We start from the raw sequence: 265,664 nt of genomic DNA, 5'->3' as shown, positions 1-265,664 counted from the left end.
GCGTTCAATTGTCCTTTCATTTGTCTAGAATGATAACTTCGAATATGCGATTACTTCGACAGCAGCACAAGTGAAATGAAAAACGCTTTTCTACCGCTCGAGATGGTAGTGGTTGCAAACGGTCAATCAAGCACCAACTAAAATAAGAAACCGATCGTGTCTCCGTCTGGTCCGGTCCCGGGACTTGCTGTTGCGATAAGACAGTAAAAGTGGTCTTATCACAGAACAAAAACAGCCCGTAATAGCTCGCGCTCTACTCGATACGTAGGGAGTGAACTGTGATGTCATAAAAACCAGCGGCCATTCCAATGCTCGAAGCAGTTCCACATTCCTAACCCGGATGGGAATATACAGGTGGTAGTATCTCTAATATGTGTTTGCTTTTATTATTATCAGGTTACTTCCTTAGATAAAACAAACGGTGGTCTCACGGTACAATCGATAAAGGCAGTAAGGAAATTGAATTCTTGATATCAACCCCAAACGGATCTTGCGTAATATCACCACGATTTTTTTTGTACAGATTAAAATACTCAATCACACGCTTGAATCAAACCTATCTTGAAATATAAAAACAACAAAAATACTCACGGTCCAATTCAATGCTAGTAACCCCATTTTCAGTATCAGTTTTGAACGTGCTCTAAATTTAGCAACTCCCTTACAGAATAAAATCTTTTATATCGCCTTATAATGATCACTTATTCGGAAACAAAGCTAACAACCAAAACAAAGCACGCTCATCGGTTGACCACAAAAACACACTGACTATGATTGGCGGCACTGAGCTGCTGATTGAGCCAGCCGCCATGTGAATCACAACGTAGCACAAGAATATACTGATAACACTACCGCGACACACAAGCTTCGGATGTTCGGAAGCCTTTGATTAGCTTTGTAAACCTGCCGGAACCTCCGTACTACGCTACACGGTCGCGTTGTTTGGGTCTTCGTGTACAGATTGACGGCGCAACTGAACAAAAGTACCCATCCTGTGGGTTTAGCTGTTTCACACAAACAAAGTACACTAGCGGCACACTTGAAGACGCTGGCTCCACTTCATATCCCATGCGATTTGTATCCCATATATAATTCCCTTCAAGTGGACTGCACTATGATAAAGATCCGCCAATGTCTCACAAAAATCCCATCAATCGTCAGTTCAAACGTGGTTAGTTTACGGAGCACACAATCTTGAGAAGACACCACGCAATGGATCGATCCAAAACGTGTCGACTTCTGTTCACAATCGTGCTGGTGGCGTTGATCTGCCCAATTTCATCGCAACTAGTTCCCAACTGTGCCAGTGCCTTTGGCTGTCTGTCATTTCCAACAGACACTTCCTGTCCCAATCCGGACGAGTTTTGGTCTCCAACGGCTGTCCTTGGTGGGTGTTGTCCTGGATGCGTCCGTGGTCTTCCCTTGGGGTCACCGTGTGGTGAAGCAATCGTCACCGAAAGTCCGACTGATCCGGCCACACCCGATTGTGCTCCTGGACTGGTGTGTGGCTTGGGAAACGTTTGCCGTTTGAATACGAGTGAGTACCGACAGGGTTTTCGATGACAGCCAGCCCCGTAAGGAGGTTCAAACTTTCACCGACACGCTTCCACTTTGACTAGGCGACTGTTTATCGACGTACCACGTGTTGGCCGATACTATCGGTTGGGTTCCGCAGTGCGATAGCCGTGGCCAGTTTGCGTCTAAACAATGCCGCGGGGATCGTATCAATGGACGTTGCTTCTGCTATTCGACCGTCGGGAAACGCATTTTCGGCTGGAGCTGGCTTAACCAAGCCCAAAACATGACGTGCGGTTGGTAATCGGAGGCAAACGATGGAGAACTGCTTGTGCCATTCGCCAGAGCGACAAAAGCGGTTCTAGGTTCACGCTTATCACACTTACGTGATGATAATAGGATGGAGATAAAAAAATTCGTTCTGATAACCAAATCCACGCACTGTTTTGTCTTCCAGCTTGCAGCCGACGACGTGCCGAGCTGGAAGCGGAAGGACGATTCGATGTTTCGTTGCATTGCTCGCAAAACGGAAACTACGAGGAGCTGCAGTGCGACCAGAACGTCTGCTGGTGTGCAGATCCGCGAACCGGTGTGCAACTGCCTGGTACAAGAGCCGTACCGGAGGATCTGTGGGCTTTGCTGCCGTGCTGTTAGTTTGAGGGAAATTTCAAACATGTGTCCCATCAATATGCTTTTGCTTTATGATGAATGATCGATGGTATTGATACCGTATGAATGCCCTTTTTTTTAGATAACGCGACGCTCTACGGTGTGCAGTATCTGCGACGTTGCGAAAGTGTCGCTTTTTCGCAGAAACTTCAACGCAAGCAATTTATTATCCGTGGCCACACGGACGTAGCGTTCACTAATACCGTGTGTGATTACGATGGCAGCCAGGGCATGTACACTATCGAAGGGCAAGAGTACGTCACATGGTACAAGCTTGGTTAGAGTTTAGATTATAACGATTTTTTTTCTTTTGCATTAGAGCCGCCTGCACGTGGCACGATGGGACGAAAATTGATCCCTATAAAACATCCCTCCGTTCGTTGGGTGCTATGAATTGCAGTAAGTATCATCATAGTCGTCTCTTATTCTGTATAATATTCAATGCGGTTCTACGATGGCATAAACATCGAAAATTGTTAAACGCCTGGTGGTATGCAATCAGCCAGTCACATACAATTTCCCAAATATAGGCAATTCGCTTAGCACAGCATAAAACATAGTTGCGAGCACTCCCAGCTCTCTCTGTCTCTCTCGCTTTCAAATTTTCCGCTAGTCGACGGGGAAATATTCGCACCGACAAGCGTTTGTACTTACTTTCATCATCCGGCGGAACAAATTGGCCATAGAGTAGTTACTTAACGAAAATAAGCACCCTTCCGCACGCAATCCATGCAATCACGGTTCCGGGGCGAGAGACCGACACCTCGGCAAATGGCAACACATTGTCTCAACCGCACACAATTTACGCCTTTTGTCTGGCACGCCGTCTTTCGGCACAACCTTCCACAGATTGCGCACGCGACGAGCGGCTTTACGCGCTGACCGGACGGAAAATGGAGCTTGCCTGCGAGGCGAACGGAAACTATGTGCCACTTCAATCGCGCAATGGCGATCTGTTCTGCGTCGATCCGCACGGGTTCATCGTTGCGGAGACGGTGCCATCTGAGCAGACGAACTGTGACCAGTTCATATTTGGTGCCAGCTTGTAACACACGATTTTTGGGGAATAAAGTCAACGAATTAATAGCCTAACATACACCTATTATATAATGACTTTTCGAAAAAAAAACTCCGAACCATCGGTAGCGAATTCTCACACTGCACTTTCTCGGTAAAGAGTTCACGCTAGCTTCATGGTGCGATGCTTCTCCGATTTATCAAATTTCTTGATCTTATCATTTGACATCGAAAAGCAATTTCTCGAAATCAACACCTCACTGATAACAAACCGGTCGAACTAGCACGACAAATTTTGGGTACGCTGGTAGTCTAACATACCGAACAGTTCCAGTGTTGTACAAACGATGAAGTGTCTAATATACCGCTGCGGAGTTTCAACTCTTCTGCTCGTTTTGTGCAGTTTTTCAGGTACTCACGGTGCAGTGGATCCTCCCACGTGCGCTTCGTCGTACGGATGCATTTCTTCCATCCGTCAGGAGGATTGTGGCAAGGGTGAAATTCTAATCTCAGGAGGTTCACTTAACGGTTGCTGTCCCGGATGCCGTGGAGGTCGAACGTATCTGGCCGTGTGCAATATGAACATTCCCGATCGCCACTGCGCACCCGGATTGAAATGTGTCACTCGCAAGTGCATCTACGATCGCTGTGAGTATGGATCACAACCGGATGCAATGGACCAACAAAATCCTCTCCAAACATTGCCATTCAAATTCTCTGATCTATCTCCTCAGCTACCTGTCTTCACACGATGCACTTGGACACGGACCTAGTCGGTTGGATCCCTAAATGCAACCTCGACGGGACGTACGCCGCCAAACAGTGTCGAGGTGATCGACTCTCTGGCCGGTGCTTTTGCTACAGCGAAGATGGCAAGCGGATTTTCGGTTGGGATTGGTACCGGAACACCGAGCGAATGACTTGCGGTAAGCCACTGCCACTAGCCCTCCATGACTCGGAAGATCTCAAAGTCCAATCAATACTCACATCTTACTCGAAGATTGCAGCAGACGCCGGGCGAAATTGGAACGGGAAGGTCGTTACGATGTGACCCTACACTGCACCCAGAACGGTAATTACGAGGAATTGCAGTGTGATTCGGGACTGTGCTGGTGCGCAGACGAACTCACCGGTAACGTCCAGCTGGGGACAACCGTAGTCCACGATAGCCTCTGGGAGTTGTTACCCTGCTGTGAGTATGCGAGACTTTGTGGAAACCCCAAAACGTGACTCCTAGAAGACCCACAAACCGTGACCTTCTCCGTGGCGTAGATAACAGTACCCTGCACGGTGAGACGTACTTGCGGCAGTGCGAGAGTGCCGCTCAGGCGCAGAAAATGATCCTCAAGAAGTTCAACACGCGCGGGACCGTTGGCGTCACCTTCAGCGAGATCCCGTGCGACTACGACGGTGCTTATGGGCTGTACAAGGTTGAGAATGGAGTGTAAGTGTCTACGAGAGACGTGCTGTCTGGGGAAAGACGCCTAAAGTGTCATTCCTGACGTTGGGCTGGGGAGGAACTTTTCGCTTTCACCAGGTTCCATTCAGCGGTCTAGTGATACACTTTTTTCTCTTTTTTAAATGGTTCACGGTCGTGGTTTCACCCTGATTTTAGTGTCTACTGCACTTGGCGTGACGGAAAGAAGATCGGCTCATTTCAGATACGCTCCAGTATGCTCTCTTCGGTGAACTGCTGTAAGAAGCAAGTAGATCGCATCAAGGGTGGTTGATCAACCTTCTTCCTTTTTCTTTGCATGCATTCGGCTGGACCTCTGCAGATTGTGCCCGCGATACGATCATCTACCGGGAGGCAGGAATGCCGTTCACCCTAGCCTGCGGTGGAAACGGGAACTACGAGTACTCCCAGGATCAGAACGGGCAGCTGTTCTGTGTTGACGGCGATGGGTTTGTGGTGACGACTGAGGTCGCGCCAAATGAGTCATGCGACAAGTTTATCTACAACTCAGCCTTCTACAACGAGGACTGACGGCGATGACGATCGTTTGATGTTTTGTTGAATAAAGGAACGAATTGAAGTGTGACATCTGACGCTGGACAAAAACAAATGCTTGTCTTCAAAAGGGAGTACGTTTTACCATTAGCATGGAGATAAAGCGTGGACAAGCGTGGAGAGAATTCAACCCAGTGACACCGGAGACACATAGAAAGGAAACCGCAGGTCATTTATCTAGCGTGCTGGACGAGTTCTCCTTTTACTGACCATCACAAACCACCTTCTCGGTGAACGAAGCCGATATATAATAATAATTTTGGTAACCTAATACTCCACATCTTCAGAGGGTGTATGTGTGTGGGGGTTCTTATTTTCCCCCAACAACATTCCAAACTGTAGCAACTCTGACCATGACTCTCACGGCGCACTATTGCCGATAGAATAGCTTCTCGTGCTTGTTTCCCAACAACGAAAGAAGGCCCCTTCTTAAGAAGGGATAGTGATGTTTTGAGGCAACCTTTTCGCGGAACCCGTCCAGTGCGACAGGCTAGTTGTGCAATCAAAGCAACCAGCGCGGTGGGGGAGTAGTGTTAAAGCACTACTTTACATTTCGCCGTTAAAAGGGCTACGATTACTATCACCGTCTGTTGTAAATTCGCTTAGCAAATGAATTTAACATTTTTTTAGAAGCGATATGTGTGCAAGGTTCTGAGGAAGCAGCATATCAAGCATAATATAAGCTTCGATCGTACCTATGTAAGCGAGACTCTAGTAAAGTATTTGTTTGCTATATCCATGCAGGTTAATGCCAACGAAAAACCTTTCATTGTTCTGTAACTACAAGAAGCTACCGCCATACAGACATGAAGAGTTTTCTCACTCTCATCACACCCTAGCATGCGACGCGTTTAATTTTAATCACTTACTCGCAGCCAAGCCGACAAGCGGTGACATAATTACATTGTATTACAAGCCCTTGTCATCCCGTCCGACAGCCCAACCGATTGGCCAGCTTTATGGCAAGCGCTGGAGAGCCCAGAACCACGCTTGCGGCCAGTAACACAATCCCCAATAAAACTCTTCTTACTGCTACGACGACAACACTTACCTCAGGGAAATAAATCACCGGACCACCCCCTTAGTGCGCTTTCTCTGTCTCGCTCACTCTCTGTGGCCGTCTACAGGAGATGTTCCTTCGGATGTTCGGTTGGTGAACAACGAGTTCTGTCTCTTTGACACACTTCACACACTTCACACACCTCACCGCTTACTCTTCAGCGCACATATTCCACCAGTCAATCTCGGCACTATCTTACGATGATAATGTACCACCGATGGAGGTTGACGTTTGTAAGCGAGTTTTATCAGAGAGTCACTTCTTGCTTGCACCGATGATGCTAAATATACGATCCATTGCCGCCAGGACCAATCGCCGGTAAATGGCTTCGCAACGGAGTTGTGTAGGAATAGCAGTGTTTTCGCTGTATCGTACGTTGACGTTAGATGCTCCACTATTGTCTACATCCTTTAGCCTGACGTTGCCTGACAGCCGCCTATGTAGGTCACTGTCACACAGATACAGCCAACTGTGATGTCTTGGCGTAGGGAATGTGGATCCTGGCCTGTTATTCTTCCCTCTCTAGTGCTCCATCAGCGTATGCACTGGGAAATCTAGAACAAAACAGAGAGCAAAACATTAGAGTGAGTTACATGGCAAAGAATCAGGGGGCCTCAAACACACATGACACACTTGTATATAAATCAAAATAGAAACCATATGCCATAAAGCAAATCGATCGACACCTTGTAACAGACGAGCGTATCGAATGGCGGCAAGAAACTAATCGAAAGGCGGCGAATCATCATCCTGCCCGCTTATTCATGGCAATTTTCACGGATCACGAAATCCGCTGGTGCCAAGCTGATGCACGGTGAAGACACACACACAGAAAAAAAACAAAGCAAAACAATTCTCCACTTCTTCCACCATCCCCACCACACGCATTAGGAGCTCGTTTCGGTTTTCCGCGTGAAAAGGTTTTTTTTTGGAGAGCGCTCTAGGCACAACCGACGAGTCGGAATTCGATTATATTTCATCTTAAGTATCTCTATTGGATGCTTTTACCGATTCGATCATGCAAAGCTTCATTCGCGCACACTCAAAGACGCACGTTTCGCTAGTTTTCTCTGTCATCGATACAAGTTTTTCACCTCTATACGACTGCCTCAATCAGGCGGTCATTTTGTAGCGTTCGCTAATATGTGTTGTTTATTGCGATAATGGCTATTATTACTATTCACTTTTTCTTGCTTCTTTTGCCGTTCGTTTATTGCTTGTTTCCGCAAAAAAAAGTGAACCACTGTTTTGCCCCCAAAGCTCGCACTACTTATTGACGGGGGCTCATTTCGAGCTGCCGATCAGTGGCCATCGTTTTTTTTTTCGTAAATATTGCGAGGTTTATGTTGCGCCTACGGGCTGGAATGTGTTTTGTTCCATGGGTGGTGAAGCGTGAAACGCAATTCCTTCCCGCTTTCCGCCGTTTGTAGGGCTATGTTTTTTCGTTCGCAATTTTCAAATACTCACTGAAGCATACTAACGCGTGCCTTTCAAGGTGTGTAGGGGGCGCTAGTTTGTTTATTTTTGACGTGGACATAACAAAACCCCCCGGGTTGCTTACTCGCACCAAAACGTGCACAAGGGCTCAGAAAAAGTTACTCGTACGCAGGTACGATGTTTCTCTCGCTATTTCATGATCGATAAAATATGTACACTTAAGAAGTCGTGTTTTTATGAAAAACGAAATAAAATCCCGTTCCGGTGCACGGTTAAACTTGACATTCAGCGCACCAAAAATACTTCTCGCATACAATTCACCGGAACAGCACGAGGAAAAGCCCACCCTCACGGAACGGGGCTCACCCTACGAAAGCGAAATGATGTGCATATTTAATTTTGCCTCTAAAATTTTCCCCTCATCATCTCCATCGGGCTTTCTCTTCACATTTCAGTTCCCGTCCCGAAACCAGTGACCATGACATGCAGCATAGCTTTTCTTCATTCACCTCACCCTCCGACACACACATACATAATGCCGTGCAATGAATCTGTACAATGCCACTAGCACCCGGCACGGAGAAGGCCAAATGGATCGGTTTGAAAGAAAGCAAAAAGCAAAACATAAGAAATGCGATGACCCCCAAATGGTGGAAAAAAAATGGCTACCAACGGGCGCCACATACGAATGGGGCGAGGTCGTCGCACAAAATCAAACTCCTCCATCCTTCATCGTCCGGTTTGATCTTTCTTTTGTTTCGAAATTGGTGAAAATTCTTCTACACCGTGACCTCCCACTCACACACACACGAGGCGCTTACGAAGCCACCCGGAACGAGAACAAAGCGAAAAAGCACACCCCGAGAAAACCGCACACGGTGGTGTAGGTTGGGATACGAAAAAAAAAGAAATTTTCTTCATCCTTGAAATGAATTGCCGAACACGGGGGATTGTTTTTCCCTCGCCCTCGTTTGTTCACGCTCATGCTTCAGTCTGCAATATTTTCTTTAGTACCTATTTTTGTAATTGGTTTCATCCCTCCATCCGGCGTGTGTTTAATATTAGCCAATTCTATGGATTGTAGCCAATTTATGATTTAATTGTAAGGCATGTGAAGTGTGTTGAGTGCATTAAGTCACTTATTAACATCTTTTGATTCGCCATTCGTACATTTTCGCTGGTTATCTTTCCGCTTGCCAGTAACATTTATCGCTCGGTCTTCGTGGCACGTTTTTTGATTGATTGATTATTGAATAAGATCTCATGTCATCATTCTGAAATAGAAAACATCTGATACTATGGTTTAATTCTCAATTTCCACCACAGTTCCCGACACACCGCAACCCGCTTCACGTCAGCTTATCGCTGAATAATGCAAAACGGTTCGAGCGGATTTTATTAGCCCCCCTTAACAAACGAATCATTTCTCTTCATTGGAGAGGCTGCAGAGATGGAGACGTTGCTGGTATGGAAAAAAAACCCACACGCCTCGCTGCATCATCGCGACAAAACGATTGCATATTTATGACAACTCTTTTTTGCTCGCACGATTTTCCTTTGTGGAAGCGTTTCGAAGAGGATTAGAAGCTGCAAAAAATATTACACCAACGGCAGACCTAACGAAAAGCTCCATTTCGGGAGCGGGCTCATTTCAAGTTCGATTTCGAGAAGATAATTGCTGTCGTGGGCCAAAAAAAAAGCTGCAAACCAATTTGTTCTTTGATTTCCGGCCAATCTACATCGGTCGCAGCCGAGCGGAAATCACATTCTATGTTAAATCGCAGGCATGATAGAACGAAATGAATTATTAAAATTGTCTCCAAAATGAACCGGTCAAAGAACAGTCTTGATTTATTCCGTTCGTGTTAAGCCTTCCTTTAATGTTCATATAATTATTCACGATCGAAAAAAGGTAACAGGTGTAGTTGTGTCATACCAAACTAGGACGGGCGTGAAATTCGAAGAAAAGGAATGAAAAAATCTAAAGCGTTAATCATCATTTTCGATACAAAGGGTTTACACTTTGCTGGAGAGCTGTTGTAAAGAATGACATCATCAAACAATTACTCATTACTGTTAAATAAGATATACTCAAACTAAAACTCTATAGCCATTCGTTTCGGTACAACTAATTGTTTACTCGTGTAAGAGAAATTGTTACTTCTAATGACCCTCCATATCCCCAACGCTTCATTATCGCATTAGCATTAAAAAGAGTCCATATCACGCTTTCTGAACGCAAACGATCCTTGAGTAGATCAATACCAACCGGAGGCGTTTACGGACACGACTTGCTGTCGACGAGTCTGCGAAGGAACTCATCCACAGAACATTGCCCAAGAGACGCGTAGGACGATGATTATCGTAATTAAAATGGATTGCATCCTCTTGCCTATCAGCAGTATATCTTCTTGATCACCTTCGGAACGTGACCCAGCGATCGATCGATATAAAATTAAACAGCATCCATGTTACGGAAACTGGCAATTTTCTTTCTATCACAAGCAAACCACAGTTGGTTGCATTGGAAAAAAAAATAAAACAATAGTGGCCGTGTGAGTATTGGGGCATTGTTTGAATCACACTTGGCAATCGCTAAGCCATATGGGAACGTGGAAAATAACAACCCCAACAAAATACAACTTCCTACTGTCGATCTCCAGCACCACGTGACGTGACAATGACGTTCCAATGTCATTGCTGTCACAGCGTAGGATAGTTATTACCCTTAAACTAATGGGAAGCCAAGCAAATCGTGTCCCAAATACCCACCATTCATGGCAAACAGTTCTTGCTCTGATGTCAGGTGCCTTTTCTCAAGCTCCAAAAGCTTATCCGCAATGCCAGTTGCCAGCGATGCTAACATCCGCTTAGAGCAGAGCCCACACGAGCGGATTCGCTGGATTCCTCCGGATAGAAACCGTCACCGAAACGAGCTCCTCCATTTTATTTCGCCCGTGCTTGGACGTTTGCCATCGACCGTTCGGGTACATGAACGGGGAGCGAAAAACGAAAGGCACGTGCTACGGTGTCGTCCTAGTTGTCAGATTAGAAATAGCAGCAATTTTCTATCGACCTTCACTAATCCTCGGGCGCCAAGAAATGAGGCGAAATGCGAGTGACCGGAAAATCCACTTATCGCACATCTTTACATTACCTACTTATTATTTTCTCTCTCTCTCTCTCTCTCTCTCTCTCTCATTCTCTCACTCGTCATAGCTTTTGCACAGTTCTTGTCCCCACAACAAAGCCAATAGCCCCTCGAGGGGGATGCAGTGCATTTCTAACGGTACCCAAGGCCAAACACGTGACCAACTCTTCGGACGTTGAACGGAAAAAATTAGCAGTACGCGAAAGCTGTCAGTATCTCCTTCCCCGGGCGCTTAAAGTTCACCAGACCCATTTCACATTTGCATAGAAATCGAAAGCAATTACCATCGTGCAAACGTCTTCTAACGCTCAATAGGTACGGTAAAATTGATAAACGATTGCACACATTAGCATACAGAATTATTTAATAAACATTAAATTAATACGATGACGGGGTTGTGCGCTTGAGAAGACGCATTTTCCAGTACCAGTCTCCGTCCAGTGGTCCGCATTTCTCGTGGCCTAAAAATGTCAAATCTGCAACGGGAAGAAACCGAGTGCTTTCCGCTAATAAACGGCATCATCTCCTTTACCAACGGGGTGGACCGAAAATGGGTCGATTGGATGGATCCGAGAAGCAGAGCAAACCTAAACCCGGAGGGGTTCACGCTTCGCTGTAGGAAAATATGAAACCATTTTTGCACCGCGCAATCAGTTCGCTCTTTATCCCTTTCGCCGTGTATCCGTTTCAACGGTTCATTATGGATGTGTTTGAAAATACACAAACATACCCATTCACCAGCTCGGAGATACGTCGAAAAAGAAACCCGAAAACTCGCGGCATCATAAATCAAAACTCTGGCAGCAATGGGAAGTTGTGGCTTGCTTTTTTTTCTTTAATTTTCGCAACCATTTCCCAAACCTCCCAGCTCAGTACAGAGCGATGGCATGGGGTGATAAGCAACCTAAATGCCGCTATTTAAAACCTGTTGACTCGTGCTATCTGTTGCAGCGTCGTAAGGGTTGAATTTTCCCATAGCCATCCCGACATGCGCCATCAATATTTCATACCATTCTCGAATGCGGAATTTCGATACTCGAGAGTATCCAGCAGATCCGTATGCTAGGCTTTGTATATCGATATCATCTGGCACGTACCCGCTGTTGGTTGGTCGTGGTTGTGATACCCCGAGTAGATTTCCGAGTGGCGCTGAGTTTGCGGGGCACATCATCAATATGCATTTCAATTTCGACTTATCAGCCACCGACCCAGCCCTCCGTATGCATGAGAGCGCGTACAATATTGACCTGTTTCTTTGCACACGAGAAGGACGTCGCCCATGTGCTCCCAGGAGTTGGCAGGATTATGCCTCACAACCAAACCACCTAACCAATGCATGCGACCACCTCTCGCGGGATACACACGTTGTTTGAGCTCCAAATATGCTACCGGTTGCCGTATGCCAGAGGACCGGTTTTCTGCTTCTGCATGGACACTTTTTCCCTATTTACCCAGATCCGCCACATGGGACCCACCTTCGCCGAGACATTACACGAGCGCGTGTGCTGGAATGTTGCGGCAGCATCTCGCAAAAAAAACTCCAACCGGTTAAGCTAACCCACTCCGGGCAAGGCCATCGGGGCGGTGAACGACTCCTGTGTGAAACGGCTTCTGATTGCAATTTCCACGCCGGCACGGACAGGCTGGCTTCGATTTCGAACGGCCTACCCCAGCCGTTATTGCAATTACACCCGAGGTTCACGTTCAAGTACCATCCGGACGTCCGGTTGGCAGCCGGTTTCGCATCTAAAAATAATGCCGCCCCTATTAGACGGGGGTCCAACATGGCGCCCATCGAACGTGGAAGAGCCACCGCCAAGCACAGCAGCAAAGCAAACATAACCTCTTCACTGAGCAACTCTGAGCACAATGGACAACGTAGTGGGGAAAAGGAGGAGATACAAGGGCGGACAGAAGAGAAAAAAAAACAAACACACCAAAGAGACATTGAATTTTTCATGAACACATATACACCGTCCACAAAAGGGCTCGCGTGCCACCTGCCCTCGAGGCGGAGGGATTCTTGCTGAGCGAGCATGAACCGCCCTCACAACTGACAGGTAGATAGGGTCTCCCCGTGTACGTTCCATTCATCTCGACATTGAATTGGTCGCGACGCCATTGAAAGCATAAATTCTGCACCAGATGGCTATTGTGCTCTCGGTCGACGGGAGTCACCAGAGTTCCCTATCAAAACCCTGAACGACGCCACTGATGACACTCCTAGATTCGCAACATCGACCGACCGAAGCGTGCTAGTGACCGGCCTCAAATCTGCAACACACGGACCCAGACCGGCTAATGAAGCATCTCTACCTCGAGCAGTAGTAGCAAACAAATGGAGTTTCGCTTGGAGTTGGCTGAATTATCGATTACTTGCGCACTGGTGTTTCGAGAGAACGTCAGGCGTACCGAAGGCACCAGAGTGGAGTAGTGGAACATGCAGCGACGCGCGGATCTCGTTAGGCAATCGAACAAGAGAAGAGGAATCTGTGGATTGAAAAAAAATACACACAAGCAGATTCATCACCATTATCCCTCCTCCTGCATCCATCCCAGGGCCCGTCAGGAGGGATCCTTCATCATTACTTCAACATCATCTGGGCATTCACCGCCGGCAGAATGATGGTTCCTCTTCTGTGCCACTTTGCATCGGAATTGGGACGCTTGGGATAAAGTATCACATCTCGTCGCGAATGCCCGGCCAGCTCGGGAAGCGAAAAGTTCATACTGCACAGTATCCGTCGTAGACGTCGCTCTAAAGAAGTGGAACGTGCCGTCCACCTCACCCACACAGGCCCAGGACTGTCCCGTAATGATGATTCGCAGACTCAACGGAAAAGGCCGCTGGCAAAACGTCTGAGTTCTCGCATCCGCTACCGAGCCCGCGTGGAAAGGCAAAATTAAAGCCACATAAACAAAAGGCAAGCCAAAGCAACCGCAAAGCCAACCCTGGAGAGTTCTTCCTCGGGACGTAGGTGGGTGGGCGTAGGTCAACATAAGCGAGAAGTGCTCCGGGTTCGGTTCGGCCCCCGTGCATATATTTAACTTTCCACCCAACTTATGCAGATGCAGGACGCTGCGGCCTAACCCTTTGCTAGAATGAGTGGATCTGAGCTTCGAGAAGGTAGCACACGTGAGGCATAAAAGCGGTTGGCTTCCAGCACTTTGAACTCCTACCTCGTTCCAATCTGACCCCGTGGATGAATCAGCTCATTGCGAACCTCAAGAATTGGAGCACCACGTACTGTTTTGTCGTCTCCACCGGAAGGAAGCAAGTTAGTTCATATTCAAATCTCGGTCCCTCTCCCCCAAAAGCCCGGGAGCGCGCTGGGAAAGTCAACAAAATCCCCAACCCAACTGCCCTAAAAGACACCATTCAACCCCGCCAAGCAGGTACGTCAGCCGCCATCGTTGCCACAAAAAGAAACACCCGCGCAACGAAGCTGCCGTGAACTGCCTGTTTTATTGGATTTTTATCGCTTTGCAGTTCTGGTTTCCGGTCTGAAGCATCGCATCAACGTTCTTGCTCTCCCTGGATGGGTTGAAGCGAGCCGCCACCGCTCATAGCGAGATACTAAACACGAAGAGATATTGTCGAGTGATAGAGAGAACAACAGGTTCCGCTGTCAAGCGGAATGAGGGAGGGAATAATGGAGGAAGACTGCAGGCAGCATAAGTAGAAGCCGGAAGCTACGGTATAGCATATGCTGAGGCACACGCGACAGAACCCCGTAACAGAAGATCTTACCGATTACGAAACGTGAGAATATTCCCGTGCCCATGTCTAAGTCCGTGCACTCGGTTCCGACGGTTCTGGCGGAGATACGCTCAGTCGTTGCCTAATCCGGATCCAGCACACCCCTCGAGAACTTGAAAGTATCACTGGGTCTTCCTCTTGCCACTTGTCTAATTTGCTTGTCACGAGTTCTTCCATGCTGCATTACACACCAAGCGGTTGCTATCGACTGAGGACGGCTTCATGTGTGCTCCAAGATACGAAGGAGAAGCTCTACTCTTCCAGCCGTGGAAATATTGGCACGCTTTACAGACGTTGTCTATCTGGACCTGGTCGACTTGTTTCGCGAGAAGATGCACTGAGCCGTAGATATACGATCTTTGAGGCGGAAATAAACTGATAATTGTTGGGAATCGTGCACCTAATGCATCATCGAGCTATCAGCGCGCTCGAGCGTCAAATAATGCGCCAGGGCGCGAGCAAATTAATGACTCCATCACGTAACGACAACGAAGATGGATTACGCTACATTTAGTACCAGCGAGCTAAAGGGCCAGATGAAAGCAGGAGCAGTAGATAATTAGAGTGCATTACCCATTATCAAATCATATTAGGCTCAGAATTTACCCGGGTGCGTTTTATTTACTTTACACTTCCTATTCCATCACTCAAAACATACCAGCCATCTTTGATGGGGAAACGCGAGCGTGAGATTAACTCCGTTGTCCCAGACCGAAGTTAATTCGCTTTTCGCGTGGTACTAGCATCACCAAGTAACCTCAAAATTTGTGGAACCCCTTGCAAGCACCCACGAAAGAAGAAGCAAGAGGAAAAGCTCTTCATCAACACATTTAATTTCCATGCCCACATGGCAGAGCTCGCCAGACACCCCCGGGTTAGGTCGCGATTCGATTTAGTTTCAACGGCGCGCGATTCGTTCCGCACCCTCAGGCCATCGGGTGGAGACATAGAAGGCAACACCACTGGTTCAGCTCGCACGATCCAAGAACCTACAAATTACCGTGCTTAATTGACCAAGACGCACTCTAATTCGACGTGTTCCCGCCAAGTCGAGCGTTTCGCATTCTAGACGCTCGCTTTGGAACCGCGGCGCGAATGTCGCTGCAGCCCAGGTTCAACCAACCTAGAGCTTGGGGACGACGGCGTTCTTTCGCGAATGGACGATAAATAGAGCGATTAGGCTTTGGTCGCGGGTGTCGAGCGGGTGCGTGAACTGCCAAAGCCACACACATGTGTCATTCGATCGTGTGGTAAGTGTCGGCGAATTAATACGATTTCGAGGGAGGTATTTACGATTTATGGTGACGATTGCAACCACCCGGAGGCGATGTACAACGCCACAGAGGTCGGACCTGCCTGTTGGTGTGTCGCACAAATGTCAGTCAACTGCCAGAATATAAATCTTATACACCTAACACACGAGGCGATAGAAATACCCCGAAACAACCGATGCGAGGTGGCGCATGAAATCGGTCGATCGGTGTCGATTTTGCGATATGGCACAACGTTCTCGAGAGGTGTGATGTTATCTCAAAAACACCTCATTAAGGCGATCGAACGAATTTCATCCCCTACAGTTAAAAACTAATTAGCTGAAAAAAATCAGCTACATGAAAGTAAAAAAAAAATACTCTGCGATCGATAGCTTCAGGCAGGCCTATTAATAGGCCGCCTTTTGGAAACAGTCGATTAAAAACAGCGCGCGAAGGGTGCTCACTTTGGGTGGGAAAAATCGATTTAACGACGAACACACAACAATCTGCTGGACCTCTGGCACGCCAGACGCAACATATCACGCAACGGAAAAGCTGCGGGAAAAGAAACAAAAGGGTGCCATCAATCCGGTAACGAATAAACCCGATTCAACCGAATCAAGAGCGTAGGTATTACGGTAGAAAAAAGGGCCAACCTTTTTCCGACGAAACTCAGTTCGTGACGTAACGCGCTTGTTTTCCACAGCCCGAAAAATTAATTCCAGCGAAAGCTCAAACCCCCGGGGGCAAACCTTCACCCAAAACGATCTGAGAAAAATCAACCCTGTCGTAAGCCCCCGAGTTGCGTTCAGCTCCCAAGCCGAGTTGCTCAAATGCAATGCGAGTGCATTACCAACACCCAAATGCACGCCGGCGTTGTGCACACCCAGGAAAAAAGCTCACGTGCCTTTGCTGCAACAGCCTGCGGTTTTGGTGGCTTGCATCGGTATGCAACCACAAAGGCACGGGTTGTCTTGCAAGGGCAAACCCCGCGACTCACTGATGGGCTTCCTTCCATTCGTGGCCCCTGTGCAGGGCAAGCTGTGATTAACGACACCGAAACACCCTTAAGGGGGATCTCGTCCCACAAGAGAGACGGTGCGGCTTATGCACCGGAGCAAATCTTATCGTGGCATCGCGCGGTTACTGGCGAATCGTGACCTGGCCCCGACGGTGTGCCATATAAAGCCGGTGCGACGTGCCGATTTGGTTCGGTTTCGTCAAGTTTGGCGGTGGAGATGCTGTTTTTTTATTCACCCTCTCAAAGAACGCAAGCAAGCAACTAACGGCAAATCGATTTCTACTGCAATATGCGGAGGAGAATGCCGTTGCCCTTTTCGTGTCAATGTTGAACGTTTGAAAAACTGGACATACTTTTAGGTATTTATTGGACTTAAATGTCCTAAAGTGAAATCTAAGCAATATTAGCCACAAACACCTCTCAATCTTCACCATGTGTCCTTAGTTTCATAAAAGAAATAATTTATTGTTGTTAGTGTTATTTATTTAAAAACTGCCTGGCCCTAATTCGATTTGGATAGTTTTTTGTAAGCTGAAAGGCATTTCCTCCCAACAGCCGTAGATAACCTTATCCCGGGCTGACTCGGTTAAGAAATAATTTATTATAGGGGTTACTATTCAAATTTAATGCATTTGACTATAGTTCTGGTACTGGTGACCCCTTTAAATGATGCTCCTTTATTGCTTATTTTTCTATGATAGCTTTCACAAAGACACCACCTCTAATCTGTTGGCAATTCATAAAAATAACAGCTTTGCAAAAAAACATCCACAAAATTCATCCTGTTGAAGTTCATCATTACCATCTTTCTACAAACGTTTGCGCCATTGTGGTCATATGCATTGTTACCTCTTATCAGCGGCACCCTTATCTTGAACGGATGCTCACGTGCAATCATATTTGCATATGATGAGGCAGCCTTTCTACCATATGATAAGCCACGCTGATGCAGAATACAGAAAGCGACTGCAATCCGGAAGTAGAAAAAAATCTAAGGAATTTAATAAAATCATCCAGAAAACCCCCCAATATATGGCCATCGATCCCTTCAAAAATTTTCCAGACCAAACGGTGCTTTTCGCGAGTGCGTACCTCCCGGCCAGTAGTGTTTATTTTAGACGACTCATTTAATTCCAGCCATATGCAAATTTCGTGTCACGATGGCGAATCTCACCGGCTGAAAGTGCCAGTGATGCGATCATTTTACGCAAAACACGGTTGCGGTTTACCACCCTTCTATATGGTTTCGTCACGCGCATTTTCGCATTCAAACGACCGTACCCCGGACCGACTGGAGGTCCGACGAAAACCGTCGTGAAAAGCGCCTTTTTTGCACTTTTGAAAAACCGCCATGAGTAATCAAATCAGTTACGACATTTTAACAAATTTACATCGACCTGCCCTGGGGGGGGCAGAGATGTAAAAGAAGGGTGGAAAATATCGCGACAATTTACCCCAAAAAAAAGCGACAATGCTCGAACGGTGTGCATAAATTTACCTTCACCTCCGAAACAGCACCCGCGAGCTGACAAGGGTACCATAAATCATGAAAAATGATCCCCTTCTTTCTGGCTCATCTAAGCTCGATCGTTGCCAGATGCCGACCGTCTCGCGGGTCCGGTAATTGATGCACGGAGATGAGCAAATTGCCGCCTAACGGGGGTATGGCGTAAAATTATACCGTTGACGTATGAAACACCGGCGGGATGCTGTCTAGCGGCGGTGTGATAAGATTCGGATTGAAGCCAGAGCCCAACAAGATGACGAGATGGAAATGGGATAGGGAAAGCTGCTCAAGCTTCAGCTTCATCCATTAAAGCTGATAACGCACGATCAAAATCGGGATACCTCATTCAGTGTAGCATGTTCGTTTGGATGCGTTTGTCGAGCTCGTTTATGCCTGTTATAAAGCCAGCCAGTTAGACCATAAAAGCACGAAACGCCAACACTTTGCGCACAACACGATGACCGCCCGGCTAAGGGGTGTAAAGTTATATTACCCTTTCTTAAAACTAAAGGCATTTTCTGCCTCCAAAGGTGAGATGAAAGCTTTTACTCTGCCTTCACCCCAACGCGATAAAATAATGATAGCCTTATTGCTGAGAAATAATGCACCTAATGTTATCGCATTTGGTTGATGTAGTGCATTTATTGTGTGCATTTTTCTTCAACAACAACGAAATCACCAATAGGCGAAACATCGCCCTACCCTGAGACGCTACTGGCACCTATTAATAAACTCCCTCTTGGGCACTTTGCTAAAAATATCGTGTCTCGAAACGACGGCATCGCGCATATTTATTCGCTTTCGAGCAACGAGCAGGCGCATCTCCAAAAAGGGCACCCCATCTGGATTCGAAACCGGATCGTAACTAAAGCCAGTCGGTGCCCCTCTGACCGGTTGTTTGTTTGGTGTTGGAATAAAATCCCTGACCAAACTCCACACACGCCCATAGCCGTTAAACCGTGTCGAATATTCAGCCCCAAAGTGTGCTTTTCAAACACACCCCCCTGGCAAAGGGCGCTAGATCCTGTGATATATGAGCTAACGTTTACGATGCGAAGGTGGAGATGTCTTTGCCGGCTGGAATCCACTCGATGGAGATTAAAATTTACGCGACAACGACCCGACGAAAGCGTTTAAAGGTGATTCGATGGTCGAGGTTGGTGAGAAAATCGAAACCCATCCTTACCGACCAGAGCTAAAGCTAGACGTGCACGAATGGAAAACTAACCCCGCTGGCAAGCGAATTTCCGATCCGATTCCCGCCAGCATATTCGGAGTGAACTTCCGCAACCTTTTTCCAGATCGCAGCAAAACGGATGGCGCTGGCTTAAAAAGCTCGATTCAACTCGCAAAGAACGAACGGAAGCTACGTCTGCAAGGGCAGGAAATTTACGTTTCCATCCACACCAACAGGCCGGAGTTCTGACGCCACAAAGTCCCCAACCGGTGCCATTTTCACCACCAGCCGGTGGCAAATATTTGATCAAAAATCAATATAAAACCTTCATCAGTCGCAGACGCTACTCCCGGCAGCCACAACTCGACTGCTCTCTGTTGACTGGAAATACACCTTCATTTCATTTCTTAGCTGTACAATCCGATAATCCAACGTTTTCATCCCCCGCGTCAGTTGGGTCGAAAAGGTAGGAAATTATATTTCAAACGCGTCTTTTGCATGGCTAATCTCTTACCAGTAGCGCTCGTCAGGTGGAACTCGATAAATTATTCAATCAACGCCTGGTACCGTCGATTCAACTGGAGAGTATTTCGTATTTTTTAAACCTCTACTTGTCATCAGGAAGTGCTCCAAAAGCGCTACGGTGGGTAGACGGGTTTCTTTAACTCCTCAACACAGGCACAGAAACAACGAAGACACCGACGAGAGTAGTTGCGCGACCAAATTAATCCGCCAATCATTATTCTAACCATGTTGCCCTCCGTGAGAGCAACGTAAAGTCATGTAATAGGAATGAAAACATTTTAAACATTTCAAGATGAGAGACGAAAACCGGCTTGGGGGACTGGCATTTTCTCACGACGGCCGTCCGACAGTTGCCACTCGAAAATATGCGACAACAGGATACGAATTTCAAACGTCTTCGTCTTCCGCTTGGTTAAGACGTTTCATTTTCTTTTTGCTCTCTCTCACTCTCTTACGGCTTCCACGAAAACGCCACCAGTGTGCATGTTAAAATGTCGTTTGAACATAATGAGCTCTTCTTGCTCGTGCGTCCAGATGAGGATTTGGCCGTTTTCTGCGTCATACATCGGTTACTTCAAATGGGCGGATTCAAAATACCTACCTCGAGCATTGGTACACAACAACTCGAGGAGGGAAAAACTTCCGCATAATGCACCGTTCGCTGCAGCTCTCCGATATGCGCTGGTATGCAATTTTCTTATGCAACCTCCATTGCATTGCGAGCGAGTTTTCCCACCCACGGGGCGCTTTCCACAATGGAAAGCCCGTGCGGTTGCCCTTCTCGGTCTTTTTTTGTGTGTCCATTCACAAAAGGGAAGTGTTACCGATGTCGTAAAAATAAGATTAAGATCCAAAACCACGTGCCTACGGCCCAGTGCATCCGCCCAACCAGAAGGGCGATGAAATTGCCTTAGCTGCACATTTTTCCACCGGTATTTTCCATCAGCATGCGCTATTGTCACACGGGGCCTTTTGTGGTGCTGCCTTAAAGTACACCCTCGCGACTAACAGCGCGACATAACCGCTGTGAGGTGTTTTTCCCCCGGAAGGGAACCATGTTGACAGCAGTAAATCTTGCTCCATCCTCTGGCCATCCTGGGCAAAGATAGGCGATTTTCCAACGCTCACTATAGCGCGGAACCGCTTGCTAAGCTCTCTAAAATTAGACAATGGTACTACGAGGGCATCCGCGGTGTGACTGTTCGATGACATATTTTTCCTTCCGCGTGGAAAATTTGGAAAATCGTCCGCTTTAAAGAGTGGTCGTGTTTTATTGCACCCAACCGGCGCACGTGTGCGCCGCCGCACGTGATACGGAGAAGAAAAAAAACGCGGAAAATACGTTGTGTAAACATGTGATGTAATACACCATCGAAACGGGCGTGTCCGAGAGATCCGATGATGCGGCTTCGGTGCATCTTTTGGGAAAGTTTTTTTTGCCGAATGTGTGGGGACATATTTTAGTAGAAGCTACGACTGCGTCATGGTGGAAAACCACCGTTTACGAAGGCATGGAACTTTGACACCAGTTTATATCTATGAGAACAACTTGAAAACATACAAACTGACCCAAAACTTATCTGTTCCCATAGAAAATTGTCTAAACTCCACCAGCATGCATGATACAAAAACAAACCATACAAAAACAAACCATGCTTTTCTGTAAGCGACTCCCTTTTCAGAAGTACCGAAATAAACTGCAAAAGCAACCAAAAGCTCACACAGTTCGTTGAACTTCTCATGGGTACACGTGTCCATACAATCTTTGCGACAACTAAATTTCACTTTCTACCGTCCGACTTTCCCGCTTACGGGACAGTTTTGGGTGGTCATCACTTCATCCGTGTGTCACCACGTTACCTTCGTAAGTAGACCTTTCCCGTCACGAACAACCACCACAAGGCGAACGTGACGTGAGATTGGTCAAGTGCCCTCACTCACGTGGCAGGCTGGCGTCTTCTGGTACGTGGACAGAGGGAAGAAGAGGAGAAAAGTAGGACATATAACTAATTACCCTGACCCTATCCCATCGGACCTTATCCAGCTAGTGGCGTGCTTGGGATCCAAATTTGGGCACTATTTGTTTCTTCTTTGCTTTAGCATGCCCGTCAGACGCCCGCAGTTACTAATTTTACTCCTAACCCGACGCGATAAATGCACGTCGCATCGCGGTGGGTGGTGGGTTTCCATCTAAAAATGGAAACGATTTCCGGCCACCCAACCGGACATAGTAAAACGAGACCCGCTTCCGCTTGGGCGCCTCTCTCTCGCTCTCTGTCTTTGCCTGGAAATAGCAAATTTGATCCAATTTGATTGATTTCACTCTGTGTGCCTCCTTCTCAGCGCCGAAAAACTAAACCATCGAAACGTTCGATCGGCTAACTAGCGGACGATAAATATCCCATTTCCCACCGTCGAGGTACTCAATCAACGGATAGACGAATGGAGACGAAAAAAAGAGATTCATTATTTCCCTTCTTTTTTTCTCTCGTAACCAGACCACCTGCCACACGGTCGTTTCTCAGCCCGACGGGACCTTACCGGGAAAGACTATGAGTGAAAAACCACGGCAAGGCGAACTAGCGGTGGCAGGAAAATGGGCAATTTTATCGAGCAGCTGTTTACGGCGGCCAAACAACTGCGACTCGGGCTGCCAATAAAACGCAACCCCCGGTTTGGCACACGACGCGGCAAAATTTAGCAATCCTGGGCGGAGAGCAGCACGCTTAGGTTTGCATTTATCGAGGGGGTTGGGACAGGAACCAGACAGAAGTCCGCAAATAAAAAAAACACGCTTGCGAAATGGTTGTAAACGTAATTGGGTCCACAACTGCAGCATGATACGCGGGGTTCGTTTTCACAGTGGGGTGAAAACAAATGAAATCACATGCAAATGAAACAGTTCGATCAAGAGTGTTATGAAATCGGAAGCTTAAACGGACACCTTCAGATGACGAATGACAAATGGTCGCATGGGCATATGTCAAACGTATTGGTATCGCGATCGACAACCGATCTGCGATTTGACATTTGCATCGTGTCAATGAAACGATCGGCTTTTAAGACGATCATCTACTAAACGTCATCGAAGCCACCGCAGATGCATACGATTGTTTCTTTTTTCCTGATGCAGAAAAACACAACAAAGCAAACCGTCGAACACAAATTGGAGGCTAAATGGTGGGCGGTTTGTGAGTGGTGCAAAAAATGAGCCAAAATGTCGCACCAATTTATGCCCCAGGCAGCCATAAATCAACGTCAATTCGCACAACAAAATCACCTTGCACTCGCGAAGGTGGGCCGCCGAACGGACGGAGGTACATATTTGGACGCAATTTATTTATCCTTCCGAGCCCGGGCACAGGGAACACGGGTGGACGGCAAGCCGAAGGTCGCCGTGGCGTTTGCGGGCTGACCCAGTCCGGTGAAAGGTCGGAGGATTCAGCCCAACCAATTCCGACGATTTTCATGCGAACGCAGGCGCGCGCCGAGCTAATTATGATTTATTTTTATTGGATAATTTATTTATTCACTTTCTTTTTTTTTTTGCTTTGTTTCGAGTGGCTACACGTGGGCATAGGAGAACCGACCGTGGGGTGGGAGGGAAACCGTTTCACACATCGCACAACAAATGGCTGTTTCCCTTCGCACTCCGGTAAACAAAATTCGGCCTGAATTTTGCGCCACGAAAAACACAATAAACTCGGCGTAATCTGTATTCAATTAAACTTTCACTGCGGTTGCAATGCGAACGGAGGGGATGTAAAAGAAAGGAAAAGGAGCCACACATTTCAATCTCGGCCTCGCCTCTCTCTCTCTCTCTCTCTCGTTCAAGTCCAATTGACTGCATTTCGATAGTGCGTTATGTGATTGGTTCGGTTTGGAGGGATGATGATGTTTTCTTGCACTCAAGAAAAAGAAACAAATGACTGCACATGCAGTGTTTGTGTGCGCGTGAGTGCGTCTCACCACTCGCACCCCAACATCGCGAGGCCGCAGTGACTAATGATCCGGCGAATTAAAACAACCAATAGATGATAATTATGCTACCCGCTCGAGAGTGGAATGGTTTCGCCAAGCGAGTTGAATTTCCAATTCCTCGTAACCGAACGGAACACCTCTCACCCGGATGTTTATGCTAGCGAGAAGAACATACACTATTAGGCAGGCAAAACCGCATCAACCACCGGCGGGGCACATGCAACCATGCAGCCGTTGCACCGGTGGTTTGCTTTGAATTTTCAACTGGTTCAAGGAGGCAAAGGGAACAATAAAATGTTTTATGAATTGCTACACGCACACACCATCTTCGGTGTCACTAAACTTAACGGGCCAGCGCAAATATTGCGCACAATTATTATAATGTTTAAAAAAAGGTTTCATTCTCACCGCAGCAGCGATTTTATATTTTATTCATTTACCAGGCGCTGCATTCACTGGCATAAAATGGAAAGGAAAGTGCATGCTGCTGGATTGAAGGATAAAAAAAAACACCTCTATAAACCCTCTTGCACACCGGGAAGCGGTGCACCTTGAGGTTGGAAATTTATTCTCGAAGGCTCACCAAGGCTTCTTACAAACCAGGGGTGCCTAGAGACGTGCCCGCACAGGTGTAAATCATGTCTCCCGCTGCAACGGCAACACACAACAACAAAGGTGCATAAACGTCAACCATCGGTACCATCGGTGGGCAGAAAGTGTGCTAAACTGACCGGTGATGCACCTTGGCGAGATGGTTCGTTGGTTTATTTATTCTTTTGCGCACAATTTCGCTATAAAAGATCGCATAAATTATCGCACCACTTTGTTCGCGTGTGCGTGTGTGTGCGCGCGTGCATGTAAAATCATCGTTATACGGGTTGCTTGGATTACAAAGTATGTGCCTGTTCGAGCTTCAAACTGAAGCGACTAGACATTGGAAGTAAAAGCAAGTATCTTTGCCCTAGAACGAAGCAGAAACGCCACCAACATGAGTAGGCTTTGTTTTTGTTGACACATTTTCCAATCTGACGTTTCGGAGAGAGGCAAGCAAAAATCAAAGCTCAAATTAACTGAGAGGCGAACAAACATAACCTCTAGAAAACCGGTTCGCATTTCACTTGAGGGTGCCGCCCGCTGACGCACTTTCTTCCACGTGGTATCAAATTTCCAGGCTCATCTTGCCCCGCCTAATCGCCACGTGCACGTGTTTCCCCCCCCCCCTCCTCCCCCTGGGGTCAAATGTAGGTCAAAGGGTCTAACAAAAGCGAGCCCAGCGAACCCACACTTTTTGCTTTCGTTGCCGGAATCGTCGCGGAACAGATTCCGGAAAGTCATCACCACTAATAAGGAGGAATGGTGGTGAATGGAGCCGCCAAGTGTCAATGTGCCCGGGTCGAGTCGGGACAACGGGTCGCGTGGACTTTGCGCCGACATCCAGCTGATGATCGCTGCTGTTAATCGATCAAAGGCGCACCCACCCTGTGTAAGGGAAAGGTCTTCGACCACGGGCTCTGGGAATGGGCACACGCGCTTTAGATTGCATCGTTCCGGCGAAGGGAAAACGTCCACGCACCGCGCGAGGTCGTTGTCTAGAAGTGGCCCGACACAACACATAGATAAGTGAAGCCACCAGTCGTCCCTGTTGTAACGGGTCTTGGGCCCCAACCGATGCAGCTGCACACGAGAATGCAAATAAGCTGATAAAGAATTTGTCTCCCTTTCGGAGGCGTCTCGATCAGGGACAAAGCGAACCGACAGAAGAAAACTCTCTCTCTCTCTCTCTCGCTCTCTCCGGTTCCTAGACGCTCCATTAGCCTACGCTCGTTCGGGAACCGGCGGCGGCGTCCAAGCGAATAGCGATGAATATAAATTATGTCCCCTTCAACCAGACTCTCTCTCTCTCGTTTCTTGCACTTGACAGGACTACAGGCCAGCGTGCAAGTGTTGCACGTGGCACGCGTCAATGACTTTCGACGAATTGCATCCACTCTCTCTTCATCGCTAGAACACACAACTCACTCTGGTGTGTACGGACGTCGACTAGAAATATGGGGTCTCGCTTGGACGACCATTTTCCGAGAGCAAATGCGTTAAAGCAGGAAAAATGCCAATAACCACCCGATATATCTGCATACGCAAACAAAGGCAACCATATCGAGTAACGAACGACAAGAGCCGGTACTGTCGGTAGAAGTTCTTCACACAAACAAAAGCTCTCAAAAGGCAAGACGGATATAGGAGCATGCTTCAAGTCTGAACTGGACGATCTACATGCGTTGGGTAAGCGTAATGGGGAACGTAATCATAAGAACCCGAGATTGATTGCCGAGCATGATCATGTTGCTTTTTAGAACAAAAAAAACCCAAAGTTGCACGTGGAACGAACAACGGCCCTCGGCGGCGTACGTCAAGCTGAACAACACACTTTTTGGATCGCGCGCTCAACCGAACGGTTACGCGTGGAAGAGCTTTACAACTGGCGCCACTAAGTCCAGCACCGTTAGTGGCTATTTGGACACCTTCAAGGAATGGAAACGGTTTCAGTTAAGTTTAACTGCTAACGCTAACAAAGCCTACACAGGGAGATGGGTGAGTGTTTTTTTTTTAATTCTATTTCGCGAAACTATGTTCAGCGTTCGAATAGGCGAACATGGTTAGAGAACGAAACGCCACGGAAATAAACATGGGATAGAATTATATTCATCCAACATCGTGAAGTTGGCGGCTAGAGTTTCGGAGGGTTGACCACAAAACAAAACAAAAACATAAATTCAACACAGAAACCCCCCAAAAAGGGATGGCGAAGACTGAGCCGCAAAAAAAGGAGTCGTAAGATAAGATAAAACACTCCAGTCGTTCCTCCCTCTGTTTAACACTTGTAGTTCTTGGTGAAGATCCAAACGAAGGCTTCTCCTTGTAACATACCTGGTCTTGTTCCAAAAAGCGATCCACCAGAAAAAAGCACAAACAAAATTTTGGTCCACAAGCCACATGGTTGAACATGATTTTCCCCGTAACGGTAAACACGGATATCGCGCCCGTTCCGTTTGACCCATTCGCGGCCACTTTGGTTTGCTTTGGCGACGAAGAAGACGTTGCTATGGCGATGAGGACGATGACCAGTCGATTGGCCTGAGGTCAGTCAACGAAAAGGGGGCGCGAAAATGGACACAGAAAGGCTGAAGATTGGGCTCCGTTTTGGTGGCGGCGCACCACCGGGTGCCGGTTGGTAAAACCTGTTTTCTTAGATAATGATCGTACATTTCGGCGAATGAGGCTGGATGTGTACGGAATATCAACCATTTAGCCACGATAAGATGCTTGAACCATGTCGGGGTGAGCATCCAAGCAGCTTCAAGCAGTTTTCACGAGATGCATGAGTGTTTTTTTTTTGGTTCTTCAATGTTATTCTTCTTTCACTTTAAAGCAACTAGAGACTGTCATTTAATTTTAGTAGCATAAATGATAACTTTTCATCCTACTTCCCACAGAGGTCCAGTTTAGAGGAGAAGAATTTCCACAATACATTTAACTAGAGCTTTAAACATCATCTCGCTGATTAAGCTGACCTGGGATGATGCTGTGAGCTATCGATCTCTCTGCAGGATTAAACCCACCACTAATGGCATGCCAATTAAGCAGTGACGCTGTTCAGACAGTCGGCGGACAATCGAAGCACCAATTCTTCCACCCCGTCATAAACGAAAAGAATATCCCACGTGCGTCTTGGAAATAGCCATAAATCGGTCCACAATCTGTTAAGCTTCGAACAAGGGAATATGTACGCACACAGGACTGCCATCTACAGCCTAGGGGAAAAAACCGCTCAAAGAACTTGAATGCCAGCCAATCAAACATCGGTGGAGCATCTTCCAAAAAACGTCTTCGCCTCCATAGTCCACGCTGCTGGCTTCTATACCCCCACGTGGCCCAATATGGCAACGTCGGCATAACTTTACGTTGGCAGCTCATCATACTAATTCGCCAATAAGCCGCTTTCGTTGATTGACTGCACGCACACACACGCCGGGGCGTCATCTGGATGATGGAACCGTTTTTGTTTTTTGATTGAAATAAAAATCGAAAATCCTCATTTACTCGCAAGCGAACGAAGTCACATCATTTATGGGACCAATTTACATTAAATCTCTTGATAGTCTCTGCCAAACTTTTTGCCATCGCCTCGCATAACACAGCTAGAAATCTACTGAGTGACCAAAGTACGCCGCCAGCGATCAATCGAAATGAAATAAAATACGCCTTTGATCAGCAATAAAAAAGCGACATAAATTGAACCACCATTAATCACATTTTTCAGGCCATCCTTAGGTGGACCATTTGTTCGGGAGATGTGAAAAAATGGAACCAAATCGATAAAGATCCTGCCCCTCAAAATGTAATAAACCTCTACGCGTTGCAGATGCGTGCAATGACAAATTGGTAATTTAAAACCATCGGTGCGCTTACGGTGGTTTTCTCCATGGCGGATATTAATATGTTTCCATTGCGGGAGGAGCAGCATTACTCATTTTTCGCGGGGCCCAAATTTAACTCACGCTGGTGCACCAATTAAAATGGCACGAGCGCAAAAAATCACGAAAACGATAACGACTATGACTCAAGCCGGAGGAATCAATTCATCAAAAGCGAATGAAGTCAACCGAAAATCCCGACATTTTGTCACAATACTTTGATGCGATAAGATTGGATAAGCTCGTTCGCGATAAAATATTGTTCGGCGAATCGTTATCTTTTTAAAAAAGGGTCAACCTTACCCCTAGTAATGCTGTAGGATCTACCGCCTGCCAGAAAATATGAATACTCTGAAATACCCCGTGGTAAGCGAAATTCCTGCGATACCGAATACGACTTCACGCTTTCCATAAACGAAAGATAAATCACGCCAATTTGGCCGAATAATATGGTCAATCCTCTTGATGTAACGCCTTAGGTCTATCCGCGAAGGGCAAACGCGTGGGTTTGGATCCCGGGAATCCGTATTTGGTACCGCGTGTGGTACTTCCAAAAATTGTCCCCGGTTTTTTTTCCTTGATTGATCTCTATTTTGGATCAATTAAAAAACACAGCCAAACACATCCTCCAGCAACGCAAACAGCTCAAAACGAGGCACTTCGAACCAGGCACTCTCGAACCCAAACAACCTGCAAACCCCCACGAGGACGTGCTTCTCTCGAGGACCTGCGCAGACACCCAAGGTGACGATGGATGGTTTGGGTACGGAACGACTACTTCTGCGTTGTCGGAGCTTTCGAGCAAGCTTCACGTCAACTTCGCAGACACCAAAGAGAAACCAAACGACGTACTTCTCGTCGTAAAAGTGCAGCTTTCTTCCTGCCAAAGTTTGATAGATTCCAGCCAAAATGCAGCCACATCAAGTGACGCTCAAAACCGGCCCAACTGGTTTCGGCATTATGTTCGATGCAATGGAGAAGGGCAGCCTCCAAATCATCCCCTGCGGGAGTCTCTTGTTCCGGCTCAGTTTCTTGAAGGGAAATTCGGCGGGTTTTTTTTATCTTTTTATATCGTTTCCTATCAAATCCGTGCCGATATGCTTGTCCCACCCGGTTTGACGGTGATAATGAAAGTTTGAGCTTTCGATTTCAACCAATCCAACCGCCTAGTCCACTTGACTCTCGTTTGCCCGGTGGCGTAGTCAAATTAAATGGAAATTTTACCCCCACGACACGCACAGCGAAGTGAAGTGTTAAATAAAGCTATCGGCTAAATTCCGACCACCCCGCAGCGGGAACAGGAAAAACAGAAAGAAAATTCAACCAACCAAACTATCCAAACCAACCGAAACGCCGCGGTCAGCCAAAAACACTTTCTCTTGCCACCAGCGAAAGCACAACAAAGGGGGAGAGAAAATGACAACGGCATTTGTTTTGCTTTTATTTTCGACCCTCGACCGTCACCGGTGACAGCATCTCCCTTGGAGCTTCCTGTCAGTGCAGGAAAGGCGACTGACAACCGTCCGATAGCGTCCGTTTCGCGGTTTTACGCAAATTCAAACCGATTAGCGGGCTAAAAAGAGAAGAGTGCCCATACCGACCTCCTCGAAGCTGCTTGCCTTTCGGCGTTCGAAGATCGGCAACATCGGCGGATCATAAAACCCTTTTTTAACACATTTTATTGCCGGATGGTGGATGGAGTGGTTTTTCTTCGTGCTACCACCAGTGTGTGTTTATTGGCCCGTTTCTTCCTGCTATTTCACTCCATTTATTCCTCTCTCTCTCTCTCTCTCTCTTTCTTTTTTCTCGCCCTCGCCAGGAGTGTCTTATTCAACGTTCAACAGCGGAAAGTGTTACGGCTCGGTGGTCACTTACAAAGCTGAGTGATTGATTTAACGCCGCTTGGGCAGGATTTATGCACAACCATCCGCGATGATCAGCTCACGGTAAGGGGGTGGCAATGCTAGGAAAACTCCTTTTCACCGACGTCTCGGTCATCAAACAAAGTCTCCCCTGTCTGATCCACCCCACACAACAGAATGACACTCAGCGAGTCCGTTTTGTTTATTTCTGAGCTCTGGCATCGCGTTACGTCCTTCCAGGTGGTCTGACATTTTTCTGCAACCTAGCGATCGTGTGGGCTTGACCTGATGGAGTAGCAGAGTGCCTTTACCCGCCCGAGAAAGCCAAGATCAAGTTCAGCAGGAAAAAAGCATCAGCAGCTGCGAAAGCACAAGTGGCACACATTTTGTGTCAAGTGATTTCCGTTTCTAGTTGATTTTTCCCAAATCAGCCGCTTACTGGCCTTTAGTACACTTTGGGTTCTGAATATATAATTTGTCTCAGAATACCTGTCTCTTGGAAGCTCTGCGCTGCAGAAGACGTTAATACGCTTATGATAATGTGACATTTAAATGTATGGTACGCACAGGGAGACGTGACGCTTGAGGCAGCTAAGATCCAGAAATGGGCAGACTAAAGGCACCCCAAAACTAGATGATTCGTTCGCAACTACCCATAAACGGTAAAGTCACCTCCTTTTTTGAGCAAGAGCAAGAACGCACTCCGATATGGCGTTAGTGTATCGTCGTTGACGTCTCTAACGGTGGTTAAACACCCCCAAAGTGCCCTTACACATGCGCCACCGAACGCAGCATTGCATGTTGCAAACTGTGGCTTCATTTAATCCGGCCAAACCGCGGCGTTCAGCAACATGTGGAAAGGCTCAAAAGGTCAGCAGCTCGTCGATCCGATTCGGACGTTTTGTGCCCTTCCATTCCCTCGAGCACACTCGCTGCAAATGTAATCCGGCTTACGGTGGAAGCATGCCGTGCGATTTGCAAAACCGGTTACGAACGGATCTGGGCTCGCGGAAGGAAGTGAACCCGCGCGCGGATTCCATTTCCCGGGCCATTCGAGGGGCGCTTGTGCCATAAAATGCTCGGTCAATATTGACATGGTCGTTTTTTGATTTATCGTAACGATATGGCGCTGTAAAAGGTGCACAGGAGAGTGGCTTGGGGAGCTTCTTGGGGCACCGGAAGTCCAGCTAATCAATGAAAGCCGTTAGCGTTTAATCCACAAACCTAGTGCAAAAAAAGGAAACGATTGCCTTCTTTTTGTAAGGGATTGAGATCGAACAGTGGTGAGAAAAAATGTGTAAAACTTGGCTCAAGGGCACAACCAGGCGGTTTATGGTGTTGAAATGGAAAGACGAACACCTTCTAGAGGAGCATCTTCTTGCGATCACAGCTGTTTCCAAACGGCAGCAAAATTAACAGCTACCAGCAAATTGGCACCCAGTTTCTTAAAGGATTGACAGCTTGACATCCAAAACCCATGAGCTAAGCTAAAACACACACGCTAAAGGGGGAGTTTATTAAGCTAAAACCCGGTGGATGGAGAACGGTGGCATACCCGGTTTGTTGATTAAAATTCATACCCCATAAGGTCCGGTCCGGCAGCAGCACACCAGAGCATAGTCTAATGGCACACACCTGCGCTGGAAAAGCGGAGAAAATCGAGGACAAACTCCTCGGATCGTACCTAACTGACGGACATGCTACTCCCAAGAGGGTGACGTCCGATGGCGCCTCTCTTGGGGAGGGGATGGAATATGCTAATGAGGCAACCAGTACTGAGAGAAGCCAGAATTTGAAGCCATCCTGGCCGGACTAGCGTAAAGACTGGAAATGGATTCCACAACACCAAAAAGCTGCTTTTGTGGAAATAATGAAAACCCAGCTCATAAAAACAGATGCGATAAAGAGCGAACTGTGGCCAGCTGAAGTTCAGGTTCAATTCGTCCTACAAAACAGCAAGCTTGCGTGTCACAAGGACATGCTCCCGGTGGCCCACCCCCGAGGGAGAAGGTATGTCGATGCAACCATTTCGCCTGCCAACGGTGATTACTACTCCGGGTTCGCTTCTGAACTATTTCGAAAGCCCGCCCTTCGCGGTGGTTTGGAATTATGCGCTAGTTTATAAATCCACCACGACGGGGCTCGCAAGGCCGGCTTTCGTAGGGCTTCGTGACCAGCGGTCGAGCATCCCAAAGCCCTTCCAATGCCGTCCTCGGATCGGGGAAGTTGTGGAGGCGGGGAGAAGAAAAAAAAACTCCCAAACGAAGGAAAAAAAGCGTCCCGTTAGCACAAAAGTCCGATGGGCAACGTGGGTTCTATAAAATTGGCATCGTTGGCTAAGGGTGTGGAGTGTTTCTTTTTCAATGTCAACGGTAAGGAACGGTGTGCCCTCAGGGGGGGGGGGGGGGGGGGTTGGACTGGCCATTAGACAAACATCATAAATTACCACTCGCGCTATGTGCCTCGATTTCTTCGACATACTCCTTTCCCATTGAGTGGTGGTATGGCTGCGCTTTATGGTCTTAGAAGGAACTAACTTGACTGAAAGAAACAAATAGCAATTCGACCGCAAGATCCGCTATGTGAGATTGAACGTTATTGTTTCTTTAACTCACAGCAGCCACCATTAGGAGCAGCCCGACGATGTGTCTCCTGCAAGGTAGGTAATCAAAAGACGTTGAAACAAGCACACCAAATTATCCCCATTTATCGGCAATGCGTTCAAATCATGCTCGCAGTTTGGAGAACACAATTTCCGGTGGCTAAATATGGTGCCGTTTCGAACGTGCGTGCTCTCTGCAACACTAACAGCAATAATAACCCTTTATGAAACCGATTTACAAACAGGCCACAGCTCCAACGGTTGGGTCGGCATTTGGCCCTTCACCATTGGGGGGAAAACAACTTTTTCACATTCGTCGCTCAATCCTTTTGAAGAAGGCGAAAAACTCGCACTCACACACAACCAAAGCGTCCCGTCTTGGGGCGGCTGAGATTTTCGCATGCGCCAAGACTGGAGACTTCCGGCACAAGATTCCGGTTCAAACTTTGCGCGTTGAAAAGAGTGGAGCCTGGGTTGAAGGGATGGATCTTTTCAGCACCTACACAAAACACAGCTCAGCCTACTCGAATGGAACAGAGCTCCTTTCGTTTGGGTGATGATAATGCACATCCCCTGGACGATCACAGCAACCATTGAAAGGATGCTGGGCTCGCCGACAAGGACTCCTCGGAAAACACTAACTCTGCTCAGCACACACCAAGTAGCACGCGAGAGTGTAGCGATTGCGTGCGCGCGTGCACTAATATTGGTGTTAGCGCGCGTAGTCCCTTCCAGGAGAGCAATCCCTGCTAAAGATTCCGAGACTGACAGTTCCGCCCTTTTGCTTCCATTTTTTTTTCTTCTCTCCACCAAATTCAAGCCCCCTATTAGAAGGATGTGTGTGAAAAGTTACTTTTTGCGAATAGATTTCATGTTTGCACATGATTTCATGTTTTATGTTTCATGTTTGCACATGATTTCATGTTTGCACTACCCCCCAAACGATTCATTTCACTTAACGAATTATAGAAATATGACATTTATTTACCGAATAATCGATCGATGTTTCACAGCTTCAATCTGGCGGCAGCGCTGTTGTTTCCGGCACTAGAACTGCTTGTTTTTCACAAATCACAGTCCACACCCCACCAAAACACCCGCGAACCGGTCTACGCGTTCGTTATCCTTGCGGCGACTGGAATGCAAACTTTCTCTCTCACACACGCACCCGATATTCACTGGCACACGAGCTCCCACGAGCCCGGAAAGGTGAACGGGATCCTTGCAAGCTGAGGAAGTTTTGGAGGGATATTTCTGACTTTTTCCAGAACTTTCAGCTTTCCGGGCTGCTTAGAGGCCTTTTGGCCACTTGACCGCAATACACAATATACACAACTTTTTTCTTTCTGCACCCACCCTCGACGCCTGGACGGGCAAGCGGGTGGCACACGAACGCAACACTGCACACACGCACTGTCACTGTCACGGGATCCGTGTGCGCATACGCTTCTCACGCTCACAGAATCCGATTACCGAGCACACCGCTTCTATCGCTTCGGCAGCATCTTATGCAAATTTCTATTAGATTTAATTAATCTGCACCGTATGTAAAATCTGTTCGGGAATGAATACGAACGGAATGATGAGAAGGACCTGCTGAAATATGTTGCAGTGAACGAAAAATAGAATTGATGAGCTACTAGTATGCACCATCCAGCGCAGAAGGAGCTCTGGAGAAAATGATTATTGTGCTTGAAGTGCAACCATGCGGTCCGTACACATTTTTATCTAATCGTTTCTGGTACTAAATATACAATCGCGAATCTAGGCACAGAAATCGTTTTGTTTCCACACCCGTCTCCGATCCGTTGTGAACTGCAGATCCAATTTTGACAAGAGCAACGACTCTCTACGCGTCCCTTGCGGCTACCTTTGGATTGAGAAGGGGAGCAAATGGTGCGCGAGCGAGAAGACAACATGGAGACGATCACTCGTTCTCGCTCACACTCACGCGTTGTTTTCACGGTTACGCAGAGGCTCGCCGTGTTCTTGGCACTCGCTCGCTCACACCCTCTGCGGTAGCCCTTGGACGCATTTATAGCGTATGTTTCAATGCTTCCACATGTCAGGACGTTCAACGGGAATTAAAGTGCGCGAAAAAGAGAGAGAGAACGAGACAGGAGAGCGAATTGCGCTCTCCTGGTCGCTGGTGTGCGTGTGCAGAAACTCCTTTCGAAAACGGACAAACCCTATCTCAATTCCAAGCCACCCCGGGATAATTTTCACTGAATGAAGGCACACTCTGGACACAAGCGCAGGGCGGAGGCTCTGGCAAACTTGTTTTGTGCCCTAGCTCGCGGAACGATGCTGAAAGTAGTGGCTACCGATCGAGAATACATCCGCCATGCAATTACTGACAACATGTAGCAGCCACTTTTAAATATTCTTGAGAGTTTCATTCAACTCTCGTCCTTATGCCCAGACTCCAGCACTTGCTATCGCACAGATAAACGCTACCAGCATAACTGTTTATCCTTCTTAGGTACAACATATTACACTATGAGTTTTTCATAAATATTTGTTAGCTATCCACTCATAAAACTTAAGTCGAAACAAAATAGAAATACAACGGACGTACGATAACTGCCCAGATAACTCAAACAACACTATATTATGTCTTTTTACACTGTTGGCCGTGTTAGCCATTGGGTGCTGATATTGAATGGATATGATCATATTCTTGAGCGCATTTTACTGTTTATATGCCAAGGATCACTCAAAGAAAACTGTAAGGAAAGTACCGTCACCGTGCAGAAGACCTGCGTCCGAACGCAGGTACACTTTTCACGCAATTGCCAGCGTCTTCTTCATGAGCATTGCCCAACAACCCAAAAGCTCGAAATTGACATCAGTTTGACAGTTTCAATAACTGTCTCTTTTCAAGCCAGTTTGACTCATGCGAGACAGGGGAGCAACCGTCAATTAAGAAAGATCTTTGAGTATAAACTCTTTTGGTGTAGCACAGCTGTGATGCTATAAAAAGCTCAGTCTGTCGCATTTAAATAATTTTTTAGCAATATTAGCGACGTTAGTTAAGTTTCTATGATGAAATAAATGAAGAAAATAGTTTAGTGCCAGTCTAACATCAATGGTAATTGAGTTAGACGGTGATATTTTCATGTTAGATCACGTGAATCTCTTAAAACTTTGCTTCATTTCGTTGCTACCACTTTCGATGCCGTTGCTTTTCCTAAATTATTAGTGTTATTTCAAAAAGGCATCTAAAATTGAAAACATGTTCTTATATCCAGTATAAGTGTTCATATTCTTATTACATGACATAGAATGACAATCAATTATCATTCATTCAACAGATATAGCACTCACTTCAAAATATGGTCTATTCGGATATTTTACAAAAATTTAAGGAGTATGAAAACTTTCATAGACTTACCTACAGACATGCAATTTGAATTCTTTCATCTTTTCATACTTCAAGTTACCATAAAGTAGTCACACGTGCGCGCGAATTACTACTTAAGGACAAACCAGCCTTTTATCGGACGATATAACCGCATAACGGGCTTTGTCAACTACAGAATAAAACTGAACTACTCGCAATCGAACGCCGTCGTAACCCATCCCTCAATCCCGGCTTTTTTGACAGACACCTAAATGCTATCATTCTATCAAATTTTAGACCACCCACGTGTTCTCTGCCCACGTGGTCGACCTATAAGGAGACAGTGGATTAGATCAGTTGCTGCCATTGTAAGGACATGATCGAGGTTCCTATTGAAAAAAGCTGGACAATTGTGAAATTTGTAAGATACAACTTGAACACATAATCATAGTAGGAAGTCTTGCATTCTCTTGTCACCATTCCAGGAACAGCAAACCCAAAGATCCGTCTGAGCTGTGAACAAAGTATACGTTTCAGACGCTTATATGAGTACTGTACCTAAAAATGTGTTTTAAAGTGCACTGTTAAAATAGGAAAGTTTCCTCAGGATGTATTGACCGGTTACCTCCCAGTAACAAAGGCGACGTCTGCCAATCGTGTAATACCTCCCTCTTCCATTCCATTTCTAAGGGATAGACCTAGACAAGGCTAATCCAAAGTAAGCGGAACTAAGATCGCTACACAATAGGTCGTAGGGCTCATAGTCGTACCGGTTAATTAGTTTATCTGACACATTATGGTTTATCTGAAGCATCCATTAAAATTGGAAAGGCGACGAAATCCATCATGTTGTTTGTATCTTTTAAATTATACATTTACCATTAAGAAAAAAATATTACTGCAGCTCGTAACAAAGCATTGTTATACAAAATGTGGATTTAAATGAGAGATTTTATAAATATATAAGAAAAGATAAATAGTCACTTAAAATCTCTTACAAAACTGAATTACACAAACCCCATCTTAAAACGATGACATAAACACAAAAACGGACATATAGAATTAAAAGTCAATCAAAATACTGACAAAATCACCATGTATGTATCTAATAAATATATGCATATATAACGTTATTCAGTAATAACATCATCATTGGTAGACATCATTCATCGGCAATTTGGGAAACCTTTGTCGTTTAGTCATAGTTTCACTCTTCATGTCGCTCTATAAAGAACACGCAAATCTGATTGCGGTATATTCGACTAAAGCAAATCCATAGGATGATCATAAATATAGTAACTGTTGTTCATAATTTTGACACGATCTTTAAGATGACGATTGAAAATAAGGAACTACGATGTCACTTTAAAACAACCCGTGACCCAACTATCATACCATACGAAGATTCTCGGGATCCTAGCTATCCAGGTTCGCCGGAAAAAATAATTTAAAAAAACTAACTTTACAGTGTTACACTCTAAAATATAGGCACATTCAAGCGGAATCACCGACAGAAGTAGAATCGCTTTTCAAACAAGAAATGCAAACATGTAACGGTGACGTATATCCCTACACATATACATTACTTCGTCTATGGGCGAGATCCTCATTTAAGTTTCGGATGATTTTTCGTTCTGATTTTGATTTCTTTTGTCTATCTAATCTTGGCCACCGGTGCTACCCAGTGATCACCCCTTAGCGTGGCTTCCGAGATAGGCGCAGTCCTTCGGTGGAATGTCCGCAAACCGGAAATCTTCCTCCTTGCGCTGCTGGATTATCGTCAGGATCACATGATGCGTCTGAGTAGACGCAAAGGTGACACAATTTTCCTGTTGAAATTTGGCAGGGGTTTTCCTTATTCCGTACTCCACGAGGATGGTGGGCCTGTGGCTATTTCCGCTCCGCTCCGTTGGTGGCTCCGTACGAGCGGAAGAAAATTGTCCGACGATGCAGCAGCCATTATTGTGGAAGCGGTTTCTCCTCACATAAGACGAGAAACTCGCTCTTTTTTTCGATTGGTTGACGGTGCAAACAATTGCACGATCTTGTCGATTCGCACTTTCACAGAAAGTGAACTTGTGGACATTAGTTAACTACAATCGCCGATCTATCCAAGAGATTCATAGAATCCAACCGGTCCAGTGCTTAGAAAATGATTTAGAATAATAAAATATAGTCTCTTAATTCTCTCTCTCTCTCTCTCTCTCTCTCTGTTTCTTTTCACTTTTCATTCGTGTTGCACATTCGTATTCTCGGTGAAAGGTGCATCCTCTGCCCTTTGATAAGGGCTAAAAATCCTCTTCAGATCAAAAAGGTACACTTTCTTCCAACAAAAAAAACCACACCAAGATCGATCGCGGAACTCGGCAGCAGGCAAAGAGCAATCGGTAGTCCTTAAAGGAAAGGGTCCTTTTTTTCTGAATGCCGTACACGTTCACGTGCCGTTCCGGATGATCTCGACACACCAGCCAGGTGCTCGCTTCACACGCTTCATTCCGTGCATACTCTGATGAGTCTGGTGGCGTCGTGGTGCATGTGGACGGAAAGTTCGTGTGTAAAAATAAGCTCGTCGTTTATTCGCACTATGCACCACGCACCAGAGCGCGGTCGGGGGCCGATGAACAAACTAAACAATGTTTGCCATATCAGAAACCCCGACCCCGTACGATGATCACACACAATTAATCACAACATGGGTGATGGTTTAGCTCCCGTTCGGTTCTCGCCTCTCCACACGCCATTTCTTTGGGTGTAAATGATTGCACTTTGAAATAATGGTTACACTGTTTTTGCTGGTACGCCAACAATCATCACTCGGTGACACACTTGTCGGATCATCGATACAAGCGCTAACTCCCTTCGAAAGAGCCGGGGTGTTGCTGTGCTTCTCTCTCTCCCTTTTGATGATCGATCTCATTTAGGGCGGGGGATAAATTTCCGTTGCCAGGGCAACCATCTACCATCGCTAGGCCGCCTACGATTCCGGCAAAAAAGGGGAAATGTGCCACAGCAGAAAGTTCTTTATTGATTTTTACCCCACACGCTCCCTATCATCATCCCATGGTTTTTTGGGGGATATGTGATAGGATTGGAATAGTGTCCACATTTTGTCGTGGTTCGCAACCAACCAACGCAACACACCAAAACCCACCTAAACGGCAAGCGCACACTGAGACGTTCCCACACAGCTTGTCACACACGCACACACGGTTCCATGCACCTCCTGTCGCCCGGAAGGACAACGGAAGGATATCGCTGCGATGTGTTTACTGCACTTTGCTATCGTTTCACTCTCACGTAACATCGCATGTACTGTCGGTGGCAGGGCCGGAAATCGGTGTTAAAGTTCCATTTTGGTTGGGTTTCGGTTACGTTAGATTTTTTTTTCTCAAACTTTATTGAATACATTTATACTGCGTGTATCGTAGTAGTTACTGTTGCTTTTGACTTAAAACAGGTTGTTGTTGCTGGTGGGTTTACTTTTAGCATAAAAGTTCATACTTCCTAGCCATAACCTTAGCGAGCGTTATGTAGAAGGAAGGTTGGAGGGGGAGGGGATTCATAGTCGTGGTGTGTTATATCGCCCTAACGAACGAATTCTTACATATCACTAAAATTCACAATTTCGCTCAACTTCTGCTGGGCGATAGTGGGCGCAGTTATGCCGAACAGCTGCAGAGATTTTTTTTATGCGTGTGGGTGGTGTGTGCCTACTGTGGATGCTTGAGTTTGCAGTAATGTAGTAACGCCTATGGTTAGTTATCTTCCTCCTGTAATAGTAGCAGTAGTAGCATAGCACATCTTCTCATAGCTACTTAATTGCATCAAAAATTGCACCACGTGTGTGTTTAATCTTTCAGTGCCTAACAAACTGCGTGTGGCGCATTCTCTCGCTCTCTTTCTCTTCGTCCTTTCTCTCTATCTCTTTAGCTTGATAATTTATTTTCCGCCAAGGACATTTATAAGAAAAGTTCTCTTTACACTTAGGAAACATACCACTCTCGAGCGGTCTGCTACTCGCTTTTATCGTCGATTTTTTTTTTCATTTTCGCGGCACGTTTTAAACAATTGTGATTTTCTTGTTGTCATATTTTATCGTACCGTCCAACTAATATACTACACACGCACACACTCACACTCATGATTTTTCCTATTTTCACATCGCAGAAACGAAGCGTCCTTTAGTAGCAGAGTAAAAAAACAATTCGTACTTTCCGCGGACGTTTGGATGTGCTCTTCCTGTCGTTTACATGCAGCGGTAGGTAATCGAGCGTACAAACTATGCTTATCGTATATAATTATGTCGAGTTGTAAGATGCTTCCGGTAAAAAAAAAAATAAACATGCTGTTGCTTATGGTTGCTTAGAATGCGTATCTAGTATCGGTTTGAACGTTTCCATGGTTTCCTCTCTTGCGCAGGAAAGAACAGTTCAGTGTTGTGTTTTCAATACTTTCATGTGTACACACACAAGGCTACGCAACGGAAAATTGTCTGCGATGGTGCAGGATAAAGGGTAAGTCCTTACTACCTTCAAGTATAGCTCTACTTGCGGATTGTGTTGGGCGATAAAGACATTGTCGTACAAGCCGGTAGCTCCAACCAAACGTTTAACTCAACCATTTCTAATTCGCATCACCGCATTTCGCTCAAATTATAGTGTGTTTGTTTACGCTTGTTGTATCTATTTTGTTTTCTCTTATTATTTTCAGTCCGCCCAAGAGACCACCGAATATTCGACCCTCAGTGTGCTTTTTTGTTAGCTCTTTCGTTTCGCAAAATGATCACTCTGCGCCAACAATCATTAAACCACCGTCGGACTGATCCGGCACCGGAAAATCCTTTCCCTTCGCAAATTTGCGGCGCCTTTATAAACTCTAGCGCCTCTACTCTTCTGACTCTGAGATCGAGCTAACAACAGCATCTTCCGACCGAGCGATGGAGAAGGGGATTATCACACTGAATCACTTTGGAACACCGAAACCAATCTCACTCACACACACACACACACGCGCGCGCGCACGATTCGATCATCTTCTTGGCGCGTGGGAGAGAATAACTTTAAGCGAAATAAACAAAACCAAAAATAAAACTAACTGCACTCGACCGCACTACATTTTTGTGTTTTGTTAGCATTTTCGCACTCGCGCACACTCGAAGACGACGGCCCCACACAAATGCACCACTCGCGTCGGAACTCGTTGCATCCGGCAAGGATCTGCCAGCACAGCTGATCCTCCCGACAATCCGGAGCAGATCTACACGTTGGTACTGCAGGTGTCGTAGCACCAGTACACCGGCATACACACATACACACACACATCGTCATGTTTCCGGCGTACTGGTGAACCTCGAAGACAGGAAAAATGTTGCGACCTGCGCGTACCATCGTGCAGCAGGATCAATCAAGCTGGGATGGTGACACGGTCGTGTTCAATCTACTCCTATATTGCACACGACGATCGGGGAAGGTGTTGATGAGGAAGCGCAACTCACGCGCCATGAGATTGAGGATAAATTCGTCCGACGTCCTTCCGCAAAAACGGCAGCAAACGGGAAGCGAAAGGCGCGGCTCGCTTTTCCATCCCTACTAGTAACGTCGCCGATCGGTTGCAGAATACTGGTGGTAGGCAGGAGCTATAGGAGCCCAATGCAACCGGTACACAGCGGCAAGTGCGTAAAATAGAGAGAAGAAAGAAACAAAACCGTCCATTAGTTGCGCTATAATCCTTCCTAATGGTTTGTCTAATAATGAGCGCTATGTTTTTGGTGCCTAAATTTTGAGCCCTGTTTCCCTTTCCCTAACCTCAATCAATCAAAAGGCTTCACTGCGCGAAGCGAACATCCTGTGGGCTTACCTTCGAATCATCGTCTATCGCGATTGTTATACCCACGACCGCCACCACCGCCACCTCCAACGCCACCACGATGCTGGTTGCGATCGCTACGATGATTCGAGCGATCCCGATCGCCACCACGCTGCTGGCCACGATCCGAAGAATTTCCACCATCACCACGATCGTTCTTCCGGTGCATGTGATGGTGATGCATGGGCGGAATCATTGGCGGTGGCACGTGGTAACCGTGGTTCGGCAATGCAGGTGGCGGTCCTTTAAGCGTTGGCAGTCCACCTCCAACCAGACCACCTACGGCGCTACCCAACCCACCACCCTGGCTTCCACCGGCACCACCGGCACCGCCAGCTCCACTGCCACTGCTACCACCACCACCACCCGCACTCATACTGTTGGCAGACTTCCACATAAACTCCTCCATCGACTGTTCGTACGCGCGTTTGTCGTACATGGCAGCCGCTGCCGCTGCTGCAGCTGCATGGCTGCGAGGTGGAGGCATCCCACCCGCCCCCGTTACACTACCCGGAATGGAACCGGGTGGCAACGGATACTCCGGTATCGGTAGGCCCTCGTAGTAGCGCGGTGGTGGCGGAAGATTATCGTACGGCATCGGCATGCCGGGGAAACCGGGTGGAGGCGCATACGGCATCGGTGGCAACTGGTTCTGCATATTCCGCATATAATCGGCCACATACGCTTCCGCGGCCGCCGTCGAACTGTATCCATCCGCCCACCGATGATGATGAGCCGGATGATGCAACGAACCGAGGACGGCGGCTCGCGAAAGACCACCACCACCACGGTCACCACCATCACCTCCGTTACCGCCAAGGCCTATTCCCATCCGCGGTCCACCCATGCTTCCACCGTGGCCACCGTGCCGACTACCACCGCCACCACCGCCCCCATGCCGATGATCCTTGCGATAGGGAGCAAACATGGAGCTTCCACCATGCGAGCGACTTCCGCTGCTGCTACCGTCACGTCCGCCACCGCCGCCGCCCCCTTTGCTTCCGGGATACATGCGCCTTCCGCCACGACGTATCGGTCCAATACCACCACCGGAACTACCGCCACTGCTGCGACTCCGCAGAGACGACGATGTGGGGCGCGCAAAGTTCGGTGGCCGACGGAACGACTTCGAGGCGACCTTTTCCTTCATCAGCTTCGAGGCTTCCTTGGATTTCTTCAATATCGGCGTCATGTCGATGCTGGTGTCCTCGGTGAACAAGCGGCATAGCTCCTCCGCCACCTTCGGCTCGATCTCCTGCCCGTCGCGACCGATCTTGACGGGTTTGTCATCGTTCCAAGCGTTGTACAGGTGCGTGGTGCTGGTGAACGGTAGCTCCTTCTTGCACACCCAATCGATTTTGATTACCCCGCCGAGTGCTTTCGCGGACATGCCCGGTGGTAGCACCCAATCGACGGCGGGCAAATCCCGCCTAGCTTCCGCACCCATGCGCGCGAAGCCAGCAAATTTACCGCTCTCCTTCACCGAGTACAACAGGATCACGTTACGGCTCTCGCGGAACGCCTGGTTTAGGTTCGCTTCGTTCGGTGGCAACGTTGACCACACGCCCTTCGACTTCGAGAGTGCCACGTTATCGTGGTTGTTCGATTTTATCAGAAAAAAGCGCGCCTCCCGGAACAGATAGTTGATCTTCGTCACGTAGTCGTACGATTTGACCGTGTTCTTCGTACCGGCTGATGCTTTCGTTCGGCTACGCTTCGCTTCCGGCGCACCGGTGGCCGGGCTTCGGCTGCGAGATTTCGGATCGTCCTTTTTGCTACCGGCGTCACTGCTGCTGCTACTGCTTCCGCTGCTACTGCTACTACTGCTAGTGCTTGTGTCGTTACTGTTATTATTATTGTTGTTGGCTGTGTTGCTCTCCGGTCCATTACTGGCAGCACCACCAGCCGTAGCGGAAGCTTTCTTAACTTCCTTCTTTTTTCCGACAACTTTCTTGCCCTCCACGCTTGCAGCCGGTGCTTTCTTTTTCTTCTTTTCAGCAACTGAGCCTTTTTCCGCATCGTCCTTGACAGCGGCAGCCGTCCCTTGTTTCTTCTTCTTGGCCTGCTGTTTGAGGGGAGCCTTTTTACTGTTTACTGTTGATGCTTTCTTGTTGCTCGCTTTCTCGGATGTGATTTTGGCTTTCTTGGCCCGTTTGCTGCGTCGTTCCCGCGTTCCCTCCTCATCATCGTCCTCGTCCTCTTCGTCGTCTTCTTCTTCCTCCTCCTCCTCTTCCGCATCATCATCGTCATCTTCGTTCATTTCATTATCATCGTCATCATCGTCATCGGCGTGATCCACATTTTCGTCTTCTTCGTTTTCCTCGTCGACGTCATTCTCTTTACTTGTGGCAGCGTCTGCTCCATCCGCGGGTGTTTTTTTCGCTTTTTTCTTCCCCAATTGTTTAGCTTTTCCGGTGCCAGCCTCCTGGGTGGCCCCTTCGGCCTTGGTATCGTTCGATTTTTTCCCGCCCTTGCCCTCATCGTCAATATCGCTGTCCGAGTCGGACTCGGCCGAGCTGACCGAACTGATGCTGGGATGGGACCCGTCCCCATCGTCCCCGTCTGCGTCACCATCGCCGTCCTCATCGGCGTCACCGTCACCGGACGCTTCCGATCGGGTGTCATATGAATTTTCCAGGGCCTCGGCTATATCCCGTTCCGTTTCGTCTAGCCCGAGATTCACTGCGTCCAGATCGGCCATCTTGACTCCGGTTTTGCCCGCTCGCTCGCTTGCTCGCTCTCTCTACCGTTCGCTGCCAAGCGCGACGGCACGCTCTTCTTTCGCTCACGCACCACGGTTCGCGGCGGATAGAGGGCGCGCGTTAGCCTGACTGCTTAAGCGGTTTGGTGCCGCGAGCGTTCCCTCTCGCTCGCGCTAACGGTGACACACGGGAACAAAGCCACACGCACACAACTCTGTCGGCTGCGGAGAAGAAGAAAATGTCGCGGGTTGTAAGGAAAGATGATGGATAGAAAGAAAAAAATAGGGCTGCTGGTCAATTTTCACACTCCATCTCCATGGCAGAAAAACTGGTCTCTGCTGTTTTTTTTTCAGTAATGACACCACCCAACATAACAAATAGCATCGGGCGAATGTGCAATTGTGCCAGAATGTTTTGCTGGGCTAACGGAACGGCAGCGGAGCTAGAGCGAAAGAGAGGGTGGAAGGCGACATTCACAATCCGCAGTAGCGCTAATGCTGCCGGTCCATATCAAAACACCCACCAACATTCCAGTTTCTGCATTCTACCCACGACTAGCACGACGAATTGAGGCCCTAATTCTTTGTCCGTTTATTTACCTGTGACAGCGTAATCAGCGAAAGCTGCTGCGGCATCTATTCTGCCCAGAAAAAAGGGCTAACCTACGAGGGTGGCGCTTCTGCTAACGGTGTCTTCTTCTTTTTCACTTCACGCAGTCATGCATGCACGCCTATGCTAGCATTTCTTGTAGATGGTGCTTTGAACATATTGATGAATTTTGGCGTGCGTTAGCTATGTCTCACTAATCACAAAGTGCAATGAGTGTGAAAATCACGTATAATGGTAAAAAAACAACGAAAAAACTACCCTCGCTCGCACCCAGGCGAACAATACCGTACAAACAGCCGCACACTGGCACACGCATCCACACAGCGTTTAGACTTGACATATGTGCTGTCAAAACAAACGTAGGCAGGCTGCAACATTCGTTCATCTTACATTCGTTAAGTTCAATATTTGGGTGCAAATATGAGATTTATACTTCTTGTATGAATTGATGTTTAATATTTTTGCAATCAATCAATTTCACTGACCTGCATTTTTAATTCCACGTCATAGCAGAAATTTTGTTTTTATTTTTACACTGGCAGTACTAGATCAAAGGTTTACTCTGGCAGCTGGCTATGTCACTATGGCTTTCGATTTGACATATTTTGAACAGGATGATTCCAGTTTAAGCGCAAATGTTGCATTTTGCACAAAACGGGTAGGGCGGTAAGACTTCGCGCAAAGTTTACCAAAATGAAACGTAAAGAATCAGAAACAGGATTTGAGTTATGGGTAATGGATTCACAACAGCAATCATGCCTTGTGCCTTTTGGAATAAACGACCTTTCCTCATTGCAGGGTGATTATATGAGTGCAAAAATCGCTAAGCTGGAGGACCAGTTTCAGCACACTGCAGCCAGTGCCGGTGAAAAGGTATCGAATTTATTCGCGGGCATTTCTATATTCGTTAACGGCTACACGAATCCATCGGCAGAAGAATTGAAGCGCATAATGATGCTGCACGGTGGCGTGTTTCATCACTATAAACGATCGCACACCACTTATACGATCGCGTCGATTCTACCCGACGTGAAGGTGCGCTCAATCACGTCCGAGATCATCATTAGTCCGCGATGGGTTGTGGATTGTTTGAAGCAGGGCAAACTGCTTGACTACTCCCGATACCTGCTTTACAGTCAGCAGAAACCCTCGCAGCCAAAGCTATGCTTTACGAAACTCCCTCCATTGGACGCTACTGGTACACTAAGCGAATCTCGCGCCATAAATATTGGTCAGTCACTGCCAAAGGAAAGCAAAAACCCCAACGACATCAGTCGCGCCGAATGTCTGAATGTGCTGGGCATGCTGAAGGATTTTTCTGAACTGCCCCAGAACGAACCTTTAAAGCTTCAATCAACGGCAGAGCGTGATGAGAAGAAGGAAAACGATATACCTAAAGCAGACAGCGAACAGGCTGAATTTATATTGAACGATATTCAACCCGCATCAAATGCAAATGGAAATGAAGAAATAACGTTGCATCTCTCACCGGATGTGTTTTCCGAGGATGATGCTCATGAACCTTCGGCAGCTTGCAAGCCAGCAGAGCATAACACAATAACAAGTCCCCCGAAACCATCCTCTTCAAAGCAGTCTCTTACTGCAACGGATCCAAACTTTCTGACGGAATTTTTCAACAACTCCCGATTGCACCACATCGCCACGCTTGGCGCTAGCTTTAAGCAACACGTGGCTGAGATGCGTGAGAAATCGACTGGTTCCTTTCCGGCACGGGAAGCCCTAGTACATCAGCTTTCCAACCGCGGTGAGGTCCGACGAGCGTCCGATAGTGAGTTCAGCAATGCCGCAAACGCACGCTACATCATGCACATTGATATGGACTGTTTTTTCGTGTCGGTTGGTTTGCGCAAATATCCCCACTTGCGAGGTCTTCCAGTAGCCGTTACGCATTCCCGTGGGTCCGAAGCTAGAGTACCGTCGCACCCGGGACAGAACCGGACACTCGAGATCGAATTGTACCACAAGCGACTGGAAGAACGCTATCAGGCGCCAGATATACCGATTGAATCGCGCCTCTCGGCGATTGATGAGCATAATTCACTCTCCGAGATTGCGTCGTGCAGCTACGAAGCGCGTCGGTGTGGTGTTAAGAACGGAATGTTTGTCGGTGCGGCCTTAAAGCTCTGCCCGGAACTGAAAACCATTCCGTACGACTTTGACGGATACCGGGAGGTAGCGCATCATTTGTACAACACGATCGCCCAGTACACTCTCGACATTGAGGCGGTAAGCTGTGACGAGATGTTCGTGGACCTGACCGAGCTAATACGTTCCACCGAGGTGGACGTGATGCACTTCGTCACGTTTGTGCGGGATAAAATATCGACCGCAACCGGATGCGCCTGCTCGGCAGGTGTCGGTGCGAATCGCTTGCAGGCGCGCATGGCAACGAAAAAGGCAAAACCAAACGGCCAGTTCCAGTTGAATCCCTGCAACGCGGAAGAGTACATGCGTGCGATTGCGATAGGTGATCTACCCGGGGTCGGACCGAGCACCTCGTATCGATTAAAAAAAATGACGTATGTTACATGCGCAGATTTGCAAACCATTCCCAAGAACGTGCTACAAACGGAGTTTGGCAAAAAGTTCGGCGAAACGCTTTACAACGCCTGCCGGGGCATTGACGAGCGACCGCTGGTGTACGATAAAGGCCGCAAGTCCGTGTCAGTCGATGTGAATTACGGCATCCGGTTTACCACCGAACAGGAAGTGGATCGTTTCATGCGTCAGCTGACGCAAGAAATTCACCGACGGTTGGTGGAATTACGCAAGCGTGGAAAGCTGGTCACGGTGAAGCTTCTCGTTCGCTCGCCGGAGGCACCGGTAGAAACGGCTAAATTTATGGGCCATGGATTGTGTGATATCGTGACGAAATCACTACCACTCCGGCAGCACACGGACGAACTGCCGGTGCTAGAGTGTGCCGTACTGGAGCTGATGCGCTTGATGGCGATCCAACCACGCGAGCTTCGAGGCATCGGAATTCAAATTTCCAAATTCGATGGAAGCAAGCGTGCCGCCGGTGATAGTGCTGCCGGTAATCGGTTGCGGAACATGTTTCAAAAGGCCCAGAATGAGAAAAAACACCCTTCTGAATCACCTGGTGGTCAATCTAGGACGGTGGAAAATGTCAGCGAGAAAACTCGATCCTCCTTTCAGCAACCCGATGACCAGCAACCCTGCACATCGCGTAGCTGTACCGTTCGACCGAACCACATACAAGTGACGTCGGATGCGGTGAAGAAACTCTTTGTCACTCCGACTAAAGCCGAGACGAATAGTACTACTATGGACAGTACTCATCTTACTCCTAAGCGACCCGATGCTCCAACCCGTTCGCCCAGCTCAAAACGTCCCGGAATGGCGATATCGAATACCCGAGGGAGACGAGGAAGACCACCAAATCGAACAGTACAGCCAGGGAGGAAAGAACAAACGTTAAAGCGTTTCCTAGCCACCACGGAGGTAAGATCCACGTCGTCTCACGATGTCCCAGCGGGGCTCGATCCGGACGTACTCGCCGCACTTCCCGAGGATATTCGGCAAGAGGTCATACGAGATTACCGCAGTCAGCAGTTTCTGCTGCAGTCAAGAAGTAGCGAACAAACACACCCACCAGTCGAAAGGACACCAGTGAAAAGCTCACCTCAAAGAAGCTACACTAAGCGTGATCGGAGATCTCCAGCCACACCGCAGGGAAAAAACTCCGTGGAAGATCAGAAGATCAAAATTGACTTCAAGTTTCTGCAAGTGCTACCTCCGCATATCCGCATCGAGGTGGAAAAACAGATCGAACTGAACAAAGACAATATGGTGGTGGTTTGCGACGAACCTGAGATCGATGAACCGCTGGTGGTTTCTCCAGAACCAGCGTCTGAACATTATCGAACGCCTGCAAAAATTTTAGCGAGTGATGTGGAAAAAACTCCTCGCAAAAATGACCCGCCGCAGGAAACCAACATTCTGCGCCGTAGTAACTGGAGGGAGCTGGTCGAAGAATGGGTGGACAGCACCGAGGAGCCGTACGAGTACGATGTCCAGCTGCTGGCGGCAAACGGACAGGAGCTATGCTGCAACGACACGCTTGAGCGATTGTATATATTTTTGCGCTGCTTCCAGCGACTAGTGGTAGATAAACGAAGCTGCGCCTGGCATCGAGCGTTCGTTGGTGTGGTTCACCCCATTCAGGAGCAGACGCAAATAATCTATGGCAGAAAGTTGGCGGTGCGGCCAATTGACTGTGAATTGTGCAATATTAAACAATACCAAAATGAAAATCCCTCTCCAAATCTGTTATAATTATGTTTAATAAAATAAATAAAAATTGTTTTAAATAAACCTGCTCTTCTGCTTTAGTGAGCTATCACGACCAACAAACAGATCTTTGGCCCCGTTTGTGTGAAATTTCAATGAAGATGCTCAGCCTCGTACTTTGAACATTACTCATTGACTGACCCTGTCAATAGAATGGCTCCAAAGGATAAACTAGAAGCTAGTTCTTAAAGTCCTTAGAGACCGCCCACGTGCTTAGAGAAAGCATGGTAGAACCAAATTGAGTGATGGAGATTGAGAAACGTCCACGAGACCTTTAATTATCTTCTGGAAAAGTTCAGCGGTTCTAGCATCTGATAACAAAGCAACAACATTACGATTAGCGAATATGATCGCTAATGTGCGATGAATGTTAACGATTATGTTTTAATTTTGAATTTCTACGACTATGTACAGCTCGTACGTCAGTGGGTTCGCGGACGTCAAAGCGATAACAAATTCGATATCGCATCACAACAAACAAATATTGTGCAGCTAAATAAAACACCCATTCTGTTAAAAGAAATCTTGTTATGGCTGCTTTGGCAGACCGAGTGTGTAATTTTTGTATGAGCAGTGACTCTCAAAATTTGATCGATTTAACCGACCAGGAATTGACGACAAAGATCGTGCGAGTATTTTACTTCGACGTATGTCACAGCCGTTTAGAGCCACACGCGTAAGGATGCTAAAGTCCCATTCCTTTTCCCATTCTGTAGGCACTTCCTTCAAAAGCATGCGGTCTCATTTGTGGGATGTGCAAAATGATCATCGAGGAGTTCTACTGGTTCGCGGAACAGGTAGCAAGGAATCAGGCACAATTAGGAGCAAAACCTGTAGCAATCGCTGAACCGAATCAATCCAACGATTCTCCCAAGAGGGTACCTCTGGATTCATCGGTAGACAGTCTGCACCCAAACGAAGCTCCCATAACAATCGAGCTAGTAAATGATGCAGACCAAATCTGGATGCTTGACGAACGAACGGAACACGAGAGCCACCATGACGAATCCGAACGCGAACAAACACCAGATCCTCCGGAGACACCAGCGCCAAAGCATGTCGAGGATGCAAATAATCGAAACAAATTATCCGACTGCGTTAGCGAAAGGGCATCAGTTTGTCACACGAGCGAGAGTAAAGGTCTTATAAAAATCGAAACTACTAGCAGTGAATCCAGCAAACCCACTGTCGATCAGCTGGTCTTGCAGCACTATGAACTTTCCTGCGATCTATGCTCGATGCCATTAGCCGATTTCAGCGACCTTCGGAAGCACTACAAGGTCGTGCACAACGTGCCCGGCTATCTGCGGTGCTGTAATAGGACAATCTACAAAAAGTGCTGGATGATTGAGCACCTGCAGCTGCACCTGAATCCGAATGCGTTCCGGTGCGACCAGTGTGGGAAAAGCTACTCCTCCAGCAAGGTACTGAAAGAGCACGCGAAGGAAGTGCACGCCCCAGAAGCAGACCGCCCATTTCACTGTGCCAACTGCCTCAAAGCATTCGTTTCTAAGGCGCATCTTAATGCTCACATTATGGTGGCACACGGTTCAGTATCTTGTCCGCAGTGCGATAAGGTGCTGGCCAGCCAGGGTTCGCTCCGGAAGCACCTGGTAGCGGTACACGGTGATGGAGAGAAGCACGTGTGTGAGGTATGCGCCCGAGTCTTCCGCTCGAAGCAGTGCTTCGAAACTCACCGGAAGGATCACCAGGGTCGGCGCATGGAAAGCAAAGTCCAGTGTGAGTTATGCGCGGTCTGGTTGATGGATAAATACTGCCTTAAGAAGCATATACGCCGCATGCATACGCAACCGGACGGTGTGCAAGTGACATGCGAAACATGTGGGAAGTTGGTCCGAAACCAGGATGCTCTCAGTTCCCATATGCGCCGTGCACACAGTGAAAGCCGCTTCGAGTGTGAGCGATGCCACAAGCGCTTCAAACGTCCTCATCACATGAGGGTAAGCTTATTGGAGGCTGATGATTCTCATTGGAAATTACATCCGGAAACTAGTTGGTTTTTCTAATTTTTTTTCAGGAACATATTGCTATTTATCATACCGGCGAGGAATTGTACAGCTGCCAATACTGCTCGGAACGGTTCGTTACCAAAAACAAACAATATTTCCATCGTAAAACAACACACCCACAGGAGTACCAACAAGAACTGAAAAAACGCATTCATAAAGAATAGAACCGAACTCGAGAAACGTGGTTTACTTATTTATCAGGCGCTACTACCGCTTAGTGACCTTGATTGATCGTGATTCCTGAAATTTCTATTCGTAGCAAAGGGCTTTGAGAGTTTTCATTCCACCATCAACTTGGCGGCTTGTGGCGTTGGTCCTGGTGCTTTTAACAAGCCTAGTAAGCTTGCCCGAGTATTGATTGGAGTTCATTCGCTTAGCACTTTCGTGATGATGAATGCAAAAGTGACGCCTGTAATGAATTGATCTGCAAAACGCATCAGTGCTATTAAAGCTATTTGAAACTGTTATTGGCTTTCTATTTTAATGTGTTTTCGACCGAGCCCATTCAAGCCCTTATTAGTGAAATTTAATATCCGTGAAAAATCTCCGAATCAAACCAAATTCAGTAAGCTACGTCGGATGGTTTGATGCGCAGGATCACTGGCACGCTTGTGCAGGGCAGAATCGCCACTTCGGTGACGACGGCGGTTACAAGCTCGGGCGGTGTAACGTCATAGTGAAGGTTAAGTATCGTTAGCGAAGTCATCGCTTCCCAGCCCGTCAGCATGGGTTTCACCTCGGTATATTCGCCAATGCGGGGCAGCTGGATAAGATCGTCCGGTTTTCCTGTTCAGCAAAGCAAAAGTCAGAGAAACAAAATTCACTAATTGTTACTGCACCAACGAAAGGGATGGAATCCTGCTTACCCAGCTCATTGTAGACAAAAGCGTCCGTTTGAACGCGCTCGGTAAATTTGTGCGTTTCGCAGCAGACCAGCACGGGTACGTTGTGGGATTTAGCCACGAGCGCGATCTGCGCCGTGCCCACGCGGCTCATGACGGAACCGTTCGCAAGAAGGGCGTGCGCGCTGAGAAGGACCTTTGTCACCTGCGGCATCACGTAGCTGACCGCATTGATCAGTACACACGTGGTCTTGACGCCCTGCTTCACGAGATACTCCAGCATGCCGTTCTCTTCCTGACGCGGTCGCGCATTTACGATGATTAGCCGAAATTTTTTCGATCGTCGATGCGCTTCCTGCAATATGCGTTTAATAAGTGAAGAGCTGAGTAGCAAAAACAGAAGAGAAAAGAAACGAAAATTAAAATTCACCATCCATGCATGCCTGTATCTTCGTTTTGCTTACCATCCGTACGTCAGTATGACATCGCCGTCGCAGATCTTTTGCTGAACAGACAAGCAAATGGCATCTTCCGCCTTTTCGATGTGGTCGCTGATATACGATTCGATCGATTCCAGCAAACTCTCCTTTTGCTCCGAATCGGAAACCTTTCCATCTAGCTGGCGCGCGTGCATCTTCACGTCCCGCATCGCGTTCGTCATGGAGACGGAAAACGGCCGGCAGCGATGCAGGTGATTCGCCACCATGGTTAACGTCTCCTCGAAGCTACGACCAAATTCCTTCCCCGGTGGTGTCTCGTAATCGTGGATCAGTTGGTTCAGCACCTTCAGCAGAGCGAGACAACGTGCCTTAGAGCCAACGACCGCACCTTCCGCGTACTGTATGCCTAGCTTCGTAACGGCCGGATGTAACGTTGGTGAGTTGACGATTTCCGACGCCGCATATTTCGGTTGATGCAAATGGTTGAACAAATTTACGATATGCTTACGGGGTGGCTTCACGCCTCCCTCGGCTGGTTCCGGTATGCCGCTTTCAAGGGTGGGCAGGTCATTAGCCGCTGGTGCCTTCGGTTCACCGGACGACTTTTTCGATGGTTCCTGTTTCGCTCCCGACGTACCACCAGCCGATTGCACGTCTCGCTTTTTAGCCTGTTGCACCTCGGCTTTAGCTGCCCGTTGCGCCTCTTGTATGGCTCGCCGTTCGGCCTTGCTTAACGCGGGCTTGGCAGGTTTAGTCCCGCCCGCGAGAGAGGGATTTTTCGCTTCAAACTGTGCCTTACGTTCCGCTTTTGACAACTCTTTGGGGGCGGGTTTTTCAACTGTCGTTGGTACGTCACTGATGTGCAAATCCTTCATCTTCTCGCAGATGCTTACATCAGAGCTGGACTTTTTCAACTCGCTCGGTGCATTCGGTTGCCCTAGACTCTCCGGCTTTGCCGGTGGCTGGATTTCATCACGTTGCTTTCCTTGGACAGGAGCGCTTGGTTTCCCTTTTGATTTCCCTTTGGCCGCTAACTTGGCGGCCTTTTTGGCTTCACGTTCGGCAAGAATTTCCTCGCGCGACTTTTCCATCTTTACATCGGCCTCGACAGGTGCACTCATGTTCGTGGCAGGCGCTAATGGACAGGGTTGAACCGCAGTTTGATTCGCTTTTAGTCCGATCGGGTCGTGCCCCACCGTTTTACTCTTGGGGAACAGCTCGTCAGCGCTGATAGCCACCAAGTCTTTGTACGCACCTGTATCACCCAATATTCTGGGGGACTCTGGCAGAACCAGTGCAACAGTGCACGGTTCAGTTAGAGTTAATTTTCCAACAGGGCTCCCGCCGGTGTCGAAACGAAACAAATTCGATCCGGGGAAAATTTGCTCGAGTTCTATATTCTTCAGTATTCCGTCTGCATTAGCGAGTAAAATTTCATTCTTTTGAAAAGAGTCGTTCTTAGATATGTCGCTTACGGGTTTCGTTGAAATCGATACAACATTTGCTCGTTCCACGGTCTGATTATCCGGTCGGGCAGGATCGTTTGGGATGCCTGGGCGTGCAGGTTTAAAGAGTATGTGACACGTCGCGGATGCTTGTTCAGCTGCAGTTTGTTGGATGGTTGAATTCTGCTGGTCCTCTTTGCCGTTCTTCGGCTTTCGTTTTCCACGGCGACTAGGTTTACGAGAGAGTTCTGCCTTTTTTGCTTGTTCCGTAGTCTGGTTCGTTTCGATCGCTGAGGAGATTTCACAAGAAGCCGCACTAACCGGAACAGCAGTGCGGACTGGAGGATTGTTTTCCTTCCCAACGATGCTTACTTGTTCAGCACTGGTATCTACCGGGGATGATCGCACCGTTTTCTCTGGCTTCGATTTCTTGTGAGAGCGATTCCGTTTCTAAAAACATGAGTATAGTTATCACGAATTGATTAGAATGTTTAGTTTACACAAATTAATATCAGTAATTCTATTTAGTGTCTACAATACATGCAAATTTTATGCAGTTGTGCTCACAATTTTAAATACGGCCAGCTCGGAATAATGAATCGTGCAAGAAGGTAATGTTATGGCAGGAAAACTGATCTAAACTAAGGCACACACCACACAACGTTTTTCTCACACGGTACCTTTTTCATCGTTCCTGGTTCCGATGAAGCAGCGGTCTCCATGGTGATGCGAAGGAGTTAGTAGAGTTATATCTACCGGTAGCTATCTTTATCTTTACGGGGTATCATTTGACAATTGAGAATGCACAGCAACGCAAATCGAAAATCGCACCGTCCCCACAACAAGGATATGCGCAGCGATTCGCAATTAAAATAAGGGAAGGAGAAAGTAAAAACAGCGATTACAGGATGCAAATAACCAGACATTGATTGGTCGATCAAATCGATCGATATGGTGTGGTTAAGTAGAATTTCTAATACTTATGCAAAGGAATTATTAGTAGGGTAATTGGCGGTATCCTCGCGCTATCTACAGAAACGATTTTGTATTACCTTGAAATGAGATAATGGTTTTTTGCAACGTTGCAGGATTCCCAGCTGGAGTATACGCCCAGGCAAAGTGGCCGGTTAAGGATCGTCACACAACGTTCGGCTATAACGATCGACTAATAACCGCACTGCCCCGGGTCAACGTATGCCGCTCGAACACTAAAAGATTGCGAAAAGGATAATGTTTTGTCGAAATTATCTGCGAAAATAGCTGCTCAGCTGTTAAGGTGTACTCACAGTCGACAAATCGTGGACGAATTGACAATGACATCCCATCGACGAGTAATGCAGCCCTTGCTACACGTACGACAAACATTAAGGCGCCGCTGTCAGTGTATAGAGCACTTGTGCGAATTGATTTATGCGAAATTAGATTTTCGCAGTCCAACTCACTTGTGGGGACTTCTTAGGCAATTTATTTGTTCTCATATAATTGTACTGTAACGTAAATACTCAGTAGCGTTTGTTTTGAAATGCATCTCAAGCCAACAAAGTGTCGCTTCCTAAGTTCGCTGTCGTGTATACCGCCCTGCAGCTGCACTCTTTAGAGCCCGCTTCTGTTTGTTGACTTTCGGTAAGCGAGGAAGAAAACAAGCCAGGGTGAACGGGAAAATCGAGTGATAAAGTGATGAAAATTTACGCGTTTCGTGCAAAGGGATCGTGCATGCGCTAAAGCATTCGCTAGAAATCAAAAGATTGCGAAAACTTCATCCCGACGGCTAGGTTTCGCCCTTAGCGTACGGTGTTGAACGCGAGCGCAGGATCGCGGGCTCGTTTTGTGCGTGACACAAGGTTTGCGCGGTGCTGCCCCTGTGTGGTAACGGTAGGAGCACTACATCGCCCCCGTTTCCGTCGGATCGTGGTGCTAAGGTAGGCTCTGCGGTGGTAAAGTTGGAATACTCTTTGCTGTACGGATTTGTTTGAGGCCTGCGAAAGCAACGGCAACGCGGCGGTTAAAAATAAACCACCGACTGGTGGGAGCACGCAAGGAACGCGCGAGCGAATTTAGAGCATTTTCCTCTCCCTTGGGGTGGCATCTTTAATGGTCGGCATCGGCAGCATCACGGAACGGTGCGTGCTTTTGTTTTGCTGATTGCTTTTCTTTACCCCTCCCCCCATCGGCTCCAGAGCAGCTGCAGGCCGTGTGCAGCAGTGTACCAAGGAAACCATGACAACCTACTCCACCGACAGTCAGGGTAAGTGTAGGAATGGACCAAACCAGCTTCGTCCGCATTTCCCAGCGTCATGTCTAAGTGCCGTGCTATTCTATCCGTCTAACAGGTAAATTCATACCTGCCACTCAGAGACCGGATGGTACGTGGCGCAAACCACGGCGTGTCCGCGATGGTTACGTACCCCAGGAGGAAGTTCCGCTGTATGAAAGCAAAGGCAAACAGTTTGCTCAGAAACCCGCCCTACCGCCCGGGCTCTCCCTAGAGGTGGTCCAAAAAGCGAAGGAAAAGCGCGAACGGGAGGCGCGATTGCGCCAGCAGCGCGAAGAACAGCAGAAAAAACAAGAGTCAAACAATAAAAAGGTGCAAAACAACACCCCGGCACCTGGTGTGATAGCGGCGGACGGAGGTGGTAATAATAGCGAGAAGCAAAAAACTTCCTCCTCCAAGACCGCAAACACTGGATCGCGTAGCAAAAAGACACCGGAACTGCCGGACATTTTGCTTGACCAGCGGCCAGCGAAATCGAAACCGCAGCAGCAACACTCTAAGTCATCGCACCCAAAAGCCGATCCTTCTTCCAGCACCGATACAGCGAACGCAGTGGACGAGTTGACGAATGCGTTGGCCTCGGGAGTACAGCTCAAGAGCCAACAGGCTGCGACGTCCCCGGAAGGAGCCGATGGGCAGCAACTGGAGTTGGCAAAAAAGTTACGCAAGCTGAGGAAAAAGATACGCGAAATCGAAGCGATCGAAGTAAAGCTTAGGTCAAGCGATGGAGTCAAGCTGGACAAGGACCAGCTCGAAAAGGTGAAGCGAAAACCGGACATTTTGCAGGAAATCGAGGAGCTTGAAGTGCAATATTCAGCCGGTGCCATGTGATGTTGATGGGAACGAGTGTGTACAGGGTTAATAGCGCTGAAACGTGCGGCATAGTGCGCTAGGGGAGAAGAGCAGCTGCTAATCAGGTTGCATTTATGCTGTAAAAGCTGAAAAACAAAATCTCCACATTTCGTGTATTCGAGTGAACCCTCGAAGGATAATGGCGAGTGAGCATTCACCCACAGACTAGCTGTTAGATAAGTAGGCGGTGTGTATTTTTTTTAAGAATTGTACAAACTTTCTCGTTTAGGAGAATTACGAGATAAACTAGTACGGTAGGAGTTAAGAAGAAAAAAGCATATGGCGCACGTATAATGGCCAGATTTTCGAAAAAAAAATCCTCTTTTACACAAGCTCTACCCTCGCTCTTGATTACTAGCGAGTGTACTTTCAATGCCGTTTAGTTACGTTTCCCAGACTATCCTCGTTTGGATTTCATCGTATGTATGGTTTTGTGACGATCGGTTTAACCTAACAAACGATCATAAACTGTGGCGTATAGAGGCATGGGAAGCATATGATCTATTCACGTTAGCGCGCACTCTGTCGAATTAGTACTGCCAGCAATCTTGCTTTTTTATCATGAAGTTTTATCTATGTAAGAAAGTGTAACACACGGCCTACCACTGAGATCAGTAAAGGTGAATGCACGTTTACTTTTACCATTCAACCCGGATCACCGTCCCGGCTAAGTTTCATTCAGAAATATCATTTTTTTTTCCTTTCGTCCCAGTCACGCCAATCGTGGACAGTTTAGCGAAAACAGAAGGTATGTGTAAGCAACTCTCGTGGATATGTAGGACGTGCGTAATTCTTAAGAATAAAATATGAAGTAGAACTAGCGATAAGTTTTAATGATTGTTACATGATATCAAATGAATCGAAAAAAGAAATGGTTTAGTTACGCATGACAAGTCAATAAACGTTTTACGGACCATCTGGAATGACCGGTTTCTTTTCCGTACGTGTTTTCTTCTAAGACACAAGAATGGTTGAACCCATCGACTGTGGGGACGAGTTTGGTCTGTTCCTGTATTTCTTATTACGATTTGCTTACAAGTTAGAACATCTACATTATTCCACACAGTGGCGAAGCCGTTTTAAGACTTCTTTGTTCGGGACTGTTGGCATGTTACGGATACGACGGTTAACCGTGTAACTAGACGTTCGGTTTCACACAAATGCCCGCTCCACCTTCAACGCGGGATAGATTCTGGAAAGTACAGTTGAGGAAATGCGTGCGTATTTGAACCGTAAATAGTGAAGTCCGCCCCCGTTACACGTATATCCCGACCGAGAGCAGCAAAAAAAGCACTCCGAAACCGAGGAACAATGACGCGAACAAACTGATGGCCAACTCCTTGAAGATGACGGTTTCTTTGGTCGGTTGCTTCGGGCGGGACACTTCAAACACGAAGAACCAAGCGGTGAAGAACGTGCCAAACAGCAACAGTACACCGGCCAGATGGGGAAACACGGCTGGATTGACCGGTGAGACGTATCGTACCATCGAATCCATGACGAGGCTAGGACGGAATAGTATTGTTGCAGCAAACGGTACTACTGCAAGTGTAATGTGCATATAAGATAGTGGAAAGCAAAGAAATGCTTACCAATGAAATGAACAACTATTCCGGATACGTACAATGCGAGTAAAATCACAGGAAATTTAACAAAACAAGGCTCTTGTTTCGTTACTGCACTGTTCGGCGTTTTCACACTACTCCAATGTTGTCAAAAACTGACGTGGCGTGTTGATGACGTTGGTGACAGCCGTAGTGTAACGAACGCTGTACCGGGTTGTTTTGATTGAAATATTGTCGGCAAGGCGTAATTTTAATCTTATTCCACCATTTATTGCAGGTGCACGTTGATCAGCGAAAAATTCATCCGGTTCTTCAGTTTACGTGTGTCAGCTTTATTTTATGCAATATAGAATCGTATAAATGAGAAGAGACTTTAATATCCCTACAGGCGATGAAATTAACAGGTCTGTAGCAACGATGCACAATCAAATAGGAAACAGGCACAAGAGATAACAGAAATTAAACAAGCCCATAGCATAGGACGTGTGAAGCGGAAGGTGTACTTTTAACACGTCGAGATGTTTGTCTCCGAGCCTGATTACGCAGCCAGTCCCGCCTTTTGCCGGCACTTCTGCATAAGGGCACGCAACATGAACTGCTTTCGCGACAACTGCCGGATCTGTTTCAAAAACACCTCCAAATCGATGACTCCACTCCGGAGAGCTTCACCCATAAAGTAGGTTGCGTCTTCAATGGCAGCTTCTTCAGCGTAGGCATTAAGCAGTCTAAGGAGAATGAAATCAGAAAAAAGACATAACCCGTCAACATAAGCACTTGACCATCCGGCATCGACTACTCTTATCATCGCGTACTGTTTGTATAGCGGGGCAGTGGTAGTAACCGCTTCGTCGACTTCAATCGAATCGATATTTTCGATCGCCTCCAGAGCACGTTCCACCTCTTTTTCCTTGTCCTTCAGCACGGCGATGCTCTTCGTTAGCTCCTTCTCGTCTCGTTCGAGCCGCCCTAAAATATCTTTGATCTTGGCCTGACCTTCATGCAGCTCTTGCTTGGTTCGATTGAGCGTTTGCAATTCTGCCTGGCATTGGTTAACCTTTTCCAGCACGCGACGTTTCAGTTTATCCTCTACGGCACTGATCAATGACACCCGGATGTGTTCCTCCGTGATTGTTCCCGTGCCCTGGTTCTAAAATAAACGAACCCATGTCCCCATGCCCAGTCAGCAGACGCTTCGTAACGCAAACATACTCAAATGATTTACCAGGGTCGGAGTGGGACCCGATATTGTTCCGGGGGCTGGAGGATATGAAGGCATTCCGTACGGCATCCCATAGCTAGTGCCGGCTGCACCTGGCTGAGCTTGACCATAGCTATTATATGCAGGTCCTGCAACCGGGTACGGCGTGAACTGATGCTGCGGATACGGAGGCATGTACGATGTGCTAGTTGCTGGGGTCGGAGGTACATATGCAGCTGGAAAACACAAAATAGATGAGGCTAATATGTATCAGAACCTTACCGTCTAAAGGTTCGCATGTCCCTTACGTTGCTGATAGGTTTCTGGTCCTTTAGAGTAAACGGGAGGCACCTCGCCAAACGTGACACTCATGATCTGAATCAAATCGAGTAGTTCCGCATTTTTCTAGAATGATAAGTATAAAACCTTACTAGTGCCTGAAGCTCTTTAAAGGGAAAACATAATCCAACCAACCGGATTCCAATCGTGCAAATATGGCAAATAGATCTTCCCATTGAAATCCACATACGCCGACACTTTGATGCGCATCTCCGAGGTGGGTTTTACGTAGCAAATCGGAGCATTCTTTGGATGCGTATCCATGAGCCAGATGCAGATGGGAATATTGTACGTGTTGCCCTTGTACTTCACCGGTATCGTCCCGTACAGGTTGAGCAGCATTTTGGTGCTCCCATCGTTGAACACTGGAAAATCGCAAATGACCCTGGTACTCTCGGTTCACCCGTTGCCAGCATTCGGATGACTCACCATACTCTTCCATTCGATGCTGTAGCCCATGGTAAATACGCAGCGCGCTCATTACGTCCTTCTTGGTAGCGGTAGGATCACGATACTAAAAAATACAATAAATAGGAAACCACATTAACAGTCGCACTGACCACAGTGCATCATCGCTACAAACCGAAGATAGCATCCGAAGCAGCGCATTTTCATCCACTTTGTGCATCTTGATGCAGTTGTTGTTCGCGATTCACTAGACACTGGAAGGGGGACGGCTTAATTCTCTCGAGTCGGGATTAATCCGTTCCTTCTCAGCACCCCGTTGAAGGGCACTTTGAGACGCCCTCCTTTGTGTAGGAGGAAAACTTCACAGGAAAATAATTTTTGATATGGCAAGTGGTGCTATTAACAAACAATTGAATACTGCTCCTTCTGCTGCTGTATTTGACAGCTCGGGCAGACGAATGCAGTTACACAGTCATACTCGAAAAAACCGCAAATGCATTATGGGATAACAAACAGCGCATGCAGTGGTTAGCAAAATTAGTCTATTTTACGTACTATACTGTACGGTGCTGGATGAAAAAATGCCGCCAAATGCTATTAGGCTGCAACAAGATACGATTGAAACATACTCTGATATTTCTCCATATTCATTTAAGCGGTTTTTTCTGTAACCACTGTATATGTTTCTGTCAAAACCGATGTTATTGAACAACTCAGATCTGATCCCTATTTCAGAGAGCATTTTGCAGCGAATTGGGTTAGTTGACATATAGCTAAGATAGGGATAAAGTGAAAGACAAATTGAGTGCAGTGCTAGGGATAGTAAATAGCACACTAGCAACTATAATTATCATAAGCGTACGGATTGCGCTAGCTGGTGCATGATGTCGTTAGCCGAATATATTCAGCAGTCGAGCAAGGACGAGGAGTCATTCATTATTTTGGGCACATCACCGACGCCATCGATGGCAGATTTTTCTATACCGCCGGCATCAGTAGTTGAACGAAACGTATCAAATGAGACCATTCCGCCAGTGGTGCAGATGCAAGCGTCCACCCAGCTGGATTCCATCGCATACAGCCTTCTCGCGAACGGCGTTGCTATGAATGCATCGATGGCGCAGCAAACGCTGGCAGCGGAACCCGATACCAATGAATCATCACCCTCGCTGATTGCGTCAACCAAATCGACAGCATCAATGAAGCAACCAGGATCGGAAAAAATGCTGGGAAGCTTTGTATCGATCGGGGAGAACGAAAATACACCAATCGTGCCAAATGGAGCCCATCCCACTGATAGCGTGCAGAAGCTGTCCGCTTCATTTATACTGGGCAACATGGAAGAATCGACGGAATCGTTCGATGGCGTTATGCTGCTGCAAAAGCTCTCCATGGAGCACAGCCAGATGAAGGAGAGCCTGCAGCAGGCTAACGTGGCTATGAGCAAGAATTTCGCGTCCATCCAACGGCTGCAGGACGAAACGAAGGCGCGCACCGCCGAGCTGGATGCCCTCATACAAGAGCAACGGCGTAAGCTCGATGAACAATCGGCGGAAAATGGAAAACTCGTCGAGGAAAACAGTAAGCTCTCGGCGGCACTGAGTGCGGTTGAAGCCGCTGCAGCGGAAAAAGAGAAACAAATGGAGAACGCCAACAAGGAGCTGCAGGCAGAGCTGGCCGAAATTGGTCAGGTGCGTGAACTTGAGCGAAAAGGGGCACAGAGCGAAATGGACGAGCTGCGGCAGTTGGCGTCGGAACGGCAAGCGGTCATACAGAATCTGGCAAAAAATATCGAACATTTGGAGCTACAAATCAAAGGTTTCGTGGTAGTTAACAGTAACAAACCGGACGGCCGCGATGGATCGGCAAACTTTGTTTCTGCCGAGGTTCATCGGCAGGAATTGAAGGCACTTGAGCGAAAAATGTCTGTTGAGGTAGCTAAAAACTTGGAGTTTGAGGACATGGTAAGGTGATAATGTTTTTGTACTCGAGACAATAATTTAATAAGCTTTTCTTTTTGATTTCTCATTATCCGTTCTAGCGTAAAATCTATGTCGATGAGATCAATTGTCTGAAAACAAACTTACAGGCTGCTGAAAATGTGTTTGCAACGTCTAGGGTGGAGACACAGAAGTTATTTGAGGATGTGAAGGGACGGGATGATACCATTCTGAAGCTCCGGGAAGAAATTGTTGCGCTACACGAACGTATACAGGTGCTGGCGGCACAGTCGGACATTTTCGAGACAGATTTTGAAGCAGAGCGTAAAGCTCGCCAGGAACTGGCAAGCGAGAAGAGCCGAATTCTAACAGAATTTGAAGTTCTGCAGCGCCGAAACACGGAGCTTTCTAGACAGGTTTCACAATCGTAAGTATTATAACATGCTACGTTAGGCTTGCATCATCGCTGTGCAGGAGTATAATGATTCCGGAGCATATTTGCAGTGAAACAGAACGTGAAGAAATTGCTAAAAGAGCCGCAAAGATGGTGCAGGAAGCAACATCCAGCGAAGAAACGCCAGAGGCTTCTGGTTCCAGCGTTCAATCTGAACCGAAGGAAACGTTAAGTTTACTCCGCTGTCCGCTTTGTCTGAAGGGATACAAGGACTTTGGGTCATTGCAGAGCCACGCAGCCGACTGTATGGGCGTTGAATAAGATGAATATATGTTTTTGAACTATTCAAATTCTAGTTGTATGTAAAGTGTAGTACCACTGTTTCAATCAATGCACGAAATATAAAGATATATATTGTATTGTTTTAATAAGTTTATCGTATTATCATTTCCGTATCGTTCCATATCGTTGAACGATTGTGGTTACTTCTATGAATCTATGATTTATTAACATATGAATAATCCCGTAGATAAGAACCTGATGAGTAATTACGGGGTTCTGTGATGAATGATTCATAGTACGCACCTTACTGCATAATAGATAAGGATGTTCGAAAAATATAGCAAATGTTTAGCGCCTGATAAGTTATTTGATCTCTAAATTCGTTGTCAGCGTTCGTTTGATTAAATTTGAACTGTTAAAGTGTTGAAACCTCTTCATTAAACAGCCAGATATAAGCAAACAATTACGATATATTTACAACCTGCCGCTAGGTAGGTGATTGTTGTCAAAAACAAACCGTAACAAAAACAAAACAAATACAAAAAGTCGCTCTTTTTTCGTCAGTCTGTGAGATTACCATTCGATACGAACAAATGAATATTAAGAAGCTGTGTGTGATTCCCGATGCCAGCATAAAGAGTTGAAGGTAGAGTTGAATGAGGTAATAAGATTGAATTTCTTTAAAAACATAGCCTAGAATGCATAATAGTGAACCGCGTGTTCTAACTTCGCAGGAGATCCCATATCCCGTTTGCTATCAAAAATCGAAGAACGCACCATCTTTCGGTAATGTCCAGCGTTGCTAGGAAGAAACTGCCATCTGTTCGGGATGGCAGAAAATGTTTCCTGTGCCATGATACGCGCCACCGGAATAAACACTGCCGGCTGTTTCGTTTCCCTGCTCGTGGCACCGTAATGTGGGACTGCTGGATGGAAGCGCTATCGCTCAACGAAAGTGATATTCGACCGAACGAGCAGCCTCGGTTGTGTCAACGACATTTCGAATCGAAAGATTTCCTCACTCGTCAATTGTCTGGAATGGCCGTGCCGGTACGTCTATTGGAAAACGCAACGAAAGAGCAGCTTATTCTTGGCAACAAGAGGTCATCAACAGAAACAAAGAAATCTTCAGGAAATCCACAGGTATTCGTTGACGGGGATAATACTATTCTCGAGATAGTTCCCCAAGGCTCCATGGCTGCTTGCGTAGGACAGCTTAAGGATACTTTGCAGTTGAGCGAAACGTTGCTCACTGAACGGATAGCACGTCCTTTGGTACTTGCTCATGAACAGATGGAGGAATCTCAATCTAGAGATTTAAATGTAAGAACATCATCCCAACCATCGTCTTTCTGCTACATTCCGCAACACAAGGATCTATTTGAATTGGTTGGGTTGCAAAAAGCCCGTATAGAACGTTTACTAAGAATTAACGTTCAACAACGTCAAATTATAGAGGAACAGCAGGACCTTTTACGACAGCTGGGTGTGCACGATATCGTCAGCGAAAGTGAGCTTTCTTCAGTGGCTGGATCCCCGTATGGTGCAGTCTGAGAAAACATTAGCCTGGCGTTTGGCGTTTTGCAGATATGTGGCGTTTATTGAGGCGTGAAAACGATGCTGCTGCCGTGAGGTAATTAAAAAGCACACATCCAAAGCTATGCTGTAATTTCCCAAAGAAGCATAAACACACAATCGGTCAGTTTAGTTTCCGTTTTCTAGATCCAGCTGCTCTCTCAAGGTTTGGAGCGCGCGTCGTCGCATGCGAGCACACTTGGCGCATTTCTGCTTCTTGCGTTGATGACACTGCCGATGGCTCACGGTGTTACAGAGCAAACAGCGAACGGCTGCTTCATCAAACGGGAACAAGATTTCATCGTTATTGCACAGCTCGCAGATATACGCCTTGCCGGAGCAAATCTGGCAAAAAGAGAAACAATCACTTAATGGCTGCTGTAAGGAGAAAAATAATTGAATAGGCGCAAAAATTTACCAAACAGCTGCGAATATGATGCTCGAAGGTAGCCCGCATCGTGCGTAGGTATCCGAGCAACGAACCGTCCTCAACGCCAACTAGATCCGCCACACTGTACAAGTCAACAGATTCTATCAGATGGCGCCCTTTGCCAGTTTGTTTCGCGATGAGTTTCGCGTCATTTGCCAATCGGCACGCAATGAGATATCGCTTCATCTCTCTCAGCTGCTCGCGAGTACGCTTCACTTCCGCCAGCCGAGGAATGAACGTGAAAAGGCGCGGATTTTTCTCCTCCAACCGGATGACCGGTTTTTGCAGCAAAAGTTCGATCTGCTGGCGTGACGCCCGGCAAACCTTTCGCGGCACAAAGTCCCAGTTGTTTGTGATTCGCGCAGGAATGATGCTGGTATCGTTCCAGTGGCAAGCTGGGCAGTAGTACAACCCGGTGTAGTCGCAAAGACGTGGCTCGATCGAGTTGAGTTTCTCTATCGAAAAAAAATATATCAAGGCACATAAAATCGACTACAATGCTGGTTCCGGAAAGCGTCAATCTTCACACATTGTCGATACTTACCGGCTTTGACTTCTAGCCCGAAGCAGTTGACCGCTGTTGAAACACCTGTAAATGAAATTAGAAAGACAATCCAAGGGACGGTTTAATGGGCGACATGCACCAAACATTTTCTACCGGCGACTTACTGTAACTTAACTGAGCCACACATTCTGCGCAGGTGTACTTTTGAAAGGCTAACCCAATCTCCGGACAGATGCATTCGATAGGCAGCTTGTGTTCGGTCGTGACTACATGTGCACAGATTCGCATTACGTTTCGCACGCACTTGTGATGCACCGCAAAGGAGCAATCTGCCAGGCAAGAGAATGAACAGATGCAGTGAGTATAATCCTTGTCTTCCTTTACCGCTTAACCTTCCAGGAAGCTGTTACACGGATAACATATTTTTTTCCTCTTTACCATAGCACACATATGAAGCCTGAGCAACGTTCCAAATGATTCCGGAACAGTGGTCACAATACAGATGGCGCTTCTGCTGAAGCTGCTGGAGCGGTAGCTGCTTCTGGCGGACGAAATGATGACCAAGGATAATTTCCGTATCCTCCAGCACCGCCTCGGGATCTCGGCTGTAATCGACCAACTCCCGGTATCGATACCGCAGCTCGATAAGGTGCCGTACCAACCATTTGCTTTGATCCGATTCGGGCTCATACGCGTTTGATTGCACCAACGTCCGGCAAACGTTGATCGCTTGTGCCAGCTCTGTTAACGTTGCGTTAGGGTCTAGCGGCACAAGCTGCCATTTTACACGAAGAATAGGATCCGGACTACGTGTAGAATGGTCGCGAAATTCCGATACTGAAGTTTCGGTAAGATTGTACCGGTCTTCAGATAATGCGCTCAAGGATCCCACCGAGCTGTTCATCGGTTCCACGCTGTAATCATCATCTCTTGGTTTCGGGGCCTCGTTCGGGTTGCTCGGAACGACTGCTTCCTGGTCGCTTTCTGCACCAGCTACCTCTTCATCACCGTCGTTGTTGTTGTCATCCCGTTCGGGGTGACGTTTTTGCTCTCGAATGAGTTCGTCCGAGGAATCTTTCCGTCCGATATCTGCCAGGGAGCTTAGCGAGGACGTCGCCCCCGCTAGAAGCAAGCTATTTACCGTGTTCGGTAGATTCCACAGGCCATCTCGGAGGTTTTGCACTGTGCTTTGCATTCCTAGCGAACACCGTTTATTTGCGACTGCCAACCAGCACACGTCCTGGCACTTCCTAACAAAGGTCTACGGCTCTACTAGTAGCGAGTAGTAATCTGCCATTCCGCACTGGACAGACATTTGAATTTCGTGCTTATCAGTGTTTTAGAATGCTTGCTTCTCGTCTGATTAATCGCTTCTCGACGCTACGCCCAGAACGGGTGAGATGAATCAAAAGTATTAATGTGTTCAATAACCAACGCACGGTCTGTGTGCGATCGTGTTGGTGAACCAGGAAAAAAAGGAACTTATGAGTCAATTCATCCGAGTTTGTTTTTGTTTGGAGAGAGTAACGCAAGGAAATGCATCAGAACAACAATGGTGCCCTTTTCACCCACGCGTGGAAAGGTCCTGCTATCCTTATCGACTAAGCAGCACACTTGCGCACAAGGACGCAGGCTCTCTTCTCTTCATGATCCTTACGTCGATTTCACGGACCATATCAAAGCGCGCCAAAAACCATCATATAAAAATGTGATGTACATGAATCCTGCTTGCTTCGGAGACCTGCTTTAGTTCTGTTTGCATTTTTGAATAAACATTAATTTAGTTTGAATCTCGATCTTTTTTTAAATCTCGATCACCCACGTGCTTATTCTAGGATTATGAGTAACCACGTGTTTCCTCGGTACCACGTGCTCACCATCTAGTACAATGACAAAGTTTGAACTATAGATGGGCTTTTCATCGCATCTGGTCAGTACACCGCACTACAGCTCTCTGCTACAGATAAGACATGTAACTCGGTTATTGATAAGCTTTCATGCCTTGTTTTATTAGCTTCAGTGATATAAATTGCGCCAAAGCAATTATTTTTTATTATTATTTTTATAAAACACCACATGCGCATCGATCATTGTAACCCAAACGAAACATGCTTCCAAGTGTTGTTTTGTTAAACAACCAAATAGATAACCGCCACAAATTCACGCTTTGAAGCCCGGAAATGCAAGAGCACCGGTCTGTACACGTTGAGATTTTGCTTCAGATTGTGAGGGTAATTTTTCCGTGAAGATGGACTGTTTCAGGTGGATGATAAACGTGTTAATTTAATCTACAGCCGATAGTCTCGATTGTACCACCTCAAGTGTGTGTTCTACGATCGGTTATCGCTGTCCCTATGCCATTGGTTCGAACGTTCGTAGTATTACAGTTTTGATTTAGTGGCGGGAGTTTACACGAACTATGGCATTTGCAATGGATGGGATTGACCGGGCGGAAAATATGGTTCTTCCTGAAACTATTGGCGATATTTACATCCGCACAGTCCCACCAGTGGAGGAGGCTCAAGGAGGCATAGATCTATTGGTGCTCGTATGTTTCATAGTGACCGTTGTGCTGATTGGATTCGTGTTGCGCTTGTTTCTTCAAATGTGGCGTTCGCGCATCGAGTGCAGGACAATGGAAGCGGACATGAACGAACGCCTTACGCCGGCCGGTTAGTGTAGCACAAAAGTGCAAATTATGATGGCACTGAGATCATGCGTCAAAGGAATCATGGGGAGAATCTGTGATATTTAGCGCACTTAACAATTACGTCACAACGCTAATAAACTGTCGACGAGGCTTGAAGCATTCGTTTATTGCCGTTTTATTTCACTGCAAAGACGTGCACATCAGAAAAAAAAACAATGTAGCACAAGACTAGGTACAGTTTAAGTAAAGAAATGATAAAAATTTATTGTAAAATTCTGCTGAACGTTGAATTTATATGACCGACATTTGGCAAAACTCCATAGGTTTTTTAATGATTTTATAGACAGTTGTTGAAAGAAATACAACTAATTAATACATATTTTCAGGTTTTTTAATCTTACTTCTACTTTGTCCATAATTTTATATTTTAGTTTGGAATACTGAATTTTTTAAATCTCAGTTATGACATAGTTAATTGATGCACTTCCTTGACATCTCTATTATCCAGTTGGATGCACAAGCGAGCGAAACCGAATAATCCGAATTGATCATGATTGCTGACCCTCGGGATTCCCTAGCAGTACACATTGCAATCAAGCAATGTTATTATAGGTTGCAAAATTTTTCATCACTATTTTCATAGTGGAAATTTCATTGAATAAACGATTCTTCATTACAAATTCCACGATCTGGTTTGGTATTTTGTCCACTATAGAACTGTACATAGTTCACTGTGCACTGTCCAACGAAGACAATGTGCATACAACACCGAGTTGAGCGCTTCATTCTAGTTTCGCTCGTTCGTCGCACAGCGAGATGGCTCTGTGAGTTCAAGCCGGCTTCGAAGTCGCCCAGCCTGTCTGTGGAATGGTACGGCCGAACGCATTTGCGTGTAAATTGTAGTGAAATTTCCGTGTAAATCAGTTGGTTTTCTCGCTACCGAAAGCTTAACTCGTCCTGCGTGTAGTGTATCGTGTGCGTTCGAGAATATAGATCAAACCCTGGACAGCATGTGGCCAAAATTTTCATGACTGTGAAGTGATGCAGCGTTCAGATGCTCAACCTGAGAAAGAAAGCCAAGGCTGAGTTTTTTCCCTGTACGTCAAAACGAAGTATTGCGCTCATTTGGTTTTTGCGGTCGCTCGCTCGTGTGCTCTCATTCGGGTTCGTGCGTACTTAAATAGAAAATTTTTCCTGCAACTTTTCATCATCGTCTCCACACTGGCGTCGAATTTATTGGTCGCTTCGTGCCGTGAAAACAAGTGGATTCAGTTTCAACCGCACCGTCCACCGACTGCATGCGGGGTTTTCCTACCGACTGTGTCCGACATGACGGAACACCACCACTCCGCTCCGCACAGATTCCTGCATCGAGTTTTACCGTAAATTGCATGGCCAGTGGATTCACCGTCCCTCAGCGATGGTTGCAATCGTTTTCCAGTCAGCTGTGCATTCCGGTGGCGAAGCGAATGGATACATTTTTAATTAACCAATACCCATCACGTTGGGATTGCACGGCAGCACCAGCACGTCGATTGTGTTCGTTCTCTTGTGCATTGGCATTTGTGTGGATGGTTGGTTGAACAACGGCGACGACTTGTGCGCGTCGTTGTACGGTTCTCCGGCTTGATATGGCCCGGTCCGGTGGCGTTTCACGCCAGTGAAAATTATTTTTATTCTACCGCAAGATTCGTGCGTATACTGACACGGCCGAACATGGTCACTGGGATTTATGTAACACTCGGATACTACATTAAGATAAAAAAGTGCACACACAAGAAGACTGGTTCGTCGATGGAAAATGTCATCGTGTTAACGTAAAGGGAATCCTCCTGGCGGCGGTCTTGCTAATCGACGTCAGAAAAATGATTAATGTCTGCATTGTGCACTCGTTCAAGGGCAGGTAATCGAATTCCCTGGGATGGTGCTGATCATTGTGCAATTCCGGTAGTAAACAATCCCAGCCCATTGCATGGTGGAATTACAAGCGTCCGTCACGGCGCTACACGCAATGACGTTTCCACTGTGAAGCTGTCAAATTGGCAAAGTTCATGAGAAACGGGGGGATGCATCCCGGATTGCTTGGATGCACAGCTAGCCAACATTGCCGTTTGATTCCGACGACATTCGCCCTAGCGGCTCTTACCACATTCTGCAACTTTTCAGTTTCGTTTCATTCCGCTCGCTTTCCATTTGCAGTGTTTCTTTAAATTTTAGCAAAAATCAATTGGCCGCCTGTTTGCGCTACGCCCAGGAGCATTGATGAGTGTATTCCAGTTACGTTTGCTAGTTAAAATAGCGTTCACATCTGCGAGAACAAACTAGGCATTGTGTAGTGGAGGCTACTGCAACCGGAAAAAGGGTGACACCATCCCGGCTAGTGTTCGAAGAATACAAAGGTGATGAGTGCGTTTATGATTTTGCATCCGTTGCCGTTTGCAGCAGCAACAGCAACCTCATCAGCAGCAGCCGCAGTTGTTGGCAACGGTTGCTACCTTCGGTAGTGCAGGTGGATCTCGGTGATACGGATCGTGTCTGTTTGCTTACGGGCTGGCGAGTGTGTGCTTGCAAAGAGGCACAAACTCAAACGAGTGTCTCGCGGGGACGGTATCCTTCTGCCGATGTGCAAATCCCTTAACCTACGTGATCATCGATCGCAATCAGTTTTCGCAAGTGGAAAGTGTGTTTCATTTTAGTACCACTGTTGTGTACCCGTGCATTTGCGTGTGTGTGTGTTTGTGTATGTGTGCGCCTATGAGAATTTAGTAAATAGTTGAAAAAGCAAGGCTTGCTGGGTTTGTTCGAATTTCAACGATCAAAGAGGCCGTTTGTTGGGTCAACGAGTTTGCCACTTTGGTTCCCCTGTGTGTCGGTTGATATCGAATACGAGGTGGGTGTATCCTTTGCAACTCGGCATAGCAAAGGAGTAGTGCCAACTTCACCGCAAAAGCGTGTCAAAAAGGCTCACGAAGAGGATATAGTGAGATTGTGCGAACACGGTACACAAAACACATCACAATGTCGCTGGACAACCGAAATACGTCGGCCCAGTTCAAGCGCGCCGAGCAGCTGAAGCGATGGGAAGAATCCGAAATGAACAAGAAGCTCAGCGGGTTGCTGAAGAGTCCGTCGTCGCGGCGCATCAAATTTTCGTCCGGATGCATTTTTCTGGCAGCGTGCAGTGCCAGCGACAAGGATGAGGTGGATTTGCTGCTAAAGAGCGGAGCCGACATCGACACGGCCAACGTGGATGGATTGACGGCGCTCCATCAAGTAGGTTGCGTAGAATAAGCTTATTTTTTCCTTCTCTCTTTTATCATTTTATTGCAACCAGATTCATGCCTAAAGATGCTAACTAGATTGTCAAACTAAAGCTTGATTTTTATTCTCTAATAATCGAAACTAATCTATGGGTATGGTCATTAAAAAGAAGTATGAATGGTATCGTATCTAATTGTTTTCAGTCGGAAACGAAAATTCCCGCGAGGGAGCTATGAGAGTTCAATAACCTAGGATGACCCCACGTGGGTCTCTCTTTTCATCTTTTTTTCTTCTAATAATTCCTCATACTTGTCCATTACTTGGATTGATCTCCCTTTTTTGGTTTTTATAAAATAACGTTAAACAGGTTATGCATCATTTCGAATTTCACCAAATTTTACGATATTTGCCGAATATTTCTCGCACGAAATGGTTCTTTGTTTACAAGATTAGCGCGCGAAGCGCACTCGTCGTAAACATAAGCACTCACCATGCCAAAGGCTTGCTCATGGGGTGTCGAGTATTTCTTCTTTTCTGGCGGGCTTTCAGCTAACACATCCACACTGAAAGTACCTTCAAATATTTGCGATTTCATTCACCGATTCGAGCACCTGTGTGTGGGGGGCCAGAATCGGTGAGGCTTCGCCCAAAGGACATGCTGCCAGGCACTCACCCACACAAATTTATGGTTCGTACTCCTGCCCTAATTTTTATCCCATACAATCGACCAACCGGCAGGCATGCGCATTTGCCGCTGCCGTATCCTGGAATAACGTCGGTTCCTTTGTTTACATTTTCATCATCGTTCATTTTACAATAAAAGGTTTCGAGGGGGGCGGCTGGTTCAAGGATACGAAAGGGTGTGTTGGAACGTCCTAGGAACGTCTGTTTTCTGAGTGCCATTGGTGGATTGGTTCGAAAATAATTCGACGTGTTTCTGCCCGGCCTCAACCGATCGTCAAGGATAAAAACGGTCGGATTTCGATGGCCGCATGCGAACGATGCGCGAGGACAAGCTTTGGCTCGTGGTGTTGCGATTTTCACGCTAAAATTAGCTCATCCAAACGAAACCTCGAGCGAAAAAAGCACGCATTTTCCGCGATAGACCAAACCATTAGATGGGTGCGTGCAACGTAGACCAAACCCCGGGCCGCCGGGTGTTCGTGTTCGGTTGGCCATGATCCTCGCACTCGCTGTCGGTAGGTGTGGTTTTTTTTGCCGTAATTTGTCTGCGTTGAAGCAACCCGCCTGCCATTCGCGAAAATGCTTCGGACGGCGTGTCGGAGGAGATGGAAGGATTTTCTCTCGCGAGCTACAAAGTAAATTGTTTATGGATTTTTGGCTTTTCCGTTTGGTGCCCTCGAAGGTGGACGGAAATATATTTGCATCAACGTACCGTTTGGGGAATGATGCTTTGAAATAATTACACTACAAACAAGCTCGCGAGAGATGTAAAGTAAGGCATCGATTTTATGTTTGAAGATCAATAGAAACATACGTTGAATTTTGCATCTGGTAAACGATGTTTGGTAGAGTTGTGTTGCAGATATTTTGTATTCGTTTCTGAAGCAAGTACTTCAAATCATTTAAAGCCATGTTTGAGAGTACAGTGGTCATCCCTTTCGGTCGAAAGGGACGAAATGAAAGCCTCATTGTGCAAATAACATAAACCTGCTAGAGGCCCGTACAGTATTCTGGTAGCATTAAATTAAGCGATTGATTCTTTACGAGCCTACAAGACCCATCAAACGGTTAACGGGCGGGCATCTAGCGGCGAATCAATAAAGCCGCGTGACGAATGGCAGAAACGAGGAAACGGGGGTGGGATGGAGTGTCGCGGATGCGCCCACATAACCATCCCACCAACGCGACACCGCGCTCTGAAGGGAAGGCAGCAAACGAACCTCTTCTCGCTGCAAGGGAAATTACGATGCAACTCCCCCTTCCTCGTGTCGCCACGCAATGTCGATGGAAGAAGACGCGAAACCGACTAGCCATCAGTTGGGTTGCAAAAGGTCACCGAATGCACCGAATGAATGAATTGAGCCATTGAATGGGGCATAAATTTCCTTAAAGACCAATCTGCGGGCGTGACAAGGGAAGAGCAAATGGAAAACCCCGCCTTGGGAGGGGAATATTTTTTCATACCCGCGTCCAGACAGCGACGCATTCGATACGATTGGGCTTTAAATTCGTGCACCCCACTCCCACCCCCCCCCCCCCCTCTCAAAGGATGTCTTCGCAAAAAGGCGAGAAAGTAAGGTGGAGATCGCGCACGGTGAATCCTGCCAGACGGTGCAAAAACTGGGCAAGTCGTTTTCGGTTCCGTCGCCCGGGTGCACCGTAAATTAACCGTAGCGCACATATCAAAAATCGCATTAAACTCCTCGGCTTGCGGTTTATTAAAGAAGGAAAATAAAAAGAGAAAGGCTTCGCGGTGTTGGGGGGAGAAATAAAAATAAAAATTAACCTCGAATTTCTTGCTCTTTCTCACTCTCCCGTTATTGCGAAACTTCTCAATACTCGTGGTTGAGTCTGCAAAAAAAAATGTTAGTGTGTGGTGGGAGGACCCATTTGTTGCATTCGATCGGTTTTGCAGTTATTTTTACGTGCCGCGCCGATAAGATAATTAGTTTCTAAAACGAAACACCCATTCCACGCGAGCGTGGTTTTGTTATCTGTGTAGGGAAAATCAATTTAAAAATGTATTTATATCCCAGCTCGGGTGTCGACTTCACTGCGGGCTCGTTATGGTTCGCAGAAGTTTATTATTTTCGATTTTGCTTTCGATTGGGCGCCAAAGAACTCCACCTGGCGAACGAAATGCTCGAACGGCGGAGAAAGTACTGGAACGGCTGAGCAGACAAGTGTTACGTCTGCATTGCCGTGTTCAATCAAGTGTGTGTGTGTTGCGCATAAAGACGGAACAAATTACACGGCTAACGAAGGATCGAACCGTAACTATACGTCACATAATCATGCCACATTCTAGCTCCCGTGGTGGCTATTTCTTCGATATGGAATGATTTTTTATAGCCCAACGGGGCTTTACAACGAGTCTGGGACGCAAACTAGTTGACGGAACTATTACCCAAATATAATTCCAAGCTATTATTAATGCCACCAATATGGGCTACTCGCAGGAATGCCGTCTACAAGAGCGATTCGCCACCGCGGACGAAAGATTGAAGAACAATGCAGCCGAGAAAATGCATCCTTGTAATGACAACATTGTAATGACATTTGGACCGTACCACTCATAGATGCACTTGGCAAGAGAGGGGCCATTTTCGATCAGAATCGGATGCACTTAATTTGCTGTAAATCCCTGGCCACTCGGATGGCCGAGGCCGGATCCGCATGTTTGCCGCGGTCTACTTCTCGTGGGGGACGATTCTATCTGATGTTACGCGAGTACTTTTGCTCTGGAACGTGTGGCCGGAGTTGGTGGTCAAGATCGATAAGAGAGAGAGAGGGAGAGAATGAACAAAAATGGATGCCATACACCGATGCCGGTGCATCGTATCGATTCTGGCAGATCGGCTGTTGGTTCTCGCGATCGACATCTGGTTCCGTTTATAACGTGCTCTCGTGTTCTCCTCGCTTTATTCCTGGAATTTATGGCACCCCCTTTTATATGTGTAACAGGCACTATATGAGCTGGTGTTTAAAAGAGTAGGAAGCTGAGTGTTTTCCGTCCAGCCATCTCCTTCTGGATTCCAATAATCCGATGAATAATCGAGTTCGTTTTGCAATTAAAGATCGTGCGTAGTGGTCGAAGAACTTCTGGTTTCGCTTTGATCTGCGTTGGTCTCTACTTCATGAAACCACTATTTAGCGAACAACTGCGGTAGAACTTGGGTCGACTTTAACAGCGTAATTATTGTTTTATAATGCTCTCGCATGTATCCATGTTATATGAAGGGAGAGGGTTGCATGTTGGGGTGCTTGCTACCGTTATAACTGGCGTGTTTGTTATTGCCCGGTTGGCTTGCGACCAGCCACCAGCAGTGGTTTATGAGGTTCATGTTTTTCCCCGATTTCCATGCTCTATGATTATGTTGCTGGCTTCCCTCTTGGCTTTCTTCGTGGCCACTGGCTCGCGTTCATTCAAACAATTGACTTATGCTTGGCCCCAAGAGGGAGTTTGGTGTGGCGTCATTCTTCAACCCTCAAACCCCACGTTGGTCCTCCCCATCTGGTGATGTTTGCGCAGACAATTGCATTTGAAGGGGTGAGTTTTGTTCCAGACTGTGGCGCTGCACGCTACACATCAGAAGCTGGCAGTCTAAAGAGGGAATTCTTGGAGTGAGGAGTTGTTGGAGCACTTCGCAGGCACGTGTACTTTCGAGCTCGCGGTTTGTTCAGATCAAAAGTGGTCCAACTGGGAGAGAATGTGTAATCCCCGAAGGGGGGGCTACCCGTTGCGCTCTAGTAAGCTTTTTTTCCGCCTTTCCAGCCGGATGAGTCTAGTGTAAATTATATATGCGCACTTTTTTCAACCCTGCCGTGGGGAAGCAGTGGTGTGTTTTGCACGTTCATTTTTGCGCTAGTAAGTGAACGGTATTGATTTCGTTCTCGGCGTTCTTGTCGGGGAATATTGGAACTTACTAAACATCTTCTGTCTTTCTGTGTATCGATGTTATAATAAATCGCTAGCAGCAGGTAATCCTGGAATGATGGGAATGAATAACTTTCAAACGATTTTTAGTGGGTGATTACCTTTAATTGCGTCTATTTCTGATCGCATCACGAGCGGAAATTACACCCAATGAACTTTGGCTTTCCTGTATCCTTTCTGGAAGTGTCTTAATGCCTTGTTGGAGTCCGTTTTTTTAGCTTCCTAATGATCATGAGCTTCACATCCCTCCACATATCGCCACCAGGGTGTAATGGATCGCTTTTCCATGTTAAAAACTTCCCTAAGCATGCAATATCTAGCATAATGACCTCAATTGCTTCCTGAAATGTCAAAACGCCTCGATCACGGCCCATTCGAGAGCTTCCTTCATCTTAACCATTTTGTACGTCATCGTGCCGTTAATTAGCTAATAAAACGCTCATTTCGCATCATTTCAACACCCACTCTTGCGTGCACACGTTGTCTACACGCAAACCGCAGCGTCTTAATGTGATGCGAGTATGTTCCAAAGGACGTCTCCCCAAAAAAAAGGATACACCATTCTGAAAGGCCAACCAGGGTCAACCTTTGGCTTCCGACCACCCAACACCACCGCGAGGGTTAGGGATCCAGGTTTTGCTGCATTGTTTCAAAACGATCAATCTCATCCTCTCTGCTCATGACGCGGTTTCATCTCCCTACAGCTTCCCGCGTGTCGTAGCGTCGGAAAATGGGTCAAAAGCACACGACGCGAGAAAGGATCCCAATGTGCGCACGGGCATCTCAGACCGGCCTTCCCTTTCCCGGTGGGTGCAACCCTGTGGCAATAAAGGCAAGCCCTTCTTGCCCGCTTTCCTCTACTACCTCCTCGTCCTTCTCTTCTTTTGCTCACCCCGCTCTTAAGGTGTCAGGGTTGCTCAGGGTTGTGCTCAGGGCGCGCGCGCGCACGCGTAGTTAGGAAGGTGATTTATTCGCCATTTTTACCAAGCTCTTGCTTTCCTCCTCTTCTGCGATCGAGTCCTCGCATGCATCGCCTTTTTTTTGCGTTCATTTTTATTCCCGCTCTTGTGACCAAACCCCTGCTCTCTCCATCCTGCCCGGGAGGCTGCGAATTTTCGCAATCGTGCACTGGGGCGACATTACTTCGTGCGTGCGACGTACGTGTCGGGTTGTAATCCTCGTACGCCTTGAGCTCTCCTAACCGCAGCTTCTCTTCCTCCTTCTCCTCCTCCTCCTCCTCCGGCCAAGGGCCCATCCCTTTCGGTCAGACTTCCCGTGAGAGAGGGCTCGCGAAAAAGCGAATCCCCTTTTGCGGGTATTATTCCGCTCGAAGCGAGTGTTTGCTTGCTTTCGCATATAAATCAGGTAGCGGCCCCTCTTTTCCCTCTTCCCTTCCTCCCCACCCAGCCTCAGAGTGCTGGAAGATGGTGGATGCACTCACCCACTGCAAGGCCCACCCTGTCAGTTATCCGAAGCGGGCGAGATCACCGCGCACACCTTTATCTAATTAAGTATGACAATTATTGTCAAAATAAAATGAAGTATTACTTCCCCTTCCTGAAGGTGGGTGGAGACGGGTGGGTCACAGTAAATCACAATCGCCACTCGAAAAGCCGAACGATCATTCCGCATAGAGAGAGAGAGAGACAGAGTCTCACTCCGTTGCTCGTTTCTTCGTGTGTTGGGAATTTTCCTACCCTCCAGGTCTAGTTCTGGTTCGTCGGGTTCCACCTGAAGAGAAGGGGTGGGTGGATGGTGACGATACCGCGGGTGGTGCATTTCGGTGAATGGCGCGGCTCACTTAATGCCGCTGCGTCGTGTAACCTTGCGCTGCTGCTCCGCGGTTCGCGGCTGCGGTTGCCTTTTCCTACTGTCTCGTCTCCTGGTCACCTCTCCGAGCCTCCACAGACCACATCCCCCAATCACTCTAGCCCGGGAGGGTGGCAGGAGGGTAAAAAGAAGAAGCGAAACGGAAAGATGGACAAGAGTATCATTTGCCGCGTGGAGCCGAACCGGCCACGTAACGACAGCATCCTTGCGCTTGTGGCAAAAAGGGCTGCTGGTGCTGCTTCCTCACTTCACTCACCCAGCCCTGTGTTTGTTGTTATGTGCTTTTTTTTTGCTTTTAGTTTTCACTCGCACAGACGTCATCGAGGCCCCGCGGGTGTGCACTTGAAGTGGCCCTTTTGGATTCCGAAGCGCTCGCGATTCGCGAAGCATCTACCGCGGTATCTTTCCGGGCCACCCCCTTCTAGTGCCCTTTTCGTTCGCTTCGTTGCTTTGCGTTCTCGAAGTCCCTTGTGTCATTTGATACACTTCGAACCGGTATATGCAAACGCAAAAAAAAACATGAGGAGAGGGTGCGAAAGGGCGGCAGGTAACCGTGCTGCCACCGTCACCGTGCGTTGCATCAGCGGTTGCCCTTTTTTAATGCGTTTTTTTTCGTACGAATTTCGATGCACTGATTTTTTTTTCTGCTGCTGTGCCTCCTCAGCGTTACACCGGGATCGCTCAATTTTGATCTTGATTCGATGCTTCTGTTTCGATCTTTTTTTTTTATTTGGTTGCCTTTCCAAGGAACCTCCCCAAGCTCGTGCTCTCCTCGTGGTTGGGTAAGGGACCTGTCGATTGGATTAAAGTTTGGTTGCAGTTTGGTCGAGTGTGCGATGAATTCGTGTTTTGGAGATAACGAAAAAAACCGTCCAGTCATGGAATCGAACAGCTCCCGATACCGCTACTGGTTCTCTTGTGGGCTGGTCGGAAGCCATATGACTTTGGATGGTTGATGTGAGCTGTCAACGTGACGTTTTTTTCAATTGTTGGATTGCTCGATAGCCGAAGCTTTAGCGTGCGGCACTAACTCACGATAGTATCGGGTTCGAATCTCGACTGAGCCTCACCGGTATGCAGGACTTGACATATCCAGCCGTGAAATTCCAAGTTGTAGAAAGCCTTAGCTTAGCAAGGTTAGGCCTTGACCGTACACCGGTTGTCGAGGCATTTAAAAAGAAGACAATTGTTAATTCAGGCATTCGTTGCGATCATTTTGTTGATCGCTTGGTGACTATGTTTTACGCGACCTCTGTCACACCTGCTGCTCAGGAATATTTCGAAGAAGCGATCTTATACGTTCCTCTTCTTTGATTGATCGCTGTGGGCTTTGTTTTCGTCTTCTTCTTGCATTCCCTCTGCCCGCTCGTTGATGTGATCGGTTTCCCCTTCATCTCTCGTGCAAGCGGCGAAGCTGCGTGCGACACACAATCCCAATAAGCTTTAATTAGCGTCAGCAATTATTAAACCCATTGGCTGACAACCGCTGGCATGACGAACGCGTGCACCAAACGGATGGTGAGCACGGAGATGTTGGTTGGCAAAGACACCCATAGGGGAAGAGGACGGTAGGATTAGTTGCCATTTTGTTCTAAATTATCGAACTTCTCGCCACCCCAACACGCGCACCATGACGCGCGCGCAGCTGAAGAAGCAACCGAAATCGTGATGGCGGTGTTCGAATTTCTCGACATCGGGTGCACGGAAAAATAGCGCCATAATTACGTTTCTCCACGCTCATTCAACACGCCACCGGGCGTGCGTCGTCTGCGGTTTACAATAAGCGGTTGAGTTGCGAGATCGATAGCGAAGATACCTCGACTGTATCTCCTACTCTTCTAGCCAACCGTACCCCAACTTTCTGTTGCGATCCATCCCTTTTCAGAACGCTGACACGATCGTGCAGGTTTAGGGGTGAAAAAGAATCGCGATCGTGGTACTACGAATACTGTTACTGGCATTTCGGTTACTACTTAGTACTACTACCAGCAGCCAGATGCTGCATTCGCTCGCTTAAATGTGCCTGCTGTCATCTCGCGGAGCCTGTGTGTATGTGTGCCTGCGTATTATTGCTCTCCCCGACCCCTGTCTCCTTTCGGTACGCCGGTGGGGTCTAGGCTGGGGTCGGTTAGTGAAGCGCTTCTAAAAATAACTCGAGCGGAAAGCAACGAGCCCGCGGAGATCGTTCGGCGGTTTTTCCCTCGTTTGTCGTCGGAACTGTGGCCGCCACTTTTTCCCACCCTCTCCGGTGACGTTGATGGGATGGGTAATTTGCACTTCATCCCTTTTGCCCTCGCTTCCCCTTTTTCTTGGAACGATTGAGAAGAAAATCTGGGGAAAAAACCGCACAGATGGCAGAATAAAAAGTGAAATTATTCGTTCTACTCGATGGAAATTGGGTAAGAGTTGAGTCGCATGGGGTTTCGCGTTGCAGCTGAGGAAGTGTTTGAGAATGTTTGGCAAATGATGTTGCTTCCAATCTCGCTTCTTCCACCCGCAGTTCGCTTTTTATGTGCCAGTAAGGGATCTATTACGAGCCTGTGGAGGAAATGGTCCACCTGCCGCTGCGAAACGATATGCTGATCGAAATTTTCACTCCGGTTTCGGGTGGAGCGAGAGTCGTCGCTGTTTTCACTTTGGCAACGCATTTTACGCAGTTTTCAAAATGGCTTCTTTGCCGAAATTATTTGTGGAAAGATTTTACAGAAAGCCTTTTATGAATCTCGTCATCTTACACGTTTGGAATGTGGTGGAGTCTGATACCATGAAGATGTTTTTTTTTCTCTTTTGGGGATTTTGCTTCCACCCTGCGAGGAGATTTCGAGGCCAGAGGAAGTGACTGGAAAACTCTCACACACACTCGGCCTCCCATTCAAGCGAAATTATGCCCGATCGTTGATTCTTTTCGCTCCAGATACACGCACGCGGTTGTGATGACGCACGCGGTAGGTCGGTTTCAACATCGGGCAAGAAAATTCGATTGAAATAGACTTGCCCGGCTCGCGAACAGGAATTTTGGGATTTTTCATGCGTTGCCTTGTCTGTCTTGATCTTGGCTGGTGGTTGGGTAAGCCGCGGAAAAGCGCGATACATCACCGATAGAATGCGAGTTTTAGTAATGGCGGAAAATGTACGTTTTTGTTCTTGACTACGTTTTCCAAGAAATACAAATTTCCACTCAACCGCTGATGGTACCGCTCTGTTTTAACGGACGTTCCGTCTGGTGGTGTGCATTTCGATGGTCCGAGAAAGATACTTGGCAGTTTGCAATCGATGGAGCAATTCTCTGAACGCGTATAATCCACCGGGATACGGTAAATATTTGCAACACATTCCTAGCATTTTTGACTGCCCCACGGCAAATCCTCGGATGGAAACGATGCTAATTTTGGGATTTTCAATCGCCGACCACGAGGTATCATGTATCGCTAGTTGTGATCTAATTTAAAAGGGTGACACATTGGACCCAATCGGTCGGTACTGTCAAATTTGGATTCAAAAATTGCGTGGTAAGCATTAACCGTGTGTTGGCCACCCGATTGCTGACGGGATACCGATCAACCCACGCCACAGCCCGGTTACAGAGAGGGAATTCTGAGTCGAATTCTTGGGGTTGTTGATCGGTACGTAAATTTACCAAACATTATCGTTCCTGCGCGTGCGCCTTGCGTGTAGGCGAGCGCTAGGGCCACGTGTGAGCTGCGCTAAGAATTTACCTTGCATCATTTATCATGATCAGGAATTTATGCGGAATATTGACGCGGTGTAGCGATTATGATCTACAACACCATTACGTGCTTAATTGTAATAATTATATTCAATCGGGGTTGTGCGTATAATAGGTGCTTTATTTCAAATATGTTTTAATGCAAACATCATGGTCCTATAACGATATAGCGTCTGAGAAGGTAAGCCTTTGTCAGCGATATATCTGTAGCTAATGGTTAATAAACTGCATTTCATCAGTGTATTAGTACGAAGCTTATATTGCACATTCATTTGCTTAGATTCCGGTAACATGCAAGTGCAAATGCTACAATGTTATCGCTGTAGGTTTGGTCAACTTTTTGTAGTTATATCGTGGTGTATCTGTAACAGGAACATCCGCTCTTCTTCATTGAATTTACCATAATTGCCTAATGTGTCTCGTTCAAGTGTGTCTATACTTTAAAACACTGTTCTATTTGATCCAGATAATTCCATAGGTTTATCCGCTTGTGTTCTATCACTCTACCATGCGTGTATGAGATTATAGCCTCTGGTTGCGAATATTTTGGTATAATAGGTTATTATTACCTGCACGTTTATCTGATTAAATTTGCAAGAGCAATAGTCAACTACAATTGCAACTTAGATCTGAAAATTGATACCTAACAAGTTACTTATAACATCAGTAAATAGGCACACGATATAAACTCACGATGATTAGAGGTTTTGGTGTCAAAGCGATTTTTTGTGGATCATACAATATTTGTTATCATTTTCCTTCGATATGCCCTTTTACTGAATTCATTTTTCGTAAATATTGCAAAAAATACGGGCGATTAAAACAGTTCCTTCATTACCATGAAATAAGTACAAGATGCTTTGACCAGCTGCAATATGAACGTTCCAAATGAACATATTGTGAGGTTATTAATATGTCAGATTGAGACTTACTTGTGTAAATGTTTCAATATTGACTACATTAAATTTTCCTATGGTTATTGCCGCATTCCGTTGCGACTGCTGGATGATTCGAAGGTAGTATCTCTGTATCGCAATTGGTTCGTCGTACCAGCGACATCCGAAAGCGGTTTCGCTGATGGCGGAATTCTGCAAGAGAAGTAGTAAATATCATTTTCATATAATAGTTCAAAGCTAAATGATCTAATTAAACCCTACCATTGCCTACCTTATCTGTCAGTTGACCCCCTAGATAGGAGTAGAACATTATTTCAGTAAAAACGGAGGTGAATAATACGCCCAAGTTGGCGATACTCATATCTTTATTGCGGGATATATAGAACATCATTAGACAGAACACAAGCAAACACCCGACGAATTGAATCAACAAAATTAAGCCTAGAATGACGTTCAGTAGTTTAGTGCACTTGATCGCAGAACAGTGCAGCTGAACAATATCCTGCAAACGTTGGTGTTTCTGCGAAAGTTGCATTCCAGCAGCTTCTTTGTCGTGCTGTTGCAGCTGCTGGATGACCAGCTGGTACAGCAATGTGTTGTAACGGATTAAGATGAATAAAGTACCCTTGAACCAAAGCATGGCGGTAACGACTAAAAACAGCGGTGTAAGCGTAATCCAGAAAATGGCATAATGTAAGATGTTGTGTTCGATATCCATGCCGTAGAAGTCGATTATCAATGGGATTACAAATGCGTTAGAAAGATTTTCTTTTGGTTTGGTAAAATATTTGAAAATGTTGTAGATCGTCGGTACAACATTGTATAGTATCGAATAATTGATATGGAGTATTGTATAAAGCATACTGAAACGGTGAATTTTAGTATTTATCTTGACTATCAACTTGCTGCTCTCGTTATGTTGATCCTTAACTGCAAAATACAATTAAAAATTAAACCCCGGCGCTACGAAATTCGTCTGATATATGATTCCCTTTGAATAGTTTTAATTCTAATACGCACACTGAGTCAGTTCCTTTTCAATCAAGAAAATTAGCTCTCGATAGGTTTCCGATTTACTGGCAACGATGATAGCCGTCAGAGAAAATAGTGCGGTAAAGATGATTTCAGATAAGCTACGTACGATCAACTCGAAAGAGTACCGTTCGGTGATTCGCAAAGGTTTTGGTATGAACAAAAATAATACTACCAGCACTAAAAATATTACCAATCGATACTGCTTACTTCGATTACCCTCGAGACCAAATATGGCCAAGATGCGTAGATTGTACGGCATAACACGAAAGTCGTCGCCAATAGTTCGGGTTAACATAGTCTGTTCACAATGCTCCAATCTACTAAGAAATGCCCACGCACAATGAATGACACTTCGTTCCTCGAGTTCAACTGACAATGATATGTGACAGGTCGTTTTGCTTTTATGTTTACTTAAATAAGCTTGCGTATGGCCTTGTATATACTGTAATTGACACGGACGAGAACTATACTTAACACCTGACATTCGTTATTCAGTAGTGTTCAATGATTAGTAGCTAACGGGTACAAAGAGATTTTTAAAGTTCCTTTCTTTTCTAGAACAACTCTTTCAGAATCAGAAAATACGAGTATATCATTTTTAGAAGCTGAAAAGTAGTAATTGGAATTTAAATCCCGTTTCTTTGCTTTGTTGCTATGGTTTGTGTATACGAACTTGCCCAAACGATGCCACATCGACGATGTAAAACTTTCCCACCGTAATGCCACGCGCTTTGTAGGCATGTCGTATCATCTGCTGGAGTTGCTTCTGCACAGTTGGTGGATGTTCGTACCAGGCGGTATTATATACCGAAACTGCGACTGCGAGGTTCTGCCGGGAAATAATCATCGTACTTAAATAATCATGGTGACATAATTTCTAGATTGATTCTTGATTACAAACCTCTGCGGTAAGCCTGGTACCAAAGTATGAAAAGCAAAAGTTTTCCATAGTAAGAGCTAAGAAAAGGATCAGTACGTTGATCGCACCAGAGTTGAAGTTCTGCAATTATATTAAAGTTGTTAGGATGCTTGAGCTAACGCCTCATACAAAAGCTGTTAGAATGGGAGATAAAAGTACCTTAGAAATGTAGAACAAAAACAGACAGCACATGAGGACGGTGTTCGTGAATTGCACCAACAATATCAGATTCAGCACGCTGTCTAGCAGTTTTGTACATTCTGTGGCTGCACCGTGTAGGTCTATGATTTCAGCCAAACGGCTTCTGAACTGCTTTGTGCCCTGTTTGAGCTTCATCAGCTCTGGGACTCCCCTCGATACAAGCTGATACTGCAGCGTATTGTACGTGATGATGCCGATAAAAACTAGCCCTTTCACAACGGTCAAATAAGCGGTAAAAAGAAACGCCGGGCAGGCTATGATAGAAAAGATCGTGTAGTCAACGATGCTGTGTCGGATATCCATGAAGAAGAAGCGCGATTCGACTGGTAGCAGAAAAGCGACCTCTTCACTTTCGTTCGTCGTCCCATTCGACGGTGCTCGATGTCCGAAATATGCAGTATACGTGACCACCAATGGCAAAAGGTTAAAGATCAAAAAGTACACGCCTTGAAGTGCGATGTACAGGCGACTGTAATGATCGATTTGCCTGTTTACGGTGACCAGATACTCACTGGCAGCCGTTTGGCTCTTACGTCGATCTAGGAATGCGGGAATGCAATGGTAAGATAGGACGAGATTTCCGATTCCCCACGAAACACTTACGCTCGTCGAACAACTGCTGCACGGCGACTATCAGTTTCTCGAAGGGTTCCCGCTGGACAGCGAAGATAGCCATCATCAGGTAGTTGTTGTAGCAGAAGATGAACTCGGCCGTACTGCGGGCGATCGAATCGAAGCTATCCTTACCGGTTCCGAGCACGATCTTAGGCACAATTAGCAACAGGATTGTGCCAATTAGCATCAACACAAAGGAGCGTTTTCGTCGCGGGTCTCCCCAAAGTCCGGAGTATTCTAGTAGCCTCAGTCCAAGCGGCATGACGGTAAAATCGTTCGAGTTATGCTGATGCTCCACGCTCACTACCGTCTGGAGCCGGGTGAGCGAGAATTTTTGAAACATGTTTGATTTTCGATGACACCAGTTTGAAACTGAAATCAGGATCGGTGACTTCCGTTAGACACCGGTATAGACAGACCTGTTTCGATTAAGCCATCGAATGTGTATGATACACGTTTGACACGCATTACGCCTTGAATGAGTGTCATTATGGTGGAGCTGATAACATAATCATACAAATTCTACGTATATTTGACACTACATTTGAAGATTATAGTGTTGCACCTAGCATGTTTTGTTTTTGGGTGACCTTCGATTGGTTTGTCTCGTTGAAAGTGTTTCCAAATTTGAAGCACTTCCCACATCTAGCACCGAATTCTGCTGTGTTCAGAACGGACTCGTGGGAATCGCCGTATGTTGTCGCCCCCAAAAAACGCCCCGACATTTTCTTTCCCAGCAACGCGTTAGCAACAGCTGTGTTTATCGCTCTGATGTAATCGATCCTTCCGCGTACACCGAGGCAAGGGTCGTCGCGGTCCTGAGCATGAGATAACATCGTCAGCCCTCAGTGCCGATTCCTTCGAGCCGCTTGGGCAATAATATGTTTGCGTAGTCGGCACCAGACCGGCGTTGCTTACGCGCGCGCTCTAGCTCTAATAATAGCTTAATTATTCATCTCCAACGTTCCGGCCGTTGCGAGAGGCATTGACTTTTGACGAAATTGCAGCAACGAACTGTGTTGTTGCCAATTTTCTGCTTCTGTTATTGCAACCCGTGGAATGATTCCATCGATTTTGGAGTTTTTAGCCTTTTCAACCCTTAAATGCCGCTCGCGTCTGGCAGACGACTGTCGGTGAGCACTCCCTTTTTTCGCGTTTGCCGCAGCTCTCGATGACTTTAGGTAGACAAACTTGCCTTTAGGGGATGCAGTACACACAATCGTGTTGCGAAGGCAGCAACTCAGAGTCATCGTCATCATCATCGTCGTCGATCTGGGTGAATCTCAACGATCTATTCAGAGCTACGCTGCGACGTTCGAGACGACGTCTCTTGCTCTACCCAGGTAGAACTAAACCACCCTTTGGCACGACGTAACGTTCGCACCCTCCAGGTGGGCGGGAATCGACGACAAGCTTCCGCGGGCGGTACAACGCGTTCGCATTGGCATGGGATCAGACAGGCGCACATGGGATCGGGAAGAAGCTCACCTCCTCCAACAACAGCAACCAGCTGGTTTAGCGGCGAAAACCGGAGATTGCCTGTGCGAAATGGGTACTCGCAAACGACGTCATTAGCTGGCATAAAAAAAGGCAACACAACCTGGGGAGAAGGCACAGAAAGCTGCTCCACCAAGGTGTGACTAAGCGGATTGATTTTTGTATTATTATTTTTGTATGTTTTGTTCTCTCACTGTGGCTTCCCGCCGCCATTTTCACCGTTATGGTGGGAGGTAGCTGTGCGGGGGTTTCCAGCTGGTTGGCGATCCCCGTCATCCCATGGGTGGGCAATCATCACCGCGAAATTCAACCACCACAACAGCGTTCTCCGGGGCTGTGTGTAAGCACCGGCGGATGATCGACAGTAGCGCCTCCGGGCAGGTTTATGATCCATGGTGCAGTGTTCCGTTGGGCATGTGGGGGCTACGAATTGGCTCGCGATGACAGGAGAAAACCCCTGGCGGGACCACACTGAGGGATGGTGGTTCGGTAACCGATTCAATGGTCCCTGGGGGTGGCCTGTGCGTAAGGATGTGTTTTTTTGGGTGGTGGTGGTTGTTGAAATTGAACCGACAAACCCTGGTGTAGCAGAAAAGACACGCGACAACCGGTGGTGGGCCGTAATGGCATAATAAATTGCTCGAGTGTTTAGAAATTAGTTAGCCCCCATTGTGTGGGGCCCTCTGTCTGCGTGTGGGGTGGATGGTGTGTGGATATTTTTTTCTGTGCTCTTTGCTGTTTTATTTTGTCCCATTTTGGCACCGGTTTCCACCGCGGGCGCGAGGTTCCTGTGCACCTGGCAGACGTTTCTGGACGTGGCGAATCTCTGCCCACACAACAGCCCCTCAGGTGGGATGATGCGGGAGGGCGTTAAAGGTGCTGGAATGCGCTTGGCTTGACCATTCGACGCGGTTTTGTGCTTGGATTATAATTAAATGGCCATATATAATGCATCGTTCTCCTACGGAAATGGGATTGAAATTTATGTGCAACGGGAGAACGGCTCGAAGCTGCTCAAATGCCTCAGGGTACCAGCTTACATTCAGCTCGTTCTTGGTTGGTTATTATTTCACTAAACAATCACTCGTTCGAGTGATCGTACGCGCACTCCCTGGGGTGCGTCTTTTAGCGAGTAAGTGCCGATAAAAAAACCCCTCAACCTTCGCCATCTCAGTAGCCATTGGGCTATCTTTATCCCGTGGTGTAAAATGTCCCATAAAATATATGTATATATGCCCACCGGGGGCTGGGCTGCACTACTCCGTCGTTGATCCACTCGGTTAGGGGTGTGATTTAAATAAAATAACTTTCGACACGCCACACACAACACCCCCTTAGGCGCGGGCTTTCAAGGCGAGAAGATCAAAGTGGTGCTTTGTATTCCGGGCTGATTTGTCGTGGCTGTCTACCCGAGAGGGTTTTTTGGTTGGCATTTGTCGTTGGCGGGCGTGACTTTTTTTTCCTCCCGTTGTTGGTTTGCTGGTTAAATCACCCATCCGCGATCGACGGAATTGTTATATGGTTGTCAATTTCTGTCGTGTGTTTTTTTTCTGAAGTTTCTTTCGGCAATCGAACGGTCCGCGAAATATGAACCTACCACAAACAACGGTTAGGCGTTATATGTGTTTTTTTACTAATATTTGAGATCGTAAAAGTTAGCTTTGTTTCACCTGCGCACCGGGAAGGAATCGTAAATTGGCGTTAACCTCTACCCTTTTATCCGAGCGTAATAATGAAACATCATTCATGTGGATGCCCGGCCCAGATTTGGAACCAACTCCGTTTCGTTTTCCACCGCAGGTTTCAATATCGGTGGCCATAAATTAATTGATGTCGTAAATATGCCGCCACTGCTCGTTTTCTTGCCGTTTTTTTGCACTCTCACGCTCTTCCGATCAATTTGTCAACATGTACAGCTAAAAACAGGACACGTCGCTTACACCCGAATCGGGTATTATAAACGAAAGTAGTCACAAAATCTATTACCATCACATTGGTCGTCCTTCTCTCGGTTTGGCGAATGTGTCGGAGTGAGATTAGCAAAACCCAACGACACACAGTTCTCCGGATGTGGTTCTGCTTGTCCGTTTCCCTAGCTAGAGAATGGAAATCGTGGGCGATAATAAAAATGAAATTTGACAAGCAGGAAGTAATCATAAGCGCGCTTGGGTATAAAACCTGCAGAATGAATAAGCGAGAGTTGGGTTGGGAGTTTTCAGAAGTACGCCAGTGTCCAGGGAAAGCGGGGGCAGTCATGAAGCGAATGCTGTGGCTTATCGAATCGTGACCAAACCTTGTTGCTTGGTTTGAGATGTCGAGCGAGACACATTTCGTTCCTCCAGCAGAGCCAGTCTGGTAATATTCCTTCTGAGTCTGGGTTGTCGCCATGCCTGGGTCCCGGAAGCGGGCGAAGAAAATGAATTAGTGCAAATTGTGGGGCACGAAATTAATTTGTCCTACCTCGTGTTTCCGTCCTCTCGGCCACGTTGGTGGCCTTTTTCGTGCAGGGGCGGCATGGTTCAAAACCGACCATCCACCAGCGATCGTTTGTTCTTTAAACGATGGTTTTTTCTTTCTTCTCCTTTGTAAGAAGGGTGCTGATTCTCGAAGTGGGATTCTCGGGGCCAATAAGTACAGAAGCTCTTACCGTAGTAGTCCACAACGGTAGAGATGGTCTCACAAACCTCGAGAATGTTCTCAGCTTCCGTTTACATTCGTATCGTTAATTTTGCTAGCACTCTCAGCTAGATGACTTCATTTCATGCTTAAAACCGTGCAATTTATGATGGCTTTATGTTTCGGGCTTGGTTCTAGCTCGTAATTATCTCGCCTGCGATCGCTTAGTGCTGGACAATAATGAAATTGAGCTGATCCTCTGCTCGTAGCCATCATATCATTCGCGATTGTGGCACTGGAACGGACACCCATGGACGTACCGAACAGCAGGAAGACGTCTGGAGGTTATGGGCAGCTTACCACCCAACGATGTAGTATATGAAGTGGACAAGATTCATGGAACAACGACGCACTCGTTCGCGTGAGCGAATTTGGAACATGCGTCATGCGAATGCGCGCGTGGTATTGTTTCGCGTTTCATACGGCTATTATTTCTTCTTTTCGATCATTGTCGTTCGTGGCTAGCAAAACAAACGGCACAAGCCGCCACAGAAATACTTTCACCACTCGCGATGAGGACGGCGATTAGCCGGTTGCACTAATTTTTGTTTTATGCCGTTTTTGTGTCCTTTTTGCTTGCCTTTGCTCAAAAAAAAAAAACACGACGTCCATTTTTTGGCGCCTATAACGATTTTCTTTTTCCAGCTCGCTGAGTACACTCGTGGTGATTGTTGTGCCGTGCCTCGGTGCTTTATGGGTGTTCCGGTTTTCCTGTATTTATCTTCACCTTCAAGTATATACCCAGGGTGATGCGTATCTGTCGCCCCGAATCGCCCAGTTTCTCCTGGGTTGGCTTAAATTTCGGCTCATTTTGCGCGCGCGCTAGGCAATGGACGTTGACCGGTTTTTTTCTCTTCATTTGTGCTGCGAATCATTATTTCGAATCATGGAACCGAAAAATTGGCAACCGTTACTCGTCTGCCAAAGATGGGAAGACTTAATGTCTAAAATGGATGAAGGTTTTTTCTTTCCACTCATACTTTCATGAGCACTTGAGTTGCTTTAGTGCAGTTCATGAGTCAACCTGATCGCTAGCCGCTGTTGCAATGAGTAACTACTGCGTTTTGTTGGAACCACCGCACTTGTGGCACAAAGTCCACTTTTCTTTCTTAAGTGCGCGTTTTATCAATTAATGTTTATTCGCGTCGAAACATCAATCGCCACATCGTAATGTTACACAAAGATCGGACGTCTGGGCTTTGAACGAAAAGATGTTAAATGTCACTGCCCACAACAACGGGTTTGTGGAATTGCGAAATAGCCCGCTCAAGCGAGACATTCCTAAAGATCTTTGTTCTCGTTTCGTCTCCCGATAAAGCGCTGTTTGCTGCCTAGCTTCGATTAATATAGCCGTCTAGCGCTGATTTGTTCGTGCTGGTGTACGCGACTTAGGTCAAGATAGGGGTTGTTATGCTTAATTTCTCGCATTATGATCGATTTCCCTTATCGAGCGCTTGAAGGAATGGCTCACCAATGGGGCAACGATCGACGGCAGGGTGGTATTGTTGGTGCGTTTTGTTGTTTTTGATTTTTTTATTGCTCGAACCAGGGAGCTTTATTGCTCCAATTGATTGGTTTTATAGAACCTCTAAGGGGCTTTTTATGGCTACATCAAACGATCAAACCCGACGGCCTCTCGTTTATTGACTGTGAATCTGATTTGTTGGACACATCGATAGCGAGGATGTCGGAAATGGCGGGCACTAATGTACTACACGGTTGTACACCTTCACGGGAAGTGGCTTTCTTTCGCATTCACGTCAAACGTTGTCCTCGCTCGGGTTGCTTTATTCCACGGGGTTTATCAAAGCATTTTAATATCTGCACAGGGAGGTTCTTATCAGCTAGGAATCATTGCTCCCAGCTGCCTGCCGGCGTGTGTATCGGTCGGCAAGGGTCGTTAGATCATTTTTGTTTGCCATTATTCTAACGAAAACGGGAAGAAGTCACACCATGAAATGCTCTTAATAAACTTCTAAGATGCTGGCGTCTGTCGGTGCTTCTGTTGCAGCTGTTGATAGATGAGAACTCCGAGATGGCGCCTTCGTTAGCGCACGCTTAGACCAATGATTGATGAAACTGTGCCTGCGTTTTCGGAGGAATACCAAATTAAAAATAAAGTCTATGTGGACGTGTTTTTATGGTGCCTTAAATAATGATTCGTAGAACATTTGGATGCACACCAAAAGAGAAAGAAGGGAAAGTCGTCTATATGTTGTGGGGCTTTTATTTAAGTACATTTTAAAGACGCTGAGTATAAATTTTGAGTGTTTTATTTTTTGAAATGATTTTTATGATATTACGCATTAAAATGTACCCCCTCGTAAGATCATTTCAGCAGCCACCTGCTAAATAAGCAAGAGGGTATATCTTTTCTCTTTTTTCCTTCACCCCTGCAAAAACCGCTATTTTTGTCGTCAAAAGATCGGATAAATCCCCACTAAAAGTAGGTTTGCGGTGTTTTCAACACAACTCTTCAGCCAGGACAAAAGCATCCGCATCCCGCGCGCTGACAGGGCAAGCCTCGCGAGATGTATCGAACCGCGCGTCAAATAAGGACGCATTCATTAATCATACAGTCGCCGGGGTGGGATAAAGTACGCCGGTTGACTCGCCTTTGATCGCCACGATAAAGACGGTGGTGGCGGCGATGGCATCACATTACACTCATCGAGTGTCGTCCTACACCCGGTGGAGAGACTCCTCAGTAGCCGGTAGTTCTCCCACGACGATAAATCGCCAGAGGGTCCCCCGTTGGGGTGCATTATCCTTCCCGACAAATTGCCGTCCGTTCGTCCGTCGTCGATGCGTCGATCCTGGAGAACCACAATGTAGCACCCAACAGGCAACGGATTCGGTACACGCCTTGATTAATGATTCCGTGTGCGCACAGCAATATGCCGATCCTCCCTCCCTGTCAACGATTCCGAGTTATCGAAGGAAAGCGCGCGAAATATCTCCACGTACGGTGTGCGTCGTGCGCGTTTATACGCAACCGGTCAGGACGCGCGTAGCAACACGCGGAAGCAAACCTGGTAGTCGCGCGCTTCAAGCCCATGTGTCAACTTTCCCCCTTTTTCGGTTCCAAACCCAAGCATCGTTTTGGTTTGTTGGGTGTTTTTTTTTTCGCTGCGACCCGTTTGACCGATAAAGCGAACCCACCGACGGGGCGTGTGTGATATATGCGCATTTGCGTTTACCACTGTTCGCGTTTCACTCAGACAGGCGAGCTGTCGGTAGATGGAAAATTGAATTGAAACTGAAAAATACGCCACCCCAGCTACGGGCCCGCCCTATCAATAATTCATCAAAACCCCGCCACAACAGTGAGGCCTGTTGTGTTCCGCGATCTGCTAAACGATCCTTTCCCATGATGTGTGTGTCTGCGTGTGTGTAAGGGGAGGGGTGAGGGCTTTAATTCATCCCAAAAAGTCATGCGTAATGTGTTAACACATCGCGATTGGCACGTTGGTGGTTCACATTTCACTTCGTTAAGATGCAATTTTCGACGCTTCGTGTGTGTGTGTGTCCGCTCGCTCGTTGGATGTGTTGCGCGAATGTAACGGGCCAGTTTGGGTTCGCTTTTTTCCCTTCCTCTTTTGCCACCCACCCTTCCCCGACCATGCCGTTTCTTCCGGTTTTTATGTTCGTCTCCTCCGTGCGTTGTGTCTCTCTTTTGCTCGCTAACCGCTCGGTGCAGCTTTCACTTGACTTAGTTTCATTAATAATGAATGAATGAAATAAATAAGTAATGAAGAAATTAGCTTCATCAACGGTCAGTAACCTCCCGGCGGGCACGTCGTTTTCAGCGCTTTAGCCGGTGACGTACGCGCGCGCGCATCGCCAACGAACGCGGGTTGCGTTCAAATTACGAATGCATTTATGCACACACGCAGACATGCGTTCGGGTGAGCGCACAAATAAATGACATCGAGAGATAGCGTTCGTTAATTCGTTCGTCCCACCCCCCATGAACCCCTTCGTAAAAAACGTAAGGGGTGTTAAGGGTGGAAGACAATATGGAGCGCAGGACGTAACGGGGTGCATTTCATTTCCTTTCGTGTGGCCACTGTCACATGCGTGGTGCTTTTCATCGCGATTATGCACCCGAATGGGGCGCGGAAAAGAGGTTTCGCAATTATTTTGAGGTTAATTTTCATGCTCTGATTTGCGAGCACCCTTCCTTTGCACCCCCTTTTTGGCATCATCTCCTCTCCATCACTTACACGACAGCGGCTCCATTTAAGTAGCCGTTGCACCCACGGTCACGGTGATTTCCTTCTCTTTCTCTCTTTCTACTCTCACCGATTGATATGGTTGACCATTTTGTCGATTTTTTTCCTCCCCTAATTAGATACCGTACCACATTCGGAGTAAAAGGTTTCAGTAAAGTGCTCATTTTTTGCACTTTTTGGGGGAAAATCTCGACTTCACCCGATTTGGGAAGGTGATAGGAGACTTTTGGTTGTTTGCAACAACAACAAAAAACTCAGCTCTTCAATTTGCGCTAATTGTCGAGCCAAAATGCCCACGAATCCCACAGACACACACACTGTTTTGATTGGCGGTGCTGATTTATTACAGCACGTGAAAAAGGTGTATTAGCGAAAACGGTTTGCGGCTTTCGTGACTGGCTGTTCTGTGTATGTGCTTTTTTGCCTTTTTTCGCTTTCCTTACGCTCATAATGGAGTTGTCTTATGATTTATGAACGATCCGCGATCATTTCGCGACCCAGTTGTGAGAGCTGAACAAAACAGTGTGAAGGAAAAATCAGACAAATAAAAAACAACCCCACGTACACACACACACTTAAACTCTCCCAACAACTTATCCGAGTGCGCGGGTTTAGCGATAGTTAATCTAATTATTGATACTGTCAAAGCTCCGTTGCTGTGCAGGCTCCTTGACAGCCGGGCCTGTCAAGTTTGCATTTTTTTTTTCTCCTCTCTCTCCTGAGCTCCCCATCCCCGGGACTCCATAGTTCATACGCGCCAGGGAACGCAAGCTGCAGTGCTAGAAGTAGATCCGCTAACTCGCACACGAGGTATCCTTGCTGGTCGTGGCCATGCAGGCACCTGGTGTGCATGGTCGGGTACGCTTCACAACCGGCACCGAGCTTAAATTGATACGCAAGAATTCCAAACAAATCCATCCATCATTAGGACCCCACTGCGGTGTGGAGAAGGGTCCCCCCCCCCTTTTCCTCGTGCGGCTCTAATCGTCAAAGGTCCGAGCCCTCGCACAACACCATCGTTTCACTTTGCCAAATGTGGACTCCGTAGCGAAGGGACCCAGCAAGCCACTACCACTGGTCTGTCAAAGCCGATGCTGCGGTGGGACAGTTGCATTCTGTTGTGAGGGGCAGGAGGGAGGAGGGAAGGGTGATGTGACCGCCACCCTCGCACCACCCACCCGCGGGGGCCGCCTGCCGCCTGAGGTCGATGTCAAACTGTCAAAAGTGTTTATCTTCTCGATAAAAGTCGCGACGGACCCCTCGCGGTTACCGCACACACACAGAACTCGATCTCGCCTGGTAGAGGGGTGCGCTAGGAGGGGTTGAACGGGCTGCACCACCCGTACCACCCCCGGGGGTGTAAGCGATACACATATTTTTGTTGGGTTTCCATCCGTGTGCGCGCGCATGCGAGATGCGAATCGAGCGGCAACGATCACACCACCCGGACGATCACGTCCGATAGCGCGCGGGGTTGGTTTTTGCAAAAAAGAAGGTTGCACAAATTTCCTCCCCCCCCCTCCTCCTCATCCTTGCTCTCTTCCTCTGCACCGCGGACAAACGACGAGAACGAGTGTCAAGTGTGTGCAGCGGTCGAACACAGGGGAGATGGTTTACTTTTTACTCCCGGTTGCACACGACTGACAGAACCAGCAGGAGGAGTTGAGAACAGCTGTATGCTGAACGCATAGAAGTAGAGCTCGTTAAGTTAGCTGGAAGGATGCGAGTGTCGTATGGAAATTGTATTCTGCCGCGATAACCTGCATAATACGATCAATCAAACGCTACTCCGCGATGACACTATGTAAACAAATAGCCGTCAATTATGTGTGCATGTCAAATGGGAATCAACTTTTGCATTCAACTCCTTCACTAGAAAACAGTATTTTGTAGCTCTAAGTTCGTACTGCTGCGTGGATTATGTCTCAATTCCATCGATACAATGTGAACCGCCATTTCGCGAACGAGGGCTTATCTGTTGACGGCTTGTTGCCGTTGCCGTGCGGCTTGTCACTTTCGAGCTGCTGCCGTATCTGTCAGCTGGCTGCTTAACGCAGGCGTGTGGAACTAACACGAAGCAAAGGGACAAGCTGCTACTGTGCGAAAAAATGCGTTGTGACAGAGCGGATCAAGTACGCGTTACCCGTGACTCTCCTTCGCCACTCGCCACTGTTTTTCTTCGTCCGAATCCATATCTGCGGCCGTTTGGTCATAAATCTTCTAATGTGTCCCCAGCAATTGAACTGGAGACTCTCTCTCACTCACTCACTCTCTCTGTATAGAGAAATATATCCGTTCCCTTTAGCGTTGCAACAAAACGGAATGTGTAACCAAGTTTGGGAGTTCTCGCTTTGGAAAAAGCAACAAACAAAAAACCAGACATTTCTCCGGGTGTTTCGCAGGACAAATGGATCTGTTAAGCATGTCTGGCACGTGTGTGTCTGGTTATGGTGCGGTTGCTTTAAGCCGACTGCCCGTCGATATAACCTCCAGGAACCGACAGTCGCTAGCACCGGTAGCTTAAATATAGCCACTTATTGGTCGACAATCGATTGGAACCGATATATGTAACCCCGCTGCCAAGGGAGCTAGCAGATAGGTGCTGCAGGTCAGGCGAAAGGTGCCTAGGGGATGTGAAACAAATTGCACAATTTGCATCCCAGGTGTCTGTCCGCTTCCCAGCAACGGGTGCAGCGCGTGGGTGTTTGCGCACACTGAATGTTAAGCTCCTTAGACCCGCTCAATTGGGTTTCGTTTATATTCGGCTGGTCGTTGCAGATTGGCATTGTGTTGCTGCACTTCTTTTTCTCTCGTATATTATTTCGCATACCTCAACTCGCGACATATTGGCGGTGGCGCTTTTATTTCTCCAAGCTGGAAAAGGATCCCCCTCCCCCTACAAGGACCGTGAGATGTGTGTGTGTGTGTACGTACAAGGACCAGGACGTGATTGAAATGCAGCGGTACGATAGAGAGCTGAAAGGGTGTTCGAATTCGTCGATAAATTTGGTCGCTTTATTGAGCCCGCATTCGAAACGCGGCTCCACACGGATCGATCGACGGGACATTCCAGCTTTCTCGCTTGATATTGTGGTGGCGTTTACGTTTGGCACATTGCACAGAGCGTATCCTTTCGCTGACATGAAGTGCGATTTTTTACGAGCCCGTCAGCGGGCAAAGATATCAATCGTCGATTAACGTGATTCTCGATTATTACTGCGCCGTTGGTGAAGCGTTTTGGATTTACATTTAAAGTGCGTTTACGGCAATTTATGTAGCGATTTCGTTGCTTGTTTTATTCAATCAGTGCCATGTAAATAAAATGTCACCAACGTGGGAGTGAGAGAGAGAGAGAGAGAGAAAGAGAGAGAAAGAAAGAAAGAGAGATGTAGGGTTGTAATGAAACAAAAAAATACGCATCATCGTTAGAGTGAAATGGAGAATATTTGCAGCACCAACTATAACTGCTGCACCCATCATTCTGACCCATATTGCCGGTGGGTGCATCTCTCTGGTGGTAGTGCCTACTGCAACCAACGGTCATTGACCCCGCGCATACCATCATTCTCCTCGTTCTGCCACACCTCCCCCCCTCCCCTCTCTCCCTCTCCTTCCTTCCTGCCACCGCTCAGCGCATCTGCGCTTGTACGTTTGTAAATGAATTCTATTTAGTACGCGCGCGGTACGAATGCAATTGGTGATGATCACATCACGAATCGTTCACTGTGCATAAGGCGGCTTCTAAGTCAACCCTCCCCGTCTTTAGCCACGGGTGGTAGCGTGTGCGAAGAATGAAAGCGCGAAAGAGAGAATGCATTCAAAAATAAAACGGCTAAATGCATCTGCTCGGGTGGGTCCCCGCGATCTCTACACCCAGGGGCGTAAAGCGAATGGCAGTAGTGTAGTATTGGTGCTTTTGCAGCCACTCGTGGGGCGTGCTGGGCTGGAAAAGCATCTGGATGTGGATTTTAATGGCAGAGTCTTGGGCGGTACTTTACCATACTTCCCTCGATTAGCTCGTGGGACATATTCCGCACAGTACGCATGAGGTTGGGTTAGAATGTATTTATTTTTTTTTGGGGGACGAAACAAATATTTCTTGGGCACTCGTGAGCTCCTTCTCTAGCCGAGTAAATCTCCGCCTTCGTGCCTAATCGCCTGCGATACTCAAAGGTTGCTTGTCCGGGTTGTGCATTTTGTGCATTGCGGCTTTCGCAGCAGTGATCGTAAAGAAAGGCCCCCACACCTACGCACACATCCCTTGCCGAGACAGAAACGTTCGCAATATTGGTTCGCGTAATGCTCCAAATTCCGCACAATATGTCCAGCGTTTTGCTGTCAGCCTGGTACCGAGGCCTGCAAGCGTTTCTATATATTTATAGCCCCACCGGTGGGTTGTGCGCGGTAATGGTTGGAGTTTATTTTTATTGTTATAGCCGTTTGATTGTTTGCCTTCTTTGACCATTTGGCTTCCGTGTGAGGTCGCACCCCCCCGACGGTCTAATGTGATGTGATTCAGCTCAGGAGCACTTTCCCGCGTCCCGTGGGCCAAGTTGGGAATCATGGCGGTGGGTTTTAACCACATCTTGGGTAATAATCATGATTCACTTACAGAAGCGGACAAAAAAGTAATTTAAATAACATTAAACGTCGTTGTGGAACGATTTATACGATCCGTTTGCATTATCAAATTACGTGAAGGGTTGACAAATCGCTCGATCACCGTCATTTGATCTTCATCTATTTAGCTGCTCGTTTCGGGCTGAGCTGTGAGTGTATGCAAAATAAAATTATCTCCCGTTGCACTTCATCACGAACATTCGATCAAATGTCCAAATGTTGGCCTGTTGCCAACGTCGAAAACCACCCCCTTAAAATGCATCCCTCTCGAAGGATGCTGCGCTGTGCTTCAACCCCAAATACGACCGGCCATAAATTGGCCACATATGGTTGTGAGCTGTTTAGGGGGTATGGTGAACTTCCGCAAGACAGGCTAATATGCAGCATTTGCATCGTAAATATAACTGCTGCGGGAAAGTTGGCCTACGATGGGGGCGCCCTATAAGCTGCTTCGGGTGGTAACGGGCTCTATTTGTGTCGATTATGACGATGAACGAGAGCGTGGTGGTTGTAAAATTTTTGGCAAACATCAGAACATTCGATCGGCCATGCCTCTGGGCCATGTGTTTCTTCCGAATCGGCTCATTCTGTTCTCCTCTACCAAGCACAATTGAAGATGCTTTAGGGGTTTCATTTTGCCATCCGGCAAGTTGAAGTTGAAGGCAAAACAACGACGACAAAAAGAAACCCGAACCAATAATTTGTCGATTAATCAATTGGCTACCGTTTAACTATTTATGGTTGCGCGCGTATCGGCTGGCATCCCCCGACGGTGGTTGCTGTTTGATTTTTCTTTTTTTTTGCGGCAACCCGTTGTTGCTGCTCTCCCAACCAAAAAAAAAACAAAACAAAAAAATACCCGGTCGGCACAATCCGTGTCGCATAAATCGTCTCTCTCCACCCGATCGAACGACTTCTCAAGAGACGAACAGAAGGCACCGGTGGCACCAATTCACATAGTGCCTACCATCACAGACACCCGGGGCCACTTGTAGGTGGAAATAAGACCCACCTTCGGCGAGAGAAACGACCATCGAACGAGATATTGGTCCTGCACTTCACCAGCCACTGACTGCTGCTGCAGTCGGGCGGCGCTGAAAAGAGCTTCTGGTACTTTGTGTCAGATTTAAGCCTACCAAACTGTCGCTAATCGATAATAAATCCCCTTTTTACCGCGGGACGAAACCGCGGGGCACGATGCTCGTCACGTGCAAGAGCAAGACAGCAAATGCCAACCAGAAGGAGCACGATGCGATCGGAAACGATCCGCGAAACGATCCGAGGGAGAGCTTTCGATTGCCGCCAATATAAACCCAGAAGCGTTGCTAATCTTTTTATGCCTGCCCAGTTTAGTGGCGTGTTTTTTGTTGTTGTTTCGTTGTTGTTGCTGTTGTTTGTACGTGTAGATCACTTCTCAGGCGCGTCTCGGTTTTGGGGTGGTGAAGGTGGTGCATTCTCTCGCTCTCTCTTTCTCTCTCTCGATCGTACTTCTGCAGACACGTATTACTTGTGTTGCTTTGAACCGCCCATTTGCTGTATGCGCAACTTGTGGCTGCAGGGCAGGTCCCTGTCGTTTGGTTGAAGAACCCAACCCCCACCCTGTTCTGTAAAAGCTTCCATCTGGTGTACGATCCAAGGGACAGGCAAAATAAAAAAAAAACAAACCCTCACGAGTCGTTGCCGTCACCGGGCTGGAATAAGGGTGCGCAACTTGAGAAGGTGCTTTTTCGAGTGAGCCTACCGCTCTGCAGACCTCTAAAGCCTACAATTTATGACAGGTCCCAGGCGCGTCGTGGTTTGAAGGCAAACCGATGATGGGCCAACGTCACCAGCAAGCGCGCCCAACGTCGTCCTGTTGTTCGCTCGTGTCCAGTCGCTGTTGGCACACAGAAAAAGCATAAAAAGGAGCTTGTAAACAAAAAGGAAAAATGGAAGATGTTATGTAGTGGTTGTGGGGCTTTTTTTTCTTGCCACATTTTATGACACACGCATGAAAGACGCGCATATTCGCGCCTCTTGTTATGATTGTAGGCGCGCGAAGTGCTTTTCTTTTCACGCGGTTGGTTTCCCCCTGTTGCGTTCGATCCGTGCGCAACCTGTCTGTCCTCTGGGGGCTTTTCTTTTCTTTTTCCACCATGCTTCTTTCCCTATCTTCCTGTTTTGTGTGGCTCTGTGCCAGGTTGTCTGCTTATCATCATGCCTAGCGGGGGCCGATAGTTTATTTGATTTAGATCCATGGCGGACAGCTTGCTGGAGGGAGGAGGGAAGATGTGGAGAAGGAGAGACGCTTTTTCACGTTTTGTCGTGTTTCGCTTTCGATTTTTACACTCCTCCTTTTCCCATCCCCTGACCCTCTGTCGCTACGATACGTTACGCACCGTTATGCAGCTTTACGCGAGAACGCGTTGGTTTCTTTTTCTTTTTTTCCCTTCAATTTTGCCCCATTCGGTGATGGGTTTTGATTCATTCTGTGCGTGCAGCTCGACGTTTCTCGCTTCACCATCCCCCTTTTCAGCCAGGTTTAGCGGTCTAATCCAGCGGCAGCATTCGTGGCGCTTGCGGAGAAGCAAAGTGTCAAGGGTGGGGATGATGCTGCGCGTAAAGGGGTGGCATTTAGAGCCGAGAAGGGCAGCAGAGATGCGAACGAGGGTGGTAGGGGTTCGGTAGGTTACAGTTTCGCGCCGTGTGCAGTCACCGAAGACGTGAGAAAATTTCGTACGCAACAAAAACAGCAACTGTATCATAAAACAGCGCAGTGGCTTCACGCTAACGAAGGTGCCCCACGAGAGCTGTACGGTGGGGTGGTTGGAGGTTGCAAGGGTTCCTGCCTGCAGCCCTAAGAACCAACAGCGTTATCGTTCGCGATTGGCTAACTCCGTGTGCACTTATTATTGCAGTAAATCGCCCCGGCCAACGGGTGGGCTCCCCTATCCGCAAAAGGGCCTGCCAGATTAATTGTATTCCCGTCATCGTCACTCGGTCGCACAAGATCGTTCTTGCCGTTTGGTTCGTGCGTTCAATTGCACCCTTTACGCCTAGACAAGACAGGGCCCTCAAGGGAGCATGAAACAAAATTGTTCATCGTTGCGTTCGGTTGCAGGAGCAGCCAGCCAAGCCTGGACGGGGAAAATTAAGTCTTTAAGCAACACCTGTGCTCGGCAGGGTGCCTTGGAGGGGCTTTTGAGAGACAACGAAGGGTCACGTATGTACCGCTAGAATCACATCATGATCGCGGAATGGAAGGAGGTTGCGACTAGGTGGTGAATGATTGCCCCTAGCTTGAGACCAACCCGAATTCCCACCTCAGGGACCAAACGTTGCTGGGTGAGAGAGAGAGAAGAGAAATAAAAGAAACGTAATCGGAATGGCAATTTCCCGCGGGAATCAGAATGGCGATGTCGGAATGCAACAAGTGTAGGAGTTTTTTGTGCACCCTTTTTCTATGGGTTTGTTGCATCTTGTGTTGCTGTATTTTTATGATTTCAACTACAAGAAACAACTTTTCCGTTCCGGCACATGGATCATTGCAGCCTAAGTGTTTTTAACCTCGTTTCAATCCGTCCAATTCGAATTTTATACACGGGAGAGGCCATGTCCTTGCAATACCTTAAAATATGATGAAAGAGGTGGTTTTTTTATTGCACGAGGTATGGTGTGTTTTTATAGAACGAACGTTTATTTTTTCTGTGTCGCCTTCCCTTTCAAAAGAACATGCGTACTTTTTGAAACATCGAATTTCCCTCCACTTAAATGGCGGCTATAAAAACGTTGTTTGTTCCTAATTCCTCATGTGGACCTTTTTTAGAAAGTCTGGACTACAGATCTTTTTTGCGGCTCTCCTGCCCGTACGTGCAAGTCGTCGAATTAATCGATCGTTCGTTCATAGCACGATCCTGCTTGGGCGCGCGGATCACAACCGTAAGCAAATCCCGGTGGCAGAAGAGCGTTACCGAGCACTAATAATATTGGACCCGTGCTGTGCCGGCTACCGCCGGCGACCACCGTGTTACGAAGGATTGACGTCAGAGGTTTTCCAAGGTTTTTCCCGCCTTCTCACAACCCAACGGCATCCTGCGTCCCACGAGCTCGCGCGTGCGTGTTCTTCTTTGCGGTTGGTCCTCTGGCTATTTTAGCATGCCTCGCGTGGTGTGGTTGAAGTCTGCTGGTTTCCCGTTTGGCCGCGTTGCCTGCTCTCGATATTGGATTTACGAGCCGGCCTTGGTTCGCGATTAGGACGCCTGCTCGCTTAAGATCATCCTGTGGAATCGGGTGGACCGTTTTGAGTAGCGGTTGGTGTTTTTGGGGTGGTTCATAAAAAGAGCTTACATGTGCTCATCCTCTTACCTCACGACATCCGGTTGCCAGAATAACCGTGGGCCGGGTGGATTCGGGTCGATGTGGAAATCCATAATTTTCCCCGCATGAAAATTACAATTAACCTTGACGAAATTCGCTTGGCACCCGTTTCGGGGGACGTCCGTCAGCGTGGCCAACTGAAAGGGAAGGCGCGTATGCAGGAAAACAACCGAAACGACCGCCAGCCGGTTGCCATATATTGCAGATAGCGATGTTGAATGCTCCTTATTTTTTCATATTCATTTTTAACTTTCACAGATCGTCCGGTATGGGGGAAATGCTTTCAAAGAAGAGTAGATGCTTTTTATGTATCCTAAAGGGAGGGTGAGAGAGTTTTTCGAAGGAAATTGTCTATCTCACAGACTGTAAAACCTTTGGTCGTTTTGCTGCGGTTTGGGTACCATTGGGGTGGAGAAAGAATATTTATAGAACACTACGTTCATAATTTTCCAATTTAGCTGGTCGCCTGCAATAATCTACATTCATGGCGGTACTCGGAAAAGGTCATGAGTTGTTTTTTTGTTGCATATCAAATGAAGACCGTGAAAATAATGATGATTTTCGCAAAATCTGTTCCATCTCTACAAGATGTCCATATACTAGGTGACTAATAAATGATCTTCGTTTTTCTATATTTTTTTCTAATTAGGCCTGCATAGATGATAATCTGGATATGGTGGAGTTTCTAGTACAGAAAGGCGCCGACGTCAACCGAAAGGACAACGAAGGATGGACACCACTCCACGCAACAGCCTCATGCGGGTTAGTAGCAAGGATCCCGTGCAGTCGCTAAGAAAACACTAACATGGCTCGTTTCTTCGTTTACAGATTTATAAGCATAGCACGCTACCTAATAGAGAACGGTGCAGATTTAGCGTCAATCAACAGCGATGGAGAGCTGGCGGTGGATCTGGCCAACTCAGACGCCATGGAGGACCTCATACAGCATCACCTCGATGAGCAGGAGATCGATTGCGAAGAGGCGCGTCAGGCGGAGGAGCGCATCATGCTTTGCGACGCGACCAAATGGCTCCGCACGGACAGTTCTGATTGTGATAAGCCGCACCCGAAGACAGGTGCCACTGCGATCCATGTTGCGGCCGGCAAGGGCTATATCGGCGTGCTGAAACTATTGCTTGAGGGCCGGGGTGATATCGACCGGCAGGATGTGGACGGTTGGACGCCACTGCATGCGGCCGCATACTGGGGCCAGAAGGAAGCCACACAGATGCTGCTGAACGCCAGTGCCGACATCGACATTCTGAACTACAGCGGTCAGCAGGCGATCGACATCGCCCAGGACGATATCGTATCGATGCTGAAAGACGCCCGGAAGAACGCGAAGCGCACGAAGCGCCGACCACCTAGTCACGGCCATAGGTATGTGCCGATTGCTCTGTGGCAATGGTTATATCGTTACAGTACGGTTTTGTAATTAAATCATTCTTATTTTCTGCTTTCCGGTACATTGACCTGACCACAACAGAATTACGGACAATTTTGAAAATAATACGGAAACTCCGACAAAGGTGATTCGGGTTGAGATGAAACCGATCGACAGCAACAAGGAGAAGGAAGGTAGGTTTATAAGTCGATCGGATCATGTCGTGCATAAATCTCACCATCTTCTGTTGCACGAAAATTCCACTCGCGCCCTGCCTCTGTCTCTATTTCTATCGCACCCTTTTACCTCGTTCGATTAAGTTCTCTGTTGTCTATCAATGGCGTTGATCACTTTCTATTTCCAATTGTTGGAATTTGAGCATTGCCACACCGTAAGATTCGTGGCGATATCGTCGCAAGCTTGCTTGGTGTTGCGATGAGAATGATCAATTGGAAGAAGCAAAAAAAGCTACCGAAGCGATTATCTGTCTCCATTCGAACACCAAAACACACTGCTGGCTTCTTACACTACTCTCACTATCCGTTCGCTGAGATTCGCTTGGTTTGGATAAACAAAAATCAATTTTAACACCGACACATGCGTTGTCCTGATCCTTTCCAATCTTGACATTTGATGGATTGAACGTCTTCTGTCTCATTCATCTTTTCGCTCTCGCTGGTATGCCCCTATTGAGTTCTACTGTGTAAAGTGTATCTTGTTAAGTCAATATGATTCCCTTAAAAACCCCCCTCAATCACGCGCCTGCTGGACCCCTGGATATGGATTCGCAACAGTTGGACTCGTCGCCGTCGGCCACGACGACGACGATGAAGAGCAACAAGAACCCGAAGTGCCAGAAGAACCAGAAGAACAAGAAGAATCAGATGAAAAAGATGAAGAGGAGAAGGAGGAGACGCCTGATGATACGGTAGACGAGGAGCCCATGGAGGAAGAAGTGGTGGTGGAAGAGGAGGAAGAGGAGGAGGAGGAGGAGCAGGAGGAGGAAGAAGAGGATGAGGATGCAGAAGAAGATGAAGAGCAGAAGGAGATCGTATCAAATGAGAAGAAACACCCGAGTCCTGCGCAGGATGTCACCGATTCGATGGATGCTTTATCGCACCGATCTCCGTATCAACGAGTATTATCACAAGCTGTGCGAGTGGGTGTAGATAAAGATAATGAAGAGAATGTCGAAACGGAAAACGAAGACGAAGGAGATGAAGAAGACAATGTCAGCGTGTCGTCGGAACCGTACTCTTCCTCGAATCCTTCCGCCGATAGTAGTCTGACCGAGTCCGAAACAGGTACAGATTGGCCTGCCAATCCCAAGATAGCCTCGGAACGATCTCTGTTCGTGTGGCCTGCTTGGACGTGGCCAAACCGAGGCTGGCATTAGTGTTGTTTCCCTTTCGTTTGTCGTTGCCTTAGAACTGCGCGCAAGTTCGTTCTGTTTTGATTTTCTTTGATTTGTTTTGATTTGTAATTAATTGACATCGTTGGTTTCGCCCAGTTGTGTTGAATTGGTCTTTAAATAGCGTTGGTTTTAAAACATAGTATTTCTTTCAAATTCTTCTGCAATCCTAACAATCACAGATTCGGAAAGGCGTAGCGATCGGGGAAGTCAATTGCTGGATAGGATAGGATATTTTTTTTCGATGATGCGATGTACATGACATTACCGTAGATTGTTGTAATATGATCGTCTCAGCTCAATCAAAACCCATATACACATCCACAAACGCGCACTGCTTCTTCGCTTATTAGTGCACCCCAAGAAATAGACTGCAACTTAAGGACGTGCGTGGTTGATCCGAACGCATACGCTTTTCTGGACTGTGATAAACTTTAGACTTGTAGTGCATTTAATTTTTATGGGCATGTTTGCATCATTATTGCAATATTTATGCTGGTGTTACGATATGAATTTGGTAATTTGAGCTTATTAAAAATACAGTCAGTTTTTGTTTAATTGATAATCTTGAAATGTTTCTTGAAATGTTGAGACATTTATTAAGTGCAAAATTAATAATTCTATTTGATAAAAACCGTAATAATTTTTATAAAAGAACTAAAAAAAGAAAGACAAGCAAATATGATGCAAAGATAGAGCTACTTAACGCTAGCCATGCCGTTGACATTTGGTTTGTGGTGTGTTAATATTAACCAATTAATTATTCAATCTTTAGTTTGGTTTAGTATGGTTGCTTACGTCTGCCTTCGCGCTATTCTGCTGCTATTACACTTGTTCTTAAATGAGTCGTATTCTTTCTTCTTCTTCTATTGTGATGTAAACCCCGTATCTAACGATATAATCATTGTGATCGTTGTGATGTTGGGGCTTCTCATGATGGTGGGGCTATCATCGTACACTTGCCGTAGATGAACTGAGACCACGGCCGGTGCCGATCATCTCGCGCCCAGAGCCCATTGCTCTAACTGGTCAGATTGTAGTGCCAAAACCTCGCGCCACCGATTCGGCACCTCCTGCTAGCGTGAGGACACAGGTGCCACCGCCGGCAACCCCGGCCAGCAATCCTCCTCCACCAACGGCCCCATGGCGTAGGCAGCGTGCCGTCCCGACACCCGTCCCACGCCAGTTCTACGAGCATGAAGAGCCTGCAGCTGCGCCTCCACGATCGACGGATGAAATCGACTACGCTAACCTCTATTTCGCATCCAAACGCAACCGTAATGTTCCGTTCTGTTCACTCCCGTTTCATACTTCGTTCATGTCGCTGCCATTTGTTTCTGCTGTCTTGTGTTTTTCGTTACATATTTCGGAATTCATTGCCCGTACGTTTCATCGTAGTACGATTCGTTCCTTTTTGGGCCTAGGAAGGAATTACGTGCGTTGGGCACACTGCTATTTACTGCTTCATCTTGCTGCCGTATAATTCATATCAAAATTTGTGTTACTCTTACTCTGTTTGTTTTGTCATTCGCATAATTGTTGGGTATATTTGCTGCCACATTCGCCTCACGCTTTGAACATGTTGCTGTGCCGTAATTTAACATGTTGCGCCATCAGTTATTGTTTTGCTCCAACAAATGCTCGTTCCAATTTTGCTTTTTTTTCAGCAGCATGCAGAGAATTGGCAAATTTGGTGCTCGTGGTGGATACCGTTGCCACTTTGTACTGCTGTCCATACTCATGCGTAATAATATTGCTATTTTATTTTTATTGAAGAAAAAAGCTCAAACATTCGCAATACATTTTCGCTGGTTTTGAGATCCCACAATTGTATATTCTAGACATCCGCTACGGGTTGACCATTTCGCGTAAAATACACTCATAAAAAAATCCATACCACATTTGATGATACGTAGCATCAAGTATCACAAATTTTGCTAATTGGTATTTTTTGTTTGGTTTTTTCTTCCTCCTAACGTACGTCAATTGGTGGCTAATTTCGGCTGTGTTTCTGGTATTCAGAAGTTTCGGAAAAAGAAAACCAACCAACCGAACCGGATGTGATACTGCGGAGGACCCAGAGTTTCGAGAACGATGAAAAGTGAGTATCGTAGAATTGTTGTTTTTTTCATGTGTGTGTATTTGTATTTTATGTGTGTTTTGGTTTTGCTATTTCGTTTCTATATTAATTTTGGTTGCCTATTTATGATTTTAAATGTTTAAATGTTCAAATTTATTCCAAGATAAACAATTAAGGATATTTATATCGAGTCAAAATCGAAGCTTTCGTCAAGCGAAAAGAGTAGCTATGCATGTTTGATTTCTACAGTTTATTTTATACTTGTGTAATAGCAACTATCAACATTCATGCTCTATTAAAAAAAAAATATGATATTGTGATTGTGCGTGATAACGTGTCAATCATTTTTCTATTAACTGATAAGTCTTAAACTCTTCTTCTGTTAAACTGTTTTATTCTTCTTATTAATGGCTTATGTTTTCTAATCGTTTAACACCTCGTGTTTCACACTACTTATCGGCACCTAATTGTGAATGTGACCTGTGAACAAACATTAAACAAAAATACTTCCAATGGCACCTCTGGTTGTTGCGTACTGACACAAAACTACCGAAAATGGCCGGTTGTATCCTGCGCATCATGCTACTCTGCACAACTACATTACTCACAACATTCACAATCGTAACCGAACTGAACGTGCTGCGGTTATATCGTCTTTCGGGAACATCATGAACTGGATTGGAACCTCATCCGAATGGTGTCACACCTATCACACTTAATGCAACAATGGCGTACGAATGATCGTATACAATACGTGCGCGCTATCACAGGTTCTACCAGAAGTACGCAGAGCTGCGAGCGCGGATACAGGCTAACTCATGTCCTCACACGATCCTACCATCGACGCCTAATAACACTAAAACTAGTACCACCGCGAACAACATTGGCAGCAACAATAACAACACTGCCACTACTACGACTACGACACCGGCAACTAACGTGTCGTCCTATTTGGTGCAGCGATCGGCTTCACTGAAGGATCATCGAACGTTAAGGTAACAGACAATGTTTATTTCTATACCTACTAAAGCTATGGTTTCTGTTTATTTTAAATCACACCGACTATTTATCTCATTTGCAAGCGCTTATCAATAATGTTTGCTTACAAACTTGTAAAACTACCCTACCGAATGTGCTTTGTTTCTTTGATTTGTGGAATGATATACTTTCGTAATGCGTATCCAGTAGATTGGAAGTAGAGTAGTTGGTTGGTTTAAGCTAATTTAGCTAACGTTTACGCTCGTTTTGCTCTGCTTCTTAGGAAAACAACCAGCAATTTGGTGCTGGGAAATACAACGACAACCCCGTCCGCAGCGGTTGGACCGCCGGTTGGGCTTACTTCCGGCACAACCAATCAATCAGCAACAGGCACGACGACCGCTGTGAATCAGTCAACAACCGGCAGTGCTACTGCTACATCCGCCACCGTCTCGCCACCGATCAGTCCTTCCGGAACACCAACAACTACACCCACTGCCGGACAGATCAGAAGGTAAGAAATTGGATCATGTGAAAGTAGGTACAAACGTTGATCTTCTCAATTGGCCACGTATGTTTCGGTAGAATGGCAGACTCATGGTAGAAGAGAGAGAAGTTTTGTTGTTTTTCCTGATATGAAACCCCAATTTTCACGCTTCACATGCCATTCATCGAACGTAATATTTTATTCCACGAATATTTTCATGGTACATCGCGCGTGAATTTCGATTTTGTGTATGAAATGAACCACCCTTCATGGGGGGGCCGGCTTGTATTGTCGCGAACATCTTCATCATCTTGCAGCTTCATACCCACCATCAACACCACCACGAACATCAACAAAAATACCATCGCGAACAGCAACACTGACAACAGTAGCACCAACATGTATGCTGATCGGTACTGGAAACGGTACGAGGATCAACCGGAAGTGGTGCGCAAATCGCCGCAAACGATCAGCGCCAATAATGTCACCGATCAGACGCCCGTAGGTGGCTCGAGTCGTGCCGATCTTACTGAGGTCACTCTCACGCTCAACAACAACGGCACCGGTGCTGATGCCAACAAAAATCACAGCCTGTTCGAACTCAATCGCAAATACATTGAGCAGGCCCAGAAGACGAAGATCAATAATGAGCGTAATAAATTTCTCTCCTCACTCAACGAGAAGAGACAGCAGCAGCTACAGGAGCAACCTCAGCCGCCGGAACAGCAGCAATCACACGAGCAAGGACGAGACGGTCGACCCGGAAACGGTCGTACCAGCGCGGAAGCGTCGAAAGAGACACCGCCGTTCGAGGAACCGGCACAAGTGAAGAATGTAATTCCATCGTCTGCTGTGCCAGCGGTGGCGGCAGGGGCACAGCCACCGTCACCGAATGTAACCAGCCCATCGTCGCACAAGCTGTCGCCGGGCAATATTTTCAAAAACTTTTTCAAGTAAATCCGCGACACCCGAGAGCCATATGTAAAATGAGCTCGGCTGCTTTTTTGTTGTTGTTGTTCTTATCAGTGTTGTGTGCATTGTGTGAAAACATAGCGAATGAGGAGAGAGGCGTAAATTGCATCGGTTTTTTCTATTTTAATCAGCTCGATTATCTGCATAACGTACCAATGTCCTTCCTCTTTTTCTCTCCCGTCGTTCAATCGGAAGGATGGTTTCTTCGTGTCGATAGTGTAAAATAAAGTTTACGAATGTCCTTAAGCGAGATCTGTACGGCCCATTGCACGTAGCATGCATGTACGGTGCAAACGTGCGATTAACACACAAAAATACTCTTAAAAAATGTTTGATTTGCGATTGTAGTAATCCGCGGTCCTTAATTAACACGAGATCTTACTTACAACAACAAATCAGCTCATCCTACACCAAGAAAAAACGTTGATTTGCCTGCTGATACGGCTTTGCCCGTTCATTCAACATTTGTTTTGTGTCCTTTCTTAACCCTCTGCGTACTTAACGGATGTAGTGTTATATCCTTTTTGCCAATTTGCCTGACCGCTGATGAGTTTGCGTTTTCCTCTGTTCTTTAAATCTCTCAGATCATTCGTACCACCGACGCGGGATGAAGAAAGCGAAACTCAACGGAAGGCCCATGCCAAGCGTGTACGAGAGACTCGTCGCTCGACCCAGGGCGTCACTCTTGACGAGATCAAGAGCGCCGAACAGTTGGTGAAGAAGAAGAACAACGCTACAGGAGCTGCCAACGAGGTAAAAAGAAGATGCTTTGGTCGGTATATAGTTCAAAGACGTCAGTAACAAAAATACTCGTATGTGTGGAAGGACAATAGTGCCTGATAAGAAGAAGAACATACAGAACATGAAATCTGATAGGATCTTTTAGTAGTAAAAGCAAACAGACTAGGATTAATCTAGGGTCTATTGATATGTAAAAATAGATTTATTTGCGTGTGTGTGGTTTGTTTCGAGCGTGTCGGTATGCGCGTGGTATTTGGAGAAACGTTTGTGTTGTTTCTTTTGTTAACTATGCTTTAAAGGGAATTTCATTTTTTCAATTAGCCTGTTTTGGTGGTAAGTATTCATTGACGCGGGGTACAAATTAGCTTTGTTATGTTTAGTTACGTTTTATTTAAGGGTGAATAATTTGTTACGTTTTTTTCGAATGCGAGATTTTTTATCCAAAAGCTTCTGCTTTGTTTTATTTCGTTTTATTTTGCCTTTGATCGGTTATGGTGATGGGATTAAATTGTGAAAGTTGCCAAGATGTGCTACTTTAAATTCTTTTTAGCATCGAAGTTTGGAAGATTGATACAGGAATCAAAAATTGTTGTAGCTAATCAGCGCACTCTAATTCTCAACACGCACTAGTTTGCTTTTAGCAGCCATGAGTAAATGGATCTAGTGAAGCACACGAAACAGAGAATAGGTTAAGAAGGAAGTTTATGCAATTGGTTGATGTAATCACAAATGTACATAAAACGATCCTATATTAACTCTGACATTAACAGAGCGACACAATGGCATCTGCGACCGCGACTGCAACCACGACACCATCATCCCCATTATCATCCTCTGCTTCTCTCTCATCCAACATCGACACATCGTCGTTTGGATCCGTATCCGTGAACGACCGCGTGCCGTCGGTTGGCGGAAGCACCGATCAGCAGCAAAGTAGCAGCCATCACGTTCCTTCCACGGCATCATCTGCCGCCAGTGACGCCAGTAGCGGTGCCGGAAAGGCACCCCGCAGTGAGCAGACCGCAGAAGAGGTGGCGGTTTCTGCCAGCTTCACGATAGCCGCTCCAGGAACAGGCATCGAGGACGGTGGTGATGCTGGCGGTGGAGGAAGTGAGGTTAGGAGACGGCGCCGGAGTGTTCCGGAACAGGACGAGGAAGAGGACGACAGTAAAGTGACGGTATCGTACACGATCAGTGCTCCGGTGCGGCAGATCTCACCTAGTAGCCCGAGGACGAACGTTACCAACTCCAAAGAAAGTGGCGAGCTGCTGAGTGGAGCCATTGCTGGTGATGTTCCTGCCGTTTCGGCAACGTTCCACGTGCCTACAGTTGCCGGAACAGATGGCTACAAAACGGCTCACAGAACCGTGGCTTTCTCCAACGATGAGGCTATGGCGATGATCTCTCCGGAACACCCTGCCGGAGGAGTTGCGACCTCAGCCACCATCCGAACATCGTCCGGAGCGGGTGGTGTCGTGAGTAATAGCGATAGTAGTACCGTCCCCACCACCACCACCACCTCCAACATCAACACCAGTGTATCCTCTAACAACAACCACAACACAGCCGCAACCTACACTAAACGTTCACTGTTCGATATCGATAACGCCAACTCACTAACATTGGCCGAAAAGCTGCGCCACGAGGCAAACAAGTACGCCATCGCGGCCGTAGCGGATGGCGATCTGGACAGCCATCTTACATCCCGGGTAACAAGTAGCGGTGGCGAAGGGAACGGCAGCAGCCCGAATGCACCTGCGGACAATAGTGCCACGAGTGCTGCTGCTGTTCCGCCGGCGTCACCGACGCTGCGGAAGGCCGATTCCGCTGCGATGGCGGCTGCAACTGCCGAACGGAGACCCTCGTGGCGGTTGAAGGTGGACGGTGGCAGCAAGGTAAGCGTGTATGTGCGTGTGTTTGTGTGCGCGTGTTTGTTGTGTGGCTTTAGGGCAAAGGACATCTGCTTTGTGTTGCTTTAATCTACACATACGCTTGGTTATAAGTTACAAGGATATAAAAAAGGAATAGTTTTACAGGGACCACTAGCTTCCGGAAGATCTTTATACGCATCATGTGACCTGGGATTTAAGTTTTTTTTGTTTAGTACAGAAAAAAAAGAAAATACAGTAGCCATTAAGATTTTTTTTTTCTTTTTCCTTAAATTTTATTCACATTTTAAACGTAAATTTGTGCTTTTGATATAACGTATGTGTCTGTGTTGCTTTGTGTATTGCAGCTGAAGAATGTTTAAATTATTATGGTTGTCTTCTTCGAGCATGTGTCTCAGAAATGGTGTCAAGTTAGAATTCATATTTCTTAGAATAATGATGATAATGTTTGTATTTGTATTGTATTTGTCGAACTGTAAAATTTACACCATTATCAAATCACCGTACCTCAAACACATCTTCTCCCGTATATTTCCTGTAACATCGATTACAAACTTGTGAGATAGGACGCAATTGACTACGCTCAGTGAACAAAGGGAAAAAATTGCATCTTTCCGTTTCATGTGTGTCTCTGGTTGCAGTTCAAACTGGAAGATGCGTCCACACCGAATGCCGCCACACAGTCGTCGTCGGCATCGTACGAATCAGCCGCCGGTAATCAAGCGGCAGAGCACGGTTTGGGCACTGCTAAGCTCACTTCCTCCTCCGCACTAGCCCAACGGAGGGCGCAACAGCAAAATGGCGATTCTACTACTACCACGGGATCGACGAGCAGCTCCAGCGTCACTGGTTCTCGTCCCCTGGCCGCCGGAGAACAGTACAACCGTGTGCCGGGTGGCGCTTCATCGACGGAACAACCTACGGCTGCTACTGCTGCTGGCGGTGATACTAGTTCACTGCTGCATCTGCGACGGCCACCGAAGTCGACTGGTTCTGCGGTAGGCGGCGAAGACAATAAGGAGAACGACAAGGAGAATGACAATCGTAGCACGGCACAGGCAACGCAGGCGGTTATCCAGCGACGTCGGCGACAGAAACGTCGTTCAACCGGCGTTGTTACCGTTGGAATGGAGGTAAGTATCGTGGCAATGGCGTACGCCATCCTCAAGCAATCGGATTGCAACTTTAAGCATGCGTTTTTTTACCTTACAGGATCTTGATCCCGATAGGCAAGATTCTCCCGTCGATGGAGAAGAAAAAGAGGTGCGTATCTGTTTACTTACTCATATTATGCACAGTAAACTCATTGGGAAAGATTCACGGAATTGTTTATGTACGTACGATCGAATATTAGTGTTCTATGTTATGTTCAATTCATATATGCGAGATATACTTAACCGTCTTCTGTAGTCTCTGTCCTCCAATGCGATAACCAAACGCAGACGGGCAGACGCCAATATTTGCAAAACACATGTATCGCGCTTGTCTGTCTGTCGTCTACCTGATTTATGCGCTGATTCCGCGTCCCCGCGCTCTCAACGACGTCAATCAATCGTTGGTTTTCCCAATTAAACCACCATGCGTCTCCATCGAGTGTGAATAGGGTTCATCCGTAGCCGAATCGTCTCAAATTGAGCAGGAGAGTTTTTTGCTTGTAAATGATCGCGCTTTTGCGGGACTGCTTCGCGGGACAGAGCTGCTGCGAATAATCCAAACCATGAAAAGCAAGGACACGAAGAGGGGGTCGCACTCTCCGAAGATGATGATAAATGTGTTTTATAAATAGAGTCAGACTAGATGTCGCCAGCCGGGTTGCGGAGCTGGCTAGCGTGCCTGTGCAAGGCGCTTTGTCCTTTCGAATGTGACGACGTTGATCTGATCGTGCGCACTGTACTCCTTGAACTGCAGTCGTCCATTAGGCTAAGGATGGATTTTTTAGGAATCACTGCAGGGGCACAGCTGAAACAGGTTTCGAGCGTTAATTACCCGTAAAACACGCAAAATTATGGAATGAAAATCCATAAGTTTTTTGGGTTGCATTGATGGAGAACGTTGTTTCTCACCTAAATACGATCTAGTTTGCTTGCAAGCGGATATAATACGCCGAAGGAACTCCATCCAGTCTAGCGTGTACGATCACGCACCAGGCGGGTGAGTTTCTTGACCTATGCGTGGACATATGACAAGACATTTGAAGAGAGTACATGTCGTAATTATACCACGCCCTGAGCGAAGGGATGGCCTGTTTGCCAGCAACGCTAGACCAGTGCAATGAACTACGGCTGCTCATTTTAGCAAGCGGTCGGCGAACACTTTCGCTTCTTACGGCTAACTTGGAGCTGCTGTTCTAAAATTGTCACCGCGTGTATTTAAGGAAAAGAAGAGCATGACCTACCCTTCTCTAGCTATCCCGTTCATCCGTTCATGCGTCCTGCAGTGTCGTAACTGAGGCATACTGTCGGTAGAAGGGAAAAGTCGACGTAGTTGTCACGACTAGTGACAAGCATGGTATTGCTTGTTAAAATGGGAGAAAAAAGGATTCAGCTACACTCCACTGGTGGGGCCACAAAAAAAACTCAACTCGACAAAAACGGGCAGCATTCTATTTTAGGAAGATTGATTCTTTTTTTAGTTCGATTGCCAATCGATTGTTTTTTAAGGGGAACCAATCGTCGTGGCATTGGAAGCGGCATTCTCGATGACTCATGCGGCGAGTAGTCGATGTGTCAAGGCACGTGAACCTGTTTCATCACCCAAACGGTGGCAACTAATCGTCGACGGAAGTGCCAGCAAGTTGACTTCATTACCGGCAGATTGACGTCATAACTTTGGGGTTTCGTTTCGTGTTTCAAGTGCCATATGTATGTCTCGCTTCTTTAGCTGACATTTATGTATTTGGACCTGCACCATTTAGCACTAAAAAAAATCTAAATTCGCAGCTTATTGAATGAGAACAATCACGAGAAACATTCAAGTTTCGTAGGTACGGCAGGGAGTTCAATGGCGTTCATGCAGCACGTGCGCTTATAAAATCGTTTATTGGTTTACCGTTGCAATTAATTACACCGGACGTGATGTTATGGGTCGTTAGTGCAAATTTATTTCCATTCGTGTTGTTCTATTACACATCGGAAAGGAAAACAACAATAACGTGCCGCTTTCACCGATCCGACCATGTACTGCCGTCCCGATCGGATATTTTTAGCTTGCAATGAGTTCTATTCTAGGATGTATTAAAATAATCGAAATAACGTATGGGCCCCGCTGGGGTCAGCTGACCTTACTGGATACGGATCGCAACGGTACTTCGACATGGAGGTGAGGTTAGGATCGAATTCTACCGTCATGCGATACAATTTACGACGTAATCGACCTTCCCCCACACTGATGGAGACGCCTGGTGCCCCGTACCATTTCCACGTGCCGGCCGTTTGCGTTGCATTTTGACGCTTCCCATCCAGCTAAATGGCTTACGAATGCTACAAGCCAGGCTAGCTTACGGTCCCCCCGACATGAACTAACGGTATTAATTTTCAGGCCAAAGTAGCAAATGTGTGGTCACTGTTATTTTATCTCCCCCATCTCCCGGTGCGTCCTTGTGGTTGGCTTCCATCGCCTCATCTGCAACCTGCTAAGTGTGGTGCATCGAATACCCCTCTTGGACTTGGGATGGATTTTCCGGTGAATTGAGCTCGTTGGAGGAAGGTTTAGGAAAATCATCCATGTCCAGCCGAATCTATTCGTAGGCTGGTGGGTGTGCGTTACATGAAATTAGACAGACCACTTGTTGTTCGCTCGCTTTCGCGTTGCGCTTCGCTTGAAAGTAATTGCTCGCGAAAGCACCGTGTTAAGCCGCGCCAAGTGTGTGTGTGTGTGATTTCCCAAGGAGCCGCGTTGCGGAACCGTCTGCGATGGTGAATCCTTACACGTACCGCACGACCTGGCACTTATCCACCAGTGTCTTGAAACTTGTGCACTAGCACTTAAAAATAGCGGATAAAGAAAGCAAAAACGAAATGCTGCTTGATGAAATAAACAACACACAATTAATATAGGCATTGGCATCATTTCCGCACGAGAGCACCTGACGTATTTGTAAATGCAACCTGATTTGCGTTGCTTAATATTGTTGAAAAAAGTAATTGAAATGGTGCAACACGAACCAGTATTAAAAGCCGTTTACTACACGGAAAACTCAAACATGCTGTCTTTAGGGCAAATATTTGCTTCTCAATGATGATTGATTGCGCCGGGTATTTCAATCAACGATGCGCCATTTGCTTAGGTTGCGTGTGTATTTTTTTTCGGTGCTTCGAATGCAGGAAGATTCGCCGAAAACCTAAGCCTGGGTGCAGATGCGTCGACAGCTCCCGGACGAACGAACCGACGCATAGCCATTCGTCGCCGGCAAACCATGCATCCGCGTCCCGAGTGCATCATTTCTAAATTTAATCCCGGCAGCGACGACACACACCTCGACACCAACCGGGGGCGGGATCCATCAGTAAGGGACAGGAAAGGTGCCGGTATGACTCGTCCGCCGAGGTGTGATGTAGAATGAAGCCAGATCTTCGCGATCGATGGAGGTTTGTTGGGGTTTAATCTTTTCGTCGGAATTTCCACCGTTCCGGGAAGCGTCGTACAATGTGTTTATTGGGGGTTTCCCATGGCCTGTAGGTGCTATCACCTGATCGAGGTGGAAACCGTTACTTCCAAAAAAATAAATACCGAGTAGTTGTCTGAACTCTGTCTTAACGGCCGCATAACACACCCTTCAGCGTGTGCTCGGGTTTTTAGGAGATGTTTTTCTTTTTTCCTATTTTTTCTTCAACGGTAGTGTCCTTGGGCGTTTGACGTAGAACCGTCGTAGGATCTGACTCAACTCACATCTGCTGTCAACTCAATGCCTGCCTAATGTCCATCATATATCTCTGCCCGTACATCGGTGGCCCATAATCGTTCGACGGACGTTCGACGGTTCTTCTCCGTCTCCTGCTCAGCCCCACAGCCGAAACTGTGCTGTCGATAATCCTGTCCGCTTGCTTTGCTTGTTGCTCAAACGACAGAAAGGCAGACGCTCGTTTTGACACGAAACCTTCTCCCAAGAATCTTCTTTTCTGACCATCTCGTGCGCAGGGCAGGGTCGTTGCAACACGTTAAAGACGCACCCAGCGGCTCTCTACGCTAACCTTGACTTCCTTTTCGTGCACGGGGCCCGTGTTTAATGTTTTGTGGACGAAATGTGACGAGGTACGGAAGGCTCAAGAGCCGGTCACACGACGGAAGCTGACCCCGGGTACGGTGTCACACGAGCCGGTTAGGTTGGGTGTACGAATTTAAAAGCAATTAATGGGCCTGCTGCGTGGGTAGCTGGAGACACCACCAGAAGGATCAGCTGTGTGGACACTGATGGTCCGGTGATGGCAAGGTTATATACGTCACCTAACTGCCACGACGACGCACGTCCGATGGATGGCCCTTTTTTGCGGTCGAGGACAGACGGCAGGTGTCGATGGGGGTGGCGAAAATGTTAAACCTGAACCCACCTTGAAACGAGCACGGGAAGGCCCGAAGGAAACGAGGGCAGGATGACGAGGTGGCAAGTGTGCAGGGATCCGATGCAATTATACTTCAAGTCCACTACCGGGATGAATACTACTTAATCGTCTCAAGGTCCTTCCAGACGCCGTTTCATAGGTCAGGTGCTTGAGTGTGTGCCCTTGGGAATCATGCTTTACTCTCCGTTGCTTGCTGTCGAGCTTGCAAGTGTCAAGATTAATAAGAGCCGATAATTAAATTCCCCCCGTTTTGGTTGAATTTTATCTCGATCTCAACGTTCCGCTACGAAAAGCGCGATCACTTGCAAGGGCGATAAATCCCGTCGCAGCAAAAACAAAATTGGGTGATCGTCTATCAACGTTCACTTATGCTACCGTAGTGGTGCACTCACACTCTCTGCCTGTCCGTACCGCCTCTCGAGAGTTGAGATTCACTCACGCTCTAGCACCCGGCGTAACTCACGCCGCGGTTGAGTTTCAGCGCTACCGAACCGATCTACTAGCAGCAGTAGTTTGTCGATCGTGTAGTAGTCGCCTTCGAAGTCGCTGCGCGTAAAGTTTGTGTTCGCGAGCGTGTGCGTGCACGCGAGAGTGACCAAACAGCGTTTCCCATGCTGTCGGTTATCGTATCCAGCACGGAGATTGATAATTACAACCGACGACCTCCAAGCACCATCTGCTTTCGGCTGTGTTTTGACAATCACGTTCGATTGGTGCACGCGTTTCTAAGCCGTTTCTGTGAGTGCGTTGTCTTGGATGAATCCGCAAAATGCAAATGGCTGCGCATCGGAGAAAAGAGGAAGAACAGGCCATCATTGTTTGAATGACACGTGAAATGCTTTCAAGTCGTTAAGCAACGCCCCCATAACGTGTGTCTGTCCCAACATTGCACCATCAGTAATGAGTTGCGTGTGCGTGCATGAGAATCCATGGAACAAGCCACACAGATCGCTTCGAAACACAACTCCTCCCATCGGGTGCAGGTGTTGCTGCACATCAGTGGTCGGAGTTGGGCGAGTTTTTTATTTGCGGCCTTATTTGGGCAATTGATACGAAACGATCGGGCGCGCGTTTCTGTCGATCGCCGCTTGTTGCTAGACTGGTGCCAAGATCACCACATGATCATGATTCCGACACCATCCATCTCCAACACCCTTCTCTTCTCTTTGCTCCCCTCCTCCTCCCCAAATCGCATATGAATTCCATATCCGTCGAAAAGGCAACACTCTCCTCTTATGGAGGTTTCCTCACCGGAGGGGAAAAGTGGGTGAGTTGCAGATTTCCACCCCTCCATGTGATTTTTTCTTTGTAAATAATTAGGCCCTCACTGTTAGATCCCGATCATGTGAGGGAAGCGTAAAATCGATCGGCAGGTATTTACCTTCTGCCGCCCTGGGTGCTTCAGGCGGAGTAGATCGAAGGCTACCAGATGTGTGTATTCGATCGGATAAATATTTATGCTTCACCGATCGTTGTTGTGTTTTGCGGGGAGGTGTGGTCGTAGGTGGATCAAGGCAGCATGGTCAGCACGGTACGATATAAAATGGGTGATGTGAATTTCGTATCGTTTACAAGGTTCAATCACCATTATTTCTCACCAAAAAAGGGAGCTATCGCGAATGGCGCGCAGTACGGCATTCCACTGCGAGAACGTCGGCTTTCAGATGCTCAAGAACGTTTCCATGATTTTGCTAATGTTTCACAACTTAACAAGACACCTGTGATGGATGGCCATAACGAAATGATACCGCTTGCCTCCCACCATTTGCTCTGTTACCCAAACTCATCACCGAACAGATTGTTCGCCAAAAATCGTTCACCACAGTGCGTTTGAATCGCGCAAATTATGGCAGTGGTTTGATTTATGAGCCGGCTTTTTTTTTTACACGCACTCAACCGTGCGGAGCATGTCTCCTGTTTACAAACATGTGGATCGGTTCAGCTTATTTCCATCCGGGGACGACCTGCTAGAGAGTAAAGGGGTTTTCCACGCACAAACGCACCAACACTTTATGCGACCGGAAAAGGCATCGTCGCGTGGGGTAAGCATTTTAATGGAGATTTTTTTTCTCCCTTCCTACGTCTATTTAAAATGAGTGTTTTGGCAACCCACGTAGGTAGTCAATTTGTCAACGGAAGCAATTTTTCTATGTGTCTTCTTTTCTGCATTTTGGTGCTGACGATGCGTGCGTTCTTTTGACCGACCGGGTTTTCCATCAATCTCGATCGGTTGACGGTTATTTATTTTCGCTCGGGATGAACCGGGTGAAAAATGGGACGTTCATTTTGTGCAGTGTTTTTTTTTAATTTGCCAGCTGTAGTTGTTGGCAACAAAGCTTCATTGATGGTTTTACACAGTACTGGCTTTCCAAACATATGTGTCTAGTAAAATAATTGTTCCCTTTAGTTTTCACACTTTGTAATTTAACTTTTTAATTTACATTCAATCAATTTTCTAGCTAGAGTTCTCTGCCAGAGGGCCGCAAATTTAACGATCAATATCTTTGTTGCCTAATATTTTTCTGGGGTAAAAATTTTACGCGATCACGCGCTATTTTGAACCTCAGCTGATCTCAGATCTTTCGCTCAAATCCCAACCGATTCTTGTGTGTGGGAAAGTGAAAAACTGATCTCAGCGCGTGTAGATGATGATGTCACTGAGATGATCGTTGTAAAACGGTTCGATCAGCTGCCGAGGGATCAGTGAAGAATCCGCTTCCTAGTAATACTCTACGATCGGAAATGCATTTTAATTATGCACCAGCGTCAATTGGAGGATCGTAATGGGGTTTAGCCCTTCTTGGGACTTCGATCGTTAAAGGATCATGAGAACAAAATACGTTGCATTTTACTACCAGAAGTAAAACAATAAATATACTCTCAAATAAGCTGCAGCAACGACGTAACATTTCCGCTTTTGTTGAGCGAAAAAAAAGTCAATAAAACGCTTCCTCCACTGCTTCAACGTTGAATTTATGATGCAACGGAAAACACCGGCCCACAGGAGTGTTTTACGATCGTTTTAAAAGCAACCGCAGATGGAAACGGGAAACCTCGATAGTGGTAGACGGGGAAGGTCTCTAGGAAAATGGAATTTCGCTGCACATGCGACAGACGAACGGTTCGTTGAGAAACGAACGTGTTTATTTATGTGTTTTGTTGCTTCCATAGACAAACTATACGAGTGCATTTCTGGTGCATTCCTCAGTTTTTCCGCTTCCGCGTGCACATCTACCGCACCGCAACCAAGAGGGGGGAGAAAACGAAATCCACTTCATTCGATGAAAACTTGCCCGTTCTCGGCGAATGTCGATTTCACTTTTACTCCGTCCGGCTTTTCACGCCATGGAAGAAAGCCATCGCCGTGGTGACGCGCGCTGATTCGAAGGAAGTCCGACAGCAACGTATGAGGATCGTTTGGGGTTTGGAAGTGGAGTCGGGCGTTGGGGGTGGTGGCCCTAAATATAGCTCCATGGTTGCTGGCGGAAGACACACGCCACTGGGAGGAAACGATCGCCGGAGAGGTGGGTTGAGCGTGAGCTCTGACCACGCGCTTCGGGGTGTGAAAGAGATAACATCCCTGCGATACCACCAAACCCCAACGCTTTCCTTGAAGAAAGATCCCCTTCCTCCTCCTCCTCCCCAGATCCCTTTGGCACATGACTTCCGCGACGTAAAAACGACGTCCTCGGGAAAAGGGAGAGCAAAAATCGGCCGCTAAATTTAAATCCTCTCCGTAGATTTCCGGACAGGGGCGGCGGCATGCGTTGTCCGGGAAAATGGCGTACGGGCGCAGGTTCGTTTTTGCGTCGTTCCATTTCCCCAGAGAGCGAGAGCGGCCAACATGTGTGTGTATGGGTGTGTGGGGGGGCTTTATTATTCCCTCCAACCCAACCTAGCGCGATGCTGGTGTCTGGCAAGGAAACGGGAACGATCATTAGGGGAACGCTTAAAGCAGTGCTCAAACAACAATAACTCACGCCCTCTTCTTCCTCTTTCTCTGGTGGCAAGTGACGTGGGTCGTGTTGGGTCGAATGATCACCTTGCCCTGTCGAGACGCCCTTGATTGATCGGTAGATTCGTTTCATCTTTTGGTTAATTTATTTTTTATACCTCCATAATGCCACCAGAACCGTTGTGTGTGTGAGAGAGAGCGAGAGCTAGAGCGATAGCGCTTTTGTGACAATGTCTTTCCGATCGCGGTCCCGTACGGTTCAACCGATCGTGACCCGTCGTGCGACGTCCCTAACGCGCTCGATCACCCCATCGTCCGTGAACGGTGGCGTAACGGCTGTAGGATCCGCGCTGGGTGCCAGCTATGCCGGTCGATCGTACACCGGAACGTCTGGGATCGGTGCAGGAAGCTCGTACGGCAGCAGCAATAGTCCGCTTGGCACCGGGACATATGGTACGACATCGTCCCCGTACGGTTCGTCCGTTTCGGCAAGCAGTCCTTCGAGCCGATCTCTCCTCACCGGCACCGGAACCACGAATGGGTCCGGATCACACTATTTCGATTACTCAAATCTCTCCCGGCGGGACTCGTACGGTGGTAGCAGCACCAGTCTGGCCTACAAATCACCCTACAAGGATAAGGATCGCTATGGGGGTGCGAGCAGCTACAGTACGGCCAGTACGGCGGGGTCCTCGTACAAGGATCGATACGTTAGCCCGTATACCAGCTACGATAATGGCATCACGACGGCGAGCCTGAGTTTATCTGGGCTGAAGCGACATCATCATCTATCCAATAATGGGCTTTCCGCGTCGAATACCAGCCTAAATAACACGTATACACCTTCGTCGTACGGGAGTAGTCTGCATGCGGGCTCGCATCATCACGGAACCGGCGTTGGAAGGAGTCAATCATTGCGTGATCATGAGCGGCGTAGCCGCAGCAGGACTCGAGCATCACAGGCGGCTAGCAGTGCTGTCACCATGTCCAACTATCCTTCAAACAGTTCGCTTTCGCGATCGTACAGTACCACGTCGGTACAGAGTGAAGGATACGAAGTAAGAACTAAATGAGGGGCCATCACGTTTGGCGAATCTTTCCCAAATGAGTTTTTTTTTATTAATTGTTAAGAACATTTTTCCTTATTTGTTGAAAGCTAGTACTGATCTAATTTATTTGATTTTTTCCCTCACGTTACCTTATACAGACTGGCTCGGAACGAGGTCGATCGCGTGTCGGTTCGACGGCTTCCGAGCTAGACACCGCCAACCAGCCGCAGGATTCATCGCGAGAAAATGGTGGCGATTTCATCGATTACAAAGCTCTCTATGAACAGGAAAAGTATGGCTCTCCGAATTCAAGTAAAGTAAACATACATCTTATGGGTCTTCTACTCTTTCGTTTTCTAGGGCCGATCATGATAAGCTTAAGATGGCTTTACGTAAGAAAGATGAAGAGGTGGTAACGCTTAAGGCAGCCCTCGATCGATTTACTACAGCGGTAAGATGTGCCAAACCCGTAGGCACCATTAGCCTTCTAATGTTTCGCTTTTCGATTTTTTAGACCACCAAAAACAACTCACTCTCTGAGCTGGAGAAGCGCGAACGGCGCGCCATGGAGCGAAAGATGTCGGAGATGGAAGAGGAGTTGAAGGTAAAGTCGAACGTTTGTCGTGTGTCGGTTTCTGATAATACCACCGCGTCTTCTTTGGCGATTTTGATGCCCTTTTTTAACCATGCAATCTGAAACCCTTTGATTGCCATCTTCTCGTTTGGCCCTTTTAACGAGAGCCGAGAGACCTTATTCGCTGACGGCGCACTTTCTTGTGTTGTGATGTTATTTTTTTGATTAGTATCCTTTGTTTTCTGCCACTTTTGCGTTGAATTCGTTTTCTCGTTTTATCGTATTCTTTTCGTTGTGAAAAGAACAATCTTTTCAGCGTTATCTTTCGTTTTATTTTCCATTTGATCACTAATGTTTCTTACGCCTTCCTCGAGTTGTTCTATTTTTTCCACTATTCTCTATTCTGCCCAATCAGTTTTTGATAACAAATGAGCTATCATTTCTTATCATTTCTTTTGCGCTTTTGCAAAACAAATCACTAACACTAAGGATACATAGAAACTGATCATCTTTAACACTGGCAAACGTGAGAAGCGTTTTGTATACGTTCATGTAACATAAATCTCACTTCAAACATCAACATACCAACCAATACCGCAACAACAGTGAAAACAACAACAAATACAGCTTTTTACTAGTTAACAGAAGAAACCCTTGCACCGCTAACACGTTCATTTCATCTCGTACCAATCCGTACAAGCGACAAGGCGTCGTTAATGCCAAGTGCCTCTAACATTGGACAAGATCTAATGATTTATTTTTATTTACGAGCCCTTTCCTCTTTCGTTTTTGTTTGCTAATCGAACGAACTTCATTCGCAACAATTAACACCTAACTGCTACCGCTGGAAAGATCACGATCAATGGATACCTTGTGTTTGTGAGTTCGATGTTCTGGTGTTGTCCTGTTCCGTACGAAATTGTTGTGGATGCGTGTTATTTCTGTCTAGCAACGAAATCCAAAATTCACCTAAATCATTCGTTTTATCTACACTGCAGCCACCCACGATGCTGCGATCCAATTTGCTTAGTTATCGACGATTGGCACACATTTTGTTCTTTCAATCAATACACAGGACAGAGAGCACACTTCCACTGGTTTGCTAACCACGGGCAGTGCATCGATTTCCAATTTCTATAAGGTTCCCTCGTTCCCGTAGTCCTCTGAGGATCGAGAAAACTGGGGAAAAATGCTTTGCCTTGCGCATTGGATAACTCCCGAAGACACCACCGAGCAGCGGGTTGTCACAGAGTAGGGCACTTTTGCAGCACCGACTCACAACACCTAACTCGCTCACGCTTCGTGAATACACACAGCTAGTTTATCTACACGCTTATCGAAACATACCCACCATACCCACCACACACGATTTCGTTTTCCGTTCTCTGTGGTGTATTGTTTTGTCGTGTTTCTTGTACCTTTTTCATCTTTCGATCTCCAGTGTGCTGCTGTCAGATGTATCGTTTTTTTTATATCTGTTTTGTGTTCAATTTTCCATCTCCTGTTTGGTTTTCCAATACATTGGGAATGGTTTTGGGGAGTGCGTTTCGCTCTTCGATGTACGTTAAATAATTCCCGCTGTTTCGAATTTCCCATCACACATACACACAGCAATAGCCACAATCCGTCCGCGCAATGTCAATTAACCATTGTCCGGTTGTTTCATTATCTCTTTTTCTCTATCTTTTTTCTCTTTCTCTCTTTCTCTCTCTCTCTCTGTTATTCAACAATATCAAATGATTTCATGTATGCAACATTTTGGGGGGACGTCCATGGTGTGGCGTTCGTTTCGTCCTTTCTTCCGTCGTAACCTGTTGTACCCGTGTTCACATGTGCGCGTAACCGAATTCACGTCCTTTTTTGGGGGCGCCAAAACCGTTCTCATTCCTGTTACTCTCGTTCCAAATTATTGGCCACGTGCATGTAGCTGTTGCAAAAGTATAAAACCGAAAACGAACGCCTACGGGCGGAAAATCGTGCCCTTACACGTGTCGTTTCGAAGCTAACGACATCAGCACAGAACCAACTACACGTCAGCAAACAGCAGTAGCGATAGGTTCCCGGTTAGCGGACTGAGCAAAATCCGTTTTCTGTCAACACCGTGCCAAAGGATCAAATCCCACATCAATGTCAATCGAAATTCTCGCACGGTGTCGCACGGGGGCAGAAGAGTGCGGGGAAGATAGTCATACCGAGCATCGATTCCTTTGCATCGAAACGTAACCAAAACCAAGCAGAGCAACCAAAAATCGTATAGAATTCGAATTCTTCCCACACTGCTGGGTTGGCCAGTGCGATAGATAGAAGGGACGGAATGGCGATAGAAATATGTAGGAAAAATTATGTTACGCTATATACTATACGAAATGTCGTACACTAACGAAAACTATACACACTTGTTTACTCTTGTGATGGCAAACTAGCAAATGAGCTAGCCATTTGTTACCATCTTGTATCGGCGAAAATCAGTACACAACTCATCAGCGCGCGTGTATTCAGATTATACTATCTATCGCGTCTATCTATTAGCAATGCATTCGAATTAGGCATATTATACCATGTTTATGTCACTGTTATCGGAAATGTAACATTTTCGAGTCATTTTTTTGTCATATTGTGAAGGGTAACAATAATAGAGATACTTGGAAACCAGAAACCGGAAGTGTTTTGTTCGATTCCCGTTTGGTAGTCGCGGGTCAGCCATGTTTTTGGGGGTGGGTGTTCTGAGCTCCTGACATCCGCAGAGTATCCTATCTCCCGCACGTATCGAACCCGATGGAACTGAACGTTTACACCGAGTTGAAACACGTCACCCTACCATCACCATCATGACCACCACCTTCACCAACAACCACTACTACCAGAACAACGCTATCCTCTTCATCAACAACCAACCAACCAACTGTTGAACCGCTCCTCTCCGACCGACCAAAACACCCCAGACTGTCCGTGATCGATCGTCGATCGAGGCCAACACGACTCACGGATTGGAGCAAATGCACGAGAGAAGTGGGATCGAATATCCTTTTCCAGCGCGCCACGCCACCACTGAACTGACCATTTCGGGTATGACGACCGCATCCGCAGGCGCCTCGTCCTTTTTTTTCTGCTCCTGTGCCGTGTGCGTGACCGCGTGAGAATAGTGTGCCGTTTCTGTGTAACTCGTTTTGTTAACGTTTTGTTTCTTTGCCACTCTACTACTCTACCTCTACCTCTACTTCTACCTCTGCACATTCTACTGCTCCTCTCCCGATAATTCTTAGTATTTCGTTGAAAGGCACTTACGCACTTTCTCACCTACACACTACACATACATGTGCGCACACATCCACTCAAACACACACACATTCATTCATGTAAGATTTGTTAGTCGTTTTTCCACTAGGATCTCACGTGCGTCGTGTGTGTATTGTGTTGGAGTTTTTGTTGTTTAGTGTTTTACTTTGCGTAACTTTTATCTCCACTGTTTTTTTTCCATTCACATGCTAACCGATCTTGGGGGTTGGGTGGTTTAGTGTGTTAATCGTTATGTGGTCAACTGTTGCGACTATGTTCTTGTGTTTTCACACTCTACTTTGTTTTCTGTTTCTAAACTAAACCGTGTGTTGAAAGCCATGCGTCAAGTTTTTTGTTTCTTATACCATTTTCATCTTTGTTCATCTACTACTTCCGCTCTCATCTCATCATTGAATGCTACTTTTTGGATGTTACGATTAATTTTTAGGTCACTTGATTGGTATTCTGTTGCACTATTTGCGCCATATGCACCGTATGCTTCAGTACGTTCTATTGGCATTTTATTATTACTCTTCATGTTCGAATTTTCGCGTTTTTCTACCGTTACATTGTTTCCTTTCAACTTCTTTTTCCTACCAATAAAGATCCTTATTCAGATTGCCTTGCTGCTCTCCTTTAAATAGCTGTTGTTGTTTTGGTTGGTAATTTGTTGCTGTTAAATTTATTGCTCAACATGTTTCAGTTCCTAATCGAACGATGTTTCTCGTAATTCCAATGCTCGATGAAGCAAAAAAACACACGCCGACAAAATATTCCTGTAAATTACACACGAACATGTGCTTGCTTTAGCTGCAACCGAACCAAGAGTTCAATCGTCCTGGATGCGGCTTGACGATATCCTTACAAGTACTTCCGCGTGGTTTGTCACGTGTTTTCTATGCCGTATTGCGTTATCTATCTATTGCAACCTTTTCCGCTTTGCATATAGGCCGTGTTCTGTTACTCTTTAGCTCTCTCTTTCTCTATCTCTCATGCTCTATCTGTCTCTCGCTACCTACTAACTGAAGTCACCTCGAAGACGTCTTTACCTTTCAGCTACTAAAATGTGTCCTCGCTTTCGATGTGTTGTGTAGCCGGTTGAAGAACACGCGCGAATTGTTACATTTCTCGAAGTTGAATGTCCGTAGCCATCGATATTTGTATTATGCCTTCTCTACCGCCCGTTCCTCGTCGGGTTTCGGTGCCATGCCAATATTAATACTCATTTTCCGTGCTTTCTTTTCATCTTCACCATTGTTCCCACCCGGTGCGGCAGCTCTTGGAAGCCCTCAAAACGGAAAACCAGCGCCTCAAGGACGAAAATGGTGCCCTCATCCGTGTGATCAGCAAACTGAGCAGATAATGCGCGTGTGCGTATGTCAGCAGAGAGCTCGAGTGATGACACAAAAGCGCGGAGACAAGATCTGTCACCCCAATGATCAAATCATCTTAAACAGCGATCCTCCAAGTAATAAAATCAACGAAGGGGGAACGGTTGGCCACAGTTGTGAACGTGTCGGTTTTGTGGACACTCGATAAACTTTAGCGGAAAACTGATCTCTTTTTCTCTTCTTCCCTGCAAAACGAAACAAACGGAGAGAGAGAGAGAGAGAGAGAGAGGAGTTATACTGTGTTTTTTTTTCGTCGGAATGCATTGCATGCAAGGCTGTTGACTAGTGCTTAGCAAAACCATATGAAACATCGTCCTTCGGTTGCAGTCTGACATAGGTAGGGCGATAGCAGGGACACAGAGTACGCGCTTCCTTGCTCCGGAATCACACCCAATTCATCGCCCATCATTCTGCCGTAGGTAATCATTAGATAGGATAAGCGAAAGTGACAGAGGTAGTAGTGGTCGGAAAGATTTCAAACGGTTCACTAGGCAGGCAGGCAGGCAAGCTAACAAGAAGCCACAGAGAGTCTGGCGGATGAGAGATATCGATATTCGTAGGCGCCTCCATCGTAGGGCGCGTCCTTTCAGCTTAGCGATAAAGCAGCAAGATCCCAGTAGTTGGGTAGCAGGTGGAGCATGTTCGTGGAGCGTGTGAGAGTGTTGTTGCATTGCCTTCATCCCGTCCCGTCCCGTCTCCTGCTCAGTTCGTCCGACACCGTGTGCGGGTGTTGTGTAAAAAGAAGAGCTTTCGCTAACATCAACTCTGGAGTGTAGATCCCCGTTTCAGCTTGCTAGACCGGTTGTGAAATGTTAGCTCCGTTTTTTTTAACTTTAAACGTATTTGTACGCATAAAGCTAGTTGCTAGCTTGGGCGTTCTCTTGATTATGGTATTGTCTCGTATATTTTTTTGAGCATTTTTTACCCATCAGATGTCAGAAGAATTGTGTAAAGTTAAAATGGAAAACCTAATGGGACGAATAGCAAGAGAGGCACGACGGTGGTGATGGCGCCCCAGAGAAGTGTAACACACCTCCGTAGGTTTATAGGTCGATTCAAAACTTCTACAGATTGTACTCTATTTCTTACCCACACTTTCTTTCCGTGCACGAGTTATACAAGGCAAGGTAGAAGCATCCCGCAAGGATAATACAGAACACTAAGCGGATGAGGAAGCAGAATTTAAATTTGCTAATGATTTAATGTCGTTTTGTGGCACGTTACTTGCGGTCCGTAGCAAACAGTTTCTAGTATTCTGGGCCGGTTTAACGCAGATTGTATTTTATCGTTCGCAAAGGATGCAAAGGAATGGGGAGTGCATGACAAAACATCAACACCGATTGAATTTGCATGCCGTGCGCGCGTCTGTTCACTATTCGTTCGTTGTTTTTAGTGAAATGATAAGTTGTAATCCTAGTGATGGAAACAAAGCAGGAAGATACACCTGGCAAAATTTCGAAGCAGAAACAAGCCGTAAGAACTAGATAGAGTTATTTTATTGTGAACAGGCAGCGGTTGAACGGAAGAGTAGGAGAACGAGTTTTTTAGGGCGTAGATTCATAGTTACGTAAGAAAACGAAGGAGAGACGGAGAGAGAGATGGAAGAGAGACGCGTTTAATTGCATCCTCCCGTTTGCTGCACCACATTTAGCACACACCGCAATGGAAAATGGTGTAAAAGTTCTCGCAACGTGTCGTTTTCGGATTACATTTTCACATCCGTTAGTATGCCGGTCTCGCGAGTACCGTCCTCGTTCGTTGCCCGTGTATGCCGAGATTTTGCTAGCAAATTTTTCGAATGCATCATTTTGTACTGTTTGTGAAATTTGATTTGATCTCGTTACTTTGTTTTTTTTTCTTGTTTTTGGTTTTACTTTCATTTCTTGTTTCCATGGCAAAGGCATGTCTCCTCATGTGACTAGCATGTCTCCTCCATCTGGCTCTGCAAGCAGCCATGCGTGTTACGATCGTGTTTAGGTAGAACTTTTACATTTCTCTTCCGCAGAGTGCATTTTTTGTCGTATGAAATTTATGTTGTGTACTGGTTTAGGACATCCGGCTGGAAGAACCGATGAGAAGCATGATCACGAATGCTTTGTATGCATTATCACACGTGCACAGCCACACGCACATGCACAGGCGTGCGTGCATGCACACAATATTCTGTAACTTATTACTTATCCGCATCATTGTCCATTAAATTTACAACTATCTTTACTGTTCACTTTTAAATTGTAATTATTAATAATATTATTATTATTATTATGTAGTTTTTATTTGGTAGGCGAACAATTGCGGAAAACTTTGACAAATAAAGATTGAAAAACGAATCGTGGGCGACTCCTGCAGGCCGAAAGAGGCTCCTCTATAACCGGTAAATTTATCCGAAAATATGCTCATACTGCCGAATGAAATAAAAATGCGCCCTTTTTCTTTTGCTTCCTTGAAATGCAATTGTTTATTGTCTGTCAAAATGAAACATAGATGAGGAGAAAATATATATATAAATGAAGTTGTGAAATAATCACCATTATCGTACACTAAAGCTAATCCCTTGCTCGCGGTTCCAAAAACGGCGGAACCACAGATTGTTAACGCAAAGCGAATGGGAAGTGAGATTTACTTAAGACAGAACTAAACATAAATGCCACACACCGGCACCCCGGTGCGGGTTGGAAGGACATTGGTTTTGATTTTCAGTACGGTGTGTGCCGCGGCTGACGGTCACCACCACCCCCACCAGCCCCACGCTGCTTAAATCCGCCGCCTCCGCCATTACCATTCTTATTACCTCCTCGCTGGCCACCCGAACGACCACCGTTCATGAAGCCACCGCCACCGTAGCCGCCTCCACCGAAACCAAAGCCACCGTTGAACCCTCCACCGCCGACGCCATCGTAGCTGTGGCCACCCCCGTACCCATAGGCATCATAGCCACCGTAACCGCCTCCACCCCAACCCTGTCCAAAGCCGCCCTTGTTTCCGCCACGACCACGCATGCCTCCACCACCCCGGACATGCATGCCGCCTCGCATGTAGCCTCCGCGACCCATCCCGCCGCCTGCACCGCCCATCTGACCGTCTGGTTTGGGAGTAGCCTTCTTCACGTCCACCTCCTTGCCGTTAATAGTTTGCTTGGGACTCTTCAGCAACTCGTTCACTACCTGTGCCGAGTCGTACGTAATGAAGCAGAAACCCTTGCGTTGGTTCTTCTGTTTGTCGAAAGGCAGTTCCACCTCCACGATTTTGCCGAACTTCCCGAAGAACGTCCGGATATCGTCATCGCTGATGTCGGTCGTCAACCCGCCGACGAAAATTTTGCCAGAACGCGCCTTCGCCCGCTTCGGGTCGATCTTTTTGTTGTTAAGTGTATGGGGGCCTGCTTCTATAACTTTGTCGATCGAATCCGCCACTTTGTACACGATGAAGGCGAAACCGCGGGACCATCCCGTCGCCGGGTCGGTTTTGACGTTGATGCTCTCGATATCGCCGTATTTGTTGAAGTACTCCCGCAGGTCTTTCTCGTTGGTTTCCCAGCTGAGTCCTCCAACGAACAGCTTCCGGTCGTCGTCCCGGCCGGCTTGGCCATCACCACTGCCGCTACCGCCACCTCCGCCTCCTTCGACGGCGCTTCCGCCGCCATCATCAGTGGCCTCTTCGATTGGCATATTGCTCTCACTTGGTTCATCGCTGTCCATCTGGGTCTCTTGGTTGTTGCCGTTTTCCTGCGTATCTTGGCTGGAACCGTTCATTTCGGAGTCCTGCATATCGGCCATGTTTGTTGCTGGTGTGCTGTGTGTTGCGCTTTCGAGATTAGTTTTGAGCACTTGATATTTGAGACGATTAACGACCTACCGCTAAATGGTTCACGGTGCGGTGCAGAAAACGCGCCAACGAAACCCGCTCGCAGTTTGGGTGCGCGGGAACCACGGAGTTTCGAATTGCTTTCACAACAAAGTACAAATTTCGTCTTTTCTTTTCGCGCACACACGGGTAGCGGCTTGGCGGCAAGTTTTCTTTTTCTTTCCCTTGAGCAGGAACTGCCGCACCGTTGACAATGGACTGCGGCAGGGTTTACGTGACCGCGTTCGATACTTCTCACTCGGAGGATGGTCTGTCTGCGCATCGAGCAAGCGTGGATGGATTTTTCCCTCACATTTTCGATATTTCGCTGGCGAATACTGGCATATTTCAGCTCGTTTTCTTTTCCACGTGTTTTTATGGTTCATAAGCCACAATTTAAATCATTTGTCGCACCTTCGTGAGCTAAAATTCGCGCGTATTATTACACTTTTGAGAGACCGGTACGAAACGCCAAACCGTCATGGCTACCCTGCATGTTCGAAAGCAGTTCGACTGCTGCCTGGGCACCGTTCGCGCTAGTACCGATTTCCACCACCGCGAGCAGCGCCGCAGCGTCATAGTTAGTTGACAGCTCGCACCAGAATGAAAAGGGAGGAATGTAACATTCGTGAGGTACGGTTTTCGCTGACGCGTTCAGCGCCGAGGATGGTTTTTTCTCAATTTCCACGCATGAGACCGAGTGTGCTGGTTCCGCGTAGTGGCAACGATCTGACCAGGTGCGGATGCGTTGTGAAAATGAAATTTTCCGCGTGAAACTGTGATCCCCGTCGGCCATCGCCCGACCGCGTGTGTATGTGCGTGCGTGCGTGCGGTGTGTGGAAGAGAGTGGTTCTTTGGTAGCCCGCGGCGGAGGTGACGGGGAAGGCGACGAAAAGCGCAGAGGGGTGTTCCGAAGAAGTGCTAGCCCAACAGGAATCGCGCAGTGGCCATTGGCCTTTTTTTTGCTGTGCTGTGGAAGTGCCCGCCCCGAGAAAGGGCCGAGCGTGGGGACCGCGATTCCAAGTAAAGAGAAAGAAGAAACCGTCCGGCCATCCGCTCGTGTCCGCCCGTCATCTACGCTCCTTTACCGTGGTTCTCACCAACAACACCGACGCCGCCGCCATCTTTTGTCAGCCCAGCGCGGTGTGTGCGAGGAGCGAGCGCGCTAACGTCAAAAGCAGCTTGCTGCGATTTCAGCGACTCCGAGTGGTTCGTGAATGTCCGTGGCTGCTGCTGGGAGCGTGGACCTGTGGGGTTCCTTGTAAGGGAAAGCAGCGACAAGCGGGAGATGAAGAGAAAAAAAAATGCAAATGCGTGAAAAGCAATCCATGAAGCGCAGGGGTGCAGAAGAAGAAGAAAAAAAAAATCGGGAGCCCCTTCTGTCAGCGACCGCGCTACACCCTTCGTCCGTGGCCCTTGGTCGCCTTCTTGGATCTCGCTAATTGAAGTGTTGCAATTGTTCGTTCATGCATTTGTGTGTGCGCGCCCTCATGTGCCCTCCAACCGGCCCCGCCGTGCGTAAATGGAGAGAGTGGTTAAACGTGCGATTTGTTATGTCCAAAATTAAACGCTACCGCCACCTAAGCACACCTTTCTGTGCGTGCGTGCGTGCGCGTGTCGAAGTGTGTGTGTATGTTCATTTACGAACATGATTGATTTATGAATGTTGTTCCGGTGTCCTCCCACCCCCACCGGAAGTGGTGGTAAATTGATGAATTTTCGAGGAAAAACTTATAGTTAAAACAATCACAACGGCCGTGTTCCTTTTGACTCAGTGGTCCTTTACTCGAGATGCCTCTCTAAAACGACTGCTAAATTACGACGTAAATGTGCGGTACATCAAACGGACTGCGTCGTGTGTGCGTGTGTGAATGCGGCGTTGTTTATGCGTGCACTCGGCCTCCTAAACATTTGTCCCCCCCCCCCCCCCACCCGCTCTTTCTCGTTCAGTGGGAAAACGATTACCGGAAGTAGTTCCGTACTGGATAAAAATGCTCGACCCATTGTCCGTGTGTGTGTGTGCATAGCGTGAATTGTTTCATTTTGTGAAGGAATATAATTTCCCATTCGTACACCGCCTGAAGCGCACCACGTTAATGCGATGCTTTTTCCCATTTCCATCACCTCAACCACCGCAAAAGGTGTGTAAAATGGTTGCGCTTTCGAGTAAATGGTTTGCCGCACGGCTAGATGCTCCTTTTTTTGTTGCTGTAACAATCGTGCTGCACGTGCATATTTGATGTGTGGTCGTCAGTGTGAACATGGTTGGGGCCACCGGACGTCCGTGTGTGTGTGTGGGGGTGTGTGTGCATCCTTTTGCGAAGCAGTGTCCTCCGCGCGCGCGTTCGCCGTTTTGTGTACGAGGTGCGCATTTTGTCTCACTTTCCGAGCGCCCATGCACGCAGTTCGTCCTTGCTCTCTTTCGCGATCGGATCGCATGGTTGTTGCGGAAAAGGCTTTTCGCCGACAAAGCACCGGAAAATTTCCTCACACAACCGCCACTGGCAGTTTGGTCCTGTGGCAGGCAAACGCATCCGTCGAACGCGCGCACCGTGGGCTTGTAAACGCACAGGGTTTTTTTTCGTTTGTGCGTGCGGTTTTGTCTCGATTGAGAAACGAGGAAGGTTCGAATGTTCATTCTTTTTTTACGGTGTTTAAACTTGTGTGAATCTAAGCTTCTCGCAACGAAAATAAGAAAAACTCTTCTCGCACTCTCTGTGCTTTGCCGTGTCCTCGGAACCGTTGCAGCTTGTGTGTATGTGCATGTGTGCCAGTGTTTGTGCGCTGTGCGAAACAACAAAGCGTTGCAGCGACGGCGGCAGCGATTAGATCAATGTGTGCTCCTTTCGTCTATTCATTCATGTCCCTCGCCTTCTTTTCCTCATCCCCCACCATCGTGTAACGTTGTTTCGGAGAAGGATCTCTTGGTCCTTGCAAACACGCAAACACAAACAGTTTTGTTCGTATAGCGATTGAAAAGCTCACGACCGCACACACGCGCCTAATTTAAAGCGGCGTGTATGCCTGCATCAACGCATGCACACACACACGCATACATAGTCGGCTTTTCCAACGCCTGCTCTGTGTCCTTTTCGTGTGCGAATACAACCGGGAGCGGAAGGATCCGACGTACCACTCACACACACGCGCGCGCACCGCACGGACTTGCGCCGATTGCAAGGATCGCTGGAGTATGCACACGCTCACACAGACATACGCGCTCCTCCTCCTCGTCACGCGCACTTTCCTTTCGACAGAGCGCGAAAGGATGGAAAAACCACACGCGCGAAACAAGAGAGAGAGAGCAACTGGAGCGAGAGAGAGAATGGAAAAAGATAGATCAATGTTCGAAAGTTTGTAACGCCCGTCGAGGAATGGAGAGGGAGGGGGGAAAAGGAGGCGCGAATGGGGAATGGGATCATTAAATTAGCATAAACAATCATGTTCGCAGTTTGTCTCGTAAATTAATTTCAATTGATTGCGCACACACTTCATTTTTCATAACTTCACTACACACACACACACACACTGGCAGGTCTCGCGCGTTTGAACTATGATGCTGCTGTGGGGTGTGGAGGAGACGAAGGGGACGACACCGCGTGAAGAGGGAAATGGGAGGCCACCCAGCACCAGCCAGTCGGATCAAACGCCCCACTGGATGTGTGCCCTCCGGAAGCTGTAGTTTATTGGAAATCGTTGGGAGGAAGCAATTTTTTTTGTTTTAAATAATGATACGAACCTTTCCACTCTGTGCCCCTTTTTTCGGTGTTTTCTTTTTCCCTTTTGGGGGTTTTTTTTTCGTTTTCACCATTTTGCTTTCCTCCCCGAGTAGCTTAAGTATCCGGTCATTTGGTGATTAATCGGATTCGTTTGGCATTCATTTCACGCCTTTTGTTCATTCTTGCTCTACCTCCCAGGAGCATTTTCTTGTTGGGGATTCGATTGCATGGATTTTCACCTAGCAGTCGATGCGTGAGTTTGTGGACACATTTCACCGTAATGCCGTTGGTAAAATGGCGCTTTTGATCGAAGGTTTTTGTGGCCCCATGCGGAGATGGGACTGATTCCGTGCGAGCATGATGTTTTCGCGTGGTTGTAAATCATCGTGTCCTTTTTGTTGCGAAAGGCTTTTATTACAGCAACCGACGCGTCCCCTCCCGACGACCACTAATTCACGATGGCGTCGGTGATGGCGACGGCGTCGGCGGATATGTTTTAATAACGTTTAGCCAGCCCATCACCGCGGCTCGACTTATGCTGCTGCTCAGGGAATCATAAAGGGAACGATGCAATAATGAGCCGAATTGAACAGCCAACCTGATGCCCCGGGAGACCGTTTGGGCCGCCGCCGCCGTTGCCGTTGGGGCAGGAGAAAAAGAAACTCACGAAAACATGGTTTGGACGTTCCCCCGGCAGTCGACGAAACGCCAAATGGAAACGGAATGGGGGAAATCAAAAGAAAAGAAGACAAAAACTGTCGGCTGGCTTAAACAGTTCGGTCTCAGACCCCGTGGGAGATTTACGATGGGTTTGGGTCTTGTATTTTCTCCCTTTTTTTCGTTGTTGTTGCTGTTGTTGGTGGGGCTCAGAACGGAAAAGGAAGAAGGAACGTTTTGCGAAAACGAACAAAAAAAAGATAAACCGAAACTGAACACGGCGGGAACACGGATAAATATAATTTGGTGGGAGTGTTGTTTGTGTTGCTGTTGCTGCTGTTGTTGCGGAATTGGTAGTGTGTCCTTGAGACAACCGGACAGGATTGAAATCGAGCTTTAGTGTTGCGCAGGGTTTATTGTTGATGAGAGTGAGGGGCGAAGTCGCCGCACAGTGCACAGTGGTTGTGGAAATTAACCACAGGCGCCTCCTCCGTGTGAAATTGTTCAATTAAATCACCATAGCAACCGCCTTCAGCAACGTAAAGAGACACAAGTGTCCTAGTAGGTCTTGGAGTGTGTCCTTGTGGTAGTTCCATACACGATCAATACCAGACCAGCCGCAACCAAGAAGCAGAAGGACGAAAACGAGTGACACGTGTGGATGTGCGACATATTACCGCGGATGAGAAGAACCAACACTACACCGCAACTCGGAAGGACAAGAGCGCAAAAAACATGCAAAAATGGCCTGCGCCTTAAATTGCATTACGAGCCGTCTTTCTCGGATCACATTGCACATTTCCGCTTGTTTCAGTGATCGTAAACCCATTCCCTCCGGTGCTTGCTTCCAAAAACCCTTCAATGTCGTCTTTTTTTTCACTCTCTTTTTCCTTTTTTTTTCTGCAGGGCCGCACGCTGTGATTGAGCGCGGATTTTCGTCCGCTTCTCGTACGTGTGAGTGTGTGCGCGTGTGTAGGTGCCGGCGCGAGTGTGTTTGTGTGCGCGCGTATGTGTTCCTTCCCGTGTGACACACAAAAGGAGGAAGAGAAGGAGGAAGGAGCACAGTGAAGAAACGAAGGTACGAAGAGGAAGAAGAAGAAGCAACAACCAAAAAACCACAACCACACGCGTGTGTGGAGGGGTAGTGTTACAGGTGGTGAGAGGGTGGTTGAGGAGGTGGTGTGTTTTCCGGGGCAGGAAGAGGGTGTCACGCGGGGTAACAGCAACAACTCCCGTTCTGGAAACAAGTGAAGTTTTTCGGAAGTTTGTTTCGATTGCGAGAAGAAGAAAAAGATCAAAAAAGAAAAACAAGTGGCAGAGCATAAGTGCAATTTCCCTTCAGCCCTCTTTCGCCCGCTGTCTTTTACACAGGGTAAGGGGTGCGGGCAGGCTAGCATCCCCCGGTGGGGGTGAAAGAGTGAAGGGCCAAAGTGTTGACAAAAAATATTAAAAAAAAATAGTGTCCTTTCAAACACACCAAGTGGTGGTGAGAAAAGATAACAGCCGAGGGGCGAGCAGGCGGGGGTGACAGTGATAATCCATCCCTTAATCTTCTTCCTTTACCGAGGTGCATGTATGTGTGTGTATGTTTGTGCGGGTGCTCGTGAATACCTCTCCCCCATCCCACCCACGTGTGTAACGTGTTAGGATGCGGGAGGTCGAGAGAGAGAGGGAGAGGCAGGATGGGGGTTATGATTTAATTACACCTTTCAACGAATAATCCACACCGTCATCATCATCATCATCACCATCAGCATCATCGTCATCCGTGGGCCAGCGGCGGCGGAAAAGCGCGCCCAATCGGATCAAGTGATTGAATATTATTCCTTCTCTCCAGGTGGTGGAGCTGGAAGATCGTCGCTCCCCCTCTCTTTCTCTCATCTTCCCCTCACCACATTTCCGTCTGGACGTGGGTTTCTTTTGTTATTCTTCTTATTACCCTCGCGGGGTTTCGTCGGCGCCAGTTTTGATTGATTTTCCATCCGGAAAACGGAAGGAGAAAATATACACACCAAAAAGAGCGTGTACGTGTGCATGTGTGTAGGCGCCGCGTGTATGTGTGAGCCACCTGTGTGTGCCGCTTCACGATCGCAATTTAAAGTGTTTCTTTTTACATGTTTTGTTTTAAAGCGCGGTTCAGATTTGTGTATATGTGTGTGTGTGTGTTTGTGTGAAAACGAAACCCTTGTAGTGGCGCGTTTTCTGGAAAATTAAGTGCAAAGAAGGTGAAAAGAAGCTGAAGAAGCAAAAGAAGGAAAAACCCATATGCACACGAGTGAACGCACAGAGAGAAGTGTTTAGTGAGTGAGAGTGTGTGTGTGTTTGTGTGGGCATATTTGTGTTGTGTTAGCAGTTGTCCGCTAAACGAGGCAAGACTTCGCAAGGAGAACAAAAAACCTCTAATTGGACACAAACACGCACTCAAATACGCATCCTCATTCGTGCTGCTGAGAAACGAGAGGTTCGAAAAAAAGGATTCCATCTCGAAACGACCCGCTACTGATCGGATTTGGATGAGCGAACATCTGCAGAAGGTAAGTAATCGATTTGGTGGTGAAGGGTTTTCCTTTCCCATATCCAGTTACAGTTTTTGAACTCCCCTCTTCGCTTAGCATATAATTGGGATTATGGTTTTGTTGGACACAAGTGTGGGAGGTCAGGAGGGGGGAAGAAGGTGCTCCTCAGATCGTTTGTTCAAATAATAGACGGCCACATATAAGAGTAGTAGCGCTTCTAGAGTGGGAGTTAGAGAGAGGCCTTTCCATCCATTCCATTGAGAAAGCGAGCGTGTCATTAGTATCAATCAATCAATTGATTGGCCTCCCCGAAATTCCAGCCCCCTTCCCTTTCCCCGCTCCCGGGCATGCTCACTAGGTCGATTGATTACAAATATTATGCTTTGTCGTATTTTGAAGGGACTCGCGGCGAGTTGGGAATGAGGAAATTACCGTTTGATTTTGAATGAAGAGAGCAAAAGCAAGAAACAAGAAATGAACCCGGGAAATTAGGTTCGATTCCGTTGCTAAGGGGATCAATTTTCTGAGGGGATCAATCCTTCTGTGAGCGTGTGTCGGTGTGGTTTTTTTTATTCTCTCAAATCCCCGTTCACCACGTAAGGGAACGATTTGATTTAAAATCACAGCATATCCCACAAGAGACCGTCAACGCGAGAGAGAGACAGAGTGAGAGAGTGAACGTGGGCTGGCAAGCGGCGCGGGTATTACTATGATTACTATGTTCGTTATGTTTCGTCTGGACTGGCACCAACATCGCCATGATGCCGGAGCGACCATGCGGTGCTTTTATGTTTGATAATAATGATTATTATTTCACAACGATCCGCTTCCCGCCCCCTTCTTCCTGCCTCGTCGCATGTCGGCCCATTGTAGCCCCTGCACGTGTGTGTGTGTGTTTCTTCAGTCTTCCGGTTGGAGAAGTCTTAATATTGGACGCTCGAGACTGTCGGACGAAAGGGAAAGAAGGTTTGCTACGCGAGTCAATAATAAGTGGTCATTAATATTTGAACGACCAAAGGTCAGCCGACGGAGGGACGGGGGGACGGGAGAACGGTAAACTCACTATACGGTGCGATTTTGCGATCGCTTTTCCTCGTTCGAAAAATCCCCCTCGGTTTGGGCTTTTTGATGGCATCGAGTCACTGGCACAAGGGTGGGAAGCGAGAAACAAGGGAAGTTTTACGCGCACGTGTGAGTGTGTGTGTGTATGTAATTTATGGTAAAATATACGAACGATGCAACATAAGCTCCCCCCTCGAGGGAAGTTCCAACGACTGGCCAATGCCGATCGTTTAGCTTGATTTAGATAATTTAATCGTTATCGCGTCGTGCCATCAAAAATCACCCGGTCGGACGGTGTGTAATCGCAAGCAAAACACCAACAGCAGCAACGGCAGCAGTAACAAAATCATTTTAATTGTTTCTCTCCTCCCTCCTACTCCCCGGACATTATCACCTTTCAATCGTGTTGCGTTATCTCTCTCTTTTTTTTCTTTCCTTTTCAAATTAATGAGCTAATCGCTCGGTGGAACTGCCACCCATTATTGATAGCCTCACAAAGACACAATCTGAGCGCAATTACCGGCGGTGCTTTTTGCTCCCCGGGCGTGTGGGTGTGGGTGTTTAATCAAAATCATAATCCATCTTCACGAATGGAGGAGATTGGAAATGGGTGGGCTATAAATACTTAATACAATGGGTGTTTCCTCTCGTATGAGATGAGAGCAGCTGATTTATGGAACGCAAGCAAAGTCCTTTATGCTGGTTTCGAAACATGGAATCTTCATTGCCACTGCGATTAGATTCGGTGATTCGGTTTATTGAGATTTTCCAGCACCGTTAGATGCGTTTAAGCTTCAGCTCTCGCTTGTAGGAGGTCGACGGAAAAGCCACTGACGCAAAGGGAGGAAAAACGAGCCATTCAATCGACGCCATGTGGTCACTTCTGCTTGCCCTCCATTCCCTGGCTGGCTGGTTGGCTGGGAAATGCTTGCTTGCTGCCAAGATATAGTCAATTATCTTAATGAAACTAATTGGCCTGACCCGAATTGGTGGCAGCAGCAGCAGCAGTCAAGCGACCACTGTCTGTCGGATTTCGTGCTTCCAGTTCGCTTTGTTGGTGGCATTTTTTTTGTAAACTAACAACCATCCTTTTCGGGGCATGTTTGTCTCAATGCGGAATGGATCGTTCTGTCGGTCACAGGACCTATGCCATTGGGAGTGCTGTTGAATTGAGCTGAGAGATGTCTGTTATCTAAACACGCAAACTTGTGGTTTGTCAGATGAATTTATCATAAATTAATCGCTTTAAAGCACTCGCTTTTGCCGCACCCTCTGAAGCGGTGATGTTTTGATTCGAATGCTGAAAGAATTGTTTATTTGAATGTATCAATAGCATTTTTCATTCCACCCAATCCCTACCAGCGTCGTTTTGCCGTTTGGGTGGTTTTGTATTAGAAAAAAATCATCCCCTTTCCAGCTCACGGTTTGTGGCGGTGAAGCTTACACATTTTCCATTCCAACTCGTCAGCGAGGGTGCAACGGTTCATGAATTTCTATTATCCAAACCACCACTGGCAGGAGGAGGAGGAGGAGGTGCGCTCGTTGTACCCCAATCGATCGATTGTTTAGGGGTTTCTTTTTATCGCATCGTGAACGTGGCCACATTCGAAATAATACCGCCCTCTCCCCTTGACGGATATTTCTCCCCTACCCGCGATACCGAAACGCACATAAGCGCTCAATCACGGGAAAATAAACTCCCGGAAAATGATCTCACCCTCCTCTCTTTCTCTCTCTCTCTCTCTCTCTCTCTCTCAGGTCGGTCGGTCGTTTTGTCGGGGTGGCTTTTTTCCCTCCTTCGGAAGGGAGTGAGTTTTTCCACACGCTAGGAAGTGCGAGGAAATTCGTTTTCGTGACCATATGCCATCATTTTGTGTGTTTCGCTTTATGCGTTTTTTCCTTCTGCCGTAATGCACGGAAACGATGACGATGATGATCACCATCCACGGACGCTGATGATGGAGTTGTTTGGCTGCGTTTCGTTCGTGGAGAAAAGGTTGCACTTGGGGATGAAGAGTGCACGTCTAATCGCTTAATTGGGTAGCAATGAGAGGGAGTAAAGAGAGGGTGTATTTTTGCGAAGACGTTTAGAAACGCGTTGTTGAAAGTGGCGTTGACATTTACTCAACATACCACACACACCCACACTTCATGGAGCGGTGTGTTTATTCGCCTGATGGAGGCGCGGAAATTGCTCGACGTTGAATCACGTTCCGCTTGGTTAGGAAACATACTCCCCTACACACACACACGGTGTAGGGTGGAAAATGGCTCTGTTGTTTCGACATCAAACGCACGAACGCCTCTTCCCTCCACCACCTCCCCTGCGTGGTATCGCTATCGTGTGCAACATTATCGATTATTATTGCCCATTTTCGATTATCGGCCTTGTTTGTTATGGCTGGTAGCACGAGGTGTAGAAGTAGGAAATGATGGAGAGGTGGGGGACGAGAAAAGGGGCGCATAACATTCCTCTTTTTTTGCCTCCCCGCGGGGCCGCATGTTTCTAAATTATGCTTTGAAGCAATAACATTCAAGCGTAAAAAAAGTCACAAAAAGAGTGAGAGTGAGAGCGAGAGAACGAGAGAGAGAGAAAGAGGGACTTGCCCTTAAACAAAAAAAAACATGTCGGATGCGCTGCGATCGCGCCCCACCCCTCTCTCCTCCACCTGGGAGGGAAAATCATAGAGAAGGTTTCTTTTCTTCCACTTTCTCACTTCCTGTTGGGTGGGAATGCGGCTGGTGGGTGGGGTGTGTGGAGTGGGTGGGCGTGTTGAGTTGTGTGTTGTATCCATTTTATCTGATGTTGTAATAGACACGCTCTGTCTGTGTGTGCACGCGTGTAAGCCTACATCGCCGAAACACCAGCAACAAGAAAGGAAGGAAAAGAATCCGGTGTAATGATTTTTGTTTTACATCAAACGACGATCACGAAGTGGGGTGGAGCTGAAGTGAGGGTGGTGGTGGTATGTGGCGCCTCGTGTAACTTGGAAGGGCAAAAAAGCCCTTCCATGTGTCGGTGTGGGTGTTTCAGGGCGTAGAAAGGCAATCCCTACCACCACCCTCGAGGTATTTCCTGGGCAGCTCAGTGCTCTCGAGCTCGTGCTGAAAAAGTGTCTGATACATTATACACATGTCGACGGAAGGCATTTCTATCGGATCGTGTCGAATTACGGCTCAAATTTCTCCCAAAAACCACCCCTCTTGCAAGAGGGAAAAGTGCGTGTATGAGTGTGGTGCTAGATGTCCTATTCGATATTTAGTTGAACTCAACATTCGATCAGTGGCATCGATAGTAATGTAGTGCAAGAGACGCGCCCCATATTTGGACACATCATCCCCTTCTACCAGCAACACACCCCTTCTTTCAGCAACACACCTCTTTTTGACCAGCGAACGAGAAATGCAACCGCCGGGAGGGCAATTTGTGAGGAAATTAAACGATTATCACTCCACTCCCCGGGCGCGTTTGTCAATCTCGCGGTCTATTATTCGCCGCTTCCATCCGGCACACTACCTCGCACCCTTCGTTTCCCTTCCTTCAAGAGCAGGGTGGGTGGAATTCAACAGGGAATGATTTTGTTGCTGATTTTTTTCAGTCGTTGTTTCTTCGCAAAACGCGCCAACCATCGCTGCTTTGGTTGCTATCTCTCAACCGTTTTTCGTTGTCCGCTTCGTCCGTTTGATGGATGGGTGAGAGATGGGAGAGAGAGAGAGAAAGAGAGAAGAGGTCATTGTTGCAGCTTCATCTCTTTACGCTCTTATTCATCCCCTTCGTATCGTCTTCTTGTGTTGCGCGCGCTTGGGGGTGCGTTTGTGCACCCCATTTGTGCGCCCTATCTCGTGTTGTGCGTGTGTGTCTGTGCCTGCTTTAACGCTTTTCGTCGGTCGATTGAATCGCGTGCTTTTTGCTGCTGGCTGCTGCTGTCGTTGATGGGCGAACGAGCGAAGATGATGAAGTGCGCAGAGGGAGAAAAGAAAAACCGCGCTCCCATCAAAATGAGGGTGAGAGCATTGAGCAGAAAACGGGAAGGAAAGAAGCAAAAGAAAAAAAACGCACTCTGCGTGAGGGTGAGGGTGGATCAGTGAGCATAAACGAGGCAAGCAACGCCGCTGGTGGGACGGGACGGACTTCCAACGGTGCGGAGAGCGCGCTTTTATGTTCGTGCTAATATGTTATTTAATCCATAATTTGATTTGGATGGCCTCCGGTTTCGGTGAGCGGAACGAGAGGAGGGGATGGCACGAGGAGAGGATGGAGTGGTGTGGCGGAGGATTTTCCCTCGTTCTTCGTCCTCGCTATGAATGTACGTGCGCGCGAGAAGGGATACGAGCACACCAAAACCATGCTGATTCGATACGGTAAGAGTGAGAGAGGCAGAGAGAGAGAGAAAGAGAGAGAGAATTGAACGACGTCCTCATCGTCGGACATTTTGTCAGCACAGACGGCCCCCATGCTGTTTCTCGTGCACGCGCGTGCGTATATATGTGCACGTGCACGAGTGCGTGCGTGCGTGTGTTCGGGTGTGTGTATGTGTCTGTATTCGTCCGCAACGTTCCCTCTTTATATATTTTCCTTCATGAATCCGGGTTTGCTGGAGAAACACTGCTCTGTGCATCATGCGCCCGTTTATGCTGCTTCTTATGCTGCTTCCTGCTGGTGCTGATGGGTGCATCATCTGTTGGATGATTTGTGCGTGTGAACCTTTTCCATATGCCAGTTTTTTCTCTTCTATCGCGCTGGTGATGCTTTTTAATAGACTCAGACCGATCAGGCCAGTCACACACCGCTCAACATTAAACGGTTTGTCGTGTTCGCCCATCGTTCGCTAATTTACAAATTGCGCATCATCACCATCATCATAATCATCATCCTCATCAACAGCAGCAGCAGAAGCTTCATCGATATGATATGCTCCCGATATGGGTCCTTAATCCCTGATCCGCTTATTCTCTTCTCCAAGCTTTGGCGCCACGAACGACTCTCTCTCTCTCTCTCTCTCTCTCTCGCTCTCGCTCTCTCGATTAGTTGCTTCCCAGCATCCTTAGCAGGACCACCACATTGTCTGAAAGCAGGCTCCTCAAGCTCGGGACGAATTAATCCTTGTTCCCAGTGACGTCACGGTGTGGCTTTATGGACTTGCCCTTCGCGAGTGCTCCCTCTCTCTCTTACACACACACACACACACACACGCTCTTTTGCTCTTGCTCATTTGCCTGCTCGCCCACGATGAATGCAATTTCATCACGTCATCACGTCACCGGAGAAGCGCTGCAGAAACGAGGCTCACCCAATTTACCGAAATTGGGTGATGAACGAGCCGCGCGAGAGAGCGATCCTTTTTTACGAAACGAGCTTCTCGACCGTCATCTCATGGGTTTTAGGCATTCGTTCCGTCTCGGTCGCACACTCCCCTCTTCCCCTCTCCACCAATGAATCTTTTTGGCGGATTTCTCGCTGTGCTTCTTTTTGTTGTTCACATTTTTCCTTCAGCAGCGCCACGACACGATGTGGAAGATGATTTCTCTGTGGCTGGGCGCGTGTTTTTTCATCTCTGTCACACCCGTTCCACTCGTTTTGTCCTCCTCCTATCCCCCCCATGGGCCCCTTTAGATCGAGGGAATCTGGTTCTGCTTAACGTTCTCGAACGTGCGCGCTTCGTCTCTCGTTTTCATCGGTCGGTCGCTGCTTCTGAAGGCTGGGTTTTTCGCGTTGACAAGCGTGTCCGCCATTTTTCGTTGTTTTACAACGGATGCTCGTCGAGTGGGATAATTGATATGCAATTTATAGTCCCCCATCCTCCCCTGCAGCCCACCTTGGTTCGTTCGCGTTTCCTTACCCGTTTCACTTCTCCAGTGGGCTTTTGTTGTCTTTCCCTTTTTTGAACCACCGCTGCTGCTGCTGTTGGTCTCCATTTTCGTGTGTCGTCGTCCGCGCTTGCTTTATCTTTTCATGGGATCATGTTTTCTCTTGCCCCTGCTGGGGCGAGGATGCATACACACACACACGCGCGCTCATAAAACAGGGAATTCGGTGTGGAAGAAGGCAATCTTTTGTCTTTTTTTGGTTTCATCTTCCTCTCGGTGGGTTTCTCTTCCGTGCGAATGAAGCCAAAAGCGGCGTTGGAAGAATGACCGATGCGAGAGGACAAATGAGAGAACGGAGGGGGGTGTTGAAACGGCATTAAGCGGCCAGGAACCGGTGTGAGGTGAGCTTCGATTTGACACTGATGACGTTTTTTTTCTTCCCTGAATTTTTTTTTCATTCCGTTTCTCGCACCTCTTGCTCGTTTTCTTCCTCGATGCTTTTAGGTTATGAATAGTTATGACAAATATCAAAGGATTCGGAATGAATTCATCACCAAACGATGGATGAAGGGGTAGTACGGGATGGCAGAAGGGGGACACACGCTCTAACACCCCTCATAAAACCGCTCGTTTAAACCGATCACTGAAAGCAGCATCTAGCGCGCACGGGGACCGATTATGTCGCATTTTACATTCTTCAGGCGCGATTACAAGCGATATCGTGTTGAACGTGTGTGTGTGTGTGCGTGTGTGTGTGGGCCTTTTTCCAGTTTTCAAAGCATTTTGACGGTCCATTTCGCCTCCCCGGGAGGGCTTATCTGGGATTGATCTCGTGATGGCGTTTCTCTTTTATCATCATCATCTGCTCACTCACTCACTCACTCATCACCGTCAGCGTGTCCTGGTGGCATTCACGGACGATCATATTCACACACACGCATGCACTCGCACAACCACATCAGACCATCAGCAGGAATGGTGCAAAAATGTCATAGTTTAAATGCAGTTGGGGGAAAGAAAAAGAAAAGCTCAAGAATGGCGCGTTGCTTCACTTCGCAATGCGATCGAAATGCAATCAAATTTGTAATCGACGTGTGGGTTGCAATTCCACCGCAACCATCCTCCACCACCCCCTTGCTCTACACCAGGGAGAGAGAGAATTGCAGTTGCATTGCAGCGTGCGTGCTTCTTCTCGTTCCTTTTTGCTCGATCAGTTGGGGTGTGTTTTTTTTTCTCTTTATGCCCGTCTGCCTGCTGTGTACCTCCGAAGTAGTCTCGAGCACATTGTGCACAACCAGCAGTACGTACCTCGTCGGTTGTGTCCTTTTTCTTTTCGCCACGGTTTGCTTTTCCTTCCATCTTCGCGCGGATGAATACGGAACGAGCAGCAGCAGCAGGAGCAGCAGGCGGACTTTTTTTTGTTCCTTCATCCACCCCGTGTCTGGCTGACTCTCTGTCCTTTCCGCTCGTGTCGCTCGAGTGTGTGTGTATGAGTATGCAACGGGTGGATAAAAGGTGGAATGAGAAGAGTTCCTTTTCGCTCGATGCTTCTGCTGCCATTATTTCATGCCTTCATCGGGTGGCTTTTTTTCTCCCACCATGGAAGAGGGAGCATACATGCATGCTTTATTTAAGTCGTTCTTCTTCTCCCCCGTGTTTCTTTTGTTCCGGGACTATGTGTGCCTGTGTGTGTGTGTGTGTGCCTTCCTCCTGTGGTCCTATGCTCATTTTACGAGCCCACGGTGCAGCATTCTTCCTGCGTGCGCGTGGTTATTCCATCGAAGGACACCCCCCGTTGTGGGGGCAAGAAAAAAAAAGAGGTAGAAACCGTCGAGAAAAGCACCTCACCGAGGGGTAGAGATGAGATGGTTGCCTTTGGCTTGCCCCACTGGTGGTGTAAAGTCAACCGGGCCAAATTCAGGCAGCAGCAGCTGCTTCTGGCAGCTACCGTGTGTCCGTGGCTCTGGAGCCTCACAAATATCTCTCTCTCTCTCTCTCTCTCTCTCTCTCTCTCTCTCTCTCTCTATCTCTCTCTCTCTCTCTCTCTCTTGAAGGAAGGTGGAAAAGGGCTCTGAAAGGTTGAAAGGTGTTGTGTGAAAGAGCGCGATCCTTGGCTGGAGTGCTGGATCAAACCAACGATAGAGCGAGAAGCGAGCGAATGTGCCGAACGATGGGTTAAAACAGATAAGACCGGGGCTGGCATTCTCTGCTCCTCCACCTCCTGTCACCAGTGGAGGTGGGGGTAAGAAGCAGGGGCGAATGTGAAGTGCATTTTACACGTGCTCGAGAGATATCACGATCGTTCTGTGCCGTCTTCGGCGACGTGTGCTGCATTTTGCAGCGAACGATAATTATGCTGATTTGATTATCATTGCAACACCGCCCTCCCGGGTGGGTCACCCCCCTTCCCTCCTTCCCATCATCCCGACGAAACCGGTAGCAAAATGAGAGAGGGATGAGGCGCACTCGAACACACCAAAGTGAGAAGGTGCATCAAAGAAGAGCATCATCAGTGCAAACCCAACGCGGGTGAGAATTAATTATGTGTGTCGCCCGCCAAGAACAGCCCTTTTACTACCCTTCCGGTGGCGCATTCATTACAAGCGGGGCTTACCCCATTACCCATCACATCGGGAGCCGTTTCGTTCCGTTGTTGCAATTCTAAACTACCTCTACAGTTTGTTAGAGAGAACTGCGGGCGATGTAGAGGAGCTTGTGTGTGGGGCGGGAAAACTCCACCCTTCAGCAAGGGTCGAACATGGTCTCTGCGTTCTTAGGACAGTGATTGATAGTATCTCTCTCTCTCTCTCTCTCTCTGTCTCGTTCTACGAGCTCTCTCTCTCTCTCTCTGGTTGTCCTACTTGGGGCTTCAATTTCAAACCATCAACTAGCAACACCCCCTGGGGGGCTATATAAGGGGCCCTAGGGGTAGAACGGAGTATAAGAAGGGCTAATCATAGCGAGAGACGGTGTGATGGAAACCAGGCATGTCAAAGCACGACAGAAACACGAACTACACCAGTTGGTGGTGGGTAAATGCAAGCAATCAACAACATCATTAGGCTTGGCTTTTAATCGCTCCCTCCCCCCAAAAGAACCGGTGGGTGTGTCAGAGGGGTGGGGGTGTTGTACGCACATGTACGAGAAAAATCGGCTTTAACATTACATCACCTCATCAAACCACCCTCCACCAGCGTGCTGTTGATAGCGATCGCAGTGCAATTGATTTTCGGCCACTCGAGCCTGGCAGTGACTTAAAACAACCCCGGCAGTTTTGCATATCTCGTGGGGTTGATCACAACATCCATTTCCCCCGTTGGTGGTTGTTACGCCTTCCACCTACAACGTGCAACGGCAAAGCCGAATGCGGGGTAGCTCGTTAAACGGCAAGAGAGTGGATAATTGAAAGCTGCTACCGAACCAACTATGATACAACCCTATTTCAGCAAAAAAAACCACCCCCTTACTCCGTTTGAGGGTCAGCGAATGTGACCGGCGTTTAAAATGCAATCCAAAGCGCCACTGTGTGTGTGTGTGTCTCATTCGATAATGTTTCAATCTTGTTGTCGCGCGAACAACCGCACACTGATAACACTTTGCCGATTTGGCGGCTTTGGGATAGGGCAAATGACTGCATAATTACCCCGTTCGTGTAGCGTTTGGTTGATTGTCAAAGGGTGGCGGCAACAAAAAAAAGGAACATTCACATTCATTGTTCATTCGGTCGGTCTCTCTCTCTCTCTCAGTCGTGCTCAGATCAGCTAATGTTGTCGCCCGCGGAGATGGAGATTTTGGCCGCGTTTACGGTTCTCTTTTGACCTCCTCCCCCAAGGAGGAGGAAGCCGTCCACGGGATTGTGTTTAATGTGGGAATTAATGGCCGCAATAAAAGCAGCAGCAGCAGCAGCATCGTCATCGGCGAGCCGCCAAGCAGTAGCTGCGCTGGGTCTCGTTTTTCTGTCGAATAAAAACGTAAAATAAAATTGCTCCTTGCCGGAATCTGTGTGTGTGTGTGTCGAAGAGGGTGCCGTGGCGTCTTAACTACTGTTTCGCAATCACGGGATCGCGCACAACCCGTTAATGATTGGTGTGCTCTCGCGAAGTGCATACTAAAAATCTGCCATCCGATCCTCCCCTTCTCATCGGACTCGATTGGCCTCAGCTCGATTGATGCAGTTTTTCCCTGCTTCGTTTTCCTTCTTCCCCCTTCTGGCTGCTGGTTTGCCATCATCACCATTAGCCACCGTTCCGTTCTTGTGCTCTCGTGCTGGTTTTTTTTTATTTTTGCGATGACCTTCCTTTGGCCGCTTTTGGATCCCCTCAATCTGACGTGCCGCAAAGAGTGGTTAAAGGTGTGTTTCTACCACTTCTTCTACTTCTTCTTCTTTCATCCCCGTGCCGGAGTCACCCTTCCGGCGTGTGTGTGTGTGTGTGTGTGTGAGCCGTGGCGTTGTCGTCAGCGTCGTTAAATGAAATAAAACGAGCGGTAGTTAAGCAGAAATTATACTGCTGAAATAATAATGTTGATGGTGGTTGGTTTCCCTCCCCTGGAGGGACGGGGCGCTGGAAGGACATGCGCGACGCTCCTCCTCCTCCAACTGCTGCCCCTTTTTTGCCTAGGACGACCTACCTTCCCTAACGTTCTTTCCGCGTGCGTGCCTGGAAACTCTTCGCTCCACACTACGGCGCGCTGTTCCTTTTGCTGCGGTAGCGTGTGCGTTTATTTGGTCTGTTCACTTTTATGATACATCATTGCGGTGCCTGCTCGCACGCACGTTCGGGGCGAAGCAGGACCCATGTGTGAAAGAGAGAGAGAGAGAGAGAGAGAGAGAGAGAGAGAGACAAAGCACGAAAAAAGGGTGTAATAAACATTGAACGGTGCATAATTAGAGGAAACATTTCCACGCGGGTCCGTCCGTTCGTGTCTAGCGTTTTGTTATCCACGTGTGCCTAGTGCTCCGCCTCGGGGAAAAGTGTACCCTTGCCACTCGGTATGTGTATGTGTGTGTGTCCTTTCGAGCAAGGAAAATGTGTGGCCACCCTCGCGCGCTCACACGCCACACTTGACCACACCGGTAGCGCCAAATTGATCTTAATACCCATAATTGGTGGGCATACGAAGTTAACGGCGGGCTCGAGCGCACTTGCTGCCATCACAATCATCATCGGAAAATCCCCCCCTCGCAAACGAAGGACAGGCAGGTAGGCGGCAAGCATAAAGGTCCTTTTTGCTGCTCGTACTAGTGCCACGCCATTAACGCTGCAAAGATCGAACGATCGACAGTATCAACTGGGGGACTTTTGAAACAAGGTTGGCACCCTCGAAAGAAGGGGTTTTTGCTTTTCATCAGCCTTCCCCATTGTTGAGGGGAGTTTCGCAAGTGAAAAAAGAAAATGAAACACACCTCAACCTCTTTGGCCGTTAAATGGGCTTTGCTGCGATTGCAATCTAAATTGGCCTAAAATTGCAACCGGACCTGCACAAGGAAGGGAAGCCACGGGAGCGAGCGGGGGTCAGTAAGTGGGAAACGATGCGAATGTTAATTTCACTGATGCGGTGTGATAAAGCGACCTTAGCGTATGATGGAATACCGGCTTTTTTATTGCACAAAAAAGGCTGCAAAATTCGGCCCAAAATACTACCGTAACCAATTGCCGCGTGATGTGTGTTGAAAGCTGGCTTTTGCAGATTTACATTGCGATAAATGTTGCCTCAATGCGGCGGTTTGGGGTGCAGAAAAACAAAAAGACGATATGCTACACGAGAGAAACCTTCTTCCCAATCCGATCGACTCGCATTTTTATTCCGTTCTCTCTCTCTCTCTCTCTCTCTCTCTCTCTCTCTCTCTCTCTCTCTCTCTCTCCTCCCGGGATGGAAAGGCCGAAGGTCGGTGCTTTTTTCCGGTAGCGAAATGTCCCAGTCACGGGTCGCCGGACGCAAAAGGACGAGGGCTTAAAAGTGTTCAACACGAAACGAGTCAAATTAAGTGTCCATAAAACAAATACCTGCTGCCGCCTGGCATTGTGGGGTCGTTTTGTTGCTAGCATGCTTGCTTGCTGCCAAAAAACCGCCCTCTTTTCTCCTCTCCCCACACCCTCTCCTCCAAACCGCTTGTGGGAGCCCTTTTTCGGGTGGAAATTTGCTCACGAAACATGAAAACTTGCCACCGGGCACTTTGCCAATCACTTAAGCCCGCACCCTGGCCCGCTTGAGGGACAGCGATAGAGAGAGAGAGCGAGAGCGAGAGAGAAACAGGAAGGAAATGCTGATAACGGGACACAGGCCATTTCCCAACAAATGAGGGTGCTCGCGTGTGTGTGTTCGTCGGAGGTGCAAGGGCCAAAGGTCCTTAAAAAACCACGACGACCCTGTGAGTCGAAAAATGGTGCTCGGGATGTTTTTTTTTTTCGTTCCTCGTTCCGTTGACCACAACAGAATTGCCCAACCAATTCCGAACCGGCCCTCAGTCATGCTGCCAGTGCGGTTCAGTGTTAAAAGTTCGTAAAATAACCTCATTTTTAATGCGCTTCTAACAGCTGCCACCGGTGCTACTGGGGTTTTCGCCTCTTTTTTTTGGGGGGACCTTTCGTCCTCTTGCTCTCTCACCAGGGCAGGCTTTAAACAAGCACACAAACACTTACACACATTCTGTTCGTGGTCCTTTTCCGGGGAGGGTGATAATAACGGTGTGTATTTCGTTGCACCGCATGGCTGTGGCTTGAGAAGAAATTAGGGCTTTTTCGAATGAAAGTGTCGACGAAGAAGAAACGAGCAATACAATACTACAAGGCTGGACAATTTTGTCAGAATGAACATACCTTTTTTTGCTTGCTTCCATTCCCCTTCCCATGCTTCTGTGTGTTGCTGGCGTGAAAGCGAAAAGTGTAATGATTGTTGCCTTCTGCAACGCGATATCCTTGATATGGTATAAAAAAGGATACAAATTACCTTGCCCTTCATACTCCCTGCAAATCGGTTCCGGAATTCACAACCCCTTTCGAGAAAAGGACATGGCGCTGCTCTCAAAGGACATGTCGATTTCTCCTCCTTTGTGTGAAGAAGGAACGGAAATTTCTTCACATGTATGCTCCTTTCCGCCATGCGCCGGCTAAGAATACTTTCAGTGGCCATTTATTTTCTTCCCTTATTGGCTCCATGTTCTGCCCTTTGTGTGTGTGTGTGTGTGTGAGTGGTAGCGTCAGTTGGATTTCGTTTTCCTCAGCAAAGTCGTTAATGGCCGCGTGTTTCCCGCTTTTCGACGTGACCGACGACGATTACGGAAAAAGGGCGCGCAAAAAGGCCACAATTTTTCCACACAATCTTATATTTTTCTCTTCTTTTTTCGATGTGGCGCCATTACCTGGCGCTTTTTTTCTCCCCCACCCCCGGCACGTGTGATACGTTCGAAGCTGTTTCTTTTTTATTTAGTTCCGTCGTCCGGTTTCGTTTGTGGCTTCTTTCGATAGCCACCTGCTACATGCGCCGGCGTAGGGTGAAGAGCCGTTGTACACCGACGACAAGAGTTTATCGAAAGGAAACGGTCATTCCAATTTGGGATGGTACTTCCGGATTCCGGCGACACTTTTCTGTCCCCACTTGACCCTTCCACCCTAAGGGTGTTACGCTGCTTTGTGTGCGATTATAATGCGGGAGGTGAAAATCGACGTTTGTGAAAGTACTCACCTTCAAATTGGGTGTGGGGACACTCGACATGAAAAAGAAACCACTCTTTATAGCGCTGGAGTAACATGTTGCTTTTTCAAAACTGCCATCCAATCGGTTCTATTAACAGCCAGGAAAGCGCAAATATAATTTATCTCTTTTTCCAAAGTTTGGAAACGTGCGTTTTTTTGCCAGTCCCCTCAATGGGCTATATTTTCCACGCTTTGAAAAGCAAGAAAACGAGAAATCAGCTCATCGGGGCGCGAAAATTCGAGAACTGCCTGCCGTCGCCATTCCGACGAAAAGTGCAACAGAGTACGAAAAAAAAGTTAGCCAACGCGCAAAGTAGAGACTCGGATTTTTTTGTCGCCTTCCCATACGTCCTGACTCGGAAAAAAACACAGTTCAAAGTTATCCTTGTACGCCCGAGCAAACGAGATGAGTGGAAAAGAAATGTAGGCAACAAAAAAAAGGAGCACGAACGCCAGGGATACGCTTTCTTCCGCACTGTGATTAAATGGTGACGGTGAAATCATTTCTGCCTCTGCAGGATGCAAAAAAAATGGCGAAAATATGCCCCATCACGGTTGATGGATTTTCTGTGCAAGGATGGTTGGGCTTTGGGAGGACTCTTGTGAGCAGGAAAAAAATGAAAAGTTCAAGTTTGCAACGGAAATGAACTTTTCTCCCTATCCCCATGCCCAGATTGCCTCAGGGCTTATGCTCGGAATGATGGCGGGCGAGCTGCCGTTTTGGATGATGGCAAGTTTGTCCTTCGGGGAGAGATTCGCCAGATGAAGACCGACGGTAATTTGCTGGAATTACACGAAATGGAACGCGAATGAATGGCGAAACCGAGCACAGAACTCGACACCGTCAAGGAATGTCACAATTGGAGGCTAATTTCGTTATCCATCCGTGAGCGTGCTTCGTCGAGTAAATGCGTTTTTTCATGTCCTTAAGATTGCGCTCTTGCGTGTTGATTATTTGCTTTTCAATGTGTTAATTTTGTCTCAATTTTTTAATCTGTTTTAAACTTTCAAGTTTGCAGAGGATGGTGGCATAGTAATAGCTAAGTGATATTCCTCTTGCTTGTGTGTTATCAGAGATGCGCATGCCGGAAAATGCTTTCTCAATCAGTGGCAGGAACTGACATATATTTTTCGTTTTCTGTTTAGCCTTTCTAATGACTTACCTTGCTAATGGTTACGCCATCGATCGATAGAAGAGTAGCTGTGTGTTAGAGCTACTTCCAAATCGTTTAATCAGTTGCTTAGCACGGCCATGATGGGGCAGATTTTTGTATCACGTGCTGATAGGGATGTGACGTGAAGTTTTTGTGCGTGAGGAAGTAAGCCATTACAGTGCGAAAACCGAGAGAATTGATGGAAGTACGTCGTTACCTGCTCTTTCCGTATGCGTTAAAACACTCGTCGTAGATGGGCGATTAATTTGTTATCAGCGCGGAGTTGGTTAATGATGTAGCTTACGAAAAAAAAGTACCAACAATGAGATAAAGGGCCCCCCATGGTGAGTGCGATTAGATGGACCGGAATTGGGACTGGGTTTGGCACAAAAAAAAATCACGATAGATTCGTTCGTTTATGCCAATCGATTGCGCGTGAGTGGACGCTAAATGGTCGAGAGTTAGCCGAGAGTTCATGCCTATAAAGCTGACCCGGGAAATCATTGACATCATCATCATGATTCGACTCTGATTGATGCAACCTCTCCGTTCTTTTCGATTCGAAGGTCAAAGGTCGACGCGGTATTATTTTTATCACCCCTCGCGGAAGGTCCTTACCGAAGCGGAACAGTATTTTATTGGAAATCCCTGGCTGCTCTTCTCTCTATCGGTTTTTCGTGGGATTCGATCCCACGCGACGGATGGGCGGTATTTTTCGCTCCATGTCCAGTGGGATGGGTCGATTCGCGAGCCAGAATCTCGGTCTCCTTTGTGTGGCATTTTATTTTTGCAATCACAACTACCAGCACCAGCACTCGACGATGGTGCGGTGGCTCCTTTTGAGACGGTGGTATTTTTGGTACATTTTTCGGTCAATTGCACGGACCGATCGGAAGCAACAACTCCTGGTTCATATCCTTCAGAAGAGGGTTAAAAACCTCCCCCAAATGTGGCTTTAAGGGATGAACGGAGGGAAACTCTCAAAACGATGGGGTTTCGTTTTCGAAGCGCGATCCTTTCGACTGTAACACGGGGAGGGATTTTCGGCTGTGCTTTGGCTGTATGCTGTGCTATAGGAAATCCATGGAAGCCAAGTCCTTCGACCCTGAAAGGAGGTGTTGGCAACGGCAACAGCAACAGCAGCAGCAGTGTAGGGTCGTTGTTCCGGTAAATCTGTCGATTCGCCAACCTCCCTAGAGAGGGAACCAAAAGCAGCGAAAGGGAGCGCACACGAGCCTGCACACAAATTGGTACGCACACAATCAAAGCATCCGCACGCACACACCATCCCGGAACGAGCGCCGGTGTTGCTGCTGCTGCGAGGATTTGGGGAAGGAATGTTTTATCGCAGGGAAACCGAGAACCGGCACGGGCAAAAAAGAAGGCAAAATGGCACGCGTGCGCGCATCGTAAACTCGGAAGCCCGAAGGGAAAGCCAGTTTTCCCGCACCACGGCAAGAGTGAGAAAGAGAAGGAGAGATGCGAATGCGCACGGTGACGATGGGGTGACGTTATGTATGGAAAGAGGGAGATGGTGTCCCAATCGCTGGGTAGAATGGGATGCAAAAGCGGGACGACGGCACCCTGGGGTCAGATTTTCCCTTTTCCAAACGCGCGGACACACGCACTCGCTCACCTACCGGAGGGAAAATCTGCTTTTATCCCCCTTTGTGCTTTCCTCGGCTTCATCACTGCTCGCTTTCTCTTTCGCTCTCTCTCTCTCTCTCTCTTTTTGTCGGGCGGTTGTTGACTCGCTCATGCGCTCGCCTTCCTTCGATGCAGATTTGGGGATATCAAATCTGTCCGCGTGCCGTGAAAAATGTAAAGTACCGCGACGGAGGACGACGACGACGACGACGACGAGAAGTGAATAAATTGCTTAAATAAAGTGTTTTCACATGGTTCCTCTTTTGGCACGTGCGCGCGCGCGCACGTTCGTCCTGCCGAAAGGACGATGGCGACGGCCGGAACCACCACCACCACCTCTTTCCCGTGCCGCGTGTCGCTCCCTCAGGCTCTCTCCCGTGGCATCGATCGGTTTTTGGCCAAGAGGACGCGGGCGGAAGCGCGAGGGATCCGGGCGGGTGGGCGGCGGATGGCGGGATGGTTTCGCGTTCGAAGGACCAAAAGGACGGTCCGTTGTCCGGCATATTGGTTCTCGGCTTGGACAAAAGTGTGGTGTAGAACAGCTAACTTTTGAGCATCGCAAACACAAAAGCACGATTGTAACTTTCATAAAATGGTGTTTGGGAAGGGTATGGGAGGGATAAGGGAGAGGGGGGGAGGGGAGTGAAAAAAGCTCCTAAACCCACCCCCTCGTCGGCGATGGCAAGAGGATGCTTTTGACTAACTTTTCGTTTCCCGTCTGTGTTTTTTTTTCTTCTCTTCTCCACAATTTCTCTCGCGGACAGATTTAACCGAGGACGACGGATCACGGATTGTTCTCGCAACGGAAAACTTTGGCCCAATCGCAGCGAGATTCCTGGCTGGTACGTGTTTTCTTTAGCCCTGTGTGTTTGTGTGGCTTTCCTTCGCGTCTTTCAGGTTTATTTGCGTGTGTCCTCTCGGGTCGGGGAATTACTTTTGTTATGTTATTGTTGTTTTTTTTTTGCCTGCATTTTCCTTTCTCCACACCGAGGCAGCTGTGAGAGGATTATGTTGTTCCACTGCGTGAAATGTTTTCCGCACTCGTGTGAGAGTATGTCCGTGGAGTGGATTTTATCTCGTCATCATCATCATCGTCACGAACGGTGCAGTGCGCGATGGTGGTGTTCTTCATTCGTCCACTCTTTCAACTTGCAAACGGTAGCGAAAAACACACGCAAAAAAAAAGGAGTCGCGCATGTCAAGCCTACGGACGCTTATCCTGTCGAGGCGCGCTCTGGCGGTGTCGTTGTACTAATGCACAGTTGATTGAACTTTAGCTAGCGCTCATCCGTTTCACACCACCCACGGAGTGTTGAGCGGAAAAGCCCTGGTTCTTAATTTTCCATCAGCAGCCAGGATAACACCGTGCGCGTCTGGTGGCAACCGGTACGGGAGGGGAATGATGTCCTTGTTGTTTTCTTTTTTTCTCTTCTTTCAACCGCCAGCTTAGGTGGCTCGATTTTGCTCATCCGCTGGCCGCTCGACAGTATGTCGTTGTGGTGCTTTTTCTCGTTCGTCAAGCGTACGTACTCGTCCTGATCGTCCTGGTGTGCCTTTAGGTGAACCTACCACCCATCAGCGAACGCGTCCTTGCTTGCTTGGCTCGTATCAAGCTAACAAAAAAAAGGACACCACACCATGAGGAGGCTCACCACGTTTTCCCTTCTCTTTCGCTCACTCACTCTCTCTCTCTCTCTCTCGCGTTAGCCCTCGAGATGCGCTTGTGCACGCAATGGCATGCCTCGTGCTTTGGCTCGATTTTCCACCGGCGGAAAAATATCATGTCCGTCCAGCAGCACCAGCAGCAGCAGGCATAAGCCTCGAGCAAACGAGGTTCGACTTTCCGCGTTCTGCGTTCTATGCTCCCGGTGCTCGGTTTTCAGCTTCTTTGCTTTCTTTCAGTTTTTCCTCATCACGCTACGGCATATTTGCCTGCTTTCCGGACGGGCAGGAGATTCTCCGTTTCCGTACGCCTGTTGGGTGGGAGGAGGAAGTGCCCTCACGGTGGGTGGGTAACGGGAGGCGAGTTTTCGAAAATCCATTATTCAATCCCCGACTACCGCACTCCACCACCACCACCGACGAGGAGGGTTCTTTCGACGGTACGGTCTCTCTTTGCCTTTCGCCAGGGGGGCTTCACTTGTGCGCGAGTGTGTGTATGTGTGCACATACACCCAGTGGGAAAGACAGGAAGAAGTCAGACTCGTTCGTGAGGAGAAGCTTCGGGGGTGGGTGCTGCGAGACTTATGTTGAGCATCATAAATTCGTTTGCCGGGCAGGCGTGTACGAGAGAAGGTTTCACGGCGCGCGAGTCAACACACTCGATGGCTACCGTGGAAAAAGCAACCGTTGGAGGGTGAGACATGAGGAAAGAGACGCGACGGACGCGGTGGTCTCTTGAGGGAGAGAAGGAAAGCAAAAGCGAGACAGTGAATCGGTGGGGTCGGTCGGAAAAATTAGCAGTTGTTTGCTTTCCTTTATCACACCTTTATCCAAACTCAACCGTGTGCTCAAACGGATATCTCCCCGCACGAACCCTTCTCACGTGTTCCACCTTCACGCCACGCTTCCTTTCACCCCCGACTAACCCTTCTATTGGTGTGCCACGTCACGAGAACATGACGCCATGGGCGCACCAACCGACGAACATAACCTGCTGAGCAAAGCAAATATCCCTGAGCCTTGCAAGGGGCTCCGAAAGAGACAGAGAGAGAGAGAGAGAGAGTACGAGCAAGAGTTAAAAAGGGAAGGAGTGAAAGTAAAGAAAAAGGGGTTGGTTTGATGACGGCGACAACGACGATGGGGCGCGTTCCGGACTGAAGAATGGCAACGTTTGTGTGTATCGCCATGAACGTGAACGCGGGCGCAGATTGTGGATCCGTTTCGATATCGCTCCCCCTTTTTTGCGCGTTTTTGGACTCCCCATCTTCCCGTCCTCCCTCTTTCCTTAGCCCCTATGCGGCCGGCAGCATGGCAAGCGTTCCGAGAAAAGAGGATAAATATGCTTTCAATTCCAGTGAGCCGTGTTTCGTCTTCGTAAACTCGCCACGCTTTCCTGCACGAGCACGCGGAAGCTGTAGGTCGAAGGAAGGACGAAGAGAAGAGGGTACCGGAGGGAAACGAGGGAAAAAGGGTCCACCTTCCATATTGCTTTCCCCGCTACTGGTGGGTTCCTTCCATTGCCATTCTTTCAGTTCAGTTTTTTTGCCGCTCCCTTTTGCACGAGGAAAAGAGGGTGGGTTTTTTTGTGGCAAAATGGCCGATGATGAAGTTCCCTTTGCGCGCCCTGCTGCGTTTTCCTTTTTTTTCACCGTCATCCCTTCTGTGCTCCGGTAAGGCTCCGTCGAGGACGATACGATGACGATCCCCTTCTCGCAGGCAGTCAGACAGAGGCAGAAAAGCTCTTCCGGAGTCGTTCGGATTTTTGGTCCTGCTTCGAGTGGTGGGGTTTGCCGCGACGGATGTGATTACAGTGATTGACGTAATTGTCGAATCCGTGTTTTTTTTTGTTCATACACATCATGACCGATCGAGACCCAAGCTATGACCGACCGACCGGGTCGGGTTGGGTTTTAACGGTAGCATTTGGTAGGGTTTCCTGAGCTTCCGAGAACGATTTACACGCACCCCAGTGTCAATATTTATCCAATTTTCACTTTTCCACATCGCTCCGGTGCTAGCCGTTCGATCAATCATCGCTCTCTTTCTTTCTCTCTAGCTGTGCGCTCGGAGGTCTCTAGATGGTCTCGATTCGATACAACTAACGTCCCATGTCATGCTGGAGGTACGCTCGAGTTACGCCCCATAAATGGAGCCCTTTTTCCTGTCGGTTTGGGGCTCACCCGAAGGGCGCTCGTATCGAAAATATTTCTTGCCATTCAATTAGCCCTAAACCACTGACGTATCCCTCTCCCCACCGTGTGTTTGTGTGTGCCTTCCTTTGGTTATGCCCTGGAATGGCGTGCTCGAGTAGTTTAATTTACTCATCGCTTTCATCGCGTGCCATGGCGTCACAATTTGTGTCTCCCATCGCGCCCTTTTTCTCCTGGCTTCACCCAACGGTATGTCCGGATTGCCAACTAACCGTGTCGAAAACTTAATCGACATCCGCGCGGGACAACGACGGTCGAGCAAAAGAGGCAACCGGCCTTTATTTCTTGCACGCCATCGACTACTGGACCGATTCCGTTGGGTTCTCCCTTTCTATTGTTCGAATTCGCGGGCACGAGCAGAAAGAGGGGTCTGGCTTGGCAGCGGACGGGGGCGTCCTTTCGCTCCAGGATATATCGCCGTCTGGAGAAGCCAAACCTTCACCATTCGCCACCGGATGATGGTTAATGGTTTTATATGACTTTGCTATTTTCACCACTTTATCGACCCGTCCCGATGGTAGGGTGAACTTGCCGATGGATAGATCGATAGTGGCGAAAAGGAGACTAGGACGAGAAGAATCAGGGTGTAGGGTCAGCTACAGGGCATCCCAATCATTGTGCATCCTGCTGTTGCGTTCGCTTGTGCAGGTTTGGTGGAAGATGGCTGGCTTTGGATAACTTATCACACCCTGGAAATGGGCTGGAGTTGCCTAAAGGAAGCGACTGGATACGATTATCCTGGATGGCATCAGGACACGATACCTTCGCTTGGTTCGAACGCCACAACGGATGCTCCACAATGGACAAAGACACCATCTCCGAAGGCTTTGACCTGTCCCTCACTGAGGTTTGGACGGAGTACACACACAGATATACAAACACACACACCTAGCATGGATCGTAAATCGAGTTCCTTCACACGAAGGGAAAACCAGAAGCAGCAACTAATTCTCGACAAATACCCGACCCTCAAACGATAGGCTGGAGGTACAGAAGAAGTGATGGCGAATGTCCTTCCGCTCCTTCCGTGGCATGTCCTCTTTCCTGCGGCTCCCCCCAACAGCATCGTTACCGGTGACGGCTACATCCCGGTCCGGGTATATCAATCGATTTCGATCTTTGGGGCGGAGAAAATGAATCTTTTCCTCCGTCATCCTTCGATCCTTGTAAGTGGGTTTGGTCGGGAAGGACCGCCTGTTCGCAATGATAGTTTCAATTTCGTGTTCGGTTAGCCGAGAAGAAAGCGTAGAGCACAAGTGCAAGAGGTCAAATGCCGTTTCGAGGGTGACCTATTGTGTGATCATTGTGTGCATAGACGCTGGTGTGAAGGACCTTTGTCTAGGAATGGAGCTCGCTGGGAAATTGTTTCGGAATGGTCTGTCTTTCCTCTGTCGATTCCTGGTGACATTGGTCCTGGTGACAGGACACACTTTGCGCTTAATGCAGCCATCTCACCGATGGCATCTCCTGTCACCTGTCCTGCTCTACTTCCCTGTCTCGACATTTCGCCAGCTTCTCGTACGCGCCCGGTCGGTAACTGCAGATTTCCGTCCATTGTGCCAACTGGCTCGTTTCCATCGTTTGACGCTGTTACCTTCTGCAGATATGGGCAGATAGGGCACAGTAGAGGAGTTGTGTGTGCGGCCAACAACCCCCCCACTCGAACAGGCGTGTATGTGTTCGCGCCGTATGTACCACCGGAAGCGAAGCACACCTTTTCTCGTTCATCCACACAACCGGCGCCGCAGGTTCGATCGATAAACCCGTTGCTCCTGCTGCGCTTCTCTTCAACCCATCCGTAGGGCCTCTGGACCCTAGAGTTGGACGCGTGGAGGTGTTTATCCTGCTAAATGGGGATCATTGCGCACACATACGCTCGGTGGGGCCCTGGTTTGTGTCGTCATCGTTTGATTGTTGTGTTAATATTATTAAGTAGATGTAAGCAGTTTAATAAACATCGCCCTTTCCGGCGCTAAACACCCCGTGGCCATCGTTGGTGTGTCACCCCTCTTCCTTTCCCATCGTTCGTTTCCCTTCGTGTAAAACCCTCGTCACTGCGCCATCATCAACTTCACCGGTCCGTGGAAAACGAGAACGAGAGGGAGACAGATTGAGAGTGAGAGTGAGTGAGAACTATCCGACCGTGCAGTGGCACTTCAGAGCAAACGGTTACACGGGGAACGGCCTGTGTGTGTGTGTGTGAGCATGTATGTGCTTCGTTCGTTTTCCGCTTGTCCACGGACCGTGAAATATCCTGCCGCAAAAAGGGACGGGGAACGATCGTACCGTGGAAAAACCCTCCCGTTCTTCGTCCTTATTGGAATATCATTTCCACGGTTCCCTACAGGTTCTCTCTCGTTCTCTCTCTCTCCCTCTCGTCGTTCGCTGTCTCATGCACTCGAGTGTGCTGCTACTCCAGCGAGACCACAAGCGACAAGAAGGACCTCCTCATCGGTGTGGATATTGAAGGGAGCGCCCAGCGCGAGTATATCCCCCTTTTGCGCTATCCTGCGGCCATTTGAGCGTGTCCTTTTTGTGTGTAAGTGCTGTTGTTGGCCGTGTCCTTTCTCTCCGCCACACACACACCACACCCCCTGTCCACATGAACCCCCCCCTCTTTGGGGTGGTACGTATGATGTACGTTCTCAAGCGTATGTTTGAACAAATAATTATACGCTGCTGCAGCCACACGCTCTCTCTCTCTCTCCAACTGGATCTATCTCATTTCCTCTCTTTCGCTCATACCGGTCGTTCCCTTGGGTCGTTCGTCAACTGCCAGGATCGACGCGGTACGCGAGTTGTTTTTGGGGTGAGCATTTCAAAAACCCTCCTCTCGAACGCACGCACGAGCACACGCGAGAGAGAGAGCGAGAGAGAAGAGCGGCACTGTCGACGTCCGTTACGGCTGTAAATGAATATGTTATGAAATATTGCTTATGATGGTAATTAATTTCATTTAGCGCAAAGATTATCGCCCGTAGGATGGTGGCGGTGCCGTTTTGGGGAGTAGGGTGCACCCGCGAGGAGGAGGGGGCCTCAGGATTACTGGCGGTTCGTTATGCAAAAGTTCGTCCTTACCGGCTTCGAGGAGTGGTTTGGTATCGTAAACACACACACTCACACACATATTCAAGCTTACTTGAGCTCGGGCAACCATCTTCTAACCACCAACAAGGGGGATTGGAGGTGAAAGACACACGTACGTTGCCTGCCTGTCCACACATACACACACAGACGGTGGTTCAATCACGGCAAAAGCAAAAGGTCCTGCTTAAGGAGGCCGATCGGTTTGCAGCATAACACGTCGTCAAGTGGTGCCAGGACACTCGTAAATGTGCGTCACAACACCGCAGTGCCAGATTGGAGACAGATTTCCAGCGTGTCGTTTTTCAGGCATGCAGCAGAGAAGAAGAAATCCCCGATGGTATGTCCATACGTCCGACTATGTACTGTCCTTTCTTTGGCTTTGGGGTTTGTGTTTGGACATTTGTCAAAAACAGGACATCCAACGAGCAGAATATGCCCACTCTGGGAAGGTCCGATTGTCCCACCGGTTAGGGTTGAGAGTCAGCTTTCAAGTTGCCTTTTCTTCTCGCCCTATGTTTTAATTGGCAGACCGACCGGGAGGGATAAGTTTTCTTGCCAAAGATATATTCGCCTTTCTGCCGGATTGCAGCTCGAAAGCCATGGGCAAACACAAATATTGGCCAAGAAAAGACCGCTGATGAACGACGAGGAGGGTTTAGAAGTGATAGAGAGAGAGAGAGAGTAAGAGACAGCCGATGAGCGAGAGAAGTGGGTTACGATCGACGGATATACGAGGCGAGAAGGATTTAATAGTCCGAAGCGTTTGGTTTAATGAAGAAACATTTTACGATAGCTTCCGGTGCTCTTCTCGCTTCCATTCTCTCTGCGCAAGAAACCACTCGTTGGTTGAGTGTTGCTTCACCCCTCCCCCCTCACCCCCTCACACCTCCACAATCCAGGAAGGGTGGAGGGGGGAAATAAATTGTTTTCCAACCGTTCGGGCGCTTTCAATCTAACCCTGCCTTCTTGCTCGGCCCGATTTATGGTGAAGGCGGACGCGCTGGTCGGCCTTTACGCAAAATTTTATTAGCCATTTCGATGGAAATGCTTCGTGAGGAAAGAGAGAGAACGAGTGAGAGAGAGAGAATGAAGGCTTCGAAGTTATGCCATTCCCCACGGTCGATGCGCCACAAAAAGCCCGGGAAATGGCTGGCAAATTTAACGTCTCCATGCGACCTCTCCATTCTGCTGCACGTCGTCCTTTTAGCCCTTCAGCTCCTTAGTGTGCTTTTGCCTTCGGGTGTCGCTCCTTTTTCGGATTCTCCGGAAGACCGTAATGGGTGGAATCCTTCCGAGATTCGTGCGGTACGGCGACGACGAGGAGTACGGGTTGCTTGATTTTATTATCCTGCTTATCCGGGGGGCTCGTTTGAAAATGTCTGACGAGATGATCCGGATCAATACTTTTATTAACTTTGACCGGGCTTCCCCACAACGAGCCAAAGCGAAGGGCGAGAGCGCGATCCCTTCTCACTATTAATGGACATTGTTTCAGAACGAGAACGTTTCGTTCGATGCTCCTAACACGGGGTTGGAATTTGGGAGGGTTTTTCTTTTTTCCTTTCCATCGCCTGGTGTAGTTCTCGAGTTTCACAAGCACAACCGACCGTCAAGGGTGTTTACTGTTTCTTCTTCCCAGCTGCTTCTTTTCCTCGGCAGCAAGAGTCCTTGCCGTGGAATGGCGACGAATCGTCGCTGCTACATCCGGTAGCGATTTGGGAAGTGCGCGAGAGCGCTATGTTCCGGTCGGTCGCAGGGAAACACTCAAGCGTAGAATTAATTTAACGTGACGATTGATCAACCTGGATCGCTCCGGGGGAGGAGAGAGGGCCAACAAATACCTCCAGCACCACAGGAAGGGCGGTAATGATGGATGGTCGAGATAATTAATATTTTATTTGCCCAACAACAGCGTAAAAGGAACGAAAATGGAAAGGGCAGGCGGCCCAGAAAATGAGGCTCCGGTTTCGGGCAGGGGTCCGGTAGTTCATTCGTGGCACGCTAGAGGGCGCGCGCACGCCTCTGCCACACAGTGATTTGAGGTAGATAAATCAACCGCAAACGATTTCCTTCCACTGAGAGAGGGAGAGTTGGGGCCTTTTTTCACCACAAATCGCTGTAGAAATCTGTGGCGTTTGGGAAATTCTCGGAACCATCGAAGACCGCTGCGGTGACAACGTTTATAAAACAGCTAGAGTGAGAGAGAGAAAGAGAGCAAAAGGTCCTGATAAGCGGGATCGATAGGGTGATGGTGGCGACCATAAAATAATCAATCGCTATATCGGCTTAGGATCGATCTCGTTTCTAGTAGCATGTGCGGCAAATTGTGCCTTGCGACAAACCTCCTCGCTGTTGGTTTTCTCCGTCTCGCTCTTCGCTTTTCTCGAGCGCGAACGCGCGTGTTATCGGATCGATCGCGTGTTCCGCAAGCTCAAATCATTTTACGACACCCCCCTCCTCCCCTCCTGTTTCAACTCCCCATCAGCTCACTCCTGCGATGGCTGCTTCGAGCGGAGGAAAAACGACACTTTACTGCTAACCTCTTTGGCGCTTACTCATCCGCGCGGTCCCCCTCGGTCCCGGTGTTGGCACTCGATCCGTTTCGCCTTGACATCGGAACGCTGAAGGGTCCTGAGGGGGGGGAGGGGGGTGCCATCGGGGACACGGAAAGGTGACACGGGGTGAGGGTTGAAGTTTATCGAATGTGAGCTAATGATGTGAAGTGGTGTGTCTATTTGTGTCCGGAAGCGGGGGTTTTGACACTCCGTGTGGAGACTACGAGGACGCTACAACATTTATGTGTGTTGCCGTGTGTGTGTGTGTGCGCACACATACGAACTCCACGAATAGGCGGAGGTATGGTCGATGGCCGTTCTCTCTGTTGGCACCGGATAATTGGATAGTAAATTGTGTGCGCTAGCTGTCAGCCACAACGCCGATGCCAAGGAAACCGATCGACCTGCCGAGTGTATATGTGTGTGTGTGAATGTTCGTGTGTGTGTGCATGTGGAGGCGCGAGCAGAGTAGGCCAACAGCTCCGACACACGATTGCTACATTCCAGCTTTCGCGTTTGGGTTGGGTTGGGCTGTGGGCTGAGAAAGCGGCTGAAGTCGCCGTTTGTTTATTGATTGATTGACCACCACCACATTTACCCCCGTCAAACGCCTTCAACACGGTGTTCAACACAACCCCCAGGGAAGAGGACCATCCCTTCCTCCCGAGGGGTCTTCGGACTACCGGTGAAATTGAGCTGGAAACTGAACCTCTTTGGTGGAAATGTTTTCATTTTCCCCATATCGCGCACAATAATGTCTTTTTTGAAGTGACCCCGCTTTAGAGGGCAGTTTGTGACACTCGAAGAGAAGCCGACGACGCCGGACTTGGTGGTATAATCAGTTTAAATTGCTACTCTTGTGTCGGTCTCGATCCGCCCTCCGAACACTTGGGCTTTGGGTGGGATTAATTTTTTTATGACCCCACTATCATAACCCACGGTAAAGCCCGCGCGGCGTCCATTTGTAAATTGGAGTTGAGTGGGTGGGTGTATGGGTGGGTGTTACTAGAGCCCAGTGAGGTGAGTGAGCTGTGGTTTTTTTGTGCTTAAAACGCCTCGATAACGGTTAGTTTATGCGTGTTGTTCGAGCGATTGGGAAGGCTTTTAGGATTTAGAGGCTTGAGATGCTCAGGTTTATTGTGATTGTTTCGTTGTTTTAACCGATCAATCTGAACCCTCCCCCTTGCGTGTTGGAGTAGCGGGCAGCTTTTGTTTCGGTTTCCGTCATGGCGGAACATTTTTCTTCCGTAATCGGAGTTTCACACGCACAAACCAACCCCCCTTTCGGAGTCAGGAGGAGATTCGAACTGCGGCCACTGGTCCGTGATTCATTACGCCGTTGGAGAGGGGAGTTGAATGGGTGGTAGCTCAGGAAGGGTAGATTGCGTTTCGTACCGGTATCATCGTTTGCCTCTGTCCTATCCTTCCACCGCTCCTCCCCATCGCTCTCCAGCGGTACTAATTGGATCAATTAGAGAGCATGCTTCTCCGTGCGCGTCAGTTGCTCCCGTTCCAGTCGATGCAATTTCCCGCTAGTGGTGCTAGAGCTGGCCTCAGATACGCCTCTCGGAAGGTGAGCTTAAGACTACTGTGTGAGCTTTACTTCCTGGCTCACCCGCGGGTTGGCGGTGGTGCGTGGGTTGGAGGGAATTAATTTTTCAACCGAAAGCAGCGTTGGGGTTATCTAAAGTTTACGTCACGAATCCCTCTAGATCCCTGAAGTAATACCTCGAAGAAGACATCGTGGGTTCAGGATGATGGTGGTGTGGGTTTTCAGCATAGCAAACTAAAGCGCGCCCGCGACCCCCAACGGGTACTCAATTTAATTTTCCAATTTTCATGCCCCCCGGGTAAAATTGACGACGAGCGAGGACGACGACACGAAGTCAAAGAGTAAGGGAGCTCTGGGCTTTTTTCCACCCCTCGATTACCAATCAATCGATGGGGCCTGCAGTTCGAGAAGAAGGGACACACCACGCCCTTTGTATGTGCCCACCCCTCCTTCGCCCCTTTAGCTCCCACCGTTAGTTGAGCTTGGTTTGATTGATGAACTCGTTTCGAAATTGATCGAAGCCAATTCGTTGGCGTTTGCGACCGTTCCCTGAGCCTTCGTTCCTATGCATGCGGGCTGAGGAGATACTGCCTGCCGTTCGTTGTGTGACGTCAACCTCCCTTTGTGCCCCTTTTTTTCCTTCCTCCCCGTGTGCCACCGATTGTGCTTATCGTGCACCATCGTGAAGGTTTAATTATGAACTGTCCTCTTTACGGCGGCATTACAGCTTCGATGGAAGCAAAACGTGTGCATTGGCTGCTGAAGACTGTTGAATGTCTTTGAACGGTGCCGAAGTGTGCGTTTTATGAAGCAAGGAAAATAAAAAAAACAAACCCGCATAATCTCAACATAACGCGAACGGCGGGGTGCATGCTACCGAATTCGTGTGTCGCGGTTGCAACCTCTAACGGCCGATGAGGCTTTGGTTTGAAACCTAATTCCCACCTTCGAGACCCGTTTCGTTCCGCGCGGAAGCCAATCCATTATCGTCCTTTCAATATTCGTGCCGCGGGGATGCGCGATTCGTTAATTTGTTGCCGTTTCAAAGACGCTCTAATTATGGCATCGCGCGGCCTCACGAGAGATAACCCCTACGGAAGCTGATAATTAACCAGCAAAGAGATGATGTGTGCCTGCTGCATGCGTCGGTTGGGTGCGTTTTGTTGTGTGTTTCTTTCGGCTTTTCTCAAATATTTGTTCTAAACGCATCAATCAACAGCCGAACGTTTTGCAGCTTGCTTTGTGGTTTATTTGAGAAAATGGTTTGGTGATGCAACTGAGAAAGGCAGGGCAAGGAGACAAGCTGTATTTAGGTGATGAGGGTTATCGCCAGAGCAAAGGTCTTCGTATTACGGTGCCTTCTCTCTCTCTCTTCACACGTCGATGGAATTGGTGTGATGTCGGTTTCAGGAGCCAAACTGATCCTTACGGTCCTGTTCGTGCTCTATCATGACATAATGGTTGAAAACGACGAGCGTCCGTGCGTGCCTGCGGTCAGTACATCGCATCCCAGGGTGTGGTGGCGTTGTTCATCACCAAGTCACCTGGTCGCTGGCGATTAATGGAGTATTTGCGATAATTTGCACTGCATTCTCGGTTGAGAGGATTCGAACACACACACACACCATGTGTTCGGGCGATGGCACCAAAAACCCCGATGGGATTATTTCGATCGAAGCTCACTCCATCGTTGACCACACCCGTAGCGAGAGAGATAGAGTGAAAGAGTGAGTGTGCAACGTGCCAACGGAAACCGATGGCGGCGATGATGGCGATGACGATGATAATCGATAAACGAACGCGCGCGGCGGCGCCTGCTGTGGCAGAGTGGCTCAGAAGGGCCTTCTGTTCCCGCTTGGCAGGAGGTATTCTCGTAAAACCAAACCACAAACGTGGCTGGGGGTCATCATTATTCCTATCCGGCAGCCACCGTCGACATTAGCACGGCATGGTTCAAATAATGCCCTTCCCCTTGCCCGTGGGTGGGTGGGGGGGGGGGGGGGTGAGGGTTGGGGGATGAGGGGATGAGAATCACCCCCTCCTGACAGTAGACAATATATGGCCCTTCATGGGTCTTTTTGTCTGGCTGCAGTTGTTGATGCTCGCCTGCCCTGGGGTTGATGATGATGATGATGATGACGATAATGATGATGGTGCACACACACGCACCACCACCCTCCATCGAATGGGTTTGCATGCCCCCCTTCCCAGAGCGACGGGGTTGTCTGCACCAAAAGCATGGTGCGATGATGAACTCCGGCCCCAGAGTACGTCATGACACGCGATAAGAATCGATTCGCTCAATAAATCACTTCATTCGCGCGCTTTTCCCGTCGCGTAGGGTTGAGGTAAGGGATAACACACCGTTAGCGTGTGGTGGAAGCTCCCTCCAGCGGCAAAAAAAACTGGGTGAACGAGTGAACACGATGTGGTGCTGCTGGTTTATGTTGGGTTAGAGATATGGTGTTTTTTTTTTGCACACGCGTTTTCCAAACCCTTTTACAACGCTTTTTGCTCGATGATCGACGCGATTCGGGTAATGTTTCTCTCCATTCATTCGCAATGGGGAATAGAAATAAAGAAGTGACAACAAAAAAGGGATACAGAATGGTCGAGAGAGAGAGAGAGAGAGAGATAGCAGTAAATGTGACGAGTGATCAACGAAACGATGAGAGCTTCAGCAACACAATCCAGCGCCATATTATGGATGCGATTTGTGTTTGCAGGGTGAACAGCGCAGCACCAGCAGCAGCAGCATTCACTGTTCAGACAGGGCTCGTTTTGGTGGCGGCGGATTTACATAGTAATTTGTCTGCGCGCGTGTCATGCCTGTGGAATCGATTTAGCTTGAGCAATATGATTACACGCTATCGCAATCTGCCGGTCGCTTTCGGGGGATGATGATGGGCGGATCCGCGAATTTTCGCAAATAACCATTCAAATGGCGATAACCGTAACAACAGTGTATTATCTCCCGACCATATCATGTCCACGGGGGCCGGCTCGAGCGAAACGCCATTCCACATTTTCGCTATGATACTTTTTCGTGCTTTTTGCTGGTGAATTGGAAGCAAAATGCGCGTCGAATGCCACAAACCATCCAGCAGCAGCAGTAGCAGCAGCTCTCACTTGTCATGCGAACAGAGTGGCCCAATGAGGGCAAAACCAGAAGCAAAGTGAACATCCCCAGCCCCATCACATTCCGAGCTGGGTGAAAAGATGGTATCATTCGTCAGGTTGTAGCTCCCGCAATGCAATACGAGAACTCCCCCGGTGGTGGCCCGTCGACGGCGTGTCATTTTCCGCTCAAATCAAATCAACTTCTTCCACCCTTGGAGTAGAGCGCTTGTGTATGTGTGTGATTCCAAGCGCTGTCAGTGAAAATCCGACGAGCTTTCGCTGTCACAAAAAATAACAAAGTGTTAAACACGGTTTTAGCGTCGGAGGGTTTGCGTTTTCCGTGGCTTTTCTCTCTCTTTCTTTCTCTTCGTCTCAGCCATCAGTCCGCGTGCGTGTCAGAGTGCGTTTTTTTACGAGGGCGTAATAGATACAGAGAGAGTGAGAGAGACAGCAGGCGTAAGAAGCATATGTGAACATACGGCTACGAAAAGGCAAACGTTGGCGTCGAACGTGTGGCTCTTGGATTCCGCCCACATTCACTCCAACATTCCCTTCGCATGCCCTTCTTCCCAGCCAGCACTCTCCCCTCACTGTGGCATCCTCAAGCAGTTCCGTCCCGGTGGTTTCTTTTTATAATCTTATCAAAACAGTCATCACCCGGGAGTGATTCCGATGTTCAAGTACCGTTTTGTGTTGTTTGTTGCGTTCGCGTTTTTCTTTCCTTCCGTAACATCATCCACCCCTTACCCCCCCTGTCTACCTACCCCAATCACGCTATCCTAACGATGTGTGTGCGTTTGTTTGTTTGTTGGATTTTGTATGATTCTCTTCACCCCCTCGGGGAGGTGTGTTTTTCAGCAAAATGTTTTTATGATATACTCACTTTATGGCCCAAGTTGCACGTGAATGCGTGGATCTGTGGCGAGGAGTGGGAGAAAAAGAAAGCGACGCGGTGGGTGGGTGGGTGGTTGGGTGGAGAAAACGACTCCGTAATAAAGCGTCGGACGTGGTTCACCTTTCCGGTTTGATCGGCCACGGATTGACACACACACGCACACCGGGGCTGCGGTGGGTTGGAAGTTTTCCCTAAATAAAACAAAAGGATATCCGCTTCGGGTACGCTGGCACATGTGGTGCACTTTGCAAAGAGTGTTCGTGGCCACCATCACGACCCTCTCCTTCACTCTCCCACTAGTCTGGTTTGTATCATCATGGCAGTCATTTTTCGCAGAGTGATTTTTGCACACACAAACAACTTCTCCTGATACCGGCAGCATCCGACACCGGGAGCGTATGATTCGCTGCATTTGCCAAACCCACTTCCGGGGAGTAGGAATCCGGAATTCGAGCTGCACCGGAGAGGGCAAAGAATGCAAAAAAATAGACGAAAAACTCACAACGAGCGGACGGAAAAGCATTATACATTCCCCGTGAAATCGTACTCTTGGGTACTTCACGATGTGTTTTTTTTTATTATTATGCCTTACGCTCGCAACGTTTCCAGGACGATCCTGATGCTGGTCCTGTTTCCGGTGCTACGGCAGAAGAAGCTAGACAGCAGGCAGAAAAAATTGGCTCAAAATCCATACCCCTTGAACTTTTAACACGGTCGCGTAAAGGGGTTCTCGATGGCTATTGAAACAGGACTGCTTCCTTTTCGAAGCAGGATGTGACGGATCGAGAGAGAGAGAGAGAGAAAAAACAGCTCAGTATTTATATTACCCCTATAAAAAAGCGAACGACGCGAATCCTCGATAGGCACTGAAACGAATCAAAACGAATCGGATCGATCTCGTCATCGTCAGCATAATGTTTTTTTTTCAAGGATGTGCTTTTTTATATGCGTATCCTGCAGAATTTATGTGCCCCTTTGTACCCCTTGGGAGAGAAGCGCATATTGTGACAAACGTCGCTGGTAAATCTGGCAGAAGGATCGAAGGATATTGTGTCAGCTTTGCTTTCGAACACACCACATGCGTGCTTGGCGTTTCGATCCTTTTTCCGGGATCTCTATGCACATTTGTGTCTCCAGCAAGGAGACATACACCATGAGAGAATCAGGATGGAGATTTTCCGGAAGTCAACGGTCCGAGTAGAGGAAAAAACATCCCCCGTTTGGGTGTTCCGAGTGAAATCACACGAAAAGCGAACCAATTTCCCCAACAAGCGATGGTCGCCTTTTTCATCTTGTTTGCTTTTTTGTGTGGTTGCTTTTGCTATCTCTGGCGGCAGCCGGCCCTTTATCTTGCCCCGATCGTATCGCCAGAATCGTGTGCACCATATCAAGGTGTAAAAATCATGTGTGGCGCTAATTGAACTACACGTTTGTACTTTTTGACAGCCTGAAAGCGAGTTGACAGAGCAGGCTCGCTTCACTTTGAATTTGCCGGCTTTTTTTTCGACTGTTAGAATATTGAGAAATAGTTTCAGTCTCGTTCAAACACACGCATCGATCGCAGGGAACTCTTGATGTGTAGGAAAACAGGCTGTAGTAGTATCAGTTTTAATTAGTTCTCAATTTGTTTGTTATCTTTTTAATTGATACCACACACGCAAACTGTTTGTGGGGTGTTGCTTGCTTTTGGAGGCTTATGTGTCTGCTCCAATCGCCTCGTTGAGGGAATGATTTCATTAAATTGATTTCACCCGCGTCGCCTATCGAACGCGCCTCGCCCGTTCGTAATAAACTCACGTCACCTACAACACGTGGGAATCTGCGCCAAAGGCCGGCCCGATATAGATTGGCATCAATTTAATTTGGCGTTGCACGGTCCCGAAAAAGAAGCGCAAGAAAAAAGGGAAGCAAAATCCATTCAAAAGCATATTTTGGCATGCCACTGCTGCCACCGATGCTCCTCGTATGGTGACGGGCTACACACACATACACATGGACGGCTTTATTCATTCATGCATTCCTTCCGTCCTCCCACCAGCTGTTCCGGTACGACTAGGGTCCCTTTTTCTCACCCCCTCCAGCAGGGCCAATAGACGGGTGCCAAATTTACCGCGAATAAACTCACCGACTCCAAACGGGCGCGGCAGCACGTTCCGGACGTGTTGTGGAAGTGCAAAGCGAACCCGGAACACACCCGGCTCTATTATAGAATCACCCGTGCAAGTGGCATCTGGTTTTCGTGGGGAGAGAGGTTGGTGGAAGAAAAGGGCTCTTGCAGCGATGCATTCAGGGCAGGTCCGCAATGAATTAGCCGCGGAATCATCATCCTCCCCCGGGGTTGCGCTCTCTATTGATTCCGGAAGGTTGCCAAAGCCGCGTAACCTCCACTTCCCGTGGGTGCATGAAGCTGGCAGAAAGGGACATCAACCAGGTGGGAAAAAGGGAGGCCAGCAGCAACAGCAGCAGCATAGGAAAATCGGAAAGTGCTGCATCCGGACACACGGCCCTTTATGCCGGAGGTCGATGATGATCACCGTTCTGTTCACCATTTAGTTCCGGGTTTCGCAAGCGAAGTGAAACCTAATTAGAGCGTTTGAGTGAGAGTGTGAGAGAGTGAGAGAGAGTAGGGACAGGTAGATTGGGTGTTGCAATCGATCCCCGAATTGCGATAGCGAGAGAGAAAGGGAGAACGTTAGTTGGTTTTTCGTCAGCCCCACAAAAACGCGAATTCCGAACTAGGTTATGTTTCCGCGAGCGTGGTAATGGTGGTGGTGATGGATGCGGTAGAAAAGGCCAATAGGGGGTAGTGGTGAAACGCCGGTGCAGCGTTGCAGATTTGCGGAAAATTTCCAGCCTAAACCACCGTGAAAAATCATTTCCCAATTTGTATGTCGGTGGACAGCTTGGCGACGGAAGTGAAAAGGGGTGGCTGTATGCTTGACCGGGAACCGGAATCGAACTCAACCTTTTCCCACAACTGAATGGCATATTTGGGTTTTCGCCGTGCGTGCCGAAATTTTTTCCAAATCGCTCAAACACACGTACCCTACCCTAGTATAGAATGGGGATTGTCGGGGTGGAAAATCAATACTCTCTCTCATATTCCGGTGGATTCAGATTCGCATCGTTTTTGAGCTGGCTTTTCCGAATATATATATGTGTGTGAGTGTTGGGGAAAAACGCCGCACACACGGACGTGGCAGGATTTTATGGTGCAATGGAATTTTGGTGCTAAAAATACGAGACACCAAAAAACATTCCGAGGGGCGCACAATTGTTGTGTAATTTAATTTGAGCTATTAAATGCGCACCACCACAACCACTGTTCGTTGCGACGAAGCCAGCCTTGCAGCAATGTGGGTTGAATTTGTTGTGGGTGAGAAAAAAAAAGCCAACCAAAGGACCATTTAACTTCACGCGCTCTACATTCCACGTCATCAGCAGCACATTTTTATCCTCTCTTTCTCTCTCTCTCTCTCTCTCTCTCTCTCTCTCGTTTTCAGTACACTTGTTCAAAACGCTTATCTATAGCTTGTTTCTCTTTTTTATCTTTCACAGAACAATGGAGACATAGAGGAAATATTCAACCGGAACATCTGAAAAGGTAGGCGTAACGATTTCATTAACATCTTGCTACATACGAGGGTGTTTCAGGGTGTGATGTTCAAGCAGGAGCAGCCCCAAGGAAAGGCAGCAAAGGCCATGTGTGGGGTGGGGTGGGGTTGGGAGGATACAGCGAGTGTTTCACTTCGTATCCGTGTAGTTAACGCTTCACCGGTGCTAATCGGATTTGCCGTTGTGTTAGACCGACCTCTCCCTTCCCCCTTCGGCTTCCGCTGGAGTGATGTTGAACCATGGAAATGATTAATTGTTATCGCTGCGGCGGTGTTGTTGTTCCTCCGTGGATGGAGGGGCGGGGGGGGGGGAGGGAAACACTGGGTGGAAAATGGCGGGGAGAGCCTGAAAGCAACGGCGCAACGGCAGCGTGCCAACATGCGAACCTTTTTCCGGCTCACTGGAGAGCCATTCAGCGGAATATAGGGGTGGGTGAGAGGCCACAAACGATTTACCAATTATTATTAGCAGCTCATTTTTCAAAGTTCTCTCTCTCTCTCTCTCTCTCTCTCTTTCTCTCGTGCCTCCAATCTGGCTTTTGCTTTGGTGTGGGATGAACGGCGATTTATATGGCGTACGAAATGCGATCCAATCTTCGCCCCACCCTCCGGGTGGGGGTTTTCCACCTCTCCCCCTCCAACCCCTATCTACAATAGAGGTTGCCTTAAAGCTGGTCGATTTCTCGCGCCGCAGCTGCAAATTAATGTGAATAATTGCGTACAACGCCAGCAGCACCACCTCCACAGCCCCGTCCGCGATAAGATGTTCAATCGCGCGCGTTTTGCTTAATTAATTAACTTATGTACTGAACCGACCGATGGGAGAGCTTCCAAAAATCAATACCAACCTCTCTTTCTCTCTCTCTCTCTCTCTCTCTCTCTCTCTCTCTCTCTCTCTCTCTCTCTCTCTCTCTCTCTCTCTCGTTCACTTTTGCTTCACGCAACCACGCAGAGGTGTGGGACAAAAAGTCAGCGGTCCGTAAAATATTCGACGCGACACTAATTGGTTAAAATTCGTCCCCAAACCCAACGCCGCACGTCGTCCTCCCAACTGCGTGTATAATAAGTTGACGCAGAGAGAGAAAGAAGGAGGGGTACGATAAGGGGACGCCACCTCTTCCCCCTCCCCTCCGTGACCTTCTCGATCTTTGGGACTGCCATGATTTACGCCATCGGTAGTCGCGTGACAGATTGCACCCTGGGACCTGCTTCTCGCGCGGTCATCTCGCGCAATAAAACGCTGACATTAATTCAGCGCGCAGTCTCGTAAATATGTATCTTAAGTAACAACAACGGGGGCACCCCTACTCTATTAACCAAGTAAAACGAGATCTGCGATGGCCGATCACTTTCGTTTCATTTTATTTTACTCGCGCGCCTCGAGAGCCACAACAAAAAATCGTGCAATCGAGTAGGAAACGGCAACACTCGGATCGCTCGCTGTCTCTCGGCACCTTTGGTTAGCTTTCAAAAGTCCCCACCACACGCTCGGGCGAAGAGCGAAGGTGACACAAAAGATGGAAACCGTCACTCTGTTGTTGTTGTTGCTTGACATCTTCACGCGTTTATCTATCTCTCAAAACCAGCTCGGTGATGGTCTACGACGACGAGAACGACGCTCTGATACAGTTGTCATCGGTGTGTCACAATAAAAAACACTAACCATAACAATAAAAAGGCAACATACACAAATAAAATAAGCGGATAGATGGGCGCATTAATCGGGCTAGGGAAATGTGAGTCAAGCGGGGAGTGAACCACCCGCCAATCCCCCTCCCTCGGAAAAGGTCCTGCGTCGCACTGTTGCACGGCAAGTTTCCATTTTCCAAATCCCTGCTCGTCGTCGTTGGTTGGACATAAACGACACAACGGAACGAGAAGAGCAGATTCAGAGAGCTTATTTAGAGAGTTGGAGGGAAGCGAGAAAAACGGTCCCCCCTAGTTCAGCCTATCGTCGGCAGGTCTTCGAGAAGACGGTCCATGTGGCGATGATGGGTGGCATTGAACGATCGTCACGGATTTTCTTTGCTGCCTTTTCGTCTGCCTTTTTTTTGTTTTATTATTTTTATGTTTATGTGCCTTTTCGGTAACCGCTGCTGGGCTGATGTGCCAGCCGACGTTTGCAGGCGACAAAGCAAGCGCGACGTGTGTCTTCGAGTTGGTCTAGTAGCTAGCCCTAGATCATGTCCCCCTAGTCCTAGCAAAACGTCACCAAATGGGGAACAGAGAGAGCACACATTTACAACAGCCACATTGTGGGAAGTAGAGGAACGGTAGACGAAAACATAAAGAAAAAGGAAAATGGCAAAAGATGGTGGAATAAAAAGAAGCATCACGCCCCAACGACAGCATACGACGGTGCGCAGAAAAGTCATAACATCTGTGTCTCTATTATTTCCATTTTCTCGCCGTAATATGTTTTACTTTTTTCCTTTCCCTTGGTTGCTCTTCGTCGTGCTTTTCTTTCTCCATCGCGTGCTGGGTCGTGTGTCCAGGCGTGTGTTTTTTGTTTGCGCCAAGAACATGGCGGCAGCTCTGAAGAAAGCCCTCCAGCCTCGTGAGGGAACCTTTCACGCCTCCGTTTTTACCAACCAGCAAAAGACGGCTCCGTTGTGTGTCGCGCCGGTGGATTGGGAATTACGGTGTTGGTTCGAAATTCACATTTCCAAAACGATCGGGAAGCGTTGGTGGTGGGAGTGAAGGGAAAAAACGCCTGCTAATCGTGGCGTGGCGCTCGGTGAGCAGTATTATGCTAAATTGTCATGAAATTATGAGATTAGCAGCAGTAGCGAGAACGGTAGCGGCACGACCTCCCAAGCCCTGGAGTGGGTGGTGGGTGTGAGAGTTGACTAGGGCTAGGGGTTGGTTTTGGTGAGTTCTGTTGGCAGGCGGCGGGGTTGAGCATCGAGAAAATGGCGGACTGAGCCAATGGAATGGGAATGGGTCGTGGAAAAGGGCTCGTGACGGTGGCAGGGTGCAGGCGAAAGGAGAACCATTTAGAAGAGCGAACGTGGCAGAGAAAGCGAGAAGGAAAATGATGAGAATCTTCGAAGCAAAAGATACAAATAAAACACGAAATACCCAACGAACACACCGAGGCGCGGCACTTGTACGAGGGATTGTAAACGTGAAAGTTTATGGCTGGAGTGAGTTCAAGGGCTGGTTTTTTTCCTTCTCCCCTGCTTTGATACTGTCCCCCAGCGAGTAGGGTGCTGACTTGAGGAAACGCAATGGCGAGAGAGAACGAGAGAGCATGTTCCGCTATGGTGTGCGTTTTTTTTTAAAGATGAGTCGCTTTCGGGGCGGTAAAGTATGCAAGTTATCTTCCAATTTACAAAGTACAACATTTTTCTTTTCCGTACAATTTAGCGAGTGTGTCCTTTAGTTGCGTTTCGGAATTACCCCCAAAAAAAACGGGCAAAGAAAAGTAGTGGAATCGCTTGAAACGGGCAAAGAAAAGTAGTGGAATCGTTTTGAAGGCTTTTTTGTGTGGCTTTTCGAAGTCCCCTTCGAGATGCCTGGAATAGTTCTCAGCATCGGGTATGCGACGAGAGCAGCAGCATTAAACCCGTTCAGTGTGGAATGCGAGATGGAAGCGAACAGCATGCAAGCAACCATTAAATGCCACCTGGCGGGAGACCAATCGTGTTCGAGAAAATCGGTCGAGATCAATCAATGTTGCCGATGAGAAAATGACGACGCCGTTGATTGAGACCCCATCTGAATGGAATCCCTTTGCTGGTTCCCAGGGTGTGGGCTCAGAGATGGGTTTCTGGGAGGCTGCTCGGTGACATTGGGAGATTCATCTTCAGAAGCATTGGAAGCAGCAGTCAGCAGCAGCCTTGAATTCTGAGCCAAATGGTGCGCTGACTTGAGTGCCGATTTGTTACTTACCTTCGTCAAAATGACCCTGGTTCTTTTTTCCGTTGGCCTGGTCTGGAGAAGAGGCTCACTCTCTCTCTCTTTCTCCCTCTCCCACTCTCCCACTGTACCTTTTTTGTCCCTTGTGCAGCATCGCATCAAGTTGCCGGTCCGTTGCAAGTACCTTTGGGATATTAATATTGCTGCTCCGTTGCTTCGTCGTTGCTGGTGACGCGCTTCTTGGTGTTTCCCAACTTCCTATTCACCTTCCGTTTCATGGTGGTATTCTTCTCCGGGTCGCATTCGACCTTCGGGTCGTCGAGTTGGTTGGTTGGCTGGCTGACTGGCTGACTGGTTGCTGGAACGTCGTCACGTCTCCATGGAACAGCTAGAGATCCCTCTCCTGGTGCTGGTACTGAGGATGATGGCCACAACCATCTCTCCGCACGAAACCAAGCAACGGCGCATCTCGACGAGAAGAAGAACAGCCCTTACCCTACGGAGTAGAGCGAAAGCGAGTGTGTGTGTGTGTGTGTGTGTGTGTGTGTGTGCGTGGGTTTGTGTGATGGTGGCAGTTGCCAGCGGTTAAAAGCCGGAACAAAAGGAACGAACGAAGGGCTCCCGCGTGGGTCACGGCGGAACAACGACAGAGAGGGAGTGAGAGAGAAAGAGCAGGAAAAAAGCCCCTTCCTTTCTGTCTGTCAGTAAACGTCGCGCGCGGTCAAGGAACTGAAGGATCGGTGGAAAATGGTGGATGCGCGTGCGGAGGCGAAAACCGTCGTTTGTTGAGCGGAAAATGCCGAGAGAAGATTATGACGATTTTCTCGGTGTATTACAAATTCTTTGCCGACTTGGGGGTTTTATGTCCGCGCTTGTTTTTCCTTCCCACTTTCCCACCCGTTGCTTCGCTTCGTCCCCGCTTGCCCACCGAGCGTTCACATGCTTTTACTCCGTTGCGCTTTGCCCTTTTTGGTTGGCTTCCTTTTTGACGGAGGAGAGGTGGCTCCAGAGAGAGTGTATGGGGTGCTTTGGGGCTTTGGTTCTTTGGTTCTTTGGTTCTTTTCCTTTCCTTGGGTTTCCGTGCCACGCTGCCATGTATCGCCGAGGGAACACTCGAGCAAATCGGCCGAGGTTTTTGCGGTGCTTCTTTGCCGTTTCTTCTGCTGCCTTGGTTGGATCCGAGAAGGAATCACCCTCACCGTTGGGGAGCAACACAACTGGCAGACATTTTGTGCTCCACCATCAGGGAGATGCACACACTTTTCTCCGCCAGGACCGTTGTCGTGATTGCTGCCCCAGACACACAGAAGCTCTGCCTCACAGGGCTCCCATGTGCCGACAAAAGGGACCCATTGCGCTTTTATCATAATCGTGCTTCAGAGCGGTTGCAGTCGTTCGTGCACCGGGGGGTTTTTTTGTATGTACCACTCGAATCGAAATCGAAACAGCACGCGGAACCTTGAAAGCACGCCCTATAGCAGCGCCCTTCAGCTTTGTCTCCCTTGCCAGCAGCGGGCAGGTTGTGGTGGTCTTTTGAATGCGGCTCATCTTCGGTTACTCAAGGGCTTCTGGTTTCAGCGTGCTCAGAAACGCTCAACAGCACCCATGGGAAGCGGTGGAAATTAATTCTTCCCGTTACAGTTTGTAACACTTGCTCTTCCCCCCAAAGGTTAGAATTACGCGGGCATTAACGGATTTTATGGCAGTTGATAAGCGGGCGAGTAAGTGAATAACTGAGAGAGAAAGAACTAGAGACACTTTTCCCGCAGGGATGGGACGAGGTACTGTTTGTGATCTTTTAGCAGTTCGAAATCAGATCTAAACATCCTTGCCTTTAGCTCACAAAAACCCAAAGAAGCCACAGTGATACTCTACCATCGCGAGATCTACAGGAAGTCGACGATAAAAGGACGTTTAATTGGCTTCCTACGAAACTCTGCTACACGTTCCTGTGGCGGTGGAATTTCACCTGCGATTGGGCAACCATCCGAGTGCTCTAATCTCTACCCACACCTATTAGCATACGAGAATCGTATTTCCCTTGCTGCGGCTCCCTTATCACTATCGTATCCCTTTCGTTTCTTCTCACTGTGTCGCAGCCGTAGGACGGTTGGTTTTGCTCGTTCACATTTGAATATTTGCACTCTAATGAAATTTAAATCCAATTGAGTTATACACCCGCTCCTGCTGCCCGAGAGGGTGGGGAAAAACCCCGAAAGGAAACAAATGTAGAACAAGATCTAACACTACCAGAGCGCACTCGAACGACCTGTCCGTGTAGTCAGTAGCAGCTGGGACAGCGTTAGAGTGGCGTTAGTCATCTTCTCTTGTGATTTTTTCTCTTCTTCCTTCAACTTCTGCCCTCGTTCAGGAGCGAAATGGCTGCAGATCATCATTATGCATTCATAGCATAATCTTCATAATGCCCGTGACTCGCTTCCCAGGCGAAGAGAAATATTGCCCCAAGGGTGGGTTATTTTCCCTCCCCTCTCCGCCACCCGCTCGATGCCTATCCACCCTACACACTCACGCAACGAGAAGCAATGATGGCGGACAGTCGACCGATAGAGGGCGCTGCTGCACTGGCGCATGTTGTGCAGTGTTCCTGATTCCTTTCTTGTTCTTTTTTTTTCTTGCACCTTTTTTCCTGAGGCAAGCACACCCCCCCCCCCTCCCGACACCCACACCCACGGGGACAGGTTTCTTTCATCGAAATATGAGCAACCGATTCCGACGAGAGAGGACATTCGGTTACCACCCACTGCTACTGGTTTGCCCGGAATGCCAACGGGCGAGTGTGTGAGGCCTCATAGAAGTGGGTGAGAAATAGAAAAAGGAAAAGAAAAAAAGAAGTAAATACAACGAGCCTCCCATCCATGACTGGGACCCGGGAGTATATGCACTCACGTAGAACGATTTCTTCGGCCTTAATGTGGCTTCACCGTGTGCAATCTGCTATTGTGGTGGTGGGTGGGGGAGGTGCGTGCTGCTGCGGGGACGTTGGCCATCAGCACATTCGACGAGTTCCATCGCCTTCCGAGTATACCTGAACAGATCCAGGAACATCGGATGGCGCGCAACGAGCAGTTCATGCCCGGGGAATGATGATGATGAAGTTGATACCGACCGGACCCGGGCAAAAGGATCGTCTATGAAAAGTTCCTTCTGTTCTGCAGCTGGATGAGCATCGGTTTCCAGCGCCTGGATGCAAGCAATATCAATTGAATCAAGCTTCCCACACCGTTATGCTTCGCGTGTACCCTTGCTAGCTGCGAATCGGATGGGGAACTTTCTCCAAAATGGCGCTATAGCTCAAGCGCCCTGCGAAGGACGAGTCGATAGTCACCAACGATGAAGCTGTGTGCGATGCCCCGAGAATGGGTTGGGAAACAAATTGCCTTACCCCGGCCAGAGGGGTGGGTAGGGCGCTTTTCCTACTATCGGCCAGAACTTTACCGGTCCAACCGATAGAGGAAATTAAATGAACTGAAAGCGACCGAACCTTTGGCACGTTCTGTCGGTCGCTTCCCCGGGTCGGCAGGCAAACAGGGATTCTGGCTAGAAAGTGCTGCCAGCAGGGCGAACTTTTGCCTTTGGCCGTTGTCTGCGATATATAGAGAGCCAGCCTTTCGTCCTTTGCTAAGGAGAGCAACGCGCCGGAAGAAGGAGCTCGGGTTATTTTCAATCATGGCTGGCGCGTGTTCGGTTTTCGAGGATTGAGGGTGACTTAAACGAGGGCAAGCGAGGCGGGAGATGGTGGGTGGTTTTTCCCTTCGGTGATGAAGTTTTGATCAGCTCGTGTGCGCGCACTGGGAATGGGCTGTGGAATTGGCTCGTCTTGCTTTTCGAAATGGTGCAATCTGAACCGAACCTAGGATGAAGCACACACTTCGGTGTCTGGATCCGTGACTGGGTAAGGATTAATTTATGTGTTTTGATTTGGTGTTGTGTGTTGGCTCGTAATAACTCTTCTTCGAGAGCTGCCTGCCGACTCCCGTTGGATAGAAAGAAGAGACCCCCATCCCCCTCCCCATTTATTGCACTCAACCCCCGGGGAGAGACATCATCCTTCTCGGGGCAAACTCGCTCATAAAAGAACGCGAACGTCTAGTTAGAAGCAGCAGCGGGAGGTCTTCTTTTCGCACATTCCATCGCGGTTGGAGGGGTAGCTTATGGGAAATAAAAATTAAACAGAATTTTATAGACCCACCACGCGAGATTCGCTCGACCACCCTCCTCGGGGTGGTCAGTTTTTCGTTCCGCGTTCCGCCATTTGTTTTCTTTTCTTCGTTTGCTCTCTTTCTCGTAATGCCTTTTTTATGTCCCATCATCTCGCTTGTGGCAGGAGGGAGGAGGGGAGAAGGGGGCTTATCCACCGGTTGCGTGCGGGGATATTCCCCCCTCTGTTCTGCGCTGCGTAGGACGCGAATGTGTGTCGCAAAGTGAAAATAAACTAATCCATTTATTTAACAACCCCAAACCGAAATCGCACACCACCCACAAACCCACCCCTGAGGCTGTCGTCGTCGTAGAGGGGTCGTAAACCCCTCCGCCCCCCCCCCCCCCCTCTCCCTTTCACTCAACCTCGGTCGCTGTTAGGCCAACGCTTTAAATCTCGAATATCTCGTTTCTGCGGTCACGACGTCGTACGCCAGCAGAGCTGATCCAATTCTGCACCCGGGAGAGGGTGTATGACGTTGATGATGGCTGATCGAGGGCGTTGATTCGGTTGTCAAACCCCCTCCCAGGCTCAATTGAACTTGCGTTCCGGTCTGACCTTCGGTGGCCCGGATGCCAGCAAGGAACAGTGCCCAATCTCCCTCATGCACATGCATGCCCTGGGTATGGGTGGGATAAATTGTGTGGCGCGCTTCCGTTAAGCCACTGGCTAATCGCCTTCATCGCCTGTTAGCCTGCGGGTTTTTCATGGGGTTGTTCGGAAGAGGGGGTGTGTTTTACGACGCCCCCCAAACACCCCCTTGTTCGGGTGGAAAGTGATTAAATTTCCACCAACCAACCCAACCCGACGACGGTGGTTTTGTGTAGTGAAATTTTCGCGCGACCAAAAACACACCACTCCCTGGTGGATGGCGGCCGGTTAGAGAAGGTGAAAATGGCGAGCTCCGGCGAACATGTCGGATTTAGTTGGGAGCTTAAGTTGTTATTTTTTTTCGCTTCCTCCAAGAGGATTAGCGTACCCCTGTGTACGTGGGTGGGTGGGTGGGTGAGAGGGTACGTGTTTACGATGGCCCCTGGCTCACCTGGCGTCGTTTCAATCGGTCATTTTGTGTAAGTTTTGCAAACCTTTCCTGACCCGAACACACGCTTCTCCCAGGACACGCTCGTCGCTTTTCCACCAAGGGACGTATGTGTGGTGCGAGGGGATGGGGGGGGAGGGGGGAAGCCATGGCTAATAGAGGTGTCAGTTTCAAACGACCGACCAAACGGAGCGCAGGTTTCAGCTAGAGAGCTTCTCTAACACCGTAGAAGCGTGTCACGGATGGATTCCCCGAGCGTGGAAAGGTTTCAATTTACTTGTCCACGACGCGGTGCACCTTTACGCGCGCGCGCGCGCCTTTCAACCGGACCTCGTCAGAGAGTCGCCTGGGGTGAGGCAGAGGTGAGGTGTCTTAGCCCCCATCTCCTCCCCACCGCGGGACACGGGAGCAAAGTGAGTGCAAACTGGATGAAGAAAATTATCCTCCACTCGCTTGACATCGTGCTCATGGCATTACAGGGCTGTGTGCTAGAGTTGGGTCGCTTAGACCTGTTAGCGGCTTCTTAGTCACCCTGTGGATGCCTTCGCAATGGTCGAGTCGAGTGTGTTCGCGCCGTGTCTCAAGGTATGTGAGTACGATGCCAGCAGCGTCGCTTTTCCTTCGGGCGCAAATGCGATAATGGGAGTAGGAAAAAAGGAGTAGCGCTGCTTGTTGCGGTCTCCTTTTCCACTGTCACGAGGGCGGGGGAGCGAGCTTCTTGAGGGAGTGGGTGGGTGGAGGACACTCTCAACTAGACGATGTTTTTATTACGCCGTTTTCGCTCTCGTCCGTCCTTCCACACGATAGTGATTTTGCTCCTTCAACGCGGGTTGTGCTGGAATTGGAAGTGATTTGTTCACGAACGGCTACTACAAGCGAGTGAGCAGCTCGTTTGGATCGGAACCAGCACGTGTGTGTGTGTGTGTTCACCGGGTGTGGAAAATGTCCAAGACGTTCAGAGCGCAACTAATCGCAATCGTTGTTCTGGCCCCTGGAGCTGGTGACGACGGAAAATTCGCCGTTCAACGATAAAACATCCGTCCAGAGTCTTTGCACACTTTTTATGAGCCATGTTTTACACTTTTGGGGTGATTTTTTTTCCTTCTCTTCTCTTGATGTCGTTGGCCCTTTCTTTCGCTCTCCTTCTCTCTCTTTCTCCGCATCTTTGACCTCACATCATCCCATCTACCAGGTCGTCGTCCGTTTGGCCCGTGGCCATTCAACGTTTTCGTCGTTTTCCCGTCGGTAATGCTTTTTGGAGGTTTCGAAACGAATTTCGACACAAAAAGGGAAACCCGTCGCCGCCGCCGCCACACGCAAAGACCGCCAGGAGAAGTCCTGTGTCCCTTGTGCCGTTCCTGAAATATCTTTTTTTATGGGCCGCGAAACACGAATGGCACAAAATCGATGATGCCTTTTCTTGCGTCGTAACCACTCGCGGGTAAATGACCACCACCACCACGACAGTACACTCTCCCACCCACACGTGCCAGGTCGATCCACATTTTTTTTCGGAGGGTCGCGCCCGAATCAAATCATGGCAAAATTATACCGTTTTATGACACAGCTCTCTGCCATTTTCGGCGCAGGTTTCGTCCCTCCATCGTTCGTTTGGTACGGTGTTGGCGATGGCGTTAAAGTGTCGATGGTTGGCCGTTGGTTTTTATTTTATTTCCTTTTGCCCCACATCCCCTGCCTCTGAGCATGCATGTGTGTGTGTGTGTATGTTCCCGGTTAGCACCTTGGCCGGCTGGGGCCCGATTTGCATTTCCATTCCGTTTATGGTACGGTGAGTAAAATGTTTTCAAGTCACATTTTCGTTCAAAGTTCCCCCTTTCTTGACTTTCGGTGTGTTGCTTACTTCTGGGAGGGACTTGGCTTCTTTTTGGGTGTTTTTTTTGCGCACTCTCTCACCCTTCAACCAGGACCATTGGAAGAGGAAACACAATGCGATCCCTTCAGGCGTTTCGCGTGACTTTGGAGCTCCATCTGTCGGTGACTGTCTCCTAATTTGCTCTCGCCGTCAAGCATACCTTGATGTAACTCGTGGCAATATTCATGAGATAATGAATTTCAGTTTTATTGCACCATGCGGTGGGTTTGCGAAAGCGCTCGTGAACGAGAGGACAAACAGGACCAATCTCATTTGCATTTGTGGCAACAGGAGTGCGATGACACGCGTGTCCTGTTTCAACCGTCACAAGATGGATCCTCGACCTCCGGTGTGTTTGTGTGTGCTGCATCGGATGATACGGGTGCACGTGCGTATAATGCTTTTGGTGAAAATCGCAGCTCGAGCGCCATGATTACATGCAAAGAGTTTTGCCCCGTTCCGGTGAAAGAAACGAAGCTTGCACAACAGCTCCTTCTGCCCTTTTCATCGTTATGGAACCGCCTCGTTTCGTGAAGTACGTCGCAATATCCTGTCCAAGCGACGACGATGATGGCATTTGTTTTGTTTGTAGCAGTTTGTTTCTGGTTTTTTTTTCTCGCTCGTCTTCTCACCTCTCTGAGAGGGCGATGGTATGGTGAAACTTTCTCTCCACCGTCGCGAAGGAAAGGACTTTCGCACGGAGTACGATCATCACCCCTAGGGGATGCCGAAATAATTCCCGAGTATATTCATACGGTTTTACGCGGCTTAACCATCCGTTCGAGATTGGAGCCTCCTCCACACGCAGCTTGTTCTGATTTCGTGACCCTCGTAGACCAGCGTCGGGGAGGCGAGCAGTAAAGGGAGGGGTGCTGGGAAAAGTAAAACAACCACGGGTGGCGGCTGTGGCCCTCTGGTGGTGGAGAGTGGAAATTTGTGCAAACATTACTTAACTCTGTCAACTGCTGGTTGGTTCCGTCGGTAGAATTGTGTTTGCGTAAGACAATCCGGTCGGTTGAATCTTCGGCTTTGTTGTATACACTTTCCGTCTTTCGTTGCCCCAGCCCAGGCTTCGGGGTTGTGTTTGTGTGTGTGTTTTTGCACTTGGAATCACTCGAGCTCTGCCACGGCGGCATTGACAGCTCTCAAATCATGCCGCACTGAGTCAAGTGCTGCTCTTCTACGGTGGTTTGTCTTGGGGTGGTTTTTGTCTATTTTTTTTTTTGCACCTCAACGTTCAGGCTACGGGTTTCGGAATGATAAATCCCAAAGAGCGCACTTTCCCAACATTGACGGTAGCGGTGTTCGCGTTGTGCCCTGCGGGCTTTTGGGTGGAATTGATCCGGAAAGGAGTGAAGATCCCTCCGGAAGCCACCCACCATCTCTTAACGTCCTCTGTTGCTTGTGCGAAGGAAGCTAAAGCCTCGTAGATGCACCATCCGTTCCGGTGTTCCGGTGTGGAGTCCTGAAGGTTGAGCTACGAGAAGGTGATATCGCGCACACGCCACAGAGAACTTCCACGTACCATTATAAACGATTTCCCCGTGATACAACGAAGTCGGCGGAACAAGACACCGTGGGGAATTGACAACAGGAGGGAGTTTCACTCAATTCTCTCCACCACGGTGGGGGTTCCTGTTTTTTTTGCTCTTCTTTTGGAAGCGACTTCACATACGGAATCCTTTTTCCACCCGAAGAGCTTTCACTGAGCTGACTGGCTGGCGATAGCGAGGCAGCACACCGTTCGTCGACGTCGTCGTTCCTGTTGCCGGATCGCTTGACATGGGAACAAATTCTTTTCCCTTTTGCCGCTAGGGAAAGGTTTTCCGATTTTCGATGTCAACGAGTTTTCGTTGGTGTGCTTGGGCGGGTTTCCAGACACCAGGCTGAAATTGCACGATGGCGTGTTCTGTCCTTCAGCAGCAGCAGCAGCTGCCGCTCGTCGCGAACGTGGTCGTCTTTGCGAGCCGTGAATTAAGGAAACGAGATTCTATCACCACCCCCGTCGTGTATTGTGCTCGTCGGCGTCGTCGTCGTCGTCGCCGGTCGTCCTTTTTGCCGGTTGCGCCGCTTTCAACTGCTCTCTGTGTGTCCCTGGTCTGGGAGGTTTTCCGTGGCGGACGATACACTTCCGGCCCGGGGGCTCGCAATGCGTCTCAATCTCTCAACCATATGTGTGTGGGCGTGAGGAGCACGAGTGGTGGTAGAACAGGAAGCGACTCGCGACGGGTGATGAGCATAAATTGTTATCGACAGCAGAAAGTTGCGCCCATCCTGGAGAATGGCTTTCTGAGCCGTGCCAACGGAATCAGCGAATGCGGTGCCAGAATCGCGCATCCTTCGGGAACGTGAACGTATTTGATCCCATTCGGTGTGAGGACATCGCGCGCGCGTTCGTATCCGCGTATCGATTGAATAATAGTTTTCCCGCTTTCCCAGCAGTAATGGAGGATTGAGGAGAGAAAAAAAAACTAGACAGCTTGCTGCTGAAACCCGTAACTCGGAGACCCCGACTGTTCGGAAGCGTCCATTTGAATTGGATTTGTGTCGCTAAAGGAATCACACACCATCATCATCATGTGTGTGTGTGTGTGTGTGTGTGTGTGTGTGTGTGTGGTTTCGTGCACCAACCATTCCGAAACCCGTTCGCTTTCGATTGCAGCAAATGAAAAACCACTCATCTGGAAGCGATTGGAGGACGAAAAAGGAAAACCTCGATGCGCCCCGGTGTCGCGCTAGACCGTCGGTGTGCTTATCGTCCTGTGGGTTTCGTTCTTCGAAACCTCAACATTGCTCCATTGGGCATTCGAGACGTGGGATATTGCACGATATTCTGCAACCCTCCGCCGGCAGTGACGTCTGGTGTGGCGGATTACTCTGCAGCAAAAAAAAGCGAGAGAAAATTCACCATGCCGATGGCAATGATGCGAAATGGATCCCCGGCTAGCTTAAAAAGCTGATCGGCTCTCGAGAGCACTGCTAATGCTGTATGTGAAACATATGTGCACGCGCGCACAACCCTCCCGGATCGGAAGGATAGATCGTTCTTCGCTAACAAAGCGTATAAAAAGTGTGATTTTCCCGGTGAAGTGGAAATATCCTACCGTTGGTGGTGGCGACGGCTGAATTGGGGTTGTTTTTTTTCTGTTCTCTCTCCTGCTCGGATGCAAAATCGAATATTCATATCCTCCGTCCGACCGGTGCCGAGGACGAAGGATGATGCCACACACAGGCCCCCTCACCCACGTCTCGTCCTCGAGGCCGTTGACACACGTACACACGAGATCATGGGAGACCGATTTCGGGGGAAAAGTTGGTCCTTCGAAGTGGAAAAAGTTTTGTCGAGTGTTTGCAAAACCCGCCCTGCTGCTGCTGCTGTTGCTGGCGTGTCATGTATGGTCTCGTCCGTTCGTCCTGTGCGTGTCCTGTGTGCTGAAATGCGTGTGTGTGTGTGTGTGTGACGCCACAGCAACGCAATCCTTTTGATCGTCGTGTGTTATTTCTGTGTCAAGGATTTGATTTAACACGCGCCACTCACAAAACCTCTTCTCTCCAAGCCCCTATTCGGGATTCGGTTCCACACACCAGCCTCCAACCCTGCGGAACGCAAACGGTTGTCGGTAATCAATAATTTAACAGCCATTAATTTCTTTCATACAACCCGCCCAAAGGGACGCGCGCTACAAATGGTGGCGGTTGGCTGCGGTCCCTATCTCCATGCCGGAGGGCGCGTTGTCGTCATGCATAATAAAAAGCCCGGCACAAATTGATATCACTTCCGGCGCGCTCAACCACACCCGAGGATGACGGTGGAACGTGTGAGTGTGTGCGAGAGAGCGTGCGTCCGTTCACCGGCGTGTGAGTGCACGCTGTTGGGCTCACAGGACTCCACCGGTTTGGAGCTAATTTAATTTGTACAAAATAATATCGTTACCGCCGGTAACACACTGGACATTGCACCGAGAGAGTGAGTGAGAGAAAAGAGAAAAAAAGGGAAAGAGCAATTGAATTGTTTTGCTGCCAGAACCATCATCATCGCCACCCACTCCCGTTGCGGCATTCCCGCCAGCATCAACCACTGTCAGGACACCAGCGGCAGGACATTGCAATGTTCGTCGACCGCGCACTATATTATCGGCCGTCAGCATCGTCTGCCTTTTCTCCGGCCTCCACTGGCATGCTACCCTCCCCAACCTCGGCATCCTTTTTTTTTTTTTGAAGTCGTCCAAACGTCCCCTGGATCCTCGCTCCACCCCCAGGCACGACGCTTTATCCATGAAGTGCCAAATGTGCCAAATTCATCGTGTCATTTAATAAAATTGTCAAAACTTGCTGACCGTGTGCCGTGGGGATGGAGGTGTGTGTGTGTGTGTGCGTTTGTCGGTGGATTTTTTCTCCCTTCGTCGTTGTTCACCATTGTGAAAATGTGCAGGGATTTTTCGTCCCGACAGCCAATCGGACACACACACACACACACCCATGCCACTGTCGGGGTCCATTTTCATTCCCTTTTGTTGAGCCAAACTGTGGTGGCCTTTTTTTGTGTGCTGCTACTGCTGCCTTCGTTTCGCTGGCCGCGAGTTTTCATTTGCTCGGTAGGTGGGCCCCACCCCACGGTGGGCGGAGGAGGAAGAGGAAGAGTGGGGGGAGGGGGGGGGGGGGGTTGGTAGCAATATGGCGCGGCCAGAGTTCGGTCCTGGTTTTTTTCCTGCTTGCTTCTGTTGCCGCCGCGTTGTTGTTGCGAAATTTTTCTCGTTAGTGGGGGGTGAAAAGAAAAGAGAGAAAAAAAACCATCCCTCTATGGACTCTGCATGTGGGGAGCATTCGGTGCCGTCGGCTACCGTGGCTCCGTGACCGGTCATAGTAGTAGAGGGACACACATACACACACACACACACAGTCATAGCCAGTCTCACACGCCATGTGGTTACGACGTGGAACGAATCGAATAATTTTATTTGACAGACCAAACCGACTGAATCGCCAAAAACGACACCGGCTGTCTAGTGGAGTATAATTCCACGGACGAAGGCATCCAGCGGCGCGATCCATTTCGCTTCTCTCCTTTCCTGTCGGATGTGTGTGTGTGCGCGAGGTGAGGGGGGGGGGGGGATTTTTTGTTGTTTTATTCAGCTCATCGGTGGATGAAGAATCAACGAACAAAACAAAAAATCGCACACAAAAAAAAGGCACTCACAGGATCAAACAGTTTTGTGTTGGGCCAACGGCAATGGCGCGCGAGGCCATGTCCTGATTGGAGAATATGGAATGTTTGGTGTGGTTGCGTTTACCCACGTGCGCGCGCGCGTGTGTGTATATTCGTTTGTGGAGGTTTATGAAAGGGGAGGCCCAATGGGGGTACGAATTGTTGGATAAATGGTTTTTGCGAATGGAAATTCCATCCACTCCTCCCATCTGCAGCAATGAACCCGAACGCATTTGACGTTTGGCTTTGAGGCAGCGTAAGCGACGGCACTAGGGTTGGGGAAAAGGTAAATCTCAGCCACCGAAAGGGCGAAAGGTGTGGTGGCGAGGTGGCGAACGAGCGCAGGCAAATGGAACCAATACCGTTCACATCCCGCTGTGCGCTTACCGTTTCAATAAAATTCCAACTCGCCAACAGCCACCTGACTCCTGTTTGGTCCTGTGGTGCCTTTTTGTGTCATGTCGTCTGCTCGCTGACGTCGGTTATCCTGCCGGCGTTTCGGTAGCAAATTGTGAATAGTTCACTTGCACATCGGGGGAGAGCGTTTTTTTATGTTTGCTTTTGTTTGGTTGTTCGTGTTTTTTTTCTCTCCTCTCGTTTTTGCTGCCACAGAAAATACCACCATCGAAAGGTATTTACTTCGAACAAATCGAGTGCCTGCCGACAACAAGTGAATTTTATTCAATTTCACCTCGTTCACGGGGAATTTAATTCCAATGCTCTCCCCTCCACACCCACACACAAATAAGAGAACAGACGGTTTGGTTCCAACTCTCGGGGAGTAAGGATTTAGCCAGTTCCCGCTCGATGAACCGGGAAAACCAACCCCTCCATGTCGCGAGGAAGATGAAGACACAGAGAGAGAGAAGTAGACAAAAAAAGGGCGAACAACCCCTGCAAACGCAACTCACCCTCGTTCGGGTGCGATCCTTTTTCGCTGCGCTATATTAATTTAGCCGGAAATCTTGACGGGCAGTTATCGAGCTCGAGCCTCCTCTTTTCCTATGTCTTTCTCGACAAGGACGAAGACGACGACGACGGCACAATCACGTTTTATGGCCTGTCGAGTGCAATTGAACCATTGCGTGGGCTGTCCATTGTGTGTGTGTTCGTGCGTGCGTGCGTGTGTTGCCTTTTCCCTTGTCAATCCGCTTGTACCAATCCAAACGGGGGCTCTACTAAACCACTTTTCGGTGCCATACCGGCAGATGTGAGCAGATTATCTCTTCTGGCTCGTCGTAGCAGCAACTCCGGGAGTCCTTTAGGGATGGAATGGAAAGCGACGGAAGCGGGGTGGATCCTTTTTATTCATTGGACTTGTTCTGGTACGCGCCCTGGGATGATGATGGCGTGCGCGCGCGTGTGTGTGTGTGTGTGTTGTGCAGCCGGATCGATAAGAGGATTCAGCTGGCTCACACCCAACCACCCATTGGTAAAATGAAGCGCCATTTCGCTCACACAAATGAATTGCCACATTGATGCCATCTCGTTCAATTTTCTTTGTTCTCCACGCGGATGGAAAATGGTTCGCTCGCTCTCTCTCTTTCTCTTTCGTTATCCTTGCCGGTGGCTTCGGGATTCTCTCTGTTTCGGTTTTGGCGCATAAAGCTCTCCTCTCTTTTGTGCTTTGTTCCGCGCGGGCGCATTTTCTCTTTTTCTCTCTCTCTCTCCCGCCGGTGCCTTCGGCGCACATCCTTGCATTGTGTTCCCTTTTCGGGTTTATATCCGCCGCGCTGTAGAGCGATGGATCCATCTCCATCCCGCGACGGGATTTGGTTTTTCGCCATCCACAAGTCAATTTTCCTACCCCCAAACGTGACGTGACGCCGGCGACACAGTAGTATCATAATCGGTCGAAAGGACGAAGGAAGAGGACCAGGGGACCTGGTGCAGCAGAGCACGCTCGTTATTCTCTCGCCAAGTACCGACATTTTCACTCCATTATGATGATGATATATATCTATCTCCACTTGCTCGCGCCGGAACACACGACTAGGCTAGGCGAGCTATAATTTTATCCCAATGACGCCTCTATGACGAGCAGCAGACCCCGTAGGGAGGAAGGTGGTGGGGTGGTGCATGTGTTGGGTGGGTGTTTTTTATCGTTTTGGGTGCAAAACCACCACCCCCGAAAGCGCGATGTTGTGTGTGCGATATGTGCTTATCATCGTCGAAATGGCGCTGAAATTTCCCGCCCAGTGATTGCTGTGGGGACATAATCTGTCCCGGATTTCCCACCACAACCACCGTGACGCTTTTCATGTGCATGGAGACGCACGCGTGTATGTATGTGGGGGGCAGGTTTCGAATCAATATCGTGTCGTCGATCGTCGACGTTCGGAGATTGGTTTTCCATCGCTTTCCCAATCGGCTCCTGACCCGCCACGGGGCTCGTATTCGTATCGAGGAAATTCGCTATTTGTCTCTCGCTCACTCATCACGGGAGAGAGCAAACGAGCCAGAGGACACCCTGAAAGGAAATCCAACATGACGACACCGGCCAGAGGGGGCGCGACAGTGATTGAGTGCCGAATTGCGGACAAAATGTTTGTGTGTTGTATTTTTATTAATAAACTCGCCCCAAAAACGCGCCCCACGCTACTAACCACGTCCTCATCATCGTCATCATCGTCATCCCCATAGAGAGAGGGCGATCGAGAAGGGGCCATATGTCATGTTATTTCCTTCCCAAGCGTTTTCTCGCTGCGCTGTTTTCACACAACACCACCACGATGTGACGATTGCCACCGGATGTGTGTTGTGCCTTTTTGGCTAAGCGACGCCGCAACCGTGCCGGGGGAAAATCTAATGGAGTGAAACAACCGCTTCTTCCGCCTGCGAAGCATTTTCGTGTGGAAGAGGCATATTTGGACGACGCAGAAGGGCTGAAGAATGCGGCAAACGTCGACGGATTGCCAATCGGAAATTGGCGTGAAGCAAAGGATTAGTGTACGATAGGGAAAAACCGGGCGCCCTACTTGAAAGGGAGGGCGAAAGAGAGAGAGAGAGAAAGAGAACGAGAGAAAGCCAATGTGGCATTTGTGGCATTTCGGAAATGGTCACCACACGCAAGCCGATGGCGGTGGTCTCCCTTTCGTAATTGGATGAAGGGAATTTAAGTGGTGGTGAATGATACAATTTTTTTGTTCATCCACCCTTCCACCCTTCCGAACGCCCGTCTCACCTTGAGGTCCTCGAGAGCCCGTTGTTGGTGTGTATTTCTGTTTGTTTGTTTGCGCGTCGTGGATTATGTGTGTGAAATGCGATTTTTCCGACACCCTGCTGGTGGAATGCTACCGATGATGATGATATTACGACGGATGCCATTTGAAACCAGTCGAGCTAAGCAACCCAGGGGCTGGGGGCTTTTCGTAGGCAGAAAGGAAGGAAGAGGGGTTAATTTGCTGTGTCGGAAGCGATTAGCCGGGTTGCGAGGAATGTTGTGAAGTGTTTCAGTGCTACGATTGGATCGCTAATTTGCTCATAGTTGCCCCTGCCTGCCCGGCCTACTACGGGCTTTCCCAGGCTAGAGCGTGCGCGTGGGGGGTGGTTGAGAAAAGTCACCCCGACCAAGCGTTTTGCCCTTCGTTGGGCGGTCATAAATGTCATAAATGTGTCGTGTGGCTGCTATCGTACGATTACCATCTTTCCTGTGAAAATAGGGGAATAAAATGTAGCGGTAGCTGATGGTTTTTGTTTTCCGATATGCTTTTTGGACGACTAATTTGATGTGGGTAGATGAAAAAGCACATGGCGTTGTCCTTGTGTGCGTGTGTGTGTGCTTTTTGGTGTCCGAATTTGTAAGAAATAGCTTCCTGAAGAGCACTCTCTCGAGAGGCATTTTCTCCTTCTTGTCCGCAATGGCTACTGCGATAATCGCATGTACGAATTCAAGTGAGCCTTGCGTCAAGTGTCAAGCTGTCAAAATACACTTGACTATTGTTCCACTAGACACGGCACTCACCTGTGCTTTTTTGCGTGTCTTTTGCACACATCTTAGTCTCATATTTTTTCACTTTCATAAAAAAAACCACACACACGGGGCCACTCTTTCCATGGTGCTGCTTCACCTTAATGCCCGTGCGGTTACCAAAGCAAACAACACAAACGCGTTCGGAAAACGAAACAGTTGGAAAACGGAAAGCGAACGGAAAGTCAAGCACGCCCAAAAGCCCAGCCCCATCCCCTCCCCCAGCGGTACAACAACGCCGATAATGGGGCCGCGAACCGCGAGTGGATAATTAGAGAGCACTATCATCATCATCATCATCGCCGTCGTCGTCGTCGTCGTGGTTGGGGTCGCCATTTCCATTGCAGGGGAGCCTCTACACCAAACGGTGTAAGTAGCGCCTGGGGCGGGAACGCCTGTCGGATTACGAGGAAGACGTTGGGTGTTGGGGTAAGGGTCGGCGGCAACTCGCGTAAAGAAAACGGTCCACTTTTGCTCGGTCAGAGGGAATGAAAATTATGCGCCACCACCCTGAGGTTGCGTGAAGGAGTACCAGTGGTGTTTTTTTTTCTTTCTCTCCCCATCTCTTTCTCGGCCTCCTTTTTCTCTTTCCCGGCCGAGTGGTTTGTTAGCTTGGAGTGGTTTCGTTTCCGCTCCAGATCATCACCTACTGCCGGTGCTCCGGTTGCACTCGATTGAGCTGAAAACGGGAATATTATCTGCAACGACATCCGAAATGTTTAAGATATATCAAGAGCGTCCGCCACTCGACGCGAAGAAACCGTCCCCGTCCCCAGGCAGATACTGATACTCACCTTTCGAAGAAGAAAACGACGACCACAGGCCTTTTGTGGTCGTTTCGCATAAAAAAAAAAGAACCACCTTCCCGTGTGGGTTGGACGTGGGTTTTTTTTCGTTAGTCTGTTTGGGTTTCACACACCACAGCGAACCGGCCGGAGAAGAAAGAAAAGAACCGTAGGCAGAGAGAGAAAAAAAGAAGCGTGCAAAAAAAAGGAGCCCCCTGCTAAAGGTGCAAATGGAAATTCGAACGACGAGGAGGAAGGCGGCCGCCTTTTGCGAATGTTCTCTCTTGATGGGGGCGCGCCCCGACATTGCCCAGGGTAATTATGTAAATGATCACGGACCGCTAAAGCGTGCGTGCGTGTGTGTGTCGCTGAGGGGAGGCATTCCGAAATGATATCCTATCGTGCGCGCTTGCTCCTTTTTCCTCATCTCACTGAGCCCACGATATGATATGCGTGCGCGCTGCGGCTGATGATGGGATTATAAATGTGATCGCCAGCCATCACCATCATCATCATCATCACCATCATCGCCATCGCCATCGTTCGATTGGTGGCGGCGCGTACGTCGTGAACGTCGCCATTACCGTGGCCATTCGCATGGGCAGTTTGCACAAACCATGTTGTGGACGTCTTAATAGAAGCTTGCAGTAAACGTCGAACCTCTGGCGCTCGAGCAGCGAAATTACGAAGTTATCGCACGATAAAAGTGCCGCGGTTCCAAATAAATGGAGTTGCTGCTGGTGCGTGTGTGTGGGTGCGTGTGTGTTTTGCCGCCACCACCGATAAATGGAGAAGTCACACATGGTGTCAGGTTGTTAATCAACCGGCTGAACTTCAATGAACGCGCACCTATGGGCAAGGGGGATAGGGCAAGGGATGAAGTGCGGGATCCCGGGGGGAGGGTGGTAAACAAATGTAGAACATTTTGCAGGTGATTAAATAGACCGTCCCTGGTACCGATAAGTGGGCCGCTCGCCCGTTCGCCCGCCCTGTGGCAAGGGTTTTGACGTGCTAAGTGACACTTGGCCTCCCGCTCCACTCCCTTCCTCCTCTCCGTACACAAACAACCGGCCCTCGAACATTGCTTCAAGGTGGCAAATTAGTACATACTCACACACCATCACCACCTTTGTCGCACCTTTTGCTCCATGCACAATTATCACGCGCGTCGCGTTCGCGTTTGGCAAAAAGGGTAGGTGTAAAACAAGTGTTTCTTAATTTCGCCCAACGTCTCACGTGAAGAAGGAAGAAAGGGGGGGGGGGGGGTGTAGGTAGGTGGTGCATTTATTTGCCATTCTCCCAGCAACCCCCCTGTGGAAACGGTGTGGAAATCCTTCATCTTTCGAGGGGACCCGTTGGGTTGCACAAAAAAAAAACACCCCAAAGTCCTCCGTTCACGTGTTTCGGAATCGATCCCGACGGTGCGTGACGTTAGCGGCCGTGTGTGTGTGCGCGCTCTTTTTAGCTAAAATTAATCGCACAGCTGGCTGTAGCAGTCGTCATGCGAAGGGGAGACACCACCGCGAAAGTGCATCGTGCGCATCGTTAACGCCTTCGCTGACGCGTCCGACAGCCGACAGAGGAGGTATATTTCAGCAAATTAGCTGCATAATCAATAACCACGCTCGCTGGTCTGTCCATGGTCTCGTTTCCATTTAGTCGCAACACGAGCGATTAGTGCAGGGTGTGTGTGTGTGTGACCACAAAACAAAACATAAAAAAAAAAACACAGCGAAAGAACGAAGCGCCAATAATTTTGCATCACTCACTTTTGTGGTGGAAACAGCAACACGGTCGAGAGCATCGGTTTTGTGGCATCGTCACGAAACTGACGCCTCTCGGGGATCGCTACTGCTGCAGACAGGAGTAGATTGGTTCGCTTTGGCTGGCAGAAGACTGGTTGGTTCGTTAAAATTAGTCTACAGGGCCACCACCCCCTCTTTCCACCGTGAGAAGAGAAGGTTTCGCTTTTGCCGTTTTGTTTCGCGTTATTTTTCACTCGCTCGTTTTTCTCATTCCACCTTTTTTTTGTGGCCCCCTTTCCAACGGTAGGAGTTCGCTTCGGTTCCCATGGGATTTGGTTGGTTGGATCGTGATCATCTCCCGTGAGGTGTAGCAGCAGCAGTAGCACCGTTCGAATGGAGCGCGCGGTTTCGTTGCTTTTCAAGCCCGGTACAATGTTTCGTTTTTCGCGCTCTAACAAGACGTCGAATTGGAAGCCGCCGCCGTCATGGTGGAGGTGAAAAAGGGGCCGATTTATGAGAGATGGCGCGCCGTGTGTGTCCTCATCACGTTCTTCGATGGTGACGTGGCCAACACACGTTCCTTTAGCATGCCATTTATATTACGGTAGTGGAATTGCATCGTGCCACTGTTCTGTCTGTTGAGGCGTCTCGTTGTCATCCTCGAGCAGCAGCAATGGGGTGTGGGATGTATTATGGCGTGTAGATCTTGGAGACTTATCTTGAGCGGCACGTGAAATATGGACCCTTCTGAGGCGTTAATCGAATGTTGTTTTGGGACGCGGGTGGACGTTAGCCAGAAGGGCAAATATCTTAATCGCCGGCTTTGAACGCCACCAACGAACGAACGACCTTCTAAATCATTTGGGCACCCTCGGGAAGAGAAGCAGATCTAAGCGGATTTATTGGACAGGATTAAGCGTTTGGTTGCCTGCCACCATGCTGCTGATTCGCGGAAGGACTAACCCCCGATGGTAATGAAAATCCACTGACCAAAATCATCCCCATTCCTAAAGTCGGCGGGGTTTGGAGCTAAAATTCGGTGAAGATTTATGTACTTTTGGGCGGTGGATGCTATCATTCTTGGCTCTGCTGCACTGACTCATGGCACCGTTCGGTACGGTGAGTCCTTTTGGCTCTGTTCTGCAGGATTCGAGCTGCCAGGATACCTACTTCGGGTGAACGCTAAGTCATGAAATGCCTCTTTCTGCTGCTGGATAAAGTGATATCGGGGATTTGATCATTAAATGGAGCCGCGGAGTAGAGGAGGTGTCTTTCCTATGCTGCTACATGGTCGTGCTTATCTTGCAAGTGCTGCATGTCCTGGTGACACTGGTGCAACTGCCATTTGTCTGCACTCTTCTTAGCCCAACAAGAACACGCGAGCTTGGTGTCGCGCACACACGTATTAGCAATAACACCTTCAGCTCAACCTCAACCACGTAACCGTGATCCGGGCGAGATTTTTCGGCAAAACGTGGAGCGTTCGCGTCCTTCCCAACAACAGCAACCCAACATCATTAGCGAACCGAAGCACGACGGCATGAAGTCGGACGGTAAAGCCAAAAAGTCAGTGGTGTCATTTCTCTCGGCTCGTTGAATCGCAAACCCGTTGACGACAACGACGACGACGGGGTCGATGACAGGCGGCTCCCCGCGACAACATCCCCTCACCCCTTGAGAAGAGGGTGGGTTATGTCCGTGTACGTGTGTGTGGTATGTTGGCCACGTTTCTTCGTTCCTGACAAGTTGTTGGCTGCCGTGTACGAGGTGCACATTATTGCTACTGCTGGTGGTGCTGCTGCTGCTGCTGCTTTATTCTACTCACGCTTCTGCCGTGTTCCAATTCATCACTAATTTAGTATGTGTGCAAGCACGCTTCCCGCTTCCCTCTTTGCATCCACCCTACCATCTCGGGGTGGCCAAAGATTCCTAAGGATTTACCACGAGGGGCAGCTCGAGCTGCTCGCGAAGAAATGAAAAAAAAACACACTCAGAAAAACCACCCCTTCCCGTGACGCGCACCTCTCCCCGGTGGAAAAGAGATGCGCGTTTGTTTTCTTTGGGTAATTAAGATTTTTCAACGTCAATTGCGGCGTGTAATAAATTACATCTCGCCACTCCATTTGCGCTTCGAGCGGGCCGCCCTGGGTGGGTGCGTTGCTTCGGTATGGGAATTTCTTTCACGTTCTCGCACGGTCGAGTGAGTGAGAGGGAGAAAGAGAAAGAGAAAAACCTCCCCCCGAGGGGCTTTCGCTACGCGCCGACAGCGAAATGACAAGCGACGTTATTGTCCGTCACCGAAGCGCGTTGCGCCTGGCGTTTTGAAACAGATTCCTTGCATTGAAACGAACCCGGCCCGGAAAGAGGCGGTTGTAGGGATGCGAAGACGAGGCGTGTGTGTGTAGAACATGACAAGTATGCGCATAGTCTCCCCTCCTTCATCCTCCCAGGCGTCGGTACTAAATTAGTGCCGCGACCCAAACAGTGTGCGAATGTTATTAAGTCGGTAAGTCTGCCCACCACCGGTCGACTAATAGAGTTGATCCATCTCTTGGGTGTTTTCTCCTCACGCCATTTTTCTTTCGTTTTTTTTCTTCTTCTCGATGTCTCAATGGCCAAGCCGCGGGGGGATAATGCTGCGGTTTCGAGTAAGACCATCATGGGGTCTCCCGTTTGCGACCGCAAAACTGACCGAACCGGCGTGAAAGAAGGCCGCCTATTTGGTGGTTCAGGTTGTTCTGATGAGGTTCACTAGCTGCTGAGGACGCCCCCCAGGTGGACGAAAGACCCCCGGAGTTATGTCGAGCCGATCTGTCGAGCAATTGCATCGTTGTACGCTTTTTTTGCGGGGTGAGGGAAAAATCGATTCGTCCGCTGGGCGTTCATTCGTTCCCATCAACATACTCCTACCGGCTACACTGCAACATGGGTGATTTGTGGTTGATGGTTTGGGTTAAGCCCCACTCCGATAGGGGGCGCTGTCAGACGTTACTTACTTCAGAACCACTCAACCGGCCCGTCAGTTAGCTCGTCAGCGACTCGTGTGTCAGTCGAGCTGAGGCTTTTCCTCGACGTGCCAGTAGCAAAAGGGGGTGGGCTTTTGAACAAGCAGTTAATAAGCCCACGGAATGTCAGCTTCAACTCCCACCCAGGTGTTCGCTTCGATACGCTTCAGGTGCGCGAAATATGGTGTGGTAGTTGAATTTGTTCAACCCACGCGTGTCTCATGGGTGTTGCATACAGGAGCTGGTGCATCTGGTTGTGGGTGGGGATGAATTTTCACCTCCTCGTTTTTACCTGCGGTGGTGGCGTTTATGTTTTCGACCTTGCTGACTTCATCACGGGCGTGGGTGGGTTGTCGAAGTCAAAGTTGGAAGCCCTCTTGCTGGAAAAGCGCATGTTGAACGGTGTTCAGATTGGGTCAGATTTACCCGGGAGCTTGAATCCGGTAGCGCACCCACCGTTCCATTATTGGGCTACTGGAAGTGGGTGTGTGGGTAAACTTTTCGCATGCTACCGGTATAACGAGAAAAGGGGTTAACTGATTCGCTCTCTTTCCCTGCAGGGGAAAGAAAAGCCCGAACTCATAGAGCAAATGAAGCCTCCATGCGGGTGCCACGTAAAGAGCCACGTTTGGGAAGGAGTTTGATCGTCTTATCGTCGGTCTTCGGAAGGCAACTAAAGCTGCCTCATTATAACCGTACATACATCTCTCATATGTGCCTCTGAACACCCAACCTATGAAAGTCGGCAAGAAGTTAAGCGAAACGCCACCGCCAAGACCACCGTCTTGATATCGACTTGATGATGGAACACACCGTTTAGTTTGTCATCATTAGCATCACTTTTACACGCCCTCACATCTCCGCCGCCGATTGGCTTGGGGTTGAGATGGGTTTCGCAAACGCAGGAGGAAGTTTTCGATCGTCTGGTTGGGTTGGAAATTTCCTTCGCTTTTCACTGCCGAGAAAGGGACTTAATGAAGATGTACCCATCGATCGTCACCTCATCGTCCTTGCTATCTCTCTCACTCTCTCTTCAATTCATTCTGCATGGCCATACGGCGATGGTCGTGCGGGAAATGTCATCCCTTGTGCATCGTGGTCGTAGCACCCTCATCAGAAGCATTGCCTCTTCACCATCGTCGTTATCGCGAAAGAGCCGGTTTCTTTTTTGGAAGATGCCGGTGGAACCGCACTCCAGGAGCGAGACAGAGAGAGAGAGAGAACGAGAGAACCAAGAGACGGACGGGAGGATCTTAAAATGGCAAAAGACATTAACGGTAATTATGAGGACCCCCAGTTTATGTCCTCCACGACTTCCCAACGGAGTTCGCGATCCGGCTCGTTTCGATTCGCGTCCAGACGATGCTGCTGGGCTTGGGTGGTGGGGTTTTTCTTGCCTTTTCTGTGTTCCCTTGCTTCTTCGTGCCTGCCTGCTCATCGACCCACACCGAAAAGGCCTCTCCCCGTCAGTGGACATGCGCTGGCAGCGGGTTTCCGACAACGCGCGAATGCAAGTGTGTATAAATATAAACGGAATATAAATTGCAACCTGCCATGAAAACGCACCCCATACGCGTGTTATGCGACCGCGAGTGCGCGCGATAGTAAATCCATTACCACACTACCGCTCGTGGGTCTGCCTGCGATGGGTTAGCGTTGGGAGGCTGGGAAGAGCTGGCACGAGAGATAAATTCAAGCGGCTTTGAGCCTTCGCACTTAATCTGGTGGTGCGCGGAAATTTGTGTCCGCGTGTATGGACGCGAGCACGAGCGCGAGATATTCATTTCATTGCTGTCATAATCGCTGAAGCTCGAGCTCGAACAGAAAAACGCAAGACCCGGTTCAAATTGGCCCATCGCTGTTGGATGGTGGCGGTTTCTTGAAATTAATTTTACAATATTTACTCCACTGGGCGCTTAAGGGGGAGGGATTTTTCTTCTCCAGAATCAACCCCAAGAAAGGGATGCGTTCTCGGTGGAGTTTGTTTGCTGTTTACTCGCGGCTGGAGCGCCCGAAGAAGAGGGTGGTTAGTTTGTTTTAACTTTAATGTTTGTTTGTCCAAAGCACGAAGTGTAAATCCCGCCGGCGGAACAACGCGCTTTTGCATCAATCCTCCCGGGGCGGCAAGCCATCGTCGTTGGGTTGAGGTCTACGAGATGGTCCTTATAAATAGTGCGCTCTGCGAAAGCAACAAGAAAGGGATGCTAGAGAGAAAAAGAGAGAGAGAGTGAGAGAAAAAGAGAAAAGCACTCGAGAACGAGAACCGTGTCACGGTTGGTTTGAGGGGATTTTGGTTGCAAGTTGAGTTTCCTCTAGTGTGTCGTCCCTTTATTTTTTTTTGGTTAATTTCCTTCACTTCAAGGGTTGGGATTCTCTACGCTCCTCAACCACCCCTATGTGACGAAACGTGAGCCGGATTACGGACGACCGGGTTTTTCGTGGAGAGAGAGAGAGAGATTAGAACCCCTCGGGCCCGTACAAACGAATGCACATTAATGTCACGTTTCGAACACGCGCAATTGATTGATGTAAAAGGGGTGTGTGATGTATGGCGTGCGTGCGTATGTGTTTCGCTGGGTTTTCCGAGAACACCCGGCGGTTACAAATTGGGGTCATCGCCGCATCGGAACGGCAGTTAACCTAACCTAGCATATTCCTATTTCTCAGAATTAGATTGTTTTTTTTTTCAGTGTCTGTTAATTTGTTCAAAATTCCTGTTCCTGTTGTTACTAACTCGCACTAACCTCACACGCGTGTTTCTCTCTTCTTTCTTCCCACCGCGTTGGCGTTTCGTCCAAAAAGAAAAAAAAAACCTGGGGGAAAACCTGCCACAGAACCGGGATTGAAACTTCCAGACGCTCGAGACGCCACCCACCGTTCGGACAATGCAAACTAATGGGTGGACGCTTCTGGACCACGCTAACGTCAAGCTCCTCCTCGGTGGCGGCCCATCGTTGGCCGGATTGTGGGGCCGGCTTCCACAGCAGCACCAGCAGCAACAGCAGCAGCAGCAGCAGCAGCATCAGGAACCACGGGCAACTACCGGTGGAAACTGAGCAGCAGCAGCAGCAGCAGCAGCAGTAGGTGAAGGAAGATCCGAGCCGTGAACTCTCCGGGGGTCTTCGGGGGGAAAACTACACCGTGTGTGGGTGTGTGTGTTTGTGTGTGTACACTACTCTGCGACGTGCTAACGAGAGAAGATCACGTGTGCGTGTGTGAGTGAGTGAGAGAGAGAGAGAGAAAGAGGGAGATAGAGAGACAGGAAAACACTCCAACCGACGTTTCGAATTTGTCGGCCCGCGCCCGCGAGACAACGACAGATCCTCCGGCGTTGGATGCCTATCGTGGTGCAGCAAGGACCATCAGCAGCAGGAGCAGCGGTGGCAGCATCAACACCAGCAGCAACCACAGCAACCGTCACGGCACGTTCACGATTGCCAGCGCTGCCGCCGGTTCGTGCCAGTAGTCTGCGTGTCCGTCTTTTCGCTCCGGCCCGGAAGGAGGCGATCGCCATCTTGCGCCGTCCGTCCGGTGCCGTCGTCGTCGTCCTCACCACCGTGGTCGTCGCGCGTGATCACCGATCGATTCATCGCCGCCGTCGCCATTCCGGGGTAATATGGCCACACCGCCAACCGAAGGAGAAATCAGAGTGGGTCCCGGCCATCAGGTAAACGACATCTATGTACGTACTCTCTCTCAGGGCACGATCCAGAAAGCGCGCACGTGACAAATGTGGAAACGAGGAGGAGGAACATCCCCTTCGGAAGGGGTGGATGGTGGGCAACGTTCACCCTTCTGGTTTGTTATTTATTTTTTTTTTGCATATCTCGCTAAAGAGTGGCAAGGGTGTCGTCGCCGTGAAACAATCCATAAAACACACGCCAGTTAGTAGGGTAGTTTGTTCGACGAGCGATAAAAATGGCGCTCGCGTCGGAGGGTTGGTATTTTCTGCCTCTTTTTTTCTGCTTCTTTTTGCCACAGCAGCAGGCCTGGGTATTGAGGTTTTTCCTTTGTAGCTGCGCCAAATGACGCCGAAACTAGTTTCACTTCGCCTGCAGCCCGTTGCCTAGGATGGAGTTTAATTTTATTTTATTACATCGTTTTTCGTCTTTTTTTTCTCATTCCCTTCCTTCCTCCTACCCCCCGCTCTCTCTCTCTCTCTGGTCAGGCTGTTTTGCAACTTTATTATCTTTATACCGTCTGTTTAATTTAACAGTTTCCCTTGCTCGGTTTTATGTTCAGTTTGTACAGCATTTAAGCGATTCGCGTCTGCTATCCTCGCTAGCAGCGCTTTTGCTGTGTGTGCTGCTTCTGTTTTCTTCTTTCTTGACTTGTTTTTTTTGTGTCACTCTCTGCAGTACGACGCTGGCCTCTTCTCTCTATAGCGGGGGAGATGTTTATCGTTTTATGATATCAACACCTTTTGCGTGCAGTTTTTTTGCTGTTGGTCAATCTCTCTCCCCTGCTCGCGTGCTCCGTTCAATCCTTTCATTTTGAGTATTTTTTTGTTCTTCTTTTTTGCTTCCCGTCTTCTTTATTATCAATGCTCCGTTCGGCGGCCAACCTTTTAGTTAGGCATGTCATTTTATGAGTGTGTCAAAGAAAACAAGCTTTTTATTGTGCTGATGGGTATTTTTTTTCTTCCTCTTTTGCCGTCATGCTCTTCCTCTCCTCTTCGTTTCGTTCCCTTTGTTCTTTGTCGGTGGAGAAATTTTAAAGGATGTTTTTATTTTTCACAACGTTTTTTTTCTCTCCTTTAATCTCATCCCCGTTTTTATGCTCCTCTCAAAAACGGCCGCTTATCATTCGAAAGCGATATAAATCTCTTTTCAAATAAATGGTCGGTGTCTTTGAGAGTTTCGATTTTCCATCATGTTTGCAATAGCACCGCCGACAGACCCGCGTGGCATTAAATTAGCCGCCCCATTATTCTCTCATCATTTCGTGTAATTTTCGTAATCTCAGCCGACTTTTGACGACCTCGTGAGAGGGCGCCTCATCGTCGTTCGGGCGGTGATGGGTTTTTTTGCAGAATCCATAATTAATCCCTCCAAACTCTAGACGGAAAAAGATCCACCCCTATGCGGATAAAAGATGGCGCTCTCATGGCCATCCGAGCAATTTTCCTCCCAAAACCGTAACAACAACAAAAAAACCCAACCATCCCTTCGCGGGAACTCTTCGGCGCAATAAAATCGCACAGAGGGAGGATTCCTCCCAGTGTGGGACCCAATGTCTGGGTCTCTATTTCCCTTTTTTTCCGTTTGTTGCTCCATCACCACCACGCTGGCGGTAGATGAAAGATTTTTATTTTATCGGTTTCGGTTTCGGACGCGCGCGCGATGTTCTTTCGTTTCCGGCCGACAGTTATTGGCAGGCTTTTTATTTGATGTCGTTGTTTTGTTTTGTTTTTATTTCTCCGAAATTTCGGCGGGTGGGAGGGTTGATCACGATCACGGATCACGAAATATAGGAAGAGAAAAAAAAGGGTTGCATGATATGGGGTTAGGAGTAGTGCTTTCCAAAGCAAATTGTTTTTTTTTCGGCTGTCCGTTCGGTTTTCCTTCGCATCGCCCGGTCTGGTTCCTTTTGCAGTCCGTGTCGGTGTCCGGCACCAAAACCGCACATAAGCCGCGCCGCCATAATGGTGTGGCCACCGACGCCGCTTGGGCCGCCAAATCCGTCCGCTAATGGTGCCTGTGTGTGGCGGCATTCCCTTGGCCCAAATCTTTGGACCGCCCGTTTGGAGGACCACCAAGAAGACCGGGAAGGCCAGGAGATGTACAAGCTCTGGCTCCGGTCGGAGTTTCTCGGAAAGGGAACCACTACTACTGCTGACCGGTCGCGGCAATAAAGACGAGTTTCACACGTTTAACGGTCAATAAAAAGTCATAATTTACGAACCCCCTCCAGCCACCACGGCCACCGCTTCTTGCGCTCTCTCCAACCGCACCGAGAGGATGGAAGTTAAAATTTCGCTACGCAACTAACTTGATTTTCATTCCGGGTGTTTTATTTCCTCCCGGCGGCGGTTTTTGTGTGCTTGGGTCTTTTTATTATTATTTCAGCACCCAACGAGGGGTTTTGTGTGCTTTTTCCGCCGGTTGTGTTCCCTCTTTCGGCCTCTAGCGCTCTCTCTCTCTCTTCCTTTGCTCAGCGCGATAACGCGAGAAAAAATAATTATTTTTTGTAAATCAAGTGAAAAGCGAGTAAAAGGCTTCGGTGGGTGCATCCATCTTGTGTATGTGTGTGCACGCCTGCGGATAGCTTTTCCGGCGAATAAACACACATCCCGCATCCGGGTGGAAAATTGCTGCAGATGTGCGCGTCGATGTTCCCTTTTTTTCCTGCATCGATTGCATAAATTCCTTTTGACCTTTGAGGGGTCTTTTTGTTTTTGTTAGCCTGCGCATTCTCGGTGATTGTGTTACTTTGCAAACATCCTTTCCAAACAAAGAGAGCTCACACAACAGTTGAAAAGAAAAAAAAACAACAAAAGTATGAAAAGGGAAAACATTATGTAAGCGCTTATAATTAGCAGCATAAGCACACAAGAGCGGAAGGGTCCGCGGATCAGTGTGAGTGTACCGATATCGAGTTTACCCGTCGGCGACCCGTCTACTGGCTGGGGTATCATCATTTGTGTTACATTTTCGAAATCTGACGATTATTGCTTGTTTTTTTCTTCCTTGGGAGTAGCCTACGCTACGCCGAAAATAACTGCGCGCTGGGTGGGGTTTTGTGGGCCACCTCCCTTCGGTCCCATTCCCCAAACTGTTCTCCTTCACCTCGCACGGGCTCAAGTAACCGTAGAGCGCTCGTGAAATAAAATACGAGCATGAAAAATGACCAAATATAACACTTAAGTTTCGTTTTTCTTTCAATTGGATTGCGCACTAAGAGAGTGTTGTTTTTTTTTGTCTTTCTTTTGCTCAACCCCCTTTTCCGCAACGATCTACATTTTGTTTTGTTAGTTTGTTTGTGCTTGCTTGTGCCATCGGAAACCGATGAAGAAAAAATGCGATCGTATTCGTTTTCTGCCACGTTTTGGGCGAGAAAAAAAAACGGTGTTCACGCGCAAGTTTATTCACTCGCAAGACAACGGGGTTTGGGTGCTTGTTTTTATTCTCTCCCACCCTCCTGGTTTTTTTTCGCCGTTTGTGCATAAAGTGTTTTTCGTTAATTATTAAAAACCTGACCGAAATTTACCATTTTGATTCACGATCTTCTTCCCCGGGCCCGTCGCCCGAACGAAACACCACCCACTGCCACCCGTCTGCCAGGGGGTTCATTTTCCGATCCACCGGAAACAAAAAGGGGTGGGCGAGCTTGGAAATAGGGACACACAGGGGAACGATGAGGGTGGGACAGAGTGTGAAGGAACGACGAGGAGTTTCGCTTATAACAAATGTAAATAAACAAATTTGTGTTACAACGGCCGCCGCGCGACCCGAGACCTCGAGGTATTCTGTCCGTGTGTGTATACACCATCGGGTTTCTGTTTGAAAATAATTAATGACCGTTGTTTTATGATGTTTGAAAGGATCGAAAACACAGGCCCAGGCCCCGAGCGTGAGATGATCGGATGGCCTGCCTCCGTGTGTGTGTGTGTATGAGGTTTTCTTCTGCTTTTTTCCAGTAAAGGAATGCAACAGCAGCTTCCCGAGTAGCTAAGCGCTCGAAAAGGTTGGCGGGCGTGTAAATTTTCCAATTTTATGCTCTTCTCGGCCCACATATGCACCGTCCGATGGGCTGGGCATGGTCGTAAGAACTCCCCTTTTTCGTTCTTCCCTTTCCGTGCCCTTAAGCGTGGCAGTAAATCCGATTTCCCGTACATTCACACACTCACACGAACGGCACAAAGGTTTCCTTCGCACAGTACAGCGTTACATTGCGGGCCTGATGGGGCCAGCAAATGGCGGTTATTGAGCAAAAAGGCAATAAAAATCGAACGAACCACCCTTCCCCTTTCGGAAAAGCGGGGCGTGAAGGAGGGACCGCGAGAAGCGAGAAGTGTTAACTATTCCGTTGGCACAGATTTAACGGGTAAAGCAATTGCTAGGAAACATTGTTTACTTTCCGCGCTCTCCATCACGCTTTCCTCTCTCGGGACCCACCGTAAACAGTGGGTGGTGATGGGGGGCTTTCCTATCAACCTCCCCCCCCACCCATCCACTCTCCTGATGGGCCCAACAAACGTGGCCTGCGGGTGACGCGTGTGATAGGTTAATTTCGAACGAAAGCGCACATTATTTGGGTTCTTTGTCAGCCGAACAAGCGAACCATGGGGTGTGGATCTGGAGCCGCTGATGGATGGCTTTCGATAGGTGGCTGTAAATAGGCAAATGTGGCGAGTGCTAGTTAAAATTAAGAGCAACATTAAATGCACACCCACCGGGAGCCTCTACTCTTGCTACTGTTGCTGCTCGCCTGCATTGATGCTTTGGACTCGTCACCATTAGCTACGCTAAGAACTGTTGACATTTCAACAAGCTCTCGTCCTGCTAATCGGCCTTTAAGAGCACTGTAAAATGGGCCGATATCAAAGCAAAAGAAGAAGGTGCGCTTTGTGAGCCAAGCAGCATAATCGCAGCAGTCAAATCTCGGTGGGATTTTCCTGTCAAAGAAAAACGCGCGTCGGATGTATTTTTTCTAACACACTGCGCCCTGTAATAACGCGGGTTCATCGTTGCCCTTTCACCACGGGCGCTGTGGTAATTGAGTGTAGTGAATAGACATGAAACCATCGGGCTCTATCGTCACACCAGCTCTTCATCTCTCAGGTGCCCGGAAAATGCTCATAAACCGACGCGCAAAACTCAGCAAAACGGTACACATCCTTTAGACAAATTGGCTTACGGTGTTGATTGTGTGTTTGGTCGCGCGGTGGTTACATTTTCTTTTCCCAACCCTTGTGCTCTCTCTTTCTCCCTCACGAAGAGGCCACCTTTCACCACGTACACATCCCCCCGAGACCGGCGTGTGAGGGTGAGAGTTGTGTGAGGCTTTTGTTTCCCGTTTCCCGTTCGAGTGGCTGTTCATTTTCCCTTTTTTTTACACTTCACACCCGTCGCGAGTTGCCCTTTGGGGGGGCCTTACTCGCTCCAAAACGGTTCACATGGGTAGCGTCCGAAGTGAAGAAAAAAAAACCGGGTGGTGGTGGCCAACCAACAACCACCACCACCACATGAAGAGCGTGAAGTCGGCGGCACTGCGGCCCCAAATGATGATGATCATGATGATGAGATGAGGTTTTTCCACCGCTTCCACCCCAGCGAGGCGAGACGGAACCGTTGAAAAAGGAAGCACTTGCGCTTCTCTCTTTCTTCTTCACGGTTTCTCGTGTCGGCTTCGGTGGGCGCGCCCCGTCAATCTCACCTTTGAAATCTTTCCACCTTATTATTGGCTTATTAACCATAACGAAGCGATTTGAAATTAATTACGACCGGCGAAAGAAAACTGGTAAACATATTTGATCAAGAGAGAAGAAGATGCGGGCAAGGCGAAATGGGGAGGGGTGTGTGTGTGTGTGGAGGAGGAGGAGGGTGAGGAAGGTTGGCCAGTTCGTTGGGTAGTAAGCGGTTGGGGTGCAATCGCTCGAGCGCGCTCCCTATTAGAGTGATCGTGAGGTGAATCGCGATGGCGGGCGATGGTAACGTAACGTTAACCTCTTCTCACTCACTTCACACACCCACCCACACACACACACACATACGTACGCACGCAGTTGGTTTCATCCGGTGGCATCGAGCGGAAATGGGCAGACACCCCACGAGCTCCAACAGCGTGGAAATGCGTGGAAAAGCTACGCACACACACACCATCACCGTGCGGGAAGAACATCTTCTGAATGTACGAGTAATTTGTGCTATTTTTCAAAGTGGAATACACACGCGGTATGGGAGATTTTCATTTAGCGGAAACTATCCGAGAAGAGCTCCCTGTTGGGAAGGGGTGAAAATTGAACAAAAACGAGCAAGAGGAAAAAAAAGAAGACAAAATGAGTGAGAAATGATCAATTCCAACGACTCGGGAAATGAAGCCGGGTGAGTCAGCGGGGTTGGACAGGCAGCGGGCCCTTTGGGGAAGGAAACAAGGAAATTGGATTCAATTTAAGCCTCATAACAGCCGCCGACTGTCGGAGTGCTTTGCCGGCAGCAAAGGAATCCCTTGAACTTCGGCGGTGAATGTACCCGGGTGCGGTGAAATATGCGCTTGTGGAAGCACAAATGCTGGTGAGGAAGCGAAGAAAATGAAGGAGCACGATGGGTCAGAAATAATTTTGCTGGCGCAATTACAACAACAACAAAAAATCAAATATGCAGAAATAATCATCTGATGCTCGATTCCGATTAAACGTGATAGCCCACTCATTTCCATTTCGCGTGCGTTCGATGAAAATGAGATGATGGGGAGGAAGGAAACCGATTGAAAGCGGCAAAAGCTCGCCTCCATTTTCATCGCTTCAGAACCACAAGGGGCGAAAGAATTGGTATCGTTAATGTACATTTATTGGTTCAATTTGCGATGGGCTAAAAGCGGTAACGAATAATATTATGAATCCCGTGTGCATCTTACGGTCCATTTGGGAGGGGATAGTTTCATTTCACTTAGCAACGATGGGTCGGTGGGGTGAGTGATCAAAGGGTAGTTTGTGCGTGCGAGTATGTGTGTGTTTCAATATACCGATATCATCCTCCCCGCGGTTTTGGTAGAAAGTTAGCGATTGTACAAAAGAACGAATTATGGAAAATCAATGCAATCTTCAATCGTTTTCATTTTCAACGTATCTCTGCGTATCACACACACATGATCGGCAGGCAGACAACCGATAACGAGGGATCATGATGGGCGATCCTTGACCACTGGCGAAGATCTTTCACATTTCACGAAAGTGAAATTCCACAGCGTGCCGCTTTCTGTAGTGCTCTGAGACTGAGCGTAGTTACGAACTGATCAATAATTAAATAATTACATCATTACACGCCGCAATCACGCCTCTTCATACGATTTGTTTTCCTCTCCCATCTCATCCATTACTCCCCTCACCACTCATTACTTACTTACTTAACACACTCTCTCGAACGGCGGGTCCACACCGTTGCTATATGCTTCATTTCATTGTGCATCTGACACCAGTCGAACTGGTGATTAGCAACCAACTTCATCATTTTGCCAGCCCCCATCTAAGGCCATCCATTCCTCCCTCTCTATGTCTCTAATAACCAACCCTCATCATCCCACAACACAACAACGGCGCAGTGCAGTAGCCGCTGGGTGTGTGTTTACTCTAATTTCACTAATTTGTTAATACCCGCACCCCTTCGCGTTTTTCATTCGGTGTTCCGAGGGTGGTTTGTGCCTCCTTTGCATCTATAATCCGGCTGTTTGGGCCAATGGCAGACCACATTTGGTTGGCCGTAACGTGAACAGACTGCGGCGCTTAATTTTAAAACGCAACGCGCGCACATTTCGACTTTGGCGATCTGTTTGCTGTTAATTTTCACACGTTTGCATAACTGTTATTGGCATTGAAAGTGTGGCAATGTGGGGTGGGGGGCTACCTCCACAACATCCCATTGCTTTTGCTTTCCCTGTTGAGGGAAGGAAAAAAACACATTGATCTTCGTTTCCGTCGATGGTAACGATCAGCAAGCTGGAAAGATGGAAGTCAATTGAAATTGAGTTTCACATTAGAAGCTCATTTCATTAACAGTTACACTTATTAGACAAGAGGCTCTGTTTGAGTAGTTGCTTATTTGCTTTTTACGTACGTGCGGGATGTTGCAATAACGAATGATATCCTATCGTAAAACGTGCCTCTTTTCTCATCCGTCGGTGCATTCCGAGATGCGCTTGCTCCTTGCTCTCACTTCCCAGATGTTTTAACATCGAAGATGGCTTCGTTTGTTGTAACAAAAGCGTCAAACATAATACACCCAGTTTCTGCCTAATATTTCGCACCACACACGTATCACAAACCCACTTACACCATCAGACAGCATAAAGCATCATCATTCACATCCCAAATTCCCATACGTCATAACAATACGACCATTTGCTTTAACCATCGCTCGCCTCTCTTTTTCTCTTTCTCCCTTCGAACTGGCTTACAGGCAACATTACCAGACTATCAACCGATCGAGAACTACCGCTCCGAGGACGATGAAGATCGCGACTTAGAGGATCCGAGATGGACACCCGGACTGTACATTGATAATGATTTGTTGATGTACCTGACCGCCGCTCGTTCGATATCCGCCTTTCAGGGTATGTGCGAGGAAGATGGTTGTATGGCAGCTAGTCGTGACGATACAACTATAAATGCATTTGATGTTGTAAGTATGCCGGCGATAACCAAACCAACCAATCTGTGTCCCTATCTCTAACCGTACGCACTCGGCACTTCCGTTTTCAGCTACACGACTCAGGATACGACGCCGGCAAGGCTCTAGAAGCACTGCTAAAGTGTCCCGTCACGAAGGGAATCGAGAAGAAGTGGACCGAGGAGGAAACGAAACGCTTCATCAAGGGATTGCGACAGTTTGGGAAGAATTTTTTTCGCATCCACAAAGACCTGTTACCACATCGGCCAACGGTAATGTTGATTTTACATGCATGTCTTAGTGAAAGTTGAGACTAATGTCCTTCTTTGTGGGTCCTTTCGTGCAGCCGGAACTGGTAGAGTTTTACTATCTGTGGAAGAAGACGCCGGGGGCGAACCAGAACCGGCCCCACCGGAGACGACGGGCGAGTTCGCTCAGACGGCGCAACACACGGACGAACAGTAATGCGAGCAGCACCCTGCCGAATAGTAGCGGAAGCGGCAGCGGCAGCAATAGCAACAGCAAGAAGGAACAGACCCCCGAGCGCACCGTGACGGATACGGGCTCGTCCCGACCGTCGCCGATCGGCAAGGAGGAGAACAGCTCCGTCACCGAGGACGACGTGAGCGAGTGTGACAGCGATTCGAGCGCCAACAAGGCGTCCGCAGCTGCGGCCGCGGCAGCGGCAGCCACCAGCAACGGGACCGGTGTTGGAGGCAGCGGTGGCAACAGCAGCAGCAGTAGCAGCAGCAGTAGCAGCAGCAGCAGTAGCAGCAGCAGTAGCAGTAGTAGCAGCAGCAGCAGCAGTAGCAGCAGCAGCAGTAACGGAAGTAACGGCGGCGTCGGCGGTTCCGTCGGCGTCGGAGACTTTACGACGACGGCCAGCAGCGGCGGCGTTGGCGGGGGCACGGTCACCGGCGAGGAATCTCCGTCGAGGATGCGGACCCGCCAAAAGCCAACCAAGGAAACGAATGCTACCAACGCGAAGCGACCGAAGCGCGGCGGTACGGAAACTCCGGAACAGCAGACGACCGGTGCCACCGGCGGTGGTGGTGGTGCTAGCGGTGGAAACGGTGGCGGAAGTCTGGACAGTCCGAAGACACCCAGCAAAACGACGGGAGGGAGTAGCAATAGTACCGGTGGGAGTGGTGGTGGCGGAAGTGGCACCACCGGTGGTAGCAGCTCCTCAAATGCCACCGGCCAGGCAGATGGTGGTGCCGGTGGAGGAGGGAAACATTCCTCTTCGGGTGGGAAAGGGAAAGGCTCCTCTTCCGTCTCTTCCGGGTCGGGCAAGACGGAGACGACACCCAGCAAGGGCAAGAAGCGTGCGAACGAGCTGGAAGTGGATGGTGCCGATGATGGTAAGGATGGACAGAAGCGAAAGCGCTCCGATAGTCCTGCGGAAAGTCTCACAACGGACAGCCGGCCTGGGTCGGTGTTGGATGAGATCGAATCGAACAGTGAAGCGGCCACGGAAACAAGCATCGGCACCAGAACGACTGGTACGCCAACACCCGTGCACGATCGTTTGCAAGGAAGCACGAATGCAACCGGTGGCGTTGGTGCAGGAGCCGATGGTAACTCTACCGGTGGTGGTAAGGACGATGAGAAGGATCCATTGTCACTGGGGCCACCACACGCGGCCGAACCGATGGTCACGGAATCGAACGAAAACAGCAGTAGCAGCAGCAATGCGACTTCCTCGACGGCTGCGAAATCCTCCGGTGGTTCCGAAGACAAGGACGATGATTCAAACGCTGGTGCCACAGGAGCAGTTGTGGCTTCAGCGGTAGCGACAGTTCCAACGCCAGCCGATGCAGCCAAGCTGCCCGAAACGGAAGACATTACGCCGCCGTCAACGGCGGCACCAACTCCGGTTTCAACGCCAGCTCCACCAACTGCGGCTGGAGCGATAGCAACGGCTGATGGTTCCGATTCCCACCAGGCGCCTCCATCGGCGGAGGAGTCAGTAACGGCCAATGGCACCAACGGTGGGGTTGGACCGCCGGTAGATGTTAAAGCATGTGTGAATTCCCTCGGCGGTGGTTCGGTGCCTCCGTCGAACGAGCAGGAGATGGCTACGAAGCTGGCCAACATGAAACAGGAAGCTCCTGGTTCTGGTCCTGCATCAGCAGTGGCCGGTGGTGGAGCAGCCGGTACACCATCTTCGATGGACTTCAACTCGAAGGATGTTTTCATCAAGAAGGAACCGAACGATGAGTCGGCAGCTGGTGCAGCCGCTGGAGCTGTAGCTTCCGGTGGAGCTGGAGAACGGCCAGGTTCGGGAAGTGGTGCACCGGCTTCGGCAGCGACAGTTGGTGGTGCCAGTGAGCCGCAGGATTTGAAGTTAAAGATCGAGGTGAAATCGGAAGCGAAACTCATGCCTGTCGGTAGCGGTGCAGGAGGAAACGATTCTGCAAATCAGAGCGGCGGGGCCGCTCCGGGTTCCGACATGAAGTACGATCCGGAGAACCTTGTGATGAAACCTTCGCCCTATGAGCCACACATCAAGTACGGCGGAAGTGGCCATCCTGGGCTGGATGATAGCATGAAGTACGGTGGCGAGCACAAGTACGGACCATTGCCCCATCACCAAGGTCCACCGGGATTGCCACCAGGAGTGGAACCACCGGGAATGAAGTATGGTCCTCCTGGTGGGCTACAGGACGAACCACTTGAGTATGATATGAAGCGCTACCCAGCGCATGGTCCTCCGCCACCACCATCGGATGGTGGAGCACCGCTTCCGTTGAAACTCGGAGCACCGGGACCTCCGCCGGGTGTGCCAGGTGAACCACCGAACATGGGAGCTGGCGGTCCTCTACCACCGGGAGCTCCGGGTCACATGAAGCTCTCGCAGTACCCACAGGACTTGACAGGGTTGAATCTGAAGTATCCGCCTCCGGACGAACGCGCAAAGTTCGCTCCTTCGCCAGCTTCAGACAGTGGCAGTGGCAGCGGAGTTCCACCGCCACCACCCACCATCGGCGGTCCATTACCGCTCATCCCGAAGAGTCACTATCCAGACCCGGCGCAATTGAGCATGCTGCGGCAGCACTACGAGCACCACACGTTCAAGTACGATCCGATGGCGGCCGTAAAGTACGGACCTCCGGGTATGCCACCTTTCGGATTGCCACCCGGTCAACCTGGTCACCACCATCCGCATCATCCGCTCGCTGGTTCGCTGCCCGGTCAGCCACAATCACAACCGCAAGATCTGAAGTACCTTCCACCGGAGGCCACCGGGATGGGGCCACTAAAATACCCGCCATCGTCTTCAGCGGGTGACGCATCAACACCGCCCAGCAGTGGTGGGCTCAAAAACAACAGTTTCTCGGCGGACAACCTCATCAAGAGTAGTTCCTCGAGCAGTGGCAACGGCAACAACGATTCGTCAAATCCACTGGATGTGTCGGTGTCGACCAGATTGGCCGTTACGCCGAATCAGGACAGTCAAGGAAGCAGCAGCAGTTCACAACCGACACCTCTGCATGGTGGTGGCAGTGGAAGCAGTATCGCTTCACCTCAGTCTGGTGGACCTCCGCCGGCGTTACCACCACACAGTGCCGCTTCCTATCCGCCCCCGCACGGACCATTGCCACCGGGTCATCCGGGACATATCGTGAATCCGGGTTTGATGCCTACTGGAATGCTTGGTGCTGGTCCCAACTCTTCACCGGTTCCACCAACGTCCCAGCCGAGTGGTGTACATCCTCCACCGATGGGTGGCCATCCGCTAGGTGGACCACCGTTGGCTCATCCCGGATCGGCACCACCTCCACAGCTGTTACCAACCCCGCCCGGTGCGGCCGGTCCGTATCAACCGAGCAATATGCACCGTGGAGGACCTCCGCCATTACCGCCAACATCTGTTCCAAATTCGGCCGCGATGGTAGTGTCCTCAGCACCTCCAACCTCCGCGACTGCTTCTTCCTCGTCGTCATCCTCCGTCTCGTCGGTGACGTCGCATTCACCCGCACCGATGCGATCTGCGGCCGATAATGGGCCGATGGGATTGCAACCGATGCATCATCATCGGTCGGATCGTGATCGGGATCTAGTGCGGCCACCACCTGGTGCAAATGACATGCAACCGACACGGGCCTCGCCGATCAATTCGTTGCTGCAGGGCGTTCCGCCACCACATGGTATCCTCACGCATCCACTACCGTTGCATTTGGGCCACCCGGGAATGCAGCTTCCTCCGCATCATCCAGCCGCACACCTGGCCGGACCGTTGGGACACGCCGGGTTGCTTCCTCCTGCGCTGGCGCACGGCGCTGGAATTCCATTGCTGGGAGGACCGACTCCTTCGGCCCTCGGAAGTCTGATGGAAGTGGCGGGAGCCGGTCGGAGATCACCTTCCTCTGGACCCGGAAGTCTCGCGCCTCATCCACACCTTCCGCCAACGTCGATGCACCAGTCGGTGAGCTCGCTGGCGCAGTCCCCGTCCACCCCGACTGGACCCGGTGGCGGACCACCGACGTCATCATCCGGATTGAGTCGCGCCAGTCCCAACGTACCACCCGGTGGTCCGGGTACACCCGGAGGTTATCCGGGTCCGGGGCATCACCATCGTTCCAGCTCTCCCGCCAATTCGAATAGTTCCGGCCTAAGCCGTGCCAGTCCCATGCACCTCAGCCATCATCCGTCGACACCGGGTGGAGGAGGAGGAGGAAGCGGTGGTTCATCGGCGGCCGCCGCCGCTGCAGCTGCTGCTTCGGCGGAACGTGACCGGCAGATTATGCGCCAGCAAAGCCCGCACATGACACCTCCACCGCCATCTTCGTCCGCACCGTCGGCCGCGCTCATTTCGAGCCCGCTGAGCAAAATGTACGGTGGACCCTCGGGCCAGAGGTCACCTCCACCATCACACCCGTTCCGACCCGGTGCATCCCCACCGGTCATTCGACACCCGCAGATGCCTCTACCTCTACCAATGACGGGCCCGATGGCTGGCATTCCCGGTTCCGTTATGCACGCCTCGCAGCCATACCCGCTGATGCACCCGTCGCTGTTCAACCCGCACCATCACAATCCCTTCTATGCGCCGTACCCGTATGGGCCGGCTTATGGGCCTGGCTTTTCGTATATGAAACCCGGTGGCTCTCCGCTCGACAATCCGATGCTGCATGGGCACCCAACGGCCATACCACCTCCTCGACCGGAAGATGCACCCGGTGCGGGCGGGCCGGGTGGTGGCATTCACGGGAATGCTGGCGAGAAGTCAAAGTCATCCGGAGGCAGTGGCAGCAAATCGCAACAGCCACAAACCTCGTCCTCTTCGACGTCATCCTCGGGTTCGTCGCTTTCTGGGTCGGGTGGAAATGATCGATCGAAGCAGTCTTCTGCGTCTGGCGGAAATGGAGGACCTGGTGGTGGCGCTGGTGGACATTCGAACTCGTCGAGCCAAAGTGGTTCCTCGGGTGGTGGTCCTCCCGGTAGTGGAGGACCCGGTGGTCCGGGTCGAGGTGGACCATCACCTAGTGCTGGTGGTCCGGGAATGGTCGGTATGCCGGGAGGACCTCCCGCGGGTCACCCACTCAGTGGGAGCCCATTCCATCCGGCGGGTGTTCCACCGCACCACCACTCCCCATACGGTCCACCGCAACCACACAATCCGTTTATCGAAAATCAGCTGCCACCGGTGGGTGGAGGCAAACCGACGAGTCACATGGATGCGTTGCGAGCACATGCTCACGCAGCATCCGTTGCAGGCCATGGTCCACCTCCGGGACACCATCCGCATCATCATCCTGGACATGGACCACCAGGGCCACCGCCCGGGCATCATCCGGCACATCCGAGTGAACCGGTCCACATCGAAACGCTTGACATCGATCCGGATCCGGAACCGCCTTCGCCTGTCCATGACATGAACCGTGGGCCAAGCCCCGAAGCCAAACCCGACGACACCGAGTGCCATCGATCACAGTCGGCTATGTAAGTAGCTTCTTTTCCACCAAGGCGATGTGGAGGCGATCAGCAAACTCATTGTGGTGTGCTTGTGTTTCTATGGTTAATCTTTCGGTTCTTTTTAGCTTCGTTCGACGTTGCGATCGTGGTGATTACAACTCCTGTACCCGGACGGATCTCGAGTTTAAGCCAACACCCGACTCCAAGCTCGCCCGTAAGCGAGAGGAACGTGACCGAAAGTTGGCGGAAAAGGAGCGCGAGCGGAAAGCGCAGCAAGCGGTACAGGCACAACATCAACACCAGCAGCAGCAACAACAGCAGCAACAGTCGCATCATCCGTCAATGCCACCACATCCGCATCAACCTCCGCCGTCACACCCGCATCATCAACCACATCCGAGTGTAGCGGCACATCAGCAAGCAGTTGCAGCAGCCCAAGCGCAACATCAAGCAGCTGCGGCATCGGCGGCAGCAGCAGCAGCGGCTGCCGCCCAGCAACACCATCATCAACAGCAACAGGCCGCTCAGCATCAAGCACAGCAGCAGGCGCAACAACAGGCCCAACAACAAGCGCAGCAGCAAGCCGGCAAACCGGGCGGTGGTGGTGGTCCAGGTGGACCGGGACCGGGTGGGCCTCCGGGTGGACCTCCACCACCTGGTCATCACCCAGGACATCCGTCTCCGGGTCAGCAATCGATGAAACCGGATATCAAACCGTACCCAGACACTCCGGCGTTACGGCAGCTGTCCGAGTACGCTCGGCCACATGTTGGCTTCAGGTATGTGTGTCTAGGATGTCGTTTGCGTACTCGGAGGTTGTGTTTTCTCTCCAGCCTAGAGTACTTTAAGCCCCAAGAAACAGAAAAAATGTCTTCCACAAGACTTATCAATCAATTCTTCGAATATTTGTTCATATATTTTTTTCTCTTTTTCTTGAACATGCGCACTTGTTCCGGTTGGATTTGTAGTCCCGTGGAGACGATGGTTCCGCCACCATACCATCCACTTTACAATAGAGAAAGGTAAAATATAACAAATAATTGTTTTAAAACTATCTGTTTGATGCTTTCCATTAAACACCGGTGATATTAAACTTTGGGAACTTTATTGTTCCCTATTTCCGTCCGTTCATGACTATTATAGATAACTAATTTCATACATCATATATCATGCATTAGAATAACAGACATAATAGCTGTTAATCCTCATTATCATCCATTTCATTTCAATATACCACACATATCTGTCAAACAATTTACCCGTATTTGCATAATATTCACGTTCAATCGTTATTCAACTGGTGTTCATCGAATTGGCTATTGTTGTTGGCTTCTTTTTTTTAATTGTGAACAATGCATCAACGTGTTTTTCCATTTCCAACTGGCTCGTCCATACTTTTTTGAAAGTAGATTGTAGCAGTAATTTTTAAGCATTTAATCAGGTCAAGCTCAAAATTCAATATCATTTGTTATGCACGATCGCTGCAGGGAAAAATACACACGCATATGCTCCTAATTACATTGGCTTTCGAAAATAGGGTTGAGTGAAGTTTCAATTAAAAAATAATAATGTCATCTCGCCACGTCTTGCAGTGTATATTTAAGATGCTTACACTTAAATTGTCTTTATGATTAAATTTCTTTCATGCTCAATCATTAATCTATTGTGTGCATTTAACCAAACTAACTATGGCTTCCGGCATCAATCATAAAAATAATCATTTCCCATCGCAAAATCTTCATAATTAAATGAACACAAAACCAGCGCCAAACGCGAACGATGTTTCAAGTTTAACGTTGGTTTCTTTTTCATTTTTCATAACCAATTGTTGCCACCCTTTCGAGCCGTGTGCGAGTGTTGTGTGTATTTATATATTTATTCTGCCGTTATCTACATTGCCTGGTGCTTTCGTTCATAGAATGATATTGATCAATTTTTGCGAAATTTCTCCGATTAACAGGGACATCTTTTTTAGGGAATTCGAGGACCTCAAGAACCAGCAAGCCATGGGCCCGACCCGATTGGACCCGCACTGGATGGAGTACTATCGCATGAGGTAGGTGTCTCTTGCGTGAGTTGTTTGCTCATCTTAAGTGGCCATACTAACGTGCTTCGTTTACACCTTCTCCTATTTTAGAGGGATGCATCCATCACAGTTCCCGGCGCTCTACGGAAATCCTGCTGCAATCGCCCAACTCGAACGGGAACGAATAGGTAACGTATCGATCGTGTGACACGAACCACGAGACGCGGTCAGAGGGTGGGTTTGGTGCTGAAAATGGGGCTTTTATCGGTTGATTTTCTCATTTTCACCATGTTCACCAGTCCCACCCCCGGACCGTCTTGTCGTTGCCGTCGTCATCGTTGCTTGCTAACGTTCGTTAACAACCATTCCCCGTCGTTTCTTTATTTCGTCACATTTCTTACGTTTTCTTTCTTTCTTGTGTTTCTCTTTTCTCTTCTCCCCAACTCCCTTCCGTATCCGTGCCGGATGTGTGTGTCCGGGTGTGTACACGAAAACCCATTTTCCGATTGTGAACCCCCGACTCCGAACGAACGGCTCGCGTCTACTGGGGTGTGCGTTTCCGTTGAACTTGCGCGATCGCTATCGTCCGGTGATGATCAACCTCTGTATGACGATCAACTGCGCGATGGATGGATTGCATGCCATTTGCAATGATTTATCGCTACCAACCTGACCTGATCTTCCTGCTATCCCGTTCCTCTACTTCATCGATGGTCCTGTACCCGCGGACTCTCGTGTTCAAATCTATCTGCATTTTTGCATTAACATATATATATGTAACCTCAAACACACACACACACATACGCCTAAACACACCCACTCATCGCGATCACTATGCGATTATACCAAAACCTACCAATCAAACGAAACCCCCGAACATGTGATGCCAATGCCGATCGACACTGCGGCCACTGCCAACACCACTGCCACCGTGCGAACCGAATCTTTAACCTGCCTGCCTGCATTAATGCGATGGGGTATAATCTGGATAACTCCGCCGAACCCCACCATACATAAAACATACGAACATAAACCGTCCCGCTATATGCCGCTACTTGGTGCATGGGCTGCGTGCGAATTTTTCACCGTTGCCTCTCTTTCTTTTTCCTCTCTCTGTATCCTTAATTTTGGTCTGTTGACGGATGGCTCGCGTACTTATTGCTGCACGGCCGGACGGTCTACACCACGCAAACACGCGCTCACGCTGTCGGTGCAATGATTGATTGGCCACCGACCACCTTTTTCTGATGCGCTTTTGAATGCGAATTGGCCCGATGGAACTGAAACTGCCCGCCATATCATCTACCGCCTATCGACGATGATGCGCGCTCTGTGCGTTCTCAAATGCCGCTAAATGCCAACGGAAAAACGAACGAACGTTAAACGTACAAACAAAAACCGTTCGCATAATGCACATTAAACCAACGTGAACAATGGAACGAACGAACGAACCAATTCCAAAAAACCAATGATCGACACACAGGCATGCCACCGCATCCTGTTGGGCTGGATCCATCCGATCCGATGGTACGTATCAGCATCGATTCGTCAATCATGTTTTATGTTGTTGGTTTCTGTTCACTTGTTACAGTTACGCTTGGCTGGTGAATATCACGCACACTCCCATACGCATTTGCACTTGCATTCGCAACAGCAGCAAGACTCGGCGGCAGCGGCGGCGGCGGCAGCGGCAGCGGCGGCAGCTGGTTTTCAACTACCACGTGAGTTTGTATTGCAAAAACGCACACACACACATCCACCCACACATCGTCACACACAGTCCAACAAATCAGCATAAGTCCATGACCATCATGTTCCCTTATTCCTTCGCGACGTAAAGGATGTGCATCAAATCCTTGAAACGATCATCATTCGCGATTGTTCATACTTGCGTTGCGCATCAATCCATCCCCGCCGCATCGTCCAGTTCATACTCTCATTCGCTCATGTACTGCTAGATCCTTGATCTTAAGGTGGGGGAGGGGGGGGGGCGTCCTAGAATCCGTCGATCGTTCGTGGTTGGTTGTTCGTGATCCTTCGGATTAGGTTGTGTGGTAACGTACAGTGAAAACCATTCGCCTTGTCGTGGGGTTCCGGGTTGTATTCGTGTTCATACAGAAATCGCATCCTCTCCTACGACTACTTCACTCTCTGTTCATTTTGTGGACCTTTCATTTGTAATATCAGTTTACGGAGTGATGCTTCATCCACTCTGGCACCTGTTGACAATCATTTCAATTCAATCTATTTATTCTTTTCATTGCTCCACGTCATCTCGTTTCTCGTTCATAGTAGCATTTCGTACATCATATCATACCCTTTTTCACGTTTGGAAATTTTCTCTGCTCTTTTCATATTCCTGTTTCGGATGACATTTTGGGACACACGTGCAGCCAACGTTCCCCCATATCCGCGACCGAATGTTTTAATGCCAAGGGATCCCCATTCGGAGGTGCTTTTGCGTATGTCCTATGATCCACTACAGGTAAGTCAGCAGTTACAGCATTTGAAGATGGTGAAGTTATATTAATGACGCCTTTTCTTCCACCAGGCCGCTGAATTCCAACGACAAAGTGCATTAGACAGGGCCCATTCGCTGCATGAGCAGTACCTGAGGTGATTATCGCGGATTCTCTTGTTTATTTCATTCATGGATTAATTTTTTATTGATTGAACAATGATTTGTTTGTTTTAGGCAACACGAACGTGAGATGAAAGTGCGAGCGCTTGAAGAAGCAGCACGAGGTGGCAAACATTAGATTCCTGCTGAAAGAGGAGAAGAGGGATCCTTGCGTGAAACGCGCATGTTTTTCACCACCGAGCCGGGTTTTGACAACTCTTCGACAAACGCAAACAACACCACGGTACCTTTGGCAGCGTAAAGTTAGGCAAAACTTCCTACGCCCCTTCCTGTTTTCTTCCCAATTTGACCAAAAAACGAAATGTTAAAACGCTAGATCGATACAAACTATATACATATATACATATATACAGGCGTATATCTATGTATCTATATAGAGATAAACATATATTTGTCGATGATGGAGATGTGCGATGAGAAAAGCACGACACGATAGTGTGAGCAAAAACTGTCCATGGTTCAGGACGTGATTGTACTGCCATGGTGCGACTCCGCGTAAGCGAGAGGGCGCGCTGTGTTTGCGGTTAACTGGTAGACTTAATTTAAACTTTTTTCATCTTTTGATTAGATTACTACTATGATTCGTCACTAATTAAGCTAGCCAACTAGTTCGAACCTGCGGCAACTGCAGGTGCAGCTAGAAGAGATCCTCTTTTGACGATGTAAATATATATTAAAAATCGGTACATACATTTAGGTTCGCATTTTACAACTATGTCCCATTTTATCGATTAACTTTAGTGACTAGCTTAGCGTGCACAACGGCTGCATTAGTTTTCGTTGTCTCTTCTGTTATTAACGAAACGTTGTCGCTTGCTCGATGTTACTGTGAAAGGGATAATTTGATCATTCAAATGATTCGTTTAGGGTAGTTCGGTAACGAAACGTGCGGTAGTTTCGTGAACTACGATATAGTGCGTCTGCCATTACAAACCATACATGCTCCCAAGCTGGCGTTGCTCTGTAGGACAGGTGAGCTAGGGTGAGTAACCACCGTTTCGTTTGCTAGTTCTCGTTTTATTAACGTTGCTATCCTCCTCTATGCGTTCGAGGATGAGTGGTTAGGTTTGTGTCCACCCCTAGACAAGGGCTGAATGCATACAGCCTCTCGCAGAACGCGAGCAAAGAAGCTGGTGCAAAGTGGCAAGTAAATGTTGTGCTACGGCGTACCATTATTGATCCACAAAACGAGATATGATTTGCTATGGGCACCGAACAAAACATAAAACACACAAACCGAACAAAACACGCAGATCAGGGCAGTGGTAGAGGTTTAGAGCAGGTTTAGGAAATAAACACGAACGTAGCAGATAAACAAATGAGAGTAATATTACCCGAGTTGTAAAGAAAATGAAAAAAATCAAGATGAAGCGATACAAACAACAATATTAGGGTGTAAGTAGGAAACGGTATATATATATATATTTTATATTTATGACGTAGCGAGGGAAGAAAGATAATATTATACACCTTAAGGTAGTAGACAAGGCGGGGTGAGACAACTGCTGCCGACCATAAACAGCGACCGCCCTGTTGTGGATTGGACCGGTGGAAAACAAAACAATTAAACTGGACGCGCACACACCTAGCGTTTTTCATCCCTCTCCCAATGTACACAATTAAATCTTGTTTAGAATAGTGAGACATTTTGCACGGGTAGTGAAAAAAGGGACAGGGAATGAAGTGCGAACGAGCAAGATTGCATTCGTGTAGTATGCACCGGTTGTGTGTGAGTGTGTGTTTGCGTGGAGGCGCATTTAATCAAAACCTTAACGGTGTTGTATAGAGGAGTCTATATATTGTAACTATTCTAATGACGCGCGAAGGTGCGCGCCGGAGAGAGGTAACTTGAGAAGGGGATGGTCAGATTCCTCGCTCGGTTTTCCCAAGAAATGCATCATGATGAAGACATGCAAGCAACCACCAAATCGTGAATGCGTCCAAGGACGCGTATTGTAGATGTAAGTAGCGTGTGGCACGGAATTTGAACAGTTTTTGGATCCCATTTCTAAGTGTCTATATTTATGGAAAACCGATCAACATAATGCTGTCGATCAGCATCATCATACATATGCATATATATACATACACATGCACACGTGCGTGAACAGCGATCTCGCTCGTTCGAATGTGTGAAAGAGCGTATGAAAGAGGAACTCGTGCGGAAGTGTCCCTGTTAGACTGACTGCTGTTACATGGTGAGGCAGTGGGTACACAGGAACACAGGATACACTCGTGTTTGAAGACTGGATGACTGAGATGCAAAGGAGCATCTACACACACACACATGGTCGGAGCTAATATTGATTTAGGTTTGGGAGTTTGGCACGTTTGGATGCTGTTTTACAAATGGCGAACGTTGCAATATGCGTTTGGAGGGGAACAAATCGACAAATCTCCAGCGTCCAAATTTGCTTCTAACATCCCCTTACGCATCTAGCCTTGGTTTTGTAGCAATCTTTCTTCTTAATTTAATTGTATACGTTGCTTCGACACTTCTCTGATGCTGTGCGCCACATGAGCGCCCAGTGCTGGAGATGTGAAATAGAAAAATTACCACAAAGCAGATGTAGCGGACAAGGCGTATGTAAAATATCGTCGTATTTAGTTGTTATGCAACCGTTTGAATCGGGCCCTTCGTTGAGCAGAAAGTCCCCGGTACGATGTCAACCCCTTTGGTAACATACGTCCTTGCAGGACGCCTAACGGGTTAACCCACCATCACCATTATCCCTCCCCGGTGTGGTAGCAGCAATCGGCAAATGTATATTTATATTAGAGAAATACTGGAAGGATTTGAACGGTGGCAGTCGCTTAGGCTTGTTTGTGCGTTTACCCCGGGGAAATGTTCAACCGGCGTCTAACGCGGGTAGGTATGACCGTGCGGTGGTGGAAGCAAAACGAGCAGACTAACTGAGCATCCAGACAGTGTAGGGACAGGGAGGAACGTGTAGAAAAAAAAGGGTTGAACAAAAACACAGAAAAGCAACAAGTTGTCGTTTGAAGTAAACAAAATTTACCTAAGAAAAGCATTAATCTTAGAAACGATCGCGGCCGACATTCTCCGGGAGAAAAAGAGTAGCAGGAAGCAAATGAAAAGGATTAAGAAAAAGACCCCAAATTCTATCAAGAAGATGGATAGACATTTACAGAAGGGAAGGGGGAAAACAAAGCTTAACATAATACCAAGCGGTGTAACAAAATAGGACAAAATCCTCTCACACAGCCACACACACACAAAAACAACAACTTGCGAAACAAATTAAATATAGTATTGAGTAAAAGGTAAGGCAACATTTGAGTAGAGTGTAATGTCAATCGACGAACCAAGAGAAATAAGGAAGAGACAGAAAGCGAAAGGGAAACACAGTGAGAAAATGCAAAAAGAAGCGCCACTAGAGATATCACCGTGAAGGTAACATTTCCCCAATCGGAAGGATGGTTGCATGGAAACTGGTAAAAGCAGGATGCACCCTATTTCGCACTCAATTTGAACAAATCCGAGCAAGCGTTGGGCGAGACGCCTGTCGGTAAGCTATAGAGAAACAGAAAAAAAGCAGCACCTTCAGTGAGCAGGCTAGACTTGAAGAACTGGTGATGATAAAAATATACGAATATTGAAAAAATTATATATATACATAAATGAAGGAAAAAAATCTATTATGCTGTGGAAAACTGTTACACGTTCATGATGACTAAAACATTTGATTTCAGATACGACGACTTACTCCCGGATTCTATCAGAAGACTATCCACCCACCACAATAATAATGGCCTGCGCGACTAAATGGCTTATGTGTTTGCTCTGTAAAGTAGGAAAATTGTCAATCATGCGAATCAAGCGAAAAGCGTGAGGTCAACCCTGCCATGCGCTTGCTTCGATCTCGTGCTCGAGCGGGGAAAACGCGCATCATCTCACTTAATCACGGAATTAATTGACCTGTCGAGAAGCACACATGCGTTATCATAGTGATTTTGAGTAACAATTCTCCACCATTTCCATCAGGCTTGAGAACAGGAAGGAAGCAACAACTCGAACCGCCGCAACGCGTTCTAAGGTCACAGTACACACGCATGCATGACGAATGATGCTGTTCGTCATGTCACCGAGAAGGGCGCGGATACTGCGGGGAGATCAACGTCATCATTTGACGTCACCACGAGACAACATCGCATCGGCCGGCAGACGTCTTGCAAACCCCCCTTTGGCGAGCCCCGAGATGATGTTGCAGTTGCGAGAGCAGCAGCCTCTCCATCATCTCTTTCGATGGGGGATGATGGCTTGTTTGTGAGCCTGACTGCATGCTGATAGCTTCGAGTGTTGCGAGATAAGGAACTCTCTCTCCCTTGTCCATTGGATCGAACACCAGCAACGTGAAGATAGACGTATTACAAATTGTTCCATCGCTACCGGACTACGGGACCAGCCGAGTTGTCGCTCGCTGGTAATTAATTATTCAGTGACCAGATAGGCAGCAGCCGGAGTGCATTTGTCACCATCCACGAGGGCGAACACATTTGAATTTGGAAGGCACACTCGCGTGGGGGGACAGTATCAGCTGGACCACGTCCGTGAACGGACGCAATTTGCCAAACGATCACAGAAACTCCCAAGGGAGATCAACGTGTGAAGAAATGAAGCAAACTGTGACGGTTTTGTGTGTGACGGTCGTACTGTTGCTGCTAGGCAGTGGCGAGGCAAAGCAACTGATCGAAAGCCAGGAGAGAACCGTCTGGTCTACACCACCGATTAACGACGTCCCGGTAGTGGGTATCCTGTCCCAGGAGCTGTCCTATCTGATGACCCAGAATTACGGTGATGAAGGATACGACAGTTACATTGCGGCATCGTACGTGAAGTTCGTCGAGGGAGCCGGAGCACGCGTCGTTCCGATTTGGTAAGCGAAAGTGGGCCGAACAAACCCAAAACTAGTGTAAAGAGTACCTCAACAAAGTATGTTTTCTTATCTATAATCGACAGGATTGACCAACCGGCGGAGTATTACGAGAACATCATGGCCAATTTGAACGGAGTGCTGCTTCCGGGTGGTGCGACTTGGTTTAACCAGAGCAACGGTTACGCAGACGCTGGCCGCCATATCTACGACATTGCGATGAGACTCAACGATAACGGCGAGTACTTTCCAGTGTGGGGAACCTGTCTTGGTTTCGAGCTACTCACCTACCTAGCGGCCAATGGAACGGAACATCGAGCACACTGCAGTTCAAGCAACCAACCGCTGCCGCTAACCTTCAAGGATGACTTCCGTAAAAGTCGCTTATTCGCTAACGCACCAAACGACGTGATCGACATCCTGAGCGCGGAACCTGTGACGGCTAACTTTCACCAATTCTGCGTCACCGAAGCAAACCTAACGGCGTACGGACTCGATGACGAATGGCGCGTTATGTCCGTCGATCGCGACTGGAACGGCATGGAGTTTATCTCCACCATCGAGCATAAAGCGTAATACCTCCGTTACCCGGTTGTTGTCCACCACGCCGTTCACCACACGTTTGCACTTTTCCACCCTTTTCACGTAGGTATCCGTTTTACGGCATCCAGTTCCACCCGGAGAAGAACATCTACGAGTGGATCCCGAACAAGAACATTTCGCACACGGCCAACGCGATCCAGGCGGCACAATTCTTTGCCGATTTCTTCATCGACGAGGCGCGCAAAAGTGACCATCAGTTTGCGAGCGAGGAAGCCCTCGAAAAGCTCGTCATCTACAACTACCAGCCGACGTTTACGGGGTTAAAGCGATCGAGCTTCGAACAGTGCTACATGTTCCGCGGTAACTATGCCGACCCGGTAGAGAACGGTCCCGCGGGTGACGATCGGGACAATGGATCCTTTGCGCTTGCCGCAACCCTACCATGCATGCTACTCCCGCTAACCCTCCTCGTCGGCGTGGTGATGCGCCGTTTCTACGACTAATCTGGACTGCTTTCCGACCTTTATCCACCAACCCCCAATCCAACAAAAAAACATCCAACCCGTCACGTTCCTCGGAGGCTATGAAAACGCGCGTGACGTGACGATACTTTAATTTCAGAATCCCACAAGGCATTGCCGAAAGTGGCGATGAAAGCGAGAAAGCGCGGTTCGAAGAAGAAAACGTCCCAGCAGGAGTGATGCGGTTGCTGCAAGTCCTTCCCGAAGCGCCAACATTGTTGCAGACAATAGAGAGAGCAGCATCATCTCCTGTGGATGGCGAGATAGGGACGAATCGCAATGATCGACGCGCCGGCAGAACAATGCAGATTCACACGCCGATACAGGGCGCCTATCGGTGGTGGGCCGCTGATTACGCGTATCTTCAACAACACGAGCAGCACACGAGGACATGATAGGAAATAGGCATGGAGCGAGAGTTCAGAAGAGCAATAGAAGAAATAGAAGCACTCACGTGTGGTTGGCAAATCAAACGAGCATATATAGGGCGTTTTGTTGTGTATCTTCGAGCGAACGTGCGGCTTTATTTAAACTAAATAAGATAAGATTTTGTGACGAACAAAATCACGATGGTAGACCAGTTGAAGAAGCTCTCTGCGCCATTGCACCAGTCATTAATCCATTCCCTGAAAAGCATAAAGATCGCTTCCTTTCCCCTGCCAGCCATCGCAAACGACTCGTGACGGTGAATTACCCGCGTTCCCGTTCCACATTGCGACGGGCGACAAAAGAAAACCCAATCTGGTAGCGAATCGGGGGACACATATGAGTCAGATTCGATAGACGGAATTGGAATGGTGTTGTTTCAAGCTATGCAGCAAAGAAAAAAACAACCGATCGATCCACACGATCGTTTTGCATGAGCAAGATTTCTAAAAATCCCCTTCCGGACATCGGCCGCAAAGGAGACGCGGGACATTTTGTGTACTTTAACAACCAATAACAGACATTTCCTATGTGTCCCCCTTCTTCCCTCTTTTCCTTTCCTTTCCTTTCTGTGATTCCCCGCCAGACGGCATGAATATGTTTTTTTTTGCCCCTTCTTCTCGCTATCTTGCTTTCATTTTTGCGTTCTCCGTCTTCTCGTGGCGCGGATTCCCGCTCACTTATCTCCACCACGTGCTGCGTCGTCCTCTTCCAGGCGGCGAACGTTCGCGATCAGTTCGTCTAGGTTAATGTCGTCCGGGATGTTTGGGAGCGTTTCCTAAGCTTAGGGATAAGCAGGGCCATGAAGTGTTATGAAATTGTAAAAGCGAAAGTATGTTAATATCGATCGGCGTACACGATTTAGGGCAGAGAGACTACACGCGATTTACTTACATGCCTGCTTTTAACGACCTCGAGGTTCTTCTCCAGCGTAGCTTTCTTCTTTTCGAACTCCTCGGTCGGTGTGGTCAGTTCCTGCGTTTGCTCGAGAAAGCTCTCCAGGCGGGCCACTTCCGCCGTCTCGGTAGTGCATCGTAGCTTGAGCGATTCGATGTCTAGGTTTAGCGTTATTGCCTGCGTGTTGCCCTCGAGCCGGCTCAGTTCCTGCTGGTAGAGCCACTCGTCGAGGTACGACATTTCTGGCCGCTCGATGCAGAGCCCCGTCAGGAGCCGGATCTGGGCGAACTGTTCGAGCAGCTCCGGGGCAGGATCGGCGAATGTGACCACATCGATGCCGAAATCTTTCACTAATTTATCGTTTCGTGCGTCTGCGTAGAGAAATGCATGAAAAAAGAGCCGGATAATAATGTATAAGAGAAGGGAAGCGAAACAAAACACCCCGGCTAACCACAAGCTTACTCAATGCGCGTAGTTCGTCCAGTGTTTTAATCCCATTAACGCGGCGTGAAGTATCTGTAAGTAGTTTGCGAATTAAAATGATGTGAATAAAGCACTTTTCTTATTCACACTAAATAACCTTTGTCCATTGTTTTACTAAAGTAAACAACGATCCGAAAGCGGTTGATTTGTTTTGATTTGTTCGAATTTTGACAGCGCGGGTAAGTTAAAGCGTTCTGTTTCTGAGCGGAACGCTTCGGAGTAATGTTGTATGAATCTTGGTAAAAACGCTTCGGACTGTGGAATGTTTCCTCCCAGCTGGTATGTTCTCCTGTTATTTTGGTGTCAAAAAGTACGCTCGCCAACTTGGATCACTCGGGAACAATTTTGAAATGAATTTATAAAATTGTAGCGAATAATTAAACATTTAATGTAAAACCCCTTTTACGGGCGCATATAGTCGTTAAAAACCATGCACATCGCAAAAGAATTGACTAAAGTGTGCAAAACAATCAAAAAAATAAAGTGGGCGACGAACCCTGCAGGCGTCCTTCGCGAGAAAAATTTTTGGCAAAAGTAACAGGAGAACATACTTCCCAGGAGGTTGAAATTTGAAAAATTGAAACGCTTAAAATACGTGAAACGCTTCCCATTTTGAAAACGCTTCAGTTTTAAAAACTGAAACATAGATGGCGCTAATTTAGCGAAAAATGTGGTTCTGCTATATGCCAACAGATGGCGCTGCTTTAAAACGCTTGAAACATTTCAAATTTTGTGGTTGAAATATTTCAAGCGAAAATTTAGCGCCATCTATGAGTGAGTTTTTGAAACTTTTTGATTTTTGCATTTTGAGCATGCTCTCCTGTTACTTATGCGTAAAATTTTCACTGGTTTGCTCGTGCCGTAGGCAAACAATTTTCAATCTTGGCCCCATGCTCTCCAATTTCTTTTACGTAAAATTTCCACTGTTTTGCCACTGTGTGCGGACAATTTTAACCTTCTATATTTTGATCTTTTACGATCTTACCCTGTTTTACGCTGTTGTAAATTCTCGATCGATGATCACATTCTTGACAAAAAAGGGTGTTCGTAAAAGCACGAGTACATCAATTATTTGAATAATTCACAATGGTTATGTAAAATATTGACAATGTTTTGGTTCAACAGCCATAATTGCACGTGATGCATTGCTTAACACGTGATAAATATTTACGAATCTCACTTCATAATTCTAAAACGGATTATCAAGATACAGTCGCATAATAAAATATGTTTTAAATTGGAAAGTGATAAAGGATACAAGGCTTCGTAAAACAACTCTTCTTAGTTTTCTCCCCAGGGTTTAATGTAAATTGTGGCTACTGTTATGATCGAATTTAAACAATTAAATCCCTCCAATTTGTGCACAACTTTGCCTAACAGAAAATAAAGCAAAGATGTTAAAACTATTATTAGTTTTACGGAACAGAAGCGTGTAAATGAAATACTTTTCTGAAATGCTTGTTTGAGATTGCGGTAGTGAATGTTATTTGTTGCTTTTTCTTCTAGGAAAAGGATATGCCCAGTCTCGCACGTCTTGGCTTTATAAATCTAACGAAGTGTGCAATTCTAAACAAGCGAAATTCTCTTAAATATACTTGCTAACTTAAACGAAATGCAGTTATGTTGAATTGCATGAATTCCATTGTGTATAAATTGAGCCAGGTATCACTGTTTTAATCAGTGATAGAACTAACTGTTATGGATTATAATGTACAATGTAACAGTTCCAATATTGCCTTGTAATAATAAGTATAAATACGACGAAAATGTGAGGCTCAAGGCTGTAGGTTTGAAAATAAAACGTTTCAATAGCTTATCTGCCCGCTTAACTAATCATCCTGGTTTGCTAATATTTACATTTGCTAGGATGCATTTTATTGCCTGCAAATACGTTTATATTGCATTGTTCAATTAATAGTAAATTAATTCTCGCAAATCATTCAAACCCCGCATCAACTCATTATCCTTTTCATTTACACGCTCATTCATGCTCCTTATCGCTCTGTCTCGTTTCACTGCCAAATTCCCACGCATTATGCATTTCTTTCGTGTATGATAAACGATGCAGGATGCAAACGAACGGATGTGCTTGAGAACCGATCTGGCTTGCAATTCGTACAGATAAACTTTTCACGCTTTATTAGACACGCTTAATTCTGAGCCACAATTCGAGCCCGTCAACATCTCCACTCGCTTCTACGTAACAATCCCCGTATGATAAACGATCCACTCAACGTACGACGACACGCGAGTGTACACACCCGGAACACCATTCTGACATCCTCGAATCGAGCCGTACGAAACAATCCCGACCTGCGTCAGTCTCTGCCCACCAAACTCCACCGTCAGAGGTCCTCCCGAATCACCCTGGCACGGATTCCGTCCACCATCAGCTGCCACACAGATCTGCTGATCGCGAATGATCGAACCATACACCCGCTGGCACACTTCGTTCGAGATGATCGCATTCGTAGCGTACCGTAGTTCGAGCCGCATGTCCTCCGTCGGTTCGTTGTAGTCATCGTTCGATTGAGCACCCCATCCTGATACGATCGAATCGTGACCGATCAGATCGGTAAAGGCGTTACGCCACGAGGGCAACCTGATCGCTTGAATGCGTGATGAAAACACCAACGATTTGGGTAACCGAATCAACGCTATGTCGTTAAGGATGTCCACAGGATCATAACCTGGGTGAAGGATCGTGTCAGACGGTGTCACTGTCATAGTGGCCTCCTCATCTAGCGGGATCTCGATCGCCGTTCGTCCTGGAACGATCGTTGCCTGTTGCATTCCGTACAGGCAGTGTGCGGCTGTTAGAATGAAGCGATCAGCCAAGATCGAACCTCCACAGAGCGTTTCCGAGCCATCACCGAAGCTGAGCAGGATCGCGACGAGATGCGGGAATTGTTCGTTTTTTGCGATGGTTCCACCAGCCACCTTGCTCGTGGAAACTCGATCAACGATCAGTTTCGGGCGGTACACAATCGTCGGACCAGCAGCTGACAGGATCGGTGAGGACGATAGAACTGAAGTCATCGGTATGGAGGTGTTCCTGAACGTGGTCCAGAACATGACTATCTTGGAGGAACCGTACCTTCCCGGTACCGGAGAACCATCCCCGATCGAGGCGCACACAGCCAACAGCCAACACACTAACACACACGCGACGATGCCCGGCGAACAGGACATCCTGACGGGGGTTTTTTCACGACTATTTCTGAGGGCGAACGTTTCACGCTCTGACACTATGAAGCGGTCGCGGCCCTTGTGAAGGCGTTTTATCGAGTTCAAAGCGTCTCACTCTCAAGCGTCACCGTGTGGGCCTATCTTTTGTTGTTGCGAGGCGATAAGGGAGCGCTCGTCGATCGTACCGATAAGATTGTCTGCGGCTCGGATCTCGGAAGTTGTCAATCACGACGCACGGCGTGCCATTCTGCGTGGATGTGGAGTACGAGTGAGAGAGTGGGTGTTTTTAGGTGCGAAAGAATACAACCCAAGGTCCCAAAAAAAGGTCGGGTCCCTCAAGGGTTAGCGAGTGGGAAGTTCCCGAGTTACATTTGCCAAGAATTTTTTTTATTAGAGACAGCGCGCGTCCCTGTTTGTGCAATGGTGGTTTCTTATACAAGGGTTCCTCCTTGAAGGATTGATGTGTTTTGAATGACCCAAAGTCGACACGCAATTCAAAAGGACCACGTTGGAGTAGGTTTTGATTGCTATCACACTATGAAGACGGTACTGTGCGTCATGTTGTTGACTCATGCAACGGTCTAGGCTTATGGTCTAGGGAACAAACTATGGAGTGTGGGTGCCAAATGAGATATTTTGCATATTGTATACTATTTTGATTACCCTTCTCCAAATGAAAACTTGAATAGCTTGAAGGATAATGCTCAGAACACATGCTGTTCTTTGGTATCACGGTAAGCGCCTGATTGGTATGCAATGCATTGTTTTAGCTAGCATTAGGTTGCTGTTATTAACGAAGGACATTTCCTGTTTTGATATGTATCTTATCCTTTTGCTTTCTTTATCTAATTTAACGATGCATATACTTGTTTTCCTTACGCTTGTAACCTAGCCATGATGCTGTATCTTGTCTTCTAAAATAATTCGACATCCTACTCCTCGAACCATCTGCTTTGAGAGAACTTCCCAATAAAAGGATATTGATTTTATTTAGTGTTGTTTTCCCCATCGCATAGACAGACACACGGACAATTGAATTTAAAGATCCATCGAATCCACATCAAAAACATCAAACGCAAGCAACATACCGGTTGATTGCTCTGATTACGCGTTTGGAAAATCCTTTCACTGAAAGCCCAAAAGAAGAACGTATCATTTCATTCACCGGCATTATCGCATTAACCCGTATCACAACCGATTATCTAGCCATCCCATGGGAAACCCGGTGGTAGGCTTTATTCGTCCATTTCTGGTGTGATTCGGATGGCTGTTTATGCCCCTCCCCGGGCTTATCAGAGTATGAGTCGAAAAAATCGAGTAGCCCCCGGGTGTGAGATTGAATCGCTGCGAATAAAAGCCGACTCCCGATCGTTCGCTGAGACTATCAGTGCCCAACGGCAGCCCTAACAGGACCACAAGCAACGTATCACCATGAAGATCGCAGGAGCCTTCGTACTAGCCGGTTTGTTGGCTTTGGCCAGCGCCGAGTGGATCGACATCGATTGGTCCCAGGTGAAGCACATCGACGAGTTTGATCACTACTGGCAGCGATTGCCGGCAGAATGGCAACGTTATCGTACGGCTGTTCCATCTCACCGCATCGTGAACGGTGTTGAGGCTCTACCTGGTCAGTTCCCGTATCAGATCGCGCTGCTGAGCAACTTTGGAACTGGTACTGGTCTTTGCGGTGGTACCGTCATCACGAACAACTACATCCTGACGGCGGCCCATTGTGTCGTCGGAGGTTCTGGTCTGGCCATCGATGGTACTGCGATCCTTGGAGCTCACGATCGTACTGTTGTGGAGCCGACTCAACAGCGTATTGCATTCAGCCAGGCTGGTATCGCTGTTCATCCAGGTTACGACTCGTCCACCATCCGCAATGACATCGCGACTGTGCGTCTGAACACGCCGGCTGTCTTCAATGCTCGTGTTCAGCCGATCGATCTTCCGGCTCGTTCGGATAGCCGCACGTTTGCTGGACTCGAAGGTACTGCTTCTGGTTTTGGACGTACCTCGGATGCACTTCCTGGCACCTCGCCAGTGGTGATGTTCACGCGTAACCCCATCCTGTCGAATGCCGCTTGTAACAGCTTCTGGAGCACGGCTTTGGTGCAGGATCAGAACGTGTGCTTGGATGCTGCTGGTGGACGTTCGCCGTGCAATGGAGATTCGGGTGGTCCGTTGGCTGTGCAGGATGCTGGAAACAGCCTTGAGGTTGGCATTGCTTCGTTCGTGTCGGCACAGGGATGTGCTTCCGGTGCTCCGTCGGTGTGGGTGCGCATCTCGTTCTTCCGTGATTGGATCGAGCAGAACTCGGACTACGTGTTCCGTGCGTAAGCTTCGCTGTTGAAGGGACACGCTTTTAGGGTGGGCTAGAGTTTGTAGAGGATAATAATAATTTATACATGATGAAATAACAAACAAACTGTTGGTTGTTTTCTTTGGAGTTTGTGAAATGGATGACTTTGTGTTAATAATAGCTATCATAACCGGAACGGAAATAATAGTTCTTTAGCTCTTTTTTCGCTATTCTAATGCAGATCGTGAGCTATATTTTTTGTATTACTGCCAGGTAGATAGTAAGATTTTAAATTAGTCATAGTTTTGAAATAAACCATAGTTCTGAAATAAGCCTGTGTATTAACTTGTCTCTCTCACGTTGACAGTGTTGATATTTAATGTGCGTAGAATATTGATATAACTGAATAACATATAACTAATGCGAAAAAGGACTTTCTACTTATCAACTACTATTTATTGGCAGTTTCTGAAACTAATTTTACTCTCCAAATAAACGGCAATTTCCAATGCTCAAGTAACATTCCATTCACACGCTCCTTCTATCGACTTATGATCCGGTTGGTTGAATAGATCATGGTCTATCTCGATCACAGTTACCTTACGGGTATCAGAAGGCCCGTTCGTCGATGAGATGATTTCCGTTGCAACCTACGCATTTGTAAGGTATTATGACCTCTAGGTCTTCCCAAGGGCCAGTCCTGCATTGTGCAATCCAGTGGTAAAGACCCCCAAACACTTATCAACGGTATAGCTACATAATTCAACGTATCTTGCCCGCTTTTATCTGCCCACCGATAATCCAGCAAACAACCAACAAGTCTCAACGTGGTGGGAAATCCAACCTTTCTGCAATCATATCGCTCAAAAACGTCTCAAAAACACACGACCCAAAAATGAACAAATTCTCAAGCCCTATCAATCTAGCCAGTTTGTTTGTGTTTTATCGAAAATTTCCCCAATGACGCGTAACCAGCGTCGTTATCATCAGATTAGGTGACCGCGTACGCACAAAGCCCGATCGTTCACGGCTGGCAGCCATATATAGTGTAGACCCAGCTGGCGGTCCCATCTAGGAGACTCGCAGACTTGAAGACAGCACCATGAAGGCAACGTTGAGTGTGTTGGCCCTGCTGGCCGTGTGTTTGGTCGCTAGTGCCGAGTGGATCGACATCGATTGGTCGCAGGTGAAGCCGATCGACGAGTTCGATCACTACTGGCAGCGCTTGCCGGCGGAACTGCAGATCCTGCGTCATGCTCGTCCTGCCCATCGCATCGTGAATGGTGTTGAGGCTCTACCTGGTCAGTTCCCGTACCAGATCGCACTACTAAGCACTTTCGTTGGCGGTGGTTCTGGTCTGTGCGGTGGTTCCGTCATCACGAACAACTACATCCTGACGGCGGCCCATTGTGTGGTCGATGGCAATGGAGCTCTCGCCACTGAAGGTACTGCGATCCTTGGAGCGCACGATCGCACCGTGAATGAACCGTCTCAGCAACGCATCAGCTTCAGCCAGTCGGGAGTGTTTGTCCACCCGAGCTACAACCCAACGCTCATCCGCAATGACATCGCGACTGTGCGTCTTAACACCCCGGCAGTCTTCAACGATCGTGTTCAACCGATCGATCTTCCGGCACTCTCGGACGATCGTACGTTCGCTGGACTTGAAGGTACTGCTTCCGGTTTCGGACGTACCTCGGACGCACTTCCGGGCGCATCTCCAGTGATCATGTTTACGCGCAACCCTGTCATGTCGAATGCTGCTTGTGTGAGCGCGTGGAACATCATCCTCGTGTCGGACCAGAACGTGTGCCTGGACGCGACTGGCGGTCGTTCTGTGTGTAATGGTGACTCTGGTGGTCCGCTGTCGGTGCAGGATGGTGGCAATAGCCTGGAGGTTGGTATCGCTTCGTTCGTTTCCGCACAGGGATGTGCTTCCGGTATCCCGTCGGTGTGGGTGCGCGTCTCCTTCTACCGGGACTTTATCGCACAGAACTCGGACTACGAGTTCCGGGCTTAAGGACGTGTGGGTGATCGATTTTTGGCAATAAATTAAGAGAACGCATGTGCATGTGGTTTGTATGGTTCATTTTTTCTATTCATCTTGAGACATTAGCATTACTGATGCCTCATTGCCGCACATGCAGATGTTCCCGGACGTCGGGACTGTTGGTTCTGTGTGGCGGTAGAGCTAGTTCACTAGTCGTTGTTAAAGGAGTCGTTGTCGTGGGCAAAAGAGTCGTCGTAGTTGTCGTGGGCAAAGGAGTTGTTGTCGTGGGCAAAGGAGTCGTCGTTGTTGTCGTGGGTAAAGTAGTCGTTGTCGTTGTCGTGGGCAAAGTCTCTGTTGTCGGTATAGGTGTCATCGTCTGCGTAGGTGTCGTATCCTGGTGTGTTGGTTGTGGCGTCGTGGTCGAGGTGACTACTGGTGGGAAGAAGTCGAAATCGTACCAAATGACTACATCCGAGTTGGCCTCGATCCAGCTGAGGTAAGGCGTCAATCGGGTGTATACCGCGGGCCAGTCTAAGTTGCAGCCAAGTACGGACGTGAAGGAGAACACCCCGATCACGGTTTGTCGACCATCAGCATCCTGCACGGTCAGTGGTCCACCATGATCTCCCTGACACGGTGACCCTTCGGACGTTTCGACACACACGTGCGAATCGACAATTCCTCCCAGGAACTGCAGGTTGCATGCCGTGTTGCCAATGACCGATCCAGACACCCGGTAAAGGTTGTTGAGAGGCAGAATCTCGGGCGAGTTCTGTCCAAGTGCTCCCCAACCGCTCACGGTAGCGCGCTGGTTGACGAACAGCGAATCAACCTGCCGCCAGTTGGGCAGCCGAGCTAGTGCGATGTAATCTGCGGAACGGTGTTGAGGTGAGTTATCATGAGTTATCGTGGAGTTAGCAACCCGATTAGCGATAGCTCGCTATCGATACTTACTGGTAACGAGGGCCTGTCGAAATAGCCGTACCAACGCGATGTCGTTGAGATTTTGACTCGCCACGAAACCCTGATGAAGGATGACTTCGTCCGCCATGACGATGTCCTCAACGTCTGTCATATTCGTGGCACCGAGCAGAACCGTCACCGCTTCGGGGCTGTGGAGGGAAAACTCATGCATTACACAGTGGACAGGTGATCGTGCGAAGTTTAACGTACTTATTGAAGCAGTTCGCGGCCGTGAGGACGTATCTTAAAGACACCAGGCTTCCGCCACAAAAGCGATTCCCGATTGGTTGCTGGACTATCAGTCCGGCTGCGTACGGAATCTCACCCGGGATGACAGGTGTACCACCTCGGATACGTGGCGTCTTTTGCACCGACAGATGGATGCGTCTTCCTTCCAGCGACGACGCCGTACACAGCGTACACGCCAGGAACAGCGACACCGCGAACAACACGTGGACTCTTGTCATCTTTCTTTTAGTTCTCTTTGGCTTCTGCGCCACGTGTGAGACACTCGACACGCTCAGCTAACGACTAAACGTGCAACGGATTTGGGTAGTGTGTTTTATACCGTGTGAGATATGATGAGTAACGGCGGAGTCGTGATAAAGTCACGAGCTCCAGGCGATGATTTGCGATGATTCAGGGTTGATACTGTTGGCAGCCAGGAAGCGGTGTTTCATTGTCCCTACCGCTAAATTTTATCATAAACTTATAGACAAGATGGCGATGATTTGAGGCAGCAAGGTGCTTTATTAACCTTGAGCGCCAGCGGTTTCTTATTAGCTAGCGTACCGTGCTCTGTAACAAGTTTGGTTTTGATTGGTGTATATAACCGCCAAATTGAAATCCAAGATGGCGGGGATTGAATATGACAGTTGGGCAAAGGTCCTGTATAGCGTGGTACTTGATTCGTTCCCAACAAGCAACCAAGAGATAAAGCTTTAGTTTTTATATGTTTTCCAACGTTGATTCCTTATCAGAAGCGTTAATCTCCGCACGGAGGTAGACAAGATTAAACTCCCAGCTAAGACACCTGATAGAACCAGGTGACCGGCGCGACGATGTGAAAGCTCTTTCCAGACGAACATCGCTCTGTTCTTCTTCGCCATAAAACACCATTAATTGACGTTATCATTCGATTTCGTGCAGTAAACACGAGACCGTGCTCCAGATTAGCACGGGGTAGAAAAGAAACGATAAAAATAATGACGAAGAAGCCAAACGGTAAGCCTAAGCGCCTGTTATCGCCAAAAAGCTATGGTCCAGAACCCAAACAGGCCCGTACGTTGTGACGTCTAATCGTCCGATCGTTGAACGGAATCGTCACCCGCATGTTACCGTCTGATTGTCCGACGTTGGAGATAATTATCTGCCCTCATCGAGGTGTCAGGACGGCGTGATATGGAGAGATATGGGCCAGATTGATGGTGTACGCAGGGAAAAACCCACGATCCTCGAGCGAACGGAAGATGTTAAAGGACACGTTGAAGGGAGAAAATGCTAAAATACTCAAGTCCTTTTGAGGGTTCACTCTCATTGACTTTGGGGATCTTTCCCTATCCTTGAAGGTGGTTAGTTATTTTAGGCATCGGCTAATTGTATTTGTTCTCTGCTAATCCATCGCTATCGGCACCCATCGCAGGTTGGCTAGCAATTGGTGGTTTCGGTAATCCAGCTTTTTGGCTTTATCAGCACTAACACACCATGGCCGTTAGACGTGCGAGCCATACCCCCGCACGATAACAAACTCCCCAGGCGAGTCCGGCGAGTGCGTAAGCCGAGGGTTAAAAAGAGCTCGCATCTGACGCAAGGCGCTTAGTTCGAGTGAAGGTCCCAAGATGAAATCCCTGTTCGTGTTCGCCCTGCTGCTGGTGGCCGTGACGGCGTTCGCGCCTCGCGACAAGCGCGTCGTTGGTGGAGACCTCGCCACCGTTGGTCAGTTCCCGTACACCGTCGGATTGATCACTCGTATTAACATCCTGCTGACGGGCCAGTGCGCTGGTTCGCTGGTATCGGCCAACTTCATCCTTACTGCCGGTCGTTGCATCTCCGGGTATGTGCAGGTGATTCGTGAGGTGTCTAATGATGGTGCTTATAAGTCTCTCTTGCATATCATTCCAGAATCCAGAGTGCCGTCGCCGTGCTCGGTGGTCTGCGCATCGAGGACGCTAGCGAACCTGGACAGCTGCGTGTCACCGTGACTGACTTCATCGTGCACCCGCAGTACGAAGAGGAACCCGACATCTTCGACGTTGGTCTTGTGCGACTCCCTCTTCCAGTGCCGTTCAGTGATCGCGTTCGCCCAGTCCGCCTGCCCAATCTGCGTCAGGTAGAGGCTACGTTCGTTGGTCAGCAAGCCACCGTCACTGGCTGGGGTCGATTCGGTGAGGGTACTACGACCTCGCAGGATCTCCGGTTCGGTCGCTCTCAGGTCATCTCGACGCTGGCCTGCCGGATCAACCTGCCAACCAACACGATCTTGGACGAGCACGTGTGCACGGATGGTGCTAACAGCTCACCATGCCAGGGTGAGTTCGGTGCTCCTCTGACGATCGTGGACGCTGATGGCATCACCACGCAGATCGGTGTGTTTTCGTTCATCTCGATCCTTGGCTGCGAGTCGGGCCGTGCTGCCGTTCACACGCGCATGTCCTCGTATCTCACCTGGATCGGTCAGAACTCGGATGTTGAGATCCGCGACAACTTCTAAGAAGGGTTGCAGTTGCCATCCGCGAATTAGATGATGCAAAAAATGAAGTACGATAAATAAATGCACACCCCTTTCATAATCTTATCGGGTTTAGCTCCGGCACTCGCCAGGTGCGCGTTTTAGGAACCATCCAGAACTGGGAACTGGGAGAAGACTACTAAAGGCAGCGCCATAAAATGGCATTCCGTTCTGCGATCGATAATAAAAACAGCGACTAGTGATCTTGATGAAGAAATGCATGATGAAGAAAATCCGAAAGGTCCTAGGCGCTATCTTGAATGTACCTATCTGAAAAGGCATCTACAAAAAACGTTTAACTCCAAAGTATTGTCTTGTTCATGCCCAACCGTCTCACGTTTATTGAAGATCCTGTTCAGGACATACAATCAACATCAACCCATCGTTCATCCCACTACAACGGCATCGGAGTTGTTCTCGATCCACGTAAGGTAGTCAGTGACACGCGTGTGCACCGATGGCCAGCCACGTTCACATCCCCGCGAAAAGCTGTACGAGTGCACCCCGATCAGGAACGTCTGGCCATTCTCTGTGACTGTGACAGGTCCTCCCTCATCTCCAGGACAAGCAGCCCCGTTATCCGTCGCAGTGCAGATGTTGGTCGAGCTGAGATACAGCGGGAAGCTGATCAGACAGCTCGTGTTGGTGATGACACGGGCACGGAAGTACAACAGCCGACGCACAGGTACGACGGCACCCGTGTTCTGACCCGTCTCACCCCAGCCAGCTACCGTTGCCTCGTAGTTGTTGAACGAGTGGCCAATGTACAGTCGGTTCGGAAGTTGCGCGATCTGGACCCGCTCGCTAAGCTGAGCAGGACGGGACAACGTCAGGATGGCCAGGTCGTTCGTCTCGAAGAAGCTGCTGAAGTTCGGGTGCACCAGCGCTGCCGACACGGTGATGAAGTCCTGCACCATCGTCATGTCGTACGCACCAAGCATTGCGGTGATAGTGCGGTACCTAGAAGTAGGGTTCGAAGGCGAGTTAAGACGCCGAATATGACGATGTTAAGCGGCCCTTACCCATCTACGCAGCTAGCTGACGTAAGGATGTGCCGCAGTGAGATAAGTGTACCGCCGCAGAAGTACGTCCGTGACGGGAACGTCACCAGGACACCAACCGCGAACGGGATGTCGGTTGGGCCGGCTTCGATGCCGTTGTTGATGCGTCGAACAGGAGTGGACGGAACACCATCTCCTACCTGAAGGGGACTTCCCGCGATCAACGCCACGCCACAGAAAGCGATCACCGCGAAGGTGAATGCAAACGACCTACTGATCATGCTTCCAGTACCTCAAGTGGCTGAAGAGTTCGAAAAGACACCTAAACAACCCAATCGCACCACCTTATATACGCGACGCCCCAGAAATCAGACAAACATGTTGAGGATGATAAGATGCGATCTCGTACACCCTCACGTGACCTTGATGACGGTCGTTCATTGCGTCTCTTGTGTTTATTGCGTTCGATTGGGAAGTCCGAGTGGGTTCATTTACGGACGAATCAGTGTGTCGGTGTTCAGCTCGAGCCAGTTCATGTACTCCGTGAGACGGACGTGGACGGCCGGACGTCCACGCTCGCACCGAGATGCCGTGAAGACGTGGATGCCAATCAGGAAAGTTTCACCGTTTTCAGTAACCGTCACTGGAGCACCCTGGTCGCCAATGCACGGAGCACCGTTGTCAGTGGCACTGCAGATGTGCGTCGAGCGGATGTTCGTCAGCAGGAAGGACAACTCACAGCTCAGGTTCGTGATGACCGGACTGCGGATGAAGCTGAGTTGGGGCATTGGCAGAGGTTCGCCAGTGTTGGTACCGGTTTCACCCCAGCCCGAGATCGTCGCGACGTACGTGTTGAACGAGTGGCCGATATACATGCGACGTGGCAGGTTAATAATCTGGATTTGTTCTACGGTCAGGAAGAAACAATGCAACACCTTAGAAGGATACGTTCCGTTCATTGCATAGGTTCACAGGGATCTCTTACCGTTCCACCGAGGTTGACGAGCCAGCGTTAGGATGGCGATGTCGTCCCGCTCAAGGAAGGAGCTGTAGTCGGGATGCACTCGAACGTGCGACACTGGCACAAAGTCGGACGTGGTGGCAATCGTGCTCGCACCGAGCATTGCCGTGATAGAGGTTTGGCCGTTCACGCAGGAGGCAGCCGTCAGGACATGAGTTGGTGAGATGAGAGCACCTCCGCAGAAGTCCGTGCCGGAAGGCAAAGAGATCAGCAGTCCAACGGCCCACGGTACATCAGTCGGAGAAGCGATCTGGCCATTGTTGATGCGACGAATTGGAGCGTCTGCCTTAGGGTCGTAGAACCGGCGTACCTGGCTCCAGTCGACGTCCTGGGCGGAACGGATCTCGGCCGAAACGGCGACGACCGTCGCGAGCAGCAGAAGAGCGACAAACTTCGACATCCTTTTCGTACTAACGGCAGGCGTAGAATGAGTTCGACCCGAACGGTGATGGGACGTTTTTAGGGTTCAAAACGCTGACAAAGACGAATCGATTAATGTGGCACTCTGCTTTGGAAGTGTTTGTTTGCGGGAGGTACCAGCGAAGGTGTTTATCGCTGGGCGCTTTCTCGTCAGGACGCTTATCAGCCGTGATAGGACAAAAATCGCATTAATGAGGCGAACAGACAAAAAAAACCCACGGCCGTGAGTGGAATTTTTGCGACTGATTAATCCCGGTTTTTGTTTTCTGCAGGTGTAGCTCCAATCAGTTCAACGGTTTAGAAGGACCGTTCAAGATATGGGAGAGGTTTTAGGATCATTAGTTCGATGTATAGCTGCTACATGTCGTCCTATCGAGGGTCACCTCATTCACGAAATGGCTACTTGTGTGATAAGCTTGCTTTGGGTTCATTTCAACAGAAAACCAATTAACGGTGGGTGCGTTTTTAAAATGACGTTAGCAAAACAATCTTATCACGGATCGCTTGCTGAACTGCGGCGTACATAAACAATTTATACACGGGGAAGTACCGGAAAGTCCGCGACAGGGTGTCTTTGCAAATAGGTTAAGGAATCTACTATCCTCAACTCGATCCTTAGATAGCGATCATTATCATTATCATGAGTTCAGATGTGATTCATAAGTGATCCTCATGGGGACTAGTCCTTTGTGCACGCGTGAAGTGCAGTTACTTTCGTTGTGTGCTATTGTTGGTCAAGAAAGGATTCAGAAGGATCCTCTTTTTCAAGATCGACTATAACCAATACGTGAAACAAAAATAATAACAACCCACCGCGAGTACGTTTAAAAATTGATTTCCCTGTATTTCGTGAGCTCATGTGTCCTTGCACATTCTATGCCCGGATGTTGGCCCCGGTGTAAATCTCGATCCAGTTCAGGTAATCGGTGACCCGCGTGTGAACCGCCGGCCAACTGCGCGTGCACCCACGCGAATACGTGTACGAGTGGATGGCGATCACTGTCGATTGGCCGTCTTCTTCCAGGATCGTCACAGGGCCACCTTCGTCACCCTGCAAACCCGAGAAAACCCAGAAAATCATTACAGGAGTTTTCATTATGGCGTTATTCTTACTTACCACACACGGCGCTCCACCATCGGATGAGGTGCAGATGTTTGACGATCGTAGATAGAGTGGGAAGCTGATCGTGCAGCTGAAGTTGGTGATCACTTGCGAGCGAACGGAGCGCAGTTCCTGCAGCGGTAGTGCCTCACCCGTGTTGGACGCTGTTTCACCCCAACCGCTAATCGTAGTCCAAGCGTTGGTGAATGCCTCTCCGACCTGGGACCGACCGGGAAGCCGTGCCATTTGAATCTGATCTGCAATTTCATAGTCGAATAGATTAACAGAGCGCTCAGGTTGCCGGTTAGCTCAGGGGTTTGTAACATACCATTGAACCTTGGAGCACGGGAAAGCGTCAGGATGGCCAGATCATTCGCCTGGAAAAAGGAGCTAAAGTCCGGATGAACCCGCACGTGCTCGACGAGGATAAATTCCTGGGCTCGGGTGATGTCGCTCGCTCCAAGCAACACCGTGATCGACGAATGTCCTTCTACGCACGTGGCCGAAGTGAGGATGTGCGTTCTTGATACTAACACACCACCGCAGAAGTACGTGCCTTGTTCAACGGATACGAGCACTCCACCAATGTACGGCACGTCAGTGGGACCGACAACGACGCCATTGTTGATTCGACCTCCCGGAACGAGTGGTGGAACTGACTGCACTGAATCGATATTGGTCCAGAAACGCTCGCCAAAGCTAGCTGCTCGGTTCGCCTTGAATAGCGGGCTCTCCTGTACGGGACGCACCTGTGTCCAATCGATATCTTCAGGACGCGTAATCTCCGCCAGAGTGGCGGAAACCGCTACCACCAGAAGCACGATCGTCGCTGAGAACTTCATTGTTAGACTAAGGGTGCGCTCATGACTACAAGGGGTGTATATAAGTAATGACGGCTAGTTCGCTAATCTTATCGCTAGCACCGGAAAACGATCCCGAACAAGACTTCCTTCGAATTCCCTCGCTACCGTACGACTGTGTGTCATTTGAGGACACTGTTGCTAAAGAATAAAGAAGAAAACATCGTCCAGGTGTGCGGTTGATACAACTGATAAGGCCGGCTGTGAGGTTCAGTTTATTTCAAATGCCATGCGATTCATTCGATACTTTTAGTTGATCTACGGCTCAATAACGACATCCGAATTTTGCTGGATCCACTCCAAGTACTCGGTGATGCGTGTATGCACCGACGACCTGCCCCGGTCGCATCCGAACAAACCAGAGAAATGGAACGAATGGATTCCGACTAGGATCGTGCGGCCGCTCTCGGTAACTGTCACTGGGCCACCTTCGTCACCCTGCAAGGAAGAATATCAATCATCAGTCGGAGGATCAAGAACTACCGCACAGGCCCCTTACATTGCACGCTCCTCCATTGTTGGTCGCGGTACAGATGTGCGTGCTACGGATGAACGTGTGTGATAGTCCACACACGAAGTTACTGGTGACAGAGTCCACCGCGAACTGCAGGTCCTGCGTGGGAATGGGCTCGTTGTCACGACGGCCTGTGTTACCCCAACCGGCGGTTGTTGCGGCCCACCCGTTAAAGTTGTTGCCAACGTCACTCCAACGCGGTAGATCTACTGGACGGATCGAATCCCGGATCGGGACCTCCCGGACGAGTGTCAGGATGGCGATGTCGTCCCGGTTGAAGAACGAGCTGTAGTTCGGATGCGAAAGGATATTCGATACCGCGACGAACTCTTCAACGCGGGTCATATCCGAGGCACCGAGCAGCACGGTGAGGGTGTTGGAGCTACGAGAGTATAACCCTGGTGTTAATACAGACCATGAAGCCCTCATCTAACAGGATTCCTACTCACCCAGAAATGCAGACGGCCGCGGTCAAAACATGACGTCGAGAGATTAACACACCACTGCAGAAACTGTGGGACGAAGAACCTGAGATCAGAACACCAGCTGCCCACGGGAACTGGTTTGCGGTTGCGATTTGTCCATCGGCGATACGGGAGGCACGAACTTCCTCATCTGTCAGAGGTGCAAGTCCGTGTTTCGCTCGATAGGCGTCGGTTTGATGCACGGTTCGCACCAACGACCAGTCAATTGAGCGAGGATCAATATCTATGGAGCTAACCATAGACAAAATCGCGGTAGTAAAGAATAGTAGCGTCTTCATCGTCACCTCCGAAACTCCTTTTTATGGTGGCTATCGTGTGAAAACTGTTTAATCGTCACCGGAACGCGACTCAATTTATTCGCCTCCGGCTCCGGAAGTTCGCAGTTAGGTTTTTTTGGACCACCAATTGCTTGCCTATCTGTTGATAACGATCGAACAGTCTGGGGGCTGATAAACACGAAAACAGCGTAAACAATAGCGCTGGCCTGTGGCCAGGTGGTTTAGGTTTCTTTTTTACAGAGGCTTGTCTCGAAAAGTTGTCGTTGAAGTGATAAGATCAACAGAAACAAGCGCCGCATGAAAACTCTTGCATGCAAGCGTTGAACCCAATTGCTCAAGGTTGTTAGAGAACATGTATGCCTGCGCTGATGAGCTGAGAAGAAAACACCACGGATGCGGAAATTAGAAATCCACTCGAGTTCAATAGTATGGTACGAGCTATTGAGACGAGCTTCGTGCTCATTTATTCGGTAAACTTAACGGATCCACAGTACAATTGGGCGTGCTCCTCAGGACTTTTGCAGGACAAATTTCCCACGAGCCACCGTTGGAGGATGCTATCCTTCTTAGTGTAAAGGTTTTGGTTGATGTTGTGGATAGTAGGCAGGCTTTTGCGCGCTATCAGCTCACTGAATGGTTACATCGGTGTTGTCCTGGATCCATCCAAGGTACTCCGTGACACGAGTGTTGACCGCCGATCGGCCGCGATCGCAACCGAACAGTCCAGAGAAGTGGAAGGAATGAACACCGACCAGGATGGTGCGGCCACTCTCCGTCACAGTCACTGGGCCGCCCTCGTCACCCTGCAAGACGTCATTGATTATCACTAGTACAAAGCACGTCATCAGTTCTCTCGTCTAAGGGCTACTTACGTCGCACGGACCACCGTTATCAGTGGAAGTGCAGATGTGCGTATCTCGGATGAACGTGTGCGACAGCCCGCACACAAAGTTGGAGTTGACCGAATCGACAGCAAAGTGCAGGTCCTGCACAGGGATGGGTTCATTATCACGACGACCAGTGTTGCCCCAGCCAGCCGTAGTCGCAGCCCAGTTGTTGAAGCTGTTGCCGACGTCGCTCCAGCGCGGCAGTTCCACTGGACGGATCGTGTCCCGGATCGGAGCCGGGCTCGACAGCGTCAGGATTGCGATATCGTCACGGTTGAAGAACGAGCTGTAGTTCGGATGTGACAGGATGTTCGACACTCCGATGAACTCCTCGACGCGGGTCATATCCGAAGCACCAAGCAGCACGGTCAGAGTGTTGGAGCTGAAACCGACAAACGCAGGCACGAATAGAATGCAACTGAAGCTACGTGGACCCTCGAAGTGTGTGATTCTTACCCAGAAATGCACACGGCCGCCGTCAGGACGTAACGGGACGAAATCAGGACACCACTGCAGAAGCTGTGGGATGAACCGCCCGAGATAAGAACACCGACGGCCCACGGGAACTGGGTAGGGCTGGCGACCTGCCCTTCAGAGATGCGAGAGGATCGCACCTCGTCGTCCGTCAGTGGAGCGAGTCCTTGTTTCGCCCGGAAGGCATCGGTTTGGTGGAGCATCCGCACTGCCGACCAATCGATCGTCTTCGGATCGACCGGCACGGAACACACCGTAGCGACAAGGGCGGCAACTAACACGACGAGCAGCTTCATGGTTTCGACCTTCACGCTGGGTGCAGTAGAGTAACTAGAGCGGTTCACCTTGGAGCGGTGGCCTTTTTTATAGCGGTAAGCTTATCGAAAAGCTCCCGACCCCCCATCGGGGATTGGTTCAGAAGGTGTTTAATCCCGCATCACCCGTACACCGACTGACGATAAGGCTCTTAGGTGGGGGGTCAACTGCTGCTGAGACGACCGCGATTGGGCATATCTTTTGGAAAATTTGTCCTCTTTGTACATATCGAAAACGGGAGCTGGTTCTAAAAGCGTACCATCCAGATAAGCTCTCAGATATACCTCCCAGTGAGCCATATATTACGCGGGACGTGAGAGTGTTTAAAAACAAACCGACGAAGTGAAATCTGTAGAACAAAACACTCGCAAAAAGGACATAGAAAAGTGGAAATAAATTGAACGCGTGTAGCTTTTCTTTGCAAAGGATGTCACCATAAGAGGGGACGTTTTATTCATCCAAACGGTTACGGTCTAATGACGACGTCGGTGTTATCCTGGATCCAATCCAAGTACTCCGTGACACGCGTATGTACAGACGATCGTCCGCGATCACATCCGAACAGTCCGTCGTAATGGAACGAATGCACAGCGATGATGAACGTCTCACCACCTTCAGTCACCCAAACTGGACCACCTTCGTCACCCTGTGGAGCGATTCGTGAAATGAGCCATCGCTAAAGATGCACGGGACGCCTGACAACACTTACATTACACGGACCACCATTGTCGGTTGAACTGCAGATGTTGCCATCGCGGATGAAGCTGTGCGAGATGCCACAAACGAAGTTGGAAACCACGGAACCGGTCGCGTACAGCAGCTGTTGCAGTGGGATAGGTTCATTGTCTCGATTACCGGTGTTGCCCCAACCGGCCACCGTCGCTGACCAGTCGTTGAACGTGAAAGCCGTGTGGTAACGGCGTGGCAGATTTGCCACCTGTACATTGGGTGTGAGGTCAGCATCGCGAGATAGCTGGAGTAGTGCGATGTCATCACGGTTCAGTAGCGAGCTGTAACCCGGGTGGACGATGATGTGCGATGGGATGTTCAGCACCGGGATGATCTGCTCAATGCGGGTCATATCGGTCGCACCCAGTAGCACCGTGAATGTGTTGGTTCTGCAGTAGTTCATCAGAAAAGTGTCTTTATTTGAGGCGAGGCTCTCTATCTCTCTTTCACCGTATGTCTTACCCAACCACACATGCTGCCGCTGTAAGGACGAACCGACGGGATACAAGCGCTCCGGCACAGAATGATCGATCAGAGGTGCCCGAAATAAGGATGCCGACGACAAACGGGAACTGATTGGGGGCCGCCTGTTGTCCATCGCTGATACGTCCCGAAGGACCTTGCGAATCAACGGCTAGCGTCAACGCGAGTCCACAACACACCAACAACCCAACGGCCCCGAGGAAGACGCTACGGAGCTTCGCCATGATATCGTTTCTTTCGGAATGCGCAAACTCAACTGACCGTGAAGGGCGAACCGTAAGGCGCTCCTGGGGCTTTCCCGACAAGTGCGTCACGCATTGCACCCTACCAATCCCAATCCCCTCTCCACACCTGGCGTGACCTGGCAGAAAGACGGTTGCAGACGCATTTTAGTTACTTTGAAACGCTTTATTGCCGTCGATAAGATATGGCGATCGGAGGGGTCTGTGTCTGCAATGACGTGCGCGGATCGATTAGTTCCTGATTACGGCGTCTGAGTTAGCCCCGATCCAGTTGAGGTAATTGCTGAGGCGCACGTGAACGGCCGATCGGCCACGGTCACATCCGAATAGGCCGCTGTAGTGGAAGGAATGCATTCCAATCACGATCGTTTCACCGGCTTCCGTGATCGTCACGGGGCCGCCATCATCACCCTGTACAAAATGAAGAAGGATAACAAGTAAATCACACGATCAAGCACTGGTTTTGGAAGGATGATGAAAGCGATCGAGATTTCTTACGTCACATGGGCCACCCGCGTCGCCGGAAGTGCAGATGTGGTCATCGCGAATGAAGTTGTGGGACAAACCACACACGGTGTTGCTGACGACAGGAGTCCTGATGTAGTGCAGGTTCAGAATCGGGATGGGTTCGTTGTCGCGATTACCTGTGTTGCCCCAGCCGCTTACGGTGGTACCGAACCCGTTGAAGGTGTTGCCCATATGCGACCAGCGGGGCAGGTTGGCTACCTGGATGTATTCGTTCAATGGCGTCGGACGGTCCATCGTAAGGATGGCAAGATCATCTCGGTTGAGCAGTGAGCTGTAGTTGGGGTGTACGAGAATGTTCGTCACACCGATGAACTGCTGGATACGGGTCATATCACTGGCGCCGAGCAGAACCGTTAGTGTGGGGTTGCTAAAATCGAAAGAAGAGAAGGAAGACAAAATATCCACTGGCTTAATCTTTGTTTTGTTTATCGTATTGCTGAATCTTTTTTTTTACCTCGAGACACATCCGGCTGTCGTGAGGACGTGCGTTGGGGAAATTAGAATGCCAGCACAGAACGAGTGACGGGAGGAACCGGAAATCAGAATACCGACAATGTAGGGGATGGCCTGCGGATCTACGAGTTCGCCGCCGGCAATCCGGGAAACGGGACGCGAGCTGTCAAGCGCCTCCGAAGGAAGGCCAATGGCCATCGCGCCACCAAAAACCAAAACACACAGCACTAGCAACTTGGACATGGCTGGTCAACTGTTTGTGAAGAACTGGGGCGTGCTACCGAAGCCGGGAGATTCGATTCGTTTGCTTACTACGGTTTTGCGATTTCGCAAAGATAAAGAAATCAGTCCTTTTGGTTATACGATAAGCCGCTATCGATTCGGGGATCTGTTTTATGCGAAGTTTTGTTGTTTTGAGCTTTCGAGAGAGGTTATTTTTGGCCAGACAGAAATGATAACAATTGCTTAAAGAATGAAGATCAGCCTACAGGGATCTTTCCCGGAAGTTGTATAAAGGCAATACGGAATAAACAATGCAACATGGATGCAATACAGCTGAACTAAGCCGTAAACAAACAAGGCTGGGATAGTAATAAGTGAATATAATAAAATAACAATAATGGTCTTCACATTGCAATCTCTTTTTGATCGGCTACTATTTCTCTCCTAAATAATAGTAAAAAAGTTTTCATTCGGAATGTACAAAGAATATAAACACCTCAAAGTTTGTTTTAAATCCATATAGCAAAACATCAATGATAATCACCTCATTATGATCGTTTTTAGATGGGATATTTCGCTCTTTCCATGATTCATACTATACTAATTAAAATTATTGATGTAATGTATTAGCCAATATACTCCAAATATAACCAGAATTGTATAAAGGCATAATAACAAAACATTAACGAAAAACTTCGCATAACGACGCATTACGATTTTTCTATGTAATATTGCTACTATGCTTTATTGATTAATCAAACGAATCATTTATTTTCAATACCAACATAATATTTGGAATATCTTACGCTAATAGTATTAAATCTACATAAAGTATAAAACTTTTTATATCAAAACATGTAAAATCATCACCGAATAGCAGTAAATAGATTAGATTCTTACTGGCTCTGTAACGCATGTTCATAGCAAACGACTTTCCGTAAGAAAATGGAATAGGAACTCTTCACCATGTATTCGGTTTATTATAAAATTTAGTATTTATATTCTAATCATTTTGAGACAGTTCTCCTAAGTTTTATCATATATCGTTAAATATAAAATTACAGTTTTAGATAAAATATTATTTATGTTTTAAACTAGACGATATAAACTCATATTATTTCAAACGATACAAACTGTCAAATGGCAGATTTGTCAAAATGTGGTTCAAATGTACAGTAATGCTACACGTGTCACAGCTTATCACTTTAAACAACATTTCATTATCTTCACGGGTATTTTGAGCTACAAGTTTATGTTCAGAACTTAAAATAAATATTCTTTAAATGGTTCAGTAGCAGTGAAACATGGATCAAGGAAAAGAACGTAATAAACAACGAACAATCAATTTAACTCATGAGAAGTGTGCCACACCAGTGCGCCACGTGGTAGAGCCGCTGTCATTGTTGCTGCGACTAGCCCGCGGTCGCTCTGGCACAGGTCCGTTGCGTTCGACGCATATTTCAGTCAAGGAAACAGTAGAAACACCCGGACGGAGGCGGTGTGTAACTGTGGTTTCGCGTTCGCAGGCAAAAAAGGGCCGACTGCAGAGAAAAGCAACACCGCGGGATGCTGTGAGAAGGAGCCTCCGTGATCCATCTTGCACATTTTCGCATGTAGTTTGGAGTGTGCGCCTCTCTCGTCCTCGTTTTCCTGAGTTGGGCAAGTGTAGGGTGTGTTCGAAGCCGAAAGCAGTGCATTTCCTGGCCGTGCGGGGTCGGGTTTTTTCGCTTGTGAAAAGTTGAATGAAAATGGCGTAGAATTCGGTCAGAATTGCCACACGAAGAAAAGTCTACCTCGCCGGGGTGTGAATATGTGAAGTGCGCTGGTGGGCCTGTTTTTTTATCCTTCCCCCATCTACTGGAAGGCCCAAACGTTCTTGGGCTTCTTTGTTTGGTGCGTCTATAGAAGAGCGAGAGGTACGACCTCTCCCCGGGTGTTTTGAGTGCGTTTTCCCGTCAGTGTCTGTCTCTCTCTTTCTTCGGTTGTTGGGTGTAGAAGGGCTTCCTCGCGGTTTGCCGTGGGCGAGCGTGCGAGTGAGCGAAAGGGCACGGCACATCATCCCGACAGCAGCATCAACAGCAGCATCAGAAGTTGCAAAGGGAAAAGAAATCCCTCGGCAGCAGCCAACGACCGTGTAAGTTCTATATTTTCCTTCTCGACGAAAAAACAAAAAAAGAAAAACCAAAGGTGTCCACGATGTTGTATCATTTTCTCCACTCCGGCGTACCTCGATGGTTGATTTTCCAACGCAAAACAACATGCGCATTCGCTAGCGCACATGCATTTCGACCACCGCGGCACTAATGGGGACAGTTTTCGATTGGGAGAAGCAAAAAATGGTGGAGCAGCAGGAACCAGCAGATGCTGGGCGGCCGAGATGGATGTCCTGCTTCCACGGTTCGCGCTCTCTCGCTCTTCTCACGAGTTCTCGGTCCCCATCAGTCGGGAAACCGGTTTTTCAAAGCATGGGTGCAAAGAAAAGTGCCAACAAAAACATTAACGCAATCGAAAAACGGCACCCCATTTGTGCTGCGTTGGTCAGGTTTGAGAGTTGGAAATATTATAATAACAGAACATAAATTTGTTCACAACCTCACCGGTGACCTGATTTTCCTCTGCTCTGCGACGAGGACACACGGGGGGGGGGGGGGGGGGTCGAATCTGCATCCGAGAGCCTACTCAAGGTTTATCCGCCAAAGTCTCCCTAAATGCCTGTGCGAGCCTTTCATCTAGCAGCCATTGGAATCGGTACGATGCGTGTGATGATATCCTTGTTGAAGCTGTTGTTGTTTTTGTTGTGAGGAAAATGCAAATGGACACTCTGACGTTTGTACCTCGCTTCCAACACACTTGACAGTCCTTTTTCTCCGACGGGTTGCATTATGAATCGTTTTAAAATCGCTTCTCGTTCTTTGCCAGTAGGCTATGCCTCTTCCAACCCTTTCTTGCCTAAAGCGCACGCACATTAATTTCCGAAACGGTGGTTTTTTTTATTTACGAACTTGGGTTTTTTCATGACGTAGTAATAAATCGTTCCCCGGTTCGAATTGCGCTCCGGTGAGTCGCAAATTGACCAATCTGATTCAGAGACTCCCTTCCCACCGAGAACGGATTAACGTGCATGGCCTTCGCCACCAGGTGAGACCGGTCCAGAGGAGACCTTGAACGAACCACCAAATCGCTTAGAAAACCATCCATTCAACCGATCCGGTCGGTGTGTCTGGCCCGGTGCAGACATCTTCCGCACAAAAATCCGCATACACCAAAGCCGACGTAGAGTTAATTGGTATCAAATTTACGTTTTTATTGCCACGACTGTGTTCGGTTCAACGAATCTTCACCGGAAGACCGCCAGACGGACTGTGGAGGATCCTCCTTTTTTGTTGGTTGGTCATTGTTCTACTCGCATCATCATCTCTTTGAGCATGTTCGAAGATGTCGATCGTTTCAATCAACGATTTCGCTTTTCCGCAGTCACGTTGGCGCGTGTTGAGATGCGATTCGGAAAGATGCTTTTCCATCATGCGGAAGTCTAAATTACGGCTTCGTTCTGCTGGCCGAGTAGAATTGAACATCGTCAAACGAATGGCGGTGCTGAATCACTCGATTGGTTTAATTAGCGACGCTGTTCTTCTGCTTGGTGGACGACAAAGGGCAAAACGAATGTTCCGATGGTAGCAAAGTTGTAAAAGGTTAAATTACGCCCAGAGAAGAACGAATAAGTTCTTCCCTTTTTTGTTGCTTTTATATCCTTCCAAATGTTACCTAACCTTTCGGCCACACGTACGCACAGGAAAACCGGTACGACTATCAACCAAGCCAACCACACTGGAGTTGTGGTACGTGGCTAAACTACGCTAACAACCAGCAGCCTTTTTTTTTGGGACGAAAAGAAATGACGCACCGAGGATCGGGATAGTGAAAACGGATCGGGGCCACGTATCCAGCCCCAAATAATCAACAAGTTTAGTCCCTTCAGAGGGTGGTGTTTTTTTTCGCGAATAGGGTGAAAATAAGGGTGGTCGTTCTTTTTGCCTCCATTGGAGAGAAAGTGTCGTAACGCGAGATGTTTATACGAAAATGTTATTAAATGTTGGCGTGTGTGTGTTTTCTCAGAAGCTTGTTGCAAGCAGCAAATGTAGCTTTTTGTTGTGTTGTAGCATCTTATCCATTGAAAACGCTATTGCATTGTCCGAAGCTTGCGGGTTATAGAAGTTGGCCCGATAACTCTTCGTTAGACAGTACACAAAGCAGTAAAATCAGCAGGAGAAAATCCTTTTTTAGTAGGGATTTTTCCTTGGCATGCTTTGGAACCACGTCAAAGCTAACACCCACAAAATGGGGTACGGTACTTACTCCTCCTCTAAATGGCGTACCCACAGCGCTACGTTAAGCTGCGGTAGTTTGCTTTTACGTGCTCCAATGTCGTGATTCTGGCTGGCGAGTCTAGAAGAAACAAAGAACCGACCCGATCGGTGAAGGTGGCCAAATTGCACTGCCCCCGTTTCGACGATGTTGTTGAGCGCTGAAGGACATTTTTAGGACCCACCGTGAAGGTCGTGCATCTAGGGCGTGCTTTGTATCGCAGGCGTCTGGTTTAACAACGATTGAGGTGAACTTGAATTTTACCACCCTCTACAAACTGCACCACACCCGAAATCTCATCAATCTCGCGTGCATCGATCGCGAGATGAAAACGCATGGAAAACGCGCGTGTGCTTTTCGGGCACGTGGATAATGCAGAAGCACACGCCAACAGCCATTTTCATGGAACTCCATCCAACACGGCACGGAAAAAACGCACCGGCGGCCACCCATGTCACCTCGCTGGTCGGCTTCAACCGAGCGTAAACTGGCCGTGGTAGGTGCCGGAGGTTATGCTTGCGCCATTGTTTGCTGCCAGAGGAAGGGCTCATTTCGAAAGGTTGATTTAGAACCCCAGCCGATGAACGCCGGTTTGTTTGGACACATCCGCGCATACACCACCTCGAGCGCTTCCGGGAGAACAACCGCTGAGACAGGGCCACGTCGCATTTTCCGGGTTCCGGGTGTATGTGTGTGTGTGCGTCTGTTTTGAAAGTTTCGTTCTTTTCCGGGACACAGACACATACACACACACACATAGAGGCAGGTGTGTTCGAAGCTTTGGCCAGAGTTTCGAAGGGAAAACACAGAGAGCGAAAAAAAAAGTAACAACTGCTTCACGTGACCGAGCGCGCGAGTGATAAGAGGGATGGTGTTGCTGGTACTTTCCCCGATCCGGTCGTAAAAGGGGGGTGGCTGGAAATTGTAAATAACGTCACACTTGTCACCCTCGGGGGCTTCGGGTGGGTGTGCACTATTTGCCGCCAACTTTGCTCGCTGAAGCGAAAAGGTGTAGCCTCGTGCGCCAAACTCCCACCGGGGTGTTGCTAACGGAGGGAATTTGGTTTGCTTCTTTTTGTTGCTGCTTCCGTTGTTTCTGTTGTTGGGTTGGTGTTGCTGAAATGCTTCGTGTCCTGGTAGCAGTTGAGTTGTTTACTAACTGCTGCTACTGGGATAGGTCAACTTGGTCACAGAATGAATCCTGGGTAGAAGAGCGCTTTCAGAGGATTAAACCTGCACATTAATCCGTTGTTTTGGTTGGTGCGGGTGGAAATGCATCTTAACATTGTTGCTTCTCAGCCTACGGGAAGCTTGGTTGTGAGGTTGACGAACATTTGCACCATATTTTATCATTGTATCATTGGTTAATGCATCAAAGAACAACGTAATATTTTTCTACAGCTTTATAACGGCTTTTTTTAACTATCGATTTTTTCAAAAGCCATTATATTTGTTAAAATTATGGAAATTTTATCCCAGGCCTTAGCGCGCATATTCATTTACAAAAAAACGTGTATGCAAATAAAAACACAATTGCAGCATGTTTCCCATAACAAGCGGTTGTGTAACGAAGCTGTGTTTATAAATATATTCTGTCAAACGACAAAAACTTCCTTAAATTGCTTCTTAATTTTCTCCTTTTTGTGCTCCCGTTGCCGCGCAAGGTAAAATGTAATGCCGCGTGTGGTTTTTTGTTTTTTTTTTCGCGAGGGTTGTTTGTTTTAATGGTAAATTGCCTTACATCGGTGCAACTGAAACCGGTGCTCATTCGTCCATTCACAACCCAAAAAAGGCGAAATAAAAAGAAGACAGAGCAAACCAGAAGCTCGCAAAAAAAACGCAACACACAGCAGCTATTAGACCAGTAAATGTGAGGCACGCAGCCTTCGCGAGGCTCCGTTTCGTGCGCCTCGAAACGCATCCATCAATTAGTGCCATTAGCATAAACCCGTTGTTTCGGTGGTGTGCCTTTTTTCTCTCGTTCGTTCACCGGTTTCGGTGGCGTTTTCACGTTCTGCTGAGCACTGCAAGGGCCAAAGCCCCCCCGCGGGTTTCTTCATCACCACACGTCACAGTGAGGCACATCAGTTGGCTCCTCATTAGCTCTTCCAGCTCACAATCGCTTTCTCGGATGACCGTGGCATTGGTTAGCCAGAAAAGCCGTGCCAAACGAAACATCCGAACGTTGGCCGTGTAAGGGAAACCCAAATGTCACCGTGACTCACCGTGAAGTCACGAACGAGTCAGTCATTTGGTTTCCGGAGCGGCAAGCAAGCGTGATTCGTGGACGTGTATTTTTGGCATGCGTTTAGCCCTTCCGTCGGTGGTATCGCTTTCACGGCTTTTTTTTTCTCTACTTTATTGTCGGTTTGCTTCAATCTCAGAAGCTGCCCTCGAGCGTCCCCCGGGTCATAAGAAAGGTGTTTTTATGTGGCCCCATCGGCAGAACAGGTTTTTTTCTCCCCTCGACAACCTCGACAATTCCCAGCCCTTTCCCAAAGGGGGAACCGTTGGGAAGCGATCCGCGTTCCCGTTCGTTGCCGCTCGGAAAAGGACAGAGAGATAGATTTCTAAGCAGCAGTAGCAGCAGCAGCAGCAGAGCCCTCCTGGAAAGTGTGCCAACTAGCAGCTGAGAGGCGACCGACGCCATCTTGTTCACACTCGACACTAATCGTCGGCCCTCTTGGGTGAACCCTTCAGAACGTGTTCGGTAAAAAATGGCGGTGCAATCTCGCCACGGGATTAGAAGATGGCGGCAGCGGTGGCTCTCAAGCACGCAGTTGAACATGGGGAATGACGACCTCACTGAGATAAGGGCTCCACGTGGCAGAAGGGCAAACGAGTCAGTTGCTGAACTGGCAAAGGGCTCCCTTTTCGCACCCTTGTTTCAGGAAAAGTCACACACTCCCGTTCTCGCCTGGCTTGTGAAGGGAAATTTGCAACACAAGCTTATAAAGCTTCTGAGTGCCTCATCCACCTCAGATGGTCCACCACGTGCCCTTTCTATGCGCCTCAGGTCTAGCTCACGTCCAGACGACAAAGGTTCCAGCTTGAAACAAAAGCGCTCCCTCGGCCATTCGCCTCGAACCGTAGGGCGTTGGGCGTTCTTCGTTGTGCTTTCAGAACACGTGCTCTGGAGCCGGACCGAAGTTGTGCATAAAAGGGCATCGATGACGCATGCAGCCGGGACGAGTCGGTGCAGGCATGGGAAGATGCCGTTAATGATGATTAACGTAACTGTTCTTCAACCATCCTTGGGGGATTGGGAGAGCAGGTAGAACTGTACGGAGGATGACGACACGACGTCACGGTACAAGTTCAGACATGTCTCGAGGCGGCAAGTTTTCCGTCTTCGGGTTGAAAGGTTTTCCCGTCATCTTCACTCATTATAACCCGCGCTAGTGATGGTGTTTATGATCAAGGATGCTGTCTTTCTCTCGCTCTTTCTCTCTTTTATGCTCGCTCTTCTATCTATCGTGTGTGTGTGTGTGTGTGTGTCGGAATGACTGACCGAAATTCGGTACTTAGTGATGGATTGATGTTCCAACGGTCGTGGTTTTGAGCTGGCGTGTTCACGGCTCGTCAAGAACGTGCATTCGATGCTGGCGCTATGTTGTGCATTTCACGGCACTCCGCTTTTCATCTCTCTCTCTCTCTCTCTCTCTCTCTCTCTCTCTCTCTCTCACTCCCTTACACCTCCAAAAGACTGTTGACACGGTTTTTCTTCCACGTGCTAGAGTGAGAGCGTACGAAAAGAGTCCCCCTTTTTTTTGACTAATTTTCCCCACCATGGGTGTAGAGCTCCCATTTTCCAACGCCACTTCCCGCGTGCTTTTTTATTTTGCTTCCTCTTCCGGCCCCACCGGAGATCGCGTGTCGCACATTCGCCGGGAACCGGCACAAAGATAGTACCGCGGGACCACCCCACATGTAGCGGAGGGTTTGATGGTTTAAAATCAAACCGGCCCTTTCCTGCTAGAACGAGACCGTGCCATGGCAATGTGGGCCAGCCGTAACCGTGGGGTATCTCAAGGGGGGGGGGGGGGGAGAGCGGTTGAAGGGGCGTGCGGCGGGCCTTGTTTGGCCAATATCTCAATGGCCGGGGGAAAACTCACGTTGCATTGGTTAGCCCGCTTGATAGGGAGGCAAGGGCCCTAGTTAGGGCTCGCGTACAAAATGGCTCTAATTTTGTGCTGGGTGCTTCGTACGTACGGTGGTTGTTCGCCCTGAGAGGGCATAGTGGGAGGGTAAGGGAGGTTGTAAATGACGATGGCGATGGCGGTCATTTACCCCTTTGAAATAATACTTGCTCCGTTTCCCGGCCGTACTGAAGCGTGTTCTATATTACTTGCAAATAAGCCAGGGCCCTCGGAATACATGTCGAGTTTCCAATTTGTGGCACGAGCCACCAACACCACCATGTTCGGAAGTTGGCATATTATTTGCGATGTAATTATAGTAGTTTATTTTCCACCGCTCTCTGGAGGGGTTCTATTACAGCATTGTTAAACGTTCTGAGGGGCAAAGATTTTGTTCCAATTGGTTTTTTTATATAACTCGCACGGTCCTTTTGTGCCATGTCACTTCCTTCTGCCGTACTGGTGCCATCAGGTGGGTAAGTGGACCGTCCACTGACCAGGCCAACAAAGTGCATTATGCTGGTGCTGCAACAATGCAGCTGGGTGCATTATATTCTGCGTGTTTCCCTTGGGCGGACAGCAACGCAGAGGCTTTAAAAGAGATTAGACTGTGGCCGGCCGGGTATGTGTGTTGGTACAAGGGATCTGGCTGGTAGGGAAGGGCGAGAGGAGTCATGTAAGTTCTATTGTTACAGGATAGTTCATCGCTCCACTAAGAACCCTCCACTTCGGAAAGGATTGGAGCAGCGGTGTGGTTGATTGCGGATATTGAGAGTTGCTTAGGTGCAGTAATAACCTGCAAGCTGTGCAGGTGCAGCAGACGTAGCCAAGTGCATTTTTTTGCGTCTCGGGTGGTGCTGGATGTTAGAGAAAGAAAAAAAGAAACTGTACTCTCGGAAATGTTAACACGTGTATGGTATGGAATTGAATGAATTCTTAAGCGCTGTTGTGGAGCGCGTTTGCAAGCTTCGTAAGCTGAACAAAAACCATTGATTTTTCATATCCAAATCTTGTGTGAGCTAAGGCAATATTATACAAAATTTGATCACTTTTAAATACACGTTTTGATGTGAATTGAATGCGTGTTAAAAGAGCTTATGGAATTAATTACGTTAAGCAGCTTATGAAATGCGGAGCATACACAAAAGCTTATTTTATTGAAATAGAATGGTGAAGCATGGAGGAGCTTTAAAAAATCAAGGGCAAGCTGATAAAAGAGCTAGCGTGCCAGTGTTATCTCGTGGGCTCGAGCAGCTGCTAGCTTACGGAAGTAGAGGGAATTTAAAGGGAATTTTAATACCCCAAATTTAAATGGTATTTAGAAAGAGATACTTACTTTCTAAGCATTTATATTTACATACAAATGTTTACCAAAATACAGTCGTAATAATCGACATCATTTGGAAGCTACATCAACATTAAGATGCCGAAGCAAGCGTTTGATAGTGACATTGCGATGAACGAAAAATCAATCGAAATATTATCAGCGATAAAAAAGCGAACTCACATAAAGAGATTGCAGCAAGCAGTAAACAAGCTTAGAGCCTCCAGCACAGCAGCATATCATTTCCAGCAGCCATTGTGCGTAGTTTCGTCGCAATCCTGTTGACAGAATTGTGTCATTCACGCCGGAGGAAAATTCCCACACACAAACAGAAGAAGAACCGTTGCGGATGCCTTTCTCGCTGCGTACAAGGAGACGTTGGCATAATTCTAATCTCCCATCATCTGTACGACCGCCCGGTGTTCGATTGCCGTGTTTGGTCGTTTGAAGACGTCTGCGTCTGCGCTTCCCATTTGGGGCGTAAATGCGTCCCCGTCGCTAAAGCAGGTCAACCGAATTCAATTGCTGGATCCATTACTCTGAACCAGCTCGAGAAGATACCCACATTCGAACGGAACGAGCCTGAGATGAACGGCGGACAAAATCCGTACAAAAGTGTCGCAACGGTGGCGTACGTCATGTTAGACGTGCTTCGGCAACATTCAACAACGCTTTTCTCGTATGCTGCCGGTTTCGTTGTTAGAATTCGCGTGCTCTTGCTGGTATGTAGCGAGCGCGTAGCATAACGCGTGGAGCCGACATCAATTGGACATCCAGCCAGAATAGACTGCGAGACGTGGCAGACCAACGCCACGATCACCAACCCTGGTGGGGACGGATGTGTGTGTGTGTCTGTGAGTGCTTTAATTAAATTCCCCATCGCGCGCTTTGTGCCCCCACAGATCGGCTCCACATGTCGCCTGTGGCTTCACGTCGTTCTTCCATGATCACTGACCGTGAGACGTGATTCGTGGGGGAAAGCCAGAGAAGTAAGAGAAAAAAAAGAGATACATAAGATACGGCACAGTGCGTCTTGGTTGGTGGTGGTGCATGACCGGAGCGGTTTATTTTATGTTGAAGGTGTTACACAACCCCCTTTACACGGACACAATTTATCAGCATTAATGCGTGCATGTTGGGAGTGGTGGTTGGGGTGGTAGAAAGAATGAAGCGAAGTAGAAGGAGAAAAAAACGACCCCTCAGCAGAAAGCTAGAAACAGGTCGTTCGAGATCGAAGTCGGGGGTTAATTTGACTAATGAAGCGGCATTGCATTTCCACACAGCCTCTTTCTGTGCTTTTTTTTGTTATTACTTTTGGATATTCATAACTTCACTTCTACGGCTGCTGCATTCCGGTTCGGCTAATTGAACGCGAAAATATTTACCCTCCCCAATCCAAGGCCGGTGCTAAAGAACGTGCCCGAGTTTCATGTTGGGAGGTGCGTTTTTCGGGAGCTGGTTGGGTTCGGGAAATCGGTGCACAGTTGGTTTGCATTTTCGATTCGTTTCGAGCCCCGGAAAGTGCAAGTGAGAAACAGGCGGCATCGTGAGTTCGGGTTGAACGCCTCCACCGAAACCGCCTTTTGTCCGGTTGGCAAGTGCTGCATTTAGGTTTAATTATAAATTCACGCCTGTTTCCGGTCGTTGGCGCGCTGCACGCTCGTGATAGCAAAGTGAGCATAACGAGTGTGCAAATATTGCTCGGTGAAGCCTTTTTCTCGACGAAACTAGAGGGTACGGTGTTGGAAAATGCACAATCCGTCATGCGAACTGGCTTCGCTGATAGCCGCCCAGGAAGATGGTTGGTCGGAATGGCCTCAGCAGCATATTCGTAGGGCCTCAGCATATGCAAAAGCACCTTCTCGAGGTGGCTTCGCTACGCTCCGGTGGAGGTAATTGAAAGCACGGCTCAATTAAACTGGGCATGGAAAGTGAGGAAAAAAGAAAAACCGACAGAGGAAGGAAGCCGGTTCGAGGTGGTGGACAATGCGCTCGAATCATCGCCGAGATGCCTGTGGGTAGGTGGAAAGTGATGAAGGGTGGGCGGGTGTTTGATTATTTGGGTAAAGGAAATTATTCGTCTCGCCTCAGGTGCGATGGGGGTTTTGTGGGTCGAGCTTTTTAGCCTACCCCCTGGCGAGGCCGTAGAGGAATGATGCAATCGAAAATTGAGCGGAATTAAAATGAGGTAAGGCGTGAT

The 265,664-nt window shown here is 48.4% G+C and overlaps 26 protein-coding genes and 1 long non-coding RNA gene across 30 annotated transcripts; 13 read left to right on the top strand and 14 right to left on the bottom strand.

Annotated features, from left to right (window-relative positions):
* Positions 1-1,212: 1,212 nt before the first annotated feature.
* Positions 1,213-3,233, top strand: LOC128726356 (uncharacterized). The gene is made up of 6 exons (XM_053820160.1): positions 1,213-1,537; positions 1,620-1,811; positions 1,973-2,164; positions 2,267-2,438; positions 2,504-2,583; positions 3,034-3,233. The coding sequence occupies exons 1-6, from the start codon at positions 1,213-1,215 to the stop codon at positions 3,231-3,233; spliced, it is 1,161 nt and encodes a 386-aa protein (XP_053676135.1).
* Positions 3,234-3,548: 315 nt separating this feature from the next.
* On the top strand, positions 3,549-5,188 carry LOC128726458 (uncharacterized). The gene is made up of 6 exons (XM_053820271.1): positions 3,549-3,849; positions 3,936-4,127; positions 4,202-4,393; positions 4,474-4,645; positions 4,817-4,896; positions 4,980-5,188. Exons 1-6 carry the CDS (start codon positions 3,549-3,551, stop codon positions 5,186-5,188), a joined length of 1,146 nt encoding a protein of 381 aa, XP_053676246.1.
* A 36,684-nt stretch (positions 5,189-41,872) lies between these two features.
* Positions 41,873-45,767, bottom strand: LOC128722572 (YTH domain-containing protein 1). Its single transcript, XM_053816245.1, has 3 exons — positions 45,530-45,767; positions 42,220-45,151; positions 41,873-41,998 (listed from the first exon to the last, which is right to left on the bottom strand). Exon 2 carries the CDS (start codon positions 44,927-44,929, stop codon positions 42,227-42,229), a length of 2,703 nt encoding a protein of 900 aa, XP_053672220.1. The 5' UTR covers positions 44,930-45,151; positions 45,530-45,767; the 3' UTR covers positions 41,873-41,998; positions 42,220-42,226.
* Positions 45,768-46,232: 465 nt separating this feature from the next.
* On the top strand, positions 46,233-49,859 carry LOC128724785 (DNA repair protein Rev1). The gene is made up of 2 exons (XM_053818506.1): positions 46,233-46,271; positions 46,338-49,859. The coding sequence occupies exons 1-2, from the start codon at positions 46,233-46,235 to the stop codon at positions 49,857-49,859; spliced, it is 3,561 nt and encodes a 1,186-aa protein (XP_053674481.1).
* A 545-nt stretch (positions 49,860-50,404) lies between these two features.
* On the top strand, positions 50,405-52,077 carry LOC128724784 (transcription factor grauzone-like). The gene is made up of 3 exons (XM_053818505.1): positions 50,405-50,521; positions 50,591-51,835; positions 51,913-52,077. Exons 1-3 carry the CDS (start codon positions 50,405-50,407, stop codon positions 52,066-52,068), a joined length of 1,518 nt encoding a protein of 505 aa, XP_053674480.1. The 3' UTR covers positions 52,069-52,077.
* On the bottom strand, positions 52,011-55,353 carry LOC128724783 (translation initiation factor eIF-2B subunit delta). The gene is made up of 4 exons (XM_053818504.1): positions 55,312-55,353; positions 53,211-55,081; positions 52,771-53,129; positions 52,011-52,690 (listed from the first exon to the last, which is right to left on the bottom strand). Exons 1-4 carry the CDS (start codon positions 55,351-55,353, stop codon positions 52,467-52,469), a joined length of 2,496 nt encoding a protein of 831 aa, XP_053674479.1. The 3' UTR covers positions 52,011-52,466.
* Positions 55,354-56,848: 1,495 nt separating this feature from the next.
* Positions 56,849-57,734, top strand: LOC128726452 (partner of Y14 and mago). Its single transcript, XM_053820266.1, has 2 exons — positions 56,849-56,876; positions 56,962-57,734. The coding sequence occupies exons 1-2, from the start codon at positions 56,849-56,851 to the stop codon at positions 57,732-57,734; spliced, it is 801 nt and encodes a 266-aa protein (XP_053676241.1).
* A 1,001-nt stretch (positions 57,735-58,735) lies between these two features.
* LOC128725678 (transmembrane protein 258) lies at positions 58,736-59,455 on the bottom strand. 2 transcript variants are annotated; one of them, XM_053819438.1, is made up of 2 exons: positions 59,380-59,455; positions 58,736-59,297 (listed from the first exon to the last, which is right to left on the bottom strand). In XM_053819438.1, exon 2 carries the CDS (start codon positions 59,251-59,253, stop codon positions 59,011-59,013), a length of 243 nt encoding a protein of 80 aa, XP_053675413.1. In that variant the 5' UTR covers positions 59,254-59,297; positions 59,380-59,455; the 3' UTR covers positions 58,736-59,010. The 2 variants fall into 2 exon arrangements, with proteins under 2 accessions (XP_053675413.1, XP_053675415.1); XM_053819440.1 differs by having other exon boundaries at positions 58,736-59,260; positions 59,348-59,437.
* A 182-nt stretch (positions 59,456-59,637) lies between these two features.
* Positions 59,638-61,556, bottom strand: LOC128723147 (tumor susceptibility gene 101 protein). Its single transcript, XM_053816863.1, has 7 exons — positions 61,441-61,556; positions 61,287-61,371; positions 60,993-61,222; positions 60,827-60,923; positions 60,543-60,754; positions 60,133-60,467; positions 59,638-60,045 (listed from the first exon to the last, which is right to left on the bottom strand). The coding sequence occupies exons 1-7, from the start codon at positions 61,483-61,485 to the stop codon at positions 59,859-59,861; spliced, it is 1,191 nt and encodes a 396-aa protein (XP_053672838.1). The 5' UTR covers positions 61,486-61,556; the 3' UTR covers positions 59,638-59,858.
* A 521-nt stretch (positions 61,557-62,077) lies between these two features.
* LOC128725142 (NF-kappa-B essential modulator) lies at positions 62,078-63,990 on the top strand. The gene is made up of 3 exons (XM_053818863.1): positions 62,078-63,229; positions 63,307-63,632; positions 63,710-63,990. Exons 1-3 carry the CDS (start codon positions 62,147-62,149, stop codon positions 63,918-63,920), a joined length of 1,620 nt encoding a protein of 539 aa, XP_053674838.1. The 5' UTR covers positions 62,078-62,146; the 3' UTR covers positions 63,921-63,990.
* Positions 63,991-64,537: 547 nt separating this feature from the next.
* On the top strand, positions 64,538-65,435 carry LOC128724782 (uncharacterized). Its single transcript, XM_053818503.1, has 3 exons — positions 64,538-64,542; positions 64,616-65,024; positions 65,175-65,435. The coding sequence occupies exons 1-3, from the start codon at positions 64,538-64,540 to the stop codon at positions 65,433-65,435; spliced, it is 675 nt and encodes a 224-aa protein (XP_053674478.1).
* Positions 65,436-65,462: 27 nt separating this feature from the next.
* On the bottom strand, positions 65,463-67,586 carry LOC128725511 (differentially expressed in FDCP 8 homolog). Its single transcript, XM_053819263.1, has 5 exons — positions 66,830-67,586; positions 66,556-66,720; positions 66,431-66,475; positions 65,875-66,341; positions 65,463-65,801 (listed from the first exon to the last, which is right to left on the bottom strand). The coding sequence occupies exons 1-5, from the start codon at positions 67,584-67,586 to the stop codon at positions 65,586-65,588; spliced, it is 1,650 nt and encodes a 549-aa protein (XP_053675238.1). The 3' UTR covers positions 65,463-65,585.
* A 4,409-nt stretch (positions 67,587-71,995) lies between these two features.
* Positions 71,996-127,237, top strand: LOC128723626 (protein phosphatase 1 regulatory subunit 12A). 2 transcript variants are annotated; one of them, XM_053817385.1, is made up of 19 exons: positions 71,996-72,314; positions 104,180-104,292; positions 104,359-104,910; positions 105,017-105,108; positions 105,709-106,218; positions 107,294-107,602; positions 108,348-108,426; positions 109,176-109,400; positions 109,667-109,897; positions 110,188-110,823; positions 111,427-111,595; positions 112,354-112,927; positions 113,009-113,478; positions 114,114-114,605; positions 114,685-114,735; positions 124,193-124,326; positions 124,395-124,485; positions 124,549-124,638; positions 126,536-127,237. In XM_053817385.1, exons 1-19 carry the CDS (start codon positions 72,060-72,062, stop codon positions 126,656-126,658), a joined length of 5,196 nt encoding a protein of 1,731 aa, XP_053673360.1. In that variant the 5' UTR covers positions 71,996-72,059; the 3' UTR covers positions 126,659-127,237. The 2 variants fall into 2 exon arrangements, with proteins under 2 accessions (XP_053673360.1, XP_053673361.1); XM_053817386.1 differs by lacking the exon at positions 110,188-110,823 and having other exon boundaries at positions 108,351-108,426.
* On the bottom strand, positions 83,298-84,706 carry LOC128723628 (uncharacterized). Its single transcript, XM_053817387.1, has 4 exons — positions 84,397-84,706; positions 83,648-84,306; positions 83,413-83,568; positions 83,298-83,348 (listed from the first exon to the last, which is right to left on the bottom strand). Exons 1-4 carry the CDS (start codon positions 84,704-84,706, stop codon positions 83,298-83,300), a joined length of 1,176 nt encoding a protein of 391 aa, XP_053673362.1.
* Positions 127,238-131,766: 4,529 nt separating the features above from the next.
* LOC128727689 (RNA-binding protein squid-like) lies at positions 131,767-133,197 on the bottom strand. Its single transcript, XM_053821627.1, has 2 exons — positions 133,131-133,197; positions 131,767-133,067 (listed from the first exon to the last, which is right to left on the bottom strand). Exon 2 carries the CDS (start codon positions 133,049-133,051, stop codon positions 131,972-131,974), a length of 1,080 nt encoding a protein of 359 aa, XP_053677602.1. The 5' UTR covers positions 133,052-133,067; positions 133,131-133,197; the 3' UTR covers positions 131,767-131,971.
* Positions 133,198-133,709: 512 nt separating this feature from the next.
* On the top strand, positions 133,710-205,044 carry LOC128727393 (uncharacterized). 2 transcript variants are annotated; one of them, XR_008410842.1, is made up of 6 exons: positions 133,710-133,751; positions 138,401-138,572; positions 139,625-140,028; positions 158,140-158,217; positions 176,015-176,060; positions 204,576-205,044. It is a non-coding gene; the product is annotated as an uncharacterized LOC128727393 (long non-coding RNA). The 2 variants fall into 2 exon arrangements; XR_008410843.1 differs by lacking the exon at positions 133,710-133,751 and adding an exon at positions 133,753-133,855.
* A 345-nt stretch (positions 205,045-205,389) lies between these two features.
* LOC128726818 (trithorax group protein osa) lies at positions 205,390-224,803 on the top strand. The gene is made up of 13 exons (XM_053820647.1): positions 205,390-205,455; positions 213,890-214,111; positions 214,192-214,371; positions 214,446-220,045; positions 220,144-220,797; positions 220,987-221,040; positions 221,979-222,074; positions 222,156-222,232; positions 223,528-223,571; positions 223,636-223,765; positions 224,438-224,529; positions 224,596-224,660; positions 224,740-224,803. The coding sequence occupies exons 1-13, from the start codon at positions 205,390-205,392 to the stop codon at positions 224,801-224,803; spliced, it is 7,344 nt and encodes a 2,447-aa protein (XP_053676622.1).
* A 4,517-nt stretch (positions 224,804-229,320) lies between these two features.
* On the top strand, positions 229,321-232,142 carry LOC128724781 (gamma-glutamyl hydrolase-like). The gene is made up of 4 exons (XM_053818502.1): positions 229,321-229,583; positions 229,667-230,152; positions 230,230-230,483; positions 230,745-232,142. The coding sequence occupies exons 1-4, from the start codon at positions 229,321-229,323 to the stop codon at positions 230,822-230,824; spliced, it is 1,083 nt and encodes a 360-aa protein (XP_053674477.1). The 3' UTR covers positions 230,825-232,142.
* On the bottom strand, positions 231,638-232,557 carry LOC128727540 (uncharacterized). The gene is made up of 4 exons (XM_053821462.1): positions 232,548-232,557; positions 232,430-232,483; positions 231,965-232,338; positions 231,638-231,848 (listed from the first exon to the last, which is right to left on the bottom strand). Exons 1-4 carry the CDS (start codon positions 232,555-232,557, stop codon positions 231,747-231,749), a joined length of 540 nt encoding a protein of 179 aa, XP_053677437.1. The 3' UTR covers positions 231,638-231,746.
* Positions 232,558-234,646: 2,089 nt separating this feature from the next.
* On the bottom strand, positions 234,647-235,642 carry LOC128724780 (brachyurin-like). Its single transcript, XM_053818501.1, has one exon. The coding sequence runs from the start codon at positions 235,640-235,642 to the stop codon at positions 234,647-234,649; it is 996 nt and encodes a 331-aa protein (XP_053674476.1).
* Positions 235,643-237,070: 1,428 nt separating this feature from the next.
* On the top strand, positions 237,071-239,961 carry LOC128724779 (transmembrane protease serine 9-like). The gene is made up of 2 exons (XM_053818500.1): positions 237,071-237,975; positions 239,028-239,961. Exons 1-2 carry the CDS (start codon positions 237,071-237,073, stop codon positions 239,959-239,961), a joined length of 1,839 nt encoding a protein of 612 aa, XP_053674475.1.
* A 2,771-nt stretch (positions 239,962-242,732) lies between these two features.
* Positions 242,733-243,604, top strand: LOC128725119 (collagenase-like). Its single transcript, XM_053818838.1, has 2 exons — positions 242,733-242,947; positions 243,016-243,604. The coding sequence occupies exons 1-2, from the start codon at positions 242,733-242,735 to the stop codon at positions 243,602-243,604; spliced, it is 804 nt and encodes a 267-aa protein (XP_053674813.1).
* A 1,510-nt stretch (positions 243,605-245,114) lies between these two features.
* LOC128725117 (chymotrypsinogen A-like) lies at positions 245,115-246,044 on the bottom strand. Its single transcript, XM_053818837.1, has 2 exons — positions 245,609-246,044; positions 245,115-245,530 (listed from the first exon to the last, which is right to left on the bottom strand). Exons 1-2 carry the CDS (start codon positions 246,042-246,044, stop codon positions 245,115-245,117), a joined length of 852 nt encoding a protein of 283 aa, XP_053674812.1.
* Positions 246,045-246,938: 894 nt separating this feature from the next.
* Positions 246,939-248,008, bottom strand: LOC128725116 (collagenase-like). Its single transcript, XM_053818836.1, has 3 exons — positions 247,495-248,008; positions 247,182-247,423; positions 246,939-247,115 (listed from the first exon to the last, which is right to left on the bottom strand). The coding sequence occupies exons 1-3, from the start codon at positions 248,006-248,008 to the stop codon at positions 246,939-246,941; spliced, it is 933 nt and encodes a 310-aa protein (XP_053674811.1).
* Positions 248,009-249,929: 1,921 nt separating this feature from the next.
* LOC128723571 (serine protease 1-like) lies at positions 249,930-250,960 on the bottom strand. Its single transcript, XM_053817327.1, has 3 exons — positions 250,647-250,960; positions 250,176-250,572; positions 249,930-250,106 (listed from the first exon to the last, which is right to left on the bottom strand). Exons 1-3 carry the CDS (start codon positions 250,958-250,960, stop codon positions 249,930-249,932), a joined length of 888 nt encoding a protein of 295 aa, XP_053673302.1.
* Positions 250,961-251,445: 485 nt separating this feature from the next.
* Positions 251,446-252,415, bottom strand: LOC128724778 (brachyurin-like). The gene is made up of 3 exons (XM_053818498.1): positions 252,171-252,415; positions 251,689-252,097; positions 251,446-251,625 (listed from the first exon to the last, which is right to left on the bottom strand). Exons 1-3 carry the CDS (start codon positions 252,413-252,415, stop codon positions 251,446-251,448), a joined length of 834 nt encoding a protein of 277 aa, XP_053674473.1.
* A 249-nt stretch (positions 252,416-252,664) lies between these two features.
* Positions 252,665-253,666, bottom strand: LOC128726092 (chymotrypsin-like). The gene is made up of 3 exons (XM_053819881.1): positions 253,416-253,666; positions 252,932-253,328; positions 252,665-252,844 (listed from the first exon to the last, which is right to left on the bottom strand). Exons 1-3 carry the CDS (start codon positions 253,655-253,657, stop codon positions 252,665-252,667), a joined length of 819 nt encoding a protein of 272 aa, XP_053675856.1. The 5' UTR covers positions 253,658-253,666.
* Between the last annotated feature and the right edge of the window lie 11,998 nt (positions 253,667-265,664).

The sequence above is a fragment of the Anopheles nili genome, chromosome 3 (genome assembly GCF_943737925.1).
Source record: "Anopheles nili chromosome 3, idAnoNiliSN_F5_01, whole genome shotgun sequence".
NCBI classification, from domain to species: domain Eukaryota; kingdom Metazoa; phylum Arthropoda; class Insecta; order Diptera; family Culicidae; genus Anopheles; species Anopheles nili.
The sequence above is the reverse complement of the archived record's forward strand: the minus strand, read 5'-3'. Positions and strand labels throughout refer to the sequence as shown.

What these genes read in the sequence shown, in the direction of transcription:
- LOC128726356 (XM_053820160.1), top strand. Translation starts at nt 1,213, where the DNA reads ATGGATCGATCCAAAACGTGTCGACTTCTGTTCACAATCGTGCTGGTG. An exon ending in CGTTTGCCGTTTGAATACGA is followed by an intron (nt 1,538 to 1,619) that starts GTGAGTACCGAC and finishes CACTTTGACTAG; the next exon opens with GCGACTGTTTATCGACGTAC. An exon ending in GTGGGCTTTGCTGCCGTGCT is followed by an intron (nt 2,165 to 2,266) that starts GTTAGTTTGAGG and finishes CCTTTTTTTTAG; the next exon opens with ATAACGCGACGCTCTACGGT.
- LOC128726458 (XM_053820271.1), top strand. Translation starts at nt 3,549, where the DNA reads ATGAAGTGTCTAATATACCGCTGCGGAGTTTCAACTCTTCTGCTCGTT. An exon ending in CAAGTGCATCTACGATCGCT is followed by an intron (nt 3,850 to 3,935) that starts GTGAGTATGGAT and finishes CTATCTCCTCAG; the next exon opens with CTACCTGTCTTCACACGATG. An exon ending in CTGGGAGTTGTTACCCTGCT is followed by an intron (nt 4,394 to 4,473) that starts GTGAGTATGCGA and finishes TCCGTGGCGTAG; the next exon opens with ATAACAGTACCCTGCACGGT.
- LOC128722572 (XM_053816245.1), bottom strand. Translation starts at nt 44,929, where the DNA reads ATGGCCGATCTGGACGCAGTGAATCTCGGGCTAGACGAAACGGAACGG.
- LOC128724785 (XM_053818506.1), top strand. Translation starts at nt 46,233, where the DNA reads ATGAAACGTAAAGAATCAGAAACAGGATTTGAGTTATGG. An exon ending in AAACAGGATTTGAGTTATGG is followed by an intron (nt 46,272 to 46,337) that starts GTAATGGATTCA and finishes TCCTCATTGCAG; the next exon opens with GGTGATTATATGAGTGCAAA.
- LOC128724784 (XM_053818505.1), top strand. Translation starts at nt 50,405, where the DNA reads ATGGCTGCTTTGGCAGACCGAGTGTGTAATTTTTGTATGAGCAGTGAC. An exon ending in TGCGAGTATTTTACTTCGAC is followed by an intron (nt 50,522 to 50,590) that starts GTATGTCACAGC and finishes CCCATTCTGTAG; the next exon opens with GCACTTCCTTCAAAAGCATG. An exon ending in AACGTCCTCATCACATGAGG is followed by an intron (nt 51,836 to 51,912) that starts GTAAGCTTATTG and finishes ATTTTTTTTCAG; the next exon opens with GAACATATTGCTATTTATCA.
- LOC128724783 (XM_053818504.1), bottom strand. Translation starts at nt 55,353, where the DNA reads ATGGAGACCGCTGCTTCATCGGAACCAGGAACGATGAAAAAG. An exon ending in AACCAGGAACGATGAAAAAG is followed by an intron (nt 55,082 to 55,311) that starts GTACCGTGTGAG and finishes TCATGTTTTTAG; the next exon opens with AAACGGAATCGCTCTCACAA. An exon ending in GTCATACTGACGTACGGATG is followed by an intron (nt 53,130 to 53,210) that starts GTAAGCAAAACG and finishes TTTGCTACTCAG; the next exon opens with CTCTTCACTTATTAAACGCA.
- LOC128726452 (XM_053820266.1), top strand. Translation starts at nt 56,849, where the DNA reads ATGACAACCTACTCCACCGACAGTCAGG. An exon ending in CTACTCCACCGACAGTCAGG is followed by an intron (nt 56,877 to 56,961) that starts GTAAGTGTAGGA and finishes TCCGTCTAACAG; the next exon opens with GTAAATTCATACCTGCCACT.
- LOC128725678 (XM_053819438.1), bottom strand. Translation starts at nt 59,253, where the DNA reads ATGGATTCGATGGTACGATACGTCTCACCGGTCAATCCAGCCGTGTTT.
- LOC128723147 (XM_053816863.1), bottom strand. Translation starts at nt 61,485, where the DNA reads ATGCACAAAGTGGATGAAAATGCGCTGCTTCGGATGCTATCTTCG. An exon ending in GCATCGAATGGAAGAGTATG is followed by an intron (nt 61,223 to 61,286) that starts GTGAGTCATCCG and finishes GCGATTTTCCAG; the next exon opens with TGTTCAACGATGGGAGCACC. An exon ending in ACCAGAAACCTATCAGCAAC is followed by an intron (nt 60,755 to 60,826) that starts GTAAGGGACATG and finishes TGTGTTTTCCAG; the next exon opens with CTGCATATGTACCTCCGACC.
- LOC128725142 (XM_053818863.1), top strand. Translation starts at nt 62,147, where the DNA reads ATGATGTCGTTAGCCGAATATATTCAGCAGTCGAGCAAGGACGAGGAG. An exon ending in ACTTGGAGTTTGAGGACATG is followed by an intron (nt 63,230 to 63,306) that starts GTAAGGTGATAA and finishes TATCCGTTCTAG; the next exon opens with CGTAAAATCTATGTCGATGA. An exon ending in TCTAGACAGGTTTCACAATC is followed by an intron (nt 63,633 to 63,709) that starts GTAAGTATTATA and finishes GCATATTTGCAG; the next exon opens with TGAAACAGAACGTGAAGAAA.
- LOC128724782 (XM_053818503.1), top strand. An exon ending in AATCTTCAGGAAATCCACAG is followed by an intron (nt 65,025 to 65,174) that starts GTATTCGTTGAC and finishes GCTCATGAACAG; the next exon opens with ATGGAGGAATCTCAATCTAG.
- LOC128725511 (XM_053819263.1), bottom strand. Translation starts at nt 67,586, where the DNA reads ATGCAAAGCACAGTGCAAAACCTCCGAGATGGCCTGTGGAATCTACCG. An exon ending in CGGGCTAGAAGTCAAAGCCG is followed by an intron (nt 66,342 to 66,430) that starts GTAAGTATCGAC and finishes TTTTTTCGATAG; the next exon opens with AGAAACTCAACTCGATCGAG. An exon ending in ATCATATTCGCAGCTGTTTG is followed by an intron (nt 65,802 to 65,874) that starts GTAAATTTTTGC and finishes TCTTTTTGCCAG; the next exon opens with ATTTGCTCCGGCAAGGCGTA.
- LOC128723626 (XM_053817385.1), top strand. Translation starts at nt 72,060, where the DNA reads ATGTCGCTGGACAACCGAAATACGTCGGCCCAGTTCAAGCGCGCCGAG. An exon ending in AGTTTCGAGAACGATGAAAA is followed by an intron (nt 108,427 to 109,175) that starts GTGAGTATCGTA and finishes GCGCTATCACAG; the next exon opens with GTTCTACCAGAAGTACGCAG. An exon ending in TTGTTACCGTTGGAATGGAG is followed by an intron (nt 114,606 to 114,684) that starts GTAAGTATCGTG and finishes TTTACCTTACAG; the next exon opens with GATCTTGATCCCGATAGGCA.
- LOC128723628 (XM_053817387.1), bottom strand. Translation starts at nt 84,706, where the DNA reads ATGTTAACCCGAACTATTGGCGACGACTTTCGTGTTATGCCGTACAAT. An exon ending in TGAAAAGGAACTGACTCAGT is followed by an intron (nt 84,307 to 84,396) that starts GTGCGTATTAGA and finishes TGTATTTTGCAG; the next exon opens with TTAAGGATCAACATAACGAG. An exon ending in GGGGTCAACTGACAGATAAG is followed by an intron (nt 83,569 to 83,647) that starts GTAGGCAATGGT and finishes CTTCTCTTGCAG; the next exon opens with AATTCCGCCATCAGCGAAAC.
- LOC128727689 (XM_053821627.1), bottom strand. Translation starts at nt 133,051, where the DNA reads ATGGCCGATATGCAGGACTCCGAAATGAACGGTTCCAGCCAAGATACG.
- LOC128726818 (XM_053820647.1), top strand. Translation starts at nt 205,390, where the DNA reads ATGGCCACACCGCCAACCGAAGGAGAAATCAGAGTGGGTCCCGGCCAT. An exon ending in CGGCCACATGTTGGCTTCAG is followed by an intron (nt 220,798 to 220,986) that starts GTATGTGTGTCT and finishes TTGGATTTGTAG; the next exon opens with TCCCGTGGAGACGATGGTTC. An exon ending in ACTCGAACGGGAACGAATAG is followed by an intron (nt 222,233 to 223,527) that starts GTAACGTATCGA and finishes ATCGACACACAG; the next exon opens with GCATGCCACCGCATCCTGTT.
- LOC128724781 (XM_053818502.1), top strand. Translation starts at nt 229,321, where the DNA reads ATGAAGCAAACTGTGACGGTTTTGTGTGTGACGGTCGTACTGTTGCTG. An exon ending in TCCACCATCGAGCATAAAGC is followed by an intron (nt 230,153 to 230,229) that starts GTAATACCTCCG and finishes CTTTTCACGTAG; the next exon opens with GTATCCGTTTTACGGCATCC. An exon ending in ACAGTGCTACATGTTCCGCG is followed by an intron (nt 230,484 to 230,744) that starts GTAACTATGCCG and finishes CTTTAATTTCAG; the next exon opens with AATCCCACAAGGCATTGCCG.
- LOC128727540 (XM_053821462.1), bottom strand. An exon ending in GGACGAACTACGCGCATTGA is followed by an intron (nt 232,339 to 232,429) that starts GTAAGCTTGTGG and finishes TTCTCTACGCAG; the next exon opens with ACGCACGAAACGATAAATTA. An exon ending in AGGTCGTTAAAAGCAGGCAT is followed by an intron (nt 231,849 to 231,964) that starts GTAAGTAAATCG and finishes CCCTAAGCTTAG; the next exon opens with GAAACGCTCCCAAACATCCC.
- LOC128724780 (XM_053818501.1), bottom strand. Translation starts at nt 235,642, where the DNA reads ATGTCCTGTTCGCCGGGCATCGTCGCGTGTGTGTTAGTGTGTTGGCTG.
- LOC128724779 (XM_053818500.1), top strand. Translation starts at nt 237,071, where the DNA reads ATGAAGATCGCAGGAGCCTTCGTACTAGCCGGTTTGTTGGCTTTGGCC. An exon ending in TCGGACTACGTGTTCCGTGC is followed by an intron (nt 237,976 to 239,027) that starts GTAAGCTTCGCT and finishes GGAGACTCGCAG; the next exon opens with ACTTGAAGACAGCACCATGA.
- LOC128725119 (XM_053818838.1), top strand. Translation starts at nt 242,733, where the DNA reads ATGAAATCCCTGTTCGTGTTCGCCCTGCTGCTGGTGGCCGTGACGGCG. An exon ending in GCCGGTCGTTGCATCTCCGG is followed by an intron (nt 242,948 to 243,015) that starts GTATGTGCAGGT and finishes ATATCATTCCAG; the next exon opens with AATCCAGAGTGCCGTCGCCG.
- LOC128725117 (XM_053818837.1), bottom strand. Translation starts at nt 246,044, where the DNA reads ATGTCGAAGTTTGTCGCTCTTCTGCTGCTCGCGACGGTCGTCGCCGTT. An exon ending in TCGTCAACCTCGGTGGAACG is followed by an intron (nt 245,531 to 245,608) that starts GTAAGAGATCCC and finishes TCCTGACCGTAG; the next exon opens with AACAAATCCAGATTATTAAC.
- LOC128725116 (XM_053818836.1), bottom strand. Translation starts at nt 248,008, where the DNA reads ATGAAGTTCTCAGCGACGATCGTGCTTCTGGTGGTAGCGGTTTCCGCC. An exon ending in CCGTGCTCCAAGGTTCAATG is followed by an intron (nt 247,424 to 247,494) that starts GTATGTTACAAA and finishes ATGAAATTGCAG; the next exon opens with ATCAGATTCAAATGGCACGG. An exon ending in ATGGTGGAGCGCCGTGTGTG is followed by an intron (nt 247,116 to 247,181) that starts GTAAGTAAGAAT and finishes TCGGGTTTGCAG; the next exon opens with GGTGACGAAGGTGGCCCTGT.
- LOC128723571 (XM_053817327.1), bottom strand. Translation starts at nt 250,960, where the DNA reads ATGAAGCTGCTCGTCGTGTTAGTTGCCGCCCTTGTCGCTACGGTGTGT. An exon ending in GCGGCCGTGTGCATTTCTGG is followed by an intron (nt 250,573 to 250,646) that starts GTAAGAATCACA and finishes TGTCGGTTTCAG; the next exon opens with CTCCAACACTCTGACCGTGC. An exon ending in ATAACGGTGGTCCGTGCGAC is followed by an intron (nt 250,107 to 250,175) that starts GTAAGTAGCCCT and finishes GACGTCTTGCAG; the next exon opens with GGTGACGAGGGCGGCCCAGT.
- LOC128724778 (XM_053818498.1), bottom strand. Translation starts at nt 252,415, where the DNA reads ATGGCGAAGCTCCGTAGCGTCTTCCTCGGGGCCGTTGGGTTGTTGGTG. An exon ending in GCGGCAGCATGTGTGGTTGG is followed by an intron (nt 252,098 to 252,170) that starts GTAAGACATACG and finishes GAACTACTGCAG; the next exon opens with AACCAACACATTCACGGTGC. An exon ending in ACAATGGTGGTCCGTGTAAT is followed by an intron (nt 251,626 to 251,688) that starts GTAAGTGTTGTC and finishes ATCGCTCCACAG; the next exon opens with GGTGACGAAGGTGGTCCAGT.
- LOC128726092 (XM_053819881.1), bottom strand. Translation starts at nt 253,657, where the DNA reads ATGTCCAAGTTGCTAGTGCTGTGTGTTTTGGTTTTTGGTGGCGCGATG. An exon ending in ACAGCCGGATGTGTCTCGAG is followed by an intron (nt 253,329 to 253,415) that starts GTAAAAAAAAAG and finishes TTTCGATTTTAG; the next exon opens with CAACCCCACACTAACGGTTC. An exon ending in ACGCGGGTGGCCCATGTGAC is followed by an intron (nt 252,845 to 252,931) that starts GTAAGAAATCTC and finishes CATTTTGTACAG; the next exon opens with GGTGATGATGGCGGCCCCGT.